Source organism: Stegodyphus dumicola, chromosome 4 (assembly GCF_044657685.1).
Source record: "Stegodyphus dumicola isolate Sdum_Otavi_A_Nest chromosome 4, ASM4465768v1".
Taxonomy (NCBI): Eukaryota; Metazoa; Arthropoda; class Arachnida; order Araneae; family Eresidae; genus Stegodyphus; species Stegodyphus dumicola.
This window is the reverse complement of record NC_140771.1, coordinates 248,434,293-248,722,650: the sequence shown is the minus strand read 5'-3', so window position 1 is coordinate 248,722,650 and position 288,358 is coordinate 248,434,293. Positions and strand designations below refer to the sequence as shown.

Genomic DNA, 288,358 nt, shown 5'->3' with positions numbered 1-288,358 from the left:
GACAGTATTTTTCCATTGCATTATGTTGAATAGAAAAAAAAAAAAAAAAATTATATAAGGGATAAAAAGTTGTATATTTAAATTGTTTTTTTTTTATTCTCTCTTTTCATGTAATAATTCATAGGACAACTTTGTGTGTAATTTTTATTTCTTAAAGTGTTGAACTGAATCTTAATTTAAACATATGTAATTACAAAAGCTAACTCTATTAATAAAGTAGGAAGATTTTATATATTTCTGAATAGTAATAAGAGAAATTACATGGGATTCATGCTGTCATAGTAAATGAGACATTAAATAAATAAATAAACAATTAGCTCTTAATGTCTTTTTCTTGTAATTAATTTAAAAATAATTTCAATTAATGTTTAAAATCTCAAAAAAAAGTTTTTGTTGTTGTAAACAACAGAAGAAACATTTTAAGTGTTCACTAAATTGTTTGGCCCAAGAATTTATAAATTACCAATATAAGGATTTTCATAGTAATGCTCAGTGTATATAGATTATTCAATGACTTAAATGCCACTAGTAATCATATTTGCCCCATCTGATTTAGTTAAATAAAGGGTTCCACAAAATTCATTGGTGAAGCATTTATTGGAACTAATGTACTATATTTGATAAAATTTTAATTTATGTAGTAACTTGAAATAAATCAGCTGGAAATCTCATGGTATGTAAATTAGAAAGTTTCCTGCATGCCATTTGTAAAATTCCAAAAATTTTTTAATTTCAAAATGCAGATTTTCTTTTCATTTCCCAAAGATAGAAATATATTAGAAGAAGAATGAAAATTTGTTGTGAAAGCTAAAAGAAAGAGAAGACTAAAATTATGAGTGTCTTTGTCATTTTGGTATTTCCATATAGTGGCATTGGTTAAATTTATATTTCTGTAATTTCTCTAATTTTCTGTTTCACATATTACGTATATGACCAAAACCCTTAAAATTGAGGTATACTGGCAGTCTCCAAACAGAATAGACCATGTTCAAACAAAATGTAAGCCATGCATATAGGGAAATAAGGGTTTTGTAGGTATAGAATGTAGTTGGTAAAAATTCGTAAATGTGATGACCTAAGCTTTGGTCATATGACAATTTTAAGACCAAGTTACGTAGATGAGTTATATGAAGAATCTGTTGTTGATACACCACTAAAGGACAAGGTGTAAACAGTGAGTGATATACTAGTAATCACACTTAATGATTGGAGTAGATGTGAACTGCTCAGGCTGATGTGGAGTAAACGAAAGGAAATGATGGTACAAATGGCATCAAGTTCCAGTGCAGGGATTTCAGAGAGTGTTAATAAACACACACTGTGATTTGTACTGAAGATGAGGTTACAGATGCCCATGTCGGATGCATATACTACAATTTTTACTTGCTTGTATGAAGTAAAGGAGTATTGTAATTGTAAAAAATTTTTGGTATCATATTTCAACAAAAATATCCATTTGAATGATGTTTTTGCATGACATCTGTATGTACGAACAGAATAAAAGGCTCTTTTTCCCAAAACGGATTGTAAAATGATCATATGTATTTCACATAACTCAAAAATGATTAGCCTCAGAACGTTGAAATTTTGTATAATGGACTGCTATAACATGAAGTTGTGCACCTCACTTTTTGGTTGCTATCAGCCACACGAAACGTGTGTGTGTGTGTGTGTGTATATATATACCCACTTTATTACCTGGCTCGGTGAGCTCAATAATTTTTTATTCTTATATGTTGGTAAATTGTGCATTTTCTGCTTTAGAAGTGATTGAATTATGCTTTTTCTTATATTCCGGTTAAGGTTTTTATGCCTTTAGTTAATTTGCATGCAATAGTTGAAGAATTATCATGAGTTTAATAGTTGTTTAAGTGGTACTAAGACTAACATGGCCAGAGTTTATTTACATATGAAACTCAAGGTAGAATAGTGAATTAAGTCAGTTTGTACACCAGCTTCAGTGTCTTTTTGTTAAAAGGGACCAAATGTAAACTTTCGATTTTATGCTTTAAAATATCTATATTCCTGCCCACTAGCTGAATTGCTTCTTTTTGCGTAGAAACTGTAATTTATATATTTTACAATTTTTTATGAAGATGTTTTGAGTTTTTATGTATTTTTGCCTTGCCGTCAAATGAGAACTGAATTGATTGAATGAGAAATATAGCTGTAATGAAAGTCGAGGAAATAAGTTTAAATGAAATGCAGCAAAAAATATGTATAATTTATTAGGCCATACAAAAAAGTCATGGTGTTTGTTTTTTGGTGTAACCAGTAATGACTCACGTGTATAGCAGTACTGGTTTGATGTTGCAGTCATTAGATATGTCAAAATTGGGCCAGTTGTTGTTCTGTTAGTGTTACTGACAAAACATTACATCAAAAGGAAAAGCATTTACTAGATTTGCCATTAAAAGTAATAATTGCCATTAATAGCTGGAGAAATACAGTAGTAATCTACCTACCTAGCTATGCCATTAAAAATAATAATGGCCATTTTGATCTCTCTCTCGAATCCTCAGAACTGGAGAAATATAGTAGTAATCAACCTTTTGTAGAATTTTGTGTCAGTTTCAGAATATTTGAATGCAATGTAGGTAAAATACCAATAACCACACCTCTAATGATTATGAACATTCACATAACCAATGAAATTCTTATTCCTTTCTCTGTAATCAGTAGTGCATTTATAATTATAACTAAATTTAAACAATTTAACTAACTCTCCTACCATTATTTGTACTTAATTGTTATTTGCTTGAATTATAATTTAATTGAAATTTTATATTTTTAGCCTTTTTGCTTTGTGAAAAGCAGCTGATGTATTTCTATGTACCACATTAAGTATAATTAGCCGGACTATTTATTATATCTGTAAAACTGCCATTTTATTCTTATGCAGGTCTGGTTAGTATTTTATGGGAGTACCTTGTCTATAAAATAAGTGAGAAATCTAATGGATATGAAAGCAGTTTTGTTACTAAGCTGTAATATTTTTCATAGCTGGCATTTGTAGAACATTTCAATTTACATTCTTCAAACTAAGAAGTATTTGCAAAAATTACAAGAGGAGGAAAGAATGCAAATATCTAAACAAAATCCTACTTTTTAAATGTCGTGGTTCCTGTACTTATATTTGGGTTGAATATATAAATGAAAGTTTTATATTGATTATAAAAAGATTAAAAACACAAAATGTTTGTCTCCCATATGACAAAAATTGGTCAGGATATTTAATATCAAAATTTGCAGTTTCTAACGTCATCTTCAACGTGCCTCGAGGAATCGGTTAATTAAGTAAAAATAATTTGAGAAAATAAGTTTAAATGAAGTGCAGCAAAAAATATGTATACTTTAATAGGCATACAAGAAAGTTATGTGATATCCGCATCAGTTTATATATATATAACGAATATATTTTCCCCCTGTAATATGACTTGTGATTTCTTTTAAAAATTCAGCGGTTAAGTTGAATTTTTTCACTTTGTTTTAGATAGCATAAGTACATAGATACAATCCTTTTAAGTGTTTTCATTCTCATGTTTATATTTTGTATCCTGAAAATTGCTTTTGAATATTCCAAATTCTTAATCTTTAGCTGTTTTTAAAAAGGCCTTTTTTTTTTAAGCTTGTGTGTGTAATTGTTTGTTTGCTTTTATTGCTATCCTTGCTCTCAGGAAGATAAATGGAGCCATGGATTTTTTTAAACAAAGAGTTTTACCAAAAATAAGACAGGGACGAAATTTTCGTCAACCTGTTAACTCAAGTTCTGTGAAGCTTACAGTTGTGGCTAACAGGCCAAGATCAGCTGTGTATGTTTCTGTTTGTACTGTATCTTTCTTATTCTTGTTTGTATTGCACTATCTTCTCGTTTAATGTGTTATGTATGATGAATGTTTTTATTGTACTGACTATATGTTCATTTTATAATTTTTTTAAAATATTGACAGTATAATTAGACAAAAATTAAAACATTTAGCATAATTATGCATTACTGAAAAATACTAGTTTATACAGTACAAAGTCTGAAATCTGGACATCCAGAATGATCTAAAATCCAGACCTCAAAACCACCAACAATGTTTTCTTGTAAACTTTACACATGCGCATTTGATTCCCTCCTACATGCATAATAAAACATCTGGAGAGTTCTGATTCTTAATTTTACTTCAACACTAAATAAAATACCTTGTAATTTTAGAAACAAATCATTTTAGCATAAATTTATATGATCAGTAATTTGGCTCCATTGCTGCGTATCTGCTTGGCATACATCTCAAACTGAAACATTCCACATAGTTGCATCGTTGATCTGATGCCAACCTGGCGAATTATTATTTATTATACTTTCCTTTCATCATCGCATGTTTATCAAAACATGACAGATTGAGTAACGACTCATGTAGCGATGCCTAAAAAATTTTTTTATGTTAGTAATTGAATAATAAAGAAATGTGGTAACCTTTTATGTTGGTATTATGCTTGGCGATGATTACGGATTTCAGTTAAATGCGCTAAAAAATGATGACGAGGAAAAATTTGTCAAAAATTTCTTTCCAATATGCTAAAAATAGATTTTGTTGATGATACTCATAGACCCAAAGACTACATTTAGGGTTATTTGAATTAAGAATAATTGATTTGTTATTTACATAAACCCAGAACCAGCGCCAGGGCTCGTATGGCCGCATCGAGTCGCAGAATTTAGGACCCACAGAGACTGCATCAGGCCATAAGTTATCTAGCGCTGGCGCTCAATAAGGCTTAAGTATGTGGTGGGAATTTTTTTATTCAGAACTTTGGTAAGCCTTAATCAAGAAATAGACAAATGCAAGAAATAGACAAATATAATAAATAACTAATACAAATCAGGCTTAATTGTCTCAGTGCACGATAGAAGCAAGATAAAATTTAACGGAACAACTTGTTGTTACTCGCCACTCATGATGCATAGCCAAATATGAATAGTGAAGAATAGCTAAATTTGATGATTAAATTTGATGATGATAGCCGCTAATTTTAAAGGTTTTCTGATATCGCAAAACAAAGGTGAAATTTTCCAATTCACGATTTTGTAAGGAAATGTGGAGAAGCGGTAATAAATGAAAATGATATAAAAGAAGTTTTTCATTGTGATGACAATGCTTCTCAATCATCAGTCAATTAATGAATGGCAAACTCTGTAGTATGGTTCTATATCCAGAAAATACCGCTACCAAGATTGAAGAAAGTCACAGAGAAATTACTGAAAATGATACATACCATCTTACTAGATTTAAACTGATGATCTAATGTCCGGAAAAATCCCAAATCGCCAAAGTACCGACGTGTCTGGATTTCAGACTTTGTACTGTAATAAGTAGCACCATTTGCAGATTGATTTAAAGATGGATGTATTTCCAGATATGCTTATTAAAATACCAAAATGAAATTTGCTGAATGCAGTTGACAGTAGACAATGGGACAAAAAAAATTGTAAGAAATTAAGGAATCCATTTTGTGTTAATTTAAAATCAGTGACTGTATTAGGCATGAGAATGAGTAAAATGACAGTATTATGAAATTTCATCGCACTTGAAGAGCATGTAGAAGGTTTGGAATAGTGCAGTTTTTAAGTAGGAATTTTGTTCTTTAAATTAATTCTGATTCTGTGCAATGTTTTGAATGTAATCCTATTTTGGCGTTCAGTTGCTTGTATGATAATAACCTTTAGTTGACTGTGACTTCTCCTTTTACATATAAAAATGAGATCAAAGTGATGTTAAATTATTGATGGTCATCATACTGCAGCCAATCTTAAAGTGTTTGAATTTTAAAATTCTACTATGTAAATAATTTTTTTATTCTTATTTTTGTTAATATTTAATTTATTGCACTTTTGTTGCTGAATTTTATGCTGCTATTCAGTTTTTACCTGACGATTTCTGATTCTTAATTTCCCTTGGCATGGTTGTGATCAACCCAGTGTTTCTTCTTTACATTAGTGCAATTTTTTCTTATTATAATTTCTTACATTCAAAGTGGTGGGAATTTTTTTATGGACTCAGGATAACTTCAGGAAGTTTTTGTTCTTATTTGGAAGTTTATGTATTTCAAACCTTTTATATACTTTTGAAGTTGGTCAATAATTTTTATATTAATTCTATGTAATTATGCAAACATGTGTTTTTGATAGTGTATATTTAGATAATGTGTGACATGTAACAGGATGAGTTAAATTTTGCTTTATATACACCTGTGTGCATTAAGGAAATTCGCAAATTATGTCTGTTTTTATGAAAAATATTGAACCAAAGGTACTAATCATGGCACTGAATACTTATGCAAATATTTAGAGTTGAGTATGTTAGCATACATATGTGCATCTGCAGAGCTGTGATTGTGGAAGGGATATAAGCTCACGAGGCATTTTCGGCGATTTGTGTACTTGTACTCCGTAACATGCACCTTATTTCTCGCAAGAGTTGGCTGAATTTTTATAAGTTGTCAGGTAAATTGAACAGTATGGATGACAGAATGAGATGAAGAATTGTGGTAGATTGGAGGTAGGCCAGTCGCAAGCTCTGGTGACTACAATGTAATGCCCAGTGTTGTCAGTAATTTGTTGAAACAATTTCAGGACACTGGATATATATCGAGAAGACCTGGACAGGGTTGACCCTGATCCACAACGGTGAATGAGAATTTTTATTTGGTACTTCCAGCATGATGATACAGAACTGCTACAGCTTCACAGTTCTCATGTGATCTGAATGTTGCCGTTCGAACCCGAGTTTCACAGTATACGATTGCCCAAAGGCTTTATGACATTTTGTTTTATGCCAGGAGACCAACTGTTTGTGTCCGGCTCATTGCAATACACAGAAGAGTATGTTTAGCATGGAGCAGACAACATGTGCCTTGGACCAGATTTCAGTGAAGCACTGTGCTTTTTACAGATGAATTGAGACTGATCTTGGACACTGATTCTCAGTGTACCTGTATCTGGAGAAAGCCTGGAACAGAATACCAATGCTTCCTCATCAGGAAAAAAGATCATTATGATAGTGGAAGTGTAATGGTTTGGGAAAGCATTATATTGGGTGACCGTGCACGCCTGCATGTGTTTGACAGAGGTTTCCTGACTGCTATGAAATACAGAGATGAAATTTTGGAGCTCTATGTTGGACTTTCCCAGAGACACAATTGGTCTTGGATTTGTCATAATAATTCTCATTCGTGTAGAGCTCAGGTGTTTGATGATTATCTGGAAAGTGATGACGATATTTGCTGCATGGCCATCCATATCTCCATACCTTAAACACTATAGAACACATCTTCGGCAGTCTTCGGAGGGCAATTTCAGTTAACCAATTTTCCTTTGAGAATCATCCTGAAGTTGAAAACTGTCTTGATGCAAGAGTGGGATTGACTACCGCAGGGACTACTCAACTGCCTCCTGCCCACTGTTGTTGTGCTGCTGTGACCTGTCTGGCTATGAAAGGGGGCCATACTCCATTAGACTATTTTTCAGTTCGAAATCGTGATGGGGGATTATGGACATCCCTGTATTATGAACCTTACTGATAATTATGCCTACATAAAATGACTTTTGAATGGTGCATTTCTTTCTGTGTTACAAATATATATTCATACCAAATTACATAAAAATCTGTCCATTACTTTTTCAAAAATGATGTAATGTGCAAATTCTTTTATTTTACACACGAGTGTATTTCTTTCAATTTCCCTACTTCCATCAAATTTTAAAGATTACCAGTATGATTCAAGATTTCAAGTGTGAAATTGTATGTTTTTATAGTTTTGCAGTTTTGAGTTTATTTGTAGTCACAGAGTTAATTAAATTATGTGTGGGCATTTATTCAAGTACCAGAAAATGTCTTTTGCTTTGAATTTTGAGTTAGGCATTTGATAATTACCCTTATGTTTTTATAGTTTGTTAAGAATGTCTTGAGAAAAATAGAATTAATGAAAGCAAAGAATTGAATTTACATGCTTTACTTCTTGAGAAATAATTATTTCATAAGTAACTAACTGAAATATCCCTATATGAGAATAGGTAGGAAGCATTCTGTAGTCAATAGTAATTTCTCCGTTTTACTTTCTTTAAAAAAAAAAAAAAAGAAAAAAGAATCGTAATATGATTGCATTCACTATTAATTCTTTTTGGCATCTTTTTATGTTGAAAATTTTGCGTTATAAATTCATTCATTTTTACTCTTGGATCCAAAAGCTCAAATTTCTTTATGCAGTTTTTTATAGTTGAAACATCTAATCTTTGTTTCATAATATGACAGTAAAGAAATTCTGAATTGTTTAAATTTGTAAATGAATTCCTCATTGTAAAATAAGGAGAATATCCAAAATTTCAGTGTGCAATGTGTATAAATTTTTATATTTTTAATAATAAGGGGTTTATTCGACAAGTAGTACGATTGAATTTTAAAAAAGAAAAAAAAAAAAAAAAATTTGTTTTTCACAATTTTGATGCATCAACTTAATAGTTTTCAAAATATGCCCCTTCTGTAGCAGCACAGCGTTTCCAGTGATACTGGCCATCACTGAATGCTCCCTGGAACACAGAAACTGGAATGCTCTTCAGCTCCCTCATTACAGCCTCTTGAATGACCTGGACAGAGCTTTGATGCTGTCCTTTTATGATACTTTTTAGTCGGGGAGGGGAGGGAAGAGGAAGAAGTCTGAAGGAGTGACATTTGGGATGTCGAATGACTGTGGAAGCTGTGTAATGCCATGCTTGGTCAGGAAGTCCATGACAGCAAAGACGATGTGGCTCGGCACATGAACGTAACAAAGCCTGCATGATCCAGCGATTGCTGGATGGACACGGGCAACTTGTTTTCTGAGTCTTTTAAGTACAGGTACAGCCTAGATGTTGTTCCATCAGACTTCTTCCCCCCCCCCCCGACTGAAAAGGGTTATAAAAGGATGGTACCACAATTCGGTCCAGACCATTTGATGCTTTTCCTAGGAATATAAAGTTTTCAAAAGTTTTAAATTTAGTTGTATGGGAATATTTCCCCTTTGACTGTTCATATGTAACATTCAAATTTTTGCAGTACTTTGTAAGGGAATTAGGGAATTCTTAAAATCCTAATCCAGTTTTTCTGTAGTGTGAATTAAATGTATATATATATATATAATTCTAATGAATTTTTACTTTTATGTTTACAAAAATATTATAATTATATATTGCATTTGTATGATATAAGTATAGTTTTATATTTAGTGTTAAAATTTTTGTTTTTAATTAAGGAAGTATAAAAGGCTTCAATATAAATTCAATCAAATAATAATCCCTTGTAATATAACTTTCTTTTTTTTTTTTTCACCTAAAAAAGTGACCAAAGGAAACAGCAGCATATATATAAGTGTTTCTCAAAATGCTGATTAGTTTTAAATCACCCTAGATATTTTTTTTTAATTGTTTTTGTATGTGTTCATGAAAAATTCCTATGAAGCAAACGAAGTTTCTTTAAATACTGACTTTTGAAAAAATTGGAAAAGTTACGGAACAAATGCTTGTTATTGCATATATGATATTTATGACAGGATAATTATTATCATCAATTAAGAATTTGTAATTTCAAAATATAAAGATTGCTCATTGCAGTAATCATCATTTTCTCTTTAGCGCTCGAAATCAGCTTGGTGTACAGTGTTCTTGGAATGCAATTCAACAACTTCCTGTGCTGAAGCGTTGGAACCCATGGAGCAGAGATATTCCATGGGTTACTTATACATCACACCCACTTTATAAAACAGATACAGCTGAAAAAAAAAATTATAATATTGAAGATTTTGCCAAGAAGCTTGTAAGTACAATTTCATCAGGAAATGATCAGGAATCCCTTGTGGCTTCTCCAGTGGAAAATTCATGTAAAATTTTATACCAGCCTATTATTATTGAAAGTTATGCTGGAATTGTTGCGGCTCTTCATAATGCTAATGAATTGGGGTTTTTTAAGTCAAGAGGCAAAGTTAGTTTTTAAATATCAAATGAGCTTAAACAGAGGTAGATCCGAAAAGTTTCCAGAAAATATGATGCTATTGTTTATATGGTTCAATAGTTTTTTAATAATGAAATGCCGCTGTTTGCAAATGAACTTAAGAATGAGTGGGTAAGGGGAAAGAATTCAAAATCAGTAGTGTTTAGTGTTCTTAAATGCTTAAAATTTTTTTGAGTGACTTCATTTTATAGCAAACAATTTGTTTATGATAATAAAGCTCTTATTTTAATTTAAACTGTAGAAAGAATACTGTATTGGATGCTTTAATTGTAATAATATCAAAATTAAAATTTTGTCAGAATATCTGTAGCTGTTTGAAAACAGCGTAGTTTTACGAACAATTTTAATGCAAGAAAATGGCAGTGGTGCCTTTCTACAATTGTGCCTGTGATATATATATTTATATCTTTAAAAACATATGAAGAGTATTTAATTTTAAAGGACTGAAATTTGAACACACTTTTTTTAGAACTTTATGTTTTGAAAAGTAATATCAATTTTATAAAAACTTAAGTTTTTTGAACTCTCAGTTTTGAAATAATTAAAATAAATTTATAATTTATAACTATTTTTAACTGGTTTAGTTTAAAATACAAGGAAGCAATTTTATTTTTGTGATTTATAACTTTTTTTATATGTATAAATATTTTTGACAAAAATTAATAACTTATTAACTATTAAAAAATATGGCAAAAAAAATTTAAATAGTGCCATAAAAAGGAATACTTTAAGAAATAATCTTGTGTGTGTAAGTATAAGCATACTGTGGTGTGTATATGTATATACATACATACTCTCATATTTTAAAATTATGAACAATTATGTTCAAAATAATGAATCTATCAGTCAGAATCAATTATTAAATAATCTTCTGCCTATGAATTCAAATTTTGAAGTTAAAGTGAGACTTTATAATCTCAAAATTATCCATATGCAAATGCATTTTTTAAAACATTTCGAATTTTTTTTTTTTTTTTTAATTTGGGAATTATCTTGAATTTCATTAATATATATTTGTATGAATACTGTCAAACCTGCTTATATTGAATTTCAAGGCTCATCAATTAAACATGAAGGAAAAGTCTTATTTTTTTTCTTATTGATGTGTGTGATTACATAAATAGTTTAGAAAAAGCTATTTAGGCAATGCAAGTTTAAAAAAAGATTATATGAGTTTATTCATTTGATAAGTGCTAGCAATTTTGTACATGTCCAAAAGTTTTATTTATTTATTTATTTTTTTCCTGAAATATAAAAATAAAAATTCTTTCTTTGAGATGAATGAAATGTTATTTAAAAATTAATGGTAAATATAAAGTTATTATTATCCCCCCTTCAATACAACATTTCCAACTATATTGTTCCAATCTGTATAACTTGTTTAACCAGCTGGATTTATATAACTGTTTCATACTGAAATACAAAGTTCTGTAATATGGGTACCAGAAATAAAACGTTTCATGAATTAAGATCTGTGAAACGTTTTCATATTAAAAACAGCAGAAGCAAGTCAAAGTATATTTTATGTTCTTATTTCTTTTTGGTGCTTTTTTTTAATTAATTTTTAGAGGAAATTTTTTATCTCCCCATTTCACTGTACGTATAATTTTTAACTTTGCAGGAGGGGGAAAATTAATGTCTTTATGTTGCTGCTATTTTTTAATATAATATGAATTACAAAAGTCATATAATAACAATTGACTTCTGTTGTTTTAATGAAAGAACATGAAAGAGAGTTCTTTGCTTTCTACATTCATGTTCTTTCAGCTTCATATTAATCTTTGTTCATGTGATCAAAAATATTAGAAGCATTTGTTCAGAATTACATATTTCATTTTTGAGGAAGTCTTTAATTACATTTGCTTCCTGTCACATCTTTTACATCTTCTATCTGCTTAGGAATGGAAATGCAGTGTGATTTTCCAGTTTTCAAAGAGTATTTTCTATAAATTTGTTTTATATATAGATTATAGCTTGTAACTGTAATTTAATTTAAAAGCTTTTGTGTTTACATTTTTCTGTTATTGTTTTTGATGCACATATTTTAAAATTCGATACGTGTATTCTAGAGTCTCACTTGGCTCGGTAACATACAAGCTCCCTACTTCAGCAACTTATCACTATGTCTAAATAAGCAAACAGAATGTACAGAGGATTTAGACCATCTTATTTAACTGCTTCCCTTACAAATTTTTTTGAAAAAAATTGCAAAAAATCATCACATTTTTTATTTTATTATTAAATAGACAAAACGAAACAAATGAAAATATGTAGGTTTTAAGTTTAATTTTTAATTTTTTGAAGGATAAAAGCATTTAGTTTTAATATTAGTTTCTATCCCGAGTTATCTCGGGCAAACGAAAAAAAAGTTAAATATTAGTCTTTGTATGATCGTTTTTGAAACAAGGGATAACGCAAAGTGATACCTGACATTCTACACTGGTATCTGGTCTCTTTTCTTACTGGCTTACCGCTGGAATCTCTTTCACGGGAGACAGAGGACACTGTCTCGTTGGATTTTATTTTTTTTTTTTAATTTTTATTCCACCTCTTCATAATTACTATCTGAAAAATCATTCCTTTCGCTATCTTGCATCATCGCCATTATTTGGTATTTTTTCAACGCATGTATCCTTCTTTATACATGACTAATCCACAAGCCAACATATACTATACAATAGGGAAACGCGTGACTAGTCCCTCCAAAAGAACTGCACAACCAACAAAATTTGGCAAACTGCCAGTCAAAGCTGAATATTTCCTTTCATTTCCTCCAGGCCAAGTAAAACCGTGATATAACAAATTCTGCTTCACCCGAGTTTTCACAGGATAATAATAACCTGCAATATATACGAGCCCGAGTTAACTCGGGATAATCAGGCAAGCGGTTAAAACTAAGTAAGTTTAACAGAAGCTACACCTGGCACTTACAAATCAGCTAGCATTTATGATATGAACTCAAAACTAGAATTTTAAATTGATTTCAATCTTAAGAAGCTATCAGCCAAAGCCTATGCAGAGATATTTAAAAGTGCAAGTTGGCTCTTAACCTGCACTGGCGTGACAGCACTATCGGCAATAATAAAGCAACGCCATAGCCAGGAATGGTTATCTTCGAGAAACAACTAGTAATGTGGCTTTCAGCAGGCAGAACATGCTCTGACTAAAATAATCTGAAAGCATCACTTAAATACACACGAGCTAGTTTGCTTTCTAGCAGGAAAACGGAAAGGGAGGTGAGAGGACAGATTCGTAACATAAAGTAACTGGTTAATTAATATAAATTCCTTATAATGCTTCAGTGCTAAAGAATTCAATATAAGTGGGATTTGATTGTAATTAAATGCAGAATTTTCTCATTATTTTATGAATTAATGTTATTTCATATTGTTAACTGAGAAATCATTTGACAAAGAAATTTTATTCTGAATCTTCTCCTGAACTTCAGCATTTTTTTATTAAAGTAAATTTGGTTGGTAATATTTATTAATATGCATTCATAAATTTTTCAGTTTCACTAGTTGATCCATATAATTTATTTTGATTAAAGTTTAACCATGTATGATTCAGTAGTTAATTTAATACTGTAGTAATGAATGTTTAATACCACTGTTGCAGCTGAAATATATCCCTCTTACGTGTTGTTATGTTGCTTCAATTATAACCGTGCTTTTATCAGCAGAAAAAATTATTTGTTTTTGCTGAATTTTTAATTTCATAAAGAAGCTTATGTCCTTTCTAATTTAAAATATTATATAGAAAAATATTTAAATATACATTAGTGATTAGACAGATAATTGAAATATTTCAAATAAGTATAATTACTTATCTCAATAGCAGTGTAATCTAAGCATTAGATTTACTTTTTTCTGGAAACTTTTTTCTTTATGATTACCTCTTTATTACACATCATTGCCTTGGGGAAGGGAACCTTGTTAGAAATTTGTGAACATTTCTAATACAAGGCATGTACCTTTGTTTTGCACACCTTTCCCTCCCCTTTTTCTTTCTTTTTTGTCAGTTGTCATGTTCAACTGGAAGTCAATCTTGGAAATATATGCTGTATTAAGTGTAAATGTCTAATTTGATTCTATATGTCTTTCATAGCGATAGCTGCATGCCAGTTAGATGTTGTCTGTTATCTATGTGATTATATTATGATATTTCGTGTTTCATTCCATTATGGATTTATATCGAATTTTCTATATTAAATGTTGTAAATATTTATTTTATATACATATTAATGGAAATTCTAGTCAGCTTGCTATCGAATTTGCATTAATTTCAAATGTGCCCATCTTCATTGTTCAGGAATTTGAAGCATACAAGTTGTAATCTAGTCTATGTATTTTGCTTTGCTATGAAGTGTCATCATATACACTTTAATTGTGAAAATATTGTGATTTTACAGGGATTAAAATTGGTAAATTATGTTGTCAGCTGAATATGTGTATTCATTCATAAATTTCACCCGTATTCTAATATTTGAGTTATTTATTGGAAGAAAAATATTTTATTATAGAAATTTAATTATAAATTATTGAATACCAAATTTTATCAACATCTTTGGTATGTTAATCGATTGTTGGCCGTATTTCAAATTTCTACTGTGTTATGGTATAATTAAGTTATGAATTCAGATAAAATTAATTGAGTTTGGAGTACTGTATTGTATTTAATATTTAACTTCAGAAGGAACCTCACTAACATGTACTTAAATGAATGGACTTACTTCCTGTAGTTGTTTCAAGCTTTAATTTTCATTATTTTACTCTGAACCTGTATAACCAGTGCAATTTAGATGAAATGTGTGTGTGTATGTGTATATGCATGACTGCATACATTTATTGAATATTTTTCAATTTTTTTAAAGTCATCCTAAATTATTGCTATATAAAATTCTTTATATAAACAACGAACAGAAGGTTTTGAACTTAACTTTTTACACATTTGTTGCATTTCTTATGAATGAATAAATAGGAAAGAGGAGCATGAGTTGGAGCTTATTTTTTGCTCATGGTGCCAAGGTTTTTAAATTTTTTTTTTAAATTTGCTATTTGGATAATCTTTTAAGCTGTTATTTTATGAGAAACATGAATGTGATTGGTGTGTTATAGCTTATCTAAAATTTTTGAACTGAAATTATATATATTTACTTTTAGAAAATATATTACTCTTATAAATATTTTCAGTGTCAGAAAGCTATTTGTATTGGACAATATTTTTGTACTTTCAAAACATATCTTTATTTTATAATTGATGGATTAGGTATGGAATATGAGTAACGAAAATGTTAAGTTTTATTAACCAACACTTTAGAAAATTTAAGACAGATAATTTAAGTATGAGTAGAAATGTATTCATTACTTTTTCATGTAGCTAATTGCAATGTGATTAAAAATTCTTTTTTAAAAACAGTACGGTAAGCCATTTATTAGATGTGTACTTATTAAAATGCTACAACTGATATTTCAGGAGCTGACAGTATCCAGTATAAGATATTAATAAATTACAATCTCAGAATAGCCTTTTAGGGTTTTTAATTCAGTATCTAATCACACAGGCTATTAAATATGTACATGTATCTAATATAAAGTCTTAATTTTGATTTTAAGAGCCTTTTCTAAGTCTTTTTGTTAATTTTTGTGATTTCATATTTTCTGTCCTAAAAATATGCTAAAAATAATATATATTAAATAGCTGATGCATGTTATTTCTATGGTTAATAGTTTTCATCTGTCATTTATATAATATTTTTCATACATATATTTGCATAACAGTATATAATAAAAGTGAAATCCTTGATTTTAAAATACTGAGATATCAAGAACCAGTAATGTGTAATTGTAATTAGCTTCTGTTGATGAATATCTTGAGTTCCTCAGTTTAACTTCTAGCCATTAATTCGATATCAATCATAGCTTCTTTCTATCAACATATGCCATTCTTGTGTTCAGAATTTGGGGACTATTTGTTGTGCTATATCATATTTATTAGCTATGTAATAGCCTATGCGATTATATACTGAATTGAAAACTTAAAAATGTATTTTTAGAGTGTAATTTATTAATATCTTGTACTGGATATTATCAGTTCCTGAAATGTGCGGTATACAGGGATTTTATTAATTATATTTTAATGAATTCTAAGTATATGCTACTTTTAAGACAAAACAGGCAAAATCATGGGGAAAAAAAAAACTTTAAGAAGATACTGAACATTAAAATTTGATCTTCTCTATATATACATAAATATATGCATCATATCGAAGTTCATTAAAAAATATTCCTACAGTAAATGTTTCTGATGTATTATCTAGTCTATATATATATATTACTGTTATTTCAAAATCTGTCTGCGTATTCGTGCAACTTCTAAATCTTGTGTTTTAGATTAATATTACACTGAGATTGCAAAAAATTCCACAACAGTGTATTTTGTTGTACTGTCCACATTTACTTTATTTCTATTTTTAGTCTAAAGCAATAATTGTTTACCTCCATTCTTTCTTTTAAGTTAGATATGTTTTAATTCTTTCTTTCTTTTGCCTGTGATTGATATTAATGCAGGATAAGAAATCAACTTAGCATTGATAATATAAATATATTTCTCTCATTTCCTTTTCCCCCTAAATTACCAGAGCTTATTGAAAGTTGACTACCTTTGTTTCTCTTTCCTAATATCAGATATGCCAACCCTGTACTGGATTTTCTTGAAGTCATACACTGAAATGTTCAAACCCATGTTTAGATTGTCATAACCTTCAAATTTTATCTAATTGAGTGGAAGCTCCTAATATGTTTTGCTGTAGCACATGTCTAAGATCTGCTTCAGAGGCTTCAAAGAGTATATAAAATGCATGTAATTGATAAAGTATGTTCTGGCAGGGCAGCTGCAGGGATTAGGAATGTGAATGTTGTCAACCCATGAATAGACAATAAGCAGTGACTATTATGAAAACATATTAAGAGAATCCATTTGTATGGAGCCATGATGAATAAAGGACTGGTTTTGCTGCTGGAACAAAGCCTTTGCCTATGCTAGCAACACTTTAAAAGCAACAGGAAAATGCTAAAATATCTTCCATCTAGTCTGTATTCTGTACCATGTGATTTTGGGGCAACAGGAAAATGCTAAAATATCTTCCATCTAGTCTGTATTCTGTACCATGTGATTTTGGGGCATTTTAAAAGACAAAGCGATATTGCATGAAAGGAGTTCCTTTCCATTTGAAGATGTAAAAAATATCTTGGGTGCAGTGCTAAAAGAAATGTCACAAATTTGAATTTTTAATAAAATGTTATAATAACTGTAATTCAGTGTGAGAGACTGTATGGTGAAAATTATATATATATATATATATATATGTTTGTTAGGCTCTATTAATAGGAAAACCAATCTTAAAACTTTTCAACCAGCTTACATAAAACACCAAATTGAAAAGAACTAAAAACATGTTTAAATCAAAAAGATAAAACTATTAAAATGCCAAGTAATACAATTTTTCTTTTCTACTTTTAGATTGATTTTAAGCTAAAAAAAATTATTAATAATATGTGTGTGAAATAACTTGCTGTTTAATAAATTACTGTACAAAATACATTTTTATTTAAATTTTTTTGCAACATTAATTTAAAAGTTATATTGATGTAGTCACTGTGAGATTAATTAAATACATTTTATGAATTCTTACTGTCTGATATAAACTGCATGACATAAGACTTAATTGATGATAGTGGTTGTAAATCCATAAATAAAACTGTATGGCTCAAGATGCCAACAAAGAGGATATCTTAATAACATAATATTAATAATGAACATATCTTTTTATTAAATTATGTATCCATTTATTTTTCTTCTAGTTGAAAGTCTGAAAATTGGTCATCAGTTTACATTGTTATAATTTTTAAAATTTGATTTTAATTTAGCATAAGGTATCAATTCAGTTTTGTATTTCATCTGCAAACTGTTTGAAAAATTTGGAAAAATATCTAAAAGTCAGAAACAGCATCTGGTTCTTGTGCTTTTAAAATATCACGTTCTCATTGATAGAATATTTTATGTTCAAAATTGTCTATCTTCATTGCTTTTATAAAAATTTTATGCTAGGTACAATTAGTATAAACAACTGTGTAAAAAAATATCATATTACCATTTTAAGCACTTCAGTAGTATTTTTTTATTATGAAAGACTGTGTTGTGATAATTTTAAATGATTCCTAAAATGAATTAGAATGTAAAATTTGTTTTACTTTTCTTGCTTAAAATCATTGATTGACAGATGTTTTATTGCTTGGTTGGAAAGTTTTTAAAATCTCTTATTTTACGAACTGTTAAGGTTTGATGAGCAATGCTTTGTGATTCGATTTGGCTAATAAGGTCTTTGATGAAAAAATTAAATTAATATCATCAAATTTATATAATGTATCATATTTGCTTAACAGAAATAAGGTACATTCTTTTAGATTATCATCAGTTACTAATGTAAGAAACTTGTTTCACGTCTCTGAATGCAAAACATACAGGCATCGAACTTTTCCTAAAAATGTATTTTTTAAAAAATTAGTAGTGGCAGGTCTGTAGTTTTTTATGGCAGTAAGGAAAAAATTACGTTTGATGCTTGTTTCGCATAGATCAACCATTCAAGAGAAGGGAAGGATGAAATGTAATTGCATTAAAATTCGTGGAAGCAGTAGTCCTTGAAATGTTACATTCAGTGAAATATTGAGAGAATTTGTTCTCCAGTCTCATAAAAACATAAAGAATGTGATAAAACTGAACACAACTAAGTATTTATAAATAATATAATAATTGTATCTGAAAATGTTTGGGTATAAAGGTTAATTTTTATATTTCCAAAATTAATACACAAAAATATATGGGAAGGATTTTACCATTATATTATAATGTCTAGTATTTAAAATATGTATATATATTTCATTTTATTTATATATCAAACACAGCTGAAAATAAAATTTTTTATTTCTCTTTAAATGCTCCTGCTGTGCTGTTTTGAGATTTAAATGTATAATATTAAATGGACTTCAAAATCAGATTAAATATTCTTAGAATTTGATGATGATATCAAATGCAATATACTTCAAACAAATAATATTATTTAACAAACCTCACATAAGAAATCTCAAAATGTCCTCTATATATTTCATAAAACTGACATTTGCTTAATAATGTAGATTATGTAATTTGAATGTATTTGTTTATAATGTTTGAATACCTAATAATAATTTCATGTATGTTGTGAATTTCACTCTTTTTTTTTTAAATTTATGCTACCTTTTTTATTGTTCTTAATTTTCAAATATATAAGCAGGAAAACATTAAAGGCTAATGTTGAGTAAGCCATAGTTTTTTTGTTTTAAATCTTTACATTCTATGATTGCATAGTCATAGTTGTTTCAATGTACTTAATAAGAAATGTTATCACATTTCAGTTTAAATAAATTCAAAAGTATAATGTATATATATTTGATAGTTGTATAATGTTCATTAAGTATAGGTTAATAAAAATAATAGTTTCCAGATTACGTTGGTGCCAAAAAATTGGAAATGTAGTAATTGGGATTTTGTTGCATTGCTTAATAACTGATATACTAGAAAGTGCAGACAAATAAGACCTGTCATTTAAAGAAAAGAATATATATGTATATATTATCTATCTCCTACATATTGCACAAAACTAGGAACAAAAAATTTTGAAATTATTTAAATCATCCATAATAGCAAAAGATTTAAATGATTTTAAAAAATATGTTTTAAGACATGCAATGAATCAGAATAAATTTATATCATACTTTGATCATAGAATTGTTAATAAGAAATCAACTTAACATTTGCTAACATAAATATATTTCTCATGGATTGTAAGACCACCGACTTAAGGATTTTTACATTAATATTATAAATACATTTGAATAGTTTTCAAATTGTGTGTATTAAAATATTTTTATTAAATCTCAGAAAATTTGAGCCTTATTTTTTCCTGAAACTCATAAAATGTGTAACAAAGTTTGGTGTTGTATCCTGTGCAACATTTGTGATGTTATTATTAGTCGAAGAATAATGATTGATTTATGATGTAACATGAAAGGAAAAAAAGTGTTTCATAAGCTTTATGTTCAGCTACTAATGTAATCTGTTCTTTTAATCCCTTCTAACTTCATTAATTATAATGAACTATAAAATTTACTTTTTGAATGTTATATTGTTACCTTCAAATTTACAATAAAGTTCATAAAAATTATTGATTTTTTTTTTTTTTTTTTTTCTTTTATATGCCACAGTATATACTATAAAGTGTACACAAAGAGAATACAAATTCAGTTATTTTTCAATGCATAGTATGAATGAAATATTTTTTTAAATATTAATAGAATATTTCATAATTATTACATGTGTGTAACTAATGTTCAGTTTTGTATTTTGCTTGGGGAAAAGTGCAACGAATGTATGAGGTACTGAAGCAAGATTACGACTTATTAACTCTATTACAAATGCAAATAACAACTGGCACTGGTTCTTCAAAGAAAAGAGATGGGAAGTTACAGCAAAGGTAAGATCACGCTAAAAGTTGTTTTTAACATTCAGGGTATTATTTTTAGTGCTTATTTTCAGCAATGAATGACTACTATGATGGTAGCACCATCTCACAGGTTGAAGAGAATAGAGGTTCATACATTTTTTAGACAATTTTTATTGTAATTACAAGAATATTTTACCTAAAATTTTTATGTTTTAAATGTTCTGTTTGATAGCCCTTACTCTGCCCTATCTTTATACACCGTAATTTCCAAGACATTTTAAAGTATTCGAAGAGGTATCTTATCCCATTCCTCTTGAACAGCTTTCCAAACTGCAGGGAGGGTTGTAGGTCGACATTTGGACAACTGGCTTTTAAAAAAAAAGTGCAAAAATACATTGCTGATAGATCATGAGACTTAGTAAGGATATGTATGGAGGGTATGGCCTTAATACCAGTTTCTTTCTTTCTTTTTTTTTTTCATATTTGAAAATTGGGTCTAAAATAAGCTTTTGATAATAGGTGGAGTTGATCTTAACATTTTTATCCATTCTCTTTATTTTTAATTTGTAGTCATGAAAAACCAGCAACAATCATTAACACTTTGAAAAACTTCCTTTGAATTTTTTGAACCATGTTTTAAGATTTTTTCCCCTCCTTTGATGATAATAAATGGATCTCTTTTTATTGCAGCCATTTAAGTATACCTAAAATTCTTCCATTGTGACAGCATTTTTCCATTTTCGTCCAATAAATGTTTCTCCTAAAGGATTCTGCTGTGCATTCTGGATCATGTTGTGTAGAAAGTCAATGCAAATTACATTTTTTTGCCTTTTTAAGATTCAAATCAGCATTAATCACTTTGTTTAGAGTTGGTACTGAGCATTTTAATAATTTTACAACTGTCCTTAGACTTGGCAGAGTTTCTTTTATTGTTAAATAGCTTACATTTACAGCATTCAAAGCATTCCATTTTTACCTTGAATGCACATTTGGAACAACTTTTCTACTTGAAGCTATTTTTTTCCCCCTTTGTGATTGACAACATTACCTATTGTAGCTTTAGATACTGAAAAACAATGGCTTTCACAATGTTTTTAACAACAACTGCATACAAATAATTTTCTTCAGAAAGTACATAAGCACAGCCTTCCATCCATTGCTTCTTTGAAAGTGATATTTTGCATAAAAACAAATCTGTTAAGTAGCAGATGATAATTTATACTTTCAAAAATATAGTTGCAGTTAAAAGAAAAAAAAAATCCAAGCATTTCCCCCCCCCCCATAAAATCTGCAAACAGCCTCTGGATCATCCATGGTGTAAAATGCCAGTTTTACTGGCTGGAATGGCTCTTTTCATATGGGCCTATAGGATGTAATTTTTTACATATTGAAGCTTTTTAGTCAACTCTTCAATCAGCAAGGATCAGAAATAAAAATCGATATTGTTTGCCATTTCCTGTTCCACATCAAGTAGCAAATTTTAAATATAAATAAACATCATAAATTAAATTTCTTTGATCCTTATTTAATGCACTGAATCCTCAGGACATACATGCCCCAGCTCCAGGAGATTAAAAACCTAGGAACTACTGTTTCCTAACCTGATACTCTAAGCCATTAAACCAAAAAACAGTCTTGACCTCAGAGTACCAGACTATTTCCACATTTATCACAATGCTACTTTACTCTCCTTCTTAAAGCTTGTTTGATAGTTGCAAATCAATTGTGGTGATATGTGCTTTCAAAGAATTTTTACAAACTCTGTTATACTGATAGGTGTGTATGCAAAACTGCTAGTGAATTGTGGCCAGAAGGTACTGCAATATAGCTATTTTATTTGTGAGAAGTGAGTTTATATTTGTCATCACCAATTAATTATTATTCGTATTATCAATAAAACCAATAAATGATCAATTTGATAATTTATTTACAGAAAAGGATGTTCACTGCATAAAAAAAAGGGGGGGGCATTTCTATATCTCCTATTCTACTAGGCCAATTGATGAAATTTAAATTGTGTTTCTCATATCTCGAAGGCACAACTTAGGATATGTATTAGATTTATATCTAGCATTGTTTCAATATAGGTATTTTGACATAAAATCAGATTTTTTTCTGAAATGATATGCCAGTTTTTTTTCATATTTCGATTGTACGACTCAAATTATGCCAAACTGCCAAATTTTGTAAAAAAACGCAGAGTAGTTTTTTTGCTCTCAAAATTTTAGCACCTCAATGTTAATTGAATTTGATATATACTTATCAATATGTCTTTTTTTTTATTATTAAACATACTTGATTCCTTCTTCCAGAACTCGAAATTTAGGCTTGACACAATTCGCACATTTTTTATTATTTATTTTAAAAATTTTTTGAAAATATTTTGTATAGTAACCTATAAAATTTTTAACATCATCTTAATGTAGATGTATTTCTAAACATATCTACAAAAAATTAGAGTTTTTATTCAAAATTTCTTAAGATATATGTGAATTTACATTTTGGCGCATTTTGAAATTTGGCGTATTTAATATAAGCGATAGTAACAAAAATGTGGTTTACACGCTTTGTTAAAATTATTGGAAAGAATGAACGAGGGAACTATTTTTCCTCTCGTGCATCAATAGGAAAAAAGGAAAGTAAGTAGGTTACTATAAATTAACAATTCCGCTAAGTGAATTATTCTTGGCGCAAACTGAAAAAAATATGCAAAGATAAATTTTTGAATTTCTCTGTAAATTTCTCATAATATTCAGGCATAATGAGTCATAGAATAAAAATACAGAAAAATTTGATATATTATTTCAGGGAAAGTCTGATTTTGTGTCAAAATACTATGTTAGAACAGCACTTTCGAGACATGAAAAACGCAATTTTAATTTCGTCAATCGGCCCAGTAGAATGGGAGATACAGAACTGTTCCTCCCTTTTTTTGTGTGGTGTACATGTAATGCAGAAATACAACTTGTTGTGGTGTACATGTAATGCAGAAATACAACTTGTTGTCGTTTAAAATCATTCTCTTCCATGGTTATGCACTTTTGAATGCCTGCAGAGCTCTTGCATACTTTAGGCCAAGGAAACCTGCGAGTTCAGCACTCATGTTGCATTGGATCATGTCACAATCTCCCAAAACCATTATCTTAATAAATGTTACTTCAAGCAAAGGAGAAGAGATATTTAGCAGAGGCCAGATCTGAAGAATAGGAGGTGATGGAATGCAGTAACTCTTGTAAATGCATGGATGTGGTGGTATGGGACATGTATTATTGTGGAGTGGGCACCAGGATCCATTTTCGATATACTGGGAACGCACACGTCTGATCATTTTCAGGAGGTAATTTACGATGTTCATGTAGTTTGCTGCATTCAATGTCATGCCTTTTGGCTTTTATCCTTTATGATTGATTCCTCAAGCATCAAAAAAGGTAATCAGCATTGTTTTAATGGACGACTTCTTGTGCCTAACCTTTTTGGAGACCCTGGGCTGCATCATTTCATACTTCACCTCCTTTTTGATTTTAGATCGTACTTCACCATAAGTCATCATTCATAATGAACCATTTAGGAAAAGTGACCTAGCTTTAAAACATTTAGCATTATTTTAATTATCAATGGAAAAATGTAGGATTTTATTGGGTTTCAAATAAGACATTCTTTTCAATGTGCCATATTGCTGAGTCTCTTTATTTACTTATTATTTTGACTAATGCTCATTTTTCTGAGCTATAGTCAGCCCAAGCTCAGGAAATACCTTGTAAATAAAGGAGCGCAAGATATGCCTGTCAGCAATAGCCACGAGCAGTTTACATGTGACAGTGCGATTTAGCTCAGTTCCACCCCAAATTTTGACAGAGAGGACGCGGGGGGTCCGAGGGCCTCCCACCTCTCTTTCCCTACCACCAACCCCTCGAGAGGACTTTCAGCTTGCTGCAAAATTAGAATGTTCCCATGCTGCATCGGCACTATGCATTTACAAAAATACAAGCCTTCTCCAAGATTCGAACCCAGGCCCTGCAGCACGGCAGGCAGTAAGCGACGCTAGCCGCTAAACCGTTTGGGTGACTCTTTATATGTATACCATTTGAATATACCAGAACCTTTCAGTTTTTCATTATTTAAGTTATACACAATTAAGGGTTTTCAGTATCTGGTAACTTTAAACCATTATCATAATTACCATTTTTAATTTCAATTTCTAATTTTGATTTACTGTTTGACCTTAAAATAAGTGTGTCTGAATAATGAGAGTTTTGAGTTTTTATTTTTAATCATGCCTTGCTTTGAGAAAAAAAAATGCTATTTTCATTTCTATACAGAATAATTTTTATTCACAAGAATGTAAAGAAGGAGCTTACAACAAATGCAAAATCAGACATGGTCATGAAGTATAAATTCATGTATGCAATATTTTATGCAACATTTATAATTCACTGGTACTATTCATTCACTGATATTATTGACTATGATAAATGACCAGACATCAGCAGAGTTAAAATCTAAACAAAGCTGAAGCAGTGAGATAAGCTTTATTTTTTAAACTCAGCATTAAAAATTTCAATGAACAAATGAAACAGATACACTCAGTTCTCGAGTTAAATATTTTAGAAAACCATATTAAGAAATTAATTTTGTGACTGAAAATATATAGAAATTTAAAAAAAAAGTGTTGCTATTTTATGCAGCACTAATTTCAATGATTAACTGTAATGTTCTCCGCATGTGAACTAAATGCATTTCATCAAGTTTGAAGCCAAGTTGAGCCAGGTGTTTCTACAAATTTCTACAAAAGATTTCTACAAAATGCAGTTCTATCAATTGCTTATGCTTGATTCTGGACAATTTTTAGATTTCTAATGAGGAAGAAAAGTGCTTAATCTTATAACTTATTTGATATCTTCGAGTTGCCTTTTTCTTTTCATTCGAAGCTACTTGAAGCTAACAGCTGGCTTTTATTACATATTTAATCTGCATAAAACGATGACTGCATAACTTGCACTTAACTATTCTATTTTGTTGATATTTATAGTTAATAATGATGATTTGTTCTTTAATTTATAGAAATAATGTATAAAAATATAAAGCTGACATATATTTTGGACAACTGAAGTTTAAATGAATGTGGAAATGTGGACAACAGTCTGTTAAAAGATATAGAGGAAGAACAGTTTTGGTACAAGTAAATATAAACGCATTACAGACTGTAGAAAAAAAAAAATATATATCTAATATAGAGGTAGAGAAAAACTAAGTAAATACTGGCATTTCCTAAAAAATTGGAAAATACTGTAATGAAACACAGCGAGACAATTTCATTACAAAAAAGATTTTACATCTTATTAACACTGCTATCTACTATTAATCTATTAACATATTTCTAATTTCACACCTGTCCGCAGAAAATGTCACTAAAATCATTTCTACTTGGCATTTGTTATTTGTAAATCGAGAACAGAGTGTACAAATATGAAAAATAAAATGAACGTCTTGGTTAAAAAATGTCAAAGATATAATTCAGGTTCAATTTTTTTTGTTTATTATAAAAATTGAAATTCATTTAATATTTTTGTAAAATCCTTAAATTATTACACATGAAAAGACACATTACACAAATTTAACATGCTTTCAGATTTATCTGTTAACCCGTTTCAAAATCAATTATTCACATAAATTGTAAACAATCCTTTTTACACTAATGGTATAAAATAAAATCTAAAATAAATTACATATCTAAGTTAAACACACTTACTTCATCTCATAAGCTCAAGTAGAACCTTGAGCAATCTAAACAGGGTTCCTAACTACCCAATGTATATTTACATGGTTCTGTTTTAAAAAGAAACTATGCAGCAATTTAGATGAAATAAGTTGAATATATGGATACTACAGAAATTTATACATAGAAGTTTACATTTTATAGTAATTTTATCGTTTTTAAAGCTTAAGTGTTAAACAAATACCATTTCCTTTCTAGTGTTAATTAAGTAAAAAACCATCTGCTTCATGAAATGTATCAATATTATATAATCACATTAATTTCATATATCAAATGATAATGATAAAGCCAGCAGACTTATAATTTACTGTGACTCTAAGGTTGCCTTAGTGGCAATACTGCAAGGACATTCAAGACTCACCCGGGTAATACACCAATACCTACACACAATCAACCTGAAGGGAAAGACATGCATTATGCAATGGATACCCGCACATGTTGGAATTGATGGAAATGAGGAAGCAGACAAACTGACTAAAAAGACAAGAAATATCAACAACTTGATCCCCGTCACACTTGAAGATGCTAATGCCATTGCCAGATAGAGATTCAAAGATAAATCTATTAAGAAAGACCATCAGATATGTGAGATTGATGCAAATAGAGAAATCACAAAGGCCATTACTAGACTGAGAACCTGCCATTTTAGAGGAATGAAAATGGTACCAGATCATATAGAAGTTGTAGAAACTGCCCCGAAACGGAGCTTTCTCCAGAAAACATCTTTACCTGTCCGCTAATACTTGCAGCTCTGCAAAGCTTGGGGAAAATTTCCGCAGGGATAGCTCTACACTGAAAAGACTGCGGATCTGGCAAAAGCAGCAATTTCCATGAATGGATCTGTTTGACTTCTCAAAGGACATGACACCAACCATTCAACATTAATTTCAACTCATATTAAATGTATAACATCTTTCTTCTCTATAACAACTGGAATTTCTACTGAAGATAGCTTAAATATAGATTTATACCAAATAAAACATCTATTCATTCCGATTAATTATTCAAAATACGAAAAGTACTATAATAATGTCTTACAAAAGCTGTAATTTTCTATGTCTTTTAGTTTTACCATGCTTTCAGACTGATTGCATGTAATACTTCTATTGTGTGCATAAACAATTTGTATTCTACAAGCAGAACTTATCCATATGCAGCATGATATGACCATTCTTTTCATAATTTCACATTAAAATTTTAATTAGCATGAGTACTATTATTCAAGAAAGTTATATCTTGAAAGACCTGTGATTTTAATACCAAATTTAGAAAATACATTAGGAATCTTAAAAACTTCAGAGGTGGTTATTATTTTCTTCTTTGTTTATGAAATAATTAGTAAACATTTTTTAATGTTAAAAAAAGTCAGAATAAGATAAAGAATACATTTATTTAGATTTTAGATTTTTAATTAGACTTTCACATGGATACCGAAGAAATTAGGTTACAGATAATTTTTACAACCAATACAGTTTGTAATTCATTAGGCCTACCAGTGTTACTAAGTATTATAACTTACAGTGTAATAGAACTACACTAAAAAATGCAGAGTTTTAATATTTTTTTATATATTTTAGGCTTTTAAGAACATTAACATTAGTAATGAAGTAAACTATCTTAACACATCTAACGCTACTGCACTATTTTCTATGATCTTCAGGTATGTTAGCAAGATACACAAAGAATATAAAAAGCAAATGTCTATGAAAACTTCAATAGTTAGGAAACCCTGATTCACCTAATAAACATATTTGCAAGTATCAGCCAACACATTCTTTAATATCATTTGGTATATACACTTACACAAAGACTCTAAACTATATTTCTGGGACTTTTCAACAGCTAGTATTTACAATACATATAATTTGAAAATAAAAATATCAGGTTACTATGTTAAATTGGAGGGATTTTTTTGTTTATGGCTCACTAAAAAGGTATAACTCCATATATAATTTATGCATTGATCTTCAATAATCAGAAAAAGTTAATTAAATTTTATACAAAATAAAATTTGCATGGAATCTTTTAATTCAGCCTCATTCGTTTAAATACCTGAGGGCAATGGTATCTATATAAGGGCATACACATACATTATTAAAAAACTTACAGAATATAATTTTGCATAACACTTTCTTCACTACAGTTACAAAAAGATACAATCAATACAATAATTAAAAAATAATTTTTAACTATAAGAATAAAAATTAATACTTTAACAACAAATTAACCAAAATTTTATTTTAATGACCATGGAAATATATAAACATTAAACCAAATTATAATGGTAATTAACAATTTACAAAAACACTTGTCATAAGAGCCTATAATTGTGACTTTGCAGTGTAGCCACTGGTCTATAAAACCAGCATTATCAGAAAAAATGTTTAAAAATGAATCTACCCTTTGCATAATTTATTTCTAGTTCAAGGCACAAGCCACATACAGTTGTGGCTAAATAGGTGCAGCCTCAAATTCTGCAATGTTTTTTACATGCTTCTTCTGCCAGTGACAATAAAGCAACATCCCGAATGAAGTCATGAAAAGACAGTGAAATGCAATCTAATGCATGATCTAAACTTAAATTTGAAAACGTTTCTGTAGGTTATAGAAACGAATTCGCTCGCACAAGGGGATTAAAATTGTCATGTATCAAAGATATAAAAGCTTTTTTCATGAAAAAAAAAAAAAATGTCTAACATATAAGATAGTTGAAAAAATGGGAAGAAACATACATCTGTTATACCATACGCAGAGTAAAACTAATAGCAAGTTTTAGAGAGTAATATATAAGTTGTAACATCCATATATGTCTTAGTTAATTTCTGTTATATAAATATATATCCCATCAAATTCAAATGATATTAAAACAGCTAACCTTAAAATCTTACATGAAAGTAAAAAGAACTTATCAGAATTGTCAAACGATTAAAGAATTTGTGATAATTCCACATAATTTGTAAGCTTGAATTTTTCTTTACATAACTTTACCAAATTAATAGAAGAAAAGAAAGGAAAACTAGAAAATATATTTTGAATGACAATTAATTCCAAATTTAACAATTTGAGGTTACATAGAAAGATTGATTATAAGGAGGGAGACAAACAGTTCTAAACTTCAAGCAAAAATAATGATTGCACTAAATACACATATAAATTTTGAACAACATTGCACTATCAATATTGATCTAGATAAGGTATACATCAGATAAGGAAACATTTTAAGACATTACCATAATTAGATTCAACCATGGCACTTACACATTTTTGCAGTGTTCCATTTTTTGTTGCTTTTTACAGAGTAGCAACAACATGACAAGATAAGAAATAAGTTTATTCATATTAGAATAATGGATATTTAACACTTAGAAATTCATTTGCACTGCATTTCTGGACGTAAAAAAAAAACTTCTGTATGCTTTGGTGAAAATGTCAGATTAGTCAGAAGAAATAATGTAAAAAGCTTCAAGAGATCAGTCAGAATAAGGGTTAAAACACACATTCCAGTGGACTGGCTGCATTCATGGATGGATGACAAAAGGTCTCTCTCAGAGGGAAAAAAATCGAGTTGCCAACGACTTTTAAAAAGGATATTATTAAATTTTCATCTCTGTTTTCCCAATATGATTACAAAAATTTACAGAATTAGATAATGTTAAAATCTTGTAACTTCAAAGATAAAATTAATACTTTTTTCAAAACTGTCAACAACTTCTCTTATTTGAAATAATAATTCACTTAATATTTAAGTTAGAAATGTTATACATGTTTTATGTAATTCTCAGATATGTTGTCGATCAAAGGATTGCTTCGCTCATATTTTAATGAAACTTGAAAGCCTACATGATGTATCAAATTTTATTTACGCTTATAAAACTTAATGTAAGGCTGATATATTTGAATAAAAACTATCTTAAGGTAAAAATGTACAATCAATTATTTTCTGTTGGCAACCCTACTTATAATCTTATTTACAATATTAGTAATATTTTTGTACAATTTCTTGCAACCAGTTTTATGCTTTTGAATCTCCATTTTCATGGGTGATGGTCCGTTCTTTGTAATAAATTTCTTCTGTTTCTTTGTCACAGAGCAAGAGAAGTATGGCACCAAACAGAAATATAGCACAACCCCAGGCAACACCATATGCCCAACCAAATTCCCACACTGATCTATTACTGTGTTCAATTTCAGATGCAAAGCAGGCAGGATAGATCACTAATGCAATCAGTACACAAAGCACTGAAAGAAACAAAAATATATGAGTGAGTTTTAACCATACTCCCCCACCCCCCCAATACTGATTTTTTTTTTTTTTTTTTTTTTTTTTTTAATTCAGCAATATATGTTATGCAAAAATACTTCAGGAGAAATAAAAGTTATCAGATTCCACTGAAAAATAATAAATGATTTTAATACATACAATTAAAACTGAAAGTTGAATAGAATATTGAAGAAAATAATACACGCTTTAATCCCTTAACTGCCGTGAGCATATATACAGTCCAAAGTCGTTAATCCGGACTCTTCGGGACTTTGGCGATTCCGGATTATCGATCATCAGTTTAAATCTCGTAAGATGGCATGCAGAAATTCTAAAATTAAAAATATGAAACCGTAATTTATGAAATAAAGAACAATTATGATCTAAAGGGTATCAAAATTTACAAAAAAAAAAAAAAAAAAAAAAAAGCTTAATATTTATTTGTTTACTTTATTAAACATTTCTCTCAATGTAAGTTGTTTAAGTTGCTTCATTTTATGTGATAACACTTTCTCTTTAATTCTATAAAAAGACATAATTTCTTGTTCAGTTATAAAGTTCCGCTGTTCAAGTCCCGTTAATTGCTGTGCCGAGAATACCAACTAACTTGTCAATCAAAATTTTTTCGTTTTCACTAACCTCTCTGTCACATTCTTCATGTCTTTATCCATTTTTTGCAGCAATGCCACTTTTTGTTTGTTGGACATCGAAACATACTTTCGTTTTGTAGATCCTTTGGGAGTTCCAGCATCGGAAATTCTATTTGACATAATCGAAAGTTCAAGTTTACTTTTATAAAATTGCTCTTACAGTCCGCAAAAAATAATAAGCGGGATCCAATTCGAAGATTAAGGAACAACGCAATCATTAACATTAATTGAAATAGATAATTAGATAATTTTAGCTTACATTGTCCATTATACATTAAACGCGCAGGCGAAAACGTATTCTGCACTTGCGCACACGCATATGCGCAGTAGTCAATGTCTTACGCGCACGCGTAAAACGCCTGTGCACATGTGCCAACGCGGCGCATGCGCAGAAAGTTTTTAGCTTTGAGGTCTGGATTATAGATCATTCCGGATTACGGGTGTCTGAATTAACGACTTTTGACTGTATATGTTATGCAAAAATACTTCAGGAGAAATAAAAGTTATCAGATTCCACTGAAAAATAATAAATGATTTTAATACATACAATTAAAACTGAAAGTTGAATAGAATATTGAGGAAAATGATACACACTTTAATCCCTTAACTGCCGTGAGCATATATATACGGCTTGCTCAGCCGATGCGTTAACTGCCCCGGGCGTATATATATATGCCCTTCCAAAATACTATCATTTGCTTTGCGCTGCTACCCATAAAATTATTCATAAAACTTTGGAATGCAACATCACAATAACCTTGACAAAGTATGTGAAGGAGGATACTATTTCAGAGAAGTGTGTCTAAAGCGGTGAAAGCAATGACTGTGTGGTGATTGGCTGGTGTTGTTTGAGTAAAACGTATTCTTTGTCCTCCATTTTCGTTTATTTTTGTAGTAGGTTCCAGGAATAAAGAAAGATATAACGGATGTTTCAAACCAAATTTTTGAATTATTTCTGATGAACTGCTCGTGCTTCATATTATTACTGAAAGTAACGGTTTTGTAGACGAGTATATGAACTAACACCTTGCAAACGAAAAATGAAGAACAAAAGTGTGGCATTCAACCAGTTCAGAAGAAATATATGTTTTTCTAGACATATTGATTTCACAAGGTATAACACGGAAACCTAATATTACACTTTACTGGTCTAAAAATGAATTGATGGAAACTCCATTTTGGGGATCTTTTTATTATAAAAACATCATTTTTATTATACTTTTACTCAAAACATTAAATTTTGTGCATTCATTTTTTCTTTTATTCTTTATTTTGTGAAAGTAAAACTTGCACTTATTTCCCCCCTAATAAATCGCATAACTACACGCCTGTGTGAAAAACCGTGGGACTGGGAAATGAATTTTGTATGGTTTTCGCAGCAGTTAATGGGTTAATGCAGTTATCCCTAGGTGCTGAAAACCCTAACTACGGTTCTGACAAGTTCTGTTTGAAATGGTAAACAAGACAGATTAATACACTACTAGCCATTAAAATTGAAACATCATGAAAGAAACCAAATGGGATGCAGAATTAGTACAAACATCTGCTAGCCCTGGCAGCTAAAATGGCCCAGTTAGGCATGGATTTAAATTGGGCTTGGATGACAGAAACTGGCAACTCATTCCATGCTCCTTCAAGTCTGTGCCACACTTCAATGACTATATGTGCTGGAGAGGGGTGGCGAGCCAGTCTCTCACTAAGCCATGACTAGATGTTTTCAATGGGTGACTGATCTGGGAACCGTGCGAGCCAGGGCAGCAGTCGAATACCCTGTGTATCGATGAAGGTCAGAACTGGACGTGCAACATGTGGTCTTGCATTATCTTGTTGAAAGATGGCGTTTGGCAGGCATCGAAGATAGGGCACAACTACTGGATGTAAAATGTCAGAAATGTACTGATCTGCATTCAAACTGCCATCAATCTGAGCTAGAGATGTGCGTGTCATGTATCCAATGGCTGCCCAAACCATCACACCAGGTGCAGGGTCCCTATGTCCATATCAAATGCAAGCAGGCAACGTGTGGTCTTCTCAGAGCCTCCAGACACATATACGGCCATCAGAATATTGTACACAGAACCTGGATTTCATTGAAAAGACGACATTATGCCACTCCTGTATCCAGCTTAGTCGTTCCAGGCACCAGAGTCGGCGTCTCTCTATATGCTGCATTGTCAAGGGAAGGCAAAGTAATGGTCACCATGCTGCTGCAAACATCAAAGCACCCTATGAGCGGATACTGGGTGTGCTGTAAACATGCCCGTTTCCTGACTAATGGTCCGTGATGTGGTTGTACGGTTTTGCAGGGCTGACCTCACAATATGTCTCTCTTTTTGATTAAGTTGAGGGTGTTAAGATCCTTTTGATTTTTGAGGGCGCTAAGATCCTGCATGCTGTTCAGTATGACCCTCAGCAACCAACTTATTCCATATTCGCATAACAGTGGTTGGATGTCGACCAGTGCAACTGGTGATATCACTGAATTATAATCCACACTCTCAATAGGCAACGATCCTTCCTTTATCGAATTCCAACACTTACTGTTAAGCATTTCTTATTATTATTCGAGGCACAACACGATATTCTCAGCAAACTCAGACCTTACAAAGCTCTTTCCAAATGAGAAATCCACTACACAGTTTTTCTTTTATCCAATGTTTCTCCCTCTTGCGTCATCTAAATGCGCTGAAATACTAATCATTTGCATACCCTGGTGTTGCAATTTTAATGGCCAGCAGAGTATTATGTTTTTCTTTTCTCCACTTATTTTGCCAATATTTTTGCAGTGTTTCATGTGTACTTTTCACTGTAAGTATGATGACTTTTCTTATTAATTTTAGTACAACTTTAAGTTGTTCCGAATCATGTTTCCCATATAACAGAAATCACTTTTGCCCTTGACCTCTTTGAGAGCTTCACCTTGAATTGATATATACACATATACATATATATATATATATATAAGGATTACTTGATTTTGAAGCATATTAGGATTAATAGATAAACAACATATTACAATTGCTACATTTTGAACAATAAAAAAGGAGTGATGACTTGTTATTTGTTTGTAGTGACATTTTTCACAATTTATGGCTATAAAACATACATAATAAACATACTACATAACTTAAATACTACTACACATCTGCATTACTTAGGCCTAACACAATTATAAAACAAAACAAATATTACACAACCCCATTACATATTTATAGCATGCACATATTATTTAGCACATAGTTGTAGAACACACAAATATTAAATGTACGTACAGCACACAGATATTAATGTTCATAACTTTCAAGGGCTGGCGGATAAGATTCTGTTAAATGTATTTCATTGAACTTTTAGTACTTTTCAATAATCAAACAGCATCCCCTGCAAATTTATAAAACTGACTTGCTTTCATAGTTTACTGTCATCTGGAGTTCTGCCTTGGTTACTATAGCAAAAATTTATGATTGTTTTGAAACAGTAAATTGAGCTTTATGTTTTAATTGAGTTATACATTATAGAGATTACAGTTAAAGGTATTGTGAATAATTTTCCATTTAATGTGAATAAATATTCCTCTGTACTTCAAAATCTAGACTGCTCTTCTTTTTTGCACGCTGGAGACAAAAAGGTTCCCCCCCCCCCAATAGAGTGTTGCCATTGCTTTTAAATCGTTGAGTTTGTTACTCAAAAATTCGTTAAAGTTGTAAAAATATGAAATCGTTCATAAAACAAATTTCAAATTTGATCTTCCTCGTGCCCATATTCGTAGGAGGATTACGTCATTCAAAATTCGATGGCTCTATGTACTGTTGTTTTATAACAATGCGAGAAATATGCATACATTTATGCAGATTTTTCATTATTTAATTTCTTCAAACATAATGCAGGACACTAACATTCGATGGCAACAGTTTGAAAAGTGAAATGGACATTTATAGTGATTCAACGCAAAATCGCAAAACGAAAACAATAGTCCTTCAGGGACAAAGCCCCTTTGACTAACAAAGTATTTTATCTACTCAAATTTAACTAAATAAAAATATAGTACAGTTAAAGTCGTTAATTCGGACACCCATAATCCGGACCTCAAAGCTAAAAACTTTCTGCGCATGCGCCGCCTTGACACATGCGCATAGGCGTTTACGCATGCGCGTAAGACCTTTTACGTCTGTGCCTATGCATGTGCGCAAACGCAGAATACATTTTCGCGTGCATGTTTTACGTATAACGGACGGTATAAGCTAAAATTATCTAATTATCTATTTCAGTTAATGTTGATGATTGCGTTGTTCCTTAATCTTCGAATTGGATCCGGCTTATTTTTTGCAGACTGTAAGAGCAATTTTATAAAAGTAAACTTGAACTTTCGATTATGTCAAATAGAATTTCCGATTCTGGAGCTCCCAAAGGATCGTACAAAACGAAAGTATGTTTCGATGTCCATCAAACAAAAAGTGGAATTGCTGCAAAAAATGGATAAAGACATGAAGAATGAGACAGAGAGGTTAGTGAAAACGAAAAAATTTCGATTGACAAGTTAGTCGGTATTCTTGGCACAGCAATTACGGAACTTTGTAACTGAACAAGAAATTATGTCTGTTTATAGAATTAAAGAGAAGGTATTATCACATAAAACGAAGCAACTTAAACAACTTACATTAAAAGAAATGTTTAATAAAGTAAACAAATAAATACTAAGCTTTTTTTGTGTGTGTGTGTGTGTAAATTTTGATACCCTTTAGATCATAATTGTTCTTTATTTCATAAATTACGGTTTCACATTTTTAAATTTTAGAATTTCTGCATGCCATCTTACGAGATTTAAACTGATGTTCTATAATGCGGAAAAATCGATAATCCGGAATCGCCGAAGTCCCGACGAGTCCGGATTAACAACTTTTGACTGTATTTTATATTTATTTTCTATACAAATTCAAGCATTTCATTATTATTTATGAATGATACAACAACAGTTTTAACTTACATGCACCAACCATGGTATACAGTGCAAGTCTGTATAACTGATACTTGCGAGTGGGATCTTTACTGCATAATCCCATTCCTGTCATCACAGTGGCTCCAATATCCATAAGTAACGTAATTACACAAAGGGCAGCAGCTCCTTGAATGTAACCTTGAGGGGAGGGAAGCAAAGAAAAAAGTATATAAAAAACAGAGATCTTCACCAAATGAAAGATAACACTAAGTACATTTACATTACTAAATTAAAAACCTGGCTGGACAAAGTACTTTCATTTTCAAAAACTTACTTAGAAACAAACTAATAAAATACAGTTCCATCACTTTCATTATTTTACTTTTATACACATATTTTAGTATTTAATTTTAGATACAATAATAAAATACTTACATTAATGAATTTATAATAAACAATCTTTTTTTCACTGTTTTAACATTATTTAAAGTTAAAAAAGAAACTGAGAGGAGACAACATCTGTGAATAAAGTAAAAATGAATTATTATTAGCACCACCTCGACTATTACTGATTAATGTACAGGCACTTACCAAAGAACCTGATCAAGTTAAATTTGAAACAAAACACATTGTCCCTCATATAGCTGTCACAGTTACACAAGTTCTAATGATGTAAATAAAACAATATATTTTAACTTTCAGATGGTCTGATTTGGCCATTGCTGTGGCTTCCCTTGATGCTGCAGCAAAGGCATGCCCTACAGTGACGTGAGAAATGATTACATTGGACGCAGAAGTAGTACCACACTACCTTTTCACATGAATTCCGATTTTGCATACAAGCATCATGATGTACCTATCCATATGTGAAGGCACCAAGAAAAAGAAATGTTTCTAACTTGCATTCACCATCGTCATATGGGTCCAACACTGGGTCACCTTTTGTTTATATAGCTGGTAATGTGGACAGTTGCCAATACATTGCTGTGCCCTACCTTCGAGGCCTGCATGACAGCATCTTTCAACAAAATAATGCACAATTTTATGTTTCCCGTGTTGTCCTGACCTACCTTGACACAGAAACTGTTTGACTGTTATCCTGGCCAGCACATTCTCCAAATCTCTCACCCACTATGAACATCCGGTCATAAATTGCAAGCAACCAACACATCATCATTTGTTATCTGCTACAAATGATTAGCTTTAAAATGTGTCACTTTGGTATAATTCAAGAAATAAAATTGAAAAAAAAAAAATTTTTTTTTCATTTTCATTTTGGGGAGGAGAATCTTATTTTATGTGAAAATATAAATGTTAGAACAAAGTTATATCTACATCTAATATATGTTCTAAGTTGCAATTTTAAGGCATGAAGAATGGAAGTTGAGTTTCATCATCAACTGGAGAGCGAGAGCAATAAAGCATTGAGCATCTACCCCTTTTATTTACCTCTCTGTACCTAAAAAACAAGTATTGCAAAATGCTAAAAACCAGAATTAGTACCAAACCATGCAAGCAAGACTTTCATATTGCAAAATTTTGAAGATTCCTCAACTATCAACTTCAAAACTAACATAAAATATCTGATTAGAAAAACTTATGTTAAGATTATTTTCCAACGAATTCCTTGGAAAGAAGTATTTTAACATGTTTATGCAGACATTTTCCCCTTATCTGCCCTTCCAGTTTATTTCAACAATTTTATTAGGTTTATAAAAAAGTTCCCCTTTTTTTCCATTTTTTATTTAAATATAGCATAATGATATATAGCATAAGACTTCTTTGAATAAATTGTTTTAAGAACCAATTATAATGGATGAATCTAAAAACCTGGTTTGGTTTAACGAAGGTAATTATTTGGATTATCTGTCAAAAGAAGGAATGCTTTCATGCACGAGTTTCTAACCTATACAGTCAAAAGTCGTTAATTCGGACACCCATAATCCGGACCTCAAAGCTAAAAACTTTCTGCGCATGCGCACAGGCGTTTTACACGTGCACGTAAGACCTTGACTACTGTGCATATGCGTGTGCGCGTTTAATGTATAACGGAGGGTGTAAGCTAAAATTATCTAATTATCTATTTCAGTTAATGTTGCAGATTGCGTTGTTCCTTAATCTTCGAATTGGATCCGGCTTATTATTTTTTGCAGACTGTTAGAGCAATTTTATAAAAGTAAGCTTGAAATTTTGATTATGTCAAATGGAATTTCCGATGCTGGAGCTCCCAAAGGATCTACAAAGCGAAAGTATGTTTCGGTGTCCATCAAACAAAAAGTGGAATTGCTGAAAAAAATGGATATAAGCATGAAGAAAGTGACAGAGAGGTTAGTGAAAACAAAAAAATTTTGATTGACAAGTTAGTCGGTATTCTCGGCACAGTAATTACAGGACTTAAACAACGGAACTTTGTAACTGAACAAGAAATTATGTCTGTTTATATAGAATTAAAGAGAAAGTATTAGCACATAAAACATCTTACATTGAAAGAAATGTTTAATAAAGTAAACAAATAAATATTAAGTTTTTTTTTTTTTTTTTTTTTTTTTTTTGTAAATTTTGATACCCTTTAGATCATAATTGTTCTTTATCTCATAAATTACGGTTTCATATTTTTAATTTTAGAATTTCTGCATGCCATCTTACGAGATTTAAACTGATGATCTATAATCCGGAATCGCCGAAGTCCCGACGAGTCCGGATTAACGACTTTTGACTGTATTTGCATTATATATAGGAAAATGCATAAAAGCATCATGCAGCTTTCTCATTCCTATGAACCTGCATTTAGAGATCTTATCCACATTTGAAGGCTTACCCATTTAGTTGCTAAGCAGATAAATCAAAATATCAAACTGGCATCAATGGAAGTTATTAAAAATCATTATTAAACCAAAAGGGCTGTTAATCACAAAACATAAATTTGCACTAATTCACTTAAAATACTCTCCATTGTTTCACTTTTCATTCGAGTCTGTTGCCATTCAGTAAGATATTTATCTTTCAAATTTAGTCTGACTATTACTGATTAATAAATTAAATTATCCTAGGTATTCAGTTCCTAAGAATTTTTTTTAAACTTTTTATGTGATTGATTTAAATAAAAATGCATTTAATTCAAGATATATGTGATTAAAAGTGTTAAATATTTTTACAGAATTAAGTTATATACTTTTTCACTTTTCTAACTGTACAGAAAATACACAATGTTCTCATGTTACCTATATCGTCTAAAAATATTTCATGTATAGTCCTATAAAATGTTTTGCAATTTCACCATGGTCATCTCTATTCATAATCTCTACTGATAAAACACATTAAATTTTAAGTTTTTTTGGCTTGTTAAAATTTGAACTTTTTCAGATTTTATTCTATTTTTAATTTATATTTTCCTTATTTATTTTTAATATCTTCATTGAAATACTCATATATTTTGCTAATAACATGAAGAGATAGGAATGGTACAATAGTGAATTTTATTCAAAATGTCACAAATATTTCCCAAAGATTATTGCATAAATATATTCAACACATTTATTAGAGATGTTGCTGTGAAATAAAATAAATTATATTCAAATTATACATACTTTCTTTTCTAACTGGATAACAGCCTGGTCTTACATCGAGGTTAAATGGTAGAGGTTTCATGGCACCATCATCCACACAGTGTTCCCAAAGACCTTGTCTAAACTTTACAGCAGTTAGCCAGTTCGATGATGCAAGACATAAGATCATCAAAAGAATGACAATTAAACCACAGATGAAGGCTATTACCTAATGAAAGTAAGAAGACAAATAATTATATCATTTTTAGCTGTAAGAGTTTAATAACACACATTTGAAACTTTTAACATTAGCATCATGAAAAAAATAATTAAACAGTATTTGTACAGTACACATGGCAGTGTGCCAGTCGAGTTCATAAAAGACAAGCAAAGAAAACAGCAAGATACGGCCATGCGTATTTTACACGAATCATTTCCAACTTCTTTTGACTCCCTCATTTCTCAAAAACTATTAGACCTACAAAACTTGCAATTTTGCATGTCTAATAGAGCTCGCTTGAAGACCTAGAATCTCAAATTTCATTAATCAATCTCTTATAGTTTTAGAATTTTATATCAGATTTCTAACTCGGCAAGTTAATTTCTAATAGGAGAAGTCAATATTGTTAATGTAATTTATTTGACAATTAAAATTTGCCAAGTTTAAAATCCGATACCAAAGAAAGTAATAAATTTATTTTTTAAATGAATTGAAGAACGCTGTGCATTCCTACAGCTATGAATAAAGGAACTGCTGCTATGGAACTTAAATAAAAAATGCTATGGAATAAAGGAACTGCTGCTATGCCATCTGTTAGATATCAACTCTTTTATCGGTGATACCGACTACTCCAAACATCATTTTCCCAGAACTTAGCTCCTTTTTCACATTTATGTTATTATGATTAAACTTACAGCAGGTTCATAAAAATTTTTATGTGAGGTCTATTTCATATTTTCCTTGGTTGGATACATCTACTTCCAATTACAAAAAAATTGAACTAACATAATTATATTTATATTATAGCAGTACAATATATTATCTAACTTTTTAGATAGTTCCTTGAACCATATAGTTATAATACCATATAGGTTCATACTCATTCTTTAAAAGGAAAAAAAAAATGTTTCCTTTTAGCTTTTATAAAAGAGTGTTTTATTTTTATTTTATTTTATTAGTCCAAAGGGATTTGAATCCCGAAGGACTATTAGTTTCGTTTTGGCATTTTGCATCGGACTTATAAATGTCGGTTCACTTTTCAAACTGTTGCCACAAAATGTTAGAGTCCTGCATTATATTTGAAGAAATTAAATAATGAAAAATCTGCATAAATGTATGTATATTTCTCGTATTGTGATAAAACAACGGTACATAGAGTCATCGAATTTTGAATAACGTAATCCTCCAACGAATACGAGCATGTGGAAGACCAAATTTGAAATTTGTTTTATGATCGATTTCCTATTTTTTAAAACTTTGACGAATTTTTGATTAACAAACTCAAGGATTTCAAAGCGAGCAATGGCAACGTTGTGCAGAAAAAACATTTTTATCTCCAGCGCGTGAGTCTCTGTATCGGAAATTCTAAAGATATGCTCGTTTTAAAACTATTTTGCGATATTGCTGTTGCACTGGATCTTATGGTTTAAGTGCGAGGAACATGATATTTAATAAAGAAAGGTAACACACAAAATGTTAAAAAACGCCCCTTTGGACGTAATTTAAAATCTGAAACATTTCAGATTTATTTATTTATTTATTTATTTATTTATTTTTTTAATTGCTGATAAAACAGTTTCTTGACCAGCTAAATCACAGAAAGATGTGCGTCTATTCTTTAAGAAATTTTTACATTTTTACAACATACTTGAAATAAGAAAGAAAAACGGCCACATGGCAGGACAATAAGAATGTCAAGTGTTCAGTATGAAAGACCAGTTCTGCTGAATCTTCATTCTGATTGATTCATGAGTTTTAATATTATGATGACTGGCTGAAGTTTGTATATAATTTTCTGCATGTAAAATGGTAGTTATTCACAACTTTTTAATTTAAAATTTAGGTAACAGTTTACTATTAAGTACCCCTTCTTCTTCTTCCTTTTTTTTTTTTTTTTTTCCCCCGATCCTTTTTTGACGCCAAGACCGGCGCCGGGAAGCCACAATTTCAAGATGGCCGCTAAACAAAACCAAAATAAGAATTACACAAACTCGGTCTCTATGTACACATTGATCTACTTTCACTTATAAAACATCAGAGAATTACACAAACTCGGAATGCGCACTGCCTTGACTTTGTCCATGTACACATCGATCTATTTTCACTTTAAAAAAAAATAAGGAAGCTAAAACCAAGTTAAAACTACAGTAAGACCCCGCTTACCGCTGTTTCGGTTTAGCGCTCTTTTATTTCAACCCGGGTATTCCCCGAAATTGTGCGCAGCGCTAGGTTTCCAAAAAACATATCCGAAACAGTGTAGTTGTGTTTCTTGTTTGGTGCGATGCTTTACGGACGCATTTTTATCATCAGAAACATTTTTTGTCATTATTATAAGTAGAAATTTATATAATACTATAACGATTAATACAGTGACAAATATTATGATCTTTAGTTTTTATCATGGGTGATAATAAAAAACAAGAAAAGAAAGCAACCAGAAAAATCATTTCACTGGAAACTAAAATGCAAGTGATTAGAAGATTAGATTCTGGTGAACGTCAATCTCAAATTAGTGCTGCATTGATTTTGGCAACTTCAACAATGAGGACAATTCTTAAGAATAAAGATGTAGGGTTTATATTTATTTTAACTAACATTTATTTTAAGTTTAAACTATCTTTCCTGTCAATCCTTACTTTCCCCTGGAACTGCCAATGCCAGAATATGTAAATTTGAGTAGAACGCGCAAGCATTCAAATTATCAGCGGAAGTAGTATGATTTAAATAGAAGGAAACGAGTTCGGTGAGAGAGTTATTCTTACTTAGCGAGCGCGGAGGTAGTTATCGAGAATTGAAGAACCCCGCGTTGCGGCCTATGTGCTTGGCGGGAAGTAGTTGCAATTGTTCCAGTGAGCTTCAGGTCTGCTGAATTAGCTGCGGTATTTGTAAAACGCGGTGAGTTAGTTATTTTAGAGAGCCTCGTTGTTAGAATCTTGTCTTTACTTTCTTTTTCAGGTTATTATTTTTATTTGACTGCCTAGTGGGCACAGTCTGTAAGCGTCAAGAGGACGCCATTGTAATTTATTACGTTGAATAAAAAGGGACTTAAACCCTTTATAAGACTCTGTGGTTTATACAAGCTTTCACAGTCACCTCTTGGTTGCGTGCAAGTTAGAGGCGCGCAACGTTATAAAGAAAAAAATACTGTCATCGGCAACTGCAACTACGTCAAGCTCTGCAACTAGAATTATCCGTTCTAGAAATAACATTATAGAGGAAATGGAAAAACGACTGTCTATATGGATTGACGACGAAATTGAACGCAATATGCCATTAAGCCAATCTATCATAATGGAAAAAGCTAGAGGCATTTTTAATTACATTCTGGCTGAGGCAAGTGACGTAAGTGAAACTTTCGTTGCTAGTCGAGAATGGTTTATTAGAATCGAAATAATCTTCATTTATCGAATTAATCTTCACAACATAAAGATTACAGGAGAAGCAGCAAGTGGTGATACGAAAGCGGCGGCTGAATTCCCAGCAACATTAAAAACAACAATTGAAGAAGGAAACTATCCTCCAGAATTGGTTTTTAATGTTGATGAAACAGGCCTGTTTTGGAAAAGAATGCCAAAACGAACATTTCTATCCCGTGAAGAGAAACGAGCATCAGGATTTAAAGCTGCAAAAGATCGCTTAACACATCTACTGGGTGGCAACGCAAGCGGAGATTTCAAATTAAAACCACTACTAGTTTACCACTCCAAAAACCCAAGAGCGATGAAAGGCATATCTAAATCAACTTTACCTGTAATTTGGGAGTCTAATAAAAAATCATGGATAACTATGAAAATTTTCCAGGATTGGTTCACTGAACATTTCTGCCCGTCTGTTAAACGTTATTGCGAAATTAAAAAACTTGAAAAAAAGAAAAAAAGCACTACTATTAATTGATAATGCTCCAAGCCACCCAACAAATTTATCAGACTTAACAACATGCATTCCAGTCGAAGTGGTTTTCTTGCCGCCTAACACAACTGCCTTAATCCAACCAATGGAACAAGGCGTTATATCCAATTTTAAGGCTTGTTACTTGCGGCGAACATTTAAGCAGATGTTTGAAAAAACAGACGGAGAAGAGACGCAATCAACAAGAGAATTTTGGAAAAACTGCAATATCATGAATGCTGTAGAAAACATAAACCTTTCTTGGAATGAGATAACAGAAAGATCTTTGAAAGGAGTATGGAAGAACATTCGGCCAGATTTAAGTAAGAGCGAACACAATGGACACTCTGTCGATATGGATGAAATAGTGGAAGAAATAATGGAATTAGCGAAACAACAAACCGGTTTAGATGAGGTAAATGTGGAAGACGTCGAAGAAATAGTTCAAGAAACAGGAGCTAGTCTTTCTAATGATTTCTCAAGGAATTAACTGAGCGAGAAGAAAACAAAAATATTGATAGTAGTGATTTCGAAGAAGAGCAAAAAGAACTTTCGATGGCGTTTGTAAAAAGGAGGTTGAGTTGACCACTATAACTGAATTTATGGACCAATTTGTTGAAAATGATCCAAATTTTGACAGGAGTTCAAAAGCAAGACGGGGTGTTAATAGATGCTTTATTCCACTTACTAGCAGCTTCGCTGCCAGCCTTCGTCTGGCTTTTAAATGTACCTGGAAAATGGTGAAGGAAACACCAAACGTTAAATTTTAAAACTGCGTAGAATTTTACCCTGCAGAACAACTTCATAAAAAAAAGTTATTACGTATAACAAAATTACAATGAAATAAGCAATATCCCTTAATACAAATATTAATTATCCTAATAAATAAAGGAAAAAACTTCCCTTTGCAAAATCTTAAGAACTCAAATGGTATAAAGGAAGTTAAGAACTTTGTTTTCTAAAAAAAATCACTCAAAACTTTTCAATATCTTAAAGGCAGTGAAATGAGCAATAAATAACATAAAAGAATGCAAAAAAAATTCTGAAAAGCAAAGTATAATTAATGATATTTGATCTTATATTTTCAAGAGAAAAAAATTACAATGAAATAAGATATATCCCTTAATACAAATATTAATTATCCTAATAAAAAAATTAACCAACCTTCCGTTGAAGAAAAAAATCATGCAAAGCTTTTCAATATCTTACAAACAGTGAAATAAGCAAAAAATAACATGAAAACAACACAAAAACAAAAAATTCCGCGCAGAATTTTACCCTGCAGAACAACTTTATCAAAAAAAAAATCAATAAAAATGTATTATACATATATAAAAATGACAATGAAATATGCCAATCTCTTAAAAACAGAGACATAAGAAATACGATGAAAAATTGTTGCCAAACCTATATTTCTAAAAGAATGAAATTATTCAAAATGATGCCATTTCATCAAAAATCTATCAACAAGACAGGAAAATTGTTGCCAAAATCACATTTTTAAAGATGTGAGAAGTGTACTCGGAAGCTTCATTTGAAAAAAAAAATTTAATTCAAAATATTATCATTTTTCCAAAATTCTTTTTGTAAAATCAGTCGCAAGGATGAAAGTTTAACGTGTCCCAAAAATTGAAGAAAAATAAACCGTATATTTTTAAAAATAAACTTTTTTAGAAAAAAAATCCCGTTGAAAAGGTGTTAAGCTCCCTTTGTTAAATAAATTCGTATTGAATCGATTTATTGAAACACAAAATTTATTTTAAGTTCGTAAAATAGCCAAGTGCCTACGTTTCATGACGACGTGAAAATGGAATGTGTAGAGTAAAATCTCGCTTTCCTATAGCCCATTATGTCTCAAAATGACGTGATTTCGTCACAAAACATAAAATTAAAAAAAATTCGAATTCGAATTTCGAAAAAATCGCTTCGAGGTGCACTGGCTCTTGTCTAGATGCTTCAAACAAAATACCTAATATCACTACAGTGTCGCCCGAACTAAAAGCGTGGTGGATGATGATTTCTCCCCACCCAGGATTTGGCGACTGGGTCCCCTAAAAACCCCAGTCGCCCTTTAAAAGGAGAGTATATAAGCATAAGGTATTTCTCCCGCCTTCCTAGCGTGCCTTCGTGGTGTAGTGGTTCTGCACGCTGGCCCCGTATTCCAGAGGTCCGTGGTTCGATTCCCGGCGAAGGCGATTGTTCATTTTTCATCTCACTTGCTTCAAACAAAATACCTAATGTCTCTACAAGTTTTGGAAATGAAAACTCAGAAGCTAAGCATTTGAACGCCGGGGTAGCTCAAGGATCTATTCTAGGACCCATTTTGTACTTATTTTATGTGGTAGATTTTTCCCTAATATGTGTAAAGACATAAACTCGTACCTGGGTTGTTACGCCGACGATACGGCCCTGGCCGTTAAGTCACACAGTCAAGAACATGCACTAAGAAAACTACAGGAAAAAATACCATCCATCGAACATATCTACAAAATGGAGAATCGCTATTAACGGTCAAAAGTCGCAGCTTATTATCGGGAAAAAACAAAAAACATTCTAGAATACCCCTCGACAAGAAAGTCAAATTCTTCGACGTGGAAGTTCCCATAGTTAAAAAGGCCACGTGCCTTGGAGTAGTCTTAAACAACAGATTCAATTGGACAGATCATACTTAAAGTGCTCGATGTTTACATCCGCTGCAATTAAAAACCTCATCCCTCTTATAGATAAATCTTCAAAGTTGGACCTGAGAAGAAAACGCCACATTTATACCGCAATTATTAAGCAAATCTTTTCATATGCCTTCCCTGCTTGGGCAAACTACTCACAAAAGAATATTAAGAAGCTCCAAATTACACAAAATAAGCTTCTCAGAATAATTACTAATGCACATTTTTATGTATCAAATGTGACCCTTCATAGGGATTTACGTATTGAAAGTGTGGAAGAATTTCTACATCGATCAAACAGAACTTTTCTCGACAAAGCAAGAAATTGTCCGCATCTCCAGTTCTTTAAAATCTTCGACTATATTGTATTTGCTGAGGACTCTAACATCAGACCACTGGCGGCTTTCCTCACCCGTGATCTACTCGTTTTCTCCACTTGTGATGTCCCTGTAGTCCCCCTCTTCTTCCCAATTCCAATCCTCCTGCCACCCCGGTCGCGTAATGGCAGACCGCACATTCAGTTGATCAATGTTAAACGGATTTTGCGTACTGCGCATGCTCAGAAGAGAATTTGGCGCTATTACGACTTTGGCACAATTCTAAAAGAAGATAAATGCGGTGTATGGTTAATATTCTGTTATCTGAGCGTAAAACAGTTCGGGGTTTTAAAACTTGTTACTCAGTAAGTTGCTTCATTAATTAGAGTGTAAATATCGATTGTAAACTACGCAAATGTTCGTTTAAGAAGGATTACAAAACAGGAAACATTACAAGATATATTTAGCTGAATGTATATTGGTTACATTTCTGAGGAAAAAAAGCAACTGATTATTTACTATACATTCCATTTGTTCCACTTTAACAAATTAAAGAATAATTCCAGTTTAAATTACTGAAGTTTAGTCAAAGAAATTATTATCATGGTTATGAGCAAAATAAACCACAATGAAATGAAAAAGAAGCAACAATTAAGCACAAATTTCCGTAGTACTGCAATTGTAAACAGTCGATAAGACCTACATGACGAGCAGGCTTGTGTAGGGCTACTTATGTTTAGTCGCCAGTATTTTATCCTACGCCAACGGTACGACACTGAGCATGCGCAGTAAGCGAAATTCGTTAACATTGACCAACTCAATGTGCGGTTTGCCATTACGCCACCCGGTCCTGACATTACACCGTCATGCGCTCTTTGCGCTTAAGTGTCATGAGCCGGACACGTTGCGTTATAACAGAAATATCGCGGCAATAGGAATAATGGATGAATGAATGGAGCTCTTTAAGAAGGAATAACATGGCACAGAAAGAATGAGCACATAAAGGAGATTAGATTAGGACACCGAAAATACATTAACATAGGAAAATGAATCTTAAACACCTACATAAATGAAATGACATCTACATTAGGTAATTATGAATTATAGGTATTTTGACATCTTCTGGAGAGCAGTAGTTATATACATTGGGATAATGCTATAGCTATTTTTCCTGAGGCTGAATGAAAATTGTGTGCTATAAACTGGTAGTAGGCACGTAGCTTGAGTAACATCTAGTTCTTCGTGAATTTTATTATTTCTGATGTAACATGGGCAGCCATTTGTCTCAGGACGCAGTTCTCAGCCGTTCGTAACTGTTTGGGACTGGTGCGGCGAGAGTATGCCCAAACTGGGTAGCCGTGACAAAACACAGGACGCAAGAGGGTTTTATATACGAGTAATTTGTTGTCAATATATAAAACACTGTTCCGGACAATAAAGGAGAAGAGTTGCACTTTACGTGCCCGGAATATGAGAAAGTACAAATTTCTTCAGATAAGAATTGAAATTAGAAATTTCCTAATTTCAAAATTCCAGGAAAATGTTTATTGTTGAGTTTTTGAAAGGAGAAATAGAAGGGTAAAATAATTCAGTCAGAAAGAGAATGGATGAATTTCGATATAATTCATTCCACTTGAAAATTATTTTGCTCCAATCAACCCTTTCATTTCTTACATTGCCAGTATGTCCTCGTATATGATAGAAGATGAAATCAACACCTTTACTTTTAAGAATCACCTAATAAAAGACAATTAACTAACTTAAGGAGAAGATAAGCATAAGAGAATATACAAATGAAAGAGCGGCTCACTGAAAATAAGAAAGTTATAGCTTAATTATGTTGGACTTATTTTTATCATCCACGAATTTTCCACTAGCCACGGAAGTGATAGACGATTTATCATCGGACCATGTTCCAGTATTGGCGCACTTGGGAATCTACAAAGTGGAGAAGGAGCACATTTCTAAAAGCACAGACTGGAATAAGTTCAAAAATTTGGTAAACATTCAGATCCAAGCACGTATCCACTAAGCACCACAGAGGATGTTGACAACACCATACAAAATATTACTGAACACAAATAAAGATTATTTAAAACTCCCCTCCAGCATAAAAAACATGATCCGAGAAAGGAACAGACTCCGTAAGCTCTACATCTATTCACGTGACTCAGAACAGACAGATTAAAAACCTCTTTGACGAGCACCGCGTCACGATAGACAATCTTAACGTTGAAAATGGTGCATTCTGGAAATACATCAGAAGGTGAAAAGCAAGCCAAACTAAAAACATGCCACTAAAAAACAACACTGAGCACTTATATACGGATGAAGAAAAAGCAAATGCTTTCGCTGACCACTTCACAGAACAATACAAGCCAAACACAAACCCTTCCGATCCTACTTTTATAGAACATGTAAATAACACTATCGAAAGATGGGTACTCCAACCTACCGCTCGAAACATCCCAAATTTCACTGTCCCCACTGAAGTAAACACCATTATTTCAAAATTGCATAACCGCAAAGCACCCGGCAAGGACAATATCTCAAATAGAATGATTAAAAATTACAGATTACTACATCCCCAAATTATGTGGGATTTTTAACGCCTGCCTGTACTTGAGCAACTTCCCGACTACATGGAAACATGCAACGATTATTCTTATCCCTAAGCCCGGGAAAGATCTTACACGGGTAGAAAGCTACCGTCCGATTAGCCTGCTACCAACACTATGCAAAATTTTCGAAAGAATTATTTATAAACGTCTAGATTCTGTACTGAGCTCACTGCCTGATCAGCAGTTCGGATTTAGAAGAGGACTCTCCATCACCATGCAGCTGGTTAGGATACTGGAGTTTATTAGTTCTGCAATCCATAAACATCAGACGACGACGTTTCTTATGCTAGACGTGGCCAAAGCTTTTGACCGCGTCTGGCATAATGGGCTTATTTATAAAATGCTTCCTATCAATGTCACCATCTCAAAGGAGATGATTCTATTAATTTATTCTTTTATCACCAATCGCACATTTGCCATCAGATACGGTAATTTCTACTTCCCCCTCAGACAAATTCAGGCCGGCGTCGCCCAGGGGTCAAATTTAGGTTCTCTCTTGCTCCTGATTTATGCAATGGATTTCTTGCTTTTCGACGATAACTGCATCACAGCATGTTATGCTGATGATACAGCCATTCTGTCCTGTTCCTTAAATCCCGATTATGCAATTAAACGCATACAGGGTCATATGGGAGAAATTGAGAAATGGTGTCGTACCTGGAGAACCTGTATCAACGCCACCAAATCACAGCTTTTGCTTATCGGACGACATAGGAGGAAAAACGTACAAACTGAACTCACACTATTTAATGATAAAATTCCGAAAGTTAGCAACCTATTTAGGTGTGCGATTTAATACAACACTCACTTGAAACCCCCATATATAAAGTGCTGTCGGCAAAGCAACTGGTATTGCTCGCAAAATCAACCCGATCATCAATGCATCCTCAAAACTTGATCTCGCACGAAAAAAGCGTATTTATACATCAATTCTTTGTCCTGTGCTCACGTATGCTTCACCAGCCTGGTGTACCGCATCTGATTTCCAAAAACTCCAAACATTCCAAAATATCTTCCTTCGAAAAATCACGGGCGCGCCCTGGTTCATCCGTAACGAGGATTTACACAAATATATAAAAATCGAAGATATCAAAACGCACATCGGACATATTAACAATAACTTTTTCAGCAAAGCGATTAGCAACGACACAGTTCATTTTGCCGATAACTTTAAGTATGAACTCTTAGAAGATGATTTCAACCTCTGCCCATATGCCACCCATCTATTAACATTTGATATGTGATTCCTGTCCTTTGCACAGTCATTTTTTATTTCTCACCTTTTCATATTCACAAAGGCCCTAAGGGAGAATGTTGGTTTCACGTAGTAATTTCACACACATGCATCATACATAGGACATATTATGACACCCTCACATCTCCGTGTTCTTGCAACACAATAATTACAGGCAAGGGCCTATATTTTTTCTCCTCCACCTATTTCACCTATTAGTGGCAATCCAAATAAGGTCTCGTACGCGTGGAATCCTTGTTTAAGGGGCACCTGAGGTGCTGGTAAGAGCGCGATGAAGTTCACGCTGAAACCAGCTTAAGTAACAGTATCACAGTTTTTACTGTCCGCTTGTAAATCTGCATGTAACTTTGCTTGTATTTCTCTGCGTGTAACTCTGCGTATCTCAGTAATAAATATTTGTTTTGCGAGCCACGGCATTTTCTATGTTCAACAGTTTTTAGAATAACATTTGTATTTTTTGGGGAAAGCACGTCATTTATATAACAGCCTTATCAGTACCTTTCATACTTTGCCTAAATAGCATTTGTCATTCTTTAGAATGCCTAAGTATTATATACCGTATTTACTTGCGTAATAGTGGCACTTTTTCTGCCAGTTTCGGAGAAATCTACTGCAAAATATTGCACACTTTTCACGATTTTTTCTCCTTCAAAACGGGGGATGCGACTATTACATGAGGGTGACTATTACGCAAGTAAATACGGTATGTTACCGACAAAGCATGAAACGCCGGCATTCTATAGAATACCTAGGCATAGTACACAATGCCAGATGGTTTTAGGCAAAGAATGAAATATGAGAATTATTACATACATTCCCTAGGCATTGTATATAATACTTAGGCATTCTATATAGAATGACAAATGCTCTTTAGGAAAAGTATGAAAAAAAGGTTATTAATTAAAAAAAACGTTCGTCCCTCAAAACTACAAATGTTATTTTGAAAAATTAATGAAAGAGTGCCATTAAAAAAACTTTTATTCGAAATATGGGAAAAAAAAAGTGAAATGATCTTGATATAACATAATTTGTATCTTCTATCTGGCCGAGACTGGGAATCGGTAAGATCTACCTGACAACGGAAATTAAATTCAGAAACAACCGTAGGTTTCACAACAATGCATTTTAATACCCCCTTTTTTTCTTCCCCCCTGGCAGGGCACGCAAAGATAGGTCAGCTCAATAACATTATGTAACGTTTTTATATTTGGTTGAAAGCTCAAAAGTCTGTCGCGTCGTCCGTGTCCAGTACTCGAATGTGTTTTCATGAAGTACAGGAAATAGCTCAGCGTCCGTGGGGTAATACTGTACAGTACTGACGCTTTCTTTAACAGGATAAACGAATGTACTTCTATTTTCTACGAACATCACATCCTAGCGATTCAGCAGCCAGTTGTTCCGTGGTTCCTTCTTAGTAGTCATTTTGGCTTTTTTACATCACTGATAACTTCTGGTAAGTATTTTCGGTTCTTCGAAACGAATCGGAAATGTATTTCATACTTTGCCGGTTCGTCATTCGGCATTCTATAGAATGCCTAGGAAATGTGTTAAATATGAATCGTTTCATACATTGCCGGCTAGTTTTAGGCATTATATACAATGCCTAGACATTCTATAGAATGCCGGATTTCAAAATTTGCCGATAACATATACAATACTCAGGGAAAGTATGTAATAATTCTTATATTTTATACTTTGCCTAAAAACTCCCGACATTATATACAATGCCTAGACATTCTATAGAATGCCAGCGTTTCATATTTTGCCGATAACATATGCAATATTGGGGTGAGGGACTGTAAAACAGTGTCGAATTTTCGTATTTATTTAAGAAGTCTGCGATGAAGCTCTGTTTACTAAACATTCAACGAAAATGAATTTTTCTTATTTGCCCGAAGAAAAAAAAATAAGTCTTTTACCAGCAGGATACGAACTAAAAACATTACCTACACATAGCAGCGCGAAAGACACACACCCACATCCGGCAGGAACAATAACAACGATATCTCGTGAAGAAACAAGTTCACTTAATATCCTCGAAAATAACGGATTGAATACAATGCGCTTTGTTTTAAATATCCAGTTGACTTCCTCTAAGTTATCAGATTTTGAGACTCAAAGAAATAAGATATTATAGAAGACTAATACGCAGAGGATAAAATTAAATTCAAGAAAGATTTAGCTCACGGAACCATATCGGCATTGTCTATCGTAGTTAAGAATTTATACTCACTTGGTGAAGAAAAATTAACACTGTTGAACATCCTGTAAGATTAATTTCAATATTTCTTTGTAAAACGCTATAATTTGCAAAATACAGTATTTTTTTTAAAATTATAATTTCTATATCGTCACTGATAATAATAATAAATGTTATAATTTACGTATTTTTTAATTAATTATATTATATTTTCTCCCTCCTTTCTGCAATGCCTTCCTGGTGTAACGGTAGCACACTCGACGCGTATTCGAGAGGTCCATGTTCGATTCCCGGCAAGGGCATTACAGATTTCTTCGATCTCCTTGTTTCGAAAAATTCAAAAAATGACTCTACACTGGCGTCCGAACTAAAAAAGAGGTGGATGATGATTCTTCACCACCAGGATTTGGCGAATGGGTTCCCTAATCCCCAGTCGCACTTTAAACAGGGGAGTATATAAGGTATTTTCTCCCTCCATTCTGCATGCCTTCGTGGTGTAACGATTCTCGAACACTCGGCACGTATTCGAGAGGTCAAGGTTCGAGTCTCGGCGAAGCCACTGCTCATTCTTCATGTCCCTTGCTTCAAAATAACCTCTACAATATATTTGAATGCTTTTCTTTTAAATGTGAAATTCTTTTCAATTCTTCAATAAGAATTATCCTTTGAATCCGAAAGCCATATGAATAATTAAGTAAGAAATTGCATAAGCAAGAAAACCCATCATAAAAGTAATTACCTTAAATTTCAATTGTCGCAGAGCCTCAATTAAATGAATAAAGGAAATTATTAAAAGGTTTATGGTTCAGCTGAATTATGCAAAGCACAAAAGGGTATCTCCCTAAAGAAAGGAATGGAGGGCTTTTAAAAGTTTGAAAATGGCAAAGCACACGAGGGCTATCTGCCTAAGGGAAGAGATGCCTTCGCGGAGAATTTTCTAAAGGAAACTGGCTCGTATTTATGTATCACGTGGGAAAAACCACGAAAACGACCATGCAGCCAGCCCGTTCGCCGGTATTCGAACCCTGGACTGAAATGACCAGTCTTCAGCGACTTTACCGCTCGGCCGCTGGTGCGCGTCTTTTAAGGGAAACTGCCTTGTACTCACGTTAAATACGAGGAAAGCTATGTATACTTCTATACAGCCAGTTTGTTCGACAAGATTTGAACTCGTGTCGAACTACCTACTGTCTATTACTTTAAAACAGGCAATTCAAGGTTGTAGCGACCCTCCCTTATTTACGATCGCAATCTATGTCGTTATCAGCCCATAGTGTAAATTAGGAGATTTTAACATATTAGAAGATTCGACCTTATTTTCGCAGCAGTCGTTGCCACGGTTACGAGTCATGGCTTAAGAGGTAAAATGGCCTTGAAATGCTTAATCTTCAGTAAAAGGCTATAGGGTTTAGCGATCTTAATGCCAGGCCGCCTACAGGTCCCAAAATGATTAAAGAATATGTAACATATGATGCACATTTCTGTTCGCCCTTTGTAAATTACAGTTAATGAAATAATTCGTGAACCCAATTCCAAGAATGATGAAACATTAATTTTCAGGGGAAAAAGAAATTAAACTGGAGATTTAAGGCTCTTCTACCAACTTAAAATATAATACAAAAATGACTTTTAAACAAGCACGGAAAGAATTTACTAATATTTATCATCTATTTCTAAATAATTAATATTTCCTTACCTTCCTAAACAATCACATATTACAATCTTAATGTCTCAAACATAACTCATTTTCTCATTCATTAATATCTTTTAACTCAAACATAACTCATTTTCTCTACTTCAATAGCAGATTTAAAATACATAAAGAAATCAAAATCACATTTCAAATTAAGTAATGTGGGGAGGGGAAATTTACTATGAAGATAAGGGTTAGAAACTTCGTTAACCCTTTCGCCGTCCTCTCCTGTCCGCGAAAATCCCCCCCCCCAGTGGACCGTCTGTTTTTCGTAGTGTGTAATGTTGTTTTCTCTGTACATCATAACTTTCCATACATCTTTCGTAGTGGATGAATGTCAGTGAATGTTAAGTAAAATTATAAGGAATGGAAAAATAATAGTATCTCTGCTTATTTCTAACAGCAGGATAATTTGATAACATCAGATCTAGACGGTCCACTCCTCCCATTTTTTTTTTTTTTTTAGTTCTTTTCCGTGTTCCAATATCAATCATCGAGTTATTATGGACTGCACTCATCAAACGTATATTCTTCTCTTCTTTCCAATTCACAACCTCATTTTTTCTCTTTTTCTGCTGAGTAGACGTTGAAGCCATCTCTCACTGTCTGGTATCTTATGTAAAATGGCGCGAATATTCATAAAACCCGGGGCAAATTCAATTGGAAATAGAATGCCTGATTAGTGCTGCCCTCTAGGAGGTATTAGAACAAACAAAAATAAAAACTCAAACAAGTAAACATTTTAGAAAGCGTTTTAAACGTTTAAAAGTTTTAAAATGTAGAAGAACGCTTGAAGCGCGCTACGGCCGCCCTGCGGAAGTTTTACTTGAGCTTCCCTTCCGACAGCACTGAAGTGACGTGCGCTTTCACGGAAAACAAATTCTGGGTCTGAGACCTAATCTAGAGTTTACAAATTACGTGGCAACTTAAATTTTAAAATACATGACAATATGATGACATAGTAATAATAACTGTTTAAAGGACTAAATTTTTTATCGTAAATATATGAGTATTTAATAATAATTAGTATATTTAATTTTTGTTGGAAATTTACATTTTCTCCACTGCGGCTGCGCTGAGCAGAAGGTAAAGTATACATTCCCACAGCACAAATCTTCCAAGTGTGGTGATGACTGCGTGTCCATCCGAATGCTGACCAAATGCGGTCAAGTCATAAAAAACAAACGACCCTAAACATGAGGATTGCTGTAAAAGGGGAGACTGGCCACTTCAGTCATGGAAAAATACAGGGGTTCGTTTAAACATCTAAATTCTCTGCATTCAGTTACATAGTGAGGAAAATAAGAAAACAAATTGAATTCTTTGAATGAATGCATAATTTTGTACAATGAAAATGGATTATTGAAGAATAAACTGTACAAGGTTCCAAACTAGAATTTACAGCCATGTGTCTGGAACTTTGAGAACTATTAAGCGAATAATCCCTTTAGCTCAAGAAACAGAAACGTAAACTCAAGAAGGGTTAATTACCCTTTATTACTCAAAATAACTATTAGCAGATGGCCCTTTCTCAGGACGTACAGAAAAGCCTCCCCTCGGGCTTGAGCTCAAGAATACTAAGAAATCAAACTTAAATAATTCTTAACTAAAAAGATATAGCCGAAGCTATCAAAATTCACAAGAATTGGCATCTAAATGTTAAGTAAAGGCGAAGCTATCAAGGGTCTGAAATACGGCCGAGCGTAATAATAGCTTAGAGAGAGTAGCCAAATGACAAACGTGCACTAGTCAGAATATCTGGCTCTCTAACGAAGTCAGTGAAACTTCGACTTAAGTACTGCTCTTCCTTCATTTGCATTTAACCGCGATTCTAAAAACACACTCTGGCCGGAAATTAGTAAGCGGAAATTAGAAGGGATAGGAAAGCAACTTTAACGAAAGATAACTGTTAAAAGCTTAGGATAAACCTTACGAGTGCAAGGCAAATAACATCTTATTTTTAAAAGGCATAGGCGTACAAAAACACATATTTGTTACATTACTGAACCTGTAGTCTAAATACTGAGTTTTGCATTTTGAATGCTATGTTACATGTATACGAAGTATCTGAGAAAATAGTCGCAACTCGAATGGCTTTCAAACTTTTCACGTCTAAGGACCGTTTATATTCTCTATAAAACCATTTTTTTATCTATAATTGAATCATGTCAAAGGCGATGGTGGCCCACCCACTAGGTGCCTCCATAATAAAGAGACCACCACATAAGGCTTTGTATAGATTAATGGACTGGGTTAGATTTGTAATTGTTCACAATCTGCCATTGGAAAAAAAAAAAAAAAAAATTGAATCATGTTCACTTTCAAATTTGAACCTCATGAGTTCTTTTTCATATAATTATAACCACACATATCTAATACACATAAATTAATCTCACTATAATTGCATTCATATCAGCTATGTGCTGTTTTCCAGCTACTTCATCACATTACCTTTTTTAAATAAGTTCTCCCCCTCAAAAAAAAAAACAAATGAAATAATTTTCTTGATTCAATTCATATATTTTTTATTGATGCATTTCAATAGCTTTCGATTACAAAGCAAATAAGCCTCTTTCAAATTAGACATCTTTCTAACTCTACACATTACAAGTTACTTTTGAATTAATTATTTCAGTGAAAATATAGCACCTTTAAAAATATGTCGAAAAAAATTTATATGAATGAGTTTAGAAATCGCATTTTTCACGAGCTTACCTAGAAATTCTCAAATATTCCTAAAATAATTAGGTGGATACTCAGGGTATAACCTAACTTTAAACTGCAAGACTTTCTTAGAAATGAAACAGTGCAATATGAATCAAAATAGCCACATCGCAATTCATATATTTAAATTCTATATTCACAGCATAAATAAATACTGTTGCATCCGTACGGGTTCCTAGTACACAGAACCGATGCTAAAGAAAGAAAAATTTCCAGATAAAAAAATCGTTTGTTTTAACACATGTATTAGAAAAATTTCCAGATAATAAAATCGTTTGTTTTAACACATGTAATAGAAAAATAATGGCAGATATGTAATGCAATAATAACGATACATCTTCATACAAAAACCCGCATTCGAGAGGTACCAATAATATATTACTACATAGTAGATTACAAACATACTTTTGCACTCGAAATATTATTTGAGAGAGAATGCGTGAATAGTTCGACGATGGGTCGGTCATCTTATAAGCAAGAGAAAGAATGAAGTTATTAGTTTTGAGAAGATGGAGTCTCACGGACTATACAATGCCTGGTAATGCGTTTGCAGTGGAGATATTACAACGTAAACCGTGTTTACGAACTTCATTTGGGGAAAAAATTTCGCTGAATGGCGATAGCCGGCACAGCATCATTTCCGAAGTTTTATCACTCTTTCGTCAATCGGCAATATCGGGAAAAATTTTGTGCGGTTTAATTTCGGAAAAGTATGTGAATAAAGGACATTATGCTCTACGTAGTCTACATAAAAATAAATTAAATTTTCTGAAGGAATGTAAAGGAATTTTTGTGTTTCTTTAAAAATTTTTAGAAATACTTTTCAGATAAAATTTAAAAAATTTTATAGTTAACATAATATAAAACTAAATAATGTGTTTACTTTTCGATATTTTATTATTCTACTTTACTCGATAATCTTTGACCATCACGGTTATTTCCAAATTATTCAGTTAAATAACTAACAGATTTTATAGTTTTTTAAATGCGTTTATAACTTCTTTTTCTTTACATTTTATTTGTTTTTTCAAACACTCGCCTTTCCCAATTTAAATAACGCAAAGAATGAAAAAAAAAAAAAAAAAAAAATTCGCCCTTCCTTCATATTTTCGATTTTAATTTACCTACCAACAAAAGCAAAGAAACAAAATTATGTTCATAACATGTTTAGAAAAACTTAACCTATTAATAAAAAAAAACTTAACCAGATTTTTTAAAAGGCAAAATCAAAAATAGAAATAATACTTATATTACGTACAAAACAGTAAAGTCTAGCCACAGCAAGACCAAAAGGAGGTTAGGGGAAAAAAAAAATTAAAAAAAAAATAAATAAATAAAAATCTGAAATGTTTCAGATTTTAAATTACGTCCAAAGGGGCGTTTTTTAACATTTTGTGTGTTACCTTTCTTTATTAAATATCATGTTCCTCGCACTTAAACCATAAGATCCAGTGCAACAGCAATATCGCAAAATAGTTTTAAAACGAGCATATCTTTAGAATTTCCGATACAGAGACTCACGCGCTGGAGGTAAAAATGTTTTTTCTGCACAACGTTGCCATTGCTCGCTTTGAAATCCTTTAGTTTGTTAATCAAAAATTCGTCAAAGTTTTAAAAAATAGGAAATCGATCCTAAAACAAATTTCAAATTTCAAATTGGGTCTTCCACATGCTCATATTCGTTGGAGGATTACGTTATTCAAAATTCGATGACTCTATGTACCGTTGTTTTATCACAATACGAGAAATATATATACATTTATGCAGATTTTTCATTATTTAATTTCTTCAAATATAATGCAGGACTCTAACATTTTGTGGCAACAGTTTGAAAAGTGAACCGACATTTATGAGTCCGACGCAAAATGCCAAAACGAAACTAATAGTCCTTCGGGATTCAAATCCCTTTGGACTAAAAACTTCTGAGTTTGTTTACTTTTTTCAAACTGTTGCCACCAAATATTATCGCCATTCATTATATTTAAATAAAATAAATAACAAAGAATCTGCATAAATGTTTTCGCACTGTGAAAAAACAACGGTTCTTAGACACATCCAAACTGAACACGGGCACTTGGAAGCCCGAATTTCGAATTTGCTTTATTATCTATTTCAAATTTAGTAAAACTTTAACGAGTTTTTGATTAACAAACTCAACGATTTCAAAGCGAGCAAAGGCAACACTGTACAGAGTCAGAACATTTTTATCTCCAGGGCGCGAGACTGTGTATCGGAAATTCTAAAGATATGCTGTTGAACAGAATTGTATGTGGTTTTAGTGTGAAGAACATGATGCTTAATAAATAAAGATAACGCATAAAACGTTAAAAAAAAGCCCATCTGGGCATAAGATGAAATCTGAAAGCTTTCAGATTTTTCTTTTTTAAATGTTTCTTTTTATTTGTAAAGAAAATACCAACCAGTTTCCCTTAGAAAGTTTTTCAAGGAGACATCCATACTCTAAGGCGAATAAGCTTCGAGGTTTAGTCATATTTAAACCAACAATGCTTAAACATGAAGTATTTAAGTAAAAATATAGTATTAAGTATAAAATATATTAAGTATTTAAGTACAAATATAAGCAACTAACTTACTATTATTGGTTAGGAAAAATTCTGATTTTATGTATTTGTAACCTAAATCATTAAAAGTATGTGAGCTAAGCGTCACCAAAATACCAAACATATATGAAGAACTAATGAAATATTAAGAGCCCTAGTTTCATTATTTAAAATTCTTCCAATCGCTATGTCCAATATCTTAAAATGCATATTAAGTAAATAGCTAGCATTCTTACATTACTGCAACGAATGTTCTAAAAAGTTGCAATACTCGACGCTTTTCATAATGTCATAACTTTCTTTCTTCTTTTCATGGTTCTATAACTTAGTACGAATGCACTAAAAATTTTGTCAGAACATTTCTTTTTGTACACTGACAAGACACGAAAATAGTTTTGTACATGCACATCTTCGGTGGAATTTAGAAAATGTTATTTCTTTCATAAAGCTTCTAAAAATTCACTTTTTGCCCAAGAAACGTGGCAAGCTCCAAAGTTTCTCATCTTTCGAAACACCGCATGAACCAATCAGCGGAGAGAGTTAAAATTGAGAAATTTTGGTACCGGCTGATGGAAGGGTAACAGCATGGACCATGTGGTTTCCTCCATATGTGATATAAATGGAAACAGTTCCTTTCAAAAAATCTGAAACGATAGTCCTCTTTTTCTTTTAGGCTGTTAACCACAAGCCCTTGACCCGTGCTTCAATAATTCAATCTAATCCTTGTCAGCAAATGTTTCTTCTTTGTCTCAAAAACTGTGATGGAAATTTCACTACATGGATCCCACTTTTACTATACATGTTAAGAAGCACAAGCCATTCAAAACAAAATACACACAAATACATCCTCCCCCTGTCCAAAAAAAGAGTCCTTAATAAGCATGTTCTGCATTCAAAGTGCTTATTAAAAATTCCCAAAGGCGACAGTTATTAACGACTTCCTAGCCGTGTACAACATAGCGTTCTTTTCATTAAAAAAGAAGTAAATCTTCTAATTAAACATGTTGTTACGAATTTTGTACATAGACAGATGATTTTAGTGCAATTATATGTGAACTTTTTGTATTTTTCTGCGTAATGTAACACGAAAAGTCGAAAGAGATAAGCTATCCCGAAAAATTAAGAACACAGGGACAAGTCTGTTTAACACCGAGTAAATGAGCATCTCGGTAATTTGGTGAGATATCGCCAAGCTGGCAATACTTTTGGCGACCAATTTTTATAGCCAAATTTGCAGAGAAATCGCCAACTTGGTGACCATCTGACGACATCTTGGTCTGGTCTCTGTACAGGCTTTAAAGTAATTAATGATGATAAAAATGAAGAAGTTGAGTTATTTAATGACCATTAATTTTGTATTTTTGGAGTAAAGAAATTAAGCAAAAAAACAGCAATATTTACAATAAATTAGAAACACTGTGTTAAAAAAAGTATACTATATTTTCATATTTTGTAAAATGCAAACTCATCATAAAGATATTCTCAAGGAGGTAGACTATTATTTTAAAGCTAGGAAGTTATTTAAAATATTTTTGAGCTAGAATGTGCAATACAACAAAGAAAAAGCATATTTTCTCATTAAAATTCACCTTTAACACCTAATTACTCTTTGAACTTTTACACATATTTACTAATTTGTGATTTACTTCATAATTTTTAATATAGATATTTTGAGTTTTTATGTATTTTTGGCCTTCTCGCGAAGTGAGAACTGAATTAATTACATGAGAAATACTCAATCGTCTGTGAAAAACTGTTTCTTTTTTGTTTTGTTTGCTTAATTTCTTTTATACATAGTTCTAGCTTTATTCTAGTATTTGAATAGAACATGTGGCAAAGATTAGATAATTCTTTAAATGATATACATTTTGCGCATTCTGAGTTATAATATGAATGAAATATAATACTGTTAAGTAAACCTAGCGCCAGAGTGTCGCTAGGAACGAAATATATAAGTTAACTGTTATATAATTATTGGATTATATAACAGTTAACTTAGTTTCCGTTATAAAATTATTATATAAGTTAACTGTTATATAATTATTAATACTGTTAAGTGAATCTAGCGCCAGAGTGTCGCTATGGTAAACAAATACTAGAGTGAATTTTAAAGAATGCATTTATTCTATTGTGGTTTATGCGCTGTCGGCGAAGTAGATTTAATTCAATCCAATAAGTTTAAATGAAATGCAAGAAAAAATGCGTATAATTGAATATTCCAATACAAGGAAGTCATGTGGTGTACACATCAGATTTTTTCCTTATAAATTCTCCTGAGCCAGTTTCCCTTAGAAAGTCCTCCACGAAAGGCATCCCTCCCTTTAGGCAGATAGCCCTCGTGTGCTTTGCCATAATTAAATACACCACACCACACCTTATAAATTCTCCACAAAAATTTAATATAAAGTTTTAAGGATCGCTTTTATTTATTTCTATGCATAAACTTCAGTAAGTTTTCTATTTTTCATGATTTCAGCCAGAACTTAAAAAATAAATAAAATTACATTTTTAAAAATTATGCATGTAATTTAAAAAATGAATACGAAAAAGATTGCATAGTTTTGCTCGAGTTGCCTCTTTTTTGCGTAAAATGTGATTTATTTTTGCTTTTTTTCCGGATTGTATTATATGATCGATAGATGAGCCATCTCCCGTTAAAAATAGGAACAATAAAAATATTGTAAAAGGATAATAACAAAATAATATAATAAAGTTATGCACCTTAATAATAAAATCGGCGATTTTATTACTTTACAAGTTTTCGTTGTTAATTTCTTCCCCAATTCCAAAGTGACAGCGTGTCGGCTTGTATCTACTTAAAACTACTACCTCATCACCTTAAAATTCATTATCCTGATTAGAATATTGTTAAGAACTAAAGAACTGAAATGATCCAAAAATCTTTTGAATTAAGTTAGTTTTCGTTAGAATGAAGATGTATCTTAGTTTAGGCTCCTCTCGAAATCTTTAGTTTCATTCTACTTGTAATTCTGCTACAATAAATATTAGCTGCTATTTTGACATCTTATGTTAATCAATATGGATGTTTAGACATTATTGAAACTAAAAGGGGGAAAAAAACTTTAGCCCTTTATAAAGGTTATCAATATCGAATTCGGAACATATGTAATGAAAATGTAGCTTATTGGATTTGCATAAATGAAAGAATTAAAAGTTGCAAAGGTGCAGTTGAGACCAAAGCAGAAGTCGTTTAAAAAGAAAAAAAAAGACATTTTAGAACTTCCGTTTTAGAACGAATATTTATTCCGAAAGATTTTATTATAACTCACCTTTATGCAGAATTTTGGAAGGAATTTAAAAAACGATCTTTTAGTTCATTGCCAAAATAACAGCAGCGTTTGTACATCTCTCTCTTCCCTTTTAAATACAGTATCAGCTTCATTCATGCAAAGATCTGAGATCGTAAATATTTTTCGATTATTTCTTTTAAAAAACCTTTTATTTTATTTTATTTTATTTATTTTTTATTTATTTATTTATTTATTTATTTATTTTAGTCTACATTTTTTTTTCTTTCCTACATTTTGGGAGAAGGTCCACTCGGACCCTCATTATGTAACCCCTTTGGGAAGGGGGCTAATGAAGATTGATGATTTTGCGGAAACAGGAACGTTTTTGACAACCGCGGAAACAGGAAGACACCGTATCGAAGATGGAGCCAAGTTGGGGCGGGGAATGTCGCTATTAGATATAGGACTAAATACTTATCTTAATAACCATTTTAATTTGACACCCCATCCCTTCTGAAATCTTTATACGTTTGTTTTTATTAAAAAATATTTTATTTTAAACTATTAACATCGATTGGCAATTTTCAGTTTTAATTAATAAGCATGAAATACTTCATTTTACGCTTTTTACTTCCTTGTACGAAGTAAAAAGGAAGCATTGTAATCGCGATAAGTTTCAGGCAGCATATTTCAACGAAAATATCCATTTTGACTGCTATCGAATGCAATTTAACGATATTTTTGCGTGATATCTGTACGTAAGGACAGAATAAAAGACTCGTTTCCTCCAAAAAAAAAATTATAAAACTGCTTTAAAATAAATTCTGACGAGAATTTTTCGTAGCCTCTGTAAGAACGGATGTACATACGTACGTATCTCGCATAACTCAAAAACAAGTAGCCTCAGAACGTTAAAATTTTGTATATAGGACTGCTATAACATGTAGATGTGCCCCTCGTATTTTGGTTGCAATCGGCTGCACCAAACGTATATAAATATATTTATATAAATATCCACTCTGTTACCCGGCTCAGTGATCTCAGTTTCTTTACTCTTATATGTTTGTAAATTGTACATTTTTTGCTTTAAAAATGATTGAATTATGTTGTTCTTATCTTCCGGTTAAGGTTTTTATGCCTTTAGTAAATCTGTTTGCAATATTTTTAGAATTATCAGCAATTTTAAAGTTGTTTAAGTGCCGCTAAGCCTTTTTTTTTTAATGGCGGCCATTGATTGTTTACATTTGAAACAGGAGACTAGTGGATTTGTTGCCAATCTAGAGAAACTTAGCTTCGCAACAACAAAGATAACGCCTTCATTTATTATTGCCGATTAAATCACGCTTAATCCTTTCTGGAATTTTTTCGAGGAAATAAATATTTAAGATTGACCTCGTAATTTTTAATATAGATATTTTGAGTTTTTATGTATTTTTGCCTTCTCGCGAAGTGAGAACTGAATTAATTGAATGAGAAATACTCAATCGTCTGTGACAAAAACTGTTTCTTTTTTGTTTTGTTTGCTTAATTTCTTTTATACATCATTCTAGCTTTATTATAGTATTTGAATAGAACATGTGGCAACGATTAGATAATTCTATTCTTTAAGTGATATAAATTTTGTGCATTCTGAGTTATAATATGAACGAAATATAATACTGTTAAGTGAATCTAGCGCCAGAGTGTCGCTATGGTAAACAAATACTAGAGTTAATTTTTAAGAATGCATTTATTCTATTGTGGTTTATGCGCTGTCGGCGAAGTAGATTTAATTCAATCCAATAAGTTTAAATGCAGTGCACAAAAAAAAAAATGCGTATAATTTAATATTCCGTACAAGGAAGTCATGTGGTGTACACATCAGATTTTTTAAAGTATATACATCTTGGAGTCTTCAGACAGGCAATGCATACAGTACCAATCAATCTGTAATCCTTCTGAAATCTGGAGACATCTCTATACATTTGTTTTATAAAAATGTACTTTATTTGAAACCATTAATACCAACTGGCAACTTTCAGTTTTAATTAAGTAGTATAAAATGCTTTATTTTACACTTTTTTAAGATATATATACACACAATCCCAATCAAAGTAGAATTATCTTTCTACTACATCTCGTACTAGCATCTTAGATAAGCTGCAGTCTTTAAATATGGTGATGGAAGCAAGCAAATGAAGTACAGCGATCAGAAGAATATTTATTTGAAGAAAAACGAAGCATGTGGAGCTAAGCTTGCTGATGAAAAGATCGATAACGACACCGAGAGCCTTCCTCTCCGAAGTTAAAATCCACGTTAGTTTTTCCGCAGGTGGCTCACACATGGAGGGCGTGTTTGTATGAACGCGTTCCTCTTCTCGCCTACCCTCTCCCTTGATTTCGATCGGTCAGCAATCGACGGAAAAGGTAAGCGGTAGGGAGGCTGAACGAAAGTATTCATTTGGAACCGATTTTGAATGGGGCTTCCCTCTCCCACGCTTTCCTCCCACATCGCTCCCATCAAAGCCAGGAACACAATCGTTATATATTCTGAAGTAGTAAGAAGCGATTTTGAAAGGAAATGATATAGGGAGGTATATATAGGGGCGCGTATAGGAGGAGGCGATGTATAGGGAGGTGAGATAATGATATTTTAAATCAAATTTCGCTTCACGACCCGAATTCAAATTCTAAAACCGATAGCATTTGAAAACGCCCACAGCTAAAATCAGCTTCGTAGCAAATTTCTTGGTACTTTTTTCTCATCGTCATAATAATTTTTCAATATTCTTATTTATTTCAGATACTGATGATGCAACAAAATCTATACTATTAAAAAAATCTGTCTGTTTGTGTCATTACCTCCTCCGCAACGGCGGGGAGTTGAGTTTCGAGAAAGGTTCCACCCACCCCGGGATTCCAAAAATTCGTGGAAAGCCATTTTGACTATTTTCATCTTTGTACGATTTTAATTAGGGAAGATATTAATTTAAAACTCTGAAAAATCTAATTTTCATCCTCATTTTCCCGAATGGCAATAGTCTAGTACGCTGGAGATGAAAATCTGCTTTATTTCAAGAAGTGTTGCCACTGCTTGATTTCAAATTGTATTGTTTGTTAATAAAAAATCTTCAAGTTTTACAAAATATGGAGAAAAAAAAAAAAAAAAAAAAAAAGCATTGCTAAACATTAAATATATTATTACCGATTCAAAAAATTTGCGGGAAGCTATTTCGACCATTCAAATCTTCGTACGACTTTAATCAGACGAGATATTAATTAAAAACTCTAAAAACACTACTTTTCACGCTCATTTTTACGAGTGCCAACAGTCGCGCGCGTTGCTGATAAAAATGCTTTACTTCGAAAGGTGTTGCCACTGCTCGATTTGAAATCGTAGATTTTGTTAATCAAAAATTAAGTTTTACAAAATATGAAATTAAAATAACGCTGCCAAACATTACGCATATTATTATTACATAAGGTCACATTCTGGCGCTGAAGAAAGGACGCGATTGCGGTGTGACGTCACTGTATGTCGAAAATTGTTCGTTAATGTCAGCATTTTAAATAAATGGCTGCTGTTGGCAACTTTTTTGTTTCAAGTTAGTATAATTGACGATATATTATTGCCATGTTAATTCTTTTATCGATATTAAGAAAATGTTGTTATATTATGCTAAATTTTAACCTGAAGGGTCAAAAGTTTGTATTTCCTGATTCCGCAATAAAAAAATTATTTATGAATTGGTTGTTGCTTGTAAAGAATGAACTAATTTATTTCAAATTGAAATGTTTTTATACATTTGCTTTTCAGGGACACATAGAACTTACAAATTTTGTTCTGGCTGCAGCCAGCTAGTGAAAAATATAATATGCGTCGCAATTTAAGAACAAACACTGAGGAAGATATTATTCTTTTCCTAGTATTATTAAAAGTTACGGTTCAATGCAAAGAACAGTAGTTTTATAACATCAGCGTTTAAATACATCTTAAAAATCTAAAAAAAAAAGGCCAAGAAAGTCGTTCTATTAATATAAAATTCAAAATCCGAGTCTTCGTGATATTACTATTGTTGTCGACATCAAATAAAACTGTTCTTAATATGTCTACGGAAAGTACAGGCTATTCTCCCTTATTAGTATTATAAATTCTAAATAAATGAAAAGTTGTGAGTTTCTTACTCAAACACGCAAACCTGAGTATAAACAGCTTGTTGGACACCAACGCATCTCAGCATAGCAAGACTAGATGACAGGATATTATTACAGAACGAGGAAAAGACCATTTGGTTAAACGTAATTCAGTAACTGTAATAAAGCCAAAAGAATATCAGAGACGATTATTCATAAACTGACAATCGTATGATCAGAAAGTGTTATAGGTCATATTTATTGTTTCCGGCTGCAAATTTTTGTGGATGAAAGTAGCAGCTTTTACGCACGAAAGAAACATAATACATTCACCAACAATGTTCAGCTACTCGGAGCTTCCCTCAACTTTTCTGGAAATTCTGCTCGCGTAGGTAGACTATCGTCTCCAAAACGAGCTTGAATCAAATATCAAGTAAAAACCAACTATGGCGTTATCACATATAAAGATACGTGACGCTAGAATAAACTTCTGAGAAAAACAAGCTTCTGTTTCTCCTATCACTGGACAGTTCCTAGTCAAAACAGTTTCGGTAGAACCGATGTCCCGGCTATACACGCGGGGCGTTTTGAGATTGACGTAAAATACATCGTTTGCAAGTTTTCCTCATAAAACAGGTTTTCGTGTAAGTCAACCAATGAGATACCCCAAAAGCGAAGATTTCCAGAAATGTTTCTTTCAACGCGTAGTCACGGATAGCTTTCAATAACGGTTAAATAATAACGGTTTTACTCTTATTGGCAAAAAGAGAATTTTGCTGACTTTCTAACTATGATAAGCGTTTCGAAATGCTCACGAAAATTATGAGTCTATTTTATAAATTGGAAACACTACGGCGATCAAAAAGTAACGGAATGAATCTTTTAAAATATGCATGCGCATACGATATCTGGCAGTAATCCATATATCCCTTTAATAGTTTTCAAATAAATTCGCTTTTAATGAGAAAGGAATTTTTGATTTCTTAAAATATTGAATGTAATTAAGTAAAGAAAATGCATTAAATTTTGTTTTCACAATAAAATTTAATACTTTGAATGATATATAAAATATTGAATGTAATTAAGTAAAGAAAATGCATTAAATTTTGTTTTCACAATAAAATTTTTATTTTGTTTTCACAATAAAATTTACTTTGAATGATATATAAAATATTGAATGTAATTAAGTAAAAAAAAATGCATTAAATTTTGTTTTCATAATAAAATTTTCATTAAATTTTGTTTTCACAATAATATTTAATACTTTGAATGATATAACACTCACAAAAACAGCAGTTTCAGTGTCTGAGTAATATAACATGTCCACGGAGGGCATGTTGAAGATAACCACTTCAAATAATGAACAACACGTCGATCAAGTTGTAGAAACATTAGTTAATTGGAAGCAGGAGGGATGAAAAATGAACAACTCCCTCGCCGGGAATCGAACCACCGATCTTTGGCATATGCGCCCACCATGCAGACCACTACACTACGAAAGCGTGCTAAGAAGGCGGGAGAAATACCTTGTGTACTGTCCCTTTTAAAGGGTGACTGGTATTTTTAGGAGACCCAATCGCCAAATCCTGGGTGTGGAGAATCATCATTCACCACCCTTTTAGTTCGGGGGCCACTGCAGAGACATCAGGTTCCCCCCCTCCCAATGGCGATTTCACCTTGGCCAATACTGAGGCCAGAAGTAGTGGTCACTTTATTATGGAAGCATCCAATAGGTCTCTGGTATCGCAGTCGGATCCCCTAACCACTGTCCCTGTTTGGGCGCCACTGTAGAGACATTAGGTTAATTGGAAGCAGGAGAGATGAAAAATGAGCAACGCCCTCGCTGGGAATCGAACCACGGACCTCTGGCATACGCGCCGAGCGTGCAGACCACTACACTACGAAGGCGGCAGAAATAAAGTCACAGATCTCCTTCTTGGAAATCGTCGTTTGATACAAGTCCGCGACTCTTAGCAGACAGCCAATCAACTACTTTATTCGTAATTAATAATAGTAATAATTAAAAAAAGAAAATGTGAAAGGTTTCATATATTAAGTTACGTCCAAAGGGGAGTTTTTTATAACATTTTGTGCGTTATTTTTTTTTTTTTTTTTAAGAAATATCACGTTCTTTGCATTTAAACCTTAAAATTCAGTTCAAGAACAATATCGCAAAATAATTTTAAATTGAGCCTATCTTTAGAATTTCCGATACACAGTCTCACGCGCTGGAGATGAAAATGCTTATGCTGTACGACGTTGCCGTTGCTCGCCTTGAAATCCTCGAGTTTGTTAATCAAAAATTCGTTAAAGTGTTATATGAAATCGATAATAAAACAAATTTCCAATTTGGCCTTCCAGATGCCCATACTCGCAGTAGGATTCCATCCTTCAAAACTGGATGGCTCTAGGTACCGTTGTTTTATCACAATGCGAGAAACATACATGCATTTATGCAGATTCTTCATTATTTAATTTCTTCAAATATAATACAGGGCGATAGTATTTGGTGGCAACAGTTTGAAAAGTGAAACGGACATTCAGAGTGATTTGACACAAAACGAAAACAACAGTCCCTCAGGGACAAAGGCCCTTTGGACTAGGAACATTATTGAATACGTTCCTAGTACATTTTGGGCTCTGTCAATTCATTTGGGCTTGGGAAGCATTGCTTCTCCAACTGTTCAAAAAATGTTAATTCCCCCCCCCTCCCCAGAAGCAGCAACGTGCTCAAGCAGATGCTTTCTCAATGTATTTTTTAAAACGCATTACTGATGAAATACGGATTTACTTGTGATATAAAAGCAGTTCAACAATCAAGTAAGTGCCACTTAAAAAGGCGAAGCAACACCGAAAAGACAAGTTCAGGTTAAGCCAAAAATCAAGGTACTAGAGTTTGTTTTCTTCGACTCACGTGGTGTTGCGCATCATGAAATGTTATCCAAGCAACCAACTGATGATACTGAACATTACACAAGCATAGTTACGTAGCATCCACATGAAGAAATTTGTAGAAAATGGCCTAAATTGCGCCGAGGTAACTCACGGATTCTGCTTCACAAATAATACACCTGCTCACACCGATATTGTTGTTCGTGAATTTTTAACCCAAATTGAAAACAACTAACGTCATCACAAGCTCTACATTAATCTCCCATATAGCACCATGCGTTTTATTATTATTATTATTATTTCTATGATTAAAACTGTCGTTTCATGGTCAGCGTTTTGAGTCTATTGATGGAATTAAAAAATTGAAAGAGTTTCACAGAAATGACTTTTAAAATATATTTTGAAGATTGGTAAAAACATCGGCATAAATGCACAGCAGCCGGAAGAGATTATATTGAACAGAATTGGTAACTTCTGGTTAATATAAACTGAAACCGTGCGTTTTATGAAATCTTTTTCCAGTACTGTTTAATTGCGGTAGCAATTTAATTTACTCAATTTGATACAATATTTAAAAAATCTCAGTGTACAGCACATAACTTCCTTGTACGGAATATTAAATTATACGCATTTTTTCCCGCATTTCATTTGTAAGAATTATGTTAATTTTATTAACATTTAAATTTTGAGTTAAAGTTACTTTCCTGTCGGTTCTTAACTTCAACTTACTACTTCCGGCCAGAACGTAGTTTTAGAACCACGTCTGAATACATAATGAGGTAGAACGGTATTTAACCCCGAATGAGAGTTACCAGGTATCCTGTTTGCACGCGTCCGCCTTTTTAGGCTATTCTCTCGTAAGCTATTATTACGCTCAGCCGTACTTTAGGCCCTTGATAGCTTCGCAGTCTATTAACGTTAAGGGGCCAACTCTGGTAGAATCTTGATAGCTTCGCAGTCTATTAACGTTAAGAGGCCAACTCTGGTAGAATCTTGATAGCTTCGGCTATATATCTTTAGATTAGTTTTAGTTTAATTCTTGGTCTCTTAAGTTCAAAGCCCGAGTGTCGGCTTTATTGTACACTCCAAGACGGAGTTTGTTAAACTTTAGTTGAAATAATAAAGGACTAGTTTACCCTTCTATCTTGTTGTTTCATGTCATACGAACTCAAGCGATTATTCGCTTATCAGTTCTTAAGATTCTTCACGTTCAACAATAACTGAGCATTACAAATGTGAGGAATCTCACATTTGGCGCCCGAACTAAAAGGGTGGTGGATGATGATTTCTCCCGACCCAGGATTTGGCGATTGGGTCCCCTAAAAACCTTAGTCGCCCTTTAAAAGGGGGAGTATAGTATATAAGGTATTTCTCCTACCTTTTTGCCGTGCTTTCGTGGTATTTCAGAGGTCCGTGGTTCGATTCCCGGCGATGGCGATTGCTAATTTTTTATCTTGCCTGCTTCCAAATTAACCTAACGTCTCTATACATTTAAACTTATTTCCTCGAATTTCATTAGAGATATACTTCTCATTCAATTAATTCAGTTCTCAATTCGCGACAAAGCAAAAATGCATAAAACCTCAAAATAGTTTTATTAAAAATTGAAAAATGCAGAAAAAAAAAGTAAACACCAAACACAGTGAAAACAATTAAAAAAAAAAAACATTTCTATGATTAAAATTAAGAGTTTCTACGAAAAAACAACTGGCCAACTCGCCCAGCAGACAAGAAGGCAAATTTTCGGTGCACAAAAGTGAGTTTATTTTAGATTCCACTCGAGAAAATGACACTGAAGGTGCAAAAATTGATTTAATTCACTCTTCTGCTAAGTTTCAAATGTAAACAAATATGGCTGCTGGTAAAAAAAAAATTAGGCTTAGCCGCACTTAAACAACTTTTAAAACGTTAATAATTCTATAACTATTGCATGCAGATTAACTAAAGGTATAAAAACCTTAACCGGAAGATAAGAACAGCATAATTCAATCATTTTTAAACCCAAAAAAATGCACAATTTACTAATATATAAGAATAAGAAAAAAGAGCTCACCGAGCCGAATAACAGAGTTGGTATATATATATATATACCTTTGGTGCGGCAGATTGCAACCAAAAAAGGAGGTAGACAACTACATGTTATAGCAGTCCTATACACAATATTTCAACGTTCTGGGGCTACTCGTTTTTGAGATATGCGAGATACATACATACGTACGTACAGACGTCACGAAAAATTCTCTTCTGAATCCATTTTAAATCCTTTCTGCAACTCGTTTTTGGAAAAAAAGAGTCCTTTATTCTGTCCTTACGTACAGATGTCTGGCAAAAACATCGTTAAATTGCATTCGATAGTGGTCAAAATGGATATTTTCGTTGAAATATGGTACCCGAAAATTTTCGCGATTACAATACTTCCTTTACTTCGTGCAAAGAATAAAAAAGTAAAATAAAAATTTTAATTATTAAGAACCGTCTTTATTGCTTTCATATCGTTCAGTTAGTTAATCAACAACAGAATGATTAAAACTGAAAGCTACATTAAAGATCTTATGTTTTTACGAATGGTAACATCATGAGAACCGTCTGTGGGAAAACGCATGGAAGAATAAGGTCTTTATCGTTTTCGCACAGTAGCAAGACATTGCTTTTAAATCGCTCGGTTTGATAATTAAACAACAGATCGATCAAATCTGAAAATAAATTAAACATCTAATGCTTTGCCGAGTAAAAACATTCTGAGAATCCATTATGAGCAAGACCACATGGAAAGTTAATTAGAAATTCCAGATTCTGGGCAGTGGCCAACATGTGCCAAAGCCAAAAATTATTTCTCTTCTCTTCATCCGTCCATTTTGACACGGCAGGATTTTATACGTTGAGTGAAAACAATACAATATAGAGTGTGCTCACACACTTTTGTAACGACTTTGCGAGGATTTATATGTAAACAAACCTTAGAATTTTATTTTTGAATATGTTCAATCTGATAGCAATTTTGCTGAACTATCATATTACATTTTTCCAAGATAAAAAAGTCATTCAGATTTTCTTGAAACATCAAGGTTGATTAATTTAGAAGTCAAACAACAAAAATCGGTGTTAACGCTGATTACGCTAATTTTTGTTGTTTGACTTCTAAATTAATACTTAATTCGACGTGTTATTGTATCTAAATCAAGGTTGATTTTATTGACTCTTCCTTCACAATTTTCCAGACCTCATCCAATGTTTCGGGATGTCGCTTATAAAGAGCTTGTTTTAAAAGTCCAAATGCAGAGAATCCATAGGAGACACATCAAGGGACTTTGGGTGGGATGCATTTAAAGGGAATAGCTTCCATTCCCGTTCCATTTATCATTTCTTCAAGAAATAGAGCAATACATTTAAAGGTATGGCTTGGAGCTTTATCCGGATGGAACTTAACATAGTTAAGATGTTTGGATAAAGAGATGGTATTTCTTCTTTAAAAATAGGGTGTCAAAACAATTTCTGTTGGTATTTCGAATTAATTTTGACATTTTTTTCTACTTTCCTTATTTTAATTTTTCAATTATAAGAGAATCAAGTAAAACCTTTAGAAAAACTTTTCTTGTTTTCTCAGAACCAGCATATTAAGCCTTTTTCTCCTCTTTTTTTGGTAGTAAATCGACCTTTTGCTATTGCAACCAGGTAAGTACTATAGTCAAGCCTTATCAATTGTAACTATATATTTCCATTTTTCATCAGCCAAATGACTTTCATACAGCAATAATCTGCATATAGTCTTACGCTGAGAAACATGTTTCGGTGATGAACATTATAATATTTTTTTCCTTCTTTTTAACAGCTTTAAATTAGATTTTATAATTTTGTTCACACTTCCTACAGAGATATTTAAAGATTTTGCAATACCTCTTTGAGGACTAGATTTTCCTTTCAAACATAAGATGTGACTCTAGATTTAATAAGAGCTGTACATATCTTTGTTGGCATGCATTTTTTGCCTTTTGCCCAGTCAGATGTAAACTTTGACGTTTCTTTCCTTTCATATTAATTATGTCACTTATTTTACGTGTAGAAGTATTAAAACCATGGTTTTCACACCTTTTTTTAATAATTGAAAAAGAGTACTTCTCTTCGGACAGCGCAAAAACATAGCCTTCTATTCAGTGTTTATTTTTCGGCGACATTTTAAAGAGAGAATATTTTAACGCTGCAGACGATAATTGAACCTTATTCCAATCGGATGCCAGTCACATTTGTATTTTAAAATTACTATTTAAATTCATGGAGAAAATCAAAATCGTTACAAAAATGTGTAAACACCTTCTGTACATCTCCTTTAAGATATTTAACTAATCAAAATAAAATTTTATTTAAAGTAAAATTTAGCGGGGGAAAAAAGGCAACGATAGAATTTCTGTTTTCTGCATAGTTTAAACTTAAAATACAAAATTTAAAAAACAAAAATAGCATAAATCACATGTAACTGCAAAAACTGAATACCTGAATAAAATCTCCACTCCGGATCAAACCTGTAAGACAACAGCAGTCTTCATATTCGTACTCATCTTCGTCGTCGTATCCTGGATACTCGCACAGATCAGGAGCAGTACGTAATTTCGCATTATCCTGCCTACGACCACTCGAACCGTTGCTCCGAGAACGGCCACTCATGACAAACAAAACATTCAATGCTTCAAAACATTTGCATTTTACATTAAATATGCCGTCTAAATGCTAGAAGCTAACTGTTACGTTGTTGATCTTTATGTACTACAAATATTACTCTTATCGTCTGTTTGTTTACCAAACACAAACCGAAAAAAACTGATGCAAAAACCCGAAGAAACACATATGTTTAAAAATATACAACGTTTAGTGGATGGGAGAAAGGGAAAGAGACTAAATAAAATCACACTGAAATGTAAAATATATACAATAAAAAAAAAGGGAAAGGATGCGATTTGTAGAAAGGAAAAAACTAAGATAATTTTGCTTTTCTTTTTGAAGTCGATGGATTTCAAGAATTCTTTGGACAAGCAAGAGTTTTAACTTCTAGTTCAAAGCAGCAGCAAGCGACGACGATGGATTTTCTAAAACTATTCGTCTAGTGTAAAAGTATTCAGCAGATGTTTTATTCAGAAAGAAATCAGAAAGGTTTCAAAATTCTGCAATTATTTCAAATGAACTTCGGAATACGGTAATTACGAAACAGTGAATGAAAATAAATAGCTAGGTTAACGAAATAAATGCTGGCTCACATTCCTATTTTTTACGGAAGATAAATGCAAAAAATTTTAATGAAGTTTTTGTAAATTACCTAAGGTAAGAAAAGAATCGCAAAATTTGTATGGATTTTGACTTGACTAAAATTCTTTATACAAAAGTGACCAATCAAGTGAAACATACTTGAAATAAAAGCCTATTACACAATATCGGAATGGCAACTGATAGGAAGTTGCTACCAGAAAAACGCTGATGGAAAAGACTATGATAAACTGAGGTAATTCGTTCCACGCAGAATAAACTAAAAGACAGAATAGGGAGGGATCCACTTCGGTACGCCACCTGCGAGCTTAGGAGGACAACTCTATTAGAGATGCCTCGGCCACACCCATTCCATTTAAAAGAGGAAATTGAGGAAGCACGAAAGAACGCGGATCATCATCATCTATCCATTCAATGAAAGATTCACGAATTGCCTAACATAATATTATTTGAAAAACGCGGAAACATTCTAAGACATGTTAAACCGTTTCATCAAAAATTTTACAATAGTAGTAATACACTTAAGCTCTGGATAAGATTAATTTTGAACACGCATTCAAATTCTTTGACTGACTTTTAAACAGATATTATGAAATTCGATTAGCCTAGTAATCTTGACAGCAATTTTAAATGAACACATACAACATTCTCTATACAGTACATTCTCTATACAGTTCTATTCAGTGTTTATTTTTCGGCGACATTTTAAAGAGAGATTATTTTAACGCTGCAGACGATAATTGAACCTTATTCCAATTGGATGCCAGTCACGTTTGTATTTTAAAATTAATATTTAAATTGACGAACATTGAGACGATCAAAAACATCACTACTTTTTGAAAGCATACACAACAGAAGGCACTTTATAGCGGCGAATAAGAAAGTACTGTAGGCAAAAAGCATGAGCAAAAATTTACAGTTACAAAAATAAATTAAACAGAGCTTTTACGAAGAATAACTGAAGAATTGTGAGAGGGTAATTCAACAGCCGATCAGAAGGTATCTAAGACTCGGAATGAATGATCTCTTTTTATAACTCTCAAATTAAACACACAATAAGTTCATGATGAGCAACGGGAGAAATTCAACTTAATCCAGAGACGTATCACGAAAGAAAATTTTGGCAGGTAAGGAAAAATGGTAGAAAGCACGACTGAGCGTCAAAAGCGGATGACAGGGGATGCTTGCTTTTCCCTCGTGCTGGTGATGATAAAAGCGCTTTTTACAGCGGAGGTGGGAGGGAACGAGCAGCGCAAAGGTGTTACTGGCACGCAGCCCAAGCGACGCATTCACGTCATTTATTAAGTCCCATCATCTTCGTTCGTCAGTTTGATCCACCCTCGCTTGCACTAGACTAGGATAGATGAAAAGACGAGAAAGGTGGGAAAAAATCATTACCTTACAACATAACACTAACATATACTATTTTGTTAGGTAAAAAAAAAAAAAAAAAAAGATTTTTTAAAATTTGTATTCTCAAGGATTTAATTTTTTACCTTAAATATACATACTGCCTAAAATAGTGGGACAAAATCAAAAAAACTTTTTATCTTTCTTGGAAACGGCCTAATCAATTAAGTTCGTAGATTTAAGAAGACACTTGGGGGGGGGAAGAGAAAGAAAATATGAAAGTTTCAGATTTTAAATTACGTCCAAAGTGTCGCCTTTTTTAACATTTTGTGTTACCTTTATTTATTAAATATCATGTTCTTCGCACTTAAACCATCAAATTCAATTCAAGAGCAATATCGCAAAATAATTTTAAATTTACTCTATCCTTAGAATTTCCGATACACACATTCCTACGCCCTGGAGATAAAAATGTTTTTTTCTGTACAACGTTGCCATTGCTCGCTTTGAAATCCTTGAGTTTGTTAATCAAAAATTCGTTACAGTTTTACAAAATAGAAAATCGATAATAAAATAAATTCCAAATTTTAAATTTAGGCTTCCAGATGCCCATATTCGCAGTAGGATTACGTCATTCAAAATTGGATGGCTCTAGGTACCGTTGTTTTATCACAATGCGAGAAACATACATACATTTATGCAGATTCCTTATTATTTAATTTCTTTAAATATAATACAGTGCGATAATATTTGGTAATAATATTTGATAATATTTGGCAACAATTTGAAAAGTGATACAGCCTTTTAAAGTTTTCAACGCAAAATGTCAAAACGAAAATAATAATCCTTCAGGGCAAATTGCCCCTTTGGACTAAAAAATCATCGCATTTCAATTAGAAGCTAGTTAAAATTTTGATTAAAGTTTGAAAAAAAAAAATCTGAAAGTTTTCAGATTTTATATTACGCCCAAAAATATAGCCTCCTTTTTTTTTTTTTTAACGTGTTCCGTGATACCTTTATTTATTAAATATCACGTTCTTCGCACTTAAACCATAAAACCCAATTCGACAACAATATCCTAAAGTAATTTTAAAAGAACATATCTCTAGAATTTCCGATACACAGTCTCACGAGCTGGAGATAAAAATGTTTTTTCCCCGTACAGTGTTGCCATTGCTCGCTTTGAAATCGTTGAGTTTGTTAATGAAAAATTCGTTAAAGTTTTACAAAATTTGAAAGATATAATAAAACAAGTTCCACATTCAGGTTTCCAGATGCCGATATTCGGGTGGAGACGTACGTTATTCAATACTGGATGGCTCTAGGTACCGTTGTTTTATGACAATGCAGAAACATACATACATTTAAGCAGATTCCTCATTATTTAATTTCTTTAAATATAATACAGGACGATAACATTTGGTGGCAACAATTTGAAAAGTGAAATGCGGTTTACAGTGAAACGCCACAAAATGCCCAAACGAAATTAATAACCCTTCTGGGATAACGCCTTTTGGGCTAAATATGGATTTATTATTATTAATATAATCATATTCCACGTTGCATCATAGTTTTATATAACAGTCTATTATATAAAGTTCTGATAAAAAGTGAAGCATAATAAAACATTATTTTTAATTCTCATACACATTTCACGCCATAATTCAATACGTCATACATTTTATTAAATTCTATGCTTAATTAAAAAGTCAGTTTTAAAGTCAATTATATCAGAACATTGGTTTGCTTAAGACTTTTACATAAAAACATCAAAGCTCTTCTAGAAGATGAATCAGATAGAGATGAGAAACATTTGATTTAAATTCAATCTGATTTATCTTTAACATTATTAACAGCATAAGTAACATTAGTAACTGTTCTGGCATGCAGAGGAATAAATATTAATAAATACGTAACAGAAACGATAACAGTTCGAAGGGCAAAATGTTTATGGTCACAGTGGTCATAAAGCTAGGAAATATAATGATGACGCAGGAAGGAATCATGTAAAATATTAAAGATAAACTTTAATTATCTTAACAAACATCTAAGGCATATAACTAATAAAAAACCTTGCTCCGCTTTGAAATTAATAAATGAGCTATCTACTTCAACTTCAACCACGTGAAAAAAGAAAAGTCACTGAAGAAAAGACAGTTTTCATTATCTAAACGAACTCCTTTTATATTAATATCTAAGCTATTATAAGTTTAATATAATCATTTATTAAGAAGTTTATCAGGTATTTTCTCTGTCCTTTCTGCATGTCTTCGTGGTGTAACCGTAGCACACGGGCGTGTATTCGAGAGGTCTAGATTCGAATCTTGGGAGGACACTGCACATTTTTCAAGACTGCTGCTTAAAAAAAAAAAAAAAAATTTAAATCACTCTACATTGGCGCCCGAACGAAAAAATCGCGGACAATAATTCGTCAGGATTTATCGATTGGTTCCCCTAATCTCCAATGGCCCTTTAAAAGAGGAAAAGAGGAAGAATATAAGGCATTTTCTCCCTCATTCCAGCATGCCAAGAGGTTTAGATTTGTGTCCCGGGAAGGCATTAAAAAAAAAGGAAAAAAAAAAAAAACACTATTGACTCTACAAGTTTAACTTTCTACATTTCAAAATCGCCCATTACAAAGAAAACATCATAAAAGCGAAAACCAACAAATATTTCACAATTCTGAGAAACGATAAAAAATTAGAGCACAAATCTTGGAAAAAAATCACTGTACCCTGTGAATCAGTGTCACTTCAAACGAAATGACATTTCAAACGAACTCCAAATTGACTTGAACTCGCTTTCCAACACATGGAGCACATTAATGAACTCCTGATGTAAAATATATTAATATTGTTACGAAATGTAAAGGCGCGGTGAGATGGCTTCCCGCAAAACAGTTTTAGGGTTTCCATAAAATGGCAAGGGAATACAGGGTTGCCACATTTGGCGAGAAATCGCCCATTTGGCGACATTTGTCGACAAAATTGGCGATATACCATGGACGGTTGGAGAACCTTCTGGAACGAATTCTTAACGGTTTAGTCCAGAATGTTCCCAAACACAAACCGAAAGCTATATAAACCCTGCTGGTCCGCAGTCAGTGAGTGTGCTTCATCAAGAGAAGAGTGTGTCTCTTATCGAGAGTGTGTGAGCCTCATCTAGCGAGTCAATCCCTGCGGAGTCGATCGAGTTGACAGCCGGGCAGCGAGTGCCGAGTGGGTCGTCGAGTCCACTGAAGGAGTCTGTTAGTGTATCGCGGTTAGTGCATCATCGAGAGAACGTGTTGAGCTCCGGGAAAGACTGAACCGAAGAGTCGGGAGCTGTGCTCGTGTGTCGTCGAGTGCATCGCGAGTTGTAGCGTGGAGAGTCTCGAGAGTACGTGGAGTTCCGAGAACGACCAAGCAGAGTCGGGAGCTGTACTCCGGAAAACAGAGTCGGCTACTTTGCAGGAAGCTGTCTCCACCGTGATAGTCTGATAACCTGAAGGCTGTGTCGCTGATCGTGTCAGCGTGTTCATAGTAGTTCATCGATGACTGTAAAACGTGTTTTGGAACTGTCCTGACAATTATTGATAAATAAAGTGTGTTTCGATACTTCATAAAGTGTCGTCGTTATTCACTCCAAATCCACACAAACGTGAACGAAGAAAAAAACATAACAATATTTAATTAAATATTCTAATTTTATGTTCTTCGGCTAATTTCATTTTGAAATTTTCTTACACGTTCATACTGAAAAAATCCGGAACAGGGAAGAAATGTTTTTATTCATCGAAGTACTTTTAGTGATGAAGAAAGTAAGATTAATAATTAATATAGATACCGTTGTATGGATAAACTTAGTAATGCATCATTTATTGACATAAAATTAAATTAAATACAAAAATTAACTGATAAATATTGGTTGAATTTTCATAAAATGTTCTACACTAAATTAATTAATGAAATTCAGATCAAATAAATTTTTTTACATTAAACCCCAAAGGGACTTTTTTTAATGTTTCGTGTGCTATCTTTATTTATTAAATATCATATTCTTCGCACTTAAACCATAAAAATTCAATTAGACAGCAACATCACAAAATAAATTAAAAAGAACATATCTATAGACTTTTCAATACGCAGTCTCGCGTGCTGGAGATAAATCCCCCCCCATACAGTGTTGCCATTGGTCACTTTGAAATCGTTGAGTTTGTTAAACAAAAATTCTTTAAAGTTTTATAAAAATATGAAATAGATAATAAAACAAATTCCAAATTAGGGCTTCCAGAAGACCTGGAGTACTCCAGGTACCTTTCTTTGCACAGTGCGACAAACATGCATACATTCATGCAGATTCTTCAATATTTAATTTCTTTAAATATAACGCAGGGTGATAATATTTGGTGGCAACAATTGGAAAAGTGAAACGCCGGTTATAGTGAACCAACGCAAAATGCCAAAACGAAATTAATAGCCCGTTTGGAATAAAAATAAGAAAAGTTACAGTAATTCAATAAATTTCAGGTATTGATGTGAAACTTTTTTTTAGTAGTGGCTGCAAAGACTAAAAAATAATAGCCGGAAAATTTGGTTATCTCCCGAGAGATGCAATGGAAAACCAAGAGAGTTGGTACATACCTCAATAAAGAATCTTTTCTTCAATTAAAATTACCAATTTATTATTCCAAGTGCAAAAATTCAGAGATTGGTCCAAAGAACAGAAATTGGTATTCAAGCCTAATAAATCTAAAATTATGATAATTAAAAGAAAGCATATCAGCTATATAAACTAACATCTTTACTTGGATAATACCTTACTCGAAACGGTGAATGAAATTAAATGTTTAGGCATTATTCTTGATCATAAGTTTTGCTGGAAAAATCATATTATATATTTATCCAATAAGAGTGAAAATATACTTACAGAACTTAATTGTGTATCTTGCAATAGTTTTCTTTAAAATCTAATGTTATTGATATAAATCATATCAGCATCAAATCATATAAGCAGGGTATAGTCTTCTTAATTTGCTATGCTCCTGGAGTACAGAGAACTTTAAAAAAGAAGATTGATTCCCGTATCCTTCGTAGAATTCAAAGAAGAATTTTACTAAGTGCATGCGTGGCTACAGAACAATTAGATATGAAGCCGGTTTCGTAATTTCGGGGTTTCCTTCGATTGATCTTCATGTTTTAAATGACAAAAACTTTAAAGATACCATCAGCAAATTTATGTTCGATGTTGTTTGAAGATCTTCCTCACCCTGCCGATCGTTTGCCAATTCAAACCATCAGTTATGACAATTCCGTTGAAGATAATTTCCCAGTTGTGTGTTATACAGATGGCAGTAAAGTTTATAATTAAGTTGGGTTAGCTGATGTCGTTTTCCATCATGGTTCTGAACTGGAATACAGTCAAAAGTCGTTCATTCGGACACCCATAATCCGGACCTCAAAGCTACAAACTTTCTGCGTCGCGTTGACGCATGCGCGTAAGACCTTTACGGCTGCGAATATGTTTGTGCGCGTGCGCAAAATACGTTTACGAGTGCGCGTTTAATGTATAACGGACGGTTTAAGCTAAGCTAAAATTATCTAATTATCTATTTCAGTTAATGTTGCAGATTGCGTTATTCCTTAATCTTCGAATTGGATCCGGCTTATTATTTTTTGCAAATTGTTAGAGCAGTTTTATAAAAGTAAGCTTGAACTTTTGATTATGTCAAATAGAAAATTTCTGATATATATTTACTAATATGTAAAGGATTTACAAAGCGAAAGTACATTTCGAAGTTCATTAAACAAAAAGTGGAATTGCTGCAAAAAAAAATGGATAAAGGCATATCCTTTGTTTATCTAAACTTTAACGTTTGTTTATCTAAACTTTGTTTATCTTTAACGCCGCGGCGGGCGCGCTATCAATTGGAAGTTGATCTGTCAGCACTATCCTTATCTTCAGGGCAGATGTTTTTATTTTATTTGGCTTATAATTCCTTACTAAATGTAGTATTTCATCTCGATGTACTCCGTCTTTGATATGATTTAAATCAAATTCCTCGTCATTATAATTCGCTTCCGATAGCGAAGAAAGTGACAGAGGTTATTGAAAACGAAAAAATTTCGATTGACAAATTAATCGGTAGACACAGCAATTATAGGACTTGAACAGCGGAACTTTGTAACTGAACAAGAAATTATGTCTGTTTATAGAATTAAAGAGCATGTATTATCACGCAAAAAACGACGCAACTTAAACAACTTACATTGAAAGAAATGTTTAATAAAGTAAACAAATAAATATTAAGCTTTTTTTTTTTTTTTGTAAATTTTGATACCCTTTAGATCATAATTGATCTTTATTTCATAAATTACGGTTTCATATTTTTAATTGTATAATTTCTGCATGCCATCTTACCAGATTTAAACTGATGATCTATAATCCAGAAAAATCGATAATCCGGAATCGCCGAAGTCCCGACGAGTCCGGATTAACGACTTTTGACTGTACAAACTCTTTAGAATTTCCAATGAATGCAGTGTTTCCAAGCCGAATTACCATGCATTAATGAGTCAGTTAATTGGACATCTAACAACTGTTCGTTAAGTGCTAAATTTCTTATTTGCACTGATTCTCTTTTATCCTTATATTCTCTTATGAATATCTTCTCATGTAATAAATTACTAGTCACTTCTCATGCCATTCTCAAAGAGCTTAATAATAAAGGTGTTTATATCATCTTTTCTCACGTGTGTGGTCACACTGGCAATCTGGGAAACGAAAGGGCTGATTGGTTGGCAAAACAAGCTACAGCTCTTCAAGTTAATACTCTAAATATACTGCCTAAGTCACTCTTCGAGGAAAAATGTGGAATGAATTATACAGAAATTGTATACTACTGTCTGTAACTAAATTATTTTTTCTTCCATTCCTCAGAGACTGAATAATAAAAATTTTTTATGCAATTTTGAAATTACAAAATTTCTAACTGGACATGATAATTTCAACTCATATCTGATGAGAACTGGGTTATCTAAAACAGACTTGTGTTCCTGCAGCTTTGGGGGAGTGCAAAATGTCGAACATTTGTTGTTCTACTCTTCAAAGCTTACAGAAGAACGAAAAGAACTCTGTATTTTTTTTTTTTTTTTTAACTTATCTCTGTAAGCCTTGTGTAGTGGTGCACAAGAAATTTAAATAGTCAATTAAAAAAAGTGCAAAAATCTAATAATACACACAATATATTAATTTTATCATTAATTCAATGAAAATATATCGTATTTTAAATTTGTTGCCTTATGTCAGTTTTAAAATAAATTGCTAAAAAAAGACTGACTTTAGCAGTTCTTAATACTATACCATTTTGTTTTAGAAGTGACATCAAAACTGAATTATTTTCGAAATGCAATAAATAATTTTAACTTAATTTCTCAGGTCATTTAATGCTTATTTAATACTCAATGAAAAATGATGCCATGAAATTTGACACACACATCAGCTATTAGGGCAAAAACGCGGGAAATGTTTCGAGTTTTAAAGCCTAAATGCTAATCCAAAGTCTCCGCAAAATTCCACCGGCTATCGAATGAAAAATTTATACAGACGGGCAGAAGGGAAAAGCCCACAGTCACTTGCCCTAATTGCATTTGGAAGGGAAAAGAGAGCCTTGTTCCCAAGCCCATTCACTCCCGTAACGAAGTTCGGAGTTCTTCCATTGAACGGAAAACGCAGAGAAAGCGAAATTCCGCTTCAGAGTTTTCTCTTTACGTTTCAGTTGCTGACAAAGCTATTATGAAAGAGAGGGCGGGTACAGAACACGCGAACGAATTCTGAAGGACCTGTGACGTGTCACGGAGGGTTAGCAGAAAATGAGATTTCAATATTTCACCACTAAAAAATGAGACTCAGTACCGAACACACAAAGAAGATAACGGATGGAATAATTTCACACAATAAATGAGTGCTTCAAAAATTAAATCTAAGAATATTTTTAGAGTTCTGGTTAGTCATAAGTACATATATACAGAGATTATTTGAGGAGTTTAATTTCTTTAAAGTATACGAAATTCTTCAGACAATAATTCAATTTCAAAAAGGATTCAATATCAGTGATGACACAGAAACACTGTTATGGTAAGAGGGTTTATCAAACTGCATGTAATCAGATATGTCGACATTGGGAAAGCTTATATTTTATTTAGTTGTAACTTCCACCTTTCTATACGGTAATAAGGAACAACATCTGTTATGAATATTGAAAATTCCACAAAAGAAAACACATAACACAGATTTTCAACGATGTATTTACGTGACATTTGTACGTACGGACAGAATTAAGGACCCTTTTTCCCAAAACGGATTATGAATGGATTTAAAATGGATTCAGATGGCGGTTTTTCGTGACGTCTGTGCGTACATACGTACAGTGGCTCACAAAAATGATCGGGCACTTTAATTAGTAGTATTCTTTAATGAACATAAAAACTAAAATAAAACAAAAAGAAAGGCTTTTATTTTAATTATACATAAATTCAACATTTTTGAAAAGATGAAAATTAAATTCAAAAAATCAATATCATTTGTTTAAAGAGGAAAAATATTGTTGCGTTTTTTTCTTCTGTAACACCAGTTGTTACGTTATTTTCTTCGTTCACGTTCGCACGGGGTTCGTGGATTTGGAGTGAATAACGACGACATTTAATGAAGTACCGAAACACACTTTATTTGCCAATAGTCTCAGGACAGTTCCAAAATCACTTTTTACAGTCGTCGAAGGTCTACTATAAATACGCTGGAACAAACAGCGACACAACCTTCACACTGTCAGGCAATAACGGTGGAGACAGCTTCACTGGAAAGCACCAAAGTACAGTTCCAACTCTGCTTGGTTGTTTTCGGAACTCCACGTACTCTCGAGACTCTCTACACGATGCACTCGACGATAGAGAAGAGTATAGCTCTCGACTCAGCACAGTCTATGACGAAACTCGACGATGCACTAATTTGCGATGCATTAAAAGACTCTCGATGCACTCGACGACCACCTCGGCGCTAGACTTCGAGACACTCGCTCAATGAATGACTATCAGCTCGCTTGACGAAGCATACACACTAACTATGAGAAACACACACTCTACCTCTCGATGAAGCACACTGACTGACTGCGGACCAGCAGGGTTTATATAGCTTTCGGCTTGTGTTCGTGAACATTCTGGACTAAACCGGTAAGAATTCGTTCCAGAAGGTTCTCCAACCGTCCACAGTATATCGCCAATTTTGTCGCCAAATTGGCGATTTCTCGCCAAATGCGGCAACCCTGCCTTCCTTGCTATTTTATGGAAACCCTAAAACTGCTTTGTGGAGAAGCCATTTCACCGCGCCTTTACATTTCGTAACAATATTGTCACAAAAATAATCGGACACTTTTTAGTAACAGCCACAAATGACAAAAACTTACATTGCTTTTGCTTCTTAATATTTTGTAGGATAACCTTTACACTTGTAAATTTCTTTTCAAACTGTTGCCACAAAGTATTATCGCCCTGTGTTATATTTAAAGAAATTAAATAATGAAAAATCTGCATAAATGTATTGTTACGTTATTTTCTGACACCAGTTGTTACATTATTTTCTTCCTGCACGTTCGTACGGGGTTTGTGTGTATTTGGAGTGAATAACGACGACAGCACTTAATGGAATACCAAAACACACTTTATTTAGCCAATATTAATCAGAACAGCTCCAATAACACGAAGAGACTCTTTCGATGCATTTGAAGACCCACTCGGCACTCGCTATCCGGCTGTCAACTCGATCGACTCCGCACGGACTGACTAACTCGAGACACACTATCTCGCACTCTGACTCTCCTTAGACTGAGACACTTAGATATACCGAACTATTGCCTAATGCAACGTTGTTGGTTCATGAAATCAAGCCGTGGGGCACATGACATAATAAAATCTGGGCGAGGGTAAAATCTCTGGAGCGAAAACGGATGAAAGGAAAAGAAGAGAGGTACCAAGAGAAAAAAAACCTAAGGTATCTGGCAGGTAATAAACATGACAAGAAGGGAGAAAAATCCAAAAGGATCCAATGACAATTCTTCAAAAGACAAATGCAAAAATGATTCAATAAACATTACTTACAGCAAAAGATCAATACTGCAAAATAACAACATTAATTTAACCCATACAACTTATTTACAACACAACATCAGTCAATACCACATTACAAGAAAAAGGTCCAAACAACTTCAAATACAACACAGGTTAAATCAGATAAAATGGAAATATAAACAGCCATCGATTGAGGAGCTAGTGGTCTCCAACCATGATGGTGTGTGCTGCCAGTGGACGTATGTTGCGATCATCAACGAGAATCTCATAGTTAAAGACTTGAGAATAGTTCACAAAGTCGCACTGGACTGCTTTTGTGAAGAACTTCTCATTTGTTCTTTTAATATATTCGGTGATGGTCTCAAGCTCGAGATCTCTATAAAGAAGTTCGTTGCGGATGAGAAAATCAGCATCTGTAATAATACGTAGAAATTTATTCTGCACCACTTGGAGTTGATAGAGCTGATTTGGAGAAGCAATATTCCAGGCAGGCGATGCATAACAAAGAATTGGTCGGATGCAAGTAGTGTAAATATACCTCTTGGTTCTAAGACTAAGGTTAGAAAATTTACCAATGACTGGAAGAAATCTGCGCATAATTCCAATGGCTTTATTTTTTACATTCTTAATATTGTTGCGTGCGCACGGGTTCGTTATGAAATGAATGCACAAGTCCGATGAAAAATGAACAAAAATTTATTATTATCACAACAAAAATGCTTAAATTTTCTCAAATTATCATGCAGTATTACAATATCTCACAGTAGTTTTCTTTTAACTACTCAAATGTCAATAGAACGTAATTCAAAACAGCTAAAGAACGCTAATCCGCGAATTCGCTACAATCAACAACAGTAGTTTTCTAAACAACAACAAACTAAGCAACTACTACAAACTGAGATGTTTTCCTCCTTTTATAAGATTTTAAAATCACGCGCTAGAATTTTCCAGTACTTTCTCGAAATCAAAAAGAGATATTTATTTATTTAATGCACGCGCTCTTGTATTTTCAATTTTCCGGCTTAGCTTTCTTTTAATATTCGTCACGCGCTGCACTGCGCGAGAAATAAAACCATTTAATTTCTAATTGAACTAACATTAGCTTTTTAAATACCAAATTCGTAACACTGCCCCCTTCCCAAGGACTGCACGTCCCGGGCAGTACAATCCCTGGACAGGAAGCAAAACTTACAACTGTGGCATAAATGCATTAATAAGCATTACATTACAATAATAAACAACATGAACAATATATGCAATACATAAAACAAATCAAATGCTATCAAATACAAATCAAATACACATTTAAAAACAAAAATGGACCATGGTCTTATACTATTTACAATTATTTACATTATGTACTATGGCCATAGTAATGAGCTAACCTGTCGTAATGAACGACTTTAGGTTTAGAGTTCGAAGACTTACGAATCCGAACCACGACGTCATTCAGCCTGTTTAGGACTGTGTACGGCCCATCCCAAGGTGACTGTAATTTCGGACAAAGTCCTTTCCGTCGAGTCGGATTCCACAACCACACCTTGTCTCCTTCGTGGAATTGATGTTCAGTCGATCTTGTGTCGTATCGGGTCTTCATCTTCTCCGTCGTCAAGTTGACTCGCTCTCGTGCAAAATTGTGCATCACTTCAAACCGGGCCTGGAGATCTTGAATATATTCCTCAGACGATGAAGGAGCATCCGGAGGGCGGCCAAACAATAGATCACAAGGCAGACGAAGGTCAAGACCGAAGAGCATCTGTGATGGAGGATAGCCGGTAGTCTCGTGGACAGCACTGCGGTAAGCCAGTAAAAAGAGTGGTAATTTCTTGTCCCAGTCCTGTTGGTTTCTGGAAACCACTAATGAGAGGTTATTAAGGATGGTTCGATTGAACCTCTCTACCATGCCGTCCGACTGGGGATGCAATGGCGTCGTTTGAGTTTTGTCAATGCCAAGTAGTTTGCATAGTTCTTTGATTACTGCCGAGGCAAAATTCCTTCCCTGATCGGAATGTAACTGAAGAGGCACTCCGAACCTGGAAATCCAGTGCTGTATCATTACCTCAGCTACTGTGACTGCCTCTTGATCAGGAATAGGATAAGCTTCAGGCCACTTGGTGAAGTAATCAATGACAACGAGTATGTATTTGTTGCCATCAGCAGTTCGTGGCAGAGGTCCCAGGATGTCAAAGGCGATACGTTCAAAAGGCGCACCTACGTTGTAACGTTGCAGTCTGCCTCGGCTGCGTTTCCTCGGTCCTTTCCGACCTGCACAGGCATCGCAAGATCGGCACCACTTTTGCACGTCATTCTTTGCATTATTCCAGTAAAAGCGCTCACGAACTCTCTGTAAGGTCTTCATAATTCCAAAGTGACCTCCTGTAGGGCTGTTATGTAGTTCTTTGAGGACATCAGGAATCCGGGATCTCGGAAGTATCAGTTGCCATCGGAACGTCTTCCCATCATCCGACTCGAATTTCCGGTATAAGACGCCGTTTCGAATGTGAAGTGAATCCCAGAGTGCCCAGTATTGTTTTGTTGTAGGACTACAGATAGAAATGTCCTGCCATGTAGGTTTTCTGTTTGATGACTCTATTAAATCAAGTATGGGTTTAATGTCGCGGTCTTCCAGCTGGTCTTTCCTGACTTCATCATCACTCCACGGGTCTCGAGCAGCCGATGTTGATGTTGTAATTTGTCTTGCGACCGGAGTCAGCAGTTCGTATTTCGCTTCCACCCTGGAACAATATCGGCAGTTTTCTTGGCAAGGTCTTCTAGACAGGGCGTCGGCGTTTCCGTGTGATGATCCCTTACGATGACGGACAGTGATGTCATATTCTTGGAGTCTCTGTATCCACCTGGCTATTTGACCCTCAGGATTTTTGAAATTTAAAAGCCACGCCAATGAGGCATGGTCCGTGCGGAGGAGGAATTTTCTCCCGTATAGATAATGATGGAAATGTTCTACAGCTTTGACTATGGCGAGCAACTCTTTCCTTGTGACACAGTAATTCCTCTCCGGTTTAGACAGGCACTTGCTCCAGTAAGCTACTACACGTTCTTGGCCGTCTATTTCTTGGGACAAAACAGCACCGACACTTTCATTGCTCGCGTCGGTGTCGAGAATAAATGGTCTGTCGAGCTGAGGATACGTCAGGATTGGAGCAGATGTTAAAGCTTCCTTTAAGTTGTTAAATGCATCCTCGCATTCCTTTGTCCACAAGAATCTTTGCTTGCTCTCTGTCAGCTTGTGAAGTGGTCTTGCGATGGAAGAAAAGTTCTTCACGAATCTCCTATAGTAGGTGCAAAGCCCTAGGAAGCTTCTCAGCTGATGGACATTTTCGGGACGCGTCCAGGATTTAACCGCTGATACCTTTTCAGGATCCGTGCGCACACCTTCTGCAGAGATGACATGTCCCAGGTAAGTCACTTCCTTTCGAAACAATTTGCATTTAGAGGGAGTCAGCTTCAGATTGGCCTCTTTCAGTTTCTGAAGCACCTTTCTAAGATTTTCTAGATGCTCTTCAAAACTCTTTCCGACGATGATGATATCGTCCAGGTATATCAGACAGGCTTCGTAAGAAAGGCCTTTCAAAACAGTCTCCATAAGACGTTCGAATGTTGCCGGCGCATTACACAGTCCAAACGGCATCACTTTGAACTGCCAAAGTCCTTGTCCCGTAGTAAATGCCGTCTTTTCTCGGTCATCAGGATGGATTTCTACCTGCCAATACCCACTCTTTAAATCAAGTGTTGAGAACCACTTGCTTCCAGAAAGAGTGTCTAGAATGTCATCAATTCTAGGAAGAGGGTAACTGTCTTTCTTCGTAACCTCATTCAACCGGCGATATTCAACGCAAAATCTTGTTGAGCCGTCTTTCTTTCTGACGAGAACGATGGGAGATGCCCATGGACTCGCTGAAGGCTCGATGACATCGCCTTCTTCCATATCTTTTAACAGTGTTCGCACCTCTTCCTGTTTAGCAAACGGTAGACGTCTTAGATGTTGCTTGATCGGGGGATGATCGCCAGTATCTATTCTATGTTGTGTCAAACTAGTTCGACCCACGTCAGAAGACGAGCGGGAGAAAACAACTTGAAGATCTTTAATGACGCGATCGGCAGCATTTTTCTCTTTATCGTTTAATTGTGCATTCTGCAATAACTCCGATGTAATGCTCTCTGAGGACACGGATTCTGGGATGTTACTCTTTTTTACAACGCTGGTTACTGGAGTACATGTTGCAACCACTTCACCTTTCTTAATAACTCTCGACTTTTCAGTTACATTGGCGACTCTCACCGGGATAACCGTTCTGGATAGGTCGACGAGTGTTGAGGCTACTAATACTCCTTTTGGGATATTACAGTTATTGGGATATTCTATGATGCCGTAGCGGAAATTTCTATTTTCGGCTATGGATCCAGGAAGTAAAATTTCTGTTCTTGCCGGTATTGTAATATAGTCTTGTGCTATGATTTTATGGACAGATTTAACTTCTTCATCATTGACGAGAAATAACGCTATGTCCTCAGATGTAGAATGCAATTCGTTATTTTTAAAATCCAAGGAAAAATTGTATTTCCTTAGAAAGTCCAATCCGAGTATGCAAGAATCAGTGATTTCTGCTACATATGCCGTGTGATGGTAAGCGGCACTTCCAAACGTGATGTTAACATTTACTTTTCCGTCGATGTCGATCTTCTCACCGGACACAGTCTGGAGGGTAACGCAGGGCGGCGTCCAGATAAGTTTGTTTCCTAGTTGTTGAGCCAAATCTTTTCGGATGATGGTGACGTTGGCTCCTGTATCTATAGTCATATTGCACGGAACTCCATTAATATGTCCTATTATGAAAAGTCCATTACTGCCGCCTCTCACTGCAGAAATCTGAAGCGCTTTAAACGGGGGCTTTTCATTATCTGGCAACCTCCGCCCCGCGAGATGGCCACTAATTAGTTTCCCTGCTGCTTGTTAGAAGCGGTCTTAACATCAGTACCCTGGGGTGTTTTGCAGTTTCGTCGTATGTGTCCTTCAGCACCGCAGTTCCAGCACTTAACGGTTGGTTTCTTCTCACCAATATTCCGTCTCAAGGCGTTCAGTTTTCTAGTCAAATCGTCAAGTCGAGCGGTGACTTGATCCCCTGGCTCCTGGACTTGAGCAGCTCTGACTGGGTGGCGGTCTCGACGAGTGGCTTGCTGGGCTGCCTCAAATTTCATGGCGTACACTAGAGCACTTTTTAAATCTTTTACATCCGCCATTCGTAGAGCTTTCTGTATTTCAGTATCTCGGATGCCGTCGATAAAGTATTGCAAGGACAGGATTTCCCTTGTTTCTGTCGGGCATTCCGAAAAAGCGAGATGGGACAGCCTTTCAACATCCGCGGCGACCTCCTTCCTGAAGTGTTTCGGTAGGCTTCTGTTGACGAGATTTTAATTGGAGCCTGCTGTAGTCTTTTAAACACTTCTCCCCAAAGCGCAACTCCAAGGCGCCGGACAGAGCTTCGAAATCTAGCCTTTTGTTTTCGGGAAGAGTCTGAAGGATATCCGCTGCGTCGGCTCTTAGAGAAGCGGCGAGATGACAGGCCTTAGCTTGGGAATCCCATCCATTCGCATCCGCCACGATAGAAAATTGTGTCTTATACACCTGCCAGGAGGTCTTCCCATCATATGTGGATAGCTTCAGAGGTGGACGAGCAGGCATTGGTAAGAATTTAAAATCATCACTCCTGCTCCCTGCCGACGCTACGAATTTCTTTAAAGTATCCATTTCTTTGGCAACTGCAGAAACTCTCTCATCAATTTGTTCTTTTACAGAAGAAACTCTTTCTTCTATTTCTTCTTTCACCGAAGAAACTCTTTCTTCAATATGTCCAACTTTATTTTCAACTGCGTCAATTCTGCCTTCCATAGCTTCAAATTTATTTTCTATTATGCAAGTAATTTCTCTTTTCATTTCTTCTTGACCAGCTTGAACGGCTTTCATTTCGTCCTTAACGGATTCCTGGCCCAATTTCATTTCTTCCTTAACGGATTCCTGGCCCAATTTCATTTCTTCCTTAACGGATTCCTGGCCCAATTTCATTTCTTCCTTAAATGATGCTTGGCCAGCTTCCATCTTTTCTTGGAATGCAGCAAAAGCACTAATGAGCTGTCTCAATTGTTCTTCCATCGCTCTTGTTATTGGCATTCAAATCCCACTTCTGACACCAAAAATTGTTGCGTGCGTACGGGTTCGTTATGAAATGAATGCACAAGTCCGATGAAAAATGAACAAAAATTTATTATTATCACAACAAAAATGCTTAAATTTTCTCAAATTATCATGCAGTATTACAATATCTCACAGTAGTTTTCTTTTAACTACTCAAATGTCAATAGAACGTAATTCAAAACAGCTAAAGAACGCTAATCCGCGAATTCGCTACAATCAACAACAGTAGTTTTCTAAACAACAACAAACTAAGCAACTACTACAAACTGAGATGTTTTCCTCCTTTTATAAGATTTTAAAATCACGCGCTAGAATTTTCCAGTACTTTCTCGAAATCAAAAAGAGATATTTATTTATTTAATGCACGCGCTCTTGTATTTTCAATTTTCCGGCTTAGCTTTCTTTTAATATTCGTCACGCGCTGCACTGCGCGAGAAATAAAACCATTTAATTTCTAATTGAACTAACATTAGCTTTTTAAATACCAAATTCGTAACAATATGATTAGTCCAAGTGAGAGTTTGGTTTAAAATGGCTCTAAGTATTTAGCTTGTTTAACAATTGGAACTGATTCTTGAAAAAGGAAAAGTTCTTTAACATTGGTGCGTTTTTTAGTTTTACTGAGGATTAACAGTTGTGATTTACTGTCGTTAATTTTTACTCTCCAGTTTGTGCACCAGTCTTCGACAGTGTAAAGATATTCTTGCATTTTATTAATTGCTTGATTAACCTTGATAGATTTGATAGCTATCGCCGTATCATCGGCGTAGCATGCTAGCAGACAGTAATTGTCAAGTCCAGGATGTGGGTAGTTCGAAATGTAAAACAGATAGAGAACCGGTCCGAGGATACTGCCCTGAGGGACACTAGAACTTATAGGCCTTAGAGTAGAAATTTCATCGCCCAGTGAAAGGATGAATTGTCAGTGTTGTAGAAAGGAATAAATCAGGAGAATCAGTTCTCTAGGTAATCCAAGATTGATGAGCTTGAAAATGAGCCCCCTCATGCCAGACGCGGTCAAAGGCTTTTGCCACGTCCAGCATAAGGAGCGCTATGCTTTACTTGTTATGGAACGCAGAACCGATAAATTCCACAATCCTGACAAGTTGGAGACGTTCATAGATTTTTCCTAAGTTAGATACAAGCTAGCTGGTCTATAACCATCTGGCTTAGATACATCTTTGCCTGGTTTAGGCAGAAGAAAAATCTTAGCTTGCTTCCAAGAATCAGGAATGTAATTTTAATTAAGACAGGCATTTAAAATACTAGTAAGTTTACTAATCATATTTCTTGGGAGATTTTGGAGCATTTGGTTAGCGATTTGATCTTTTCCAGGAGCCTTTTTAACATTAAGGTAACGAATGATATTTGTAACTTCTAAAGGAGTTACAAACTTCGGAAGATTACGAGCAGTAGGAGTGTAGAGCCATGAATGAACATATCTTTCAAAAGTATTTTTAAAAGTAGGATTCATCGGGTCCATGTTTGGAGTGAATTGCTCTTCAAGATATTCTGCAAAAATGTTCACTTTGTCTTGAAGCAAATAAGCAATGGTAGAGCCTGATTGGAGAGGTCTACTGCAAATGGTTTTCTTCTTGAGATTCTGAAGATATTTCCAAAGCGATCCGTCGTTGATGTTCAGTTTGGAGATGAATTCTTCCTTGGATTCACATTTAAAGTCAAAAATAAGCTGTTTAATTCTTCTATTTAAAATGTTAATTTCTCTTTTTAAATCCGGATTCCAATTACGATGCCAGAGTTTAAGTTTTCTATTGCATTCTTTAATAACTTCTCTTATGCTTCGTGGGAGTTTAACATTATTTTTAGTGAGTTGCACAGTGACAGTCGCATCTCTAAAAGCTTTCAAAATGCTGTCCGTAAAGATCTGAATGCACGGTCAATGTCCTGCTTGGTAGTAAGAGCAAAGAAATTAGAATGCTGTTTAATAAGGATGTTGTGGAAACTAATCCAGTCAGTATAACTTTTAATAATTGGAGGATCTTCTTTCATAACTCCAATAGTAGCGATAACAGGTACATGATCTGAGGTGAGCTCAGATTTGACTTCAAGAGCGATGGGAATAGAAGTATTAGAGTCCAACATATCGAAGTAGCTAGGATTAGCAGGTCTAAATGCAGCTTCTATTGGAACATGCAGAGCAATAGGATGATTACATATAAAGTTATGCAGGGTACGTCCATTGACATTTGTTCGGCGGCAACCCCAGTCGATATGTTTGGCGTTTATGTCACCAGCAATGATGACTTGTTGATCTTTAGGGAGTAAGTTCTTGAGCATGTTATCCGAAAGTCTATGCCTAGGCGGATTGTAGATAGCAGTAAAATGTATGATATCTTTATTTGGAAGCACAACAGCTGCGGTCACACTTCCATAACCATCAGAACAAACTGTAGAGACGAAGCATGATTGAAGAGAGTTTTTTATAAGAATATAGCAGTTTAATATAGCAGCTTCACCACGTCTTTGTGTTGTTCTATCATCGCGGTATATACGGTAATTTGGCAGATAAAGTCTATCGGCAGGAATAAGGTGAGTCTCAAAAATCACGCCGATGTCGATGTTATATTCGGCTAAAAAGTTCGTATATTCATCAATTTAGTTCGAAATGCCTGCGGTATTCCAATAACACAGTTTGAGTGAGCGTCTGAGATTATTGGATTTGCTCGATTCGTTGGGAGCTATCTGATTCAGTGTTTGTTTCTTGTTTTCTGATATTTTGTGCTAAAAGTTTGTGACTCTCCACATACCAGCAGGGTTTATATAGTTTTTGGCTTGTTTTCGAGAACATTCTGGACTAAACCGGTAAGAATTCGTTCCAGAAGGTTCTTCATCCGTCCATTGCCTGTCGCCAATTTTGTCGCCAAATGGGCGATTTCTCGCCAAATGTGGCAACTCTGTCTTCCCTTTTTATTTTATGGCAACCCTACAACTGCTTTGCGGAGAAACTACCTTACCGCGCATGTACATTTCGTAACAGTATGTATATTTCTCGCATTGTGATAAAACAACGATACATAGAGTCATCGAATTTTGAATGACGTAATCCTCCTAAGAATATGGGCATGTGGAAGCTCAAATTTGAAATTTGTTTTATTATCGATTTCATATTTTGTACACCTTTAACTAATTTTTGATTAACAAACTCAAGGATTTCAAAGCGAGCCATGGCAACGTTGAACAGAAAATATTTTTTTATCTCCAGCGCGTGAGTCTCTGTATCGGAAATTCTAAAGATATTCTCATTTTAAAACTACTTTGCGATACTGCTGTTGAACTGAATTTTATGGTTTAAGTGCAAAGAACGAAGAGCCATTTTGAATGTAATTTAAAATCTGAAACATTTCAGATTTTCTCCCCCCCCCTTTTTTTTGTTGTTTGTTATTTTTGGACTTATTTTACACCACTCCTCTTAAATCATTGATTTCAGTTGCTGCCGCGAAGATATGGTCTGTTTTCGAATTTCCGATTCTAGTTCCTGCCAAATAAGTTCAATAAGATCAGGCGATTTAGGGGCAATTGTTCAATAAGGTCTGGCGATTGGGGTTGGTGCCTTAATTACTTCTGGACACATATATAACAGGCAGAGTCTGACACTGCGCAGTACTTTTTGGATCATTTTCCTGGTAGAATTTAAAACTATTTTGTATATTAAGTTTTTGTGCTGACGATACCAAATTTCGCTCCAAGATGTCAAGGTATTTATACTGATCCATTAAACCCTCCCCTACAAACTCTACATTAACAACACCGGAATGTGCCATAGATCCCAATACCATAACGCCTCCATCACCGTGTTTATCACTTGGTACTAAGTTTTGCTTCCGAAACTCCTTTTTTGGTTTTCTCCACACTAACACTCATCCATCTGAACCGAAAAGATGTTAAATTTGCTTTCATCAGCAAACAACACTTTTTTCCAGTAGTTGGGTGTCCTTTGTTTCATCGATTTTGCGAAAGCGAAGCGAAGTTTTCGGGGGTTTTTTACTGACATAAAATTTTCTGCGTGCTACTCGCCCATGATATCCTGCAGATCGCATTAGTCTTCTTACACTTTCTGGATTTACACATATTCCATATACGTAGCGTATTCGGAAACTATGTACCGTTTCATTCTAGCGCCGTCGCAGCGCTGAGGTAGGCGTCCTGCGCATGCGCACTAGTCCTTCTTGTTCACTGACAATTGTCGCCATTTTGGTTGCTCTATGTTGTGTTTTCAGTTTGCTGTGCACATTCAAAATGTTTAAGACAATTAGTTCTCCCGATGACTGTGAGATTCGTGCCGTGATTAAATTTTTGAAGCGAGGGATGTTAAACCGGCCGAAATTTATCGTCAAGTGACAGAAGTTTACGGTGAATACGCGATAAGCGATGGAATGGTGAGAAAGTGGGTAAGAATGTTTAATGCAGGTCGAACAAATGTCCACGCCGAGGCTCGGAGTGGTCGGCCTTCTGTTGTCACCGATGACTTGGTAAGGAAAGTTGAGGAAGCAATTCATGACAACAGACGCTTCACAATGACAAGTCTTTCAGAGACATTTCCACAAATTTCACGTACTGTTTTGTTTGAAATTATGTCTGACCGCTTGAATTATCGCAAACTGTATTCTCGATGGGTTCCAAAAATGCTCACTGATGTTCACAAAACAAAGCGACTTGGTAGTGCCCTGACATTTCTCACGCGGTACAGTGATGAGGGAAAAAACTTTTTAAACCAAATTGTGACAGGTGATGAAACTTGGGTGTGTCATTTCACACCAGAATAGAAACAACAATCGATGGAGTGGAGACACACTCATTCTCCGAAAAAACAAAAGTGACAATGTCATCACAAAAAATCATGTGCACTGTCTTCTGGGATAGGAAAGGCGTTTTGCTTACTGAATTTCTTCCCAGAGGTGAAACCATTAATGCGGCACGATATTGTGAGACTTTAACAAAACTAAGGCGTGCCATTCAAAACAAACGAAGAGGAATGCTCAGTAGAGGAATTGTGTTGCTCCATGACAATGCTCGGCCCCATACTGCTGGTGTCACTCAATCGTTAATTCGACATTTTCATTGGGAGCAGTTCGATCACCCGCCGTACAGCCCGGACTTGGCGCCGTCCGACTACCACTTGTTCCTGCACATTAAGCGCGAGCTTGGTGGCAAGCTCTTTGGATCTGACGATGACACGAAAAATGCTGTGGATTCGTGGTTATCGAAACTGGCGGGGAGTTTCTTTGACGATGGTATACAAAAACTGGTCACCCGCTATGACAAGTGTTTGATCATTGGCGGAAACTATGTTGAAAAATAGTTTAAGACATGTATTTTCATGTAAAAATAAAATTGGATTCGAAAAAATTGTTTTACTATTTTTTTTTCTCAAAACGGTACTTAGTTTCCGATAATTCACGAAGTTCTGCAACAAGTTTAGGAACACTCAGTCTTAGATTATTTTTAATATTCTTTAGCATAAACCGTTTCATTCCATAAAACAACTTAGATGGTCTTGGAGGCCTTCTTTTGTTTTGAGTACGATTCTGTATCTTATAACGCTTAATTACACCAAAAACTGTAGAATCACTTAAGTTAAATCGGCAATATTTCTAACAGGTTTCCCTTTCTTTTGATGCAAATCAATAACTAATCTGCGGGTTTCTTATAGTGTTTCGTTTCGTGACCGAGCCATTGCAAGAAAACATTAAAATAACGAATATTTTCTAAAAAGAAAATTCGAATTATAAAAGCAAACGATTTTTAGAGTTTTGCCCAGCTTCTTTATCCAAACTAATTCCATAAAATTTCGTTTTTTATTTATTGCAAATGATTTTAATTAGGAATTATGAAAATGTCCGATTACTTTTGTGGTATCTTTTTCTTAAATTTCAATCTAAAACGCTATTTTTTAAATTTACCTTTTCATTTTCCCAAATTTATTCAGTACAAAGAGATAGCTAAGAAAATATGTATTCAAAGGAAAAATATTCTTTATTAGTTGGCTGTAAAGCTTTTCTCCTATTACTTAAAAAAGTAAAAATATTGTTGTGCCCGATCACTTTTGCGAGACACTATGACAAAAACGAGTAGAATCAGAACGTTGAAATTTTGTATATAAGAGTACTATAACATGTAGATGTGCACCTCCCTTTCTGCTTGCAATGGATCGCACCAAAAGTATATAAATATATGTATATATATTCCCACTCTGTTACCCGGATCGGTGAGCTCCTTTTTTATATTCTTATATATTGGTAAATTGAGCATTTTGGTTTAAAAATGATTGAATTATAATGTTCTTATGTTCCGGTGAAAGATTTTATGCCTTTAGTTAATCTGCATGCAATAGCTGTAGAATTATCAACAATTTAAAAGTTGTTTTAAGTTTTACTAAGGCTAACGATGCCGCCATTTGTTTACATTTGAAATTTAGTAGCACAGTGAATTAAGTCCGTTTCTGCACCAACTTCAGTGTCTTTTTGCCGAATGAGTTCTTTCCCCCCCCAAATTATTAATGAATATTTTTTGAGTTTTTCTGTATTTTTTTCCATGCCGTAAAATGACAACTAAATGGATTGAATGAGAAAATATAGCTAACGAAATTCGGGGAAATAAGTTTAAATGAAATGCAGCAAAATATGTGCATAATTTAATAGGCCGTACAAGGAAGTTATGTGGTGTCTACATCACATTTTTAGTCATGTGACTGAACCAACACAGCACGCACTACTGAAAATGTGAAATGCACTTTAAATCTTCCTTGTTCGAGCCAATTTATCAAGGATGAAGAGATAAGAAAAAGAAAAGTAAGTAGATTATAACAAAGCATTTTTTTCCCGCCCTTCTTCTACACAAACAGCGAAAGAGCTCCAAAGAAAAAGAAGACTTGTGATACAGCTAATAACATAGTAGGCAAATTGCCAGGTGGGCCAATGCGAGCAAATGGATTGTTCTATACCAGACACAAACGGTTTATACACACAGCAAGTTCCGAACTCTTCAACGAAACAGTTCTGTTGAAAGAATCAAACAACTTTTTCATACATCGCTGATTTTGTATATTCACAAAACTCGCTTTTATACCAACATTCCTTTAAAATAAAAGTTCTAAGGCATATTTTCAGATTTTGCTTACATATGCTGCCCCAGAAGAAAAGAATAAAATTCAAGATAAATTCATATTTAAAGTTTAACTTGAGCAATGCATTGCATAAAGATGATTATAAATATATTTCTACAATTTAAAATATAAAGAAACCACTGAAAATTTTTAGATATAAATTTAGCAAATCAATAAAAATAATTTGTCTTCCACTTCATGTCAAGTCACTCATGTTATTTTTTTTTTTTTTTTTTGATTGATTTGCTTAAGAAAAATAAAATTGCTGGAATTAATTTTTATTATGAATATAACACACTAACAGTTCAAATTAAAAAAATTAAACTTCTTCATTTAAGAAAATAAACTGGGTTACAAAACAAAGAGCTTGAATAACATGAAACTTGAAAGGGACAGGCATTTTTGCCTACAATCATAATTTTTAAAATTTATATCTAAAAATTTTCAATTTTTTTTTTAATTTTAAATGGTAGAAATACATTTATAGTCATCTTTATGCAATGCATTGCTTAAATTAAAATTAAACTTTAAATATTAATTTATCTTGAATTTTTTTTCTTTTCTTCTGGGACAGCATATGTAAGCAAAATTTGAAAATTCCCCTAACGTTATTTTAAAAATGAGATATTTTCTTTTAGGTAAAACAGTTCTCGAAGCAAAAATGTGGTCTTTTTCAGGTAAATTCTAACATTATTTTCAAAATGAGACATTTTCTTTCAGGTAATATTGTTCTCAAAGCAAATGTTTCAATTCTCAAAGCAAATTCTCAAATGATTTTCAGTTTCACGTGCACTGCGAGGGGAAAAAAAAAATAGTTCTATAATCTCCCGTTCTATTTTGATTAACAAGATGAAATTCAACTTGCGTTTTTCAAGTCTCGAAAGCGTGACTTAGGATATGTATTAGATTTATATCTAGCATTGTTCTAACATAAGTATTTGCCAAACTGCTAAGTTTTGTAAAAATCGCACTAGTAGTTTTTAAAAAATTAGCTGTTAAAATTTTAGCTCCTCCATGTTTATAGAATTTGTAACATATTTATTAATCTCTCTTTTTTATTATTATTATTATTATTATTATTATTATTATTATTAAACTCATGCGATGCGATGATGAAGCAACGTTCCATTTATCCGGAAAAATTAGTGAAATAGTTAAAAAACTTGGTAGTTCTTTTCATATATTTTTCCTGTGCGTACCCGTAATACTTTTGAAAATATAGCCTTTTCAAAATGAATGAATCATTTATGCTAACCCTGTATTTCAATTCTAACCATAGCTTCCTTGTGAGGCACAGATATAGAAACTGGAAGACTCTCGAAGCTTCTCTCTAACCATGAAATACATCAGAATCAAACAAATCATATATGCGAAAGACAAGAATTGTCTCCGAGTACAGAACTCAAGAGTTATTAGATAATGCAACACAAGACCACACTGAGACGGAAGGAAAAAGATGTAAAGGAGTTTTAGGAAGATAATTCTCTGAAATTATATTTCCGACGGAAAGAAATTTTCCTTTAAGTTGGTGATCATGAGAAGCTTCGAAACCAGCCATTGGGAGCTTTTTGTGAACAAGCTGAATTAATAATCAAATACGACGTTTAGTAAGTGAACATGTTCAATAAGCAACGAAACGAGGAAGATTGGAGGGGAATGCGACATATGCACGCATAACGAAACCCCCTTTGCATACCTTGTTCTGCTCATAGCGTGAGTTTTGTTGTGATGTTAGAGTGAGTTTTGTCTCTCGGCCTAGTCGCTGGATGGTGTCCCTGGCCTCCTGAGCCACATGCGGCCTCGCATTGTCATGGAGGAGTGCACCCATACGGTTGACTAATGCACACGTTCCAACTGCTGCGAGTACAGGCCTGCCGTGATGGTTTGGCCCACTGGCAGGAGCTCATAGTGCACCACTTGGCGACTAGTCCACCAGATACAGAGCATGATCTTGCGTGGGTGGAGAGAAGGTCTCGCAGTGTGAGGCACAGGGTCCCGTAGTGACAACCTAGAACTCCTGGGTGTGTCATACTGTACCCAATTTTCATCGCTGGTGAGTACTCGATCAAATATGGATGCATTGCGGTGCCGAGTAAGCAACGACAAACAGGCAGCGACACGCTGTTGCTTGTTTGCATCGGAGAGTGAGAGGAGTACCCACTTGCTCGGCTTGTATGCCTTTGCTATGCGATGCAAATGGAGTCTGATCGTTTCATCAGATACCTGGAAGTGTGCAGCAAGCTCACCAAATGTTTGGCTACTGTCATTCTGTACGGCTGCTCTCACAGCCTCATCATCCAGCGCTTGTGGCCGACAGCTGCGTGGTGCATTACTAAGTGACATATCCCCTGACCTGAACTTCTGGAATCATTGCATTAGCGGTTCGATCGTTAACGGCATCATCCCCAAACACCTGTCAAATTCGACGACTTGATTCTGCTGCTGACAGGCCCACTTTAAAATCATGCAGCAAACAACTCCGAACGAGCGCCTTTGACGCGATGAAACTGACTGACTGGTGCGATTTAGTAAGAATACCACAAACAACTGTAGTTTATGCGAGATGGGCGCATTAATGTAAAACTTTCTTCAGCATATATCCGCCAGGAAGGAGGAAGCCAAGGAAGGATAACCAGCATCGCAAGATCTCTTGATGTAAGTGAGCTAGCCCTGATTAGGCAAGTGTAACGTGTATACGAGCCAGTTTCCCTTAGAAAGTCCTCCACGAAAGGCATCCACCCCTTTGGCAGATAGCCCTAGTGTGCTTTGCCGTAATTAAATACACCACCACCTGATTAGGCAAAGACAAAAGTGGATGCCATGATGGGGAAAATGTTCAATGCCCTCGCCGAGACTCGAACCTGGACCTCTCGAGTACGCGCTGAGTGGGCTAACTATTACACCCCGACGGCATACGCGATGAAAATCGATGAAACGCGCTTTTGGTCAATGTCCGAACTGCCATCCTAACCACTTCGTCGCCTCTTCCAATGTTCATATCATAAACAGCAAGAACATTTTTGGTTACATTGTATTTATGAAATCCTTTATCCTCTCATTCGGTTTAACCTTAAAACTGGAAATTTCTCTTCTTTTCTTTCATATTCTAATAAGATATAATAAATTTAATTTCAGCTCTACCAGTTTAACGGAAATTTTGCCGTTTGTATTCATCCATGTTAAATTTCCTCACTCAGATATATTAAAAACGGGAGAGGACTTCTTTTCCCTCTTAGGTTTTTAGTATCCTTAAGGTTTGTTACTCAAAATCTCGTTTACGAATCCAATTACTTGAAAGCTGTTGCCAATTACAGAAGTTTTTCTCCTTATATACTTGATTAAAAAACAACTTTTTTCATATTATCTTAAAAAATAAATTATCTCGTCAAAAAATCATGATAAGCTCGTTGTTATGCCATTTTTCTCTTTCTTTTAAAATAACAAAATTATTAGCTTATCAAAAAAAAAATAATAATTTTCAAGTATTTTTCTCTTTCTAAATTTTATTAAACATTCCTGGTTCAATCTTATTTCAGGTTTTAAATCATACGGAATTTATAAAATCCGTACAAATCAGACATAAAGAAGTTAATGTATTTGATGTAGCTAATTAAAGCTAGTTCCTAAAACAATCTTCGAAATTTTAATTAACTAATATTATGCCCCCCCCCCAAATTCATCAGCAGATGAATTGAATTTTCTCGGAGCCTTCCATATTCACCAAACTTTGCCAACTACACAAATATAGTATAAATATAGTATTAAAATATAATATAACAGACTTATAAAAGGCTCCATACCTGAAATAGCTTAGGGCCTCATCAAGTCTAAATCCGGCCCCAACTACAACTTTTGCTTCCTTTTTTATAACATACCGCCAAATCCGCACCCGATTTCAAATAACTGGGAATTGAAAAACCTGTTTCGGACAAAACTATCTTAAGGTCCGCATGGGAAAATGATGGCTTTTACTATTTTTATTAAAAATGGCAAATCGCAGCATTTTGCAAAAGTCGGGGGTTTATTAATTATATATTTTAATTATAAATTTTTGTAACAATTTTTTGTTTCAAAGATGTCCTTTAACACAGAAGATTTTACATTCCAACATCATAGTTGTATATAAGCACACAACTACTACCGTAATATTCATTTTTCGTTCATCTCAAACAAATATATGATATCATTATCACCTAAAACTTAATATCTTGATGAAAATTATCTGGGCCTTAACTGCTAATTAATTTTATTTTCACCATAATTAAGATTTCTTTCACTTCCTTTACATCATCATTCTGTATTCCTGTTAATCATTATCGCTGCATCACATCCTCACTTTCTTCTTCTCTGCTTAAAATTTGATTTCAATAGACCGTCCAATTACATTACACGAAGTCTGATGTCATTAGCGCTAAATAAAGGCCTTTTCGGGCAACAGTACAAAATTAAGTTTTCTCTCGAAAAAAATAAGAGCTGCTTTTTTTAATTGCTCAGATTTGAAATCTGATCGCGAAACCTGAATGTTCACGTTAAATGATATTTACAGATTAATCAGAAAATTTTCTATACTTAATTATTTAACTTGATCCATTTAAATGACGCACTTCTAACAATTGGCGCAGAATACTTTTGCTTTTTTAAGAAGACGGGCTCAGTTTGCTGGAAATGCAGTGTTTTTCTTTAAAACCGCCCAGCAGCGACCGAGTGGTAAAGACGCTGAACACTAGTAGTTCGGTCCGAGAATAGAATCCCGCTAACTATAGAAATTGGATGGGCGTTTCCGTGGTTTTCCCCATATGTAACGTGTATATGAGGCAGTTTCGCTTAAAAAGACCTTCACGAAGGCATCCCTTCTCTTAGGCAGATAGCTCTCGAGGCTTTGCCGTAATCACATAAACCATTTTCTACAAAATCAATTTAAATTTCACATTGGAGTGCTTGTTTTCTTTAATTAAATCGTCAACAATATATCAAAAGCGATAATTTGGATCGATTTTTCTGTCTTCCGCATAAATAAATAATTTCTACTGACTCTGATTAATTATACATCTAAAATTACATCACCCAAAATAACAGTCACCTGATATTTTTATATTTAAGTTATTAAACAACATTATATAAAGGAAAGTGCCAATCATCTAATGTTAATACTGCACAGAAAAATATAACTATTAATTTAAAACACTTAATTTGTACTTTGCAGCTGACAAATATCTATCGGCTTTCCAATTTCAAATCTTTCCTTCAATAACATGAGCCAAATTTTCCTATTACTAAGATGACATTTTTAGAGATAATAAAATTTGTTTTACCAATATTATTCTACCGTACTTTTAGAAAACCTTATTTGCCAACAACTTCTTACACATTTTTCTTCATGACTTCCAAAAACGTGTGTCTTTTCTTATGAAGTTCAAAGGAAAAGGAGATATAAATGGAAATTATAAATTATTTTTAATATCATTCAAATGCAAATCTTCATATTCATTTACCTCAACAACCCTTTGACAAGACATCATGACTTAAATAACTGTAGCTATCTCAAGAACCACTCAAGTATGTAGCGATTTCAAGAGACACTCAAACCTCGCAAATTAAAAAAAAAGGGGGGGAGTCGAAAATACTGAAAATAGCGCGTAACGTTTTCTCCTTTAAAATTTAGAATAAATAAATGAATACAGAAGGATAACTATAAATACAGTCGTTTTTTACGTTTTGATAGACAACTTTACGACAATCTGATCTTCAACCACTCTTCACTTAAAACCAAAGGCAATGCTAACCAATATTCAATACATAACCAGCTATTTCACCATATTTTTCATATTGTTACGAATTTTGTACTTAGGTAATTTTAGTAGAATTATAATTAAAATTGTTGTAATTTTCTAAGAGATAAATTTTAAAGAGAAAGCTATGCCGAAAAAGTAAGAGTACAGGGGCAAGTGTATTTAAGACTTAACGGCCGAATAAATGGGTATCTCAGTAATTTGGCGAAAAATCCTCATAATGGTTGCCAAATTTGGCGAGCATTTTGGTGCCGTCCCTGTATCACCGCAATAAGTATTGTAACTGAAGAAATGTAATAGACCACTATGTCTAGCTATAAACCGTAATTCCACACTATTATTGCTTTCCGGTAATTTCAAGAAACAGAAAGTCCTAGAAATATCTTCCGGCCGGTTGAAAACTATAAAAAGCCAGACAAAGAGCATCTGAGTTCAGTTGCTTACTTATTGTTGTTGTGAATTGTTTAGTTCCACATAAACTGAGAAGCTTTCCCTTTAGATGTGCTTTGCATTACTTTGTGTTTAATGTTCTCAGTAGTTTGAAGTGTAACTACTGAAGGGCTTAATTTCTAAGATTAGAAGTGCCCGAGCCCTATGGAAGAACGTCAGCAAAGAGGAACAAGAGTAAATAAATAAATAAAATGAAGAGGAACAAGAGTAAGTAAATAAATAATTAAACTCATTAATAATTTAAAAATTAAATAGTTAATTATTATCAAATTAATTAATAGCTATTTAATTAATGTTTATAAATTGTTATTTAATTAATAATTAGTATATAATTAAATATAATTCAACTGATAATTATTAGATAATTAATTAATTATAATTTAATTAATAATTATTAGATAATTAATTATTATTTATTGAAATAATTGAAGACTGAATTAATTAAATAATATGTAAGGAGATAAATTGAAATTTAATACACGATTTTTTAATATAATTTTATTGTTAAAATAAAATTTCCGGGATAAAATTTCTACTGAAATTTTTATACAATTACATAAAAGTGCCACAGCCTTCTTATTCAGGGCTCCGGTGCGGTCCGGCTAGAATTATGATTTATTACAAAAACTAAGAAGCACCGGAGCCGACATCTAGTGGGCTCCGGCACAATTTAAGCTCTGATCATAAGGGGGGGGGGAAGTTTATGATTACAAAAATTAAATATACTTAAAATATAGCTGATGAAAATTCCAGGGCGAAACAGAATGAGGGTATGAGTGGGTGGAAACAAAAAATGAGGGGGATCTTGGTGAGAGAGAACATTCTCTTTGACCATGAATCTCTGCTGATATAATTATAGCCATCAAGCAGATGTGTGTCAGGGGTAAAATGAGTCCTAAGGATGAATGTTACACTTATGTTAGCGATGTTGCTGGTTATGCTTCCACCCCATTAGTGGATACTGTCGGAAGACAATGTATAGGACGTGCCTGAGCAGTTTATCTCAGTATTTCACTCTTATTGTACTCGCTGTCACTTAATGCTCATTTAAGAACACAAATTTTCCTTCCTGTGAGGATAACTAATTGTAAGCATCGATAACAATACGCTAGGTACTATGGCATGGCAAGAAATTTACATGTTCCTAAACAAACTTCCCCAAATTTATTGCCCTTCTTAAAGCGAAAAGTTTCCACATGTGAGAGAGGGGACTTTACTTGAACGTCTCATGTTCTTATGAGTTTGTATTTCTATAAATTTTTTTCCCTTTAAATTGTAGTTCAGTTTTATAAAATGAAGTACCGAAGCTCCTTTTATTTAGGGCTCCGGTGCACTCTGGCTAAAATTGTAATCTATCTTAAAAATTGAAAAGCACCGGAGCCAAAGCACTGAACTACTCATTATACTGTGAGATACGGTGTACGAATATTTCTGTGGAAAATTCCAGAATTCTAAAACATTTTTTTTGATAAAAATACATTTTTATTAACCTATTACTGGACTTGTGCATTCAATCTATTACAAACCGGTATGCATGCAACAATATTATTACAGTACAAAGTCTGTAATCTGGACGTTCATTATCTGGAATGATCTATAATCCGGACCATCAAAGCCACAAACTTCTTTTTGTATGCTTTATGCATGCATGTAATGCATGCACATTTAATGCAACGCATGCGCATTTAATGTTTACGAATGCATGTTTAGCACAAAAAATGAAGCAACTTAAACAACTTACATTGAAAGAAATGTTTATAAAGTAAACAAATAAATATTAAGCTTTTTTTTTTTTTTTTTTTTTTGTAAATTTTGATACCCTTTAGATCATAATTGCTCTTTATTTCATAAATTATGGTTTTATATTTTTAATTGTATAATTTCTGCATGCCATCTTACTAGATTTAAATTGATGATCTATAATCCGGAAAAACCGATAATCCGGAATCGCCGAAGTCCCGACGAGTCCGGATTAAAGACTTTTGACTGTACTTGCCGATAGCTATGGGATGCTTAAATACATTATTTAGACTCGTGTTGACTAAATAAATTTAATGATGTAAATAATGATGACATGTACATGTATAAATACATAATTAGAGTCAAATATTAGCCATCATGTCAGTTTTAACATATTTCATCAATTTTAAGAAAAGTTTCCCACCACTGCAAATATCATCTGTGCAAACAGTTCATGCTTCTGTGTTTAATCATATTTTGTCAAACGACTTTTAGCATTTGAAAGAAAGCGATTTGCTTTAGAACACTGCGTTGTGAAATTTGTAAAAAGATATGGTTATCATTAAGTACAACGTGTCCAAAATGGAACTACCATGCTACCAGATTAGAACCATCATTTATTTCCAGTTCTGTTGCAAAAAGTCAACTACAGAATGTCACCAAATCATATATACAACTTTATGTAAAAATGTTATATCATATGACACTGTGAAGGTTTGGTCCTGAAAGTTCAAAAACAAGGACTAGGATATTCAAGAAGCAGAGTGCTCTGGCTACCTAGTGATGATGATGAGGCTCGCCTGAGAGAACTTGTGAAAGAAGATTAGTATGTAACCACTTGAATACTTGCTAAGGAGTTAAACATTAGTGTCATGTCCTTTTGTCGTGCTATGCATTGCATAAACTTACAAGTTCAATCGCTGGGTGCCGCATGAGCTGACACAAGCAGATAAGGATGCACTAATCTAAGGATGTGTTCGGGCATGCCCTAATCTGCTCGAATGTCAATGCAAGGACAAAATTCTGGACCAGATTATCCCTTGTCATTAAAAATGGATTTACTTCAACAACACAGGCCAAAAAGGGGATTGGTTTGTGTCCTGTGAGCCCGTCGGCAGCATAGCAAAGGCCAATTTGAATAGCGAAAAGATCATGCTTTGTATCTGGTGAGATTGCCCAGGTATTATCCAAAAAGAGTATCTAGAAAAAGGAAAAACCCTCGAAAGTAAGGTGCACAGCGAGATGCTAGTACATGTTGAAGCTGCTATCGAGGAAAAATGTCAAACCGAGTTCTGGCACAAAAAAGTTATGTTCCATCAAGATATTACAAGCCCAAATGCAATCACTGGCTGGACTTGAATGGGATCTTTTGCCACACCCACCATATAACCCCGACATCATTCCTTCAGACTTCTACCTTTTTTCATGCCTGCAGCTACATCTTGCTGGTGCTATCTTCCATTCTGCACAGGATGTCCGAAATGAGGCTGATCTGGTTTTGGACTCGCTGCCACCAAGTTTCTGGGCCGAAGGCTTTGAAAAACTACCAAAACACTGGCAGAAAAATCATAGATTTGGGTGATGATTACTACCCTCACTAAAGATACCACTTTCATTTTTTTATATTATCTTTATTAAAAAAGCTTTTTGGGGAAAACTTTCATTACAAGCAGATAATTTTATTCATGAGAAGCACATTCTTAATATGAATTATACATCTTAATGAGCACAATCTATTTAATGGTCTTTATCACATTTTTGTTTAATGTGCATCTTTGGCAATGTTTGCTATTTCCTGTGTGAGGGATAGTTGACATCGTGAAGGATGACAGAGAATGCACTAACCTGGTCATAAGGCAGCAAGCAAGAGTAGGAATGTGAAGCATTCAAGATGAAAGTGGGCACAGAATTATGTGAGTTATGGTTCCCTAATTTTCTTATTGGTTAACAAAAGGTTAAGATGTTTAATTTCCCATAAAATTTCATTTTAACAATACTATATTTATTTATCATTACTAGCTATTATTTGAAGTTACTTGATATAACAAGTTTTGACAATTCTTACAATTTCATTACAAATGGATTTAACTGCACACATGCCTTCAGCATTTTCTGGTTCCAGCACTTTCAGTGACAGTGGAGTTTCTTATAAATTAAACTTAATTTTGCAAACATATCTTTAACTAATTAAAAATGTAATACTTTTAACATTTGCAACCTGTTATAAATTAATGGTACTTTTGTAAGGCAAAGTCACTGCACTGTAATTTTATCACAATGACATTTTCTATCAATAGAAAGTACTGGAAATTCAACTTGGACACCACTTCAAATTTTTATTAATTTTAGTTCAGAAAAATGCCTCTCAGACCAAGACCAAAACTATAAAAAAAATCCAAAAGGAAAACTATACTGTAGGATAAGTATTATATAAAGAATATGTATGAACGTTATGTAGCAACTTCTTTTGGTGCTTTTTGCTAAAAATATAAACATACCAAAATATAAACATTCAATTATCCAGATATGAGATCCTTATACACGGTACAAATCTACGATCCTCTCTTCAGAATTAATATAAAATTGATGGCTACTTACAATAACCTCAGCTATTGTTGTGTTAAAGTAAGCTGTGAATTTTTGCAATTTTCCACTAATTAGCCCTTTTCTAATTTATCAAGATCATAAAGCGGCTGATTCTTTATGCTGGAGCACCGAAATTATTATTTCAGTGAATGTGATTGACCAAAAAGTGGAATGAGGAACAGGCAAAATTATGGTGTTTTACATGCTGTAATCATACAAAGTTCCCAAGTTATGCATCCCTCCCTGTATCTTATGACAAGAGCCTAAAAAAGTTTAACTGAGATGGACTCATTGGATTAAGAACCATATTTACTTGCACATTTTCTCCACTTTTCTTACTAATTTCAGTACTAGAAAACTGGTAGAGAAAATGTATGCAGTTCTACCAGTTTATAATATTTCTGAAGGTGATAGCTTAAATTTTAAATACAGTCAAAAATCGTTAATTCGAGCACCCATAATCTGGAATGATCTATAATCCGGACTTCAAAGCTACAAACTTTCTGCGCGTGCGTCGTTTTGACGCATGCGCGTAAGACCTTTACCGCTGCGAATATGCGTGTGCGCATAATACATTTATGCATGCGCGTTTAATGTATAACGGACGGTATAAGCTAAGCTAAAATTATCTAATTCAGTTAATGTTGCAGATTGCGTTGTTCCTTAATCTTCGAACTGGATCTGGCTTATTATTTTTTGCAGACTGTTAGAGCAATTTTATAAAAGTAAGCTTGAACTTTCGATTATGTCAAATAGAATTTCTGATATATATTTACTAATATGTAAAGGATCCACAAAGCGAAAGTATGTTTCGAAGTCCATTAAACAAAAAGTGGAATTGCTGCAAAAAATGGATAAAGGCATATCCTTCATTTCTCTAACCATTCCGAAATCTGTTTATCAATTTCACGCTGCTCTGCGGCAGGGGGGGACATTGCGCCGGGCAATGAATTGGAAGTTGATCTGTCAGCACTATCCTTATCTTCAGGGCACATGTTTTTATTTTATTTGGCTTATAATTCCTTACTAAATGTAGTATTTCATCTCGATGTATTCCATCTTTGATATGATTTAAATCAAATTCCTCGTCATTATAATTCACTTCCGATAGTGAAGAAAGTGACACAGAGGTTATTGAAAACGAAAAAATTTCGTTTGACAAATTAGTCAGTATTCTCGACACAGCAATTATAGGACTTGAACAGCGCAACTGTGTAACTGAACAAGGAATTATGTCTGTTTATAGAATTAAAGAGAAAGTATTATCACATAAAACGAAACAACTTAAACAACTTACATTGAAAGAAATGTTTAATAAAGTAAACAAATAAATATTAAGCTTTTTTTTTTTTTTTTTGTAAATTTTGATACCCTTTAGATTATAATTGTTCTTTATTTCATAAATTACAGTTTTATATTTTTAATTTTATAATTTCTGCATGCCATCTTACCAGATTTAACTGATGATCTATAATCTGGAATTGGTCAAGCCCCGACGAGTCTGGATTAATGACTTTTGACTGTATAACATACTAGAAAGTGCATATAAAGACACATACATACAGTCAAGTACCGAAAATCCGCCGACCCGAAATCTGCCAGCTGCTAAAATCTGCGTTGCGCCCTCAAAATATAAACATTCAATTTTTAGGTCCGGAAAACACAACATGCAGAACGAAATATCGATGAAAAGATATTTACTGAATAATAACATCATAATTACAGAATAATAATGACTCTTAACAGAAATATCTGCATAATCTCTCACATCCAGGAAGATCTGCACAGCCGAAAATACCAAATTATTGATATCATGGTAAAAGTTTTTTCCCTTCCAGTCTGTATCAAATAAAAAATAAATCAAAGTTTCTGAAAAAAATTCTTTCAAGTGACCATTCTATTTCACTTTGTGATTGTAAAAAAAAAAAAAAAATTTCACCATCGAAGACTGCATGTATTTGTTAGCAAAATGATGGCATTCTGTTTCCCAAACAACATTAATAAATGCCTGGTGCAATGTGTGGCCATCTTCTCTGTTTATTGAAACTGAGAGTGACTGCAGTGAATTTTCCGGTTTTAGGATCAATGCAGAAAGGGTTAATGCAAGAAAATTGCTTTTACATTAGAAAGAAAGAATAAATGAGAAGGCTCTGCAAAAAAGACGATATCCTTGAATGGACGGCATGTTCAGATCAGCCAACCCTGGCATATGAGATGACCGATGATGAAACCATTGGCTCTATTTTGAACTCGTGACAGCAAGAAAATCAATACAGATAGTGAATTTGATAGGAGTGAGAAAATATCTTTCAATGAGAGTTTGGAAAATACCTAAAATTTTTTAAACAACAGAGCTGTGTCACAGAGCAAGAGATTATGACTATATAACTTACAAAAAACAAAAAAAACTTACTCTGAAGCACCCTGAAGTTATAAAACAAACCTCTACCAGAAAATTGTTTGAAACATGTAAAAAGAAATGAAATATTTTGTGCTTTTTTAATATCACTTATTTTTATATGTCTTTACTGTGTATATCCTTAATCCTTTTAAATATCCTTGTAATCACTAATATAATTATAATTTAATGCATACAATAAATTAATGTAATAATGTATATGTATATTACTGTAATAATATAATAATTTAATTAAATGTATCTAATATGCCTTATTTATTTTGCACTTTTACTCTGAATATTATGATTTATCTTTTCTGTCCTGAGATCCGCAAAATCCTAAAATCCGCACAACCTCTGGTCCCAAGCACTTCGGATTTCTGGACTTCTACTGTATTATTATTTGAAAGGACTTCCAATTTCAATAATATTCTTTTAACTTATACAATATACTTTCCTATTTGTATTTATATTCTATATTGTTATCATAATTCAGACATTTCTAAATCATAAAGGAAGAAAACTTAAAAACTAAAGAACTGAAAGCTAAAAGTCGAAAAAACTAAAGGGAGTACACCAGAGGAAGAAATATGCAAGTAAATTTGGTATTTTTAAAGCTCTTTCATATATCAACTTGGGCTTTGTCAGAATTTTTACAATCAAATAGTTTCTTTTGTTAAACTTTAATGTTTTAAATATAGTTTACAATACAAAAATAAAATATTTACAGCAGTTTAGGTGTAAGCAAAACTGAAAGCACAAATATAATTTCTAGATAAGTAAATAGAGATAAAAAAGTAAAAATAAAAAAACACCTCATGCAGGAAATAACAAACACAGTCAAAAGCTATTAGTAAAATTATTAAATAGTAATTAGTAAAATTATTACAACAGTAAATTGATTAAAATACAATATTAAAAAGAAATCCTGTCTTTAAAATTAGTAAATAATTTCAGCATTCATTTAGTAACATTTATACATCGCTCATGACCTTTCACATGAAACGTTCACTAGTTTTGTTGCTTAACAACACAATAACCCATGCATTACAACACTGCATTTTAATACCTTATCCTTGCTCTTATGTCCTCTGTAATTCGACATTCCAAATGGCTTTTTACGTTACCTATGCTTGGTGCTGGACTTATATTTCCACATAAAAAAATGCAGTAATAAGGTCCATAATTGCAAAATACTGGCAAAAAAATGTGTATACGCTCCAAATTTTCTGTTCTTTTAGACTAATAATTTTTTTTTTTTTTAAATTTTAAGATTATGAAAAAAAATACTTTCATAAAATGGCTAATTAATACAGCAGTGAATAAATTTTTCAATTTCCTTGATCCATCTCTATGATTACTCAATTTAGTTCTTTAAGTCCCCAACTATGCAAGGATCTGTTTATTCATTCATTAATTATTATTAATTAAGAATAATGTGCAATGAGAAATATATTACAATTTTTAAAAAATATTTGCCCTGAAGCCTTTAAAAAAACCTGAAAGACCTGAGCTGAAGTCTGAAAAATATTAACTTCAAACAAAACTTTATCATTGATTCAAACTACATTATATGTCATAATTTTTCATTAATTTTCTGATAAACTGTAACAGGAACAAAAATTTTATATACTGATAGTATAAAAAGGCAGATCAAATCCTCAAAATTAACAAAAAACAGTTCCTTAAATTTTTATTGAATGTCTCAACTTATGATTCATTAACTTCTTTTATTAAAAATAAATATGAATATTTGTATAGAGTTCATTGTTTTCATCTTGTCATGCACATTAAATAGCTGATGACTACTTTATAATAATTCCAGTGGTCAAAATTTCATTCAACATTACCACCAACATCAAATTTCATTCAACATTACCACCAACATCAAATTTTATCTACCTTTATTTCAGTAGAACTAAAAATTAACTCAAATTCTTTTGCAGTTAACTTAGTCTGTAGTCTATTTCCAGATTTCAAAATTAGAATTAGAAAGTGAATTTTTTTTTTTTTTTTTTTTTTTTCTTTATTGGAAGAACAAACCCTGCTTCCCTAACATACTGATGATCATAAACTTTTATAGAAATTAAAAGAAAAATTAGATTTTTACAATATATCAAACTTTGTTGCACGTTTAACAGATCTTACTAAACAATAAATTAAAACTGAAACCATCCATATAAATAAACAGTATTTTAACATTACAACGGGAAATCCCAAATACGTATCATAAATGTTAATGTTTTCTGCAGTGTAATAACCACTCATCTTATCCGAGTAATGTTGCTGGATTAATAGAGAAAACATTTTAAATTAAATATTAAATTCAACTTATTTCAAAGAATTTATAATCCAGTGGTTTAAAGATAGAATGTATGAAGAACTAAGCAAGAAATAAAATAGCACATCCTCACATACATAAAGAAACATCTATATTCAAAAATCGAAAACGTGAAATTAATCTGCAAACCCACATCCAAAAATAGAACTACAACAAACTAAGTCCAGGTCATACTGCAACAGAACTTCTAGTTACTCAATGTATTTTAATAGATTCTATTAACACCCCCCCCCCAAAAAAAAAACATGACAGAGACAAAATTAACATGAAGATTACAAAAACAAGCAATAATAAGGAATAAATCCTTCTTATCTCAACAATATTGCTGGATTAAATGGAAAAAAATTAATTTCTAATTTGTCTCATTAATTTCTAAAGTTTCATCTGATAATGCAAGCAGACCGTCTACAAATACTCGAAATGAAATTAACAACATTCTGCCCAAGTCTTAGACTATCATTTAAAACTTATACTATCATTAAACAAGGTTATTCTGTACAGATAAAATCACCCAAATTGACTACTTCAGTAAATTTAAATACACGGTACTCTTCTACTATCGGGACCGGATTCAGGAAAGTCTACGTGCATATATGTGTGTATACATGCACGTACATATATACACACATACATGAACATATACATCCATATATACATACAATAGATACATACATACATTTCTCGGTCCCAATAGTAGAACAGTACCAAATACAGTACAGTCAAAAGTCGTTAATCCAGACTCGTCGGGACTTCGGCGATTCCGGATTATCGATTTTTCCGAATTACAGATCATCAGTTTAAATCTGGTAAGATGGCATGCAGAAATTATAAAATTAAAAATATGAAACCGTAATTTATGAAATAAAGAACAATTATGATCTAAAGGGTATCAAAATTTACAAAAAAAAAAGGCTTAATATTTATTTGTTTACTTTATTAAACATTTCTTTCAATGTAATTTGTTTAAGTTGCTTCGTTTTTTATGTGATAATACTTTCTCTTTAATTCTATAAACCGGCATAATTTCTTGTTCAGTTACACAGTTCCGCTGTTCGAGTCCTATAATTGCTGTGTCGAGAATACCGACTAATTTGTCAACCGCAATTTTTTCGTTTTCAATAACCTCTGTGTCACTTTCTTCGCTATCGGAAGCGAATTATAATGACGAGGAATTTGATTTAAATCATATCAAAGACGGTGTACATCGAGATGAAATACTACATTTAGTAAGGAATTATAAGCCAAATAAAATAAAAACATGTGCCCTGAAGATAAGGATAGTGCTGACAAATCAACTTCCAATTCATTGCGACATTCCCCCTCCCCCGCCGCAGAGCAGCGTGAAATTGATAAACAGATTTCGGAATGGTTAGATAAACAAAGGATATGCCTTTATCCATTTTCTGCAGCAATTCTACTTTTTGTTTAATGGACTTCGAAACATACTTTCGCTTTGTAGATCCTTTACATATTAGTAAATATATATCAGAAATTCTATTTGACATAATCGAAAGTTCAAGCTTACTTTTATAAAATTGCTTTAACAGTCTGCAAAAAATAATAAGCCGGATCCAATTCGAAAATTAAGGAACAACGCAATCTGCAACATTAACTGAATTAGATAATTTTAGCTTAGCTTATACCGTCCATTATACATTAAGCGCGCATGCATAAACATATGTTGCACATGCGCACACGCATATTCGCAGCCGTAAAAGTTTTACGTGCATGCATCAACGCGACGCATGGGCAGAAAGTTTGTAGCTTTGAGGTCCGGATTATAGATCATTCTGGAGTATGGGTGTCCGAATTAATGACTTTTGACTGTGTTATAGTTTGGTCTTAATTTATACTTTCTAAGTATTTTCTGACTAAAAGAATTATTTAAACCGCTCTAGTTTGGAATTGGGTGCCCCTTCGATAATTTTTTTTATAAATTTTGGTGCAGAAACCTCACTTCTGGTTACCATGATGGTTTTATCTGTGTTTTAGCTTCCTGATTTTATTTAAATGAAATTAGATTGATGTGTACATGGACAAATTTAAGGCAGTGTGCAACGCCTAAATTGTGCAATTCTAGTATGTTTTTTTAAGTGAAAACAGATCAATGTGTACATGGACACAGAGTTTGTGCAATTCTTTGACTTCTTATTTTGGTTTTGTGTAGCGGCCATCTTGAAATTGTGACTTCCAGGCGCCGATCTCGGCGTCAAAAAATAATCGCCAAAAAACACGGGCACCCAATTGTAAACTTTTACCATTTAAACTTAAGAGACAAAACAAATATGCAGTAATATCTCTTATGCCCCCCCCCACACTTACAGATTCTTCATTAAATATGTTAGAATGAAAATCTACACTGAAATAATACTTAGGAAGGAAAAAAGTTTAACATTATGCTTCAATGTTTTGTTACTGAGAGATTTTTAGAAAATTATCAAGCAAAATTTGTGTCACTGTATTAAGAAAAATTATATGATTAATGCACAATGAATTTACTTACTTTTAAAGGCCTCACAACTGTAACTGTTTCTATCGTTGTAGTTGGAGCCATATTTTACCTAATGAATAGATAATCTTTGTAAGGCCTTCTCATTATGATTTATATACATGACACATTTTAAAATCACATATCTAAAACATTACAAGATAAAAAAAAAATAAATAAACAGTGTAAATATAACTGCTGTTTCTCAATTAATTCTTAAAGAAAAAAAAAAAAATTAAGTCAGCTTTCATGGTCAAAAGTAATATGAAAAGGAAAATATTTTAAACATTCATAAGCTTTATATAAAATGTGTGTTCTATTTTTTCTAAGTCTAGAAGCCATAAGACACAATAAAAGGTTCAACAATAGAATAATAAAAACTTTTAATAAACTTAACATTCAATAATAAATAAAATTAAATTTGAAAATCTACAATAACATAAAACTTAAAAATGAGCTTTGATAAACAAAATAAATAAATAAATAAATAAATAATGATTATCAGAAGGGATTTTGGTAATAATCATCCTGATCAGCATAGAAAATAATTCTGAAATGATTTCCGAAATGATTAAAAATATGTCTCTTATTATACTAAACTATGTGACTAATTATCAGTCAGGATACAAAATGAATTTTTTTAAATATTTTTCAAACTTTATTGCACTTATATAAAACAAACTATCATTGTATAAAAAATGGTCTGCTGAGACACAGTGCTGATAGTGTCCACATGAAAATGGATTCATTTTTAGTAATATTAACTAATAAATTATCAACTTTCATTTCTCTATTACGACGAACGAACAACGAACGATCTCTAAAACAACAAACAAAACAAGTAAACACAGCAACCGAATAAACGTGACCAATTTAAACCCTTTTATGCTTTAAAGAAAATAACTTATTTGGGCGTAATCATTCTTATGGCTTCTGGATCAAGTCCGAATCTGCTGAACTAAAGGTATAATAGGATTACTTGTAAGGCTTCTTAAAACAGAATGCCTTTTAAACTAAACATTCTTACCTGTATTACAGACACTAATCACAAGATAAAAATATATAATGTGATACAGTAATATGTATAACTGCTTTCTATCTTCGATAAACCACTATATTAAACATGATCCTTAATGTTCAGGTTTCTATTTTAATAAGAGTCATCGAGAAATATATGAAAAGTTCATAGTAGCAGACATCAAAATTTCTGATTACTGCACGATCTTTTCAAGATGAAACCATGCTGAATTTTACTACAACGCATGCGCAATGGCCTGCTTCATATCGTCTGCGGAATGTACTTGAAAATATCTGTGTTTTGTTTTTGTTTTAGAAAAGGCTCAGTACACTATTTGAAGAACCACTTTTCTCTTATTTATTTTTATATACATTCCGTGATAAATATTTAATTAAGAGGGTTTGTACAATATTCCTTGAATACTTATGAATTACGTAAATGCCCAAATTCAAATTAATAATAATCTATGCCCTCATAACACGGCAGTACATTTATTAACAGCAATATGACCCAAGCTTCTTGTTACTGATGTCCAACTCCTTCTTCAACATAACCTCAATCATTTAGAAAATTGGCTCACTCTTTGGAGGACTGTAGTTAATACCGAAAAATCAAAAGCAATAATTTTTCGCAAAAGCCAAACAAATTTCACCCCACCTAGACCTCTTCTGTTTGATGAAGAAATTGATGGGTTGACGAAGTTAAATATCTAGGAGTCATTCTTGATAAAAATTGACTTTTCAGAAACATCTCAGAGAAATTGTGAAAAAAAATTAATATCACGCTTGCAACTATGCGCCCACTTCTTGGCAGAAGTCATATCTCCGTTTCTAATAAACTCCTCTTATATAAATCTATTCTTCGACCAGCATTACTCTATGCTAGTCCTGTCTGGTGCCACGCTGCCAAAACTCACCTTCAACACATCCAAGTTCTTCAAAACGAAATACTCAGAGAGATTATCAACGCGCCATGGTTCATTCCAAATTCGTATATCCATCGTGATCTCAAAGTAAATATAATTCGAGATTATACTCAAAAACTTGCCAAAAATTTTTTCTATTCAGTTCTCACTCATCCTAACATTTGCATCAACTCTCTTAAATGTTCTCCATTTCCCAGAGAAAAGCACAAATACCCATCTGACATTCTCCATCCTTAACATTTTTTACTTATACTAGATTCTTCAGTTCACTGATTTGGACCTTCGACCAGACACTCACCATTTTCGTCTTCTGATGGCGGCGACCTGACTTTTACTTTCGTCTTTTTGTTTTACTGATATTATTCACGTGATACAGAGTAAAAGAAGGCGCTGCTTTCTGAAACGCAAATTCACTATATGTTCTTAGTAGTAGTTTATTAAGTTTTATTTGTAACTTTCACTAATAAGTATACCGATGCTTGTCGAAACGAAATAGCTGCTAAAAGAATCGCCGTACTACACTATGAAAAAGTTTGAATGGCTGTATGGGTGATGGTAAAATTTGGTTTGCGTGTTTCCCAACGGGATTCAGATTGAATGTTTCCATCGGTCAGTTGAATCTGACACTGCGGTAGACGCTGCGCAAAATACACGGGATAATTTCAGAATTAATTAGGCATAATTTATTTCATAAGAGAAAAGTTCCCTTGAAGTTCCGCTCTTCCGTTGAAGAAGCTAGCAAAATGTCGTGTAAATATGCGAAACAAAGTCCAGTGTGAAAACACTTCATTGACGAATGGTTAAACGTAGATGAAGCATTCTTTAACCTGAAGCTCATCAAGTTTAAACTCGTAAATTTATTATTGCTGTTTTCTTTTTATCCTTTTCCGTCATCGGAATTTGAAAGTAAACCTTAAAGAGGTCAATTTTTGAAAATATTTTCTTGTAATATATGGTAAAAATATAACGATCGGTAATCATTTGTGCGTTTAAACATATATAGTCCCCGCACGGCCGCAAACTTCCATAGTTCTTGAACATTAAATGAACTGGACTGGGCCATGGAGATCTTGAAGGTCTAATTATGGATAAATTTGAAATTTTGTTTGGCTAATTTTAGTTTATTTTTATCTAATTAGCGAGCTTTGGAAAAAAAGCTTCTAGCAGCTATTTAATACTTTACATTATGTTATAAACTGCAAATTAACAGATTTAGTTTTAGTATATTTGGATTTTGTAATAACAAATTTGCAAATTCAGAATTTTTATCAATCGTGCTCATGCTACCCACACTTCTCATGCCCGTAACATGACAGAATAGATAAATTTCTCACGCAGTGCCGTAGTTAGGGTTTTCCGCAGTCGCTAATCGCACCGACGGTGCGAATAGCTAACAGGCTATTCACACCACCTACGTTCGCGCATGCGCACAATCAGCCCAGGTACCAGCAATTTACGCCGATTTCCGTAAGGCAGGAGGTAGTGATAGCGAATGTTGTTAATAGTTCACCAGCAAGAGAATGATTTGTAAGTAATAATTATCAGTTACAAAGACGAGGTCATTCTATATACATGATAATGTTCAGGAAATGATTAGATAAAATAGGGATTTAATGATGGTTCTAATTGCAAGCGAGGACGAGTAATTAGTTAAAAAATCTTTAGTGTATTGACAAAAAGGCTACAGAAATTACTTAAATTCTATTTAACAGAGGAATTTTTATACAAATTTAGACCCTATTCTTATAGCATAGGACTGTCAGAATTTATTATTCAACAAGAAAACTTACTGAAAATGATAATATTCTTATATATTCATCACCTTTTCAGTATCCACACAGGTTTATAGGTTCAAATGCCATATTTCAAAATCAAAGTTATTTATGAAATAAAACCTTACAAAATCTGATAAATCATTTGTGTGTGCAAATGTTTAAATCTAAAATCCTACATTAAATTATTTCTGTCTTTTAAATTACATCCGAATATTTATTTCAATTTAATGGATTAATGTATTTGTATTAATATTTCAAAGTTCTTTGAAGCACTCTTTGTGTCTTGAAAATGCCAGGTATTTCCATAAAAAAAATAAGCAGGCATACAGAATAATTCATTTAATAGTTGATACAATCGCTTTTAACTTATTTCATGTCTAAATTTTCTACACAGAAATCCTCTGTCCAAATTTTAGTATCTTTTATCGGACGAAATTTTTCAATGAGGAATGAATTAAAGTCTTGATTACGCAAAACACATATTTAAAGCTAAATGTATTCTAAGAAGTACAAAAAATGTAAACAAGATTTTGTTCCCCCCCCCCAAATCAGACATTTAAACTATTCAAACCGTTCTGCTCTTTTTTATATATACTTTAATAAAAGCAAATGTGTTCTTTTTATAAGTAAAGGAACCCATTTTAAACTTTTGAAAGTCGCCAACGCTTAAAAAATGATAAACTACGCCAAGCAGGGTCGCCGCGTGGGTATTAGGCGCCCTTGTTCAAATTGAAAGTTGGCGCCCTTTATGGGGTTCTGTTGCACTCATATAAAGTGCTGCAAATTATGTGTGAAATACTCTTTTATAATATTCAAAATTTGACTTTCGAACTGAAAAGATTTAAAATTATAATATTAAAACACGGGTTTTTCTTATTGTATTTTTATTATTTCTAAAATTTTAAAAACTAAACAATGACAAAACATTTTTTTAAGTAAAATATAAAAATTAGAAAAATATATTCAAATATTGGTTACCCTAGCTTTAACAGCTACAAACGCGCGTATCAATTCCTTTATATTAAATTTATCCAAAATTTGGCTCTCTTTGGATAGCCGACAAGTCCGATAATTTCTCCAGCGCCATCGTAGATGGCATGCAGTTTTTAATACTTTTAAGTTTTGAAAAACTTCATTCTTCAGTAGCCACCGAAACTCTCAGGTTTAAAAAAATCTGTAAAGGCTATTGCACTATTTGGAAATATATCGGTAAGATTGTTTTCATATCAATATGTGACAAATCCTCTTTGGTAAAACGTCGCAAAGATTTTTATTTCTTCAAACAAATTTAATCTGTCAGTATCCTTTCCATTAACATTTTTAGTATCCATTAACTTTTGTTCTAATCCTTCACAATGCTTTAAAATTTCATTGTCACTCCAGTTTTTTAAATTAGTTATATAGTGTACTACCTTGAAGTAATTGTAATGTTCTTTTAATTGACTGAATATTTCAATTAATTGAAGAAATAGTAGTGTCTAATATTATATTAAAAACTTCAATCTTAAATTTTTGTCTCGGATTTTTGATTGGTTTAATCATCTTGAAGTAGTTTCTTTTTACACCAGTTTCGACTTAAAACCTGTTTCGGAAAAAAAAACCTGTTTTTGTTTAAACCTGTTTCGTAAGTCAGTATCCATCCCCAAACCATCAGGAACGATACTTGCATTGGCAATTGCGTTTTCATACGCTTTATCAGGTCTACGATTATTGAGTTCTGATATAAGATTTTGTAAATTGTCAGTCATGATTTGTAAATCATATTTAGAGTTTTGCATTTTTTCATTTACCACATTTACTAAATTTAAAATATCGTGCCAGATCTTAATGGAACAAATGAATTTAAACGTCAAACCATCTGAATCAACTTTTTTGCTTCAGTTCTTAATTCTATGTCTCTTGTTTGATCTTCTTGAATAATGAACGCTCTCAAATTTCCCTTCAAAACGTTTTATTCGATCTTCCGTTGCGTCTTAAGCGGAAGCCCAAAGCCTGAATTCTACTTTCCCATCTGGTGTTGGACAGTGGTTTTAAAGTAATATATGTTTCGTCCTGCTGCTTCTCTTCCTCTTGCTCCTGCTGCTCCTCCTACTGCTGCTCCTCCTTCTCCTCCTCCTGGTACTCCTTCTCTTGTTGCTCCTCCTCCTCATTGAGGAACGGGAGGAGGAGCAGCATGAGTAGAAGTAGCAAGAGGAGGAGCAGCCGGAGGAGGAGAAGCAAGAGGAGGAGCAGCATGAGGAGGAACAGCAAGAGAAAGAGCAGCGGGAGGAGGAGCAGCAAGAGGAGTAGTAGCAGGAGGAGGAGCAGCAAGAGGCGCACCAAGGGGTGGAGCAGCAGGAAGAAGAGCAGAACAAAAAGGAGGAGTAGAACGAAACATATATTTGTGGGCAGAAATAATTGTGCTTCGGGGCCGACGTGCAATTTGAGACCAGCCATGTTGCCACGTGCCGCCCGCCATTCTGTAATTGTAAATACTAATGTAGTTTTAAAGATAATATTGTAAAATTTAAATGATAAATATCACACCTGCTTTTGGAGAAGGGGAGAGGAGTGTTCTTAAAGTTATTTTTATTACATTCAATAGTTTTTAACTTGAAATTTTGGTTGCAATTGATGTCACGTATTTGAAATATTTTCGCCTTGGAACAGGCCTGCTAGGTTGAGTGCTGTTTTCGTAGCAAAAATGTTTGACATCTGTATCAAGACTGGTAATATAAAAGCAGCTACAGCTATTGAAAATTTAGCGAAACACACTCGCAGTTTAGTCCTTTGACGGTTATCGCGACTGCAATTAAAATTGCAGGAAAGGAGAATAAAATGTGTTATAATAAATAAAGCTTGACAGTTAATATTTTAACTATGTTTTGAAATAATTTCATTTGCAGACAAGTTTATTTGGCTATGTAAAATAACACAGCACTCAAAACAAGAACGTTCTTTAAAAGAAAGGAAAACAAAAAAAGTCTGAAAGGATTTAGATTGTAATTTTGCATCAGAAAGTTAGCTAAGGTTTTTCCTGTTGCCGCTGAGCTCGAAGTTTATCTGCCTTCTCTTGGACGCACTCCTCCTGCCACAACTACTTTTACCTTTTTATAGCCATTATTCGGGGCCGACGTGCAATTCGAGACCAGCCATTTATTGTTGGTACTGTTATTTAAAAAAATAAATGCAAAACCTCACTTGTTCCACCACATAGGTCAAGAGGCTTGCAGAAGTAAGGAAATACCTCAGCAATACGTAAGAGATATAATACAGATGAATAAGACAACACAATAATATATGACACCTAGATCTGGAGAGAATAACGAATATATTGTTTCGATTTTGTATTTAGTTAGCAATGTTTAGTAGAATTGTAAATAAAATTGTTTTATTTTCCCGTGTAATGCAGCGCGTGACGAGTTTTAAGAGAAACTACGTCGGAAAAGTAAAAATACTGGAGCACGCGCATTTAATGATACCGATGGTACGTCACAATGACGATAGTGTAAGAGAGTGATATAATAAGGAATACAGGCAAAGAAGTAAAATTGTTCGCAGGCGCTTTATAAGCATTTCAGTGCAATAACCGAATAGTTATGACACAAAGGACGCATTTGGATGATTTTTTACGTAGTAGAATTATCGGCCGTCTGGAATGTGGGCGTACTCAACTGGAAGTATCAGACGAACTTGGAATTGCCTAGAGTGTTGCTTCTTTTTTTGAAACAAATAAAACGCATTTCTGAAATCTACATCTCTGGTCCGATCTCCAAGCTTTGGCAACGATTCCAAGATGATGGTAATGTGAGTAGACGTTACAGCACAGGTCGCCCCAAAGTTACAACGCCAAATGAGGACCGGTATTTGGCAGTTACTGCCAACAGAAACAGGCGGAGCACAGCCTCAGACCTGTCTCGTCAGCTCTCTTCAGCCACTGGTACGACAATTTCAAGGCAGACCGTGTACAGACGCTTAGAGCAGATTGGTCTATATGCTCGTAGACCTGTCAGATGCGTTCCACTTACTGCAACTCACTGTCGCCTGCGGTTAGCCTGGAGTAGAGAGCATGCATAGTGGACACCGCAACAGTGGGCTTGTGTGATGTTTTCCGACGAGTCCAGGTTTAGCTTGCAGTCAGATTCTCGCCGGACTTTTATATGGAGAGCTCCAGGTACCCGTTACCACCAAGAAAACATCATTGAACGACACCGTTACGGTGGTGCAGGAGTGCTCGTTTGGGGTGGAATTATTCTGGGTTCCAGAACTGACCTGCAAGTTCAAATTGGAACCATGACAAGCCAAATCTATCGGGACGTCATTCTGGAACAACATGTACGTTTGTTTCGGGGCGTCATGGGTGCACAATTTGCGTTTATGGATGACAACACCCGTCCTCACCGGGCAAACATCGTAAGCGAATGCCTTCAATCGGATATCACCCGTATGGACTGGCCAGCATTCTCACCTGACTTGAATCCGGTAGAGCACGTGTGGGACATGCTTGGCCGACGAGTTGCAGCCCGTCAACCTCCTGTCTACCGGAACTTCGGAGAGCATTGCTTTTTGAGTGGTGTAATATCCCCCAAGATCAGATCGATAATTTCATACTCAGCATGCCTAGGCATTGTACGGACTGTATTGCATCGTCTGGGAGACATACAATGTATTAACAATCATACCAACCATGTAATATTGGTTTTTTGTAAATAGTTTTTTTTTTTTTTTTGGTTATTTACTCGGGAGAAAAGATCGCTAATTTTTTTAATAATATCAAACATATAGCATCTTTTTTTGTTCTTTACCTTTTGTTTAATAAATAAGCTTTGCAAATAAGTCAAATTTGTTTTCTTCTAACTCTTACTTTGCCTGATTTTGCATTATCCTTAATTTATGGACATGAGTGTATTTCAAACAGTGACTTTCCGAGTGTTTTAAAGAAGTTTATAAGGTATTTCTCCCACATTCCCTATCGTGCCTTCGTGGCTCTGCACGCTGGGCCAGTATTCCAGAGGACCGTGGAACTTCATGAAAAAAATAAAATGTATTTCTGAAATCTACATCTCTGGTCCGATTTCTTACTCGCTGAATTCGCCAATTCCATTGACGGGGGTGTTTCGCCACGGACAACCGTGAATATCTGACTATGTAACTCCACCACAACCAACGGATCGGACAAGACAGTACATACGGTCCCTGTCGAGCCTGAAACAGCCATCGCCAGCGATGACTCCAGTCTTTTGGAGACTGATTTTAAACACCCGTGGCCGAGGCTGCCTAGGTACAAATCCTAATCAGTACTTCCCAGGTTTTACCTGAGTCGACCCCCGAAGGATAAGAAGACAAGAATTTTCTTGTTCAGACAGCCAGAGCCAGTGAGACGAACTGCTTGTTTTAATGATTTTACCCGGCGCCGCATGACTTTGCACCTATTGTCGGCGCGAGCCTGCCTCTACCGTCTGCTTTCCAGTATTTACCAGATGTTGCATTCCACAGAGGATAAAGTTGCTTCTTTTCGTATAGTTTACGACCTTTTTTCAAGAAAACTTCACTCAAGTTCTTCAATTTCGTCATGCCCTTCCTGCGAATCTTTAAGGCGCTGGAAAGAGCTAAATTTTAGCTGTATAACAGCATCCATCAGAATTTAGCCGAGGTTAGAACTTAGAGTACTGAGACACAACTGTGCGAGGTTACATATTGAGGCTTTTTATAGTGTTTTGTGTTTAAAGTTTTTATTAGTTTGAAATGGTAGCTACTGACTGGGCTCTGACATAATGAGAAGAGATGTACAAGCTGAGAAGGGCTGCATGAGTACGTTTGTGAAATGTACTCGTGCAGCCAGTAAAGTTTTGAGAACTGTGAAGTTCTTTAGAAAAATTGTTAAATTCTTTGGTAAAGTTTCATTAGTGTGAATAAATTTGATCATTTTATCATCGGTTTTGTGTGCTTTCAGTCCATTACGAATGCGTACGCACTTAATAAAAAAGAAGAAACTTGCAGACGTGCGCGAAATCAGTTATTTCCTTTTTATTTATGGTCGACACATATTTTCCCTTAATCCAACACAAATGGGAGCCAATAAGCCTTGTTCTTAATTTTTTTTTTTTTTTTTTTTTTTTTTTTTTTTTTTTTACCTCGATACCGATAATCTTGTGAAATATGTTTCTGAAGACAGGAAGCAACGGTAAGTAGTAAGAATGAAGGGGAAAGTGAAAAGTGACGTATTCAGATGAAAACGTTCGAATGAAAAGTCAAAAGGTTTCGGTTTCAATAGACATCGTAATTCAGCGATTGGATTAAAAGTATCTGCATTGCGGGTCATATTTTTATGATAGAAAGGGGAAATAACCAAATTAAAATGAAGAATAAAAGGGGGGTCATTGCCAGTTAAAATCAGAAGTTTGCCTCATATATTTGTATCTTACATATTTATAATCTTAAATCAACAATTCTTTGAAGTTCATTAAACAAATCTGTACTGCTTGGCCATTGGTGGGTCCATTTGTTACCGAATTCTTTCGCTAAGTTTCGTTTTATTTTTGATGGAAGTGACCGTGTTCATTCGTAAAAGAAATTTACAGCAAAGGAACATAATAATATATCCCTTCCAAAGCATCATTTAAGGTTATAAATTGTTAATAAACTTGTAAAATATTATTAAGAAACAAATATTGTTTTTATATGTACCACTTAGGCAAAGACTATGTTGTTGTAATATGAACACTGGTATGAGTTATTACTAATTAATAGCATATTTTTTAAATTTTTTATTCCAGACTAAAAATATTAATTTAATACTACTAATAATATTAATATTAATACTATTTTGGAGTTTTGTTAAAGCAGCTAAATTGAAAGAAGGTCTAAATTTGAAAAAAGAAATATTCATTTTCTTGCAAAATATGATACTTTTGAAATTGTAATTTATTTCCATTATGTAACTTTTCTAAAACTGTAATTAAACTGAAAGCTCTCTCCAGTTTAACAAATGCTAAATAATATTAACTATTACTACAAAAATAAACAGAATAAAGCCACATAACGGCGCACACTCACATTCACATCGAAGCAGAGGTTCCGAATACCGAAGAGAGAAAGCTGTTTAAAATATTAAAGACACTTGCAGAAGTATAATTTGTAACAGTCATTAATGATTTTTGATTGTAGTGTCGTCATCAAACTTCGTTAAAAAATGAGGAAGCTTTTTTGTTGCTTAATGGCTCACCGAGAGTTGCTCGCAAAAAATTTTTCACAGCAGCCACTTCCACAATATTTGAAACTGATCAATATTCCTTGGAAAGAGAACATATTAAATACATTGATACGTATCAGTGGTAGTCACTCCTTCTATGGCAATCACTTCAATGGGAGAGGAAAATTGCTTGGAACTACAGGTGATCGTTTTCGCAAAGTTTCAACGTCATTTCTATAAATAAAATGATAATAATAATAAAAATAAAAATAAAAATAAAAATTTAAAAAAAAAATAAATAAAATAAACTGAAAAGTTTCAGATTTTAAATTACTTCTAAAGGGGCGTTTTTTTTAAATATTTTGTGTGTTACCTTTATTTATTAAAATATCCTGTTCTACGTACTCCAACTGTAAAATTCAGTTCTACGGCAATATCGTAAAATAATTTTAAAATGAGCACATCTTTAAAATTTAAGATACAAAATTTCGCACGCTGAACAAAAAAATGTTTTTTTTTTCCCCCCTACAGTGTTGCCATTGCTCCCTTTGAAACCGTTTATTTTGTTAATCAAAAATTCATTGAAGTGTTACAAAATATGAAATCGATAATAAAACAAATTTCAAATTCAAATTAGGGCTTCCACATGACCATATTCTATGGAAGATTAACTTATTCAAATTTTGATGGCTCTAGGTACCATTGTTTTATCACAGTGTGAGAAACATACATACATTCATGCAGATTCTTCATTATTTAATTTCTTTAAATATAATACAAGAGGATAATATTTGGTGGCAACAGTTTGACGCTGGTAGTTCCGACTTGGGTTTGATTTTAGGCAAACGGGTTGGCTGCATGGGCATTTCCAAGGTTTTACCTAGGTGTAACATGTATACAGTTTCTTTTAGAAAGTCCTCCACACAGGCATTCCTCCACTTAGGCAGATAGCTCTAGTGTTCTTCATCATAATCAACTAAACCAAACCAAACCCCTTTCTGTATGGCCATAATAGCTTTAGATAAAATGAATGTTACAGATCTAAAGTAACATAAGGCATCTTTTTCAGCAAACAGTTACAACTCTACTTATATTCCCCAAATTATCACATTTGTTAAAACAATATTCTGGAAAAGAACACAATAAGACACTCCTAAGATGAACTTAGAAGAACAAACTACTAACAACTCCGAGCATTCGCTTGAACGCAGTTCTTGCACAAAACAGTAAGCTTTTCAAAAAAATCAACTGATACTCTTAAGCCAGATGAGTTGGAACTGAAGAAGAGTATTAGTAATATTCCGAGTTGCAAGATGCAAAATGTGAAGAACGGTATAATGATCATTATGACATTCTGGCAGGTGACATATGTAGGTGGAAATGTGCAATTAAAGTAAACAGAGAACCACTAGGCAACCTAGCTTTCCAATATCATCGTTCCATTATTCGGCCTTTGTGGTGAAAAAGTTCACTGCACCATCAGTGTGTCACTTATTAGAAGTACGTAGGCAACACATCAGTTGGGAAGCTCGGGTCAACTGTATATATTGTGCTTACTTATATTTGCATGTCTTTAATTGTGTTATTATTTTGTAGATCTTGCAATTCCGAATAAATAGCTTTTGGAATTGTAATAACAGTTTTAAGAGAAATAATGATAAAGTCTGATGACACTTAATGAGCTTCAGCAAAAACTTTTCATAACCAGCTGGCACCATTTAAAAATATTTCAGGAAATATATCTACGACAGATAGACATGGACATATGCACATTTATTGACACTACTAAGAAAGTGATATTTAAATATCCACTTATTAAAAAATATCACAAACTGAATTATATGTAAAATTATACTTCTGAATTTTATAGTTACTCATAGAAAGGTATATTATATGGTAAAAGGACAGATCCCCCCTTTTTTTCTTAAATATCTAGAAATTTTCAGTCCTTCATGTCTGTGTATAGAAGATATATATATATATATTTTAATTTAAAGAGCATAATTTTTTCCCTACAATTCTCAATATGCAAATACTGTATTGAATGATAAGATTAAGAAATCTAAAACAAAACCATGACGCTAAACTTGTATAATTAAAAGAATTAAACTTTAAGTAATATTTTTACTTATGCAATAAATTAAATTACTTAAACTCGTCAATGAAATTATTTGTACTTCATTAAAAAATTAGTTGCTTATCAAAAACAAAAAGTAGCATTATTTACTTGGACAAAAAACGTAATTTATGAAAGATCCCCCAAATAATTTCAGTAGTTGGCATATATACCAAAAAGTAGGTAAGGTGGTTGAGATAGGCAGATTCAGTGGAGTCAGATTTTTCTAGATATTAATGAGAGGAACTGAAGAAAATCAAAGCGTCATTGTGGACAAATCTTCAAAGGAAGTCTCTGGACCACAAGAGGCTGTCTGAGCACCTATGATGATGATGATAATGGCTGGGTACATAAGAAAATTTAGTTGTTATTTTGCTTGATAAAATTTTAGATGAAATTAAATAAAGAAAACAAAAGCAGCTCTTTTCTTGTCTAACAGAAAAAGTAACACAGAACTGTGCAAAATTTCAATAATAAAACCACCCTACAAAAATGTAATTAATTATCTTGGGTTTTAAAAATTTTTTTTAAAACACACATAAAATACAGTTCAGTCGATGAATGACAGATCCCCCCCCCCAAAAATATTCTGTCAGTGTATTTAAAAAAAATATATATATATAAACAAACTATTCATTCTGGGAAGGTGAAATATTAACAATGCTTCATTCAGAATGAATATTACTCCTACAGTATTTCAAAACAAAATTTAATATAAGAACTATACAGGACTGAGAAGTGTTTAATTAATAGTTATAATAAATAACTTAAATCACTCAGCACAGTGACCTCTAAATTACATATTAATTTTGAGGGGCGACTGCATTTCTAAAAGATGGGATGATAGTAAAATTACATTTTTAAAAAGAATGAACGACAGTTGACTAACAAGTGGAAATGATAAGTATGGGTTCATGAAATAGCATTTAGAAATGAGTTGAATAAAATACTTCATGCAAGAAAAACAAAAACAATAATGGTAATTGTAAAATGTGAAATTTTTTATCATATGAAACAACTGATATGATGTTATTTTTATCATAAGGAACTTCTCTAACCTTTTGGAAAAAGTTTTCACTGTCTCGATTTTCACTCTTTTACACATTTTCCGGGATCATTTTCTGTTTCTTTGAATTTGCAGGGTCTTCCAGCTGAGTGAAACACTCAACAATACAATGGGTTATATCATAAGAATACAGATAAATAAATGATAATTTCATTTCAATGGAATTTTAACAATAGAAATTAACACGTTATCACTGGACAGTCCTATCAGATAAATTACCTGAACTACACAAAATGTAAAGGAATTAATGCATAGATTAATTCTGGAGTCACATATAAAGTGACATTTGTAATATTGAAAATAGGAATTTTTCAGTAATTTGTTAAGCATGCAATAATGATAAAGAAATGCAAACAGTAAAAAAGTTTATTTTTTTTCATACAAATACATGATTTCTACAAAAAATGTTTTTACACAGTTGTAAAAATGCTTCTTTATAATGAGAAGAAGAAAAAATCAGATCTATATGATTGTACTAGTGGCATGAGAGTGTTCCACATAAGGCATAGCTAATACAGTAGGCTATATTACACATACAGCCAACATTTAAAAAATGTACAATGAAACCTCCTTAAAGTTTACAAATATAGATGGATTGATCTTTCATAGTGGTTGGGGCTTAATGGTTGACTATTGGCCAATGTTTATTTACACTCTTATGTTCTCAGAAATACTGTTCACTTTCAGTCACAGTCAACATGTGAGGTTTCGTTGTACATCAACTTTGAGTTAGATATCTCAAAATATAATTGCATTAGTAAAAATAACTGCTGTCACAAATATTTTGAAACTGTACAATAAATTCCACTAAAAATATATCTTATTACAAATATACAACTTACAAAAGCTAAGGACTTTGTAAAAGTTCTCATACTGTTAAAAGTGTTTGGAACTTTCAACTTAGCTAAATAAATAAGTTAAAAAAAGTTTAGTTTACAGCAAATAAATACCTATAACGAATAATAGAAACTTTTGAAAACACTTCTGCTTCAAAGTACAAAAATTTAAACCATTTGCATATGTATATATTTTTTATGTATATAATGTAATTGAATAACATGATAATAATTTTTTTTATTTTAAAACAAAAATAAACTTACTTTAAAACAATTATCAAAAACATAATAAACATTTATACTTTAAAGGTTTTTAAAAGCATTACAGTACCTGATATTCATTATTAAAATAGAGACCAATGCTTCTGCAACAGCTAATATGTTTAAAAATAAAATTATACAAAATTCGTAATTTATTCTGCAAAAGATTATTTTACAAATAAAACAATAAATTTACATTTAACATACTTATAATTATTAGATCAAAATTGTAAATTACACTCATAGATTTAGATGCAATTGGTAAAAGCCATAGCAAGATTATAAAATTAAAATATACTGTATGAATTTGCAATATGTTATAGTCTTAAATATACACAGTTTCTTATCAAACAGTACATTAAACTAAATTATACTGGAAAAAGCAAAAATATGTGGTCAATATAAATTTAGACAGACTGCTTTAAATGAACACTAATTCTTATTTAGAAGTATAATTTCAAGCATGCACTGAAATGCATAATATACATCATGATACTGAAATGATTATAAAGTGGCCAGTCTTTAAGTTTTGCACAGTTCCTGTCACACTTCTGTTGTGTCTTCATTGACGTTATGAGTAGCTAATAGATAATTAGCAGCTTGCCTAACATCCCAACTGCATTTGACCAGAGTTTGTTTCAAATTTTGGAGAGGAATCATGTGTGAATTTAGGATACATTGTAATCGCATATATTTTATTGCTTTGTGCATGTCCCAATCAGTCTCATTTAAAGCTACAAGACATTCTTCAGGTGTTACGAGCTACAATGAAAAAGATATATTTTTATGATTAAAAAAATATTTTTCAGAAAATAAGATCTAGATTTTTAAAACATTGATAGTTGTAAATATACCTAACAGAAAAACAATTTTGTTTTTGGGTGTGTGTCTACATATCACATAGAAATGATGTATATTTCAAAAACCAAAACACATAAACACACACAAACCTTCGTAACATGAAACAAAACAAACAATGCATATAACATGAAAAGTCTATTTCAGGTGATATACTTCATTTGACATAGTTTTATTATAATGGAGTTTGTGCTAATTGCAACATTTAGAACAAGTCTAGAAAATAAATTGATTAAATCAAATATTAAAACACTAAATTTTTTATGGAATACTTACAAATTCGAATAAAAATATAAATAAAAATCGATAGCACAAAAATTTCCACCAATTTTAATTTTAGCCATAGGCTTTCTCTGTCAAAAATATGCTTTGTACATCTACATTCAGTTATACAATATATATATATATTGTTTCATAAGAATAAATTGAGTTTAATTAAAAAAATTAAATTTACATATAAATTTAAATACATATTTAATTAAATATATATATATATATATATAAGGAATTATACATGAACTTAAATATGATTATATTTTTAAGAAAATAACAAAGTTATAAGAATAACAAACAAACAAAGAACATAAAAATTAACACAAATAAAAAATCTATTGCAGACTGCAGTGTTATAATGTATACCTTAGTAGGAGCTGCATGTTAAGAATTAAGGAAAGTTCAAGAGCTGCATCGAGACTGTCCTAAGTCTGTAGTTACATTACTTAAATTTAACGAACCAAGTTTTGAATGAAAAGAAATATTTGAAATAAATCAGTCACAAATATGTATTTTTCATAAAGTTGTTATTATACATAAATGAATAATTCTAATTTCTTTTATTCTACATTCAGTAAAGTACATTCTATTTAGAGATTATAGCAGGTATTAATTGAGTTATTAGAAAGTTTACTGTACTTATTATTTTATTTTTTACTTTGCTGCTTAGCACATGCTGGGTAGTTTGAAATCGATTAAATTATTACAAAAATATGATTTAAGAAATTAAGTTACTTAAATGAAGAAACTTGTCATTGCATGGAGACTTGGTGCTCACTCTAATGATTTTTTGAAATCATTGAATGGATCTTGTTGAGAATTTGTTTCCTTTCATGTTGAGAAAAGCTGTTCCCACTGATACATATCACTGAACATGGAAATTGAATACACACAGGTAGGTATTTATTAAATTTAAGGATATCAACTTCATTGAATTTTTGCTCTACACATGAGTTGCACTGAATTTCTGTTAATTTCACTAGTAAATGAGCTGGCACCTTTTCAACACTCGTTAAAAAAATATTTTTGTAACGAGACCATCTCAGAGTTTTGTTTTGACATCTGAGCTATATATGTGTATAGATATGGAGTACAATTTTAATTTTTTTTAAATACAGTCAAAAGTCTTTAATCCGGACTCGTCGGGACTTCGGCGATTCCGGATTATAGATCATCAGTTTAAATCTGGTAAGATGGCATGCAGAAATTATAAAATTAAAAATATGAAACCGTAATTTATAAAATAATGAGTAATTATGATCTAAAGGGTATCAAAATTAACAAAAAAGAAGCTTAATATTTATTTGTTTACTTTATTAAACATTTCTTTCAACGCGCGCATGAGTAAAGCATACATTACACATAGCCGAAATTAGAAAATTGCAACCAGAAAACTATTTGATTTGTATTCGTGATATTTATAATGACGAGGAATTTGATTTAAATAATATCAAAGACGGAGTACATCGAGATAAAATACTACATTTAGTAAGGAATTATAAGCCGAATAAAATAAAAACATTTGCTCTGAAGATAATGATAGTGTTGACAGATCAACTTCCAGATCATTGCGCGCTATGATGTCCCCCCCCCCCGCGCAGAGCAGCGTGAAATTGATAAACAGATTTCGGAAGGGTTATATAAACAAAGGATATGTCTTTATCCATTTTTTGTAGCAATTCCACGTTTTGTTTGATGAACATCGAAACATACTTTTGTTTGGTAGATCCTTTGGGAGCTCCAGCATCGGAAATTCTATTTGACATAATCGAAAGTTCAAGCTTACTTTTATAAAATTGCTCTTACAGTCTGCAAAAAATAATAAGCCAGATCCAATTCGAAGATTAAGGAACAACGCAATCATCAACATTAACTGAAATAGATAATTAGATAATTTTAGCTTATACCGTCCATTATACATTAAACGCGCACGCGAAAACGTATTCTGCGCGTGCTTCAACGCGGCGCATGCGCACAAAAATTTTAGCTTTGAGGTCCGGATTATGGGTGTCCGAATTAACGACTTTTGACTGTATACTATAATTACATTTTTTTGGTTATTTTCTTAGGTGAATTTAGGGCAACAGAAAAGAGAGTCAAGAACTACTACATACAGCCTGTGGGCCATGTATTTGACATGCTGTCACAAGGGCTAACACATGTAGAAAAAATTTAAATGTAACAAAATAATTTCAGCATGCAAGTATTAGTCACTTAAAGTTGGAGAATTCTAGCAAAATTGCAATAATACTAGAGTTAGTAAATATAAAGAAGTTAAAAAAAGTATTAAAACATACTTCTTTCGCTAAAACTTTCTGCATTATTCTCACTTCATCTGAGTCAATACCCTGAGAACGACCTTGAGTCCTAGGAATAACAAAAATATTTTTGAAAATTAAATATATGCTTTAAATAGTGGAAAAATGGTCTAACCTGTTAATAGACAAGGAAACATTCGGAACAAGACAAATATACTTTATGCTAACATTTGAGGAAAGCTAACAGTGACACTTCCTACATAGCCACATCAGTAGTACTTGATGTGACTTTCAAGCCTTCCACACTGGAGGATTGGCTTTAGTTTGGTACAGTGTCGCCAGAAATATTTTAACTGAAGTCGCAAAAATCGCAAATGACATCAGAGATCATGTGATTTTTGTGACGTCATAGTTTCGCATGCTCACATTACATCTGACGTCATTACAAATTTACTGTCTATTGGTGTTGTAAGTTACTGTATTCGATTCTATTTCCGTCCTGCGAGGTTGATTTATTTTAGATTCTGATTACTTATGAAAGCCTTGTTCTTTCAATGTTACATTTATTTGTGTCGTTATTTAGAAAAATGACTTTGCTTTAATTTTTAATACATTTTCATTGCATAGTTTTTAGCAATGTTATAAATCAGAAGATTGAATTTCATTTCTTTCTCTGTCTGGGTACTTAATAAATGGCGCACAAGCTGTAAGTTTTTTTATTCGATATGTTATCACCATAGAACGGGGGGCGGACTGACTGAAAAACAAAATGCACGGGGAACGAGGGGTGAGGTGAAAGGTCCTGAAGCAGTTTTTTTTTCTTTCTTTTCCATGTTTTCCTTTTCTCCTACCCGCTTCTCGTTACACCAGCATCAGGCTCTGCAGCCTTGAAAAATAAAGGCCACATGTATACAGATTGCCATGCCAACTTCTATTTAAGCCTAAATAAACTGTTTTTATATATATAAATTATTTTTAATTGATACATTATTTTAACATCAAAGCATTTTACATTATATTAAAAAAATCTTTGAAGTCACAAAAAGTAGCATAAGAAAATGATGTATGTTGCAAAACTTTCGCAAAAAGCAAAATTTTAGTAGCACAAGTTTGTCAAAAGTAGCAAATTTGCGAAAAATCGCACGATCTAACAACACTGTTTTGGTTTATTTGATTATGGCAAAGCATGCAACAGCTATCTGCCTACAGATGGGATACCTTCTTGGGGGGGGGCTTGTATACACGTTACACATGGAAAAAACCACAAAAATGCTAAAGCAGAACTGAACCCAGATCATCGATCTTACTGCTCGGCCACTGGTGCGCCTGCTCTTACTGGCAGGAAGGGATTCAACAACATAAACTAGATATTATATCACATAAAAGGTACATTATTTACATTTCATGTGGAAAAATGATAAAAAAAATAATAAATTAAGATATATTTTCCCATGTCAATCTCCCTGATCTGATAATGTCAACTTAATTGCAAATTTTGCAGCAGCCAATTTTTGTGCCAGAAATGGTGTACTTCCTCCGAAGCAGATTTTATTTTCATTCAGTCCGTGTGTTTATTTGATTGCCCATGCCACCTGTATTTATCCAGACTGCCCTGAGTGATTGAAAAATCACAACTTGATACAGAACAAACAAGATGATTTTCTAAAAAATTTGAAGGAAGTAAATATGGTCTCTTTTGAAAGTAACATAATAAGTATATTTATCAAAATAGTTTTTAATAAATAAACAAACAAGAATCACACAAAAAAAGGGCACTAAGTGGTGGCATGCTAAAGGGAAAAAACTTTTTAAACTAATCTCAATTTTTCTGATGCATCTTTCTCTATCTATACATATAGCTTGATAATAGCTGATATGAATATATTCATTCATACGTAATCCAAATCAATATCTCACAATCTCTGGGAATATCACGAATACTCAAATCATTGTTGTTAAGCCATGACCCTCTCCTCATGCTCCCACAAACATCATTCAAATTTGCACTTTCTTACTTTTGGCAATGCCATTCAAATCAGTAAGTTTGTCCTTTTCTCTTACACAAACACATGCTGTTTCCACATTTTAGACATTCAGATTCGATCAAATTGTTTTTCAATCAGTACTTTTTTTTCCTTTCTAGTATGTCCAAAATCACAAGAAATAGTTATATATTCATTCATATCTTCCATAGTCATTATCTTTTTCATACAGGATTTGTAATTAGAACATTCGGGGGAGGTGAGTCTCCCTGTTAAATTAATTCATTAGAATGATAATGATCATCTGGTAGATTCAAATTAAACTGCTATATTGTTTCAAACTTTGAATTAAACAAAGAGGCAATGATATTAGCAGAATAATCTGCTTATTTACAGCAGACGAGAAAAAATATTCTTGAGGAATGAGGAAATTTAGCTTTACAGTTAAATTTATCAACAGAACTTGAACATAAATGAAAAAGGAAAGTTAACACCATATTTGACGGCATATAAGACGCACTTTTTTTCCCCTAAATTTGGTCTCAAAAAAGTTACTTGTGTCTTATACCTGAAGGACACAGATTAACTTTCAATACTGAATGCTATTTTATCTGCCATAATTATTTTGCGCATGCGTGAAATATCTGTCGCCAAAAAGCGCCAAAGCTCGAAGCTGATGTTGAAGTTTGAACAGGTTCGACGGTCACATTACGTCTATGGAGCCTTTCCTTCTTTACACAGACTTTCTTTGACTCATCCGACACATGTGTCGGTATCGGTGCTACTCTGTATAAATGTGTTCGAATCGGTGCTTAAAACTGTTTGTTTAAAAAAAAATATCCTGGAAAATATGACTACAGGAAGCAAAAGATTAAGCTATACAATTCAGTATAAACTAGGAGTGTTAAACTACACCAAAGTGAATGGAAACAGAGCAGCAGCAAGGCATTTCGGTCCACCACCTACCGGGAAAAAAAAAAAAAAAAAAAAAAAAAAAGAGCTTGACATTTGTTAATTTTCCTTAATAAAAATATGTTTGGTAATTGCATTCAATGATTGTTTATTTGGCTTTTACGAAACGTGAGAACTAAAAAAAACCAAATTTTAAGTTATTGTGGTACCGCGCTTTCGCACGCACTATTCAAACTTTTTTTCTTTGTGTGTGTGGCCTTCTAAATAAAGGCGCGTCTTATATGCCGTCAAATACGGTAAATCAATAAATCAAGAATTAATAAAAGAATTTTCAGAAAATATTTCTTCATTGTAGAAATAAAAGAAGCCACAGATGTTTTAGTCTCAAACACAAAATGGAAATGTGAAAAATTAAGCAAGATACCTTTCGATTTTCCTTTTTTAACCAATGAAAAAGTGATAAAATTAGATATAGGTAATTTCAAAGTCAATTAAAAAGCAACACCACCCCAAATATCCAAAAGATATAAATGCTTCGAAAATTTCATCAGAATGTTTAATTTTCGTAACCAGTTATTTCAAGTTTAAATCTCTCAGAAGTAACTCACGAACACAGTTTAGTCTATCAGAATTTGCACTGAATTTAAGGTAGCATTTTCAAGTACTGCGGCTAGTAGTGAGAAAAGCTTCAACAAACTTTAAGAGTATAAAAATTATGCATCTTCACTTTATCAACAAAAACCTGTGTATAAAACATAAATTACTTAATCAAATAATTTTGGGGAAAAAATTGAAGATTTTGTTTCATTAAAGGCAAGAAAAGTTAAAAATCAAAATCAGTACAATAATTTTACATTGATTCCATGACTATTTATACCATTTCAGTGTTATTTGCTAGTTATCAGAAAGGCACATTTTTAATGCTTTTCATTTAAAAACTCTAAATCATTACTTGATTATTTTCCTGAATATACAAGGCTGTTGACTCCATATAGGGGCACACATTTACTTCTTAGCATTAGGTGAAAAATATCTAGGCCTGACTCTGGGTACTAAAGCATTTTTATTTCATTTATTAGGTCATAGTTTACTGCTTAGTGCAATGAACTATCCTTGAAAGCACATTGATTCATTATGACAATTAGTTTGTAGTACTAGACATTGTTTAAAATTATAACTTAAATAGATAACAGCATTATGGTATACATCAGATGTAAAATTCACATGCTAAAAGCTTTCAAATCAATATTTATTCTTTTCAGTTCTTATACAAAACATGCCCCACACTTTGCTTGGTTATTCCTTACATCAATTTACATTCTTTTTATAATTAACAACATGCTCGAGTAAAAAATGTCACATAATAATAAGTTCTGCCTATAAATCTTGTAATTGAGAACTGCACACACACATATTGATTAAGAATAAATATAGCTATTACATAAACTACACTCATGTCCATAAATTAAGGATAATTCGGACTCACGTGGAAATTGAACTTTAAAATAAATATATCACCTGTAAAATCACTACACACATCTTCAAGAATCATATGCAAATTTCAGGAAGTAATCAGATGACACCGATGGTACGTCACAATGACGAGAGTGTAAGAGAGTGATATATAAGGAATACAGGCTGTTCGCGCCTTATGTAAATTTTGATTTTGTTCCCTGCAAGAGGGCGCCTGCGAGCGCCGAACTACTTGTATATCTATTGTACGAACTTGTTCTTCACACAGTCTAATAAACGCAGTAACGAACGTTTGAGTCTACTTTCCATCCACTAACATGGTCCGTCGTGAGCCAGCGCATTTCTTTGGATGATGTGTCAAGACAATTTTTAACGTTCTGGTATAGAAGGACATTTCGTGCAGGAAAACGGATTTATATTTTGTCTGGATTGTGAAAACAGCGGCAGGAATATGGAGTCAATTTTAAAGCAAAAGCGTATCATTAAGGGTAAGTTGACTCGTTTAATTTCACAAATAAATAGTTTACAAAATCTAGAAAATTCCTTTTCTGCCATTGAAGTGTACGAAAATGATGTTAGTGCATTAAGTGTTGAAGTGAACTGTTTAAACGATAACATTCTTGGTACTTGTTCTGACGCAGAGTTTAGTAAATATGAAATAGAAATGAATGAATTATTTTCCAAATTAGATGTATTAAAAATTACTTTAAAGGAAGAATCAAGAAAACTTAGAAATTCAGGCAAAGATATAATAAATGCTAATGCAAACGGCTTGAAACTTCCTCGCGTGGAATTGCCAGTGTTTACTTCTAATTACGTTGATTGGATATCATTCAGGGATTTATTTCTTGCCAGTGTTGGAAATAATAGTACATTAAGTGACAGTCAAAAATTGCAATATCTTAAGCTTTCTGTGAAAGGTGAAGCTGCTGTTTTACTACAGTCAGTTCAAATTTCAAACGCGAATTATGATAAGGCATGGGAAGCGCTTACTGAACGTTATGAAAACGAAATAGAAATAATAAACGCAGCATTAAATAAATTAACTTCACAACCTGTTCTAAAACATGAATCAGCTTCAGGTTTGCGGAGATTAATTGATACAACACAACAGTGTATTGATACATTAAAAATCCTTAAACAGCCGGTAGAGCATTGGGATACTATGATTATTTTTCTGTTAAAAGGGAAACTTGATCATGAAACACTAAAAGAGTGGACGATAGAGCATTCGAACAAGAAAATTTCTGCTTTCGCTGAATTCAAGCGTTTTGTTTTAAACAGAGCGAATGCTATTGCCTCTTTGGCGAGGTGCCAGAGGGAGAAGTCAATTTTGCCTTCTGAAATTAAAACTCGCGGTTCAGGTAGCAGATACGCTTTTTCGTCCCAACTTGTGGCTAATGTGTGCGTTCATTGTAAGAGTAATTCTCATTCTCAGTTATTTAAATGTGATAGTTTTTTAGAACTCCCTATCAAAGAAAAATGGGATATTATTAAAAGGAATGAATTATGTGCTAATTGTTTGAAAGATAGTAAAACGCATCCCATTTTTAAATGTCGTGCAGGAATGTGTAAATATTGTTCAAAGCCACATAATACAGTGTTATGTTCGAAAAATTCAAATGATGAAAAATGTCATATACCCATGGAACACGGAACGTCTGCTATTAGTAGCAATAACGCCACGGTGCCTGTTGCGCAAGCAGTTTTATTGCCTACTGCGAATGTTTATGTTAAAGATATTAATGGCGATTTACAAAAATGCAGGATGCTAATTGATTCAGGTAGCCAGGGCTCATTTATTCGAGAGCACTGTGTAAATTTACTACAGTTAAAGCGCACTAGTGCAAACATAGGTGTAAATGGCCTGAGCTCGCAAAAAATTGGAAAGGTTTCAGGTTCAGTTCAATTACAAGTAACACCCCCATTTTATAAAAACGCAAGCATTTCAGTTAATGCATTAATTATACCCAAGATCACGTGTGACCTTCCTCAATATCAAGTTGATAGATCTGTTTTGACATCTTTCAAACATTTGTGGTTGGCAGATACAAATTGTTTCCAGCCTGGCCCAATAGATATTCTTTTGGGCGCAGATGTATTTGGCGAGATAATGCTTCATGGACGTTTAACTGTTCCGGGTCATTCGTTAACAGCCTTGGAATCAATATTCGGCTGGGTCATTATCGGAAAGACTAAAAGTGTATCACAGACAATTGTATCTAATCATGCTAGTTGTACCAATGTTCAGCTCCAGCTTGAAAAATTTTGGAAATTGGAAGAAATTTCGGAGATAAAGCATTACACAGAAGAGGAAATTGAATGTGAAAATCATTTCAAGCGGAATTTTTCTCGTGATTCAACAGGTAGATTTGTTGTTAAGTTTCCATTTCGTAGATCGGGAAATGAACTTGGGTCATCAAGGGATGTTGCTGTACATCACCATTCATTGCTGTACATTGTTGCACCATTCAGTTCCAGATAAAAATGGTGATAAATTTCGAGTTGTATTTGATGGTTCTGCAAAATCTTCTAGCGGGATTTCTCTTAATGAGAAATTGATGGTTGGTCCACAGTTGCAGACTGATCTGACAACATTAATTATTCGTTTCAGAATTCACAGAATAGCTATACCTGCAGATATAGAGAAAATGTACAGACAAATTATACTAAAAGATGCAGACTTTCAGAGAATAGTCTGGCGCGATTCACTTTATAAACCAATTCAGGATTTTCGATTAACTAGGATTGCTTACGGTACTGCATCAGCTTCGTACCTTGCGGTAAGATGTTTACAGCAGTTAGCCATAGATGAAACAACTAATTTTCCTTTGGCTTCCAAGACATGTCTTAGGGACTTCTACATTGATGATTTGATGTCCGGAGCCAATTCAGTTACTGAAGCTATAGAATTACAAATGCAATTGAATCAGATGTTGTCATGTGCAGGATTTATTCTAAGAAAATGGGCTTCTAACAGCAAAGAAGTCTTGAATTCCATTAATCCAGATTTGTGCTTATCAAATGTTTCTTTGAACATAGACAATGATGATACTGTAAAAACGTTAGGTATCCTGTGGCATCCAGCTTCAGATATGTTTTTATTCAAAGTCAATTCATCATATCCTGAAGTCTTAACCAAACGAACATTACTTTCAATAATCGCAAAGACCTTTGACCCTCTTGGATGGTTGGCACCGATCACGGTTCAGTATAAATTGATTATGCAAAGATTGTGGAAACATCAGTTTCAGTGGGATGAAAAGGTTCCTCCAGATATTGAATGTGAGTGGAAACAACTTACAGAAGATTTGCTATTTATTAAAAGTATCAAAATTTCACGATTCTTGTTGGTTGAATCAGATAACCAGTTTCAACTGCACGGGTTTTGTGACGCCTCAGAGAAGGCCTACGCCGCTGCAATTTATTATCGTTCTGTGTTAGATGCTGGACAAATTAATGTTCAGTTAGTGATAGCCAAAACAAGAGTTGCACCACTAAAAACCATATCACTTCCCCGATTGGAACTTTGTGGAGCATTACTGTTGACTAAATTAATGGATTTCACCTGTAGGGCTTTAAATACTCCTATATCGCAAGTTTATTTTCATACTGATTCCACTATTGTACAGTCAAAAGTCTTTAATCCGGACTCGTCGGGACTTCGGCGATTCCGGATTATCGATTTTTCCGGATTACAGATCATCAGTTTAAATCTGGTAAGATGGCATGCAGAAATTATAAAATTAAAAATATGAAACCGTAATTTATAAAATAATGAGCAATTATGATCTAAAGGGTATCAAAATTTACCAAAAAAGAAGCCTAATATTTATTTGTTTACCTTATTAAACATTTCTTTCAACGCGCGGATGCGTAAAGCATACCTTACGCATAGCCGAAATTAGAAAATTGCAACCAGAAAACTATTTGATTTGTATTCGTGGTATTTATAATGACGAGGAATTTGATTTAAATCATATCAAAGACGGAGTACATCGAAATTAAATACTACATTTAGTAAGGAATTATAAGCCGAATAAAATAAAAACATCTGCTCTGAAGATAAAGATAGTGTTGACAAATCAACTTCCAGTTCATTGCGCGCCGCGACGCCTGCGAGCGCCGAACTACTTGTATATCTATTGTACGAACTTGTTCTTCACACAGTCTAATAAACGCAGTAACGAACGTTTGAGTCTACTTTCCATCCGCTAACACAGGCAAAGAAGTAAAATTGTTCGCAGGTGCTTTATAAGCATTTCAGTGCAATAACCGAATAGTTATGACACAAAGGACGCATTTGGATGATTTTTTACGGGGTAGAATTATCGGCAGTCTGGAACGTGGGCGTACCCAACTGGAAGTATCAGACAAACTTGGAATTGCCCAGAGTGTCATCTCCAGGCTTTTGCAATGATTCCAAGATGATGGTAATTTTGAGTAGACGTGACAGCACAGGTCGCCCCAGAGTTACAACGCCGAATGAGGACCGGTATTTGGCAGTTACTGCCAACAGAAACAGGCGGAGCACAGCCTCAGACCTGTCTCTTCAGCCACTGGTACGACAATTTCAAGGCAGACCGTGTACAGACGCTTAGGGCAGATTGGTCTATATGCTCGTAGACCTGTCAGATGCGTTCCACTTACTGCAACTCACTGTCGCCTGCGGTTAGCCTGGAATAGAGAGCATGCATTGTGGACACCGCAACAGTGGGCTTATGTGATGTTTTCCAATGAGTCCAGGTTTACCTTGCAGTCTGATTCTCACCAGACTTTCATATGGAAAGCTCCAGGTACCTGTTACCACCAAGAAAACATCATTGAACGACACCGTTACGGTGGTGCAGGAGTGCTCGTTTGGTGTGGAATTATTCTGGGTTCCAGAACTGACCTGCATGTTCAAACTGGAAGCACGACAAGCCAAATCTATCAGGACGTCATTCTGAAACAACATGTACGTTTGTTTCGGGGCACCATGGGCGCACAATTTGTGTTTATGCATGACAACGCCCGTCCTCACCGTGCAAACACCGTAAGCGAATGCCTTCAATCGGAGGGTATCACCCATATGAACTGGTCAGCATTCTCACCGGACTTAAATCCAGTAGAGCACGTGTGGGACATGTTTGGCCGACGAGTTGCAGCCCATCAACCTCTTCTTACATGTCTACCGGAACTTCGGAGAGCATTGCTTTTTGAGTGGTATAATATCCCCCAAGATCAGATGGATAATTTGATACTCAGCATGCCTAGGCATTGTACGGACTGTATTGCATCGTCTGGGAGACATACAATGTATTAACAATCATACCAACCACGTAATATTGGTTTTTCGCAAATAGGTGTTTTTTGTAATTTCTCCAGGGAGAAAAAAAAAATCGCTATTTTTTTAAATAATATCAAACATATAGCATCTTTTTTTGCTCTTTTACCTTTTGTTTAATAAATAAGCTTTACAAATAAGTCAAATTTGTTTTGCTGTTTTGCTTTTAACTCTTCCTTTGCCTGATTTTGCATTATCCTTAATTTATGGACAAAAGTGTATTTAAAATAATATCAAAAGATAAAATACCTGCGAGCATTTGGTTTATCTAAAGCAAATTCTAAAAGATCTTCACAGCTAACATGATCACCACCTTTGTACATGATCTGAGACTCCTCTTCTGGTATATTATCCAGACTGTCTATTTCTGCTTGAATTTCCTTCTCAAAAGAATCATCCAAACTAGTCAAAAGAAATTCCAAGTTATATATTTAATTTATTAATAATATTAGTTACTTAATTATAATTTCAGTTTTATATTTTACTTCTTAATTTATTAATCACTTAATATATAAAATATACTTTACATTTAATATTTTCAAAAAATAAACACTCTCAATTATCAATACATTTTGAAAACCGATATTAAGTAAAGAAACTAGAACATTTAAAAAATTTTTTTTTACTAATTTTTTTACAAGACTTATTTATCAATAAACAATTTCTTTAAAAAAATCAGAACTCCCCATTATAATTAATGAATGTTTAAAACTGCCTTTACTAAGCTCTGCCCCCTCCTAAGCTTTTCAAAATAGCCTTTATTTTTATTTTCTCAGACACTGATTTTAGATATAAATTTCCAGGTCCAATAAGCTTCTCCAAATCGAAAATTTTAGGAAAATATTTTTAACACAGGACATGGGGAACTTTTGTATATGACACTTATTAAACAATCAGTAAAATATTCTTTATGCTATCATTCATTACATGCAAAATTCACAGTTATGTACATAAATAGTTTTATCAAACCAGATACAAATTTAATAAGAAATACTTTTTGTCCCATATGGATCCATTAATTACTGTAACAAGTGAATTTTGTTTTGCAGTTAGTCTCTAAATTTCCTAATATAGTATGAATTTCACTTGGTATTACCCAATGGAAGTGGTCTAAACCAGTATGTCCAGAATGGAAGTGGTCTAAACCAGTATGTCCATAATGGAAGTGGTCTAAATCAGTTAAACCAGTGGTCTAAACCAGCTTCTGAATGTCATCGCAAATTTTACATGAAAACATTTTCTATTTAATTTATTATAATAGAACGAGTATTTTATTAATTATTATAATTATTCCATGGCAATCATATAAAAATTTATATTTTAGTACACTTATGGAACATTCTTACTCAAAATGTTCACATTACTTTCATAAAATTCTCTATTTTATTTTGAGACCTTTTATAACTGGCATTATTATTAATATTTAGGTTCAATATTTAAGAAAATAAAGCCCACAGTTGTCACCTCTTTCGAAACCAAAAAACATCAAATTCTAATAAATGTTTTACTTTCTACAAAAATAGAAAATACAGGTAACAATGCATGAATAAAAAAATACTTAAAAATAAACTTATATAAGTAATATGTACATCTTTTGTAATAAATATTTTGGAGTTGCAAAATAAAACTGAAGGGTTTAGAATCACAATGGACTGAAAATTAATTTAGTACTTACAATTGCTTCTTACGATGATGTATAACTACATAATGTAATGATTTTTTAACTACAGTACTTATTTTAGAATGGCAGTTACACTTCTAAAGAGAAGAAGGGGGAAAAAAAACAACAACTGAAGAACAGTCCACTAATAGGTGGAGAACACTTTATGAACTAAGAGGTAAAACTGCAACAGATATGAAGTGAGTAAAATACTTCCTGCAAGAAAAACAAAGTTTACAGTAACTTGCTTTCTAGGAGGTGTAATCTTTGTTTACTCGATACTAATTAAAAACATGCTTTTTATTATTTGATAAGATTAAGTTGCACTTTTTAAAACTTTCTTGATTTTATAGAAAGCAATTTAAATTTTTATGACCTTTTCAAGATTTTTCAAATAAATGGAAACCCTGTAGTTATCATAAGATAAGGCAAAGGGTGTTACAAAGTTTATATAAATTTTGCTCTTCTCACCCTGCTTTTCTACAATACTGCCCACATTATACCTCCATCTAATAAAATAGGTATGCATAATCAAAAAAGGCAGCTGGAAGAAAATGAGTAAAAAAATACAAAGGTAATCGCATCTTATCCATTAATGAAGCTAAATAGAAAAACATGTTCAGTAACAAACTTGCAGATTATTGCCAAATTATTATGAATCTATAAGGTATTTCTCCCTCCTTCCGGCAAGTCTTCGTGGTGTAACAGGTTAGCACGTGTATTCAAGAAGTCCCATAACAGCATTGCTCATTAGTCTCATCTCCAGCATCAAAATAACAGAATGACTATACAGTGGCACCCAAACTAAAAGGTGGTGGATGATGATTCTTCCCCCACCAGGATTTGGTGACTGGATCTCCTAATCCCCAGTCGCCTTTTAAAAGGGGGAGTATATAAGGTATTTCTCCCTCCTGCTGTCATGCCTTCGTGGCATAATGGGTTAGCACACTCAGCGTGTATTCGAAACGTCCAAGATTTGAGTCCCAATAAGGGCATTGTTCATTTTTTGTGTCTCCTGCTTCAAAATAACTTAATGTCTGTACAAACCTACAACCAGATATACATTAAAGCACATAATTAAAAGTTACATGTCATCATACTGCATCAAACAGACAGTAAACCCTTAAACCCTGATCAATTTAATTTTTTTTCTTTTTCTTGAATATGTAACCTCACTTTTCTCAGTGTATCATCTTCCTAAAATTGACTGTTAAAGGAGCTCAAACTGGAAGAAAAGGAAACCAATGTAAAATTTAAAGTGAGAAAAAAAAAAAAAGCAACCTTATTTTGGCACAGACTTTTAGCTAATTCTACCACAGCAACCTGCACCTGATTGGACACTGATACATATTTATTCAAAGCCTATATTAATCTAAGGCTGCTTTTTTGCCTAATTTTAATGAAATTACAGTTCTTCTGACATAACAATAAAAAAATTGAAATAAAATAAAATTGAAAAAACTTCTGCTTGAAATAAAATAATATATGTATACACATATATCATTATTTATTAATTTGGTATAAAAAATGTTCAATCAATCAAAAAAATTAGGTTTTTATTTGAATTTTAATAATGGAAAAGTCTTGCAGAAATAATCAACTGCTTTAAAAATGGATTAAAAGATCAAAAATTCTACACAGCTGCAGAAAAATTAGGATGTTCCTTGACAACTGTACACATTTATTAGGTGTATTAAAATCATATTTCCTTTGAATATGAGTTCTGTTGTAGTTTTAAAAATCTTGAATAAGATATGATTTTATGTACATAAATGAAACCAATTTCCTTGACACAGTTCATATAATAAATAAAGTTTATAAAAAATCACACAAGCATGAACTACTTCTGCAAAGCAGGCTTTAACTATAACAAAATCAAGAAAATGATTCAGCTCATTACAGAACTTTAAGAAGTGTCGATTTCAGAACATTGGAATGATATAGTAGCTGGCAATACAAATACTACTCATATTTTAATACTAAAATTGCTGTTTCTAAAGAAGTGACTGAGAAATAAATTACTAAAACAGTATAAAAAAAGTTTATTGGATCATTTAATGAAAAGGAAAATGTAAATAACAACAGAAAACCTATATTAAGGAGACTGCAGTATGTGCAAAAAAATGCTTTAAAAAAATGTGATTTGTTAAACCACAAACTAATGCTGAAAATCACATTTTTCTTTCAGTATACGAATTTGGAGCTTTTATACGATTCATCACACAAGCAGAAATAACATACAAATCAGTTTTTTAATAAAATAATTGTGATTTTTTTTTTCCAACATGTACAATGTAATACACAAGTGAAGGACTGAAAATCAATTTTTTAAATACGCTAAATTATTTGAATTTTGGATATGTCGAATATTTCTGTATTTCCATCTGAATATGAATTAAAACTGACAGCATATAAAAACCACACTTAGAGTATAGAGTTTATTGCTATGTTATAAAATAAAAGGTCAATTTTGTATCTGAAGGGAATAATCAAACATTTAAAATTATTACCCAAACTGTAGCATGCATTTTCTTGAGCTTAGAACAGGAATATGGTTCATCCCAAGAAAATTTATAATACCACTGAATAGAGGTGTATATACAACCCTAGCACTAAAAAAGGCCTCTTGAGATTCTTTACAAAAATATTTTGTAAACATCTACTGAAATAGTTGCTCACCTCATAATTTTTTGTTGTAGAAAATCATTATCAAAATTTATTTATTTACAAAACTGTAATGATTTTTTATGCTCAGCAAGTGATGTGATGATTCATGAATCTTAGAGCAATATCAGCACAGTCCTGCGAACTAGTGGTCAAAGCCTGAAACTTCTGCATGAGCATCCACACTCTTCCCGAAGATTTCACACACTGAGTACTATTTAAGCAGTTGGTTGATTGTGGTAGATAAAATCAGTGCTATTCAGTTACTCAGTTGACAGATCTACAGTTTTTGATCAATTTCAGCTTGTGCATTTCGTCTCATTCAAAATCAAGAGGTAGTAAAGAAAAAGCCCTTGATGGTCTTCGCAGATTCCAAGAAAAATCAGAACTGCAGTATTTTTGTGATATAGCGAAAGTTAAAAATATATGCTGAGTGTGCAAATTCAGCATATGTGTACCTAAATTACATAATGTGAAACATCATTATGACCACTAACAAATATATCAATTAGGAACGATCAGTATAAAGAGTTCAATAATAAAAGACAAGACAAGCTGAAGGAACTGAAACAGCAATATGGTATGTTTACTAAAGTAGGCAAAATAATATGGTTGCTGGCCATGGAAGCTATGCATTGTTGGAGATGATTGCAAAATACTCAGTATCTTTCACATGTGACGGTTTTATAAAAGCCTGCTAGGTCATAGCCACTGAAATACTTAGTTCCTTACATGTAAGCTCATTTAAAAAAATCTCACTGTCCCACAATACAGTCACTGAGAGAGTAACTAAATTTAAATTCGCAAGCTATGAGTTGTGAAATGAAAATAACAACGTTGAGATTTACTACACATTCCATAGCATAAGGTGAGGATAGAGTGGCATGCAATGAGAATATCAGTGATGTAACTCAAATAAGCATATTTCTTCAAACTTGTGATGTGGAATGATACATTTTGAGGTATTACAGGACAGTGCCCTGTTATATAATATTAAAACAGGAGAGGCTATATACATAGCTGTTTACGAAATGGTGGAAAATTATGATATACCTTTGCCAAAGCACTCATGAATACAGACTCTAATAACTGGAAAAAATAATGGATTCACAGCATGCCTACACAGAGAGGATAAGTAAATCTTGTGAAAGACACAATCTTCATAAACTCTACTGCATTATATAACAGGCTGTGTAATATTCAAGACTGACAAAACAGGAAATATTTTATGAAACCTCCACTCTCCCCCAAAAGAGAGGAGATGAATCAGCTTCATAAGATCGCATGGCCAGTGACAAGTTTCAGCTTTCTTAGGAGATTTTTAAAAAAAATATTCTGGGCTTCTCAGTTATACAGAAGTGCTTCAGCTATCCTGTTCCATAGCTCTTGAACTTAAGAGATGAACTTCGAATCTTTTGCAAATCAGACAACACATCCGTTTACAGACCAATCTTTTGTATTATGAAATCTTTCTTGTATGGTTGATATTACAAGACAGATTAGAATTTTGAACTGCAAGGAAAATATATAATTATTATAAACATAAATGATCAGATAGAATTATTTGAACACAAATTATTTGAACACAAGTTTCTATACAAAACTTGCACTGAGAAGCTTCAGTGTTTGAAGGGTGGATTCAAAGAAAGGTTCTGGAGCATCAGATGAATCGTAGATGAAATTTGTTTCCTTTTTAACTGGTGTTGAAAAACTACGAACCCAAACTCAACTCCAAAGCAAAAATTCAGGAGGTATCCCCAAATGTTACAAATGTGCAATTACCAGAAAGCCAAAAATTTGTCTTGTATATGATTTCCATGTTCAGAAGTACAGATTAGCAAGAAAAACTTTTCTCAGTTATGAAAAGGAACAATTATCCAGGGAGTTCCAGGTTAATATATATTCATCTGATCATCTGAAAACCACTAGCAGGAGCAGCTCCAGGAAAAAAATGCTAGGTGTCTGGAAAGAAGCAATAGGTATCCAACAATTTCTACTTGGATTTCTTTATGTTCCTTCTATTTTTTAAAGAATTTTCAGTATTGCTTAACATTTTGCGTCTCATTTTTTGTAAACGTCAAGTGCGAAAGTCCCCCCTTCCTGGACTGCATTATTGTGCAGTGATGATTAATTGGCCCACTTGAGATATTGACTTTGATATGCCTGGTTTAGAGTCATTAGGTTTATTGATGAAGGAACATAAAAAATCAGCAGTGTCCTTAATGGGATTCAAACTATGGCCCTCTGACTGTTAGCCAGAAATGCTTCCAATTACATCCTGAAGGCATGTGGGAATGAGGGAGAAAATACCTTACAAATTATACTCTGAAATGTCTAGTTATGGGAACTAAGTAGCCAATTCAAACCATTAACAACAACCTCTTTCCATGAGATTTCTTCATCAAACTTCCCAAATACAAAATATTTTGGAAGGAATCTCAGCCATTTTGTCAAATACAAATCCAATCACGTAATGAAGTATAATCAAGTTAAAACTTTCTCTTGCTTAATGACTTAGCTGATAATTAAGTTTTACACTTAACTTAGCTGATAGTTCAGTTTTATACCAGAAACTTGCTGTTATTATTTACAGTAATTCCTTCTGCACATGATCCTGTATTGCCTGGATTTGCTTGTGGCTCAGTGGCAATTATATACATATGTACGCATACATACACATTCACTAGCTAACTAGATAAAACCTGCACAAAGTGAAACCTATCTAAGATGACCACCTAAAAATGACTCCCTGAAAATTTTGGTATTTTATTCCACAGCTTCATACTGTTCTATGATTTTTCAGATCCATACAATACACTGACAAGAAAAATTAAAAGAATCATTATAGAGTGCACATGAAAAACTGACCTTTCTGTTCATCATAAGTGTCTATTATTGTTATTTTCTGCTGACTAGAACACATATCACACAATCTCCCTCATGACTTCATGGCTTTTGCAGAAGCAATGGAGTAGTCATGACTTGCATACATATGTATAAGAACCAGAGAATTTAAGTGCACCACCTTGTATAAAAAGATGCTTTACATTAATTCTATTAGTGAAGTCCAAAGAATGGTAGTGGTAATGCAAGGTCAGCATTATCACACAGTCTAATGAGGTTTACCTTTGTACACAAGAATATGATCATTCTTTCAGCACATGTAGAAAGGAATGCCCCAGAGCTACAAATTCTGATTTAATGGACTGCATAAGTAGTTGGATAACATTTTCATATGAAGTAGAAAATGTCATTGAGAAGGTATTTGATGGATTGAGAAACAGCATGCAACTGAGAAAACGGAAGTAGGACACAGACTAGCAAAGGTCTCTAAAAACAGTTAAAAACATCATGTCAAGAATTTGGAAATGGTTAAGAGAACATGGTTGATGTAGCAGAGTTGTACCTAAGGTTTTCAGCACCCGGGGATAGCTGAAGATTTTGCACCCCCTTCCTGTTTGCTTAGAATGGTATATATTTAATTCTGAAATATTGTAACACCAGTTTAGCTCCCCATGGATGTTGCACCCAAGGACAGATGGCCCCCTCTAGCCTATGCCTCTGTAATGTAGGCAGACAATGGATCAAGATTAAATTTTAAAAAATGTTCTACACCAGACTGTACAGACCATTATTTGACAGTGACTGCTAGAAGAAATAGACAACAAGGCCAACCAAGAGTTACTGAAACTTGACCATCCAGATATACCACGAGACACAGGATGCACAAGGAAATCCTTGATTTATATTCTACTAACTAGGGCTGTGACATGAGCTCGGTTGCAATGATGCAGAGATCATTGTGACTGGAGTACCCCAGATTGGGTCCAAGTTTTTTTACTGATCAATCTTGTCTTTGTTTGAAAAATAATTCCATATATCTTAATAATCTGAAGAGAGCAAAACATATGCACTAAGCCTGAACACATCAATGAAAGGCACCAGTATAAAGATAGTAAAATCATGATATGGATGGGAATCATTTCGAGTGGCCGCACTGACTTATACTATAGATTTTTATCAGTGCAACTTGAATGTTAAGCATATAGAGATAAAATTCTTTATCCTTATGCCAATTAGAGATGAAATTAGTAATAATTTACTATTAATGAATGATAATGCTCGTCCTCATTGCATCAGTACAGTCAAAAGTCGTTAATTCGGACACCCATAATCCGGAATGATCTATAATCCGGACCTCAAAGCTACAAACATTCTGCACATGCGTTGCAATGACGCACGCGCGTAAGACCTTTATGGCTACGAATATGCATGTGAGCAAAATATGTTTACGAATGCACGTTTAATGTATAACGGACGGTATAAGCTAAGCTAAAATTATCTAATTCAGTTAATGTTGCAGATTGCGTTGTTCCTTAATCTTCAAATTGGATTCGGCTTATTATTTTTTGCAGACTGTTAGAGCAATTTTATAAAAGTAAGCTTGAACTTTCGATTATGTCAAATAGAATTTCTGATATATATTTACTAATACGTAAAGGATCTACAAAGCAAAAGTATGTTTCAAAGTCTATTAAACAAAAAATGGAATTGCTGCAAAAAATGGATAAAGGCATATCCTTTGTTTATCTAAACTTTAACGTTTGTTTATCTAAACTTTGTTTATCTTTAGCGCCGCAGGGATGAATTGGAAGTTGATCTGTCAGCACTATCCATATCTTCAGGGCAGATGTTTTTATTTTATTTGGCTTATAATTCCTTACTAAATGTAGTATTTCATCTCGATGTACTCCGTCTTTGATATGATTTAAATCAAATTCCTCGTCATTATAATTCGCTTCCGATAGTGAGGAGGTTATTGAAAACGAAAAAATTTCGATTGACAAATTAGTCGGTATTCTCGACACAGCAATTATAGGACTTGAACAGCGCAACTGTGTAACTGAACAAGGAATTATGTCTGTTTATAGAATTAAAGAGAAAGTATTATCACATAAAACGAAGCAACTTAAACAACTTACATTGAAAGAAATGTTTAATAAAGTAAACAAATAAATATTAAGCTTTTTTTCTTTTTTCTTTTTTTAATTTTGATACCCTTTAGATCATAATTGTTCTTTATTTCATAAATTATGGTTTCATATTTTTAATTTTATAATTTCTGCATGCCATCTTACCAGATTTAAACTGATGATCTATAATCCGGAATCGCCAAAGTCCCGACGAGTCCAGATTAACGACTTTTGACTGTATTAGCAAACCGATTGTCTTGAGGGTGAAGAAATCCAGAGAATGAATCTGCCTGCATATTGTCTGGATTTAAATCTGATACAACATGTGTGGGACACATTTGAAAGCAGACTTGCATCAGTGCAGTCTCTATCCAACATTCTCAATGAGCTTCAAGGCTTTTTTACCACAGAAACTCCTAAACATTCCTAATACACAATACGAAAAATTGCCTTGAAGCTTACATTTCAGTCAGAGATGACCATACACCTTATTAATTTGTTTTATGCATTTTTAAAAAGTTGTAACCTCCAACTCTGCCCTATTCCACTTCTTCATATGCTAATTTAAATTTAATTTTTGTAAAAAATAGGCAATTCTATTTTTAAAGCTACACCAGACACAACAAAGATCTAGTGCAAGTTCCATGTTCTTAGCTGCAAAATTATTTATGTTATACGAATTTTTATAGTTGCTCCTTTAATTTTCCCCACAAGTATATACAAGAATCAGCTGTTTTACCAATTATAGACTAAATCTCAGTTTTCAAAGAAACAAAAATCTATTAATCGTGAGTGCAGTGCAACATTTCTACCATGTAAAATGCTATTTGAAGACTTACGTGAAATTTACTTCCATTAAACTTCCAGTAAATTTTATCTCTGAATTTCATATAATACACTAATACAATATAGCATAATCATTCTACAATAAACTGAAAGTCACGTTCAACTGTTTATTAGACAACAACATTTCAATGCTCTCACAAACTTTTTACATTATATAAATAGAAATTTAGCTTTAAATGAACTTTGCAAAAACTTTGAAATGAATTAATACATTAGATTTAGTTTTACTTTCCCACAGCATAATATGAAACATTACAAAAAATAACTTGTCATGAGTAACACTACTAATCACTGAACTCATTTCATCTTTTGAAACATCTGAATGGAACTAACTGTTGAATTTTCTAAAAACACAGAATAATAAATTAGTCTCTCTGCCCCCCCCCACTAATTCAGTTGTTATTCTATCAAGACAAGATACTTTCCATTATTTATGCAATTTCATGGTTATTTTACTTACTTGTACGTCCTTGCTGGCTTAGGTGGTGGAATGGTGCTACTTAAAGATACAGAAGTATTACATGTAAGACTAGATGCTGTAGTAGTTGCAGTTTCCAATAAAGTATCATTTACAGGAGGGGCACCTTCACTCGACCTACGTTCTGGTTCTGGTACCGAACAAAACGAATGAGATGGCACATCTGGACAAGAAACCTGTTTGGTTAAATTTCGTACAGTGTCTGAAACTGAAATATTGGAACCAGGAAGAATTAGAGGGTGTTTTCGTTGATGATGTTTCAGCACTGGTAAAGGCTTAGTTCGATCTCTTGGCGGCAAAGGTAAAGGATTTGGTAAATTATCACTAGAACTTTCACTACAACTGACAGTTGTATTAGTACTTGAAGTGTCACTTTGATCTTCTAATTTTGCATCAGATGAAACTTCATCTGATTTAGGAGAAGAATTAGAAATGTTATTGTCTTTGGTATATCGAGATGGTATATTTGGTCTTGGAAAGGTTTTTGGTGCCTGTGGTGGAGGAGGAGGAGATCCTAAATTTGACCGAGTGCCATTGACCAAAGAGGAACCATTACTTGATACAGCATTTGCTGCTAATCTAGCTACAGTTGCTGTGTGTGGAGTGGCTGCTCTACCACTATTTGGTATTCCATGTCTATTACCACGCACTTTAGGTCTCACAGGCACGCCACTTCTTAGCATTCGAAGAGGATTACTATCGACAGCTTCTGACTCTGGATCAGAGGAATCTGTAGCAGGAGTATGTGTTTGCAATGGTTGTCTAGATCGAGGTAAGTTCTCTATTACTGGTTTTGGTGCTACAGTAGGCGGTAAAGAGACACTTCTTTCTAAGCCACTTCCTTTTTCCACTAGAGAATTGTATGCTTCCTTTGCTTCTTCGGTAATGATATCCTGTATATCTGGTATTGCTTCAGCTTCTTCTGAAAAATTTCTTCTATCTGGTTTGGGACTAGTTTTAAATTTAAAGGAAAACTTTCTTTTAAATGGTGAAGTAGGCGTCTTAGGACTTTCTAGTGGAGTATCATTATCTGATCTAGTTTCAAGGTCTAAAAAACTTTTGTTGGCCAGTTCTTTTGCAATAGCGATTGCAGAATCTAAAGTTTGCTGATCGGCTGCAGAAATAGGTTTTACTTCAGGTTGCTTCTTTTTTGAGCCTTCTCTGCTTACTTTTGACGTTATTTCTTTAATTTCATTTTTTATATTATTATTTTCATTAAACTCCTGCTCTCCAAAGTTTAATTCAGACTTAGTGGAACCCAATGCTTTAAATACTTCATCCATCAATGAAGGTCCAAAATCCAAGGACTGAAACAAATAAAAAAAATATTTTTAATATAAGCAAATGTATTTTAAAGTTGCTCAATATTACCTTTTTCTGTTTTTGTATTATAAACAGAAAGCAAAGGCTTTATAAATAAAAGAACAACACTTCTTATATATATAAAAAAAATTAAAACATTCATAAAGTACATATGACAGATAAATAACAATCATTTTATATAATTTGAAGAACTAAAAAAAAATTCTGGTCTAATATTAATTAGCAAAACATGCAAGAGCTTTCCATTAGACTGAATATTAGACATTTATTACACACAAATTACAACACTACATTATTAAAATAACCAGCAAAAGCACAATTAATGATAACGATATGAAAAGAATAATGCAGCAGCATATGTTCCATCGCAAAACTCCGTAATCACAATTTGAAACTTATTTTTCAAGTGGGAAATATTACAAATTTTTATGATCATTACCACTGAAATATTGAAAATAACAAATTATCATTAAATGATAGTGCATAGTTAATTGAACTCTCAAATGACATCAAATTTAAAATAAAATTGCATGTAGAAGGTATGGTTAATTTCTGGACCTCACAATCAGTGAAAACAGAATATAGTGAACTGTACAACAATGTCTAAAAAATTATAATTCTGTTTGCTTCAATGCATCTGTGTCAGATAGGGTATTCATCACCAATTCATATATAACAAAGGACCAAAATTGATGTATGTGCCTGATCCCAGACTATATCCAAACACAGACTGGCAGACTCATTTATGCCATTAATTACGGGTACCAACATTTATTTAATTTTTGTTAATAAACTAAACAATATCCAAACTCCAATACCTTTAAATTATTAAAAATAAAACTTTTTTTGATTTACTTAATTGATTTGTATTTTAAAAATATGAGCATACTGATAGTAATGTATGCTATTTTTAGCCTATGTTACTATCAGTATACTTATTTTGTTTTTGAAGTGGACAAAAGTAAGGTGACCTGCAGAACAATCTAATTTATAAAAGTGGTCCCCACTTGAAGAATGTTAGAGAAAAACTGGTGTAGTATATATTACAATATTAATAATAATAAATATTCTCCAATGAAAAGATAATACATAGTCAAGCACAAAAGTGAAATTTATATATATAAAAAAAAAAAAGACTACTTTGGTACTGCAACCTTTTTTTCCAAGTTCCACTGGATGCACCATTGATTAACTTGCAGGATTTGCAAGTTTTGTTCCGGCTGTCTGAGTTAGCTGACACATTCATTGACAATGCTAAGATACACATTCTGGGGCATCTTAGTTCATGTTTATGTATGGTTTAGGACGGTTTTAATATGAAATGCTTGTGTACGGCTTTAATATGAAAAGCAATTACTCCCAGAAAATATTCACAATCAACAATGAATTTTAAAAGTAATGGATTCTTTAATAATAAAATAATGTATCACTGCTTGCAGCTTTATTTTTTTGAATTTCCAACCATAATGATCAAACCATTAATGATTGCTATAAAATAAACCTTTTGAACTCTGTACAACACATACACAACATGGGTCTAAGACAGCAATTCTCAACTGTTGGTACGTGTATCACTGGTGGTACACAAGAGAATAATAGGTGGTACTCGAAAAAAAAGTATTTTTTATTTATTAAATAAAAAAAGTCTCATGAAGAATAAGAACAATTGATAGAAATTTTCAGTGATTGAATTCTAACTGAAGATTTCAAAAATAGCACACTTGTTAACTTTTGGCTGAACTGGAAAAAAAAAAAAAAAAAAAAAAAAAAAACAATTTAAAAGGATACTTTTCTGTTTTACCAGCGCAATTGATAAAGTCGCCAATAATGGTACAACTGATGTCAAACGGAATATCTTCGCTGGTAGCCTTTTACGCCTCATTTTCAAAACAAGTCAAAACCATTTCTTATCAGATTGATTGTACCATTTCTTATCAGTTTCAACAGTAACCATTTCTTATCAGTTTCAACATTGGCATACAATTACATAGAATTTTTACAAATTAGTTAAATTTTATGCCCTAAGACAATTCACGGTAATTAAGTCAATTAGAATGCAATCACACCGCTCACCCGAAATTATAGAAAAGGCAAAATCAAGAGTTAAATTCATCAATTCTAATGAGAATGCACTAGCGAAGTAAAGCACTATGGTTTTACATAATTTCTGAGTAAGCTATTCGTATGAATTGAAATAATTCTTGCATTTAATCTTGTATTCCAAACCAAAATTTAACTTGAAATTAATATAGATAATTACTGAGAGAATTAGAGATTTTTGTAGCATAGTTTGCGTGAAATGAGCACTTGGGGTCACGTGATATGAACCAGCGAATCAGGATGTTGAACCATGTAAGCATAGTAAATTCTTAAATTAATGTCTTTTTACAAATTTATTGTTGTTATTTATTGGCATTTTACAAAATTTTAAACCATATTAAAATATTTATGTCTTCAAAATAAAAAATTCTTATAACTAACATTTGTTAACATTTTTTATGTGTATACTGTATGTTGTCACCAACAAAGTCTGCTTGGCGAGATTTGCATAGGCAAAACGGAAAAGTACCTTTAAAAGCATTTGAAATAAAAGTATTAAGTTTATATTGCCTTTTTGCAAACCCTATTTGTGTGAACATGTTTTTTGAAAAAAAAAAATTACAGAACAAAATTAAAAATGGATCCTAATTTATGGTTAAAACTAAGTGAAATAAGACCAGACATAACGAAACTGATCTCTGTTAAACAGGCCCAAATTTCACACTAAATTTTAGATTTAAAGTATTATAATTTAAATTTTGATAATTAAAATGGTAACCAATTTTTAATCAAATATTTTTTACTATACATTTGAGAAATTGAAAAATAGTCATTGTAAAATGTAATGGTGGTACTAAAGTTTTTCAATTTTTGCTTAGATCGTATGCGTTAGTCAAAAGGTTGAAAACCGCTGGTCTAAGGTGAATTAAGAACTACTTTTGCACCTATGCCAAACAAAATTCAGATGTCATATTTTAATCTGGATAGCTCTCATATCAAAAATCATTACTAAAAGAACTGAAACTAAAAATTATTAAAATTCAGCTCACAATGACTAAACAGCTAATAGAAATCAATAAATAAAATGACTTAAGTCCAAAAATTTCTTATTTTTTAATTAATAACACATCTGTTAAACTTACTTTACATCTAAGTATTTCATTAAATTGAATAAGTTTAATAAAAATTTTTTAATAAAGAAAAAGTTTAATAAATTTAATTTATTAAAAGTTTAATAAGTTTAATAAAGAAAAAGTTTAATAAATTTAATGTTTACAATATTGCAGGTTTAGTAGCAGTTCAAGAAAGTGGAATTTTGAAGACACTGCACATACAGCATAAAGATTAACCCCTTCGAGCCGGGTAGCGAAAACGCGCGCTTATCCCTGAGGCCGGCAGCGTCTTACGCGAGCGTCTCTCCACGGCCGGGGGCTTTTTTGCTACTAAGCCTAAATCCATGAAATTTCCGAAGTATCAACGCATTGTTAAATAATTCTCTATAGAGTATTTAAACGGCTTATGCTTTATAAATATTTTTATATATATACTTTAATTACCTTATTTCTTGTTTAAATGCATATTTTACACATTTTATTTTAATTACTCACCATTTTATGAATTTTAACATTATACATCTGAAAACTAAATATATTACTTAAAATTCTCTTTTCGTATGAAAAATTTGAAAACAGGGATCTACACACAGTCCTATGTAACATTCCTTGCACTCGTAATAACTCATTTGCCGTTTTGGAGGATTTTTCCGGGAATGTGAACAAACGAAGCATCGTCGTCTCATTTTCTTATCAGTCTCTTCTGAACAAAGTTTTGGAAAATGTCTTTCAGTTAATCTTTCAGAATCAATATCAGAATTTCAGAATCAATATCTGAAATATTTTGCATCATTTCTGCTATTTCATGCTCTGTTAAACATTTTCGATGCTTCGACATTGCAACGGTAAAAACAAAGAATTCACGTCTAACAAGATCTAATTATTCTCTAAAAACTGAACTGCAAACCGAAATACCCAACGCTTTAGAGCAAATAAAACTTCTCTACTTACTGTAAACAACTACCACGTGCGAATAAAGTGCGATTTAAAGAGACGTCACAAATCACGCCATTCAAAAACATTTATTTCCCGTTTGTTTATATAATCAAAAACACTTGTATGTGAGTTATGCTTCTCTCATTTCGAGTAGAAGGTCTAATTTACATGTATCTGAAACCATACGGACATACAGTGCCATCTTGTGGCAGAAATTATAGTTTGAAAAACATTCCAAAGTACTGGCACAAATACGTGACAGTCGGTAGAGAACGGAACAATCCTCTGGCACGCCTGCATGTCGGCCGGTAGATAAGTGCGCTCGTTGCTGGCACGTATACGTGACAGTCGGCGCGAAGGGGTTAAAACACAAATAATAAAATCAAAGACATATATGACCCGAATTTGTACTGCTATTAATAGAGAATTTGAAAAAATTAATTTCAAATATAAGTAAAGTAAAATTACTTCAAATTTTGAATTTTCTATAAACCCAAAGTCTTCTTCATCACTGATTTCATGATATTCATGATCAGGCAGGTTAATCAGTTTTTCTCCATCTTTACTCCCTCGCTTTTGATGGCCATCGATCACACAGTTTGTTATACTTGTAGAGACACTTTGATCACTGATTACCTCAGACCAATTATCTAAAATATAAAACAGAGATTCATATATTCAGCATATAATTGAAACAAACTTTGATGGAGTATATGGCATTTAACCCACAAAGGTAACATAGTATACTGCTATTGACACAATTTAATATACTTATAGAAATGCATATGTATTATCTAAAAACATATTTTTTCTTTTGAAATTTAATTGCTAATAAATGCATTTTAATTTTAGATTTCAAACATTTAACAGTTATGAAAAATTCACAGGCAATCTCAGAGAATAATGGATATAATTCTTATGTAATGCTTTGATGATGACTGCAGTTATTCATGCTACAACTAAAAACTATTTTAGTTTAAAACTTTAACATCATACTCCCTTTGTTTTCAGGAAGATTACACTATTAGATGGATAAATACTTAACAAGCACAGACTATACACTATTAGATGGATAAATACTTAACAAGCACAGACTAAGTGAATTTCACAATACTTCAGATACTCAAATTCTTGCAATGAATGTCAGTTTTAGAAAAGATTCTACTTCATGACATAGGTCACTTTTGTTTCACAGCAGATTAATAATATTTCTCTTTTTAAAAATAAATCTGATTGCTTCTCTCCTTTTATAAACAAATAATAAAAAAAATCTGCAAGCTTTCAGATTTTATATTGCGCCCAGAGGGGCCGCCTTTTTTTCAACAGTTTGCGCATTACCTTAATTTATTAAATATCATATTCTCCGCACAAAGAACATAAAATATTCAACAGCAATATTACAAAATAATTAAAAACAGCATACCTTTAGAATTTCAGATACACAGTCTCAAATGTGGAATCACTTTGAAATCGCCGAGGTTGTTAATAAAAAATTCGTTAAAGTTTTACAAAATTCATATTTTTAAATAATAATATTTATAAATAATATGTAAATAATAAAATTTGCAGATAATAAAACAAATGCCAAATTTGGGCTTTAAGATGGAGGACTATGATATTCTAAATTTGATGTCTCTGGGTACTGTTGTTTTTTTACAATGCAAGAAACATACATACATTCATGCAGATCCTTCATTGTTTAATTTCTTTATGTTATATATATGTGGCAACACACTAGTAGTTTGGTGAGCAGAGTGACTCTGTCATACGTGATTGCATTGTCCTTGGAGTATCAGATACCAGTTTACAGGAGAGGATGCTGCGAAAAAAAAATCCGAGTTGGGAGAAAGCAATTGATTTAGGGAAAGCAGCTGAACTGAGCAAAGCTCGTGCTCAAACATTAAGAGAACACAATGTTAACAGTGTAACTAGAGGGATAGTGAAGCAACAACAAGCAAGAGGAGCCAATGCAGCCATAGCAGTGAGGAAGCACAGAGGATGGCGTGACGACGCTTCAAATACTGAGACGTTTTTGTGTAAAAAATGCAACAGACATCACGTTAATGGACAATACCCGGCATATGAAAAAAAATGCTTTAATTGTGGCAAACTTATTCACTTTTTGACTATGTGCAGACTGAAACATGTCCAAAATGTTTCTTGGCGTGATAACACAGATCTATATAGTGAATCTGATGATGAATTCTTCGTAAATTCCATAAATGTCCAAAAAACTAAAAGTGTATGCTCAACATCGTCTACAAAAGAGTGGACTAAAACTATAATTGTTGAAGGCACAAGTGTTGGGCACAGGGTCTGAAGTGAATGTTTTGCCTGTGAAAATTTATGAAACACTGAGTACTAAGAATTCTAATCTTATTGTAAACAAGTATAATGTTGTATTAGAAGCATTTGGGGGGGTCCAAGGTTAAACCTGATGGGTCGTTAATGTTCCTCAGATGGTGAGGATCATCCTTTAGAGTTTTTAATTGTTTCTAGCAAGCACATATGTCCATTTTTAGGACTTGATGCATGTGTTAAACTTAATTTGATTCAGTTTATAAATAAGGTTGGAATATCAAATAAAGGTAAGTTGGATCAGTATACAATTGTTTTACCTTCATCTAAAGGTCAATTTATTATTAATAATTCATTATAAAAGTGTTCGAAGGTGTGAGAAAATTTAATGAATTGCGTAAAATCATAGTAGATGATCAGACAGCTCCTGTAGTGAGACCACCACGTAGAGTAGCACTTAGTTTAAAACCTAAACTTAAATTAAACAAATTAGAGGGACAGGGCATTAAATCGCAAAAGTTGATTAACCTTTGAAATGGGTTAGCAGTATAGTAATAAATGAAAAAGCTAATTTATCCTTAAGAATATGCCTTGATCCTCAAGATCTTAACAAAGCTATGTAATAAATCAGTTTACTCTTTTTTGGACTTAAAGGTTTTTTTTTTTTTTTTTTTTTTTTTTCAAATAGCGTTAGATGGGGATAATAGTGATCTTTGTACTTTTAGCACACCATTTGGATGCTATAAATTCTTAAGGCTTCCAATGGGTATTTCCTGTGCACCTGAAATTTTTCAGAAATGCAATCTTGAAAATTTTGGTAATATACCAGGAGTACTGATCTATTTTGATGACATCCTCATTGCTGCTACATACAAGAACATGATAAAATTTTAACAGAGGTCATCAACTAAAAAACTCAATATTAAATCCAACAATCAAAAATTTCAATATAGGGTTAGTGAGGTTAAATATTTAGGTCGGGTTAGTGAGGTTAATAAGGTCATTTATTTAATGTATCAGGCATGCAACCTGATCCTGATTGGATTAAAGCCATTACCGAGTTACAGGAACATCAGAATAAGCATGAATTACAGCGTGTTTTGGGAATGTGTATTTATTTGAGGCAATTTGTACCACATTTTTCAGAGAAAACAGCCATATTAAGGGAATTTTTGAAAAACAAAGTAGAATGGCAGTGGTTACAGCTGCATTCTAAAGCATTCAGGGAATTAAAAAAAATAATTTCCAATGTACCTGCATTAGGAATATTTGATAGCAGTAAACCTATCACTATACAGGCAGATAGTTCTAAAGATGGGTTAGGTTGCTGCTTATTGCAGAATGGGCAACCAATTGCTTTTTCGTTTAGCAGTTTGAATAATATAGGAAAAAACTATGCTCAGATTAAGAAAGAATTTCTTAGTATTTTATTTGCTGTTAATAAATTTCACTATTACATTTACGGTAGAGAGGGAGAAGTGCTTACTGATCATAAACCATTAGTTTCAATTATGAACAAAAATATTGCTAATGTGTTATCAAATAGATCGCAAAGGATAAAAATTAAACTCTTAAAATATAAATTAAAACTTAAATATTTGCCTGGGAAATATATGTATATTGCAGATTTACTGTCATGTTCCTTTACGGAAACACACGCAAATGAAAAAATGGATATGACAGAGATTGTTCATACACTAACAAAATGCCAAAACAAAATTAACAGCCCTTCAGGGGAAACTGCCCCATTGGGTTCATAAAAGGAAATAAAGTACTTTTTTAAAAAGAAGAAAGGAAGACTGCCTTCAACCACAGCATTACCATGTTCATGACGGGGCCAATTTTTATGTTCTTCGGCGAGAGGCGGCACTCAAATTTTTGCCGTGTTTCATGTGACGGCGCGCGATTATTACCTGTTCAGACCTGTATACGAGTTGCTCGTTTGCTAACAATATAGAGAGTACTTATTTTGCAAGTTGTGTAACTCGTGCGGGTTTTTTTTCATTTTTACCTTAGATTTCTGCCAATAAGTATAACTAGAAAGGCAGTTAGAATGTTTTTTTAATTTTTGCCCTTATAAATAATAGATAACAGGGATATAGAAATAAGTGACTCGTCTGATGAATCTATTCAATAGAAGCAATAGATATAATCGAATGCGTACCACCGGTGGTACGTGCCGCCCGATAAGACAGACTAGTGTGGGCCACCGGTGCTACGCGCCACCTGATGAGACAGGCTAGACCGGGCTACCGGTGGCCCGTGCCAGCGTGAACGCGTTAAGCCAGTGCAACCAGTACACCTGGCACCAGATGGCAGAATTTAGGGTCAGCGACTGAACTGGATGCTAAAAAAATCTAATGCCGATCCTATTCTCATCATAACATACGCACGCGCAAAAAAGTATTTAAAGCTGTCATTAACAAATTTATTTAATGCCCGACCATTCATTTACATAATGAAAGAAGAGGTGGAACATAACAAGAAATACATTTTATCTATATTAAGATTTTATTTACTTTATGAAACTGAAGTTTCTACACATGTAGGCAAAAACATATTTTTAAGATCATCATGTCCCAAAACTGATTCAGATCTAATACTCAAAGGAAACAATCTAACTGGAGCCCCCTTAAAAAAAGTATATACAAGTGATGTTTTTACAACTCTCCTTGCAGCTTATTTTATTCCATTATGAAGACTGATGGAAGAAGTCCCCAGTCGATAAGACCATATATATCATTTTTTCTAAAAAAAATGTGAGGGGTCATTGTAAGGCACATTAACAATATATCCATGCATCTGTACCTGCTCTCTGCTCTACCTCCCTGATCCTAGATAGATCAAGGGAATACGGTCTAGAACAGCATTTCTCAGCCAAAGAAAAAGTCCTGATAGATTAGATCAAGTGAATTCCAGACCACATTTTCTTGATCTATTTTTATCCTAGATAGAAATACTATCTAGAGTAAAATTATACTTTCTAGGATTTAGTCCTAGATAGAAGACTATTTTTATCCTAGACAGAAATATTACCTACAACATTTCTTAACCTTTTCCCAGCTGAAAAATGCTAGTCTTAATTTCAGAAACAATATTTTAAGAACTTCACAATTATTCCACTACATGATCATTAAAGCCACACCTTCCCCAAACAACTTATAAAAGATGAGACTGATTTGCACAATTTAAGAAACTCCTTTAGACACCCAATACTCCATCTGTCAATTTATTCCTTTTTAGAAAAGGTTTCTGAGTTTTTGCAGCACAACTCCTCTCAGTCTGAAGGATGCAAATTTTCTGTTTTACAAACGAATTATTCAGCACTTATGCAAAATACTTATTTGGTTAATCATTTTGATTTAATTATGAATAAAACTGGTACTTTAAAAAAAAGTAATCTACCAGAAGAGGATCCACTTCTTCCATCAGATGTACTGAATTTTTTCAACAGAGGTATTTTATCAGATGAATCTGATAATGTTGTCAGTGTAGGGCTTACATTCTCCTTATCGTCTTGAGGTTTATCTAAACAAAAAAAACAGATGTTAAATACTACTAGTAGCTCGTGTACATTACTATAACAAAAAATATTATTAAAAAATATACTTACAAGGAGTAACTATTTGTTTTGGTAACTGATGATATTTATCCCCTAAAAATGATATGTCACCAAAAAATGCACCATCTAGGCCAACATGTCCCGTATGTTTAAAATCTCCTTGAGGTCGTGAAATCATATCAGTCCGTAATCTGAAATTGTTACATTAACTAATAAATTTCAGAAGGTTTCAACGACATAAACAAAGATGATAATGATACATTAAGAGGGTGATGATGATGATAACAACAATAATAAATTTAATTAACGAATCTTTTACACAATCGCTCATAAAAAATGAAAACTTAAGAGTGATTTGTGTTTATCTTCAGTAGAAGTAAATTTTATTGTAGATTTACAGCATCTGTTACATAGTAAATAAAAAAATAGTAAATTATGACGAGACTATGCAACACAAACAATTAAAAAAGTCTAAAAATTTAAAAATTACCTAAAATAATAGCTGTGACAAGAAAAATTTACAAAGAAAACTATTTAAAAAAAAAAATAAATGATCCACCTTATATTTAAACTATGCAGTTCAAATGGGTAAATAGAAATTTTTAAAACAGTTATTCGAAAGAAACCATGCAACTTATAAAATTAAAATGAAATTCGAAAAAGAAAAAAAAATATTATTAAAAATAATAACATAAAAATATAATGTAAAGTACATTATTTGAAAGAAAGAATGTTGTGGTTTTTTTCCCTCTCATTGAAAAAGGAAAATAGGTTGCCATATATTAAGAAGTTCGCCAAGTGATGCAAACAGAAAAAAAAAAAAAAAAAGAGCTAACATAAATTTGTGAATTTCTCCGTAAATTTCGCACCAAATTTTACAAAATTTCATATTTAGGCATAATTTGAGTCTCAGAATCAAAATACGGCAAAAAATTGATATGTTATTTCAGAAAAAGTCTGATTTTGTCTCAAAATAACTATGTTAGAATAGCACTATATATAAATCTAATATATATCTTAAGTCACGCTTTTGAGACACGAAGAATGCAATTTGAATTTCGTCAATCGGCCCAGTAGAACAGGAGATATAGAACTGTCCTATTTTTTTCCCCCCCACTGTACAGTGCTAAGTTTGTGCATTTCTCTTTATTTTTAATTAACTTTTTTAGAAGTGTCAGGTAATATTTGCTTAGTTGGTCAATTAATGAAGAATTAAGACAATATATTTGCAATACATCTATATATATACATATTGAATATGTGCAATAAAATTACATGTACAAATGTACGTGAATCACAAATAATATTAAAAAAAGTTACGCATATTTTAAACAAACCGAATCTGAAAAATGGGGATGCAGACAAGGCAACAAAGCTAATAATTTGTGCATTTAAATCATATTTAGTTGCATGAGAATGCAGTGAACTGCTCTTTGTTTCTATAGTCCTAGTGTTTCTATAGTCTATATAGAAGTATATAACTGCTCTTTGTTTCTATAGTCTATATAGAAGTATATAACGTCAAATAAAATATCTCCTGAAAGATTCTCCTATCTAAATGACATTTGCAATTTTTTACTAAATTAAAAATTATATAGTTATTTATAAACTAAAATTTCAAGCTAACGTTTCTATTTCATCTAACACATATAAATTTGTATTCAAAATTAAAAGTAGATACATACAGTGGATGGACAAAAATATGGAAACACCTTGTGAAATGCATGTTTGAAAAGAAAGATTGATTTTAATGAAATATGTAGGTGGGGCTGGCATTTTTGACTACTGACGCCACCTATACAACTTCGTAAATGTGCTAAACAGTTCAGTTGTTGTCGGAGTACTGTTATGTGAGGTTGTCATTGCATTATGTCAGAGTTAACAGACTTCGAATGTGGGCAAATTGTTGGAGCACGTATGGTAGGTGCTTCCATAAGCAAGGTAGCCGAGGTGTTTAGTGTTTCAAGAGGTACTGTATCGAAGATTTATTCCGCATATTTGAAAAGCGGAAAAACATCATCTGCTAAATCACAGCGCGGACGAAAGTGTGTCCTGAGTGATCGTGACAGATGATCATTAAGGGCAATTGTGACGAAAAATAAGAAGACCACAACTGCAAAAGTTACTGCTGAAATGAATGTTGTGTTACCGAACCCTGCGAGTACCAAAACAATTAGAAGGGAGCTTCATAAACAGGGAATTGCTGGCCGTGCTGCAATCGAGAAGCCACTCATCAGTGATGCTAATGCCCGTAACAGGAAAAGGTGGTGTTTAAGTCATAAAGCCTGGACTATAGAGCAGTGGAAGCAAGTAATATGGTCTGACGAGTCTTCTTTCACATTGTTTCCCACTTCTGGCCGAGTTTACGTCTGGAGAGCGCCATCTCAAGCCTATAATACAGACTGCTTGTTGCCAAGAGTGAAACATGGCGGGGGTTCTGTTATGGTTTGGGCAGCCATATCATGGTTGTCTGCTAGCCCCATGATAACTGTGTCAGGGCACGTGACTGCCAAGACTTATGTGAACATTTTGGCCGATCAAGTTCATCCCATGGTACAAACTTTGTTCCCCGATGGTGATGGTGTCTTCCAAGACGACAAAGCCCCTGTTCACACAGCTCACATTGTCCAGGACTGGTTTTCTGAGCACGAGGATGAGTTGTCCCATCTACCCTGGCCACCACAGTCACCAGACCTGAATATTATCGAACCTTTGTGGTCTACATTGGAACGGAAAGTGCGTTCTCGTTATCCACCGCCAACATCGTTATCTGAACTTGCCACCGTTTTGCAGGAAGAATGGTATAATATTCCCTTGGCAAACATACAGGAACTGTATTTATCCATTCTGAGAAGAGTGCAAGCTGTTTTGGATGCCAACGGGTTTCCTACACCATATTAAGCAAAGAAACATGTTTTTTTACAAAGAAACATGTTTCCATATTTTTGTCCAACCCCTGTATCATGAATACTAAATTAATAGCATGTTCTTCATTTTTCTTAACTTCATTCTAATTTAAAAAAGTAAGTAAATTCTAAGAGTAATTCTATAGTACTCTGCTATATTTGTACATCTATACATGCCAATCCAAGAAATCAGAATGATGAACTGGTGGCTACTTTGTAATTTACTACATACCTCCTTCTACTTGCATAAATCCCACATTTTGAATCAGAACGTGAAAAGCTGGGACGATTTGTTGGAAAACTTGCTAAATAAGCCACTGTATGTGCAGGGTTAAACAAACCTGTCTTCCCACTGCTGAGAACACCTTTCCACAAATTTGAATTATCAGGTAATGGTCTGCAAACATTTAGAAAGAGAAGAGGATTAGAATTAAAATATATTTTTTCTTGACACATATTTTTAAATGCAATGCAGAAATTCAGGCTACATACAGTTTAAGAATAACAGTATACAGTACAAAGTCTGTAATCCGGACGTCCATTATCCGGAGCTCAAAGCCATGAACTTTACGCATGCCCGTAGAGAATGTGCATGCACACATTGAAAGAAATGTTTAATAAAGTAAACAAATAAATATTAAGCTTTTCTTTTGTAAAATTTGATACCTTTTAGATCATAATCGCTCTTTATTTCATAAATTACTGTTTCATATTTTTAATTGTATAATTTCTGCATGCCATCTTATCAGAAAAACCCCTTCCTGATCTGGAAGAACCCCTAATCCGGAATCGACGAAGTCCCGAGGAGTCCGGATTATGGACTTTGTACTGTATTAAAAATACCTATCCAGATTCTCATTTTATGAAGGAAAAATAGTTCAAAATTTCCCAATTTCTTTCTCAAAAAATTTTGCATTATACTAAAGCATCATAGAACTGCTATTGAGAATTATTACTTTTTAAGGTCCAAAAGTTTAATTTATAACATTTCTTACTATATTTTCAGAAGTCATTTATAAAAATTAACGTTCTAGTAAACAAAATTTTAATAAGATAACTGATAAAGCTATATTACTGCATATTCTGGTATTAAATTTTCAGAAATATTTTTCAAAGAACACAGCTTTGATGAAATATACATTTTATGGCTGCTCTGTTAATTTAATAACAGGAAAATGCTGATTTTTTTTGGGGGGGGGAGGGGAGAATAAAAAAAACTGTAAATCAAATAACAAAGAGAGGACTAAAATTTAAGAAATGGTAATAGAATGATTTTATTATTTGTCACTAAGACAATTAGTGAAGCTATTTTTAATGACAAAATAATACACAGAATTAATGCACCTTGACATTTTTCTCCTGATCTCTTATAACATGGGGTGGAAGGGGGAAGAAAGGAAAGTAGGTAACACAAAATTTAAAAAAAAAAAAAAAAAAATTTATTCTCAGAAAATCAAAAACAGATCCAACTTATTCTCAAGCATTTAAGAGATGAATCATGAGATATCTTTGATGTCACACTACTCAAAAGCCAAACTAAAGTTTCTTCCCTTATTATTTTATATATCATTTTAATTGTTATTCTCTCTTTATAATTTAATTTAAATTTTTTTTTTTCTCAGTAATCAAATTTCCTTTTACTTAAGACATGTGATCCAATTTAATGAGATGATTTAAATTATATTTTAAATTACTTAAAGAAATATGATTTTGTTTTTACCGAACCACGGGATTTGCACATAATTTTGTGGTTGAATAATACACTACCGTTTGTCTAAAACTGTAATGACTTCTCCAGTTTGATAATGAAGCCAATCTTTCTTTGGTTTTGGTCCATTAATAACTTCTATAGAATCTTGAACAGCTTGAACTTGTTCTGGTTTACACTACAGATTGAAATTAAAAATTAGTAACAGCTTTAAAAATTATTCAGATTTCACCATATTTCTATGAATTAAAAAAATAAATATCATGTCCTGATTAACCATTATATTGAAAAGTCTTAATCTAAAATTATCTGCATGATCCATTACTTTACTTTTATGTGATTTTATTTTACTTTATTACTTCTAATTAATGTTACTGATAACAAATAATTTATTTATAATTCAGCACAAAATCATAATACTTCAGGTAAAATGGCATATATTTCAGAAAATTTTGGCCTCTTATTTGCATCATGTTGCCAACATTTTAACATCAAAGTATAATATTCCTTTGGACAGCATTCTGGCTGCTCTAAGCGCTGAAAATTTGGCTCATCAATTGCTTCAAGAATCTGTAAAAAGATAACATAAAAAAATTTAATGAAATTTTCAAAACTGGACTATTTACAGGATAAACTTTAGTCTATTTTAATCTTTCTAAATTTATTATAGTCTAAATATTTTTACTTCCTTTTTTCTGAATATTGCATCTATATCCCCTCCCTTATAAACATAAAAATTGGTAAATTTTATAAACATTATGGCTACCATGTGAAAATTTTACATGGATAAAAATCAGAACTTGAATGCTTGTACATATGGCAAAATTGTGAGTTCATTGCATTCACTGTTCAAGGATGTCAGGAAAACTGAGCTAGGCTGTGCTTCTAAAAAAGTCTATAAATCCTTGCACCAGTTTTTTAAGAAGGCTAATGTGATATTAGCACTAAATAATTAAAACAATTTAAGCAACATGGAATATACATTAAAAAATTATCTAATGTTTTAATTGCAGTTTTTTTTTAAATAAACCTGACAACATGTAAATAGAAAAACTGTGTATTTTAAAATTTAAGCGACCGATAAATGGAACAAAAGTATTTATGAGAAATTCTAAATATACAGGGTGTTTATAAAGTCCTGAACACATTTTGATGTTCAATAACTCGTAAAACAATAACGATAGATTCAAATTAATAACATAAATGGTTAGAGAGACTCAAAAAGTTTCATGACCCTTGTAAATGAACTTCCACGTGTGCACCTTCGTCACACGCAGAATATCAATTCAATATTCAATTTCACGCCAGGTACCGTCGGCATCCACAGAGAATGTTTCTTATCTGTGATACTTCCAGTTTCTAGAAAATTCTTTTTCCACCGCAAGATGCTGCTTTTGGATGGAGGATCTTTTTGGTAAATTCTTCTGCAATTTCTCTGTGTTTGCATTATGGATTTCGTTTCTATGAACCACAATAAAATCTGTGCTTTCTCTTACGGTGTATGCATTCTTCTTAATAAGTGGTCGAATAAAACATCACATACAAAAGTACTATAGTACTTTTATGTGTGATGTTCACAAACACATCACTTATTATATATGTTATAGCTTTGTAATTTGTTTATTTGAAGAATTAAATGATAACTTTATATTTATTTGAAACTTTTAATAAGAACTTTAAAAGAGAGCTATGAAATAAGTATATTTTTAACTATATATATTTCATTTTCCATATTAATTAATTATTATTTAATTAAGTATAATTATTTTCATTCTTTTACCTGTTGACCAGTTAAGGCAGCCCATGGTTGAAAACCATAGCTAAACATTTCCCACAAAGTTACACCATAAGCCCACACATCACTAGCTGATGTGAACCGAAGATAATTAATACACTCTGGAGCACACCTAAAAAAAAAAAAAAAAAAAAAATTAAAATATAAAATTTAAAACAAAACACTGCAATAAAAATAGGTTAAAATATAAATGTACATGTTCTACTTTTCATAGCTACTTTCTAATATAACTTCAAAATTGTCAGAATAAATTATTATATTATGTGATGATTAAAAGCATTTTACTCATAAATCTACACAAAAACTACATTGCTTTTTAAAACACAAAAAATGATAATGCTGTAAGTGTACCCCCTCAAAAAAAAAAAAAAAAAAAAAAAAAAAAAAAAAAAGATGAAAGATTTTTACAACACTTTTACAGTATCTTTCAATACAGATGCTTTTGACGTAGAATATGAACAAAATGCCAGCTGACACTGTATTTCCTAATACATTACAAATCTCCTGTATTATACAAAATACATTTTAGTTGAAATGTGTAATAACTTCATGCAGTCTTTGGATTTATTCAGATGTTTAATAACATTTTTAAATGCTTACCAAGCAATGGGAAGTTTCAAGTTGACATTAAAATTGGTCTGGTAATAATCTTTACCAACACCTAGAGCTCTTGATAAACCAAAATCACTAATTTTTACCTAAATTAAAATAATTCAAAGCATGTAGAAATAAATTTGAAGAATCATTTTAGCATGCTAATAAAGATATATACATTAAAAACTGAAACTTTAATATCTATTTAACTTGATGATGAAAACTAAGAAAATTATTTAAATACAATTACTTGATTTTTAGCAAAAACTAGTATATTTCTAGCTGCAAGATCTCTGTGAATCAATTTCTTGTTTTCTAAATATTGCATTCCATCACATATCTGTAAAGCAAATTCACATAGGGAAATGACGGGAAAACTTGGACGAAGTGCTGGTTCCTTAAGGCACTCTAGAAGTGAACGTAAAGGTGCAAGCTCTGTGACCTGTAAAAATAAAAAATTACAATTCCATGTGTTTTTTCATTCTAGGAGGAATTACACTGCATCACTTTTGCAGTAACAATTGGATGCCACAAGTATATTAAAAATAGAATATAATTTATAACACTATATCATGCTTAACATGAATATATTTTTATTAAGGCAAATTTTTGCAACTGTCATAATATTTGATTTGTGAGCAATATTAACTAAGTTTAAATGCTGGATACTAAAAAAATTAAACATATTCGTGAAAACTAGAACAGCAATTTGTGGTGTACTTTATAAAATGATGCACAAACAACTTAAATATTATTTCCTTTCTGAAATATATGTATTTGAAAGATATCTGGATTCCTACATAGTTAAAGAAGAAAATAAATTTTTGGATAGAAAACAACTGATTTTCTGTTTATTCCGAAAAGAAGGATTACGGCAATAGCATAATAAAGGATAATATTTTTTATTACAGCAATTAATCAGATATTGCAAAATGGTTCATTTTTAGTCTTGTAATCTTATTTTTTCAGAAAATAAATGCACTTATGAAAGATGAGAAAGTTAAAAATATATTTTCATACAATTTATGCTAAGAAGAAATTAAGAACACATGAGTTTTGTAATTTGAACTAACTGCAAACAATGAGAGAATAATTGAAGGAAAAACTTCTGATCTCAAGAGCCATTTCAATCTCTATTTGTAGTTGAAATAACAAAGTTAATAAATTTGCAGTATACACAGTTAAAAACAAATAAAAAAAATCTGAAAGCCTTCAGATTTTATGTTATGCCTAAAGGCGCATTCCCCCCTTTACATACACATACCCATTTTGACAGAATTTGGGCTAAAAATATTTAAAAACAGTATATCTTTTGAATTTCTGATAGACAGCCACGTATGCTGAAGATAAAAGTGCTTTTTCCGTAGCGTTACCACTCCTCACTTTGAAATCAGTGAATTTTTTAATCAGAAATTCATTTAAAAGTTTTTCAAAATATGAAATACATAATAAAACAAATTGAAATTCAAAATTTAGGCTTTCAGGTGCTCATATTAATGCGGAGGACTACATCATTCAAAATTTGATGACTCTAGGTTCTTTAAATATAATACAGGGCAATAAATTTGGTGGCAACAATTTGAAAAGTGATTCAACATTTTTATGAAAAAATGCCATTTTGAGACTAATATCCCTTCTGGGCTAATGCCGCTTTGGCTAACTAAGCATGCGTTTTAGTTTGCTTATAAAAAAAGTTTTTTTTTCAAAAATGACTATATATTTCAGATGAGTGTAGAAACTTCGCAATAATTCTCTAATGTATGAAAGGCCATAAATTAAAAAATAATAAATTTGTAATTAATATAGTATTTATCTGAAAAGAAATACAGTTACAGGTTTAAAAAGCAACACAATTTTTTAAGTTGTCTACCTTTTAAAGAAAAGATAAAATAATATATTACATTTAGAAAACAGTAGTAAGTACACATTTTTTGATTGAATAACAACCTACTTGCATAACAAAAAGTAAAGTTATAAAGATTCATAACATGTCAATATCACAGGATTAAGAATGAAAAACAATTTAATATTTTGATATTTACCAGCATTAAAGCATTAGTCTCCAATACAACTCCATACAAACGAACTATGTTTTCATGGTCAATGGTATGCATGATGGCCGCTTCTTTTAAAAATTCCATATGATTCTTCTGCATTCGTTCTTCACTAAGGCACTTAATTGCCACCTGAATCTAAATAGAATTAAACAGAAAATAATGTTAGATAATGCAAAATATATGATTTATATTTAGTTTTCCTGAAAAACAATCATGACATTAGTATGAGGTGAGTAAATAAATTAATGAGACTGGAAGTGTAGTGTTCAAACTGGCAACACCATGGGTTTATCATCTGGCAAGAAGGATGAGATAAAATTCAAAGCACAGCCAGTATAAATCAGAGCAAGTCAATTCAGTAATATATGTCCAAGAATACGGATGTATCAACATCAATAACTTATTATTTTGCATTTAAAACTTAATTAATATTTTATATTACAAAACATTCTAAAACTGTCTCTCTCTTTAGACCAGTCTTATCAACAATGTTTCAGACTGGGTGTGAAGCAGATTTTATTTAGCACCTGAAACTCAGAAATTAATATTGTATTAAAAACTGAGTTTCTTATGCAGAAACAGTTGACATATTTCCACATAAAACTTTAAAAAGAGAGGAATAAGGAATAATTTTAGATGCTTCATCAAATAATACATATTTAAAAGTAAAGAGATTTACATTAATAGTCAGTGAACAGAAATTAAGAGTTAAATATTCAAATATTTTATGGAAATTTTGCCGTTTGAAAAGATTTCCATAAACTTTTAACAAACAGAGAATTTGACCATATTTTGAAACATTCTGTAATGTGGCAAATTTAAGTTTTCAATAAAATTATTTAATAATAAAAAAATCACTCTAACAAACTAAAACTACATACTCTTTTTCTCCCTTGTTTTGAAGTTGCACCTGATAAAGAGGGATTTCTGCTAACATTTTAATTTGGTCTCAAGGACTAGACAACCAGTTAATCTACGGATGTTATAAGCATAAAGATTTGAAAATCCATCTTATCTGTAACCTCGTATGCCTTATAACCATTTTATGTTGTATTTGTCAATTAATTATGTTAAAGTTAACTGACCAGTCTTTATTTGGGAAGAACATTCACTGCCCAAGTATACAACTGTGGTTTTTATGCTTATGGCATGCCAGGGTGGATCCCAATTTTCTTTTCAGACTGGACTATGTTGGGGAAAGGCACTGATCCTATAAAGTGAGGTTTTCAAAGGTAAGCTGATATGTGCTTACCCAGTCTTAACATATTAGGGTTGTTTTGATTTACAAACTGTTTATGTCACTTAACCCCTTAACTGCCGCGGGCGTATATATACGCCTTGCTCAGCCGATGCGTTAACTGCCCCAGGCGTATATATACGTCCTTCCAAACTGCTATCATTTGCTTTGCGCTGCTACACCTAAAATTATTCGCAAAGTTAACGCATCGGCTGCGCATCTGGGGCAGTTAACGCATCGGCTGAGCAAGGCGTATATATACGCCCGCGGCAATTAAGGGGTTAATGCAACTACTGTAATTAGTATAAATCTTGTTTCTGATTCAGTAAAAAATTTGCTTATTTATTTTAAAGTTACTTGGTTTAATTTCATAATACTAGCATAACAGCAGTAATAGGAGAAAAGCAATAGTAGTACTCTGAATGGAAGTAACAGCTATTTTGTTTTGATGTTTATTTTGATTTTTAAACATGAAATTAGTGACTGAACATACATTAAACATTTTGATTTTAAACAAATTGTTATTTTGATTTAGCATAAAATATTATTTGTATATTATGATTATGGAATTTAAGTATGAAGCAATTAAATACACAGTGAAATACTATTCAATTCTGCATTCAATATTATTTGCGTAAAGCTGCCCAACAGATATAGTGGTGGTTAGTGACACTGACTGCAGTAGCAATGAACCTAGGTTTGAATCCCAGAGAAGCATGGTTGTAAATGTTTGTCTGTTCATAGGAGGCAATGGTGACCACCAATTAGGTGCTTTCACAACGAAATGGCCACCACCTCCGGCCCTTGTAGTGGCATAAGACTAATAGCTATTAAACAAAGCACCCGGCCATTAAAAAATATATAGAAGTAAAATATAAAAAATACAATGGCTTTGCTCTACACGAACAGGCAACCTCTAATTAACTTTCCGCAATTTCAGGATCTTCCCCCTAGACCAGTACTTTTGAGAACATTCTGGCATGTTATGTAACCGCTACTATAAATGAAGAGTTTGCACCATTTTTTGACAGACTGCTCCCTGCCATAAGACCTTGAGCTGCTCTATCCTTTCTTCTTACCTTTGTTTAGAATAGTTAAGACATTGAAAGCTTAAATTTAACCCTATTTTTATTTAAAATCATCATAGGGTATGTAGTTTGTAGAGAATCTGAAAGAATAATGATCTGCCATTTTAAGTGAATAAAGATATGGAGACACAGAAAATGAAATTCTTCTGTGTCTTCAATTTGGCTCAACGGCCACACCTGGTCCCTGATGTGTCCAGATTGCTAAGCTTCATCATTTCCAATGCAATCTACTGCAAATATTACATATATACATTTGTGTACAGCAGTTATGGTTCATAATTATTTAGGATAAGTACTGAATCATGTTTTGTGTTTTAGTGTTTTTAAAGCATTAAGAACTGTAATATCATAGTGTTTAAATTCTATGCCAAGTAAATAAAATGCAAATGAAACCACATTACTTCAAATTTAAGCTTCATCTTTTTATTTAAATTTTTAATAATATAATTACTGCATGGCTCAGATTCAAACCAAATATTTTAACAACTGACTTTTGCTTGAAGACTTTAATTATTTAAAACCGAACACTGTCCAAATGTTTGGTTTTAAACAATTAAGGTCTTAAAAAACAAAATGATTTTAAAATTGAATCATAACAGGTATTTTTTCAAAACCTGTAATAAAATCACTCATTTTTTGTTATTAGTTTTTTCAATTTTCTAATTTTAAAATCTTAATTAAAGAAAGTTAAAGTTCTTAGTTAAAGAAAATACAATATATTTAAATTTAATTAGGAACTCTTATTTTGTTAAAAAGTTATTAAAATGTTGCATCTAGTTAAAGTAAATGTACTTCGTATAATATGATTAAATAGATGAAGATACACTACATTGATTCAAAATGAAATCAATTACTCGTCTATGTGATTTTGGACTGTATTATGAATGGTAACATTTATTTATAATAAGGTTTGAAATTACAAATGAAATAATTATCACTGGCTATTAATTTTTTGAAATATGAGTTTTCTGAAATGTGGCCAGTTAAAAGTTAGTTTGTAAAGTATTTCTTATTTATTACTGGATTCTTGAATTTAAGCCCACTAATTTTCTTAATTCTAAATTTATATACTCTTTGAAATTTCCTTATGTCAAAGTTTATTGTAATTTAGAATAATTACCTGCATGAAAGATATATTGTTTGATGCTGCCATTTTTAACGATTGCACGGCAAACCATGAAACTGCTTCCACAGATATGGCATCTTCTATGAACAAGAGAAGGGAAGCTGTGTATTCCTTTCTGTCAAAATCAAAACATATCTAGAATTGCAGTTTCAAGCTATATCTGGATTCGTCCTAATTATTCTTTCAGATTCTCTACAAACTACATACCCTATGATGATTTAAATAAAAATAGGGTTAAATTTAAGCTTTTGATGTCTTAACTATTCTAAACAAAGGTAAGAAGAAAGGACAGAGCAGCTCAAGGTCTTATGGCAGGGAGCAGTCTGTCTTATGGCAGGGAGCACAATGCCTTTCCTGGCTAAGGGTTTTGAGCAAAATTTTAGGATTCTAACTTAAAGGGTAAGGCAATAGGACAAGATTTAAAATTTTCAAAAACTTAAAGAAAAAAAAAAAAAAAAAAAAAAAAAGAGGAGAGAGAGAGCAAAATAAGGAACTCAATAAATTGATCCCTTGTTTGGATCCAAAAAATGATGTATCATGCATTGGAAATCATGTAATTATTTATGCTAATACCTGCAATTGAAAGTAAAATTAGGCTTCTACTCATGAGTTAACATATAATATATGCAAATTATTCCATCGACAATTCAAAGGATACATGCTGGAATTTGGGTGTGTAGGACTGTTTAAAATAAATGTGGCTTTCAAAATGTAATATTTATTATTATAAATATGAATATTTAATATTTATTAGTTATGGCCTCACCAAAAAGAGCAAAACTGGCAGTTAATTGACAAAGAAGAGGAAGGAAATAACCAAAGATCTGAAAATTCCTCAAAGTGTCATATCAAGTGTCATTTACAACTATTTAAGTAATAAGCAACCCCAGCTGAGGGCAACCAAGTGTAACAACTGCATTTGAAAACCATTTTGTGTTCGGTTAGAAGAAACCATGAAGAAATTTGGAAATAGCTGGTTTCAGACTTTTAGGCTACAACATGAAATTGAAGCAGCCATTCCACTATTCCATAAAGGCTGATGAACTTTATGCCAAAAAACCAGCAGTTTTGACTCACTCACTTCATCTTCCAAAAAGGCCTATTTAAAGTAGTGTCATTGTCATGCCAATAAAGCCAAGAGGAAAAGAGCAAGTATTCTTTATTGACGAATCCAGATATAGCTTGAAATTGCAATTCTAGATATGTTTTGATTTTGACAGAAAGGAATACACAGCTTCCCTTCTCTTGTTCATAGAAGATGCCATATCTGTGGAAGCAGTTTCATGGTTTGCCGTGCAATCGTTAAAAATGGCAGCATCAAACAATATATCTTTCATGCAGGTTCCATAACAAGCTACAGATATGAGGATGACATCTTAAAAACTTAAGGCTGTTAGGGGATGTTAGTTAAACTTAAGGCTGCCTAGAATTTTTTGCTAATGGATTACAATGACCCTCTGCATCAAGTAGCTTCAGTATCAGAAGAGTGACATATAGTTCTACAATATTTTTATCAACAGTTTGGAAATTCACTGAAATCAATATTATTATACGAGGTTTGCATTTCATTCAGAGGTGATCACGCATCATACTAAAAAAAGATTTATTATAAAACACACTATATTTCCATTAATTTGACTTTAAATTCAAATTTTTGAGTTTATTCAACTGGAAAACAAGACAGTTTGTGTTAAATAATGCTGTTGCACAAATTGTATTTAATCATTCTTCAATAAGCAACAGTTATGTTTTATTTCCACCAATATTCTTTAATTTTGATGAAAAATGTATTTGAAAGGCAACTGAATTTTTTAGAGTATCCAAAACAAGAAGGGTAACATATTTAATTGGATACTACACAATAATACTGCAAAATTTATTGCATGAGAATCAGAAGAAGGATCTGAAAATACTCACATATTAAGGATTATTGAAAGGGTTCAAAATAAGTACTGACAAATTTAGATATAATGTTTTTGTTATGCCTGATAACAGTTGGTAGGACTTTTCAATCAAAAGCTTCTTCAAGGGATGGCTTTCAGAATGAAAACTGAATAATTTTGATTAGTTGAAAGACCTTATTATCACTGACTAAATCAAAAAGCAAACTCCATCAGAACACAAAGATCATTTTGTTGATGGCTGGATTTATTGGAATTCACCTAGAAAATTAATGGATAAAATGGATATATATAAAAGTGTATGAACAGCCCTGAAGAATAATCCTGTTTTGTCAAAAATACACTTTTCAAGAGAAAAGAAGAAAACCAATGACTGGTTTCATGAGAAAGAATAACAATCTATCTCAAAATTGAAAACTAGAACCTGAAATAAAACAAAAACTTTTACAGCTGTACAATATGTTTATAAAAAATATTACACAGCTACAAAAGTTTTTGTATAATGTTTTTATAAACATATTATAGCTATGGTAATCTAGGGTTTATTAAAGCCCTAAGTACAACTTTCGAGCTGGAAATAAGAAATCAGCTGACTTTGGAAATTCCCAGTTGAATTTTTGCTCATTGACTTTAACTCAAGATGCTGTATATAAAATATAGTAAAAACCTTACTCTCTCTCCATCTTCATTAGTCCATACACCTTGCTGTACAACACCAAATTCACCAACACCAAGTTCTTTATTAATTACAATATTATCTTTTGGTATGATGTGTTTGCTGGGCACTTTGATATTATTCTTTTCTGTTGTATTATCATTGAAATATATGGAAGTCCTATCACAGTCATCCTTATTTTTGGGCAATATCATCTGCAAAATAAGAATTTTTAATAGGTTTTAAGAGATAAATTATTCAGCATAAATTAATGACTAAAATATTTTATAAGCATGAAAATATATTTTAATTCTACTGTAAACTAAAATTATAAAAAGCATTACAAAATCTCTAATCCATTACTGATTTATAATACCTATTTTCTGTAACTTAACCAAAGACAATGAAACAAATGCATGAGATTGTTTGAAAAACATACGACAGATTTTTAATAATACACTGAAATGGGAAAGGGGTGTCAAGACAAGTTTTCTGACACTTAAAGAACTTTATTATGTAATACAGCCTCTGCCATGTCTGCTTTTTAATTTCATTTCAAATCAGGACTGTGAAGGATAAACAGATCGTTATAAAATAAAATGAGAATGGACATGATATTGTTGAGGTACAAAATTATATTACAGAAGTATAAAAAATGTAAACAAGACCTATCAAAGCAGAAAAATGCCCGAAAGCCGGAGTAATGTTGGCATAATTTTTCGACAATGGCATGCTATCTAATATAGTTAAGTTCACAAATGAAAAGATGCCCACAGTACAGGAAAATTATTCTCGGGAAAGGGATGCCCAATTGACCGACATAATTCAAATAAAAGCATTTCTAGGCGTATTACACATTTGTGCTTCTAGAAAGGACAATCATGCAAATACCAAGGAGATATGGTCCTCTGATAAAATGGGTGTTGAGTTATGACATCTAATAATGTCTGAAAAACGATTTAGGTTCCTTTCATATTATTTGAGGTTCGACAATAGCGATTTTTTGCTTAAATAATCTTACTTTTGTTGGGACTATGAGAAAGAATAAGAGCAAAATTCCTCCAGAGTTTACACATACAAAGAATCAGGAAGTAGGAACATCATTGTTTGGGTTTCAGAATGACCCTAATGTCTTATGTAACTAAGGAAAACAAGGTAGTTCTGATTCTCTACATTATGCATCATAATGATGTAATTGATGAATAATGTGAAAAAACAAGCCACAGATGATAGCCTTTTATAACGCAACTAAATCAGAAGTTGACCAGTTGTGTAATCGCCAGGAAAACAAACAGATGCCCTATGGTCATATAATATATCATGCAAATAACTTATCAATCAGCACCAGGCACAGTGAGTTTTTAAAACTCTTGGCTAGCTTATGTAGAGACATTCTCAATGTCTCTACATAAGCTACCTTGCGTAGACATTCTCAATGTTAATCATTACCTAGAAATCTCAAGCAGGATATTCAGAGCATTTTCCCAGATGAGGGTACAGTTCAACTTACAATAGAGGCTTGAACTACTAAAAGGCAGAGATGTCATGAATGTGGCCGTTACAAGAACAGGTATACCAAGTACAAATACTGCAGTTGTAAACATTTTTATGTTTAGAAAATGCTCAGCAAATATGTGTTGATTGTTAGTTTATGTAACTAACTAAATGAGAGAATTTCACTTGTATTTTTCATTTGTATTTGAGTTAAGTTGAATAAAATTAAGTCTCACTGTAAATTGAAGTTTTGTTATTTGTGTTTGTAATAAGATACCACAAATATATGCATGTTATTTCAATAATCCCTTTGCATTCATAAATTTGAGTTGAATAACCTAAATATATATTAGTACAGCAAAAATATACCTGGTGTCTGCTAGACGCCGCGCGAACTTTAACGCAACAATATGTCACGCGAGCACTGCAGGGTTAAGCTTAGCCCATTTGACTTTTTTTTTCCATCAAGAAGAAAGAATTTTTGAAAGTGCAATCATTTAAAAACCATGGTATAAACTGGACATTTAAAACGAGATGCCTGAAACTGATGCATCAAAGGTAAAAAAGTTGAAGTTAAGTCAACTCACGCAGTCTCCAGCCATCCAGCAAATGTTGCCTCTGAACTCGCTTCCTATTGGTTAACACTTTACGCGTGAACACGTGACTGCATTGGTGTGAACGCAGCTTAACCCTACAGAGAACATCTGTGAAGCTCTGGGAAGGCAATTTCATTTTGCCATTGTTCTCCAAGCAACATACATAAGTTCAAAACTGCTTTGTTGCAGGACAGGAATCAATTGTCATACAGTCTCCTCAACTGCCTCCTGTCTAGTATGATTCAGTGTTATGACCATTTATGGGAGGAGACCTGGAGTTCTATCCACACAACTGGCTAGATCTATGTCAAGACAACCTCGACCTCTGAGGTAAATAATCAGTCTTCAGAGGACTAGAGACATCGTTTATTTGGTTGTAGGTTCTGGCTTGGCAGGGACTGTATTGGTATTGTCTTGTTTGTGAACTTATTTGTGGGGACATTATATTGTCAGATATTATTGAAGGCTGTCCGGAGGAGTGGTGCCTCTCAGTCAACACATGCAGACAGATGATGTCTGACATGTGAAATCTCCCTGGGATGGCCGAGTGAGGTGGCGCCCTCTCGGACCACCTCGGAGGCTTGAACTTTTAATCTGTGTTAGGACATTAAAAGTACCACCTGGGAATGGAGCATGTGTCCTCTAGATTTCCTGTCCAGGCATGATGACATCATCATGCTGACCAACTTGTCTGGCTGTGATCTGTATTCTGCTAATACATCACTTTTAAAACACAAAAAAATCCTTGCTGTCATATTAGAGTAAGTTTTCAGCTTTTCCCTCATAAGCGATCCAGAAGAGACCTTAGTTTGTTTTTAATTTAATCATATTTTGCGTAAATTTACTGAAATTCGAATTAACAAGCATAAGATACACAAGTTTTTCAAATTCAATCAGAAAAATTTGCAATTTAAAAGCAAAACATAAGATTTTGGTTTCAAAATTCAATCAACAAACTTAATAATTTAAAAGAAGGCACAGCTATTGCCTGAAACAAAATAATTCCCCCCCCATGCTCCAGTGTATTTGCTACTTGAGGAAGTGTTAATTAATTTTTCTCCTAAATTTAATCTGTCTGTTATTGATGAACAAACTAAGTGATTTAAAAGTAATAAATGCAATTTGTCATCTCTGTTATTACAGTGAAACCTCAGTTTGTGAATTTAATTCATTCCAGAAGACCGTCCATAAAGCTAAATGTTCGTAAACTGAAACAATTTTTGCCATAGGAATTTTAATGTAAAATAGATTCATTCCTGGAGCAACTATGATAGCTTATTTAAACTTTCAGAGAGTACCTTATGCACAAGTTCCTAAATCTAAACCAAAGGAATTATTTAACCACTTGCACTAAAAAGATGTGCCACGCACGTCGAGATGCTTTTGTCTCAAACCGCGATTGACGTGAACACCACGTCGATAGGCATTTATCGAAAAAACGAAAATAACGTGGTGCACAAGTCGCCTAACAACAAGATTGTTTATTCTAGAATTATAGCTCTGGATTGCACTTGCAGACGCAGAGCGGCGTAAATGAGACACTTTACCGCTTGTTATATTGTAGCGCACAGCACCGCAACCGTGGAGTTTAGTCGTAGCGCAAGTGGTTAAAAAAGAATCAGAAGTATCACTAACTATAAAACAAAAAATATAAACACAATATTAAACAGACAAAAACTTAATTCAATTTTACTGTATTTGTACAAAGGCATGTGCATGGCAAAGTGGAAAGTGACAAGGAAATGCTATTGCTTTGATGTGTAATTCCTTTCCATAAAAATATTAACTGTCTTTAGGAAGCATCTTGTTTCATCTTTTCAGCACTCGCTCCCATCTAAGCACCACTAAATTCTGCTTAAGACTCATTGGAGCAATGTTTCACTCAAAATTTTCCCAATATGATTTGGTGCTGCAAATGTTTCAAAAGTGCAATCAGACACTTTCTTTGAAAATGCTTATGGTGTAGTTTCTTTTATAAGGGGGATGAATTGTTCTGCAGAGTAAAATTCTGTGCAGTTTTTAAATTTAACATTTGGTGTTCCCTTCAGGCATTTTTCTGGTACATTTAAAAGCCAGACAAAGGCGGCTGGCCACGTAGCTGATAGTAATAGATATAAAAAACTACAAAATTATTTTTTTTAATAGAAAAAAAGAAACTATGATTACCTTTTTGATCTTGCGCAGATATGTATGAGGGCAATACTTCTGAAAATACTTTTTCAATCTTCTCATTTCAGGTTTAGTCATCCCCAACTGGATCAGATCATCTTCTTCCACATATTTTAACTGAGCAACGGATGTCACTTTTAAATCATTTTTCAAAGGGCTGAAGTAATGCGAAAGTTCAGCTTCCAGCAGAAAATCATACAGCGGTGGTCCTTTGGTAACACCTGCCATTTTGGACTAAAAGAAGAAATATGTATTAAAATTTGTAATAATTTAAAGATTAATCATTTTAATAAAGAATAATTTTTAATAATTTATTAAAATTAATAAAGATAATTTTAACACAAAAAAGATTAAACAGAAAATAAACTGCAAAATGTTTTTATAAAATTTATTACAGCATTACTCATAATTTTCAAAAATTTCTTTAAGCAAAATGGATGAAGCTGTTAACTGAAATTATATACTCTTCTAGTCACTTTTGAAGTTGTTAAAATAACTGTAACAGCTATATGCCATACATTATTATCTTATAGAAATTCACAGTATGCTATGCACTATGCACAAGATCTTTAACCTAAAGACTTTAAAAAACTGTAATTGTCATTATGTCCTGCTGTAGAGTCATTAGGTTATTTTCAAGGCAGGATACGTGAAAAATGAGCAATGCCCTCGCCAGGACTCGAACCTGGACCTCTTGGAATACATGCTGAATGAGCTAACTGTTACACCACAAAGGCATGCTAAAAGAAGGGAGCAAATACCTTATATATTCTCATTTTAATGGTGAATGGGGATAAGGGGACCCAATCATCAAATCCTGGTGGCAAAGCATCTTCATCCACCCCTTTTTACTTCAGGCGTCAATGTAGACATACTACATTTGTTCGATGCTAGAGTAAAAAAAAATGTGGAATGCCCTCACCAGGTCTCGATCCTGGATCTCTTGAATATGTGCTGAGTGTGCTAATGAAGGCATGCTTTAAGAAGGAAGAAAATAGCCTTATACTGCTACCGTATGTTATGTGTAACTAACTGTTAGTAAAAATAAGTAAGCTAAGCTACTAATGCTTATGTCTAACCATTCTAAAACTCTTTATTAATACATCATAAAAGCAGGAGGTGATGGTAGGGTTCCCACCTCTCCCGGAATTCAGGGATTCTCCCGACATTGAGTCGTGGAAATTAAAATCTCCTGGCTTTCGGAAGGAATTTAAAATAAATATTACTCTCCCGGAATATCAAGTTTATCGAAAATAACGACACAATGCGCACGGATGAAATGGTTCAGAGCATCGAAAATCCCACTACCGTCTATGAACGTAAAGAACGCCTATGTCAATACATATTCTTTGCAGCAGCGATCTACAGTGAGCAATGAGTAAGCCTTATGGGATGAGTAGTGGTTTCAGCGTATCGCACGCACCCGCCCTCATCTTCTCTCACCCTCTCATTTTAAATCCATTCTTTCATTTAGTCTGCAATTAGCTAGCTATCCACAAACAAGTGCGTATTTTGAAATTATTTAAATGCTTTCATAATAATGTCTAGTAAAAAAAAAAAAAAAAAAAAAAGATTCTGATTCTGCAAGTGAACAAGTGCCACAAAAAAAAAAAAAAAAAAAAAAAAAAAAAAAAGGCAAAATATTCGACGTCGTTTCAAGACAAGTGGTTAACTTAATTTGATTAGCTTATGAAGACAGACAACTTTAACAGAGAATGTAAAGTATGTTGAAAAACGGTTAATACAGTACAAAGTCTTTAATACGGACCTCAAAGCTACAAACTTTCTGCGCATGCATAAAAGCATTAATGCGTTTACACATGCGCATAATACCTGTACGCATGTGCATAATATGTTTACGCATGCGTGTTTAATGTATAATGGACGGTATAAGCTAGGCTAAAATTTTCTATTTCAGTTAATGCTGTAGATTGCGTTGTTCCTTAATCTTCTAATTGGATCTAGCTTATTATTTTTTGCAGACTAGAGCAATTTTATAAGAAGTAAGCTTGAACTTTCAATTATGTTAAAAAGAGTTTCCGATTCTAGAGCTGCCAAAGGATTTACAAAGCGAAAGCATGTTTCGATGTACCGCTTCCAACAGTGAAGAAAGTGACAAAGACGTTATTGAAAACGAAAAAATTTCGATTGACAAGTTAGTTGGCATTCTCGACACAGCAATTACAGGACTTGAAACAGTGGATCTGAACAAGAAATTATGTCTGTTTATAGAATTAAAGAGAAAGTATTAGCACATAAAATGAAGCAACTTAAACAACTTACTTTGAAAGAAATGTTTAATAAAGTAAACAAATAAATATTAAGCTTTTTTTTTTTGTAAATTTTGGTACCCTTTAGATCATAATTGCTCTTTATTTCATAAATTACGGTTTCATATTTTTAATTTTATAATTTCTGCATGCCATCTTACCAGATTTAAATTGATGATCTATAATCCGGAAAAACCCCTAATCGGGAATCGGCGAAGTCACGACGAGTCCGGATTAAGGACTTTGTACTGTATTAAGTGTGAGGATATTAGAGCTTTAACTGTACATTTCCAAAGCAAGAAACACCAGTCGTTAATAATGAATATGGATTCATTGCAATCGGTTTCGAACCTTTTCGTGAAGAAATCTTCAGAAGAACAAGACAATATATCAGCAATTGAAATTACTTCAGTCTATCATAGGATTAAGCACCATCACACTTTTAATAGCCAGGATTAGGATTGCACAAACTGCATAGCATTTTTTCAGATTCTTCTTCGGCAAAAACGATTTTTGTGGTAGAACAAAATGTATAATTATTTGCGAGAGCGTGCTTGCTCCTGCAGCTCAAAAAAAATACTTTTTAACTAGATTATGGAAGCGGAGTTTTTTTCAGTTGCGACTGAAAAAAAAAACTACTCTTTCTTCTGCCAGAAACCTTTTTTTCCTTTCCCGGATTTTGAAAGCCAAGAGGTGGGAACGCTAGGTGATGGAGATGTTTATTTTAAATTGTGGATCAATAGCACAGAAAACTTTAGTTTTGAGTAATCAGAGTGTAGTCACATAATTTGCTTAGTTAACATAACTAGAACTTCATTTAAATATAAGAATTTTAACATTTAATTTCTAAGTGGTATTTGATACGCAACTGCAAGCATCTGACTGACAACAATTATTATTTATTTCTAGAACCACATCTCTTAACACAAGTCTGTCTCTCACTCTTTTTATTTATTTACTTATTTATTCATCAAAAATAAGACAATTACAACCAAGGAAAACAATACAGTTCCTTTAAAAAATACTAATGACAATTAATTTTAGAATAATCTTTTATTAGACTTTTTATTCATTGTTAGTACTCTAATTACAGAGCAACTTGGAAATACAGTTTAAAAGTCAGGCTTATGTTTCACATGAGTTTGAATGTGTGATCCATGGAGCTGCTGGAAAGAGCTAATTACTCGTATAATAGAAACAGCTCAATGAAGAATGACATTATTAATACACGATTTCCTCTAACAAACGGTAGTGACAGAAAAATTTTAAGCTCCATTGAATATTATTTCAACCCATTAAATAAAAAAAAGGTAATGATATATATAAATATAGAAAATTCAGTTTTATCATCAGAATGTGTTGATGATAAACTGAATTTTCTGACGTAACGAAAAATGCATTTATACATGAATTAAAGGAAATATTTACACGTAATTCTGGAATCTAAATACTTTCTCATTAAAACTGAATGATACATTTACATGAATTTTAAGGTTCAATTGACTTAATGTTATATGAAGTTAGCACACTGACTAAATTTCAAATGAAATTGATGAGAACTTAGATTTAAAACCATATTAAATTAAATATACTATCTAAAAGTGGTCTATCATTTTCTTATTATCAAAACAAGCAACTACAGATAGAAGGTCACTTAAGATTAAAAAAGTAATGGCCTGTGAAAAAAACAAATTACATGCGAAAGAAAGCAAACAAGCGTTATTGCTCATCAGCCAGATTTCCACCAGGAACTTGTAAAATTACAGCGTTAAATAAAGCAGCAAAGTTAAAAACATCCGCAGCACTCAGCCATATGTAATATTTACGTCACGCCACTTAAAATATTTCTATTTATAGAGGAAGAACTCGGAACGAAAGGAAGGGAACGTTGTTCCCATCAAATATCACTGTTCTAGATCTGAAGCAGACGATATTAAAAATTAGGCTTACAAATTATCAGATAGCAAATCATAAAGTTAAAACTTTTCAAAATATAAAAACATCTAGTTATCGATTCAGAAACGAGAGAAATTAAAGCTGACGATGTTTATCAGTAGCAGATGGGTACTTCGAACAACTGGAAAAAAAAAAAAAAAGTAAATTAATGTACTTAATAATTAACAACTCATACGCTTTAAATTATGTAATTTATTCTTGATGTTTTCAATAAAATGATTGCATTGACCAGATTACTTAAGCACGAGAAAGCACATAAAGGCAATCAGTCCCTTCGTGGAGCACTTTCTAAGGGAAAGCTCCAATATTCATATTACACATTAGAAAAATCAAGAAAACTCTTCACGTAGCTTTCACGTGGTAGTATTTCGCCTAGACTGAATCCAAATCATCAAACTACCAATGTTTAGCAATCTTACAGCTCGGCCGATGCTGCGCCTCTAATAAAAATGAATCTGCTTTCCGCTAACCATTCTCTCAAAGCTTTTTCTTGAATATTAATTCGCTCTCACATTCTAGAAGAAAATTCAATGTAGCCAAATACAGAGAAAAAAGGCATTGATTATTATTTGTTGTTTTGGGTTTATAAAAAATGACTAGAACGCGATTTTGGAAATTTCTTATTATAAAATCGACTAATAGAAGGCAGAAAATGACCATCAGCAGCCTCAAATGTTAATTCTACAGGTTTTGAATCAAAGCACATTTTTTTAAAAATATATGATCAATAAAAATATATTAAAACATGAAATAGCTGCTGTAAAAGCAAAACTTTGTTAATACTTTCGAGCATTTGGTCCAGCACATCCAGGACAAGGTAAGCTAAGCTTTTTTTTTTTTAAAAAAAAAAAAAAAACTTTCCTAAACACTTAGTCATAAATTCGAAAAATCGCCTAATATATTTTGTAATACGTATATGTCTACAATTAAGACTAGCAGCACATAAATCAGCTGAAATGAAAATTGCGTAGGTAACTCAATTCCAGTTGAACAAAATTTGTGTTCAGAATAAGTCTCCCAACAAAATTAAATTCGCGTCATAACGTTCTTTTGAGAGAATTAGCATATAGAAGATGGAAACTTTTCAAGAAATTTTAGTTTTCAGAAGGTAACCTAGAATCCGTCTGATATGCACCATTTGTTAAAATATATATTATCATCATTTAGAAGGCTTACTAGGCTCTTTTATTAATGTAATTATGTATTTAAAAGAATAATTAGGATCGGCATAAATAACGGTCAAACGATTGAGCAATCTGAAGCAAACTGTCATTGCAAGGAAGCAATCATTCTAATGGTGTGTGTGTGGTGTATTTAATTATGGCAAAGCACACTAGGGCTATCTGCCTAAGGGGAGGGATGCCTTTCGTGGAGGACTTTCTAAGGGAAACTAGCTCGTATACAGGTTACACATGGGGAAAACCACGAAAACGCCTATGCAGCCAGCCCGTTCGCGGGATTCGAACCTCGGACCGAACTACCAGTGTTCAGCGTCTTTACCGCTCGGCCGCTGGTGGGCTCAATCATTCTAATGAAACAGACACTTATTGTATGAAAGCAAATTTAGAAAGTAACGAACAGCGGAAAATTTTGACTGCGTAGAATGTTGATCCATAATGAATAAGAAACTGGCAGGCGAGGCAGATTAAATCTTTATTTTTATTTCAATAAACTTAGCACAGTACTTGCTAAGCCTATTTCAAGATGTTTACATTTTTGATAGCTTTGCAGTATTAAGACAGTAGCAGACAGCAGTCCAGCTAGGCCGAAGTGTACAGAACAAGCGCAGTTGTGTTCAGGACGAAATCTAATTCGGAATGAATTAGTTTCGATTCTCAATGTATTTGATTGGATAATTAATACTGCTGTAAAATGATTATTGGCTGTTTGAGTTATAGTTCCACTTACATTACCAGTGTTTCATTACATCACCACCATAGTCATGACATGGATTAGTCTCGAAAATGCAGTTCAGAAAAAGAGTACTATTTTTAGAAATACCAGATTAAGCATTAAGGCGCTATTGCTAATTTAAATTATAATTTTTCACATATTTTTTTATCTTACCTTTATATATAACATATAAAAGCTGACACAGAATGCCAGAAATAGTTCCAACAAACAAAGCGGTTGCCCCCCCCCCATTCTAAGGCAACTATATACTTATTCTACAGCGAATTGCCATTGATTTGCTTTCCAGAAGACACTTAGAGCGGCTTACAATTCAACTACCCCATGTAATTCGAACAATGACGTCTAAAACAGTCAATAAAAATTTCAAACTCACATCAGACAATCAAAAGCCACACCATTTGTCAACATATGGAATCATATTCGATCAAAATAAGTATTAAAAAAATCAAATTAAAAAAATAATAAAAATTACGTCCAAGGGTCCAAAAATTTTTAAATTACGTCCAAAGGGGCGTTTTTTTTAACATTTTGTGTGCTACCTTTATTTATTAAATATCATGTTCTTCGCACTTAAACCAGAAAATTCAGTTCAAGAGCAATATCGCAAAATAATTTTAAAATGAGCCCATCTCTAGATTTTTTGATACAGTCTCACGCGCTGGAGATAAAAATGTTTTTTCTGTACGACGTTGCCATCGCTCACTTTGAAACACTTAATTTTGTTAATCAAAAATTCGTTAAAGTTTTACAAAATATGAAATCGATAATAAAACATATTCCTTCCAAATTTGGGCTTCCAGATGCCCATATTCGCAGTAGGTCATTCAAAATTGGATGGCTCTAGGTACCGTTGTTTTATCACAATGCGAGAAACATACATACATTTATGCAGATTTATTTAATTTCTACAAATATAATACAGGGCGATAACATTTGGTGGCAACAGTCTGAAAAGTGAAAGGGACCTTCAGAGAGATTCGACGCAAAACGAAAACAATAGTCCCTCAGGGGCAAAACCTCTTTGGACTAAAATAAAAAAAAAAAAAAAAAAAAAAAAAAAAAAAAAAAAATACTGTCAGCATTTACCATGGACTAAAGCTCATTAATAAACAGAAATAAACAAACAGCAACTTATATTCTGAAAGTAAAACAGTCTTAACGCTTCGTCTCGATACATTTCAACTCTTATTTCTCTGTCTGCTTCCTTTTTTTTTTCTTTCTTTCTTCCCCTCTTTTTTTACATAAATAAACTTCCTTGATTTTCTGAGCACGGCTTATGCGCATCTTAATACGCACAGAAAAAGGCCTTGCAGACTTAAGCCTAGCAGATGCGTGTTCAGAAGGATTCCGAAATCCAATGATAAAATACTTTTACGCTCCAGTTAATGAGATAAGAACATTACGGAAGTGGCCAACAAGGATAAACAAACTAATAGATCTGATTTCACAGACTCGAAAAACAGCTAATCACAGGCACGAATGAAATCTCTAGCCAGAGCTTCATGACCTCACAAACTTTTTATTCATAATCTATTGGTTTCTGATTATTTTTTGATTTAAATATCAATACCAGTTATGCACCGCTGCCTGAAATATCCGAAAAATACTAATATGGGTAAGCTCTCGGATGAAAAGTAAATGCAGATGCGCGATAATATGCAGATTTTAAAGCAACGCCTATACCTAGCAATTTCAAAAACACAAAAAGCTAGATATTTATGTAATTTACGTCTTTTATTACATATTATATAAGTATATAATAAGCCAAAATATTATCACCACTGTCCTAATATTATATTTCTCCATCTTTGGCACGCAAAACAATTATGACTCCCACTTAGTCACGCCTTTACCGGACCGGTTACTTGCTAGTGAGCTCTTGCGTTGCTGGTCTTCCTATTCTTTATCCGTCTTTCTCCTCCTTACTGCGGACATTATGTGAAGATAGTTCTATGTTATTGTGCCCATCCGGCATAAATTTGATTGACCCAGATAAACTACTGATCTCAGTGGTATTCTGGCTATAAGTTATCAGTCAGTCAGTCAGTGTAACTCTGGGAGGCATGTGCAAGTAATTGATAAAGTCCAGAAACAAGATTGTACCAGACTTACAAAAGACACCGCCAATTTTCGTAATTAGAAAAAGGTGATTGGTAAAATTAGAGCTTGTGTTCGATGATATCTCATATGCGCTCAAGATTTTTTAAATTTACGCAAATAATAATATAAGCAGTTGGCTATAATAATACTTGAAGTCTGTCCCTACCTTCAAGAGCACGAATTCTATAAATATAAGCTCCTTAAAAAAATTATTAAAAAAAAAAAAAAAACTGTATTGATAAAAAATTTTTTGCGACAACCTGGATATCAATGTTCGTCCATCCATTAATCTATTAACATTAATTTTTTTTTTAACTGCAGACTATTTCATTCTTAGTTATAAAAAATTTAAATATTTTGATCTTTATTTTATGAATGACTCCTGAATTCTCAGAAAAATGTAAAAGCCCCAGTCTTTGGGTGTTTTCGCATAATCAAATAAACCAATTCACAAAAAACGTGAGCGAAGACCTTGAATATCTCGGGTACGGAAGTCAAACTTCCTGTTTTTCATTTTTTTTAGAATTAGTACAAATTTTTGCGAAATACATTTATATGAAACCGTCTAAAACACCACATTAAAAATTTTAGAAAATTTGATTTTTTAAATTTAAAAATGATATATAGTGATGGGCAACTTCGGTACTTTCTTGTACCCGGTACGAGAGTAACAGGTACAGACAAGTACCCGGTACAAAATACCCGTTACTCAAGTAACCGTTACTTTGAAAAGTACCGAGTACCCAAGTAACGATTTGGAGTAACGAAATACCGGAGTAACGGTTTGCTGTACCGTAGTACCCTAGTAACGGTTTGCTGTACCGGAGTACCCTAGTAACGGTTTGCTGTATCGGAGTACCCTAGTAACGATTTGGAGTACCACTGAAGGAACTCTGCCACGTCACCACGTGTTTGATTTTATCCATTCATGGACACAAGGAGCGCATATCACCATTTCGCAAATACAACCAGATACTACTGTCCTCGTACCAAAACCGAAGTGAGCTGAACCCTCATCGATCCTCCAGTAACGGATACCGAAATACCGAGAAGAGACGCATATTTTCGTTACGAAGTAGCGAATACCGAAATACCGAGAAGAGACGCATATTTTCGTTACAAAGTAGCGAATACCGAAAAGCACCCGTTCCGGTACAGAAGTAACGAATATCGAAAAGTACCTGTTTCGGTACAGAAGTAACGAATACCGAAAAGTACCCGTTTCGGTACAGAAGTAACGGGTACTTGGATGTATCGATTTTCAGTATCCGTTACAAAATACCCGGTTCGGTAGTACCGACTCATCACTAATGATATAACATAAATATTTCCCTTAGCTAGTACATTTATGTTCAATAGCATACTCCAATACTCAGCATACATTTATTATTAAATTACTCGTAGAGTAATTATTATTATTTTTTTTAACACTGGGGACATGAAAAATGTGCACTGCCCTCGCCGGGACTCGAACCTGGACTTCTCGAATACGCGTCGAGTGTGCTACCATTACACCACGAAGGCATGGATAAAGAAGGGAGAAAATACCTCATAATACTCCCCTTTTAAAGGAAGAGTGAGAATTATGGGACCCAATCGACAAATCTTGGTGGTGAAGAATCATCATCCACCAGCTTTCAGTTCGGGCGCCACTGTAGGGCATTAGGTTTTTTTTGGGGGGGGGATGTGGGAGACTTAAAAAAAATGAGCAATGCCCTCACTGGGACTCGAACTTGAACCTCTCGAATACACGCCGAGTGTGCTACCGTTACACCACGAAGGCATGCAGAAAAGAGAGAGAAAATATCTTATATACTAAAAATCATTTAATTTAAAATTCAGTTAATTTCCGAATATGTCGTCTTTTAATACTTAAATTCATCTAAAGGTAACTCAAGTTACATAGCTAATCTTAACTATCAGTATTCGACTAAACATAAAAATAAAAAATAGCATTTCACTCAATAGTACATTTAAAAATCTTTCTACACATTAAATACAGTTTCATTAATTATTAGTTTAAGAATACTTTTAAGCATCGAATTACAGTTACAATACATTACAAAATATGCATTTTTCTTTAATAAACAACAGAAAATCAACTCAGTAAATATAAGTTACACACAAGCTCACTAAATTTTCATACAGCATGTTTAACCGAAAAACACGCATACAATTACCGCGCCATTCGGCTAGAGGACGCTGTGTACGTTCCAACAGCCAATGGCAGGCAGAATGCTAAAGGTGTACGACACGGAAGGCCGAGATGCCTAATAATATATCCTCAATTATTTCATTTTTGTTATATTTTTCTGGTAAACTTTCTGGTTTTACTGAGAAATGAACGAACAGAGATAATATGCGAATTTTATGAAGGATGAAGAGATAGGAACATGTAAATAAGGCAAGGATTACTCATAAACTTCTATTTCATTTTCACTCATTCATACTCAATATAGTTTTTTTTTCATTGATTTTTGTGCAGACACTGAACCAAACCGTAGAGGGTGTAATGTTTATCTTAAGTTTTTTAACAGTTATCTTTCGTTAAAGCTACTTTCCTAGCCCTCAGTATTTCAGCTTATAATTTCCTACCAGAATGTGTTTTTAGAATCGCGGTTAATGCAAATGAGTAAGAGCGGTATTTAAGTCGAAGTTCCACTGACTTCGCTAGAGAGCCACAGTTTTTGACTAGCGCGCGTTCACCTTTTGGCAACACTAAGCTATTACAACGCTCGGGCGTATTTCAGGCTCTTGATAGCTTCGCCAGCTTATTTGATATTTAGCGGCCAACTACTTAGAAATCTTGATAGCTTCGACTATATCTTTTTAATTAAGCATTAGTTAAGTTTTATATCTTATTACTTTGAGTTCACACCCAAGTGGAGGCTTTGCTGTACGCTCTGAGAAAGAACCGACTGTAAGGTATTATTTTGAGAAATAAAGGGTTATTAACCCTTCTTGAGTTTTACGTTTCTGTTTCTGAACTAAAGCGATTATTCGCTTACCTGTTCACGAGATTCCTACAAACTTTGCTGTTTGATAAAAAATTGGAAACTCACAAGGGGAAAAAAAAAAAAAAAAATCTGAAATGTTTCATATTTTAAATTACGTCCAAAGGGGCGTTTTTTAACATTTTGTGTGTTACCTTTCCTTATTAAATATCATGTTCCTCGCACTTAAACCATAAGATCCAGTGCAACAGCAATATCGCAAAATAGTTTTAAAACGAGCCTATCTTTAGAATTTCCGATACAGAGACTCACGCGCTGGAGATAAAAATGTTTTTTCTGCACAACGTTGCCATTTCTCGCTTTGAAATCCTTGAGTTTGTTAATCAAAAATTCGTCAAAGTTTTAAAAAATAGGAAATCGATCATAAAACAAATTTCAAATTTCAAATTTGGTCTTCCACATGCTCATATTCGTTGGAGGATTACGTTATTCAAAATTCGATGACTCTATGTACCGTTATTTTATGACAATGTGAGAAATATACATACATTTTCGCAGATTTTCATTATTTAATTTCTTCAAATATAATGCAGGACTCTAACATTTTCTGGCAACAGTTTGAAAAGTGAACCGACATTTATCCGTCCGACGCAAAATGCCAAAACGAAACTAATAGTCCTTCGGGATTCAAATCCCTTTGGACTAAAAAAAAAAAAAAAAAAAAAAAAAAAAAAGAAAAAGAGAAGAAAGTCATATTTTCAATCCTCCAGAACCAAGCTTTGTGAAAGCGCAGAGACCTTTTTCACTTGAGTCATGGCTAACAAAGTTTCTCTGCAGTGTCTTTGAAACTCAGTGTCATATTCATGAGCCTATTCTGTAGCATGAACGTCGCTGCAATGCCTAATTTCGATTAAGTAAAATTTCTAACCAAACCTTGGACAAAGGTGCAGCAACACTTCCTACACATCTGAAGTTCTCATCTTGTACAACCTTCAAGGAAAACTCAGGAAATCCCCCTTCAATACTCGTTCATTTAGTATTAAATTTTAGCTTTGGACAATCAATTTGAAGCCCATTTTCAACCAACTGAAACCAAGAAATAAACTGCCAAGAATTCGCGTGAAAAGGAAATAAAACTCTCTGGGAAAATTTGCTTCCAAAAATCAGAATTTTACAAAAAGTTCGCCCATACAACATATGTGTAAAAGCCAAAACTTACATCTACTGAAGACAAATGGAAAAGAACCAAACTCCATTTTAAATGCCCCTTTCCCACAAAAAAAGCGAAAAACTTTAATTGAATTCTATTTCAGAGTTGCGATCAAAAGATGGAACGTTCACTTAACTATAATTTGTATTTGAAAACAATGCTAATTAAAGAATATTAGAGCCTTGGAGTGTTCGTTAATGTTATTAACTTAATTTCATAATTTCAAGAAAAGCAAAATGTGAGACAAAAGTATTGCGAAAAATCAAACACGATGGAAAAGTAGCCATTTAAATAAAAAAGAAAACACAATTAAAAAAAAATTGTTTAAAATGAATGCCTTTACTATGCGACCAAATTCATTTAATTTTCACAATGCGTTAAAAAAATAAATAAAATAAACTTAGAACCTTCAAATTGCTTTGCGTAATCCTGCATTTTGCAATCGCTGTTTGAAACGTATGGAAATTCTTTCTTCCGGCTGTGTCATCATTATTCCTTTATTAATAAATATAAACTAAAACAGCAAAATTTAGTTTTCAGATTAGGAGAACCATCTTTCAAAGATATAAACTCTATCTGTTGCGAAATATAATAGGTTAAAATAATCATTACAAATTACATAAAGTATGCAGAAACTGAATGACTTTTTCATGCTTAATGGCTGACTTAAAATGTCTAAAGTGGCGTCAGTATTATTTTGAAAGGGTTCTGGGCCACTGGGTTCCAGCTAAAAGTGTACAGGCATTACTCGAGATATGAGGAAGAATTAAGAGACTAACAAAACATTAGCAATTCCGCAAATTCTACGGTCAGTATTTCAAGAGGAGAGACTCAACACCCCATGCTGTCATGTACTTTTTTATATGCGGTAGTAGTTATTATAACTTCGTTATTCATGAAACACTGCGACAATAAATACACACACAGAAGCACGATTTCTGTAAAACAAAAATGAATAAGTTCTATATATCTTGTACTTCAGGCCGCCCAGACGGGAAAGTGGTTAGTGACTTTGACTGCCGTACCATAGGGCCCGGGCTCGAATCCCGGAGAAGGCATGGATGTTGTCTGTCCTTTCATAGAAGGTAACACTCGTCGTTATCAGATGCCTCCATAATAAAATGACCACAGCTCCCGGCCTTAGTAGCGGCCCGAAGCCTAAAATGGTTAGTGCTCGCCTTAAAAAAAAAGAAAGAAAATCAGAAATGGTTCAGATTTTAAATTAAGTCCAAAGGAACTTTCTTTTAACATTTGTGTTACCTTCATTTATTAAATTAAATAAATCAGTCAAAAGTCTTTAATCCGGACTCGTCGGGATTTCGGCGATTCCGGATTATCGATTTTTACGGATTATAGATCATCAGTTTAAATCTGGTAAGATGGCATGCAGAAATTATAAAATAAAAAATATGAAACCGTAATTTATGAAATAAAGAACAATTATGATCTAAAGGGTATCAAAATTAAAAAAAAAGCTTAATATTTATTTGTTTACTTTATTAAACATTTCTTTCAACGCGCGCATGTGTAAAGCCTACATTACGCATTGTCGAAATTAGAAAATTGCAACCAGAAAACTATTTGATGTGTATTTATAATGAATTTGATTTAAGTAATATCAAAGACAGAGTACATTGAGATGAAATACTACATTTAGTACTGGACTATAAGTCGAATAAAATAAAAACATCTGCCCTGAAGATATTGATAGTGCTGACAGATCAACTTCCAGTTCATTGCGCGCCGCGACGTTCCCCTCCCCCGCAGAGCAGCGTGAAATCGATAAACAGATTTCGGAATGGTTAGAAAAACAAAGGATATGCCTTTATCCATTTTTTGCAACAATTCCACTTTTTGTTTGATGGACATCGAAACATGCTTTCGCTTTGTAGATTTGGCAGTATCCAGCATCGGAAATTCTATTTGACATAATCTAAAGTTCAAGCTTACTTTTATAAAATTGCTCTAACAGTCTGCAAAAAATAATCAGCCGGATCCAATTCGAAGATTAAGGAACAACGCAATCTGCAACATTCACTGAAATAGATAATTAGATAATTTTGGCTTAGCTTATACCGTCCGTTATACATTAAACGCGTATGCGTAAACGTATTATGCGCATGCGTACGCGCATGCGTGAACGCATTACGCATCGACGCATGCGCAGAAAATTTGTAGATTCGGGGTCCGGATTATAGATAGATCATTCCGGATTATGGGCGTCCGGATTAACGACTTTTCACTGTATCATATTCTTCGCACTTAAACCATAAAATTCAGTTCTACAGCAATATCGCAAAATAATTTTAAATTGAGCCTATCTTTAGAATTTCCGGTACACAATCTCGCCCATTGGAGATAGAAATGTTTTTTTTTTTTTTTTTTTTTTTTTCCCCTGTACAACGCTGCTATGGCTCGCTCTGAAATCTTTGAGTCTGTTAATCAAAAATTCGTTAAAGTTTGACAAAATATGAAATCGATAATAAAATAAACTCCAGAAGCCCATATGCGCAGTAGGATTACGTCATTCAAAATTGGGTGTCTCTAGGTACCGTTGTTTTATCACAATGCAAGAAACATACAAATATTTATGCAGATTCTTCAGTATTTAATTTTTTCAAATAGAATACAGGGGGCGATCATATTCGGTGGCAACAGTTTGAAAAGTGAAACGGACATTCGGAATGATTCGACGCAAAATCGCAAAACGAAAACAACAATCCCTCAAGGACAAAGCCGCTTTGGACTAAAAACTTTTATTGTACTATTGCACACTTAAATAAGTACGACTGAAATTAAGGTTGAAGGCCACGTTCGTAACATAGAACGCAGAATTTCCTGAAATGCACGACTTTTGAGCGTCTCTACATTTTCCCTCAAATTACCTGGATATATTTTCGGATGGCCCATAGAAAAACTCCAAGGCCGGCATTAGTCTAATCGTGGGGAAAAAAATCGGAAAATCTGGGGGTGGTCACAATCTCTACGAAGTTAATAACTTCACCGCTTTATTGAACAAATGTTGTAGCTCCAAACGAAAAATCATACAATTTCTCCATCCCCATTTAATAATATCCTCCATAATTTTCATTGATCCGATCTGCAACATGAAAATCAAAAGAAAATTGTTCTGTGTTTAAGGATTTTTAAGTAATACGTTTGTTCTACACGTGTTTAAATTATAAAGCAGCTTGATACCCGATACAATATATCCCATAATAAATATCCTGTTTACATTTGAATCGCGATTATCCCTAAATTAAACGACAATTTTTTCCAATGGTCTTTTGACAAACATTAAATCGGAGTTTGGTTGTAATTCATTTGTAAGACTCATCAGTTTTCTTTTTTTTTTTTTTAAGAAGACGACGTGAAAAATTAGCAATGCCCTCGCTCTCCAGGTCTCGAACCTGGACCTCTCAATTACGCACGGAGTTTTCTACCCGTTACACCACGGAGGCATGCAGAAAGGAGGGAGAAAATCCTTTTTAACGGGTGACTGGGGATTAGGGGACCCAATCGCCAAATCTTGGTGGTGAATAATCACCATCCACTACCTTTTTTAGTTCGGGCGTCACTGTAGAATTATTAGGCTATTTTGAAGCAGGAGATATGAGGCGATGCCCTCCGGGACGCGTAATGGCAAACCGCACATTGAGTTGATCAATGTTAAATGAATTTCGCTTACTGCGCATGCTCAGAACAGAATTTGGCGCATCTACAACTTTGGCGAAATTTTAAAAGAAGATAAATACGATATATGGTTGATACTGTGTTATCTGGGCGTAAACCGTTCGGGGACATGACTAACAGCCTTGTGTAGGGTTGCTTAGGCTTAGTCGCCAGGATTTCCTCCCACGGCAGCGGTATACTTTTGAGCATGCGCAGTAAGCAAAATTCGATAACATTGATCAACTCAATGTGCGGTTTGCCATTACGCCTCCGGGACGCATATTTCACTAGTGTACATCTGTGTAGCCACCGAGGGAGTGGCTTCTAGTATGGACCAATGAGCATCCAGTAATATTTCTGTTACATGACCTTTCGCGTGCTTTAAGATTTAAGCAAGATGGTTGAAAATATTCTGCCACGCAATTTTCTGTACAAAATAATTAAAGCATCGTCGATTGCTTCTGAAACTTTTCATTGCGAAGTTAGATCAAATATAGGCATTTATGAAGATTTCACTACCTGGTTGAAATAAATACAAACACATGTCGGATACTTCGCAAAAATATCGATGTTAAACATTACTTAATAAGTGGTAAATAAGATGAAGAAAGAAATATGTTATAAACATCGGGGCCCAAATGCTATCTTTACATAAAACTAAGCGTATGAGAAAAATATTTACACCAATTATGTATGTAAATAGAAGTCAGCACTTTTTATTGCAGTCTATATGAAAAAGATGTTCTATAATAATAACCAATGCAGAAATTCATTCAAAGTGAATTTTACTAATTTACATTCGCATACATTTAGCGTGTTAAATTTCACATTTAACAAATGCACTGTCTACACAAGAAATACTCATCAAACAGAGTGAATTTATCTTATGCACAACGAATATATTCAACTTATTTACATATAATTTTTAATGTTAGCAATGGATATAATAAGATGATATGTATTTTGAATCTTGCACTTTAAAAATGAAAAGAATGCAAGCACTGAAATAAGAAAACACTAAATTCATTGTAACTCTTTCAGTCATTCTCCTCTTAATTTAAAAAAAATATACACTTGAATTCTCTTAATCCATATAATACGCAATGAACATCAATCCCAATATTAATGCGTGATAAAAATCTCGAAAGTGAAATGTCAGCGATTAATTAAACTCAGAAAACAAAAGCACTACAAGATTTTTACTATTACGCCGTACATTTATAACTGCGAAACAAATGCAAATTAAAATGTAAACAACATATGCTCACATGCACGAAGATTTAGCGTCACAAGAGCAATAGCAGCTCACTGGTCCATTTTCGAAACCCCTCCCTCAGTGGCTACGCTGATGTGCACTTGTGAAATATGCCTCCGGGACTCGAATCTGGACCCCTTGAATATGCGCCGAGTTTCCTAGCCGTTACACCACGAAGTCATGCAGAGAGAAGGGAGAAAATAGAAAACATGGCTTGACTTGAAAACATGACCTATACTTGTGCGAAAAATCTCTGAAACTTATCCACGATAGGGCCTATATCAGTGGAGGCGAATCTTTTGGAGCCCCTTTTTAAGATATTAAATTAGATTTACTCATAAATTACCTCAAAATGCTTCGATCTTAAAACTGGAATCTATTTAACAATGGAAGTATTAAAACTCACCGGCATTCTGCAATAAATCTGATTTCGTTTCGCAAACATTAGCTGCTTCAACTTTGGCGCATTCTTTGCCATGTAACAAGTAATACGATTGGCCCAAACAATTGAAACATCATAAATTGGGTCAATAAATATGTATATCATTTCTATGGCGATATATCTTAAGACTCTATGCCAGTGGCATTATGCAGTCAGTCAGTGAAACGTTCAAGAACAGACTTAAACACTTATTTAAATTACATAGTATCGTTTTATTGTGATTATTGATTAAGGAAGTAACATTTTAGTAGCGTGCCGGCTGATAAGGCTCTACGTGCCATAGGTGTCAAAATACCTATGTTAGAACAATGCTATATATAAATCTAATACATATCCTAAGTCGCGATTTTGAGACATGAAAAAAGCAATTTGAATTACGTCAATCGGCCCAGTAGAACGGGAGATATGTCCCATGCAGTGTACGTACAAGTTATACAAGTATACATGCACAGAATAAGAAATGGAGTTGTATGCTTATTTCATATATGTTTCATTTTTCGTAAATATTTTCCGAAAATAAAGTGCGTTTAGACATCTACATTCCAACACCATTAAATTCCGCTTAAGTGAAGGATTTATTTTTAAAGAAAACCATTTACATTGAAGCAAGGACACAAGATGCCATCACCAAAACAAGAGCGAGACATTACGTCAGCTTTATATGTCGTTGCATTTACGTCATTTGCATAAGTTTTAGAGGACGCGAGACGGTTTATCCATCTTTTGATGAACTGATTATCTGATGGCACAACATACCATCTTATTATTTTCTTTTTCATTAAAAAAAAATGGAGCTGAATTTAAGATTCTCGTTGATTAAGTTATCCTATTTTCACTTTCAAATGTTCCAGATTCCCCTCCCCAGCAGGAATTCATTCAAAATGATAGAAAATTTTGTGCATAACCCAAAAACTAGAGTTTCTAATATGGAAACTACAGTGAAATTAATACATTATTAGAAATCCTACCAGCAGTCAAGTTTTAAATCCGCGGAACATAGGTAATCCGGGTGCAGATTACGGCTGGCTGCATGAGATGTAACATCTTCCCCAAATGTAACGTGAACATGCACCAGTTTTCCTTGTAAGATTTTCACTGTGTAAATCTCAGTTACTGTAGAAAGTGACAAATCTTAAGAACTAGTTAGCGAATAATCACTTAAGTTCGTGTGACAAGAAACAAGATGGAAGGGTAACTAACTCTTTATTATTCTAATACGATTTAACAAAACTCCGTCTTGGAGTGTACAATCAAAGCCGACACTTGGGCTTGAACTTAGACTAAGAATTAAACTAAAACTAAGATTAACTAAAGAAATATAGCCGAAGCTATCGAGTTTCTGATGCAGTTGACCCCTTAAACACCAGATAACTGCGAAGCTTATCAAGGGCCTGAGTACGGCCGAGCGTAATAACAGCTTTTAGAGAGAGAGAGTGGCCAAAAGGCAGACGCGCGTAAATCAGAAACTCTGATTCTCTCTCGCTAAGACCAAAGAACTTCGCGGTTAAATACCGCTCTTCCTCATCATGTACTCAGACGTGATTCTAAAACTACGTTCTGGCCGGAAATAGTAAGTTGATAATTTGACAGAAAAGGAACTTTAACTTAAAATCTAACTGTTAATAAAATTAACATAATCCTTACACCCTTAGAAGGTCCTCTTTGAGTGTTTGCCACTAAATTAGTATAAGTTAAATAAGTTTGTACATTAGGTTATTTGGAAACAGAAGACATGAAAAATGAGCAATGTCCTCACGGGGACTGGAACATTGGGAACATCGTGTACGAAAAGTACACGCACCGAGTATGCTGACCGCTACACCACGAAGGCAGACTAAGAAGTTGGAAGAAATGCTTTATATACTACCCCTTTTAAAGGGTGACTGGGGATTAGGGCACCCAATCGCCAAATCCTGGTGGTAGAGAATCATCATCCACCAACATTTTTAGTTCGGGCGCACTGTAGAGATATTAGGGTATTTGGAAACAGGAGACATGAAAAATGAGCAATGCCCTCGCCAGGACTCGGACCTCTCGAATACGCGCCCAGTGTGCTGACCACTGCACCACGAAGGCATGCTAAGAAAGAGGGAGAAAATACCTTATAAGTTATCTCAAGCTCAAACTGCATGCGGGGCAATTGCGCGATCTAAAAACAGCTGACAGGCTCGATTTCCCCTCCCCCCCCAAAATGAAAACCATTTTTTGTACTATTCCGTTTTGAGGACCGTAAGAAAATTGCAGCGAAAATGTATGCTTAAAAGCGCCAAATCTAGCAAACGCGCCCATTTAACAGCGCGCCAAATCTAGCGTACGCGCTTATTTCAGATTGCGTACGTTTATATGGTTCTATATTTCTTAAGACGCCATTGAAATACTAGTTTAATTTTTAAATCCTTTTTTAATATCCTATGGATTTAACAATTTGGGAATTGCCCATGACGAAAAGTCGGCAACAGAATTTTGGGTAAAGTGCAGAATCACCCACTGCTTGACGCGTTTTTAAGAATTGCACATACTCGGCATCCATGTGCACATCGACCTATTTTCACTTAAAAAAAAAATCCCAGAATTGCACAAAAATGGCACTGCGCACACCCTTGGCTTTATATATATACGCATCGACCTATTTTCACTTAAAAAGTAAAAGAAAATTGACAAAAATCAAATTGCTTTTACCCTTGTAAAAAGCGACAAGCAAATAAGTGAGCGATTCTGCACTTTACCGAGAATATTTTCAAAGAAAAGGCATCATTCTTTATAGAAAATTACGTTTGAAAAACCAACGTGATGAAATTATGCTTTAGCGATAAGTCGGTAGCGAAATAGGGATGCAGGCATCCATTCAGTTATGTTAAGCAATTTTTATATAAATTATAATAATGATCTGAAATAGTTATTTACTCTTATGCTTCCATTCAGTCATGTTTAGCCTTTTTTATATAAATTATAATAATAAAAAAAGTATTATATGAAATTAACCTTTCATCTAGATTAAAATATCAATCTTACATAGTTATTTACTATTTATACTTCCTTTCTTGCGTTAGGGTTGCCGCAATTATTTTTGGCATCAGCAATAGTTTGGCGATTTTTTACGGCCCTCGAAACCGAAAAGTACTCAATTTTTTAATAAAATAAAAGAATTTTTAACTAAGTTTTAAATTTGGTTAACTAAATATTTATCAAAACATACATAATCAATAAAAATATTAAGCAGAGAAACAACGATGAAACACTATTCCGAGACATTGCACTGAGGGGACGCTCAGACAGCACCGTCGAGCAGCCTATACAGCGTCATTATCACAGGGCGTCCAGAAACCCTACGGGACGGCATTTAATCCAAACTTAATTCATAGCGATCACACAGCTCTAGACAGCCGTGACAGTACCTTCAGCTATGAAAATTTTAACAAAGGGCTCGTACTTATGAAAACAAAATATCAGAATATAATTAAATGTTTTACTTCTTAGAAAAACAGAAAATATAAATATTTGGTGAATTATTTAAAAAAAAAAAAAATAAAATTCAATTCAACAGCAATATCTTAAAATATTTAAAAACAGCACACTTTTAGAATTTCCGATATACAGACTCGCGCGTTAAGAGGTAAAAATATTTTTTCCCGTACAGCGTTCCCATTGCTAGCTTTGAAATCGTTGAGTTTGTTAATCAAAAATTCGTTAAAGCTTTACAAAATATGAAATAGATAATAAAACAAACTCAAAACGCTTCCAGAAATCGAATGTGACGTGCAGTTTTTAAATCATTAAGAACTGTTCAGAAAAATAAATGATTAGAATGCGTGATAGGAAATAATTAGGAATATATACGTTTTTGGAAATCCAGCTTGTGAGATGCAAATATACAAAGCTGGATACAATTCTTTATTTGAGACATAATTAATAAAGAGCGAACTAAAATATGAGATAATTAAAAAGAAAATAAAAATCCGAAAATTTTTTTTAACGTTTTGTGGGTTACTTTTATTTATTAAATATGTTCTTCGCATTTAAGCCATAAAATTCAATTGAACAGCGATATCGCAAAATAATTTAAAAAGAGCATATCATTAGAATTTCTGATGCACAGTCTGGAGGGCTGGAGAGAAAAAAAAATTTTTTTTTTTTTTTCCCCGTACAGTGTTGCCATCGCTCGCTTTAAAATCCGCGAGTTTCTTAATCAAAAACTCTTAATGCTATACAAGATATGAAATAGATAATAAAACAAATTCCAAATTTGGGCTTCCAGATGCCCACATTCGGGTGGAGACATACGTTATTCAAAATTGGATGGCTCTAAGTACCATTGTTTTATCACAGTGCGAGAAACATACACACATTTATGCAAATTCCTTATTATTTACTTTCTTTAAATATAATACAGGGCGATAATATTCGGTGGCAACAATCTGAAAAGTGATTCAAACTTTTAAAGTTTTCGACGCAAAATGCCAAAACGAAATTAATAACCCTTCGGGGCTAACGTCCTTTGGACTAAAAAATATTAATGTACAAAAATGTAAACATAACAAAATAGAGCCGAAATTACATAAAATAGCGAAGAAATTTATGCGGCACAACATGCCGCACATTATTTTTTCTTCTACATCGGTTGAACTTCAAGGAGAATCTTAAGCTGATCAAATTTTTGAAAAACCTTTATATTAAGGTTTAGGATTAAATTTCGTTAAAACCTTTTCCGTTTAGTAATACTGTAGCTATATCAGAAGTAAATGGTGCAGTCAGAAAGTTCTTGTCACAGAAATACTGTTCATATAATTTAAAGGTTGTTCAAATGAAGTGCGAAGTGCAGTGAGAAACATGTGTTTTTGTTTGAATACATAAATTATCAAACAAAAAAACAAGGGACTTGGAAATTGAACGCAAATTTAACAAATGGATTACATAAGCAACGTAAATGTGAGCCTATTTCACTAACAAAATTCTCCACGAAAGCATCCCTTTGTCAGTCAGCCCTCGTGTGCTTTGCCATATTCAATTAAATAAACGCATAAAATCTTCTTATTCTTAAGATGGTTAAGTAAATTTCATGTTAGGTGGTAAGACGACTACAACTTTCCGCCACCAGATGAACTCCGCTAAGTACGACTTTAAATGGTGTTTTACTGTATACCTATGTATCTTTTTCGTCATTTTTAAGAATCCTATATCCGCTCAATATTTTGCATATGAACTCCGAAATGCGGATCCACGAAATTAAATTTGTGGTTCACTATGAAAAGCTCGAAGCCAGCCTTTTGGAATTCTGTTTTAGACGGCCCACATGTGGGAATAAATTGGTTATTTCTTATTAGATATATTTTTTAATTGCATTTAACAAAGATGTAGCTTTTCGGTCAGGCACTGTAAGAAGAAAGGTTTCTTTAGTTTCTGGGAAAATGTTGATGCAGAGTTTCACCGAAAATCCATTGAGGCGGCAGAACGTTATTTTTTCTTTTCGATAACAGGCTTTCATCAGTCTCTTCGATAAGCCTTCATCACCTCTTTTTACTTCCTCATTACGAAGTAAAGGCAGCACTGTAATCGGGGAAAATTTCGAATATCATACTTTAAAGAAAATATCCATTTTAATCGCTTTCGACTCCCATTTGAAGGATGTTTTTGCGGGACATCTGTACGTACGGGCACCTTTTTTCCAACATGGATTGTAAACTGGATTCAGAAGAGATTTTTTTCGGACCAAGGACCAAGGCGTTTGAATTACGGAGTACCTTTGCAATTAAATGCAATAACCTCCACATCATCGTTCAGAGAAATGAATTAAATAAGAGAAAAGCAGTAGCTAAAGTTAACGAAAAAAAAGCAGATAAGCTAAAATTCATTCCATTTTTCGGTGACATACGTATGAACGTTTCTCGCATAACTCAAAAACAAGTAGCCATAGAACGTTGAAATTTGGTAAATGGGCCATATAACATGTAGTTGTACACCTCCCTTTTTCGTTGCAATCGGTGCACCAAACGTATGTAATATAATTTATATATTGACACTCTGCTACCCCGATAAGCTCAGGCCCACCAGCGGCCGAGCGGTAAAAACGCTGAACACTGGTAGTTCGGTCTGAGGTTCGAATCCCGTGAACGGGCTGGCTGCATGGGCGTTTTCGTGGTTTTCCCCATGTGTAACGTGTATATGAGCCAGTTTCCCTTAGAAAGCCCTCCACGAAGGCATCCCTCCCTTTAGGCAGATAGCCCTCGTGTGCTTTGCCATAATTAAATAATCCAATCCAATCCGATAAGCTCAGTTTTTTATTATTATTCTTATATGTTTGTAAAGTGTGCATATATTTTTTTTCCCTTTACAAGTGGTTGAATTATGTTGTTCTTATGTGCCGAATAAGATTTTTATGCTTTTAGTTAACCTGCATGCAACAGTTTTAGAATTATCATCAATTTAAAAGTGGTGCTAAGTCTAGCGAGGCTACCGTTTACATTTGAAACTCTAAATAGAATACTGAATTCAGTTGGTGCAGTAACTTCAATGTCTTTTTGCACAGTGTGCCCAAAAGTTATGTTTTCATTTTGTGCACCGAAAATTGTGTCTTCCTGCCCGTTAGGCGAATTGCTCGTTTTTGCGGAGAAACTCTTAACATTCATTGTAAAAATTTTTTCTTACAAACTGTTTTTAACTGTATTTGTTGCTTTAAGTTTCTCTGCATATTACAGTTTTTTAATATTCAAATTTTATCACCTTAAAAAGAAAGCAAATTGAACCATAAATTTTATATTAGAAAACAAGTACATACGTATCTGCAGAATAATCTGACAGATATATAAAATATTTGCTACGCAATTCTGTATGATAAAATATTACTAAAATATCCTTAAACGCTCTTAATAGCGGAATACAAAGTATTTTAGAAACACATTAGCTGTAATTCTAACTAAGCTGAAAGAGGCTGAATTCAAATTAACATTCCCACTACCAGATAAATACCTGCCATTTAAACTAACTAATGAAATCTACATAGAATAAATCTGACTGTATGCCAGTTTAAGCCGGAATAGTTGAGATCTGTGTCATACTATCATTATTAAACGCGAAAAATCTAAAGGCTGCGAGGTCGTTCTATTACGGCTGTAAAGTTGTTTCTTTCTCCTCTTCTAATAAGTCGAAGACGAAATCGTCAACGCCCTATAAAATTTGGTATTTTTTTATCAAGCCTACGTGGATGACAGTGTTTGTTAGCACTGCGGGTCATAGAACTGAGGTTCTTCAAGGGTACCATATTTTTAGAACAGAATGACTCAATGCCAAATATTATAAAGAACCGACGAGCGCTTGCTCACAGGATCTCCTTCTTTCCGCCCGCCTCTATTTAGTGAAGTATGAATCATCTGACACTATTTTCTTCTTATGATTTTTATAAAAGAGGAAATAAGTTACCTACTATAGAACAGAAAAAGGGGGAAAAAATAGCTAATGGTTGAGAAGGAATGCAGAGGTTCATACCGAAGGAGACGTTAATATACAAGAAGGAACACAAAATTTAGCACTGCTTAATTTTTTTAGAGTACAACAGCTAAAAAATCAGATGAGGCATATGACAAAAGTTCTGTGACTTCAGCACATATAGATAACACGCATACAGTGGGAAAGTAATACACTCTACCCCCCCCACACACACACACAAAAGGGGGGACAGTTCTTTATTCTCCCGTTCTACTGAGCCGAGTGATGACATTTAACTTGCGTTTTTCATGCCTCGAAAGCGCGACTTAGGATCTAAATTAGGTTTTGTTTTGCTTTATTACGGCAAGGCACTCGAGGGCTATCTGCCTAAGGGGAGGAATGCCTTCGTGGATGAATTTCTAAGCGAAACTGGCTCGTATACACGTTACACATGAGGGAAAACCACGAAAACGCAGCGAGCTCGTTTGCCAGGATTCAAACACTGCAGCGAACTACCAATGTTACTGCTCTGGTGGCCTCATGGACATATAATGTTGTTTTAACATAAGTATTTTGGCACAAAATGGAACGTTTTCTGAAATGACTTTGTAAGGATCTTAAGTTTTACTAACGTTTATTTTATTTTAAATCTTTACTATCACTTCTTATTTTCTACTTCCGGCCAGAATTAAAAGCTTTAACTTATTTATGCAAATTTGTTGGCGAACGCCAAGTACTTAAGTTGTGGCTTTTCGCCAAGCAAGAAAAGAGGAAGGAGTTAGTAGAAGCAGGCCGCTTGCCTTAGCAGTTTTACTCGGTTGCTGGTTGCCTTCCAGGCCAGAGGTTTAATCCTCTTAATAATTTTAAACGTATTGTAGTGTTAACAGTTCTCTGTACTACATACGGCTTCCTGTTAATAATACGGCCAATCTTCCACGTAGGCCCTTGTTTATTATTCCACAGTTAAGTTAGAGTTTATTTAATATTTTATATTCTTACGTTCAGACCACAAGTAGTTGGTCTGTATTCCGAAGTATGGAAATTATTGTAAAGAGTGAAAAATAAAGGGTTTCGTATACCCTTCCTGTGTATCTTCCCACATTTATTGAACATAGCTTTAGTAAGCTCCCTGTTCCGAGTCAGGTTCTGGAATGTTCCCCAAGCAAGTAAGGAGAAACACAGAACCTGATAACTTCTTTTTTTAAATTTTATTTTTTTATTGACATATACCTATGCAATTTTGTACCATTTCTTTCGATGCGCAATTACAGTTCATTCACAGAATTTGAAAAAGTTAGGATGATCTGAAGCACGCCTTTAAAATGATACCATACTTGTATAGCATTTTGAATACAGTGGCTGGGAATACCATTCAACAGCACAAAGCGCAACTGCTATCTTCAATCCACACATATTGAGCAGTAGCCGAGTAGTTAAACTTGAATCCACACTATTAATCATCCTTGAAGCACGCCTTAGAGCGCTACCATTTATCACACAAGATAGACACGCAGCTACTAGTGTTTACATGGGCATCAGCTCTTTCCTGTTATCGCAAAGAAGTAATCCCAAGTAGAGGCCTGGAATGATAAACTCCTCAGATTTAGCTCTTCTACAGGTCGAAATTTGGAGAAAACAAAACTCAACGGAATACATGAGAGCCAGATCATGGGAGAGTGCACATGGAGAAGACAGGTTATAAGGTATTTTCTCCCACTTCCTTAGCGTGCCTTCGTGGTGTAACGGTAGCACGCCGGGCCGGTATTCCAAAAGGTCCGTGGTTCGATTCCCGGCGAAGGCGGTTGCATATTTTTCATCTTACCTGCTTCCAATTAACCTAAAGACTCTACAAGTGGTGCCCTAACTAAAAGGGTTGTGGATGATGATTCTCTGCACCCAGGATTTGGCAACTAGGTCCCCTAAAACCCTAGTCGCCCTTTAAAAAGGGGAATATATAAGGTATTTCTCCCACTTCCTCAGCGTGCCTTCGTGGTGTAACGGTAGCACGCTGGGCCGGTATTCCAGAGGTCCGTGGTTCGATTCCCGGCGAAGGCGGTTGCCATATTTTCATCTTCCCTGCTTCCAATTAACCTAATGACTCTACAAGGTGACTATTCGAGACAGCATCGAAAGTAAGAAGAACGGCGCTGAACTGGCTTCTTGGTATTGCAGAGATGAGATAACAGGCGTTGGTAAGGGACTGGGGTTGGCTTCTGGTGAAATACTTGGATCAAAATCGTTCATACACGGAAGCGTTTTCACAGAATGCAAAAGAAGCATAAAAAGTCCAAATATTGCGAAGTTTTTGTCTTGTGATTGATCCTGGGTTGGAGGAAAAGCACTGATAAATGCATCGTGAAACGTAATGTTGTAGTGCAGACGTGTTTCTGACATCGGACTGGCGCGTGGAATCTGTGAAAGTTAATTATCACCTGTTATTCGGAATCCAACCCTGAGTCTATAAATAGCTTGAATTTGCAACCAACAGCAAAGAGATACCTTGAACTTTAACTTTTCGGATATTTGGGCAACAAATGGTCTCAGAAAGTAATCTTTTTCGACAATTTCGTAATTCAGGACTTGGAAGAAACTGGCTGTTTCGTCTGTCCTGGCCTTCTTGAAGAAGTTTTATTAATGGAAGGGGCAATTCTTAAATCTGTGTCGGCTTGAATTTCGAATGAACCAGGGCACACCCATGATGGTCCTCTGGAATTTATTCTGTTTAATTTGTAGTTTTAGTTTCTGCAGATATGTATCTTTTACAGTTGCTCGGGCTGGTGAAGCGTAGGTAAGGATAAGCTTGAAGATGGAGAATTAAATCTTTCTTATCCTTACTAGTGAGAGTCCAGAAAATCTTGAAAATAGTTCAATGAAGTTCGAGCATGAGCTTCAGCGTCCTCCCTTTTATTTGGTTCCGATATGTACTCCAGGTGAAAATCTACTGATTGTGATATCATGTTATTTTGGTTGTATTTACTAGTGGCACAGTTTTTCTGAAGAGGGTTAAGTTTTTTGTTGAATGGGTCTGTCTTTTTTAATTTTTGAAGAAAAAGATCTGCGATTTTTCAAGGTTTATGCATATTTTCCATGTTCAACGTCACTTCTCGATAGATGGTACTTTACTCTGTAGTCCATCGATGGCGTGCGCTGGTTGATCTAACCAGGACAGCACGGCCGTCTGCATAACATGTTAAGAGTGCGTTATGAACTTGCGTTACTTTTCCGAAATCATTCACATAAATTAGATTAAAAAAAAATCAAGAATCGAACTCTGCGGCAGTTCGTAGCAATGTGGAAGACAACTGAGAAGCTGCATTCACACTTCACGGCGAATGTGCGTTTTTCAATGAAGGAGACGACTACTTTGGTGGATTCCCTGGAAAAGGTTTGTGGAATCTTTGTGATCAAGTCATACATTTTCTTTTCTTTTTCAATCTTTTCTCAGTTCATAATATCAAAGCTCAGTTTTGTTACAAAGCAGGCTTTACAAAACTTTTTTCCCCGTCTTTTTTATTATTAACGTTTTGAAAATTTACTTTATTTACTAAATATTACGTTCTTGGTACTCAAAACATATAAAATTCTATTGGGTTGAAACATACATAATGGTCATTTATGTTGTGTTTAAAATTACGCGGCAAAAATAAAATGTATTGAGATAATGTTTTGTGTTATTCGAAAGAGAATATTTTCCTCTACAGGATGGCATATTTGATTTTTTTTTTTCTTGTCTTAGCTAATGTTTGTTATTTTTCAGATCACTAAAATGGAGTCTCCAATCGACAAAAATACGCATTTTCGACACCTTCTTTTTGCGTTTAATCGAAGCGCCAATGCTGCAGAAGCTGCCCGAGAGATTTATGAAGTGTATGGAGAAAGTGCAATGCCTGAACGAACTGCAAGAAATTGGTTTGCATAATTCAAAAATGGAAATTTAGACTTCGAAGACGCTGCTCGTTCCGGACGCATATAAGAAAAATGTACACTGCTAGGACAACGGCTTGAGTTTGGCCAATGACAATTCAGATGAGGCTCACCATTAACTCCGCCCACATGAGTGATGTCACATTTCTGACGTTTGTTTACATTCAAAGAACGCACTTCGTAACTCCCAACAGCAGAATGTAAGCAAACGTCAGAAATGTGACATCACTCATGTGGGCGGAGTTAATGGTAACCCTCATCTGGACTGTCATTGGCCAAATTCAAGCCGTTGTCCTAGCAATGTACATTTTACTTATATGCGTTCCGGACGACCCAATGAGTTTGATGAAGAGCGTTTGAATCAGCTTCTGCACGAAGACACGCGTTTGGTTGTAGCCAAAGGACTATAGTTCGACATCTTGGGTCTACGGGGGGGGGGGAGTCCAAAAACTGTGATATTATTGACTAATTTATTGTTTTTTTTTGTTTTGTTAAAATAAAAATTTTTAAATTAAAAAAACAGCCATTACTTATGTTTCAACCGAATATTCAACAGCAAAATTACAAAATAGTTAAAAACAGCATATCCTTAGAATTTCTCAGAGACTGTCTGGCACACTGGAGATAAAAGTGTTTTATTCCGTACAGTGCTTCCCCTGATCGCTTTGAAATCGTCGAGTTTGTTGAGCAAAAATTCATTAAAATTTTACAAAATATAAAATTCGAAATTCAAAATACGGACTTACAGGTGTACATGTTCTGGAGGACTATGTTACTCAAAACTGTACCGTTGTTTTTTTTTTTTGTGCAAGAAGTATGCAAACACTCACGCAGATCATTCATTATTCGATATCTTTAAATATTAATACAGGGCGATAACATTTGGTGGCAACAATGTGAATAGTGATACAATGCAAATGATGTTTAGGCTGAAAATGCTGTTTCCGAACCAATATCCAATTCCGCACTAACGTCCGTTTTGGGTTAAAACTTTTCATGTGACTACCTGTACCTCAATAATGATAAATATTAAATTTGCAAATTAAAATAAGAACATAAATAAAAGAAAAATAATTAAAAAAAAAAAAAAAAGGAAAATCTGAAAGGTTTTAGATTTTAAATTACGTCCAAAGGGACTTTTTTTTAACGTCTTGTGTGTTACCTTTATTTATTAAATATCACGTTCTTCGCACTTAAACCATAATTCAGTTCAAGAGCAATATTGGAAAATAATTTTAAATCCAGCATATCTTTAGAATTTATGATACACAGAATCACGCGCTGGTGATAAAAACGTTATTTCTGTACAACGTTGCCATTGTTCGCTTTGAAATCCTCGAGGTTGTTAATCAAAAATTTGTTAAAGTTTTACAAAATATGAAATCGATACGAAAACAAATTCCAAATTTGGGCTTCCAGATGCCCTTATTCGCGGTAAGATTACGTCATTCAAAATTGGATGGCTCTAGGTACCACTATTTTGTCACAATGCGAGAAACATACATACATTTATGCAGATATTCTTCATTATTTAATTTCTTCAAATATAATACAGGGCGATAATATTAGGTGGCAACAGTTTGAAAAGTGAAAAGGACATTTATACCGTTTCGTCGCAAAACGAAAACAATAGTCCTCCTTTGGACTAATAAAATAAAGATGGTAGTCGTATCAAATTAGAATATCTGGATTAAATTAATTTTTATAGCATGCGCACCATGTCAACTAAATCCCAAGTCAACTAAGAACTGCATAATTTTTTTAAATTTTCTTACACACCAACACAAACTACACATCTAGAACTTCAAAAAACCGAGAACCAGTTGTTACGTAAATTAAATATTATCTTTGTGTATTCATTATTACCCCTAGCCATGAACAAGTTATGGATCAATAGCCTTCCAGAAATAGCCATCAATATTTACAGTAAGACCCCGCTTAACGCGGGGGATACGTTCCATCAAAGTAGAGCGTAATGCGAAACAGCGCTAAACGAGGCTATCTTTACATGTAAATATTGGGGTTAGGGGAAGATGGCTAGGAAATTGGTTAGGTATTAAATTTAAAAAGTATGTTTTTTTTAATAAAAATAAAACCAAACATTTATTTCTTAAAGCCCAAATTAATACTACATTATTATTTCTTGCAAAAATAAAAACAAAATATAAATAACAAAACGAATATTCTTAAAAAAAAAAACAAATAAAATTCTAAGTCAGTCATATTTAGTTAGCCTTCCGCGTTTTCAGTGTTCTGCCTTTTTGTGACAAAAGCATCTAATGTTGTTTGCCTTTTTCTTTTACGTTGTTCTCTTAAAAGTTCTTCACAAACGGATAGAGCATCTCTAACACCACGCCTTACTTTTGAGCTCCTGTCAAAATTCGGATCATTTCAATGAATTGATCCATTATTTCAGTTATGGTAGACAAACTCCTTTTTTACAAACGCCATCGAAAGTCCTTTTTGCTCTTCTTCTGAATCACTGCTGTCAACATTTTTGTTTTCTTCTTGTTCAGTTAATTCCTTGAGCTCACATTAGAAAGACTAGCCGCTGCTTCTTGAATTATTTCTTCCACATCTTCCACATTTACCCCTTCAAAATATGTCTGTACAATACCGCACCAAACAAGAAATACAAGTACACTCTTGCGGATATGTATTTGAAACCTATCGCTGCATAATATTTTGGGGAATCCCCGTATGCTGCGAGCGATTTCGTGGAATCCCCGGGTTGAAATAAAAGAGCGCTAAACCGAAACAGCGTTAAGCGGGGTCTTACTGTACCTCTTAAGCACTTTTTGGAGAGCACTTTTCAAGAATACCTCAGCTACATTTTCAGGGTACATAATGAAATGAAAGAAAATAAATGGCCTTGGAATTCGGAGGCTTTGAAGTGAAAATAGAGAAAGAGGGAAAAAGAGCAATCTTTGAAATAATTTAGGCGCACTGCCATAAATTACACACGTTCTAAATTTTTTTGGGACAAAGGAAATTTCCATAGAATGTTCTTAAAACATTATTTACAGGCAAAAAGAAAAAAAAAAAAAAGTTAAAAGGGGGAGGGCAAAAAATCCGAAGACTTTATATTACGCCCAAATGGGCTTTTTTTTAACATTTTGTGAGCTACCTTTATTTATTAAATACAGTACAAAGTCCGTAATTCGGACATCCTATGATATGATATAACAAAAGATTTTCATTGCGACGACAATGCTCCAATCATCAATTAATTAACGGACGGCGAAATCTGTAGTATGGTTCTAGATCCACAAAATACCGCTTCCGATAGTGAAGAAAGTGACAGAGAGGTTATTGAAAACGAAAAAATTTCGATTGACAAGTTAGTACGTCTTCAGAAAGGGCCATCCGTAAACATTTTTTTGAGCAATAAAGGATAATTAACCCTTCTTCAGTTTCTGTTCTCTAACCCTTTAACTGTCAAGTTATTTTGATGATTTGGGTACACAAATTGTCAAATTTTTTTATTGCAAAAACCAAATGTTTAGTACAAAATAAAATATACTTAAGTAGTTAAAAATTGATATTTTGACGTACATGGGTAAAAATTTTAAAGTTTGGTAGCCACTGCATATTTTCTTTGAGGCGGCTGTCACTCAACATGGCAGTTGCAAAGTTCGCTTCTAGTGGAGCATTATTTTCTAAAAATAAAAAAAATTAACCATTTTCTAAAACATAAATAAATATAAGTGAATACCTATTAGTAGTTCAGTAATTCAGTCTTGTGTGGTACAACTGGAAACACTTTTCCAAGCACAAACCAACTCCACAATCACTACACCAGAATCGTAATTCCTTCCTCATCTTTTCCCCATTTTTATCCTTTTTCGAACAACACACTTTGCACTGTCTTGTAGGCTCACGTTTCGCAGGAATAGGAGGAAAATGGGATATAAAATGTCGTTCAGTAAGACGGGCAGGGTTATCTATTGTAGGTGGTCTGCCAACATTCTTTTGTCCAGAAGCTGCATCATCATATTTATGTAAAAGCTCTTCTAAAACTTGGATTCGAAATTCTAAAAATGTAATACGTTTCCCAACTACATTTTTATAGAGCAAATATGAGTTCCAGAGTACCTTGTCTAGTAAATGTAAAAATATCTTTTTATAATATTTTATCTGACGTTTTCAGATTGTTGGATGAAAGGATATTTCCTGATCACAGCGATCTACATCACCCATAGTTAGACCGTAATTAGAAACAATCTTCGGCTTGAGTATCTCCATTTTTTATTTTTGAGGCTGACCATGGAAGTATCATGAATACTGCTCATCAAACACACATCCTTTATCTTCGGTTGAAGAATCTAAATCATCTATATAACGTTTCAAAGAACTGGACGCTATTTTACAACAAAAAGATCCCATGCACCTTGAACCAAATAACCTCTAACCTTTGAAATCTTTAGTAAAGTGCTGTCATCTATTGAACTGAGCGCACATTAACTTTTCCCGAGATACAGTCGAGTTTGACAAAGAGATGAAGCCGAAATAAACGTCTCCCGATATATATTCGGGTATAACAATACGATGCACTCAAAAAAAAAATTACCCCGAGTGATACTCGGGCGTGACATTTTCGAACACTAGTGCTGTGCCCGAGATTATCTCGGGCATGACAGTTAAAAGGCTAAGCTAAGGCGATTATTCGCTCAAGGTTCCACACACTTAGCTGTAAATTCTAGGTTGGAATCCCATAAGGGAAAACGCCTGCGAATACATTTTCCAGTTCAATTTTTAATTTATTTTCATTTCCAAAAAAAGTTTTCATTCTGTGAGTACCCCTACACAAATTTCATTTTCCTTTCTGAAAGTAACCCCCACAAAAAATCTACAAATCGAGCTAATTAATTTACACTGTCTTAATCTTATTCTGTAATTAATCTTATTAAAAGATTTGACGGAAAAAAAATTGATATTTGCTCTTATCAAATGACAAATAGCTTCAGTTACGAATTTTTGCAAAATGAATAATAATTTTGTTTGGAAGTATATTTACAGGTGAAGTTTTACGCTGTAGCTGAAAATTAATAAACTTTAGAAATAAAACAGACATGCCGATGAGTATCTATATCTCTTTGTGATGAAGGTATCGATACTTCCTAGTAATTTTTCAACCGAGATTACAAATTTTATCAGCATAAAAATATCTAATTTTTCTGTATGCGTCAGGGAAAAAAAAATATTAAATAAAAAAAGAGAGAACAGGTTTTTCATTATTTATTCTCAAGTTTTTGTCCCTCTTAAGAAGTTTCGCACTTTGTTTTAGTTTAAGCTATGCAGCAGTTACTTTAATATATAAGAATTATTTCATTAAATGTGAGTCTGAAATTTTAATATTTAGCTGTCAATACGTTCGGATTACAAAATGTAAACTACAGAAATTTCTTGCATACCAACTTTAGATTTCATGCAGAAAATAAGTATCGATTTGAATTTTCTCTTCACTTGTGTTTCTCTTTGCTCTTAGCCCACCAGCGGCCGAGCGGTAAAGACGCTGAACACTGGTACTTCGGTCTGAGGTTCGAATCCCGCAAACGGGCTGGCTGCATGGGCGTTTTCGTGGTTTTCCCCATGTGTAACGTGTATACGAGCCAGTTTCCCTTAGAAAGTCCTCCACGAAAGGCATCCCTCCCTTTAGGCAGATAGCCCTCGTGTGCTTTGCCATAATTAAATACACCAACACCATCTCTTTGCTCTTATTAGGTAAGCTGTTTAGGTATGTAAAACATTAGTAGTAAAAATTTTTTTAATTTAGTTAAAAAATATTTTCGTTTTATTATTTTTATTTTCCACCGGCTCATCGTATATTCGGCTTTTAAATCGTACATTCGACACGCAAAGAACATCCCACTTATCTGCCTACAGGAAGGATGCCCTCTTAGAGGATTTTTTAAAGCAAACTAGCCCGCATTGATGTTACACAAGGGGAAAAACACAAAAACCTCATGCAAGCTATATGCCAGGAATAAAAACTAGAACTTACTACCAATCTTTCGCGGTTTGAGTTCCTCAACGATTGGTCAATCTAGCTTTACGAATTAGCTCCACTTTTAAACTGCTGATAATTCTACAACTATTGCGTGCAGATTAACTAAAGGCATAAAAACCTTCGCCGAAACAAATAAGAAAAACATAATAAATCACTTATAAAGGGGGGGGAATTGCACAATTTACTTTTATATAAGAATAAAAACACAAGGCTCACCAAGCCGGGTAAGAGAGGGAAAATAGATATACGTTCGGTGCGGCCATTCACAAGTAAAAGGGAGGTGCACAACGACATGTTATAGCAGTCCCATATATAAAATGTCAACTTTCTACGGCTAATCACTTTTGAATTATACGAGGTGCATATGTACGTATACACGTACGTACAGACGTCACGAAAATAAACCTTCTGAATTCATTTTAAATCCATTCTACAATCCGTTTTGTAAACAAATAATTCCTTATTCTATTCGTACGTACAGATGCTACGGGAAAAAAAAAAAAAAAAAAAAAAAAAAAAAAAAAAAAAATCGTTCAAATGAGTTTAAGAGCGGTGAAAATTGATATTTTCGTTGAAATATGATACCCAAAGTTTTCGCGATTACAATACCTCCTTTACTTAGTACAAGGAAGTCAAAATGAAAGGTAATTTATTATTTTATTATTATTATTTAGAACAGTTTTCTTTTTTCTTATCGAAACTATTCCGCAGATGCCTTAGTGCTAAAACATCGAAAGGTGTAATATCTTTTATAATTCAATATAAAAAAGGGCGAATTCAATAACATTTAGACCTTCTGCATAGGAAATCTCGCCTGGATTTTCACTATGAAGGTTCTCATTTAGCAATTTTTTTTTGGGGGGGGGTTGTTGTTGATAAAAGTTATCAATCATTTTATTCTGCTCATCATAATTCATCCACTCGCTGTCCTCCTCAGTCAGATCTTCAATAATTAGTGCACTGTTTTTGCAAGGTCTAGAGATTCTCCAGTATTGATATCTCACTTACGTTGATTGATCGACATATTTTTCCAGATCAACAAAGAGCTTCTTGATATCCTGCGGCTAATCAGCCAGCCAATAAACTGCGACTTTCACATTAATGCTTTCCACGCTCTGGACTACAGTTTGGCCATGTTATAAATGTACAATGTGCTTAATACAAAGTGTTACAGAATTCGTCTTTCATAATGACGCTTCATGTTCTTAGTATTTTTACTAAGTGGCTAGAGGAGATGTTAACTTGTGGAATAGAAACAGCACGCTAACATCCGTATTAAAGAGGGCAGTCTCATCTGAAGGGCACCCGGAAAATCTAGGGACTCACTGATCAAATTACGGGAAAACACAACAGGATTAGAGATCAGATGCCTTCGTGAAGAGCGCAGTAAGGAAAACTGGCTCGTAATCATCATAAGAAAAAATCTGATGTGTACACCACATGACTTCCTTATATTGGAATATTAAATTATACGCATTTTTTTCTTGCATTTCGTTTAAACTTAGTGGATTGAATTAAATCTACTTCGCCGACAGCGCATAAACCACAATAGAATAAATGCATTCTTTAAAATTCACTCTAGTATTTGTTTACCATACAAGTTATAATATGAATGAAATATAATACTGTTAAGTGAATCTAGAGCCAGAGTGTCGCTATGGTAAACAAATACTAGAGTGAATTTTAAAGAACATTTATTCTATTGTGGTTTATGCGCTGTCGGCGAAGTAGATTTAATTCAATCCAATAAGTTTAAATGAAACGCAAGAAAAAATGCATATAATTTAACGTTTCGTACAAGGAAGTCATGTGGTGTACACATCAGATTTTTTATATAAATTATAATACTAAAAAAGCATTATATCAAATTAACTTTTCATATAAATTAAAAAAACAATAATCTTTAGATAATTAATTATTTACTATTATACTTCCTTTCTTGCGTTAGGGTTGTTGCAATTATTTTTGGCAGCACTGGCATCAACAATTAGTTTGGCGATTTTTTACGGTCCTCAAAACGGAATAGTACAAAAATTTCTTTACAAAAGTTTGGGAGGGGGACTTTGTCTTAAATATCCACCCACAAAAAAAGATGTTCATTAACCCCTCCAGGTATTTTTTTTTTAAACATATTTTCCTATTAAAACATACTGCACATAAATAAATCATTAGATCATAAAGGACATGAAAAATAAGTACTCGTCAAAATATTTTACAATACAATGTAAGCATGTGCATATTTCGATACATTAACACAATTAAGACACAATAACACGCTCAATAAGTACTAATTCAGAAGTCAAACAACAAAAATCAGCGTTAATTTTCAAAATTTTCACAGGACTAGTTTCGATGGTTTTACCGAACCACCATCCTCAGCTGCAAAACCACAAATGAACAAGATAGGAAATAATGATTAGATAAGATAAGAAAGCCTGGACAAGCATAAGCAAGTGGCGCCATCTGTTGGTGAAACCAGAACTAAAACATAATTTCTTTAAAGACCAAAGGCAAAGATGGATTGGAATTAAGATCGTTAACAAGAACAGAAAGATTTTTTTTTTGAATGTGAAATGCCTCTAGAAAATCCAGTTCTCCAAAGGAAGATGTTTTTTGAATAATTTTGGCAGCAGAAAAATTGAAAGTGGGATATTCGGACCAACAATGTTGAGCAACAGAAGACTTCTGTGTTTCCTTTCTTCTAACATGTGTCTCATGTTCCTTGACGCGAAATTTTAAGGCTCTCTTAGTTTGGCCAATGTAAATTAAACCACACTGGCAAGGAATCCTATAAATACCCCAAGAATTCATATCCGGAATGGGGTCCTTGAGTATGGAAATCGGAATTTTATTCATGGGAGAATAAACAACCCGAAAGTTAAATTTCTGCAAAATATGTGCAACTTTATAGCTAATTGATGGAAAAAAGGGAATGACAACAGAATTTTTATAATCTCCTAAAATAAGAGTGTGGCTTTTAGTGTGTTGAGATGAGAATTTTTTAACTGCTTGATTAATAAATGTTGGGTGAAAAGCCCCTGTCAATAGTTACTGCTTTTAAATAATTTAGTTCTTCATCAAGGGCTAGTTTGGAGGAGCAAACTTGAAGAGCACGGAAAACATAGGAATAAAATGAAGCCAACTTTTGTTTAGTCGGATGACATGATTTAAAGTGTGGTGGAAGGTAAACCAATGAAGGTTTACGGTAAACCGTAGTACTGAAGTTGGATGTGTTACGTGTGACCATAATGTCGAGAAACGGAAGAGAAATGCAAGTCTCAAGTTCAAAAGTAAGCTGAATAGCAGGATCAATAGAATTCATTGTTGAAAGAACTTTATTTAAATCATCTTTATTACCTTCAAACAGAGTAAAAGTATCGTCCACGTAGCGGAACCATGCCGGGAAGTTTAAAGTTTCAAACAATTTTGATTCATAATAATGCATGTAGATATCAGCCAGGATGGGACTGAGGGGGCTTCCCATGGCTAATCCCTCAGTTTGCTTGTAATATTTATTTTGGAAAACAAAATGTGTTTGTTTCAAACAGAGTTGAGTGAGAGAAATTAGCTCATCAATTTCGATACAAGAGAAATGAAATTCTCGAAGTCTGGTTTCTAGACATCTTAATGCACGCTCCACTGGAACATTGGTGAATAATGATTTTACGTCAAAAGAAACCATGAGTAAATTTCTAGGAGAAATGTTTTTAACCATTTTACAAACTCTATTGAATTTTTTATGGTGTAAATGTTATTGTCTAATAGAGTTGAAAATCTAGAAACTAAATATTTAGCTAAGGGATACGAGGCAGTACCTAAATTTGATACAATAGGGCGGAAAGGAATACCACTTTTATGAATTTTGGGAAGAGCATATAATCTGGCACAATTCGCAACAGATGGGATAAGCGAATGTTTTAAATTGCTTGAAATGATTTGTGAAGATTTGATCGCAGTTTTTATTTTTGACAAGTCCGAAGGTGAAGGATCTTTAGGGATCGGATTATATGGTCCTTCGTTTAAGAGTTTAGTGACACCATCGATGTAAGTGTTCTTATTTATGACGACTATCTGGCCACCTTTGTCGGCCTTTGAAATGATAATATCCGGGTTAGAATGAATTTCGCGCATTGCAGCTCTTTCTCTCGCAGTTAGATTTGGTTTCAAAGGTTTATCATTGAATTTCACATTATGAGCGATAAGATGCCTAATCATTTCTTTCTGTGAATCTGAAACTTTACTGAACTTGAAAGCTTTTTTAATAGGAGCCAAAATCTTTGGAATCGAGGGTTTACAGGTTTGTGAGAAGTTAAAATTATATTTTAGAAATCTTTCTTGTTCTTCTGAAAGAGTAACATTAGAAATATTAATTTGATGGCTTGATGTTTACAATGGGAAGATATTTTGAACTACTTGAACTGGAAGACTGTAAAAGAAGTTTTTCGAATTTAACTGCAAGGGTGTTTTGTTTTTATGACGGTTAACGGAGAATGCGCGCTGGAGATAAAAATGTTTTATTTTCCAGCGTTGGCACTGCTCCCTTTCAAATTGTTGAGTTTTTTAATCTAATATTCGCTAAAGGTTTACAAAATATGAAATAGACAATAAAACAAACTCGAAATTCCAAATACGAGCTTCCAGATAAACGTAATTTTATACCACACGGTGTTGCCACTGGTCGCTTTGAAATCGTTGAGTTTGTTAACGAAAAATTAGTTAAAGTTTTACAGAATATGAAATGCACTACAAAACAAACTTCAAACTCCAAATTCGAGCTTTCAGGTGCCCATGTTCGGGTGGAGGGTTACGTTATTCAAAATTGGATAAATCTAGGTACCGTTGTTTTTTTACAATGAGAGAAACATACATACATTCATGCAGATTCATCATCATTCGCTTTCTTTACATATAATACAGATCGATAATATTTGGTGGATACAATATGAAAAGTGATATATCGCATTTAAGTGATTCAACGCAAAATGCCGTTTCCAGATTAACAGCAGTTCTGGGTTAAAATCCTTTTGGGCTAATGCCTTACCAGTCAACTACGATACATAACTGCTATTCAGTCTACTAATACTACAGTCAACTACTGATTTTTGTGGATAAGCTGAAGCTATATTTGTATTTTGAAACAAAAAAGGCGTAGACAATTTTGATTACTGATACCCTTCCCTTAAAACAAACGTGCACACAACCAAACCTTTCTGTGACGTTCTTGAAATCTCTCATTCCTAGACGAAATATGACACGTTACGTTTTCGGAAACGTAGGGAGGGACAAAAATATTCAAGCATCTCGAGGAATGTAAATCATTTTTTAGACAGAGACACTCTATCATTAAATTCATCTCGAGCGAATTCTACTGGCAAATCGCCAAGAATGATTACTTTGTTTTCTTTTCGCTAAGACTTCCACAACGTAGTTGCTTAATCTATAATCAAAATTCCGGGGATTAAAATATGGCTTCCTATGAAAAGAAATTTGGAGCAAATTCCACCGTTAAACTTGCTAAAAGATCTTCCAATAAACATATCCATGTTTTCCACAGATGTTATACGACAATAAGAGTTCCGATGAACAATTAACACTAAATAAGTAAGCACCAAATATGGAAAATGAAAATAAGAAAACTAGGTCAAAAGGATATCTTTCGTTTGCAAAACAGGAGAGATATCGGATATAAAAATAATTTTCAAAACTTAAAAATCAAATAGTCCTTTATCAGCTTAGCTCAACATTACAGTGTTCTACTCTTGTTAATAAACTCTTCTGTTTTCTAAGAAACATTGCTCAACAGATATTATAAAGGAATAAAAAGAAAAAACACAAAGCACTTATCAGTCGCTCCAGATGAAAATTAAAAATTTCTACACGTTTTCCTTATAAATCCGACAACTTTTCTCCATTTAGGATGAAGCGTTGTTTAATTGCACATAAAAACACTTAATTTTCCAATGTTATGAAAAACCTTTGGTAAACTAAAAATCAGATATTATTTTACTATATTTTAATGAAAATGATTTAACTTCGTTTATTTTTAAAACCTGTGGTAGCGCGTCCTCTATGTTTCCTCACCATCTTATCTTTTATTTCTGTACGTTTTAATTTTCGTTAAGATGGGGAAAAAAAAAAAAAACTGTTCGAAAGATAAATATTCATTGGAATTTCGTTTTTAAAAGGCTACTTATCATTTGTTTCAATTCTGTTTTTCTCGTTGATAAAATTGTTTAAAGAAGTTTGTTCTTTATAATAAGTTTTGTATATTAATAATACTTTAGATTTTATTCCACGAACTTCACCTGAAACCACATGTTTTTGTTTCCTTTGACGTGAATTTCGTATCCTGGTACAATATACAATAGAAATTTTGCCTTTTTTCACTTGCGAGATTACATTTAATTGCTCGTTACGTGCGCAAGCCATCTAAAAAAATATGCACGGCTAGGTCTTTTAGTAAATAAGCGCAAAAGTCTTCACCTGAAGTTACTTTGTAATGGAATAACATCAAAGCAGATCTCCCCCCCTACAAATGTTTGCCATTGCTGTGTTTAATGTCTCGTTTGAATCATTTTGATTTTATGCCCTGCATCTAGATTATCTACAAACAAATTCTTCTAGCAGGCTTATAATAAGCTGTTTCTTCTAGTACGTATGATAGCCAACCCTTTTTTTTTTTTTTTTTTTTTTTTCAATGAAAACAGAAGAACATGTAGCAAGCATGTAAGGTTTATCTTAAGTTTTGAACACTTATTTTTAAGTTAAAGCTTCTTTCCTATCTCTCCTTAATTTCAGCTTACAATTTCCTACCAGAAGGTGTTTCACGTTTCATGCGTTGAGTTTCAAGAATCACGTTTAATGCAAATGAGTAAGAGTAGTATTTAAGTCGAAGTTCCACTGGCTTCGAGAGACAGCCTCAAAGTTTCTGACTAGCGCGCATTTGCCTTTTGGCCACGTCTCTCTAAGTTGTTATACGCTCGGCCGTATTGCGGGGCCTTGAAATCTTCGCTAGCTAATTCGATATATTTAGGGACCAACTAGTTAGATTTGTGGTAGCTTCGGCTACATCTCTTTAGTTAAGCATTAGTTAAGTTCTTATTTTTATACTTTCGAGTTTAACCCCAAGTGGAGGCTTTGCTGTACGTCCTGAGAAAGGGGCCGACTCTTATTCTTTATTTTGAGCAAAAAAAGGTAATTAACCCTTCTTAAAACTTACGTTTCTGTTACTGAACTTAATGAGATCATTCGCTTAGCTTGTTCACTAGGTTCCTCCACACTTCAGTTGTTAGATAAAAGGGTGGAACCCCACAAGCGAATACAGCGAAGATTAGATGGGAATGAAATGGGGGGGGGGCGTAAAATCCAATAAAGCATGAGTATTAGATGAAACGATATGTAAATTAGTGAACTACTTTAAACGAACAAGGCTTGGATGCCAGTATGATGAAATAATGAGTGGACGATCACATATGTCAGAGAATCAGATGATTGAAACAAATTATTAATGAAAATTCGTGCATGGTTGGTCGCGCAACAAGGCACATATTCAATCTTCAACGACACTGAGCAGAAAACAATTATTCCAAGGGGGGATATTTACACAGCAGCCGACTTTACACGATTTTCCTTTAAGTGAGTGCAGTATATGCTGATACATTAGAATGCATCTGCAATGAAAACGATCTTTGTTTTTTCACGTACACTGCAGGGAGGGGGAAGACAGTTCTATATCTCCCGTTCTACTGGACCGATTGACGAAATTTAACTTGCGTTTTTCATGTCTCGAAAGCACGACTTAGGATATGTATTAAATTTATATATAGCGTTATTAATTTATATATAGCAAATTACATATGGCAGTATATTAAATTATTTATGATTTCGGACTTGAATTTTGGTCTTTCTAGTAATATATTTTAATTCTTAATGAGTGAAATGCGTTTTTATCCACCTGTGAGTTTATTTCAACAATTTCATCCAATTGGAGAAATCACGAAGGAAGTTAAAAGAAACTATATATGCAAAAATGCTTTAAACTTTCGTGACTTTTAACATTATTTTAGCATTTATTTTAGGGGGAATCTCAGAGAAAATGCAAGTTGTCACATACAGAAATCACGCTGAATGATATTCCTGTATTACACAGAAACAGGCGTTTTACTAAATTTGTAAAATTGGTGTAATCAACAAGCAGAAACCGCAAAAATTCGAAAGTTGTATAAAGAAATTCGGATTTTGCTTGAAGTTGCCGAAATTATGTACGTGAGTGCTACAGCTCTTAAGAAGCCGAAAAACGTCATCTGCATTAATTCGTGTTCTTTCGCAAATAAACTACCTTTGACAACCCCTAGCAGAAAAACATTATGTAAGATTAAATCCAAAGACCAGGGTGGCCATTACATCATGTCATCTTCTATCCAGATTTTCCTATCCCCAGTTATTGCAAATTTTAATTGATATACTCTCGTAAATTGCTCCTGCGAAAAATTTTGAGTTGGATACTCCTACAGCAGATAGTCTGAATAATGGTTTGGTCACTTTTGAATGAAAGTGAATGTTTTTAGTATAAGCACAGTAAATCCTCGCAGTGAAAAAAGACGTCTGCCATATCAGAAAATTGGATATATTCAGCGTTTGTAAAATATGTATGTCGGGAAGAGAAGTTTACCTCTACTTCATCAGAACAGCAAAACAAACCATAAAATTCAGTTCAATAGCAATATAGCAAAATAATTTTAAATTGACCATATCTTTAGAATTTCCGATACGCGCTGAAGATAAAAATGTTTTTTTCTGTACAACACTGCCATTGCTCGCTTTGAAATCCTTGAGTTTGTTAATCAAAAATTCGTTAAAGTTCTAGAAAATATGAAATCGATCATAAAACAAATTCCAAATTTGGTCTTCCACATGCCCATATTCATAAGAGGATTATGTCATTCAAAATTCGATGGCTCTATGTACCGTTGTTTTATCACAATGCGAGAAATATACATACATTTATGCAGATTTTTCATTACTTAATTTCTTCACGTGTAATGCAGGCCGGAAAAGTGAAACGAACATTCAGAGTGATTCGTCGCAAAACGAAAACAATAGTCCTTCAGAGACAAAGCCCCTTTGGACAAAAAAAAAAAAAAAAAAACTGAAATGTTTCAGATTTTAAATTTCGTCCAAAGGGGAGTTTTTTAACATTTTGTGTGTTACCTTTCTTTATTAAATATCATGTTCCTCGCACTTAAACCATAAGATCCAGTGCAACAGCAATATCGCAAAATAGTTTTAAAACGAGCCTATCTTTAGAATTTCCGATACAGAGACTCAGGAGCTGGAGATAAAAATGTTTTTTCTGCACAACGTTGCCATTGCTCGCTTTGAAATCCTTGAGTTTGTTAATCAAAAATTCGTCAAAGTTTTAAAAAATAGGAAATCGATCCTAAAACAAATTTCAAATTTCCTCTTCCACATGCTCATATTCGTTGGAGGATTACGTTATTGAAAATTCGATGACTCTATGTACCGTTGTTTTATCACAATACGAGAAATATACATACATTTATGCAGATTTTTCATTATTTAATTTCTTCAAATATAATGCAGGACTCTAACATTTTGTGGCAACAGTTTGAAAAGTGAACCGACATTTATGAGTCCGACGCAAAATGCCAAAACGAAACTAATAGTCCTTCGGGATTCAAATCCCTTTAAACTAAAAAAAAAAAAAAAAGAAGATACTATCGTTGAAATATGATACCCGAATTTTTTTGGGATTACAAATACTTCCATTACCTCATACAAGGAAGTAGAGATTGAAATTTTTTCAGGCTTTTCCAGATTGAATATTTAGCCTACGTCTGGAACAAGCAATAAAACGCTTTTGAGCATGCCATGATTTAAAGACCGATTTAACGGCATAATTAGCTTCTCTTAATACAATGAAACTGTTGCATGCCGGGAGGGGGGAAACAATGACTTCGCAGGTGAGTCATCATAAAATCAGATCACCTCTTTTCCCAAATCACTCTGTGACTGATACACTAAAAATGATTACTGCACACTCCGAAAATTATAAAACACACAGTCAGTAGAAGAATTATTGCAAAAATATATACAAATAATAATAAGCTTTTTATTGGCTGAGTAACACTTTTTCCTCTGTATATCCCACGCTAGGCTGCTCTTCCATTCAGTTGAATAACAATGCTTATACTTTTTTGTTTCCTTCTTTTATTTGTTTGTTACGAAAGAATAGAATCTTGAAATAACAATTTGCACAGACGACCGAACGGGCAGCGCGATTAAATAGAAACGATGCATAGCAAAGATAATGATCATTTTGCGCAGCAAAGAGCAATCGCTTGCCATTGTTCACTTTAACCTTATTAACCCGCTTACGCTGTCGTTGACACTTTTAACGGTCATTTCTCCAGATGCTTCTGTCATTTTTTACAGATGCGAATACCAAAGATAGAGTTTGCACTCCCACCCCCTCACCAAAAAATGCTGAAATACAAAAAGCCCCTTTTTATATTTAATAGTCACACCCTCAAAAACCCCTGTAGGATAACGAAAGTATCAATAAAATAATAATCGTTTTCTATCATATCCTATTATCTTACACCACCACATGGTTAGTTTAAAACAATCAACGTAAGTTTTCTGTTACTAAATCCGGCAAAAAGTAGGAATATCAGTCAAGCTGGTATTTTAAAAATAAATATTACCAGTGGGCTGTGAAATTCTATATACACCTGAAATGAAAATGTATTGAAATGAAATGTAATTGTTCCATTATGAATGAAATCAGTTTATCCTTTCCGAACAACAAACAATTCGTAAATAATATTTTTTTGTTGCCAAACCAGAGAACAAAAGGTGCTAATTTGGTAGACGGTTGCACGGATTTTTGGCGATTTACGTTGGCGCAATTGTTGGCGCGATTTTTACAATAGTCAGCCATCTTGAAAAACGCTGTTTTTACGCATAGTAAAGTATTCAAAACTTTAAAAAAAAAAAAAAAAATAATAATAATAATAATAATAATAATAAATATCGTTAAAAGTAATGGATTAATTTTTTGTTGAAAATGTCTTTTTTTAAGATGGCAGGCAAGTGTAAATAAGTACATTTACTATGAGTATAAAATACTAAAGTAAGGCTATTATTTTCATATAGCAACATTGTGCCAACGTTTAATTAGATTAAAATATTACTGAAATTGAATATCGAATTAAAAACCATCCTACCAACATTTAAAAGAATTAGAATATTATTAAATTCAAATACTTTAAAATACGTTATATAAAATATAATTAACATTAAAACATATGTGACAATAATCTCAGCATTTTTTGAAAATAGTGTATTCATTTTTTTAACAAAAATTGAAGTATACAATTATAAAATAAAAGAAAAATATTTACTTACATTTTTTCGAGTAATTTAACCTCTTGTTTATTGATAAGTACCACAAAAAAAATCGAAATCATAATTGAATCGGATCTTTTAACCATCTTCATCTGTTATCCAAATATCTCGCACTTCATTGAAGAAGCAATTAGCGAGGTTTCCTCCAAAATTTCCTCTGACGCTATTAACAATTTATAAATAAATCTTTGATTAGGAAAGACAGGTTGGCCAAAATAAAGTCTCAAAGGGCAATTTTTTTATTCAAATACCAATAATTCTTGGTAATTACCAATAACAAAATTCGTCTTCGAAACGGAGATATCCATTCCATTTGAAATCCGAGGAATTCGAAGAGGCGCGGTAATGCACAAATATTCAGTAACCAATCAGGGAGCTGATTACATCACGAATAGAATTAAAATTATTTAAATAATCATTCATAATAAAATAATTTTTAAAACAAATGCAAAATTAAATTTTATTTTACTATTTAACAGCCATAAATAATGTTTAAAACATTAGATTAAATTTATAGATATTAATAAGACCAATTACTTTTTAAGTAAGGTGACGTCATTGATTACATAATCCACAACATAAAATTATATAAAATATTATAAACAACAAAATTTTTATTTCAAATAAAAATGTAAAATTAAATTGATTTTTAATATTTAGAAGCCATAAATAATATTTAAAACACGGAAGTTATGCATAATAAAACGCATTATTTTTTTAATAAAAAGACAACAAAGTATCGGTTACCATAAATAACTTATCCAGCAATGGGTTTACCATAAGTTGTATTACTCGCCAAAAGACAAATCGCCAAAAAGTCGCCAAAATCCGTGCAACCGTCTACCAAAGTAGCACTGAACAAAAACTTATGACACACCAGGTTAATACGTATACGTATGACGTAATGATTTAAATTTACTGCAATATACCAACTTTTTCTCAATGTCAATAAAAGAATTAATGTGGCAATAACATACGGTATAAATTATCCTAACCTTAAACAAAAGTTGCCAACAGCAGATATTTATTTAAAATGCTGGCATTAAGGAAAAATCTTGGACATACAATGACGTCACATGCAATCGCGTCTTTTTTTAACGTCAGACTATGACCGTATATAATTATAATATATTTAAAGTTTGACAAAATTATTTTTATTTTTTTCAGAGTTTTTATTTAATATTTCGGGTGATTAAAGTTGTACGAAGATAAGAATGGTCGAAATGGCTTCCTACGTATTTTTGGAATCGGGAATACATTTAATGTTTGGGAATGCTAATTTTATTTCACATTTTGCAAAACTTAGAAATATTTTTAAAAAGAAATTCTATGATTTGAAAGCGAGCAGTGGCAACACTTTTCGAAATAAAGCAGATTTTTAGCTCCAGCGTACGAGACTGTTGCTATTCGGAATTTGCGGAAAATTAGCGTTTTTAGAGTTTTTACATAATATCACGGCTAATTAAAGCCATGCGAAGATTAAAATGGTTGAAATGTCTTCCCACGAGTTTTTTGGAATCCGAGGGGTACCTCTCTCGGAACTCACCTCTTCGCTGCTCCGAGAGGAGTGGATTACGTTACCTGGCACTAGTATCCATACCATCACTTGGCAATATTTCAATTTCTGCTAAACACCGTATGATCAGTATTTAAAAAAATTACATAATTTTTATTTGCAGGTTTATAATATTATTTTTGATGATACGATAATTAAAAAGGAAAACTCTTTGTTCACTAGTGCTCATTAATAAATAAGGAAATTTCATACGAGACCTGGCAAAACATAGGGAAAAACGACAAGTTTTACCAACAAATTTATCGGTTTTGCTATATTTTTTTTCCTAATGAATTTTCTATATATCACAATTCTTCGAGAATTATAAAATAAATTTGTTTTAAAAGATGTATAACGCGAATTTCAAGACATGGCAAATACTTAAACGTTGAGGAAAAGACGAAAAATCGGCAAATGACACGTGATGGAGAGCAGAGACACTCCTGGTGGCTACCAAAGGTTAGCCACGGCCAACTGGAGAACATTCCCGAAGGTCATGGGATTAGCAGGAATTCTCTCCACCCTCACATCAGGAGCTTATTTTAAAAAATAATTTTGTCAATGGCCAGACACGGGCAAGAGTACATAAATGATAGAACAAAATAAACAGTTTGGTTTCTTTAGCACTTGTTCTATTGTAATTATCACTTCTGAATTTCATTGGCGTCTTCATTCTGTTTGGCAAACCAGCAGACACACTTATATATATGTAATAATAAAATTCCATAGTCAAGAATACACTTAAAATTCTAACTGTATGTTCTTTTCATTTTTTAATGGCGACGGTCTCTTATTTTAAAGTACGTGGAATTAAATCCACAGCCCCGTAGTCAAGTTGTTTTTCCCGCCTTTTCTACACGTACAGTTATAGAATGTTCTGGAAATATTTAAAGCGAACTGGAATGGCTGACGTCATTTCTTGGAAGATCCGCCTTTCCAGAGGCTATAAAAAGACTCGCAAAAGAATATCGGGGCTTTTTCTTAAATGTCACGATGCAGTAAACTTCATACAAAAAGTTATTAGTAATTCTTTTTTATTTACTCCAGAGATCATATTTTTGTAATTGCTATTTCCCCTGAAATATAATAAATGGATCCTGCTTTTTAAACTTATCGTCTGATAATTTAAGCTACGACTACATCTATGATTCTTCAACAATCTATTTATTCTGGACAAAAGCTGGTACATCACATATATTAATTTATCATTACTTTTCTGTAACAGGTTATGTTAAAACTTAATCAAGCATACCTATAAAGCCACCTGAAAACCTAAAATTAGTCATAAGATTAATAAACAGAATTAACAGATACGACTGAAATATCATGGCTCCCATCAATGTATATGATTAAAAAATTAAATATGTTTATATTTTGGGGACTGCAAAAGAGATAATGCTTCGATAAATTATTGAGAAACCTAAAACTACAGATACAGTTATTAGGATTAAATTATTTCTTCCAATAATTTTCAATAAGTTACTGTGATTAACGAAATAGGCGAATCTAATAGACTCATATCCTGAAATGTAACGGAGTTACTAGGACTGTTTCCTTTCTATAGATATTTGTCAACAATTCCACGGATTCTTTCGGAAATAAAAGTTGCCAGAAATTTACACATTGTGGGAATGATGCTTACAGACAATTTCCACAACAAGGGAAAAAAAAAAAAAAATTAAAGAGATCGGACGCGTCAATTTTTCTCCTTAAAATCGATACGCCAAGACAGTAAAAGCTTACGTAATCACATCGATTACATATAAAATAGCAAAACAGCTCGCAAACTTTCGAATCTTAAATTCCGCAGATTAATTTAACATTTTCTATCATAATACAGAAAAGAAACATGCAAATAAGAACACACATAGAAACATGCAAATCACACATAAAACATAAAAGAAACATGAATACATAAAACATGAAAGAAACATGCAAATCACTCATAAAATTAGGCAAAAATCTTACGAAGTAAGACTCCAGTCTCTCCCCTCTTTTTTTCTTTCTTTTAAATAAAATCAATGTCAGTCTTAAGTTTTCTTTTTGCATCAATATTCTAAAATATTTCATTCCCAAGAACACTTCATTTTTAGCAAAGAACTCGAAGGCTACTTGCCTTCATGAAGACCTTTCCCAAAACAATTCTCTTACATTTACTTTAAAAAGGTGGTGGTGGTGTATTGAGAATACTGCAAAGCACACTAGGGCTATCTGCCTAAGGGGAGGGATGCCTTCGTGGAGGACTTTTTAAGGGAAACTGGCTCGTATGCACGTTACACATGGGGAAAACCACAAAACGCCCATGCAGCCAGCCCGTTCGCGGGATTCGAACCTCGGACCGAACTACAAGTGTTCAGCGATTTTTTACTTTAAAAAGGAGGTGGAGAATTATGGAAAATCCCTGTGAAGGCAGTTCGCCCTTCGTCTCGTAGCAAAGACCCATACTCAGTGTTACCCATCACATTTCCACACAGTATATAACCCAATAATACCCAAATTAAATCTCGCCCTAGACTGCTAGCTACTTTATGCAAAACAAATTAATTGCTAATCATAAAATATTTAAACCATTTAACTGAGTAATTACCCTTGACTTATATGACAGATAATTAACAAACTTTATCTCGCACCGCGTATGGAAGTATACTTTTCTTTCAATAATAAGTTTCTTCTACTAAACAGAAAACACTTAACACCCTTAAATAAAGAATACATATCTTTACATAAATGAAGCACCTTAAATGAACATCTGGCCAATTTTAGAGTTGACAGCGTCTGCTTAGCGCTATGATCCTCGCCCCACCCAGCCACAATCCTAATAGATTAAAGGGATGAATGATGGCGAAGCCATGGAGAGGGATTTTGCAAAGTAAAATACCCATAACTTTTAAATAGGGTAATATTTGCCTTCAATGAGGATTTTTAACGGCCAGGCGATCGATTAAAATAAAATTTTACAAATAAATTTCCATATAGGAAAAAAGTTCGGAGAATATTTAAGCTGTCAAACGAACATCTTCAGTCGAGTCTATAAATCTTAGCAATTTCTCTTGAATAACTTGTACAATCGGATTTCTATTCGTAATGTCTGAGATAGCCTGCAGACTAGATAATGAATCACTGAAGATCTTAGTCTTGCCCAATAGATTTCTTTTAACATAAGTGAGAGCAGCGTTTATCGCTAAAAGTTCTGCCTGAAAAACAGTATTTCTGTTATCAAGCCTTCGAGTCCATGTATATACCTTTTGAGTATTGTTAAATACACAAAATGCACAACCTGTTCCACGTTCAGTTTTAGAACCATCTGTAAATAGAGCAATGTCATTGGCTACTGGAGCCGTATAGTATAAATTGACTGCAGATTTGAGTTTTAAAGAGGCAGGATGGCCAAGATTAGATGGAACCCGTAGTTCATAATCATTTACTAGGTGATGTTGGTTCCATAAATCCCCATTCAATCGTAATCGTAGGATTCGTCCTAAGAAAGAGTCTCTTTGAGCCTGCAGATCTAATGGAGGTATACCCGCCAAAATCTGCAGTGAGGCTGTCGAGGTTGTTCTATAACCTTTGGAAATAAGTAATAGCTGACGCGTCTGTATTGAATTCAGTAAGCCACTCATAGTTTTGTTCATATCAAAACCCCAAATGGAGACTCCGTACAAAAGAACTCTTTCAGTGATTGTTTTATACCACAGCCTCAAGATTTTTGGGGAAGTACCCCAATTAAATCATCTGAAAGACCACTTCTTACCTGGGTGCCAGCTCATGTTGGCATACTGGGCAACGAAGAAGCAGATACTTTAGCTAAATGGGCTGCTAATGATATCAACGGAATTGAAAATCCAACGAAATTGCCTTTTTCACACTTGAAGAGCGAGACTTTAAATACACTGCTTGTGAAATGGCAGGAAAGATGGACTAATGACTCCACAGGAAGACGAGTCTTCTCTTTCTTTCCAAAAGTTTCACTCAGTCAAAGAAGCACATCGAATTTTTATACTCAATTTTTCACTGGTCATGGACCTTTTAATACATATCTCTTTCGATTTGGACTACGTACGACTGAGCTTTGTTCTTGCGGGGAGTTGGGAGACCCTGAACACTTTATCTTTCACTGTCCATTTACTAAAAACCTTCACTTGAATAAACCTTTAGATCAACACAGGCCAAAATGGGCTGAAATGATATTAAAAAACTCTAGTGAGAGTAAGAAATTTAGGGAAATTATGCTTTTCTGTCAGGAATTAAATTTTTCTGTAAATAATTCTCTCAGATCATCTCTATTGGGAGTGAGTAATTGACTTTCAGCGACTGTTAGATTTTTACTGTATAATGGTAATTGTTTAACTTTGTGTGTTTGATGCTTATTATTGTTCAGTTTTGTTGTTTCCACTACTTATGTTACTGATTTAAAATTAGAAGTGGTTTTACGTAGAACAGACGTATCTGACATTGAATGCATCTATGCTCTTATAAATTGTAACGGTTAATTGTAGCCTATTAGTTTTGTAATTGTTAATTAAATTTAACAGAAAATTTTTGTGACAATTTTATTATTTTGCATATTTTAATGCGTTCTTTTGTAATTGAATTGATTCACTTTGGTGAATTTGATAGGCATTAATTGTGCATTATATTATAAAAATTTGCATTCATGATAGTTATTTTATATTAATTTTCTTTACTTTAATCTTGAATGCATTTTGTTTTTGATTTTGAAATTCTGTATCGGCATTTTTCTAGTATTGCATTTGTCTTAGCGATGCCAGCAAACCTAATCTAGAATAATTATTTTGTATACCTTTTTGCCCTTTTCTGAATTGAATAGTTGACCTGTTTTTGTGAATTTTATTGGTTTTACTTGAGTTCTCTATTGTAAAATGTGCATTTAAGGCAGTATTTTATAATAATTTTCTTTGACTTATTTTTGAATGTATGTGGTTTTTGGAATCGGAATTTTTCATATATTTATGTTGGCATTATTCTTGTACTGTATTTCTATCGCGTCGCCAGCAAACCTGATGTAGAGTTTTTATATTACTTGGAGTAGTTTTGTTTTTAAACCAAATTTATGTTTTGCATTGTAATAATATCTCAGGTTCAGTGTATTTTATGATAATATTGTTCAGGTATCATAGTTATTGGTTCTTAATTCTGAATTCATATGAAAAAATTTTATTTGGCAGTTTATTATTGTCTTAGTTTATCTTTATGCATTTTTTTTTTTTTTTTTTTCTAAATTGAATGGTTCTTTTTCAATTTGTGAATCTAATTGATATTAATTGTCTATAATGCAGTAATGGATGTATTATATTTTGTTTGTACTATAGTTTTTATTTAAATTAGTTGGACTCAGTTTTGAAAGTATTTCGTATTTTCAGTACAAATTATGAAAGTATACTCGGTTTATTGTTTGAATGCTATAGGTACTACTTGTAACATGCTTTCTTTAGGATCTTTTATGACTATGTTACTTATGTTCTTGTGTTCTTGAAGGCCTTGTATGCCACTGTAAACCTATTCTGCTTAGTCATAATAAATAGCTTCTGGAGGCAGGGCTTTAATCCGTGTAAGGCAGACATCATGTCAGCTAGGTAATGGAGCCCCTGTTCTCTGGTTAACAGTCGAGTCTATAAATAATAAAATACATCGTTACGAATGTTGCATAATGGAACAGGAAAGGTCTGAAGAGAGTGAAGGTCTGCCGGAAAAAGAAGGTTACAGGGGGGGGGTCTGATGGCTATCTCGCGAAAATGGCGAAATGTCACCAAACTGCGGATGGTTTTTTGCAAGGAGGTTGACTAACTTTTGTCGCCGAATTTGGAAAGAAATCGCCAAGAGTCGCCAAAGAAGAGTGTGAATTTCTGCCGGAAAAATCATGTTACAGGAGCAAGTCTGATGGCTATAAAATAAGGTTACAGGAGTAAGTCTGATAGCTATCTCGCGAAACAAGTCGCTAAATTTAGAGGCCATCTTGTGACATTTTGATCCTGTTTCTGTATAACTGTAATTATACATCTTACGGTGAAACACTGAAATTTGGAGAATGTCGACTTTCACCGGTGAATGTCAACATTCACATAGTCGCTTGGCGTATGTCAGAAATATTTTTCCAAATACTCTTATTTCTGACTTACACCGGTCAATGTCGACATTCACCATGTACTAATGGTGAATGTTGAACATATAAGATTATTATATTTCCTTCTCCGTAATTCAGTCGCGAAAAAACGCACTTGAGACTCAGCATAAGAACTTAAGAACATAAGAACTTAAAACACACAGTACATTCAAAATGAGAAAGGAAAATAATAGAAGTTATAAACTTACCACATTATGTGATTCAAATCTTATTTATTGCAACAACTTAAACTATTATTACACTTTGAATTGGACAGGAGTCCCTTGCTTTTACAACTGCATTTATTTGTGGAACACTTCCTTTTGCAATGACAGCATGTACATATACTCCTCTCTTTTCGACCTACACCAGAGCGTAACTGTGATTGTCGACATACACCGGTGAGGGTCCGAATGTACAAGAATGTAATGCAATATTCGATCTTTCACCGACGTATTTGGTGAATGTTGACATTCTCCGGTGAAAGTCGACACTCTCCAATTTCGGTCTTTCACGGTAACATATATATAACTGTAACAGTATCTGGTCCTTATATGCAAATTTAACCGCAACCTTCCAGTAATTTCGAGAAACAGAAGGAAACGGATTTCTCCCCCGCCGGAGGAAAATTATCTAAAACCGGAGAAAGCATCAGTTACCATGTTTTCAGTTCAGAGTAGACTTCCAAGTAATGAGAGATTTCTGTGCGAGCTTCGCTCTTTAGACGCTTTGTGTTTAACATTCTATGTAGTTTGAAGCGTAACTACTGACTGTACTCTGCTATACTGAGAAGAGCTGTACGAGTACTTTTGTGAAAAGTTCCAGAACTGTTAAGTGTTTCTTTTCGGAAAATAAAATCTATCAAGCAATCATCGGTTGTGTGTGCATTCAAATCCATTATGAACCCGTAAGCATGCAACTATATATTTATGAGAATATATAAACAAATAGATAATTATACTGTAACTATATAAAATATAATAAATAAATAATAAAAACATAAATTTTAGTTACATTAACAAATTACGACGAATTTCATAAGATTGAGAGATTTACGCGGGGAAAGAGGCATGTAGAAGAAGGATTTTCATACAATGTAAATTTATAAATGCCCTATTTGAGGAAGAGAACGCTGAAAAGATCTGGCGCCAATGGCTATGAAAGAGGTCAAATTTTCACCATTCATTATAATCATTTGAGAGAAATTACGCCGAATTACCATAATGCTTACAGCAGAATAATCATAAAAACGGGCTACACCACACCAACCAGACATACCGCGCAAAAGGGCCAAAAAGAAGCTATGTATGGGTGTGGATATTTAATTATGGAGGTAGTTATTTTACCATAACGTTTCAATCGGAAATCGCACACAAATTCTCAGTATCAAATTTGACTACTAAACAAATACGAAGATAATGAGGGTGGTATAGGCATTTTCTTAAGTAAGTAACCACACCTGATGATGATAATGGTTTTTCATCAAGGTTAAAGGCAAAATAATTGTTATAATTTTATGCTAATATTTGTATTTTATTGTACATTGATTTTCAGATGTTTTGTATTACTGTATATTTGTTTTTACTTGCTTCTCTTGTTCATCATTTTATTATAATGTTGCATTTATTTATTCTGTATTTTACATTACTTTTCCTTTGCGACTTTTTTCTGCCCTTTTACTATTTAACCCTTTGACTGTGGATTAAAAAAAAAATTACCCCACACTTTGATTCTTTACTTTGATAGAAATATCAAAATGAACAAAATATTGTTACGTTTTTCTTTTCTTCTGACACCAGTTGTTACGTTATTTTCTTCCTTCACGTTCGTACGGGGTTCGTATGGAATTGGAGTGAATAACGACGACACTTGATTAAGTATCGAAACACACTTTATTTAGCCAATACTGATCAGGACAGTTCCAAAGTCACGTTTTTATAGTCGTCGATGAACTACTACACTGACTACCAATAAGTATTTGGACACCCGTGATAGAAAAGAAAAACTAACTTTATTCAAAATCAGTAGTTGGTAGAGCCTCCAAGAGAGGTAATTACAGCGTGGACCCTCCGGGGCATACTTTCCACAAGTCTTTGTATGATAGCTAGTGGTATTTTCTTCCACTCGGCTTGCAGAAGACATAGAAGTTCCTTCACCGATTTTGCACGGGTAGTGCACCCCTGAATTCGGCGATGCAACTCGTCCCAGAGGTTCTCGATAGGGTTCAGGTCTGGACTCTGGGCAAGCCATTCCATTCGATGAACTCCATTGGCACCATACCAAGCCTTGGTTAACGTCGAAACATGACAACTGGCATTGTCGTCCTGAAAGTAACAGGGATCCAACCTGTAAAACTGCCACAACGGTGGAAGCACATTGTCATCCAAAATAGTGCACTAGGCATCGGAGTTAAGCTTACCATGAATGGGGACCAAGGGTTCCAGCCCATACCAGGAGAAACACCCCCAGGTCATAATTCCAGATCCGCCGAACTTGACTATTGGCACAATGTATTCTGGCAGGAGACGTTCTCCAGGTAGACGCCAGAACCTGCTACCCGAACGGTGAAGGGTGAACCTTGATTCGTCACCCCAAAGAACCCGTTTCCACTGATCTACGGTCCAATTTCGATGTGCTTTGCACCACATTAACCGAGCAGCGCGGTTGGACTTTGTGATCAAAGGCTTATGGGCAGCAGCACGACCATGAAATCCAAGCAGATGTGCTTTCTTACGGATGGTATTCATTGAAACAATACTCCCGGATGCCTGTTGAAACTCCTCGCGGATGAGGGCCATCGGTTGGGTGAGGTTCTTCCGAATTTCTCAGGACAGCACTCGTCGGTCTCTATCTCCCAGTTTCGTTGGTCTGCCGACTCGGGGCACATTCTGACAATCACTACTCACTTTCCACTTCTTAATCACATAGGCCACTGTCGATTTTGGGTACTTCAGATCGCTAGATATGTCCCTTAAGGATCGGTCACATTTGTGATACCCGATTATAATTATTCTCGAAATCAGAGACCTCCGAACTGCGAGGCATCTTGCATGCGACTAAAGCCGATGCTGTTTCCTACACGATATATACCGGCGGAGTCCGTGACGTACCTTAGGACCGCTGATATCGTCATTTGCATAGGTGTCCAAATACTTATTGGTAGTCAGTGTATAAACAAGCTGACACGATCAGCGACACAGTCTTCACATTGTCAGGCAATAACGGTGGAAAAAATTTCACTGCAAAGCACCCGAGTACAGCTCCCAACTCTGCTTGGTTGTTCTCGGAACTCTACGTACTCTCGATACTCTCCACGCGATGCACTCAACGATGCACAAGAGTATAGCTCTAGCACAAGACAAAACTCGACGATGCACTAATTCGCGATGCACTGAAAACACTATCTCGATGCAATCAACGACCACCTCGGCGCTAGACTTCGAGGCACTCGCACAATGATTGACTATGAGCTCGCTAGACGAGGCATACACACACACTGACTTAGACTCTATAATTGACCGAGCTATTGCAAAGAGCAATGTTGCAGGTTCCAGAATTAAAGCCCAAGGGCACTTGATATAAAGAAATCCGGACGTGGAGAAAATCTCAGATGAGAAAACGGAGAAAAGAGGAAGAAGAGAAGTACCAAAAAAAGCAAGACAATCCAATCGGACAAGTTCGCAAAACGTGACGAGCGATCATAGCTTTCAAGGAGGACCCAAGACAATGCATATCAATGACAACAATATGAGAAGATATACTACAGCAATAGTTCCAATGACAAATTCAAATATACAACTAAACACCTCAATCAATAGTGCTAAATACAACACAATATAACTATACAACACAATTTTAATACAACTATTCAACGCAATACACTACAGCAACTCAACAACAACCTATTTACAACACTACTATATCATCACAATGCGAAAAACCTCACAGCATTAGTTTTATAATTCACCAAGAATAATATTCAAGCTACAGAAGAACTTCAATCAAAATCAGATGTGTTGGAAGTATGAACAGTTACCAATTCAGGAGCTAAGTGAAAAAGTTGTCTCCTCTCATGGAAGGTGTGAGCTGCAAGTGGTCTGACGCTTTTATCTTCGAAGAGAATTTCATAATTAAAGACTTGGGAGTAATTAACAAAGTCACATTGCACAGCTTTGTTGAAGAATTTTTCATTAGATCTTCTGGTGTAATCTGGAATCGTCTCAAGGTTTAAGTCTCTGTGTAAAAGTTCATTGCGGATAAGATAGTGTGAATCAGTAATAATGCGTAGAAACTTGTTTTGCACTACTTGTAATTGATGCAGCTGAGTTTGAGTGAGCGTGTTCCAAGCAGGAGCAGCATAACAAAGAATCGGTCGAATGCAAGTGGTATATATATGTTTTTTGGTACACAAGCTAAGATTTGAATATTTTCCAATGACCGGGAGAAACATGCATATTATGCCCATGGCTTTGCTCTTGACACTTTTAATGTGGTTAGAACATGTGAACCTTTGGTTCAAATTAATTCCTTAGTATTTGGCCTTTGTGACCAGAGAACAGCTTCCTGAAAAAGGTAGAGATCTTTAAAAGCAAAGTTTTTCTTAGTTTTGCTAAGAATTAAAAGTTGTGACTTGCTAACATTGATTTTTACGTGCCAATTTGTGCACCAGTCTTCTACGGCATAGAGGTAATTTTACATTTTGTCTATTGCATGATTAGCTTGGATGGATTTAATTGCAATCGCTGTATCGTCGGCATAACATGCTAACAGAGAGTAATTGTCCAAACCAGGGTGAGGAAAATCTGATATGTAGAAAAGATATAGCACTGGATCGAGAATACTTCCTTGTGGGACGCTGAACCTTATAGGTCTTGAATTGGACACACTGACTGCGGACCAGCAGGGCTTATATAGCTTTCAGCTTGTGTTCGAGCACATTCTGGGCTAAACCGATAAGAATTCGTTCCAGAAGGTTCTCCATCCGTCCATGGTATATCGCCAATTTTGTCGCCAAATGCGCGATTTCTCGCCAAACGTGGCAACCTTGCTTTCCTTTACCAATTTATGGCAACCCTAAAACTGCTTTGAGGGGAAGCCATCTTACCGCGCCTGTACATTTCGTAACAATATCTTCTAAAATAAGGTAAATTTAGCATTATTATTATTATTTTTTTACAAACGGTTTTTCAAGCCAAACGCTGGGACACGTGTCCCAGCCGTAGTTAATGGTGGGATACATATGTCCCCACACGTAGCGATCGACTTACTATAAGCACACCTAAAACTTTGTTATATGAAATAGATTTCACATCGTATGGTACAGGGTAAAGCATTCTTTGCATAACCCATCATAACACATTGGACAACTCATATTGGTTCTTTTCTCTGCGTTCATTTGTGTACAAAGAGCACAGCGGCGTCTTGATTTTCCAACTATTGGAAGATGTGCCCAACATTCAGGAGATTCTTACGCCCGTACCACAGCAGTAATTTTAGAACTTTTAGTGGGGCATATATGCCCCGTTAGTAGTCAAAGCGGTAACTATTTTGTGGGGATATGAATGCCCACTGCGTGCAATGGGGATATTCAAAATCAGATTCTAGAGGCGAACAAGTAGAAGATTTCACAGCTGCCAACTCTCTCGTCCTTCACAACGACACCGTACAAGGGCCTACCTTCGAAACATGCTCAGGTAAAGGATGGGCAGACCTGACCCTTTCAAGCACAAATGCCAGCACCTTTCTTAAAAACTGGAAGATACTGGACGAGGAAAATAATTCGGATGATAAGTTCATTCACTTTGAGATTGATCTCACTTTTTCTAGTACCAGCACGAAACGTTTTCACATAACTTCAAGAAATTTAAAAACCTCCTTGCTAAAGAAAAAACTTCCATTTTGAACGGCATAAACTACTGCAGGGATCGCAACCAATTAAATGAAATCTCCAGTAACACTTTCGCAATCATACAAAGAATATCCAAACAGAGCTTTAAAATTAGAGCTCCAAGAAATAAATTCACTGCAAATTGGTGGACAAAAGAGTTGAGGGCAGAGAGGAACAAAACTAAAGCCTTAAGGAAGAAAATAAAATCTACACTGGACGACAATTCTAGGAATGCTGCATGCGTAAGATACAACGAGCAAAGAAGGATTTACAAGAAAATTTACAAAAAGAAAATTATGGAAGCTAAATTAACCTCGTGGAAAAAATTTTGTTCTCAAAATAAAGATACGTATGGCATCCTCCATAAATTGGCAACTAGGAAATTCTTCGTTCCCACAAAAATTACGCTTCCCAACAAAGATCACGTAAGCAACAACAAGAGTATTCCTGATTCCCAGATTATATCGCAAGAGGCAGCAACCAAAATCCTTGACACTCTCTTCATAGATGACAATTCAGAAGATGACACACCCGAGCAGAGAGATTAGACTTTCCAATTTATCACAGAATGACCCAAAAAACTACCCCTTCACTCTACAAGAAATTAATAATATTATCAAGCACCTCAACAATAAGAAAGCCCCGGGCCCCGACTCTATAAACAACAAAATTCTAAAAATTATGCACAATCATGACCCAAGAATCCTTATTAATTTCTTCAATAAATGCTTAGAATTGTCGACCTTTCCCAATAACATGAAGAAAGGACAAATTATACTTTTCGAGAAGAAGGATAGGAACCCCGAAGATCCTTCTGCTTTTCGGCCAATAAATTTGCTGCCCGCCATAGGAAAAGTTCTAGAAAGACATATTGCCGGGCGGTTGAGATATCACTTTATCAAAAATCAAACAATCAGTAAACACCAATACGGATTCAAAGCCAACTCAAGCACTATTCATGCAATTGACAAAATACTAAAGCAAATCCAACATAATAAATCGAAAGGTGAACATAGTGCACTTATTTGTGTTGATTTAAAAAGTGCCTTCGACTCAATATGGTGGCCTTCAGTACTACATGCACTTAATAAAACCAACTTTCCCTCTAATCTTCTCAATATTCTCATTCATTACCATTGAGGAGCTAATTTTTTAAAAACTATTCCTGCGATTTTTACAAAACTTGGCCATTTGCTATAATTTGAGTCTTAGAATCGAAATATGGAAAAAAATTGGCATGTTATTGCCCCAAAAGTGCGATTTTGTGTCAAAATACCTATATTAGAACAATGTTATATATAAATCTAATACATATCCTAAGTCGCGCTTTCGAGACATGGAAAAACGCTAGTTGAATTTCGTCAGTCAGCCCAGTAGAACGGGAGATACAGAACTGTGCTTCCTCCCTTTTTTTTCCGCCGTGAACACAGATTTCGTACATAGGTGCACATCTACATGTTATAGCAGTCCTATATACAAAATTTCAACGTTTTGAGTTATGCGAAATACATACATACGTACGTACACATGTCATGAAAAAAATCTCTTCTGAATCCATTTTAAATCCAACTTACAATCCTTTTTGGCAAAAGCAGTCCTTTATTATGTCCGTTCGTACAAATGTTACGCAAAAACATCATTCAAATGTTTTCGAGAGTAACTGAAATGGATATTTTCGTTGAAATATTATACCCGAAATTTTTGGCATTACAGTACTTCCTTTACTTCGAACAAGGAAGTGGAAATGATTTGAAAGTTCCACGACTGCCTATAAGCAAAGAAATTACTCATCATTATTAAAGGTAATTTGAAATTTTTCTTTAACACCCAACCTCTCTACACACATATCTCTATGTCTGAATTTTCATCCCTAAATTTTTAATTGTTAACCTACGGAACACTTTCACTTCGAAAAATAAAAATAATAATAAATCTGAAAGAGTCAAGATTTTAAACGATCGCCCTAAAGGATTTGTTATGGTTTTTTTACGCTCTCGATGAACTCGCAGTCTACCAGTCTGCAGTTGCACTTATTCCCGTTAGCTTCATTATTTTTTTCGCACTTACGATTCAGAAATACAATTTTAAAAACTTTTAAAAGTAGCACAGCAGCATTTGTTTAGAATTCTCGATACAGTGTTAAGTGTCCACATACGTGTTTCTATTTTGTTCAGTCTTTCCTCAGTTCATTATATGAATGTTCAGTTTTTTTAGTAAAATGGTTGACAAAACTTTTTTGTGCGTCTTTTATTATTAACGTTTTGTGTGTTAACTTTATTTATTAGATATCACGTTCTTCGCACTTGCGTTACATAAACTTCAATTCAACAGCAAAGTCACAAAATATTTAAAAACACCATATCTTAAGAAATTTCGACAGTCAGTCTCGCGCGCTGGAAATAAGTTTTTATTCCGTATAATGCTGCCACGGCTCACTTTCAAATCGTTAAGTTTCTTAATCAAAAATTAATTAAAGTTTTACAAAATACGAAATATTAGAAATTCAAAATTTGGGCTTCGAGGTGCACATGTTCGGCTGGAGGACATCGTTATTCAAAATTTAATGTCTCTAGGTGTCTTCGTTTTTTCATTATACGAAAAACATACATACATACATACAGATTCTTCATTATTTAATTTCTTTAAAAATAATACAAAGTGACAGTACCTGGTGGCAACAACTTGAAAAGTGATTCGCCGTTTATAACGGACAATGCCAAATCCCGTTTCGAAACTATCCGTTTTAGAACTTTAAATAAAAAAAAAAAAAAAAAAAAAAAAATTTCAAAGCGCTATTCATAAATGAATATCTATGTAGACTAGGCCAAAGAAAACTTTAAAAAAAACCTACGTATCTCAAAATGTAATGAAAGAAAAGAAACGCAAGGAGTGTCTCAATTTCTTTTCCGTTATTCATCACAAAGTTCTTACATCTACAATTTAATAAATACATAAATAAATAATTCAAAAACATCCCCATTTCTCTTTCCAGTTAAATGTGTAATTTTTTAAGAAGCTGCTCATAAAATTATAATTCTAAAAAGGTATAAAAATAAAACGAAACAAAATCTGATGTGTACACCACATGGCTTCCTTGTAAGCAATATTAAATTATACGCATTTTTTGCTGCATTTCGTTTTAATGTATTTCCTCCAATAGTTCTCATTCAATGAATTCAGTTCTCACATGGCGGCAAGACAAAAATACATGAAATTTCAAAATATCTTTATTAAAATTTTAAAAATATAAAACACCAAATACAGTTAAAGCAATTAAAAAATAATTTTTACAAATTAAATTAAGAGTTTTTACGCAAAAAAAGGTTATTCGGCCAACGGGCAAGAAGGTAGATTTTTAGGTGCACAAAACTGAAAGTTTCCTTTTGGTCCCACTCGGCAAAAAGACACTAAGCTGGAGAAACTGATTTAATTCACTATTCTGCCAAGTTTCAAATGTAAACAAACATGGCTGCTATGGTAAACAAAAACTAGGCTTAGCCGCACTTAAATAACTTTTAAATTGTTGATAATTCTACAACTATTGCATACAGATTAACTCAAGGCATAAAAACCTTAACCGGAAGATAAAAATGACATAATTCAATCGTTTTTAAAGGAAAAATGCACAATTTACCAACATATTAAGAATAATAATAAAAAAAAAAAACTGAGCTCACGGAGCCGAGTAACAGAATGGGTATGAAACCAAAATGGGAGGTGCAAAACTACATGTTACAGCAGTCCTATATACAAAATTTCACCGTTCTGAGGCTAGTTGTTCAGTTATGCGAAATACATACATACAGACATCCCGAAAAAGTCTCTTCTAAATCCATTTTAAATCTTTTTTGCAATCCGTTTTGGGAAAAAGAGTCCTTTATTCTGTCCTCAAGTACAGGTGTCACATTGTTAAATTAATCATTAATTTAACATCGTTAATTTAACGATGTTAAAAACATCGTTAAATTGCATTCGATAGCAGTCAAAATGGATATTTTCGCTGAAATATGATATCCGAAAATTTTCGCAATCACAATAAGAAAGTAAAAATAGTTTTTAAATTATCAATTAACTATTTTTCACTTTAATCCCGCTTAAATCAGTAATCGAGATGAATTCGTGATTTTCTTGCGAATAGGGGATAACATAAAACAAGCCTTTATATCAAACCAAATACTGGAGAGGCAGTGGAACTGCTTACAAATTGCTGCCATATTGCCTTCAACATTAAAACCCAAAACCATTTAGTTAATGATGCACAATTTATTTAGAATACCAGAGCTACGAGCTAATTATAGCAGTCATTAAATCGGGACGAATTTTAAACAGCAAATCCCAATGAGGGAAGGGGGAATGACCAGTTTTATTCGCTTATTTTGACTAGCATGCCATACAACTGGCAAACCTGTGTAGAGATTTATATTAATTTTAACTAACAAGTTTAATTTTAAACTTTCCTACCGTCTTTTTTTGAAAATAAGACATCCTCCGAAAATAAGCCCTATCGTGATTTTCGGAACTTCTTGTAAAATAAGACATCCCCCGAAAATAATCCCTAGTTAAAATAATGTGACAAAAAGAATTCGTTAAAGAAAGTGGGTTGATTTTATGCTGCCACCACTGTTGAGGGGTCAGAATAGAGGTTTACTAGTTTGGGATTCAGCCAGTACTCACCGCGCTAAAGACATGATAACCTTTCTTTCTGAGAGGAAGATTGATCAAATGATGATTCCGGCAGGAATGACTGGTTACCTCCAGATACTTGACATTGCAATAAACAAGCCATTCAAGGATCATTATCATTTGTGGATTGAAATCAATGAATATATTGAAAACAGAATGGTGAGAAATCATCGAGGTAATTTTGTAAAACCAGGCTTTACAAGAAGTTGTGACTTGGGTAAAAAATTCCATGGGACAAAATAACTGATAGTGATGTATCCAATGCACTACGAACAGGCTACTTAAACAAGAAGTGTGCATTTAACGATAGCTATATCGCAAGACATGAGAGATTCGGACCAATGATTCAACAGGAAATGGATTTAGTAGAAAATCAGAATATAATTCAGAATTTTATTTATGACGATGTTCCAGAAGAAGATGACATGACTGTAATTGAATAAATTTAAATTTCTGTATTCTGTGTAAAATAAATATTAAATAAAAATATAGAAATATACTTTTATTTTTGCCCTCCCCCGAAAATAGCGTATTTTGGACCAAAAAAGAAAGTAAGACAGTGTCTTATTTTCGGAAAAAAAAAAAAAAAAAAAAGACGGTATAAGCCTTCATTTAAAAACCGAGTTTCGGTAGAAAAGATAAGAGTTAGGCTGCAGCCACCACCTCTGCTGTTTAAACGTTTGCTTATTGCTGGTTCACGTGGCTTAATTGCATTTACTTGCTGCCACTAGTTCCGACGGGGGTTTAAGAAACGCTATCTAGCTGAGCCATGTAGTTTAGTTCTATCACTTGTTCATATCTTCAAACTTTTAGTTTCGTTATCTGATTTCAGTTACCGCCCAAGCAGAGGCGTAGCTTGTTAGCGTCGAGTTGACGCATTGTAAATTTTAAACCGTTAATAAAGGGTACTTTTAAACCTTCTCTGGTGCAGTCACTACTATTCCAGTTTTCACACAAAAGTGAATCTACTAAACTCTACACCTGCTTGAACACAAAAGCACCTCACAGCACACACTGCTTACAAAAGATATAAATTTTCCAAGACAGATAAATAATATTAATGCGAAGATTGCAGATATTAAGAAAATGTATTTACTGTGTTCATACCCAGAAGAAACTTCAATTCATCAGCATCAAAAATGAGTACTACAGTCAAAAGTCGTTAATTCGGACACCCATAATCCGGACCTCAAAGCTAAAAACTTTCTGCGCATGCGCCGAGTTGACACATGCGCATAGGAGTTTACGCGTGCGCGTAAGAACTGTTACAACTGCGCATTTGCGTGTGCGCAAGCGCAGAATACGTTTTCGCGTGCGCGTTTTATGTATAACGAACGGTATAAGCTAAAATTATCTAATTATCTATTTCAGCTAATGTTGATGATTGCGTTGTTCCTTAATTTTTGAATTGGATCCGGCTTATTATTTTTTGCAGACTGTAAGAGCAATACTATAAAAGTAAACTTGAACTTTCGATTATGTCAAATAGAATTTGCGAATCTGGAGCTCCCAAAGGATCGTACAAAACGAAAGTATGTTTCGATGTCCATCAAACAAAAAGTGGAATTGCTGCAAAAAATGGATACAGACATGAAGAATGAGACAGAGAGGTTAGTGAAAGAAAACAAACATTGAAAAAATTTTGAATGACAAGTTAGTCGGTATTCTCGGCACAGCAATTAACGGGACTTGAACGGCGGAACTTTGTAACTGAACAAGAAATTATGTCTGTTTATAGAATTAAAGAAAAAGTACTATCACATAAAACGAAGCAACTTAAACAACTTACATTGAAAGAAATGTTTAATAAAGTAAACAAATAAAATATTAAGCTTTTTTTTGTAAATTTTGATACCCTTTAGATCATAATTGTTCTTTATTTCATAAATTACGGTTTCATATTTTTAATTTTAGAATTTCTGCATGCCATCTTACGCGATTTAAACTGATGATCTATAATCCGGAAAAATCGATAATCCGGAATCGCCGAAGTCCCGACGAGTCCGGATTAACGACTTTTGACTGTACTATGGTTTCCCGCAGTAATGGCAACGAATCCTTTTTGCGACACTAATAAAATCAAAAACATTACAATTTTAAAACTCAAATTAACTTTGGATTCTTTTTTATGAGACTTTTCTTAGCCGTAGGAAGTATGAGCGCGGCCGAGTTAGAGGAGGAATGAAAATTATTGTGTTTGGTATCTATTGTAAGGAAGGCTTGTTTTTCGAAGTAGAAGGTAAAAGGAATCTGTGGGCGTATGTGAAACATTATTGCCATGAGGAGACAAATGTTGTGTGTACAGATTCGGCGAAGCAGTATGCTGGAGTAGAGAATCTTTTTTGTAATGCTATTCATAAAAAGGGGGAATTCGTTTCTGCTGATGATAAATTGAATACTATTAACGATGTAGAGAACGAAAATAGATTATTTTAAAAAAATGTTTAAAAATAGAATTCCTTACATCATTTTATGGCTGTATCCTTTTCTTGGGGGTTCGGATGAGTAATTTAAATTCGGAAGGAGAAAAAATATTAAAATTTTTGGAGGATGTTAAATTAGTTTATCCAGGACATAGAAAAGTACCACTGAAATTGAAAATAATTAGCTCTCCGACTGTGGAATAGAACATCTTATGCCGAAAGAAGTTTTTTGGATGATTGCGATATTTTTGGAGAATGTGATGATTTTGATTGGGGATCTTTGTGTTAATTTGGAAATAAAGATTTTTGTGAATGTATTAGTAAGTTTCAAGAGTTTTTTTCAAAGTATGGTGAGTTTCTTTTTATTTTTAATTACGTAACTACCGTGTTTACCGTTATAATAATTGGTATAATTTAGTTATTCAGATTTAGTAGCAAAGACAGAACTTTTTTTTTAGCTTAGAAAGCTGATGCACGCTGTTTTTTTATTTACTATTCTGTTTGCATATAATAATCGCTGTTCACCACTGTAAACAAAAATTTGCCATTCTGTTTACGTTTAGAATTCACTTCCCAGTGCTCTGATGAGTGTATATATTTACTATACTTCTCTACCATTAGAAAAAATTTTTACTAGTTTAATGCAACTCCCACAACTTTTTCCTGACATACTTGACATCCTTTATATTGATAGATGGAATACTTATCTGAATTGTGCATTATTTAATAACTATATTAAATACAATAATAAGATCTTTCAGCAAGTTAGAGGAATTCCTATGGGAGCAAACAGTTCTACACAAATTTGTAACCTATTTCTTTTTACATTTGAATATAAATTCCAACTCAGTTTAAATAAAAATGAATTAAAGCTATTTGCTCATACTTTTAGATACATAGATGATATTATAACCTTCAATAATAATTCTACTTTTGAGAAATTCAAAATTTACCCAAATAGTTTAACACTTAATAAACGAATACGAATCAAGATACTATTGAATTCCTAGACCTGCAAATTATTAAACACAACAAAATTAAATTATTTGATAAAAGAAGGAATTTCCATTTTCCTACTATTAAACTAATTAATTGGAACTCTAATATCTCTAGAAAAGTAACAGAAAACACGTTTCATAGCCAAATTATCGAAATAAAAAATATATGTACTGAAAATGACGATTTAAAGGAAGAAATCATAAAACTAATTAATGTACAAGTTGATAACCAAGTACCACCAAAATTTATTAATTTATATATTAAAAAGGCAGGCCTTGACTTTATAATTTTTTGGCTCTTTTGGATATGATAACATTACCTTAAACCTTACCTGGAGGGTAATGAAGGATATAAAAGAGTAGAGAAATTATTGTAAATTTTTATTGTAAATATTTTGTAAATATGTATATTTAATCAATACTGGATTCTTTCCTTTTACTAATAAAGGGCCAACTCTTTTCAAAAGTCTCAATTATAGCCCGAATTGAGTGAAGATTTTAATCTTCTTCTAATTTTCCATACTTTAGCCAGTATTTAGTTAAGTTTTGATATACCAATTAAATCAAGTTCATTAAACTTTTAATATTTTCTTTCATCAAATTTAAGTTTTATTTAACTTTCTAAAGGAATTTTTGAGAAATTTCTGGGAATTTTTAGAGGTTTTTTTAAGGGCTTCATTTCAAAAAAACTTTGGAAAATTTTACTTTAAAACTTTAATATTAAAACATTTCAATTTTTCTTAATTTAATTTTTGCAATTTTCAAACAAAATATCTTTCACTTCATTTTTTAACAATTTTCACAATTTTTCAACAGAACACACATTTCAAATTACAAACAGTTTACATTTTTTTCACATACCACTTCACTTTTTCACCACTTTAATTTCCTTCAAGCAAACATACATCTCTTGATTGGCTCAGTTACTTAACTCCCTAAATAATTGATATTACTACCTTTAGGATTTTTAATTTAATTTAATTTAATTTAATTAATATTAATATTTACAAAAAAAAATTTACTATAACAAAGATAGCAGCTTGACACTCAACTTTACCTACATAAGCGCCATCTATATAATTTGAAGAACACACTTACTTCTCTTTCACAACACTTTTGCAGACCCCAACACTCATATAGTAGGTAAGTTAGAATTAAAACTTACTATTTACTTGCTTTAAGTATTTAAAAAAAATTTTTTTTATGTAGTATCTAAGCATTTTCTAAATATAAAATTATATTTTTAAATATATATTTATTTTAAAAATTGTGAATTAGTTCTTTTTGTTTCTTTTTTTTTTATTTCTTATTGGTTTATATGGATTATGTATAGTTCTTTTATAGTTTCTTTTTATTGATATGCATATTCGTGTAGGGGAAGTTTCTGTAGACAAGGATTTCTAAAATACATTGGTTTCTAGATTTTTTTTATTATTTTATAAAAAATTAATTTTTAAAAAAATTTAATTTTTTAAGAAAAAGTTTAATTCTTGACTTTACTTGCTTGTTTCTCAAAAGACTTAATTAGTATTTTCCTTTTTGAACTTTAATTTTTAAATGTTAATTTCTAAGGGTACCACTTTATTGGAATTACTTTTGGTTTTGACTTTTACCCTTGGCTGCATGAATGACGAAACACGAATTGAATGATTGGAGAGTTAGGTTTGGAGGCAACTTCCCCTTGATAAGTCTGTCTCCTGCCTACTCTACGATCATTCACACATGCATTTTTTTAAAAAAAATTGTTTAATTTAATTTTAATTTATTAAATTAGTAGATTTATTTTCATGGATAGATTTTGCACTTGATTTGTTTATGCTTCTGAATTTAAATGATATTGTAGATTAGTTCGAGAATTAAATCTTTTACATGTTTGCATATTTTAAAATTATTTTAAATTATTTTGTCTTTTTTTAGAATTTAAATTTGCTTTTTTACTTTTTTACTTTTATACGTATTTGTTAAGAATTTAAATTTGTTTAAATTTAAATTTATTTACTCAATAATTATTTACAAGAATTATTCATTCTACTATTTTATGATGAATTACATAGATAGGACTATGCTTTTACTCGCAAAGCTGTTGGACTTTGTTTTACTCAATTAAGGCACAATATCACGCCGAACAAATACTAATTCAGAAGTTAAACAACAAAAACCAGCGTTATATTTTCAAATTTTCACAGGACTAGTTTCGATGGTTTTACCGAACCACCATGCTCAGCTGCGAAAGCGCAAATGGTTTTACTCATTTATTATTTTATCATCTCATTTTACTATTCTGTTTACATGAAATAACGGCGTTTCACTACTGCAAAACTTTAAAGTTGCTATTCTGTTTACGTTTAAAAATCACATTCTAGTGCTTTCATTACCGCCAAAAAAAAAAATTCGCCAAATTTTGAAGGCGAAAATAGTTTGACGCCAACTTACCTCGCTTATGGAATTTTAGCCGAAATATTTATAAGTTGCCAAACCAGGAAACAAAAACGTTTGACACTTCAGGTTAATACGCATACATATGACGTCATGATTTAAATTTAAGGTAATATAACAACTTTTTCTCAATATCAATAAAGAATTAACGTGGCAATAACATACCGTGTCAATTATCCTAATCTGAAGCAAAAAAGTTGCCAACAGCAGCTATTTATTTAAAATGCTGATATTAACGAAACGTTTTTGACGATGTCATATGCAAGCGTGTGCTTTCTTCAGCGTCAGAATATGACATTATATTATAATAACATCTCGTCAACTTATTTTAACTTACCACGCCTCACGGCCAGGAGGAAACGGCGTACGCCAAAGTCTTCATCTCCTTTCTTCTTGCTTAAAAAGCAGAATTGCTACATTGCTAATAATAACATATTTAATGTTTGGCAATGCTATTTTTATTTCATATTTTGTAAAACTTACAGAATTAACAAACGATTTGAAAGCGAACAGTGACAACACTTTTAGAAATAAAGCAGATTTTTATAGCCAGCGTGCAAGACTGTTGCCACTCGGAAAAATAAGTACGAAAATTAGCGTTTTCAAAGTTTTAATTAATAACTCGGCTGATTTGGCCGAAATGGCTTCTCAGGAATTTTTGGAATCGGGGGGGGGGAACTCAAGTCCCCGCCGTTCCGGAGATGATGGATTCCGGAGATGTTTCCTCCTTTTATTTTTAAAGAATGATGCTTTTGATATGTTCATGCTGCTGATACATCAAGAACTTTATTATATCTTAAAATACACAAAATGCCCAGAATTATATGCCTTGATTAGTTAAAGCAACGTCTTAGCGTTGTATGCTGCTTTAGTTTTTGCTCTCAACTTCAGCACAGATGAAAATAAGGAATCCAATGCCATTTGTTAAAAATTTTAAAAACTCTCCGGCAGGGAATTTTTGTTGCAGACGAAAAATATACCCAAAAAGAGAGGCCCGTTCTAACAAGATGAAAGATTTATCAGGCGCCACAGTAACAATCCGGGCAATACCATAATTCTATGAACGAAAGAAACTACATGATCTAAAATAATTGTGTTCTACTACGAGAAGGGGGCGAAAATAAAGGCCACTTCAAATGTACTTCAACGCCCGATTCGCAAGTATCTACTTGATTAGCTGCACTTCAACAGCTTGGTGACAATACTATCAGGATATATGATCCCCCCACAGTTGACGAACGTCATTTTCGGTTTTACCACGTTTGCGTCAAAGCTTGCTTGCCACTGTTAATAGCTTTCGTCGTCGTAAGATTAAACCGATAGGAACGCTTTTATAAATGGATCTGTCAGAAGCAGAAAGTTCAAGTGGTCTTTCCTTCGAAAGCTACTTCCCCTTGTTTAAAGTCTACCGGCATAAACTTTTAACAAAGAACAGAAAGCAGGAATTTCTGCGGCATTTTCTATTTTCTTTTCTCAAACAATTAAAACTAATACAATTTTCTTTAAAAAAAGGGTAATTTTATTTTAAAGAACTAAAGAAAGAAACGTCACTATTTTCAAGCTATAACTTTATCATAATACTATCCAATTTATAACACGTTTTAAATAAAATCAAAAAAGAGCCTCCTTATGTGTAATACATACCATGTTAGTTTATTTTTAACTTTCAGAAATCAAGTTATACCGAAATAGTTTAGCATATTGATTTCGGTATAATTTTTAGCTCCTAAAAGCTATTTCGTTTTTTATCTATGAACACCGCAGCAAGTTTGGAGTTTATACTAAAAAAATGCACAGTGCTTCAATCAATTTATAGATAGTGTTCAAACTACTAATTACTACATAACAGGTGACAATAGGAAATAAAATAAAGTAATAAATGTAACATCCCAAATACCTTAAAAGAAAAACTTCTGGAGCATAGAAATAATAAAAATGGAATGAAAAATATTACTTCGATCATCAGATGGGTATAATAACTAGAATTCTTTCCAGCACAGACTAAAAGGGAATAGAAGGCTGAATGGCCAAGATATTATAAACAAGTGGCCACTATTAAAAAAAAAAAACTGGATTTAATACATACCCTTATCACCTGCAGACTTCTTCCATCCGTGGTTGAGATGAACCATTCACTATAATGAGCGGTCATTATAATGAGCACTGCCTGTAGCTCACTTGAGTCAATACTAACATTTTTCCTGACAACAGCAACACAAAGAGATATACTGACGGTCTATCTATCTTGATTTAGGTAATTTTGGAGAACACTTTTTTAAAGTTACTGTGACTCGTACTTACGATACGCCCAAAAATCTCCGAGCGGCAAAGTCACCGAACACTGGTAGTTTGGCAGTGGCTCGAATCCCGGCGAGTGGGCTGGTTGCATACGGTTTTTCGTGGTTTTCCCTCATGTGTAATGTGTACATGAGGCAGTTTCCCTTACAAAGTCTTCTATGAAGGCATCCCTCTCCTTAGGCAAATACTCCTAGTGTGCTTTGCCATAATCTACCAAACCAAACTCTCAGAAAGTCCTCCATAAAGGCATCCCCTCACCTAAGTTGACAGCCCTGCAGTGCTTTGCCATAATGACATAATAACCGTATTTACGATACAAACAGAGAATCTTATGAAACATCAAGCAAGTTGCGAATAAATCGAGATACTTACTCAGCCACTCAAACTTTCAGTTTACGCAAATTTTGAATAATTAACAAGATAGATAGATTTACATACAAAATAATTACTACCTTATCTTCAATACAAAATATTTGCCTTGAATTTGGGGGGTGTTTTTTTATCTTGAGAAGTAAGCTTAAGACCTTTTTTTTACCGCGAAGGAGGGTAGCTATGAATTCGAAATGAAATAGAAAAAATTTTCTTGAAAAAAAATAAATAAAAAAGGGAACTTTTATTTTCAAGTTTCCCTTTAGAAATCACTAAGATTTAGTTAAATTGTCTAAATAAAATTATAACAAATATTTCACCATTATTTTGCTTCACTAAACTAAATTTATAACACAGTATAAATAAAAACTTAATGAATTCAAACATTCCAATGGATATTCGCGTCAACCAACAACAATTATTAGATTTCATAAAAACAGTACATGTATTCATTAAAACAGAAATGTACTTCCAAAAATAAAGATAATTAACTGTCAAATGTATAACAGTTCTTGTTAGAAATTCGTAGATCACAGCTGCATTCAGTTAATTTCTTTAAGCAAAAATGCAAAATAATTTTCAGAAGACACTGTTGATTTCAATGTAAAAATTTCCTTTCTGGTACAATGCAGTAACTATACAGAATCCCACTTTAAGGCATTTTTAAGGATAAAAGGCTCAAAATCTAAAACATCATTAAGCATGCATACAATCCTTATCAGATAAAGGTCGAACATAGCTTACACTAGGCTGATAAGTCAAAATCTAGAAGTGTTGAGTGAAAATCTTGAATTCTCAATAACATGCAATCACACCATGTCTGCCTCAATTTCGAAATTCATTATTGCGACAGGACTTATAAGAGCAAAAAATAAACTTTTCTTTTGGGGGGGGAGGGGAATTCCAGAGTGTTCCACAATGCAACATTTTCAAATTTCGTTCTACCTTTCACTAACATCTTTACATTCTCCAACCTAGTGTTTGTATAAAAAATACAAATTAATTTTACCCTTTTTAAAGACCTCAAATTATCATACATAATACCCCACCATATGATTTTGAAGTTTTCAAAATTTACCTATTTTACATAGTTAAATACCTTGATTATTAACATGAAGATTACTTCCTACTATCACCAGCAGATATTTTACATCCTGTCTTCCCCCCCCCCAAAAAAAAACATTATTAGAGATTGACCATTCCTTGGTAACTTGTCAAGTTATTTCTCATTGTGGCAAATAAAGATTATCTGGACAGTAATTTTTTCCTTTCTGCTAACTCTCAGATTTAAAATTCCAAACATTTAAATTAGCTAATACTTGAAATTACAATACAACTGTCATATCTACCGAAGCTCCTGGGTTCAAATCCCAGAGAAGGCAAGGATGCAAATTGTCTATCCCTTCAAAAAAGGTAACGGTGGCTGCCTATTAGGTGCCTCCATAATAAAATAACCACTACTTCTGGCCTTACTAGTTGCAAAAGCCTAAAAATAAATAATGCCTGCCATTTAAAAAAAATAAAAATATCTTATTTCTATATCGAGGAGGACCTAATTTTACTTTGACAAAGTAGCAACTGTAGCCGAGACTGGTAAAATAACCTTTCTTGATGAACGAACCTTTCTTACATTAAACAATAATGAAATATAATTATCATATCCACATTTATGTAACTGAAGGTTGCTCATCAAAAATGGTAATTTTAGCCCTCCATCCATAACCTCTATCCTATCACAGCAGAAAAATTATTAAACCGGATGACACTGGCAGACTTTCATCTCAAGCACATTTCGTTGCAGACTCATAAAGCATTTTTTTAAATATGCAGAAATTAATTATACAATGAAAAAGTCAAAAAAATACAGTCTGTCTATCATAAGAAAAGCTCTCACCAGTAGTAGGTTTGCAACTGTCTGTTGCCACAGAAACGAACCTTGAACCATTTTCCATATGGGTGTTTTGAAGATGAATAATAAACTCTTTTCTCCTCAGTCAACAGTTGGCAAAAACATAATAACAATAAAGCAACCCTTGATTCGCCACTATGTGAAATTAAGTAGCCCTGCTGCTATAGCGACCACCATCCACCACACACCAGACACTGTAGCGGGAGCTATTCTTCTTGTAGACAGACAGTATAGCCTTTCAGAAAGGGAAGCATATAATACTTATTCGAAAAGAAAATTTAAAAAAAATTGGGGAAGCATCTGCCACAAAACATCTGAACGTAAATAATACAAAAATAGCAAAGTGTGAGCTAACAAATCACGAATCTAAAAGGCTCCTTTCTAGCTCAAAAATTAAAAAGTTATTTACAGTATAGGAACCATTACTGACAGACTTCATATACAGTCAAAAGTTGTTAATTCGGACACCCATAATCCAGAATAATCTATAATCCGGACCTCGAAGCTACAAACTTTCACGTTGACGCATGCGCGTAAGACCTTTACGGCTGCAAATATGCATGTGCACATGTGCGTTTAATGTATAACGGACGGTACAAGTTAAGCTAAAATTATCTAATTCAGTTAATGTTGCAGACTGCATTGTTCCTTAATCTTCGAATTGGATCCGGCTTATTATTTTTTGCAGACTGTTAGACCAATTTTATAAAAGTAAGCTTGAACTTTCGATTATGTCAAATAGAATTTCCTATATATATTTACTAATATGTAAAGGATCTACAAAGCGAAAGTATGTTTCGAAGTTCATCAAACAAAAAGTGGAATTGCTGCAAAAAATGGATAAAGGCATATCCTTTCTTTCTCTCTAACCATTCCGAAATCTATTTATCAATTTCACGCTGCTCTGCGGGAAGGGGGGGACGCTGCGGCGCGCAATGAATTTAAAGTTGATCTGTCAGCACTATCCTTATCTGGCTTATAATTCCTTACTAAATGTAGTATTTCATCTCCATGTACTCGGTCTTTGATATTGATATGATTTAAATCAAGTTCCTCATCATCATAATTCACTTTGGATAGTGAAGAAAGTGACATAGAGGTTATTAAAAACAAAAACATTTCCATTGACAAATTAGTCGGTATTCTCGACACAGCAATTATAGGACTTGAACAGCGGAACTTTGTAACTAAACAAGAAATTATGTCTGTTTAATAGAATTAAAGAGAAAGTATTATCACATGAAACGAAGCAACTTAAACAACTTACATTGAAAGAAATGTTTAATATAGTAAACAAATAAATATTAAGCTTTTCTTTTTTTGTAAATTTTGATACCCTTTAGATCATAATTGTTCTTTACTTCATAAATTACGGCTTCATATTTTTAATTTTATAATTTCTGCATGCCATCTTACCAGATTTAAACTGATGATCTATAATCCGGAAAAAGCGATAATCCGGAATCGCTGAAGTCCCGACAAGTCCAGATTAACGACTTGTGACTGTATTAGGAATTACTCAAAGCCAAAAAAGCAAAGAAATTCACCGGGATTTTAACCGGGATTTCATGGGGATTCTAACTAAGGGCCATCCCACTGCTAGCCAGACGTGCTTCCCATTAAACCGCGAAGGTATGTGGTACGACGGGAGAAAATACATTTTATTTTCCTTCACTTAAAGGGAAGAAGGGCCTCAATTGGCAAATTGTGAGGAATTATCGCCCACCAATGTTTTAGTTCCAGAGCCACTTGTAGAATTATTTAGAATATTTTTTAAGCCTAGAAACATAAAGAATCAACGACGCACTTGCCGAGACTCAAACTTCATACCTTCCAATTGCTAGCCAAGAGTGCTTTCAATTACACCACAATGGCAGGCAACAAGGAGGGAGAAAAATAAATGCCTTACTACAGATCTAATACATAATCTGAAGTATCATTTATCCCTGAGGGTGCTAAATTATAAATTAATTAAACAAAATTTCTGTATCAAAATAAACAGGATAACACATAGAACTTGTAAAATGTTAAAGATTGAGAAAGATTAACCTATGAGATTAAATCTAATTCTAAAAATACTCTGCAATAAAACTAAAAGGAAGACATATTCTTCTTTACTTCCTTGATTAATTTAAGAATTATGAAATGATCTGTAAAGTTCTATAAGCATGACAAAGATGTGATTTCTACAAACTTCAAAGTTCAATAAGGTATGCCTAGACTTATTATTCCTCAGATTTAAACAAAGAAAGAGAAAGCATTTCTGATGAATCAAGGAAGTAAAGAAGAAGCTTGGAGTTTAGTTGGTAAATAAACAATTTAAAAAATCTGGGCATTAAAAAATCAAGAATGTTATTAAAGACTTTAATTATAAAAGTCTAATATTAAAATACAGAGTCATGAAACATATAATGCAATTACGAGTCTCAAAATTCCTCTCCTGAAGAACCACTTGAAAAATTACCTGAAAATTTAAAATAGTAACAAAGATTGTTTATTCTAAATGTATTAGTTTTAGTATTAGTGCAAAAAGTATTATCAATGAAAATGGTAAAACATTCAGAAATGACAGTAGAAACTTTTATAGACAAAATTATTCATTTTATAAAATTTCCCTTTTTGACATAAACTTCCGATAAATTTTTTAGTTGCAGAAATATTTAAATACTATGAAAACTCTGGTATTACTATATGGAGATGTCTGTAGGAAATAAGGGCATATTAAGGATAATAACGTTGGTTTTTTTTAATTCTGGTAAAGCACTCAAGAGTTATCTTAAAGCAGAAGAATACCTTTGTAGAGGGCTAATAAACAGTATCATCCCACCAAGGCTTCTTGCATCCATACACATTCACCTGCTAAATATATTACCATATGACTATTTCCCAAATTCTATTTCCCCAAAAAACAACAAAGCTATAAAAGTAACAACAGTCATAGTTGGTCGGTTAACTGGTTCCTCTGACACAATTAAATAACCACTGGGCTTATATACAGGGTGGGTGTAATGCAACACCCTATTATTAATTTGGAATGAAAATTACCTTGTTTTGTAGACTGTAGTGTGGCCTTATTCTTTATTTTTAATATTTCTTCCTTTTTCATATGTCTAACATTTTTTTTCTTTTTCGCCCCCCCCCCCAAGAGCCACTGAATGAGAGATGTCACATTGCTTAAGCATTCAGGAAGGTGAAAAAATTGCAGTAAAGTATGAGGTGTGGCAATCTCTAATGCAGGTTTAATGGTTGGTGGAGGAGTGAACATGAGAAACATGCTATTTTGGATGCCAAAGACAATTAAAAATTGTCATAGGAAGTTACTGACGACCAGTACTGTTGTAGCTACAAAGTAATCAGGTTGGCCCTCAACCTCGTTGTCAGAGGAAAAGGTGGTCGCAGTGAGGGAGAAAAAACAAAATCCATGAAATGGTGCTCCTGATGAGTTGTTGCAGAAAGCCATAGCAAACGTACCTGTTCGTTTAGGACAGTGTACAGAAAATACTGGGGCACAAATTGAATTGAAACTCTTGTAATTATCATGCCACACAATAAACTAAATGTGTACAAAAACTGCCTACATACCTACATTCGTTTAGGAGAAAAAAATTATTTCCAATAGGGAGTTACTTTCAGCCCACCCAGAATACTTGACTATGTTATGCAATTAATTTATGTGCACTTTTTTGTTATTATTTTATTCTATACAATTTTACATAAATAGGTGGAAGAAGTAAACAATAATTAAAAAAAGAGTTAAAAGAAAGCTATTAGAATTAGGTATATATAATATATTCAAAAAGTTCATCAATTTTGTAAACCCATAAATACCTATTTTTAATTACTGCCTTTGTTCGCAATTTTTGTACCAAAATTTTTGGTCCACGTATTCGGTATTATATTTTAATGCCAATGTACGTCACTACTCTCAGCTTGCTGAACTTCACATGTTATCAGACAGCCAGTTATGTAACTTTCCAAAGACGTGTAACGCCTGTGACTTGTTCTTTGGTGCCTGTTTAACCCGCGAGCCGAGTCCGGGGAGGGGGAAGCATATTTTTTGTCCTTTATCTCAAAACCCCTTTCCTGGAAATGGACGAAATCTTTTGTAGCTGAATTCAAGGTCACATTCATGAAGCTGGGAAATCCGTGGAGTGATTATTCGAACACTTTTTTAGGAATTGTACCGTTTGGGTATGTGACACCCATGCGCCTTCTCGTGTCTCTCAGATTTTCACCCTCATTTTCTTAGTTAGTCAGCATGCCGTGGTATTTAAGTTATGATAAAGAAATGGAAAAAGTTGAGAAATATGCTACAAACCATTTCAACAGATGATGAAACATTTAGAGAAGAGGAGGAAGAATTAATAGATGAAGAACACAACAGCAATTATAATTCATCAACAGACACTGAATTAGAAAATGAACGAAATGATAAAAATTATGTTGGTAAAAATGGCTTGGTATGGAAGAAACACAAATTCCGAACGAATGTTAGGACTAGTTTTAAAAGCATTATCTTTAAAATTCTAGGAAATACTGGTTATTTGAAAGTGGAAGATTACTCAAATCAACGGCGGCATCAAATCATGCGTCCCTTGAAACTTAAAGAAAAAAGAATTTCAGGAGATTGCAACATGGAAACACCATCCAAAAAGATGAAAAACGTTAACAGAAGATGCGCTGAATGCCCTAAAAACAAGGACAGAAAGACACGGTTTCTGTGCCAGAAATGAAATATCAGTATTTGTATAGAGCATATGTATTTAGTCTGCCAGCGATGTGCAAAATAATTGTATGTTAAGTACTGCATTTATTATATTCTTTAAAATATTCTAAAGCTCATTGTTTTTTATGTTAATCCACATTTATACTCATATTTATATTATTAATGTAATTTAAAGAGTGTTAATTGCTTCATACCCAGCGCGCCTTCTCGTGTTCTTAATTTTGGCGCGCGTGCTCGCGGGTTAACAATATCACCATTTTTTGTATATACTTTGTGAACTCACGATAAGCTGTGTGCGATCTGCAGCTTTCTGGCAGGCCCACAGAGATAGCGTTCAACAACGCCATCACTTTTCCTTTCAGAGGAGGCTTCTCGGTTACTTGCATCCTGTTTTTGTTTCTGATGTTAAATCCCAACATTATCCACAGAGTGTACGAAGGGAACATCTTCCTTCCCTGCCCAATGACGTACCTCCTGTTCCCATATGGGTAAACTTAACCGTTAACGTCACATCCTCTGCCACTCGCTTCATCATCTCACCGCCCCTACCGCCAACGGAAAATGATGTATCCCATTAAACTCGTACACACAGATGGCTTACGTCCTAATTTGGACCACCACGTGTATTTTTATTTTCTTTTTATCCATTTTTTTTCCCCCCAAGTCCTTAATCTGGCCATTCATTTCAACGAAAGCTGCGCGCCCAATTACTGACCTCCCATTTCCACATGAACGAAGATATCACAAAATCTAAATAAACAAATAAAAGTGCATTGCAGAGCGTGGGAAATAGCAGCTCATTAACTAAACTGGCATCAGGCTGGCTAGAACGATCGCATTTGAATTAATGACTAATGAATTAGCTGAAGAGTTTGAAGCAATAAAATTAGACTGAGAAGAATGACAGCCGCATATATAATTTGTTTGCCACATAAATTATAGCATTATTCATTTAAAAATAAAATAATTTCAAAGAACATGGGCTCCGGTATATCTCTTGACTGCTTGCTTTCATTCAACTATTTTTCATATACTAGAGTATTTGTATGTGTCTGAGCATATAGCTTCTTTCAGTTCATCTAAATGTTTAAAGCATTTACACTCTCTTAAATTAATTAACTGGAATTTTATTGTTCACCGTTTAGGAGAATACTACTACTGAATCAGTAAATTACTAGCTGATTAATTTGAATTTCATACTTTTATAATGCATAGGTCTAAGATGCAACTGCAAAGGATCAAAGTTTAAATTCCATTAAATACTGCACAACATAAAATAAAACATTTAAAACAATTTACTATTGTAATTAATCCATCAAAAAAATAGGCAGACAAGATATTTCTGTTTTACTCATACTTCATATATTCAACTAACAATTACCTGTAATTTTTTTTTTTTTTTTTTTTTAATCCTACGCAGAATCTTAATGTTTGTCTATATTGATTTTAGCAGGATTGGGGGGGGGGAGGCAGCTTGAGAATGACAAAGCTAAAATCAACTTTCATCAAAATAATGAATCTGAATTTCTCATAATTTAATTTCCTTCTATATTAATTCTGTTTATAAACATGGATTTTAATATATGAAATACTTACCAAGTATATCTTAAGTGCTTTCAAGGTATACCAAAAAGAACTAAATGCAGAATTACAGGTAATATCTTACTGCATTACTTAAAATCCTGCATATTAACTAATCATTGATGAACAAAAAAAGTTAGCACACTGATTTAATACCAAGACTTTCATTATTCGTTTTATCATTTTTGAAAAGGAATACATTTAACCCAACTTCATTTACATCAAATGACAGTTAATATAATATTAAATTAAAATAGTTACTTAAAAAGGCTTTCCTTTTCCCAATAAGCACGTGATTATAAAATTGAATTTCAGCCTGACCAACAATGAACTAGTCATGTTAAGTTAATCATAAAATTAGCAATCTTCATTCATATTTTATTAAACTTAATTCGGAAATAGTCCTTTTAACTTCTCATTTTAATCTAGCTTCATCCCCTTTCTGGAATCTAAACTGCATCACTTGAAAACTAATCTGCATCATATCATCATTAATCCTGTCCACTAAATGTTATATTGTTGCAGACTTCTTGATAGTATAGATACTGATCCATAATGAACAGCAAATTTTGCAGCCCAGACAGATTAAATATCCATTTTTATTTCAACTGAGATACGTGGCCACAATTCACTTGGCATTCTAATCATGTCTATTTCAAACTTTATTAAGAGAAAGATTTCAGTTCTTGAAATTTTGAGATCAAATTCTGAATCAGCTATGTCATTATTATGTACTACGTTAGATTAAGAAGTCTTTAATAAGTCAATTAAGAATAAGTCATATGATGCATTAATCTAAAAATGACACAGTCAGAAAGAGTTATTAGTATTTTTAGCATAGAAAGGGGAAGTACCCAAATTAAAATGAGGAATTAAGGGGCTATTAGTAATTTAAATTATAATTTTGATTTACATACTTTTTATCTTAAATATTATGTTTGAAATAGGTACAATTAAAGTGCCAAGTGAATTTCGGCCACAAATGTCAACGGAACTATAACTGAATATTTAATCTGCCTCAGCTGCCACATTTGCAATTCATTTTGGATAAATATCTATGCTATCAATCTGTCTACAACAATATTATTTATAACCATGCAGGAATTTTTTTTTTATTTTAGAACAAAGACTATAATAATTTCAAACTTAAAATAAAAAATTATGAATAATGAAATTTAATATAAAAATTCTAATTACACATTTGAAATTATTTTAAAATAAGTCCTTATTACACATAGTCTCATTTTAAATTATATATATTAGATTTAAAAAAAAATATGTCCTTTGAAAAAAAAAAAAGTAGGAAACTTCTTCAGTTTCTCCAGTTCATCGTGAATAAAACTCATTTCACATCGCTAAAAAAAAAAAAAAAAAAAAAAAAAAAAAAAAAAAAACACCAATATATATCGATATTATGACAAAAGTAAAATGTAGTCATGTGGTCTATCTTCAGGGAAATACATTGGAAAATTTGCACTAATATAATGATTGGATGGCTATTCTACAGCATTCAATAAGCATACATAAAGTATCTACTGCTAACTAAACTCGGTAACTTTTCAAAAACTTTAATTTTCGAAGTGATAAACTGATACTCCATACTACCACGTCAGACTGTTATGTCTGACATTTATTCATTCAAAATTTTAATTATTTTTATTTCATTTGTTTACTTGTATTGCACCATTCGTGATATCTACTTCTATTAAATTTACTAACTGAAGTACAAAATGCATCATTTACAAGCTAAATTCCCACTCAAAATGCTGAAAATTTATGTGGTAACAGTTAACTAACTTTTAATACATTAAAAATATCCTAATTTATAAATAAATCAACAGAAACTTTCCAGAATAAATAACACTCTGAAAAAATTCTAAATATGAAATACACATATCAAAGAAAACAAATTTTTATGATGTGTTTTTTTAATTCTTTAAAGCATCAATGCAAATGTACATAACCAACATTTTAATAAAAGTTAAATATCCCTTTCTTAAGATATCCAGAGAAATGAAAAAGTGATCCTGACAAGCAATTACAACCAACAAATCACCCAAGCAAACTCAGGTAATGAATACATCACACTTCACCACATCTAATAATGGTAATATAAATATTTTCAAAATGACTCATGAACAAAATACTTTTCTATTTGTATTTTTTATTTAATTTAAATGCTGACAGTAAAAGAAGAATTTTCCATTAATATGCATGCATATTAATAATAAAGAAAAACATTATTTAGAAGAAATATCAACTTAAATAACTAAATGATATATCAAGACACTTTGCGCTTAGTGTGTTTGATGAGTATCTATGACAATATTTACAGAAACACAACACTACTTACTCTATTCAATTTTAAAAAATGCACAAAAAATAAAAAAAATATTAAATTAATATTTTTGTACAAAAATAGGTTTAAAAATTAATATGAAATAAAGCAATCATAACTATATCACCGAATACACAATAAGAACAATGCACAGTAACCAACTTTCATCAAGCATTCAAATAGTAAATAATTAAAATAATATTTCAACCTAAATTTCTCATTTTTAATAACTTATTTCTTTTATGGAAATGATTTTCTGAAGAAAATAAGCTTCCTAATAATAATTAATTTGAAAAGCATTTAATGATTGAGAAGCAATATCTATACTAATTAAAAATTTTAATCAAATGTTTAATAAGAATGCTTTAGTACACTTAAATTATATTAGCATCGACATGATACAATCAAAAACTTAAAATAAACATAATAACAATATGTACAATGCATTAATAAGATTAGATCATTATGATCATTCCAACCAAAGTTATGAATGTAAAATTAATTTCCACACTTGAAAAATGTACATAATTATGGGGTTCCCCCCCCATGTTAAAGGATGGATTAATAACTACAACAATTTCCTATATTACTGTTAGCTTCTTCTAGTTCAAAAACTATTAATGGAAGTTTATATATGATGTATTAGAATCATAACTGTCCAAATCAGCACAATATTACATTTAAAAAATTTGCATGAACTGTCAAGAGTTTTTTCCCTTTAAATCACAGAAATAAATAAAGAAGTGGTATAGCAAGAAGTTAAGCTAAATGTAGTTTATTGACAGAAAATAAACAAATCAACACAGCATATTAAAAACACCAATTAAAAGTCATTCTAATCCATGTCAAAATTCTAAAATCACGCTTTGCTACTTATTCTGTGCAGCTTACTTCATTCGGTATTATCGAAACTGTTTACCGCTTCTGAGCACCTTCTTTATTTGAATGCATACAATTCAATATAGTAACTATATAAAAAGAAGCCGAAAATAACGCTTTAAACTTACCAACAGAAATTACGCTTTCTGACCAAACTAACGCAACGTGGCTCAAACAACAACACAGTTATTAGTGGCACATTTAAAGGATGATCCGTAAGTTTTTCAAGTTCGCTTCTGTTACAGACGAATAACCCACACCCACATCCTATGTTTGTCTATCATACACACTGCTCTAGAAAAAATAAGTTCCTCAACCAGTCTTACTCATCGTAAGCATATCGATTTCAAACTTATGAAACTCCAATCGATAGTTGTACAAATGATGAGAATAAAACACGCAAAAATTCAAAACTATTTCTCTTTCATTTGTAAAATTAGCGAAAGTAATATTTCATCTTTTTTCCGCAGTCATAAAATTAGACTAATATACAGTTCGATGATGAAACGAAAGATTGAAATTTAAATAGTTGGCATTTAGTTTAAATGTTTGATAGTAGATGGCAGCACAATCAACAGAAATGGGAAAGCTGAACATGAACAGAACATTTTAGAATTTTCAGAATAAATGCGTAACTTTGGTTGCATGTTCAATCAAACAGAATGCACTAGGTGTTGTATTTAATCTTGCTAAGTCTCGCCGTCATCTATTGCTTCGCCAAGGAAGACGTACAAATTGTACTGTTTAAGATTTTCACTAAGACTGCCCAGTAGGGATACTAATTTTTCGAGTAAAGGCCGATAGACCAAATACTTCAGACTACCGTAATTCACCCGAATAGCAAATTTTAGAAGACATGCTATAAAGCATCAAACTTAAAAAATGCTTGCAGTGGGTAATATTCCTTCCCCCTCTAGAACAGTTAAAAAAGAAACATATTATTGAAATTCATGGCTAAGTTTTAAAAGAGATACATTGTATTTTCAATGTTATGTTTAGTGCAAGGAACTATTGGTACTTTTTGTTAACTTTTGTTGAATCAGAATAAAATCGTCGCCCTATTGCTGAATATTGCAATTTTAGATTTCTGCCTGAGATCCTCTAATGCCACAAGATAAAAAAAAAAAAAAAAAAAAAAAAAAAAGGAAACTATCGAGATTCCACCGAGGAAAACTACATTAGTGGTTTTTAGCATATTAACAACAGATAATGAGAGGCCTACATTTATTTTATTTGATATACACACCAATTTTCGATTTGGTTAATGGTACTAAGTTTTCATTGTATCCGGTATCATGACTAGTTTGACGTGGAAATATAATTTCAGGTTTCCAATTTAAATTCACTAATCCTACAAAAGATTAAAAAATTTCCGAGATTAGACCGAGAAAAACTTCAGAAGTGTCCTTTAACACAATAACAACTGATGATAAGATATCTAATTTATTATTATTATTGTTATTCCAGCATTTAGTATTTGAAAATGTTTTTATTTATAAGGAAAGTGATCCAATCTTGCTTGATAGCTTGTTGTTTTAATAAGTTAGCTACATAATGTCTTGCTTATGTGTGCCATAAACATTTTTAGCTTGAGGATCTCATCTGGGAAGCATCAGCTTTCAATGAAAAAAACTGGAAAGACAGCTTCATTGCAAAGACCAAAACTGAAAGAAGGTGCTTTTCCTAGCATATTTGATGGGTGTCCATCGTATCTGTCTTCGCAAGCTGTTAATTCCAGAGAAAGTCCGAATGAGAAAAAAATGAAAAGAGAAGCAAACTGCATTATGAAAACTATTGCTGATAGTAAAATATCAGCTGCTGAATGTAACAAATCTAGGACTTTTTTAGATTTTAATGCACTTTTAATGTGTTGTGCAAAATATAAGTTTTCTATATTTTAGAAATGTTGTGCATAAAGAAAATATCTTGATGTTTTTAAACTTGGAATATAGTGAAGAATGTGTGAAATTGCTTTATGCAGTTCACATTACTACATTAATTTTTAAATAATTTTCATGATTGGTTAATAAAATGGAAAGATATGAAGAGTGATATGGGTAGGTTGCAAAAAGAGACACTTTCTCCTCTTATATTAACAAAATATATGATAGAACTGTGTAAATATTGAATAGGTGAACTCAACATGTCCTACTTTGTGCCTGGTAAAATCAAACAGACGAATTGAAATATCGTTTTAGTTTATATTGCACGATGGCTGGAACACATTATCATACATTACTTTGACAGGTTTTTTTTTAAGCAGAAAACAAACTACATACATGCATGTTTTGTATTAAATTTAACTATGTTATCTAAAAGTAAAAGGACAATGGTTATCGATTTTGCTAACTCTATTGATTTGACTAATCATACTTCTCATGAAATTATTGTAAAATATTTTCATTCATTTCAAGCATATTTATGTCTCAGATGTTGATCTTGAAACTATGGTTGATAAATTGCCTTTAATTGCATATTTGGCTGGATATTGTTGCCACTCAGCTACGAATAGGCTAAAATGTGATAATTTAGATATTGAAAAACCACTAATAATTTCTCCCAATTTCAAACATATTCACAATTGTGATGGAGATGGATTAAAGTACCTGTCTGCTGATGTTATTAATGTAATACTGCATAATTCTATCGTCGTACAGAAGCTCATAAGCACAGTATGAAAAGAGTTTCCTGCCAGTATCTAACCAACATAATTTAATATCTGCTATTACATTAAAAAATTTTATGTCAGGAAATTAAAACTATTTCCTGTAAAAACCATTTATCACTTAAATTACACAATTGCTTATATACCCATGTACAAATACTCTTTTAAAAAATTATTGTAAATTCAAAAATGACTGTGGTACTAAATATTTAGATAAAAGAAAACTAAAATCAGTTTCTGTATAAGCGTAAATAACAAAGAATACATTATGAATAGACTAATGTAATCTTTTGGCTTGAAAAATAATTTTAGCGTATTTCACTTTTTAATTATCTAAACATGCATTAATAAGTATATTTGTAATTTAATTTCTTTTGTCTCTATTAAAACATTAAAAATTGATGGAATTGTAATTACATGTGTTATGTAAATAAATAATTTTAAAAGACTTCATTTGTTCTATTATATTATTTAAAACAGATTATATAGGTAACAGCAATAGTTGTCTATTACGTACGAGCAATTAATTTAGATTTATACTCAAGTTTTTCACATCAAAATATATTTTTCATTTAAAATATGAACTGGAAGCTTAGAAAGTATGGTAAAAGTTTACAATCGGGTGCCCCTTGTTTATTGGCGATTCTTTTTTGACGCTAAGATCGGCGCCAGGAAGGCACAATTTCAAGATGGTCGCTACACAAAAACAAAATAAGAAGTCAAAGAATTGCACAAACTCTGTGTCCATGTACACATCAATCTGTTTTCACTTAAAAAAGCATCCTAGAATTGCACAAACTAGGCATTGCGCACTGCCTTAAATTTGTCCATGTACACATCAATCTATTTTCATTTAAATAAAATCAGGAAGCTAAAACAAAGTTAAAACTATCTTGCTGACCAGAAGTGAGGTTTCATCGCCAAAATTTTTAAAAAATTGTCGTTTATCGAAGGTGCACTCGATTCTACACTAAAGCAGAAATTACTTTTGACTAATCTTTGTGTATGTATATTATTATACATATGTGATATTTATTAGAAGTTTGTATGATGAGAAAACTTAGTAGATATAGTATATATATGTGTGTGTGTGTGTGATATTTTAATTACATAGTCAGAAATTTGGAAATAGAATAAATTAGAAAGATCTCGGAATTTCTGCCAGTCGACAGAAATTTCTTCTCAAATGCAAGAAAATGATTTTATAAATGGTACTCGTAGTCCAAAAGATTTCTTTAGTATCATCCGTGAACCTTTGGTTCCTTTCGAAGGGCTCCCGAACTGAAGAGTCCTATCACTATCGACGTTGAATCACTTTTCAAATGTTGGAAGCATAAGTGAGTTCCGGCAGAATGTCAATAAGCAATAATATAGCATTGAATCCAGTCGATGATAAGGTGGCGATACTTGCACTTGGGGAAAAGTAACCGGAAAGTATTTCCCAGGAGTCAGATCGATCAACACCTCCTAGAACTAACTCAAGGCCATGGCGCGTTTCCCAGGAGGAGGTGTGACGTCAGTTTCAGTAGGGATTGCATTTCATTTAACTCTCCCCACCCAGGACTGTGGTGGGTGGATTTCCGAAGTTTTGACGGTCACTCGGTCAGAAGTCGTCCATAAGAACAGTTGACATTTTCTTTCTTTTTTCAGATATTTCCATATTATAACTATTCCACTTTATTATTTGTTTTTCAAATTTTTAATATGGTTTACACATGCTGTGTACCTAACTGTAAAGGGAACTATCCAGATGGTCCTAAAGTACAGGTTTTCTCTTTTCCGAAAGAGAAAGAATTCTTAAATAAATGGATAAAGGCGATTCATAGAAGCAATTTCAAGCCAAAAAAATTTTCGAAGGTAAATTGCATTTTCTTTCTTTCTTTCTTTCTTTCTTTCTTTTTTTTTTAATGAATAAGTTTATACTTATCTGTGCTTTAAAAAGTGCTTCTGTGTTAAGTATGTTACAATTATCATAAACCGAAGCCAGTACATACATTTATAGAAAGTAAACATATTTAATCTTATTGTAAGTCTAATAGTGATTATATAAATGACTTAATCATACTATTAATTTAATTTATAGCAGATAATACTGTTTATCATCATGCTAATCGTTCAATCTATAGCAGATGGCATTCTTTATCATCATGCTAGTCACTTTGTAGTAAATAGCATCATTTACCAAGTTAAGTAAATTAAACAAATGTGTGACTTAAAAGTAGGATTAGATTAAATGTAGGATTAATAAAAATTCAAAATTGTAAATACATTTTGTATATTGCAAAATGCTTGCCTTTAAATATCTCGATACATTTGTCACAGGAACAGCGTATTTATTAAAATCCGAAGACCTTGAAAAATCTTGATAATATTTTTGTAACTAATACCAATTTTGTTTCTGATATCAATGCGAAAAAATACGCTATTTAAATTTTTGTGAGTTCATGCCTGATATTCTTAAAATTCACTTAATATAAAGTAAATAATTAAATATGAAGTTTTACAAAATCTTGTATTTAATTCTAGTTTAGATAATTAAATCCGATTATAACAATCTTTGTATGCAAGTGTTTCGTATTTTTTGTAAGTATATAATTAAATTTTGGCAACTCTTTATTTGACAAAAGATTTTTCTATCTAATTAGACATGATTCTTCAAAACTAGTTACCTGTTTCACTTTGTACAATTAATAGACAAGTATGATTTTCTTTCAATTAGTCGTGAAGAAACATTAACTTATGTTATTTTAGCGGTCCACCAGCGGCCGAGCGGTTAAGTCGCTGAACACTGGTAGTTCGGTCCGAGGTTCGAATTCCGCGAACGGGCTGGCTGCATGGGTGTTTTCGGGGCTTTCCCCCTTGTGTAACGTGTATACGAGCCAGTTTCCCTTAGAAAGTCCTCAACGAAGGCATCCCTTCCCTTAGGCAGATAGCCCTCGAGGCTTGGCCGTAATTAAAATAACTTAACCTAACCTATGTTATTTTATGCTACAAATTTTAATGAAATTGAATAATGTATGCTCAGTTTAAAGCCGAAAAACTTCATGTGTAAAAATACAGACAGTTTTGAATAATTCTGAATTGACTGCAAAGACAATTTCGATGATTTTCTTCTTTCTCTTCTTTTCCTCTATTGGAACAATCCTTCCTCTTTTTAGTTGACTGATTGAAAATAAGCATATACATATTATCTAAAGTATTTCGAATTGTATATATTATTTTGAATTGTAATGTATAATTTAGTGCATCCTAAGGGCATTATATTTTAGTCATTTTATTCGGCAGTAATAATGCAATGATAATTGTGTTTTTCATTTGTTGTGTTCAATATCCCAGTTTAGGATTTGTTACATTTGCCTTCCACATAATACTGCTAAACCATGTTATAAAATTTTCCTGTAAAGATCAGAGGTTAGCTATTTATATCTATACCAGACCTCTATCAGAGGTTTGATATTTGCCATTTAAAATGCAAAATAATATTTAATTCTCTCTGTGCACCTAATGTCTCAAATAATTATGAAAACTTATTTAAATCGTTGCAAGCTTAGCGTTATTTTTTTCAAACGTGAGTATTTATTATTATTCGGCAACATATGTTAAAAATAAGATATATTACTTATACTTATCAAAGATGTTTATTAGTCAAGGCATAAATTGTTGTAAGTATAATTAATACGACTCTTGACCAATAAACATCTCTGATTAATTATATTTGTTTTCAACTAATGATTTTATGTTTTCTACATGATTCCAGGTAAAATAGCTTCATAATTTAAATCAGAATTTATCTCAATTTTTTAGGATCTATATCCTTCCTTCATGTCTTAAATTGTCTTTCTGTTTAATTATTGCGTACAAATAAAATTCCGATTCATTAAGTGTGAAGTTTCTTTCGTTAACAAGAGTTACTCAGCGATTAAATTTGGTAAAATCAGTAATAACTTTTAATGGAATTAAAAATTCTAGTTATTCGTATCGAAAACATTCTAAAAATAAAAATCTCGGTTCTTCACATTCTAATGAAAGCAAGGTATTTTCCAGATTTATAAACGATGAGAATTAAATATAAAAATTTCAGTTTAATTATAAGCCTGTCAAATGGACATTTAAGAAGGCGCCCTTAAAGTTGGCGAGGACGAAAGTATCCCTACTGCAGTGACGTCACGAACTGCGCGCCGTGGCCTTGAGTTAGTTCTAGGAGGTGTTGGATCGATGCGATGGGAGAAACAAAGTTGAGGGCGGTGTCGATGGGTGGAGAGAAGGCTGGCTGTGGTGGAAAATCGTCAGGTCACGTGGTATGGAGTAGCCAATGGTTGAAAAAGTGAATTTCTGTAAGAGAGCCATGGAGGACCTCCATGAAGAGAGCTGACGGGCCTCATGCAAGCAATGTATTTGTACCACGGAGTATAACATTATTATACTCCGTGATTTGTACTTAGAAATATATTTTCATTTTTTTTAATTAATTAAAGATATTTGCTTCTTCGCATATGTTAAATAATATGAGTAGCTTTTCCATGGGTGTATCAGCTGATTTTAGTTGATCAATGTTATTTTTAAGAATTGAGAAAAATTTAAATATGTTGCTATTGCCGAAAATGTTGTTTAATTCTTTTAAAGTGGAAAATATGTCTGTGAAAGTGTTGGTATTGAGTGTAGTGTTGTTGTTCTGGTTTCTAGTGCCATGAGTGTTGTTTGAGGTAACTTGTGCATATGTTCTGCCTTGTGTAAGTGTAGATGTTTGTGAAGTAGTGTTTTTTGGAGTGAAAGTGTAATTTGGTGAGCTGTTGGTGTTTCTGTTTGTGTTTTGGGGGAATTTCTCGCAACCGCGGTAAGAAGCTGGGTGGTTTTTGTGGTAATTTGCACAGATGGGATTATCAAGTTTACCTTGTGAGGGGCAATCTGTTGTTTTGTGTTGTTGTGCGCATTTAACACACCTAGGTAAAAAGAAGCAATTGTCTGAGGAGTGGTTAAAGCGTTGGCAGTTGTGGCATTGAGGTGTAATGTTTTTGTTTATGTATTTTTCAACTGTAATGATAAACATACCTAGGTGTGTTTCACTGTAGATTTTGTCTATGTTGTGTGTCTGCATGAGTTGTACCTGAAATAGTGGCATGGGTTGTTTAGTTTTAAATCTTGTGAGTTGGACTACTTTGTGTACTGTGTATCCTAGGTTTGTGAGTTCTGTGGATATTTCTTGTGTTTCTGTAGTGATGGGTAGACCTCGGATGACTACTTTAACAGGTCGTTTGTGTTTAGGTGTAATGACATTGTGTTTAGGTGTTCGATGTTGTGTTTTTGTAGTTCTGTGGTGAGTTGTCTGTGGTCGTCTGTTGTTGAGGGTAGTAATTTTATGTATTCGCCGCTGATTTTGCCATAGAAAGTAGCTTGTGTAAGTGTTGTGAGTTTTTTGATGTATTGGTTGTGTGTGGCGCCATCTGTCGGCTTAACCATAATCGGTGTAGGTGTACTGTAATTTGGGAGTCGTGCATCTGGTGATTGTGTGCTATTAATTGACTATTGAGGTTGATTGGTGTGAGTGTTAGGTTGCGAGAGCGCGTTGAAGCTGTTTTGAAATAGTGTTTGGTGGAATATTTATGGGAACCTTGACAGTCTTAAGTGGTTTTTGAAATCCTTTCGAGTCATCTTCGCTGTCTGAGTTGTCACGTGGTTTGCATTTATGCGATTGGCTGTGTGGAGCTTGCATGAGAAAGAGCAAAGTTTAACTTATCCCTCAGCTTCTCGATTAGCTTCTTCTTACTATCCATGTCCTTTTTCAGAATATCCGTGTGGTAATCTCGGTCCGTAACGGGCCTGCCAGCCGAAAGTGCATTATAATAGCGTTTAACTGTCGCCAGTTCAGCTTCCTTGTGCTGGATTTCCAAACGTAGAGTAGCGATTTCTTGGTCGGTGAGAACGTGATCATTGCCCTGGTCCATATCGTTGTTCGTCGTATTCGAGCTGTCCGAGATCGGATCCGTGCCTTTATCAGGTGGAACCGCTTCATTACGAGGAGTCTGCTTAGTACGAGCCATATCGACAAGTCACGATTTCGTGTACGGTTTGAATTAAAAAAGAACTGATTTGTAATTCGGATAAGCTGAGGGCCTTCACTAGAGTTGGCATGGCTGCAACAAGCAACAAAATTTTACAAAGATAATAATAATGATGATGATAATAAATAAATAAATAAAATCTTTAAAATTTAGGAAAAGGCACAGGAAAAATTTAGAGGCAGTAAATTTTTTAGAATTTAGGGAGGCACATGGCAGCAGAATTTAAAGACGAGCAGAGATTGCACCGGGTGGCAAAATGTTTAGCCTTGGTTCAACATTTAAGAACATGTGGGAACTTATTCGAGAATCAGATATTTTAATTAGATAATAATCAGATAATTCAGATTAATTTATATATTTGGGACTCACATAAGCCTTAAGTATGTGCCGAAATAGATGTAATTATAATAAATAACTAAACTAATATAATTCAGATCTAAATTCCTCAGCTCGCGATACAAGCAAGACAAAATTTAGCAAAACAATACGTCTTTAATTGCCAAATTAAATTAGGTACATTGGCAAGAGTGTATTGCTAAGGATTAACTTATGCTAACGCACTATAAACTTATGCATGAAGTTATCCCTCATGTTACTGGACAGAGCACTGACAACAAACCAGTGCTATGTTGCACAGGTTTGTATAACACGGAGGTTTTTTCAGTTTGTATAACACGGTTGTAAGACACAATCACTCTCCGACATTGCACAGTGGTATTTGGAACTTCTCCTCGTCCTTTTTTACTAGAAGCAACTATAGCTTTACATCTAGAGAACACTCCGGATGAAAGGAAGCTTACAGCTTGTTGACTCAATCTTTTTATGTGGACAACTGTATTACGAGTTTAGAAACTAAAGAAGAGACAGAAAAATTTATTTCTGAAGCTAAGGAGCTGATGGCTTCAGCACAATTCGAACTACAAAGCTGAGTTTCTTCTGAAAAATTGTAGAAGAGACACATGACAAATTCATTTCAATTCTAGGTCTCTCTTGGGACACTGAAACCGATGAACTTTTTAGCGGCAGCATGGTTGAAATTCCAGAAAAGAGGATTACTAAAAGAGTTGTGTTATCGGCTGCCCTAGGATTATTTGACCCTATTGTGATAACATATCCCGTTTCAATGTTACCTAAAGTATTGCTTCCAAACATTTGGAAGAGGAAAATTGATTGGGACGATGTACTTCCAATAGATATATCAAATAGAATTTTAGCCTGGGTCAAGGAACCATCTTTACTGAAAGAATGTAAGATTCCACAGAGACTCGTCTCAGGTCCATTTGAAGATTGCCGAATAAGTCTACATTGTTTCTGTGATGCCAGTGAAGTTTCCTATGCTGCCTGTATTTTCTTACGTTCTGAATTTAATGAGAAGATTTCAGTCAAGTTAGTAACGAGTAAGTCAAGAGTGGCACCTACCAAAGAGAATACAATTCCTAGATTAGAACTCTTGGGGAGCTTTGATCTTATCAACATCATATGGTCAAGTCGTAGACGAACTGGAATTGAAAGACAATACAGTGTATTTTTGGACTGATTCAACTCTTGCTTTAACTTGGATCAAAAGAGAGAATTTTTGGAATACGTTTGTAGGAAACAGAGTCACAGAAATAAGAAAGAATACTAACTCGAATGACTGGCATTTTGTGCCAGGGCATATGGACCTAGCAGATTTGCCTTTAAGAGGTTGTGATGCTAAGAACTTATTGAAAAACAAATGGTGGGGAGGTCCAGAATGGTTATGGAAGTCACAAGAATTTTGGCCATTAAGTGGAAAACAAGTTATTGATGAAAATTCGGTTGCATCGGAAGAGAGAAAAATGATAGTCAGTAATGTGGAGCATGGATCAGTCAACTTCACTGACAATTTACTTTATTTCACGAAATATACGAAGAATCTTAGAATGCTTTCCTGGATTTCGTTTTTAGAACCACCTTTCGTTTCATTAAAAACTGTCAATGAAAAGAAAAACTTAAGAAAACTGAACTGACTTATGAAGAAGTTCAATCAGCGGAAAACTGTTTGCTAAAATTAATTCAGCAGGAAAGTTTTGCCGGAATAAAAATGAAAACCTTGAAGAACGTGCAAACATTCAGAGACGAAAACGATATTGTTCGACTCAGAACAAAGCTTCTCTTGGGAGATGAAGAGGAAAATTTCATGTGCCCTATATTGTTGCCCGGAAGCCATGAGATTATTCATCGACTGGTAAGGCAGAAGCATTGTGAGTGAACTACAACATGCAGGACTTCGAAATCTGATTGCCAATTTAAGAGAAGATTACTGGATTATTTCGATCAACAAGCGAAACAAGTTAGCTCTAGTTGTATTTCATGTAAAAGATTCAAAGCCAAACCTGCAGAACCACCTTTTGCACCTCTTCCTAAGAACAGAATAAAGGCTGCTGCAGTTTTTGAAGTTTCTAGAATTGATCTCGCAGGCCCTTTGTATTTGCGTTCTGGAGAAAAGACATGGGTTGTACTTTTTACCTGTGCCATTTACAGGGCTGTCCATCTTGAATTAGTCAATTCCCTGTTTACAGAAGTTTTTATTATAGCTTTAAGACAATTCTTTACTCGGAGAGGTAGAGTAAATATAATCTACACTGACAACAGTACAAACTTTATTGATTCAAGCAATACTTTAAAAAATTCAGATTGGGAGAAGATCATGTCGTTTTTCACTATCAAGAAAATCAAATGGAATTTTAGCCCTCCAACAGTCGCCTGGTGGGAGGATGGTGGAAGTGCATGATTAGAATGTTGAAAGAGATGGCTAAGAAGAATTTTGGGCAGAAAACGTCTTGACTATGAAGAGTTGGAAACTATTTTATGTGACTGCGAAGCTAAAATAAACTCTAGGCCACTCACATATATTGAAGACAATTCGGAAGGTCTGAAGCCATTAACTCTCGCTTGTTTCTTACAAAGTATTCCTAGCAGTGAAATAGCTGATTTTGACGAAATCGACAGTAAAAGCCTAAATATAAGATTGCGTTTTGTATAAAAATTAAGGCAGGATTTAAGAATGAGATTTTGGAATGAGTATTTAGCAATGTTGATTCATAAAGGTAAGAACCGGAAAGAATCGTTAAGAGTTGGGGACGTCGTTCTCTTAGAAACTGATGGCAAGCGTATCAACTGGCCTCTAGGAATTGTCATTGAAGTCTTTTCTGGAGCAGATGGGCACTCAAGAGTTTCCAGAGTGAGAACAGCTGATGGAGAGAAGTTGAGACCATTCCAGAGACTTTATGCGTTAAAAGTTGGGAAACGTTACAGTCAACAGTTCGGAAAAGTTACCAATCATGGCCCAAGATTCTCGAAGGTATGAAAGTTCCTCTACGAAGATGCCTCTATGCCCTGCAGCTAACGATTCAGATTCCAGTGAAGATGATGATTCATCACCCAAAGTCCCAGATTTTGTCACTAAAGCTGGTCGACGTGTTAAAATTCCCAATAGACTTGATTTATAACTTTTGTTGCAATTTATAGGTATCTTACAAATTGCAAGGTGTGAGGTTGTTTGAGTAATACCAGCTACAACTCGACTCTGTTTTATATTTTAAAAATAAGCTCTATCGTTGTTTGTAAGAATAATTGCTTCTAAATTTTGTAAATATCTGCAATTAAAGTGTTTTTTCATATTAAATCCATAGTTATTTTCGAATCCTTTAATTATGTATTAGATTGGGAGAAGATCATGTCGTTTTCCACTATCAAGAATACCAAATGGAATTTTAAGCCTCCAGTAGCCGCCTTGTGGGGATGATGGTGGGAGCGCATGATTAGAATGTTGAAAGAGATGCTAAGAAGAATTTTGGGTAGATTCTTTGAGTCGACAAGCTGTTTGCTTCCTTTCATCCGGAGCGTTCTCTAGATGGTAAGCTATAGTTGCTTCGAGTAAAAAGAGGCTAGAAAAAAACACCAAATACCACTCCACAACGTCGGAAAGTTATTATTTCTTCTCGTCTTGATAGATCCTTCCACCACAGAAATTAAAAATATTCCCTATCCTCTGGATTCAAACTGACTTGTAAAAATGCTTTTTTGATATCTGATGTTACGCCAATTGCGTTTTTCCGAAACTGCATTATTAATTTGGGTACTAATTCTAATAAATTTGGCCCTTTTTCTAAACAATTATTCAAGGAATTTCCTTCAGAATCTTTCGTCGACGCATCAAAAACCGGACGAATTTTTGTTGTTGTTACACCAGTTTTTATCACAGGATGATGTGGTAAATAGTGTCCCTTTTTCTCGTCTTTATCTACAATATCAATAATTCCATCCCGAACCCACTCATTAAACATACCATCATATTCTATTAAACGTGCAAATCTAATGAGATTTTCGGTAGTTGACCGTTTCGTGGCTAATTCTTTACTCGTTTCTAATTCTGGACGTCTACTTTTTCATAGCAAACATACTTCATATCTTTTGTCTTTTTCTTTTAATATTTTTACGGAAAAAATCTACCGTTTCTTCATCGGTTACCTGCCTTGACTTTACTTCTGCAGGACATCTTATACCGACGACATCTAAGCTCCATAATTCCGTCAAATCTAAATTATTAGCATATACAATACTCTCCAAAGCTTTTGAGTAATTTCTTTGTTTCAGTGGGATTTGCGAGTGAATGCCAGTAACCCGCCTGCAGAGGTAAGCCATGGCGGAGGAAACGAAGACTTTGATGGACTTCTTAGCCGAGATAAAAACCGGATATGCTGAGATAAAAGCCGGATGTGCTGATATAAAAGCCGGATATGATGAGATAAAAGCTGGATGTAAAGAGATAAAAGCTGAATATAAAGAGATGACAGCTGAGATCAAAGCCAGCCGAGAACAGGTGCGAAAGCAACTTCCACAGATGAAAGTGAAACTTGTGGAAGAAACTGGAGCCATAAAAGAAGATGTGAAAATGACAGTAGTGGCATCTGGAGAATCCAAGGATGAAGAAATGAAAGAAGTAGCTAACGAACTGCCTGAGAAAGATCCAGAAATGATCGATGAAATATCTAACGGGATTAAAGAAAAAGAACAAAAACATGAAGAAATAAAAGACGGGTAGGAAGATCTTGATTCTCACGTGACAGAAGTAGAGATAGAAGAAAGTAAAAATGCGACTGTCAAGTTCCTAGAAATTGATAGTGAAGTTATGAAAACGCACTCAGCAAGTCTCGAACCATCTGAAAATGCATGTGATGCAGAGATGGGAGAAGCTGATGTACAGCTTAAGCAGTGTACTCCAGTATTGCAAGAAAATTCACTCACCTCGCAAATCATGTGTGCGTCTCCATAGTGCTGATTGTGCGAACAAGGACTTGATTCTAAACCTGGATACTTGTGTTTGTGAAAAATCGGGTTCCGTTCATGACTCTGATGCAATATTTGAAGCTGGTTCCCAGGAAACGGGGAAAAACCAGTATGTACCAGCTGCTAAAAATACCGAGGTGAACTGTATGTATGCTGCGAATGAACTACAGAGTGGTGAACAAACTGTTTCACATCTCCTTGTGGATGAAAAGTCTGAAAGGACTGAATCTTCAGACTGTGATATGCAAAACATAAATATATGTGAGAATTGCAGTGGAAAAGTATTTGACCCAGGTATATTTTAGTGAATAGACTGATCATCTTTTGTTATTTTATCAAAAAATTACCTTTTGTTGATAAAATAACAAAAGATGATCAAGTATAGACATCATTAATTAATTAACGATAAGAATGTATTCTTCCTTAAAGCGTCATAGTAAATGATTCCATTCTTGGAAATGGACTATATTGTTTGTAGATCATTAAAAAAGGAAAGGTTGTTGTTATTGTTAATTAATCAAGTATGTCTAATGAAGATATGCTTTATTAATTAACATAAGTTTTTTTTTTCTTTTTCTGGTGGAAACCAGTTTCCTAACCTCGTCAAGAAATAATTTCTGTTAAGTTAAGCGTTTCGCAAATTACCGGAAAGGGGTATTCGTAGTCGAAAAACAACGAAATACATCAATATATCAATCATTATCTTCCTATCTACCATTCACTTTAAAATTCTTGACTAAAAGAAAGACTGAGAAAGAGAAATACTTTACTTTGTTCCTTTTCCACGATAGATAGATCCTGCAAGACAGGGCTTAATTTCTAAAATTAGATGTGCCGGATCTCTAGGGCAGGCCGTCATCAAAGAGGAACAAAAGTAAATAAATAAATAAAATGACTATTAATATTATTAATAATTTAAAATTTAAATAGTTAATTAATATTAATAACTAATATTTATCAATTATTTAATTAAATAAAATTTATTATTATTTATTTAAATAATTAAAGATTAAAGTAATTAAAAATGTAAAGCAATAAACTAAATTTAATAAACGATTTTCATAAAATTTTATTGCAATAAATAAAATTTTCCACACCAAGTTTCTACTGAAATTGTTCTCCAGTTACATCAAAGAAGTGCTGCAGCCTTCGTATTTAGGGCTCCGGTGCGCATATTTCACAAGTGCACATCAGCGTAGCCACTGAGGGAGGGGTTTCGAAAATGGACCAATGAGCTGCTACTGCTCTTGCGACGCTAAATCTTCGTGCATGTGAGCGTATGTTGTTTACGTTTTAATTTGCATTTGTTTGGCAGTTATAAATATATGGAGTAATAGTAGAAAATCTCGTAGTGCTTTCGTTTTCTGAGTTTGCTTAATCGCTGACATTTCACTTTCGTGATTTTTATCACTCATTAATATTAGGATTGATATTCGCGGCATATTATGTGGATTAAGAGAATTCAAATGTATATTTTTTTAATTGAGCTGAGAATGACTGAAAGTGTTACAATGAATCTAGTGTTTTCTTATTTCAGTGCTTGCATTCAAAGTTTTCTCGGATGACCGGCATATTTCTTCCATTCATATTGCTTGAGTTTAGCAATTGCTCTAATCTCTTTCCAGTTACCTGCGAATCTTCTCAAGTATGGGGTTATTTCCAGCAAAAAGTTGTCATTCTCGATAACAGCTTTCACATCATGATCGACGTCATCCACTGTTCTCAACTGTCTACCAAATAAGGTATGTTGCAGTTTGCTGTGTAGTCTCACATTTAGCTATGTTCATTGAAAAAGTATGTATGGTTGTGAAGTGTGATCCTCAGCTACCCAAATGGCTAGTCTAAGCTTGAGATCCCTACTTTTCCTTCAATGGTTTGCTTGAAGGTGTTAAACAAGGGTCAAGCTTTGATGAACATCAAGAAGGAAACACAGTTGTTGCATAAAGGCACTGATAAATTGTGCTGCATTATCACTAATCAGATGCAGACCATACCAAAGAACTACTAAAGAACTACTTCATCAAAAAATACGACTGCACATTCTTTTGCTGTTGCTTCACTAAGAGATAAAGATCCTGATTTCGCCTGAGCTCTTCCTTGATTTTCCAGAAATGAACTCCTTACCTCATCG

The 288,358-nt window shown here is 33.3% G+C and overlaps 3 protein-coding genes across 7 annotated transcripts in view; 1 reads left to right on the top strand and 2 right to left on the bottom strand.

The window, feature by feature from the left end:
- The window catches only part of LOC118200596 (tumor protein p63-regulated gene 1-like protein), a 40,953-nt gene extending 20,664 nt beyond the window's left edge, over positions 1-20,289 (top strand). The window contains exons 5-6 of one of the 2 annotated variants that reach the window (XM_035372556.2): positions 3,678-3,812; positions 9,653-20,289. In XM_035372556.2, the coding sequence (XP_035228447.2) occupies positions 3,678-3,812; positions 9,653-10,010 (493 nt within the window). In that variant the 3' untranslated portion in view covers positions 10,011-20,289. The remainder of the gene's footprint in view (positions 1-3,677; positions 3,813-9,652) is intronic. The other variant, XM_035372557.2, reaches the window with a different exon arrangement.
- A 4,581-nt stretch (positions 20,290-24,870) lies between these two features.
- LOC118200594 (transmembrane protein 47) lies at positions 24,871-119,235 on the bottom strand. Of its 2 annotated transcripts, XM_085816206.1 has the most exons (5): positions 118,991-119,235; positions 117,979-118,036; positions 39,776-39,962; positions 36,237-36,386; positions 24,871-30,583 (listed from the first exon to the last, which is right to left on the bottom strand). In XM_085816206.1, the coding sequence occupies exons 2-5, from the start codon at positions 118,027-118,029 to the stop codon at positions 30,357-30,359; spliced, it is 615 nt and encodes a 204-aa protein (XP_085672332.1). In that variant the 5' UTR covers positions 118,030-118,036; positions 118,991-119,235; the 3' UTR covers positions 24,871-30,356. The 2 variants fall into 2 exon arrangements, with proteins under 2 accessions (XP_085672332.1, XP_035228444.1); XM_035372553.2 differs by lacking the exons at positions 117,979-118,036; positions 118,991-119,235 and adding an exon at positions 74,623-76,577.
- Positions 119,236-132,382: 13,147 nt separating this feature from the next.
- Positions 132,383-272,629, bottom strand: Ack-like (activated Cdc42 kinase-like). Of its 3 annotated transcripts, none has more exons than XM_085816203.1 (17): positions 272,319-272,629; positions 187,429-187,665; positions 183,190-183,387; positions 177,151-177,300; positions 175,359-175,550; positions 175,115-175,212; positions 174,500-174,626; positions 173,140-173,289; positions 172,779-172,897; positions 171,244-171,408; positions 168,157-168,296; positions 167,949-168,071; positions 162,714-162,895; positions 156,817-158,141; positions 146,463-146,615; positions 136,560-136,629; positions 132,383-133,893 (listed from the first exon to the last, which is right to left on the bottom strand). In XM_085816203.1, the coding sequence occupies exons 2-17, from the start codon at positions 187,657-187,659 to the stop codon at positions 133,675-133,677; spliced, it is 3,642 nt and encodes a 1,213-aa protein (XP_085672329.1). In that variant the 5' UTR covers positions 187,660-187,665; positions 272,319-272,629; the 3' UTR covers positions 132,383-133,674. The 3 variants fall into 3 exon arrangements, with proteins under 3 accessions (XP_085672329.1, XP_035218057.2, XP_085672330.1); XM_035362166.2 differs by lacking the exon at positions 272,319-272,629 and adding an exon at positions 261,250-261,271; XM_085816204.1 differs by lacking the exon at positions 272,319-272,629 and adding an exon at positions 191,398-191,416.
- Positions 272,630-288,358: the final 15,729 nt, after the last annotated feature.

Excerpts from the sequence above, each read along its gene's own strand:
- LOC118200594 (XM_035372553.2), bottom strand. The coding sequence starts at position 74,793 with ATGAGTGGCCGTTCTCGGAGCAACGGTTCGAGTGGTCGTAGGCAGGAT. Across the intron at positions 39,963-74,622 it reads GGAGTGGAGATTTTATTCAG|GTAATAGCCTTCATCTGTGG; the intron begins GTATTCAGTTTT and ends TACTTTCATTAG. Across the intron at positions 36,387-39,775 it reads TTATCCAGTTAGAAAAGAAA|GTTACATTCAAGGAGCTGCT; the intron begins GTATGTATAATT and ends CCTCCCCTCAAG.
- Ack-like (XM_085816203.1), bottom strand. The coding sequence starts at position 187,659 with ATGGCAGGTGTTACCAAAGGACCACCGCTGTATGATTTTCTGCTGGAA. Across the intron at positions 171,409-172,778 it reads ATTACAGTTTTAGACAAACG|ACCATTACCTGATAATTCAA; the intron begins GTAGTGTATTAT and ends AAATGTTTGCAG. Across the intron at positions 168,072-168,156 it reads AAAACAAATAGTTACTCCTT|ATAAACCTCAAGACGATAAG; the intron begins GTAAGTATATTT and ends TTTTTTGTTTAG.